Source organism: Vidua chalybeata, chromosome Z (genome assembly GCF_026979565.1).
Source record: "Vidua chalybeata isolate OUT-0048 chromosome Z, bVidCha1 merged haplotype, whole genome shotgun sequence".
Taxonomy (NCBI): Eukaryota; Metazoa; Chordata; class Aves; order Passeriformes; family Viduidae; genus Vidua; species Vidua chalybeata.
The window spans coordinates 30,691,193-30,979,550 of NC_071570.1; the positions used below are offsets into that span (position 1 = coordinate 30,691,193).

At 38.8% G+C, this 288,358-nt stretch overlaps 4 protein-coding genes across 9 annotated transcripts; 1 reads left to right on the forward strand and 3 right to left on the reverse strand.

Moving 5' to 3' along the window:
* Positions 1–62,521: 62,521 nt before the first annotated feature.
* On the reverse strand, positions 62,522–141,821 carry IPO11 (importin 11). Of its 2 annotated transcripts, none has more exons than XM_053931543.1 (32): positions 141,743–141,821; positions 141,189–141,258; positions 134,535–134,619; positions 134,106–134,249; positions 130,681–130,781; positions 125,832–125,904; positions 122,196–122,399; positions 120,392–120,524; positions 119,360–119,418; positions 118,500–118,548; positions 117,348–117,418; positions 115,787–115,979; positions 114,859–115,011; positions 114,549–114,592; positions 113,570–113,660; positions 112,070–112,117; positions 111,336–111,441; positions 108,560–108,686; positions 106,542–106,575; positions 106,320–106,360; positions 105,164–105,280; positions 103,667–103,780; positions 102,283–102,398; positions 100,737–100,813; positions 95,793–95,872; positions 95,124–95,204; positions 92,677–92,772; positions 91,051–91,164; positions 89,919–90,040; positions 70,770–70,865; positions 67,248–67,332; positions 62,522–62,830 (listed from the first exon to the last, which is right to left on the reverse strand). In XM_053931543.1, the coding sequence occupies exons 4-32, from the start codon at positions 134,241–134,243 to the stop codon at positions 62,666–62,668; spliced, it is 2,928 nt and encodes a 975-aa protein (XP_053787518.1). In that variant the 5' UTR covers positions 134,244–134,249; positions 134,535–134,619; positions 141,189–141,258; positions 141,743–141,821; the 3' UTR covers positions 62,522–62,665. The 2 variants fall into 2 exon arrangements, with proteins under 2 accessions (XP_053787518.1, XP_053787519.1); XM_053931544.1 differs by lacking the exon at positions 141,743–141,821 and adding an exon at positions 141,537–141,553.
* On the reverse strand, positions 76,979–81,394 carry LRRC70 (leucine rich repeat containing 70). The gene is made up of 2 exons (XM_053931546.1): positions 80,348–81,394; positions 76,979–79,853 (listed from the first exon to the last, which is right to left on the reverse strand). Exon 2 carries the CDS (start codon positions 79,813–79,815, stop codon positions 77,917–77,919), a length of 1,899 nt encoding a protein of 632 aa, XP_053787521.1. The 5' UTR covers positions 79,816–79,853; positions 80,348–81,394; the 3' UTR covers positions 76,979–77,916.
* An 862-nt stretch (positions 141,822–142,683) lies between the features above and the next one.
* Positions 142,684–150,186, forward strand: DIMT1 (DIM1 rRNA methyltransferase and ribosome maturation factor). Of its 2 annotated transcripts, XM_053931306.1 has the most exons (12): positions 142,684–142,839; positions 142,980–143,053; positions 143,456–143,542; positions 143,926–143,987; positions 144,101–144,194; positions 144,300–144,349; positions 145,159–145,282; positions 145,399–145,491; positions 146,198–146,262; positions 146,520–146,583; positions 147,074–147,180; positions 148,211–150,186. In XM_053931306.1, the coding sequence occupies exons 1-12, from the start codon at positions 142,785–142,787 to the stop codon at positions 148,251–148,253; spliced, it is 918 nt and encodes a 305-aa protein (XP_053787281.1). In that variant the 5' UTR covers positions 142,684–142,784; the 3' UTR covers positions 148,254–150,186. The 2 variants fall into 2 exon arrangements, with proteins under 2 accessions (XP_053787281.1, XP_053787282.1); XM_053931307.1 differs by lacking the exons at positions 142,684–142,839; positions 142,980–143,053; positions 143,456–143,542; ... (1 more) ...; positions 144,101–144,194; positions 144,300–144,349 and adding an exon at positions 144,482–144,568.
* Positions 150,143–211,109, reverse strand: KIF2A (kinesin family member 2A). 4 transcript variants are annotated; one of them, XM_053931303.1, is made up of 21 exons: positions 210,843–211,109; positions 185,746–185,840; positions 183,743–183,862; positions 183,260–183,314; positions 181,176–181,241; positions 180,471–180,571; positions 177,986–178,081; positions 177,146–177,200; positions 173,979–174,141; positions 170,599–170,689; positions 170,388–170,451; positions 169,885–169,976; positions 169,505–169,647; positions 168,573–168,777; positions 164,985–165,095; positions 160,695–160,762; positions 158,897–159,010; positions 157,520–157,670; positions 155,804–155,905; positions 153,676–153,811; positions 150,143–151,862 (listed from the first exon to the last, which is right to left on the reverse strand). In XM_053931303.1, the coding sequence occupies exons 1-21, from the start codon at positions 210,904–210,906 to the stop codon at positions 151,777–151,779; spliced, it is 2,178 nt and encodes a 725-aa protein (XP_053787278.1). In that variant the 5' UTR covers positions 210,907–211,109; the 3' UTR covers positions 150,143–151,776. The 4 variants fall into 4 exon arrangements, with proteins under 4 accessions (XP_053787278.1, XP_053787277.1, XP_053787280.1 ...); XM_053931302.1 differs by having other exon boundaries at positions 181,119–181,241; XM_053931305.1 differs by lacking the exon at positions 158,897–159,010.
* Between the last annotated feature and the right edge of the window lie 77,249 nt (positions 211,110–288,358).

Genomic DNA, 288,358 nt, shown 5'->3' on the forward strand with positions numbered 1-288,358 from the left:
AGTATAAGTTTTTGAGAAACAGTGTATCTTGGACTCAAATCTTTTGGGGGAAGAAATTAAATGGTCATCCTAGTTTCTGACAGAAAAGCAAGACCTCAGAGGGGTAGCAACTGAGCTCTCAGTGGCACGTGCCCAGTGAGGCTGGTCTTGCCTGTCACTTAAGAAGCCAGAACACAGGGCTGAAGGAAGGTTGTCCTACTTCTCCCTTAAAGTTGCAGTTATTTCCCAGCAGCAACACGATGTATCGTGGATCCTCAGCTCCATATCCTGCAAAGTCCATTTGGAGAAACAAGGGTTTTGCAAAACAGACCTCTCACCTACAGAGCTCATCCCTCATCCGTCATTGCAGCCTTGCTGAGGTGCATGTGGATAGGTAGCTGAAAGGAGAACTGGATTGCTCTCAGAGGCTGTATGCCCTAAACTTCAGATACGTTTCCTTGGTTACAACAGAAGGGGCTCTTTTGCATTTCCTTGAAATGGCCTAACAGTCACCAACACAGACATTCAGAATGCATATTAATAAATGGCAAGAAAATATATTTGCCATTATTCTCTCCAAGTTGCTTGCCTGTTTTTCCCCTACTGCAGAAGCACCCCATATGGTTCCCTCCAGAGTGGGAGTTATCAGCTAGCCTTATCAAACACCTCCAAAGTCTCGCCATTTCAATTTCCTCTCCCATTTCTTGATATACCCTGGCACAGCTACTCAGAGCAACTCTGTCTCTGCAGCCTATGTCAGCAGCTGCTGTGTGCAGCGGAGTTCATAAATCTCAGAGCCAGTACATCAGATTAAAAAGGAACACATGCATGCAACGGAAATTGTTAATTGTGAAGCTGAAGGACTTTCCCTATTCCTCTTAATATCAGAGTTGCTATTTGAGATCACTAGACAGTGACCATAAATGTCCAAAGGCAGCTGACTAGTCAGACACATCACTGCACAGCACCAGCAACCTCCACACATCTGGAAAAACAAGTTCTTCTACACAAACTCCTACTTGGTACATCCCAGTTGCTTCTTTCCAGTTCCTTCAGAAATGTTAGCTGACAAAGAACAGCATCAGACTTGATGGGAGATAGGAATAGGAATTACATTAAAACCTTCAGTGTTGAATTTACTTTGGGAAATAAAATTACATGCTTCCAATGCTCACCACCTTTTTTTAGTGGCAATTTAGTAAAATAAAGTTTCAAAGATTCTCTTGTATTCAATCGAGTTGGCTAGTAAGAATAAGTTTATAATTTATCATTCCTTCATTAGATAATTCTGTTAGTTTTCCCTTGCAAATTAATACTGGGCACATTATCATTTATGTGTATAAGGATGCAGCCTATAGTTACCATTTTTATGTAGTTACAGAATAAATAAACACAACAATGCTTCATTTCAACATAATTTCCTTTCCTTGTTTATAGTTTATTGTTTCCATTTTTTTATTCTCTGCTGACTCTTTTGCTTTTCATTAAAAAATGAAGCTATATGGTTATTCTAGTTAAGACAGCCTAATTTTTTTTTTACTTTAAGAACTGCAGTAATTAACTATGAAAACAATTCTATCTAGAATTAGACCCTGTGACCATGAAAGATGTTTGGCATATTCTGATTTGTTTGTGTTCTCAGTGATTTTCTTGAGTGCTATCCCACAGCCCCAGAAATTAAGTTGACTTCAAAAACAAAGAGAAATACACTGTATCTCAAGCATAATACATGAATGATATTGTATTGACCAGACAGATTTTTCAGTTTGTGAAACTGAAATTTTAGCTGAAACTAAGTGTACAAAATGGTGTTGCCTTGTAGGTAGCTAATTGCTTTTATTGAGCTTGACAACTTATTGTTTCTTATCAGCATTAGCTGTATGTTAATTCCAGTAAGCATACAGTATTCATGAACAAGCCAAAGCAGTTAAATACCTTGAACTTATGTATAGTACAAAATCCTAGAAAGCAGAAACACTTATTTTCCTTACTTCTGGAAATCATGGCTAACAGGCAGAGGGCCATGTTCCATGCAAACTCTGTTTTTCTTGTGGAACAGAAACCATGTACAGGTCTCTAAGTTACCTGCCACACACCTCTGCAGCTGGACAGCTCAGTGAGGACAATGTTACACTTGCACTGAGATGTGCAAGGAGCAGCAAGTGCCTGTGAAAATGCACAAATAAATCTGCTGATTTTCCTTGAAGAAATCTTATTATCCCCGCTGAATGATTTTTTTTGTTTTGGTTGGTTGGGTTTTTGTTGTTGTTGTTGTTTTTTGGGGGATTTTTTGTTTGGTTTTTTCTTTGTTTTGCTTTTGATTGGTTGGTTGGTTGGTTTTGGAATTTTTTTTTAACTTTTGTTTGTCTTGTTTCTGGTTAAATAACATCAACAACAAAATATTGTGTGTTAAAATATCAGAACATCTTCACTGATCAAGCCTTCTTGTGTTATGAACATTAGGGGCTGTGACATCTGCCAACCAAAGCACTAAATCCTGCCTAGCTGGCACAGGATTTTTTGTTGCTATTTTTTTTTTATCCTGATTACTGTGTATCCCACATAAATCCATGGCAAATTTAAACCATAACTTTTGGTCTAAACACAGAAACTCTGCCAGGACCTTTTTTCTAAGATCAATTCAGGCTGAGTTTAACATAGGAAAAAAGCTGTAGTTTACCAAGAATCAACAGGGATTCTTGGAACATCACAAAAATCAAAAATACTTCTGAAGAGTTTTTGAAAAATATTAGTCTAATTATATGTTTTCTGCAAAGCTGATCCCATTATTGAGAATAACAGATATTGTCTGGCCCTGTTTTTTATACACAAGTGCAAATTAGCTCTAGTTTAACTGCACTAAATGTAACTGCACATGGAAAACTGATGCACAGTTTCCTTCATCACTAAAAATGTGAGTATGAAGTGTATTAGTAATAGAGTTATAAAAATTTTACCCTCGATTAATCTGATAAAAACTACAGAAACCTGACTTTTTCCGAAACCTCTCTACTGATATGCCAAAATGTTAAAGCATTTATTGAATTGAGAATCTCAATAAGAACAGCTCTGCCAGACAAAAAAAAAAGTGATGAGGGAAACAACATAAAAGTAATAGAAGGATAAACACTAATTTTGAAAAGGTAAACCTGTTCGAAGATATGAGACCTAGAAAATTAAGTAAGGCTTAAATTTTTCTGAAACTCGAGGCATTAAAAACTTCATACCCAGATTATGCTAAAATAACTTAGATCTTCCTGGGAATTCAGGGAGATTTGGACAAAGTTCAGGCAATGTCTGTTTCTTACAGAGTCAATTTTAAGTCTTTATTAATATAATAATTATTTCTGATACTGTAACTATTAGACTCTGGAACTTGGGAATTCTATTTTAAAGCTGAATCTCTTCAAATGTTATGCATTAATAACATGAGATGTAACAATTACCAAGCAATTAACTTCAATATAACAAGAACATCATTTCCTACAATAAAATTTACTGCAATTTGATCAAACCAATACCTGCCTTATTTCAGGAACATTTCTGTAAGTTAATGGTAAGATATTTTATTTTAAATCATTATCAGTCAAGGCTGATAAAACCCATCAGCTTACATATTATCATACTATGTTATCATACTCTGAAGTAACTACAGGTGGATTCAATTACCACTAAACTCCATCTCACTTTTCAGAATTGTACTCTCTCTCCTCCTGTGAGCTTTTACTAAAATCAGCTTCTACTAAAGAACTCTGCTTCCCATCTCATATCTTGCTTATGTGTATCATCTCAGAGCTAATGGGTACATTGTGAGTCAATATAATAATTTGCCTTGTGAACAAAGTGCAGAGAAAACTGAAGGCAAATACTTAGTTGCACATCTCAAGTTTTATTACACAAGGTGCCCTTGAATTCAAGCACATTTTGCTGAATATTAAGGTCTGTCTGAGCTGGACTGAGAACAACACAAAAGTAGTCCTTTGCACTACCACAGCATCTCTATTAATCTATCTTTCTGGAAAAGGTACACTAAAGCTAACCTTCTGTTAAATGCCATATTGTCAACCATCTTACTTTATTTCCTTCCTTTTTCCTTGGCAATGATTAGTGCACACCTGCTGTTGATCACAAATTTCTATCCAGGTACTTTGGCTCGGGCTGGGTAAGGAGCAACACGGTGATCTGAAAAGCTGGAAAGACCATGGATCACGTGCAGGGGAATGAAAGTGTTTTGAAACATATTTTGAAAGGTGGTTTTGAAACCCAAAAGCCCAAGACAACCAAAGCACAAAATACCAGAGCTAACATGAGGACAACTATCTTGTCTCAACTCTGTAAATATTACCATCAGTATGGGCCCAGTTTGAGCTCTCCCTGAGCTGCAGCTGGACTGCATATCAGGTGACTCATCGTTTGAGCAAGGATATCTCTCAAGGTTAAGATTCCTTACCAGAGACTAAAATATCTTCACTCAAGATAAAGAGATCCTCAGTAAGTGACTGATAGCATACTGAATTAATACTAAAATATTACTAATTCAACAAACCATTCTAACTTGATTCCAACTCAGTTTTTCTATATTTCTTCCATCTAGTAGTAATAAGTAGTAATAAGATGAACCTTGCCATCAATTTACTGAATCTTTTCAAACCACTGTTAAAATTTCATAAATTCTATTAAATTTATTGAATTCTATCAAATTTTTATTTTACCTTCATAAAACACATTGTTTTCTCTCCTTTGAGTGAGATGTATTCCACTCATCTGCAAAACCAGGAAACATGATGTGCCCTGCTTTGAATAGATTATAGTTGAGGCAAAAAATCAGTAATGATTTAAACATTTGCCCAGCTGAAGTAATTCTGAATATTATTCCATTTTTCACTTTACTGAAAATTTTAGTGGCTGCACTGATTTTGGAACTCAGCAAATTGCAGAATTAGTCATAATTTTTTTTCTCCAGTGACATGTACTGGCACTGTCTTCAATTGTGCTGCTCCTCAGACTCAGGATAATATGCAGATTTCCTTCCCTTAGCTACATCTTTATGACATGCAGTGTATCCTTTAGCACCACATACCAAGTGCAACCAATATATCTGACAAACATGTACACTCATTTCACAGAATCATATATTTAGCTGAAGGTGGACACTTCCCAAAGTGCTTTTGAAGACAGAGGCTTTACCATCTTTTTTTGGAAATGTATGAAAGATGGAAATAGTTATCAGCAAACTTATATTTTTTTAAATCATAAGATATCTTTATATCATATGATCATGTGATCTATATATTCTACCAATACCTTGTGATATAAAGGTCATGGGACAATTACTTCAGAATTTAAATTGGCTGATTGTGTGTGCTTAAAATAATTGCCACTGTCTGCAGCAAAATTTATTCTGATATTTTCTATCTATAAATATTCTTGATACACAAAAGAGCTCACAAATACTGCAAGGACTACAAGGACAGTGAAAAACTCTAGAATTAATTATGCAAATATGAAAAAAATTACTAATGGAAACTCAGTTTCATTATTCTAGCTACAATCTGACTCAGTGTGCAATTTCTAAAACTCTAAAACCCCAAGAGATCACATCAAGTATAAAGAGAGAGTTGGGATTTCGTTTGAACTCCACCTTTCCCTTTGAAGTGTTGATTTTTCTGGTTTGAAATTTCAAATCCTAATTTTCAAAAATGCTGTTCCTAATGTCATATTAAATACTAATGCTATATTTCACCTGAATACTGAACTGCTGAATCCTTCCAAAAGCACACATAAATAAAGCAAAATAAAAATACAATGGAATCCCAGAAGAGAGGGTTTATGTCTCTTTCTAAATTATTTATTACATTTTGATAGCTATCATGTTTGCTTGTGCACTATTCATTTTAAGATCCAGGGTTTTTTTAACACATTACTTCATGTGAATTACCATGCATGTGTCATACAACTAAACTGCCATGGAAAGGTGCCTTGTTATAAATTTTCTCAGGTTTTTGGAAGCCTTACCTGAGGTACGTAAAAAAGAATACAAGACTCTAATAATTCCATTGTCATGCCACTGTAACCACCAGTCTGAGATTCAGCTACTGTGAGCACTATGACACAGCTATTCATCCTTGGCTTAGCTTTATTTAAAAAACAATCATTGAGCAGTGACAGAATATAATAACACTAATGTCAGGCAATACATGAAACATTAAAAAAAAAACCTAAAAAAAAAAAGGCAGAACCTAAGTCAGTCTCTCATGGAGTAAATAGCAAAATGCAACAAAAACAGGATAAAGGAAACATTATGAAAGGAAAAAAAACAAAGCTAATGTGGCAGTTAACCAAGGCTGAGGATCACCATGTTTCAGGGTCAATTAAGACTAACACATCTTCACCTGACTGACAATTGTCCAGGATAGCAAAGACCCACTAGGTGACTGTGGGTGGAAGCATTTGCTGTCTTTGGTCTCAGCTAGAACCAGTGCAATCTACTTATTATTTTAAATACTGGCACAAAGTCTCTGACAGCAATGGTGGTTGTGGTTGTTTTTTCTTCCCAGATGATGATTCTCATACCCTTTTCTTTGGTTCAGCTGTAACTATACGCCCTGGGAAAGATCAGGCTTGGTGAGCAGCAGCTGAAGCTGCTGGTTGTGGAAGACCTAGACAATGTATTGTCTCTACCTTTGCTGATGGCAGGTACCCTACACATCAGCATTGTGCAAAACCCTGAAGACTTGCTGGATTTCTCCATACATTGGGAGCAGTAGTATCAGTCTCCAAATACTTGGGGCTTTGTTTTCATGATTTCTGTGGTTTTGTCTTCCCCCGCTTTTAGATGGGATCTGTGTATTTTCATCTCCACCATGGGCTGCTGGACCCTCCACACAACTGAGGCTGAACATGACGATGATGCAGTCATAACATCTCAAATTGAACGCAGCTGCCTGACTTCTCCATATTCAAACCTCCTGTGGGTCAAACATGCTTGATGTCTTGTTCCTCCCCAGGGACATTCTGATGACATTATAAGCTTTAAACCCTCATTTCCACTGATATTAACTGATAAAATCCAAGCAAGCAACACCAAAAAGTCCATTTTTACTCTGTGAAACACTGCAGCACCTGCACTCTGACCGGAAAATAATGATAAAGCCATGGATAAATCTCGTTACATTTGAAATCATGCAAGCAGAAGTACCTTCATTTCATCTGATGGAGATCACAAAGAACCCACCAAAGGTTGCAGTGAGATCTATCAACAACAAAATCTTTCATCATCAGTTTTCTGAAGGTATCACTCCAGATTAAATAGGAACTTTTGCAAAGATCTATATACTGTCAATATGGGAAAGCAGATCACACAAGTACAATCTTTTCTAGATTTCTATTTTATGACAAATAAGCAAGAAAATATTCTCAGCGAGGAGATTAAAATATGGATTAAGCAATGGATTATCATTGAAGTTAATTTAAAACTCCATGCACCCCTGTTAATTTTACATAGAAGATACTCTATAGTTACCTACCTTCTGAAAAATTAAGCCCACTTTAAAAAATTTTAATGGAGGTATGTTCCACATAACTGTAGTCTACGTAGTCCCACATTAAGGTCAGGAGACTTGTTTCTACATCCCAAATATGCCTGCATGTCTGTTCACTACAGAGTAGAGGATGGTTCTGGGATCCACACAACACAAACAACACATAATCCCAAAAATGCCATTTCCCAGCATTTCCCTCTTTGGTATGCACTGCCAGACCCTCTGAGATGGGAATCCTGAAACATTATGCTGTCTCTGCAGAGGGACACATTGGCTGCTTTGTCCACATGTTCTGCTGCAGCTGCTGCTGCTGGGCTGGACAGCAGTGATTCTTTCCTGAAAGCCCCACATGTGGAGGCTTTATACTATATGTGGATATAGTATGATACACATATGAAATTTATATATATTTGGGAACTGAAGTTCAAGATATTTCAGGTTTAAGATTTTCCAACTGGGAAAAAATATATGATGTACAGAATTTCAAGAAATTTCCAGAAGATGTGACACACTGTAGCACTAGTACTTCCATAATTGTGCTAAATCATTATGTGAAAGGATGAACTAACATATTTGAGGGCTCAGCTTGTCCATTGATGCATGCACAGATAACTCTTCAACTAATTAAAGCTGAAAAAAAAGCATATTTATTACAGCATGCTGGACATGCGTGGACTCATTTCCAAACACATGCGCAAGGAGTTGCAGACTCCTGCTCTCTGTCTATACAGAGAAAGTTTTACATACCCAAGTGGTTTCTAACGACACATAATACATAATCATTACCTGCCCGCTTCATATTATAATCAGCTGAATATCCATTATGGTTGCGCAATTGTGCTCCCCTAATTGGGTAGATGGAATTTTGAAATAAGGGAGTGGTCATATGGGAGGAAAAAAGCCATCTTCTTCATGGTGAACTCTTCACCCATAGCCAGTTGGAAGGACTTTTTGATCTGCTGGTCATGGTCCAAGCCTCTCCTAACTGCTTGATTATTCTTAAGGCAAGGAATTTCTATGGTCTCTGCTCCTTCACAATTGCTACATCTATCCCTGTCACTCCCAGCTTCTCTTTCCTAATGTATTTGTTACTCTAACTACGGCACTTGATTCTTGCCACCTATATTACTAACTTAACTTCTTAACTAATTTTAAAATCTTAACTAAAATATGCAATCTTCTACTATCCCAATTATATTCCCAGCTGGCCCCTCGACTCATCTACAGTTTTCAGTTATCCTAAATATGTTTCCAGCTGACCCCTTGACTCGTCATCATGACCCCTTCTGAAACTCTCCTGCACAACCTTTGGATAGGGATGGTGAGACCAGATGGTCCTGGCATTTGCTTCTTCTGTCTTGTTTGTGGGAAGACAGGTTCAATCTAGTTCTCTGCTGTTGAATATGCAGAATTTCCTTTTGTCTATATTTCAGTCTTCTCTTCATTTTCCTGAACTAAAGCCTAAAATTTAGTCAGACAAAACTCTCACGGGTGTCAGTAGGAGCTTTGTCAATGTAAACACTTCAGCACAGACCTGAGAATTCTTTGCTCACACTTTTATCAAAACAAAGTACTAAGGACAGCTTAAGTCTTGAAAACCATCCTACAGTAACAAATAAAAGAGAGTATCCACAGTGCAGGAAAGAAAATAATTTGTGGAGGATGGTATGGTATTCTACAAAACACTTTACCTAAAGTTTTATTACAATATTGATGACATTCATTTTCTTGTTTCCCTTTACCAGCATACTGATCTGGAAAATCATCACTAAATCCAGTAATATCTACAGCAGACTGTTAAAATATCTGCATCTGAACTATGAAACTCCTACAATGATAAACACGATTCTATGTTAGGCATTGTCACAAATGAAGAAATTCAAGAGGCAGCTTTCTACCCAGACACAGCTGCATGTGCCTATGGTCTCACTTGAAAAACCTGCATGTTTTCTTTCTTATCTTTCCTTCCTCCATGACATCTGTGATTACACCACATCATTCTTACAAAATTATGTCACTATTTCATTCTGTGGTTCAACAAAGATTCAGAATAAACTTTCCATTTGTTTTTTTTTTTGTTTGTTTGTTTGTTTTTTTGTTTTTTGTTTTTTTTTTTAATATACATCACTATTTCATAGCAAGTGTTTCCCATATTATTTGAATAACATCAGTCCTGGAAAGACTGTGTGCCGTTCAAGTGAGGTCGTTGTTAACAGTAGGTTAATCAGCTTTCAATTTGCCACATGCCACACCTCCTCTTTCAGTTCCTGTATTAGTTCAATTGCGAAAAGTTTTATATATGTAGATATTAAAAATTGATTTGTAATATTTTCCTTTGCCATTTTTCCCCCAATAAAAAGACAAATTCCAAGGCTTATAAAACAGGAACAAAATCCCTTAGTAAAGCATTTAGAAATATATATAGAATTATTGTTACTCAATTCAGGAATTGTTCATAGCTCTTTCTTGCCTTGGTAATCAAGGATTCTAATTACAATTTTAACACCAAAAGAGTGACTAAAAGAGAGGTAGATGGGTTTGGGTGTTTGTGGTGCATTTTTACCATCAGTAAGGCTGTCATCGTTTTTTGGGCTTCTGGTTTTTTTGGCAAAAGGAGTCCCTAGTGCTCTGATTTCACTGATTAGACATTTTTACAAGATAATATTTTTACTTGAAAATGATTGATCACTTCATTATATGACTTTCACTAGTGTTTATAAATTAAACACCAAAGTTCACTTAAATTAATGACTGTTGCTTTCATTAGGGCTCGTATTTCAACTCATGATGATAAGCACAAAGAAAATGTTTTGGAGTGAAACAAAATTAATGAGACATTAGGATCTGGTCAAGAAAGATTCCACACATACATCTCTTTTCCTAATCTAGAAAGCCAAGCATGTAGAATGTTTGCTATTAACAGAATTGCTTCTTTTCCAGGAGATCACAGCTGCCAGCTTGGGAAGGCAAACAGTACCAGAGTGTCCAGGGATCATAGTGAGAGAGAGACCGGATTTCAGCTGAAGGCATTACAAAGAGGAGGAGCAGGTCAGGACTCCTGACCATCAGAACACTGTCCTTCAGGCTCTTTCCATCATTTTCCATTGCCCTGGGATCTCTACGAAGAAGTAAAGGCATAGCTCCAGAAGCAATGAGATTCAAGTGTGCCCAGAGCCATCCCTTCACTGTGATTACCAGTCATTTTCCCACCCACCTCATTTTACCTGCTTCAGGTCTGCACAGATGGATACAGCACAATTATCAAAGCTTTTTTCCCAGCAGGATACTTTTCTAGCAGGATACTTTTCTGGCAACAGTACAAAAAAGCCCATACACTTCAATAATCAATAATAACATTGTTATATATATACAGGAAGAGATTTGTGAAGACAATAAATTGAGAAGTGCTCTAAGGTGGCACAATTTCATTCATCTACCATTATCTGATTTTTTTAATAGTCTTATAATTTCCCCCATTTAAAGGAGAACACAGATGAAATAGTGATCTTAATTCCCAGCAGCTCCCTAAAGCTTGCTCTCAAATCTTTATTCTCATTTTAAAATCCTAAACCATATTTATGCTGAACACAGAAATAGGTAAGTTGTTTTCTCTGGCATACATCAGCTGAGCACTAGCTGGCTCGAGTCTAGATATCTCAATTTAGCAGGAATATATGTAGTAGAATAATTTACAATACATGATAATTAAAAATAATATTTTTTTTAATTCCACTTGGGAGACAAGGAGACCAGAATAGTGATGACCTACAGTGCTCTGATAGCTTTTACTCTTCCTTCCATCTTCAAAAAACAGAGGTAGAAGAGATGTCACAAGATAGTTTGACTATCAAAAAAACCTTTGAAAAACTACCAGTCCAGAACAAGAGCAACTTCAGCTATTCCTTATCCCCAGCTTTTTTGCAAAAAAGCAGGCTTTGTGATGTACCCTTAAGAGTTACTCTTTTAATGCCCTGAAAATAAATGAGCCATAGGACTGGATGGTGAAATAGAGATTGCGCCTCCTTCTTCTGTGCTGTGCTGTATTTACAAATATATACCATATACTCACTGCTCATGCTATATGAGATAAAAATGAATAATGATCGTGTACCAAGACAACAGTTTACAGGACATCAGAACCTCCAGCATGACTTGTCACAAGATCAGGAGTGTTTTTTAAAGTGGGCTCATTACTAGTCACACACTGTGCCCTTTCAAGGTATTAGCCATCATTCCAGGTGCTCTTTTTGGTTAGACAGGATTGCTGCTGACAACAAGAGATTTAGCATCAACTATTTCAGGATTGTAATGCCTGAGCATGGTAGAGTTAATGCAATCTTAGCATCAATATAAGTATGGCAACATCCACACTAATAACTAATGGTCCTAATAACCCTCCATTAGCATTTCCATGAATTTAAAGGTTAGCTGTAAGAATTTTAAGTGAAATTTGACATAAAATTTTGAAGAAACACTTTGTGCAAACTTTAACCCTGAGATATTGATCTTACCTGATTTCAGAAGTTACAGTCTATAGGCATGTATACCTTTAGTAGGTATGGAGGACCACCCACCCTTATAAGCTGTTTCTGGTCAGACTCCTTCCAAACCAGAGTGCAAATTGAAGCATGTGAGGTGTACATTAAACATTTGCACATTTATGCACAGTGATTCTTAATTCTTGAAAACAAAGCCAAGTTTATTACATATTTGTACTGCTGAAATAATGTGAAAAATTTTCAGCTCTCCATGAAGGTATGTGGGTAACTCCTAGTGTGTTAAATACCATGCACATGTACAATGGCACATAGTCTCCAAAATAAAGTTCATAATCCAGCAGTCTGGTCCAAGGTGAAGTGCGATGAAGTCCTAGAGGAATGAAGAAAAGATAAAGGTTATAAAAATAAGAAAACAGCCAAGCACTTCTGAATAGACAGTGCAGTGCCTGTACTAAGCGATGGCATCATTATGAAATGTCATTTGATTGCACCCAAACATAAATTTTCCTTGTCATTAAATGCAGCTTTTTTCAGTACACTGACTTTTTGAGCATGTTCTTTTGAGGAAAACTTGCATTCTAACCTCTTACAGAGTCTTTCTGCATATTTCTCCACCAAAGACATGTTTTCTATTCCTTGAAGAATTCATTGAGTATCATGATGACAGGAGCAACTAGACCATATTCAGCACTTACAAGTGAAGTTTCAAGGAAATTACTTTTTTTTAATTTTTTAATTTTAATTTAAATTTTTACCATGAACTTTGATAAAAATTTTGGAATGTAATTGCTTTTCTCCCTAAGATGTTCACTAAAAGGTACAGTAGTAATTTATTTTAAAAGCAAACAGATAGAGATCCATGAAAAAATAGAGGTTTGTTTTACAATTCCAAGTATTTTTATCACTTAAAATATTACAATCAGGCTCCTTAACTTCTTCAGAAAAATTAAGAAAGCCTAATTATTTTCTGTAGTGCAAATAATTTTCTGGAGTGCTGACCACTTCAGCTGTCTACTGATCTCAGCAGCCTTTTCACCATGGAAACAACTCCCTTGTTTGCTCAGCACAGAGCTCATCCCCTCTCCTTACCCAGATTTCTCAGGTACCTAAGTGCAAAATGGAGTTAAAGAAATTCCATCTTTGAAATGGACTCAGAAAATCTCCTTTGGAAAATAAATCCTTTTAAATGAATAATAAGGTTTTTTAAAATCCCCAGAAATCAATGACTGAGTTACACACATCCCAAGCTAGAGGCCCAGAGGTGAATTCCACTGAGCAGCATCTCATCCTAGCACACTGATCAGTGTCTCAGGTTTAATATTACAGACTGTGTGTGCAGCTACTGCATGAAATGAAATGTGCCCTCTCAGTTTACCTTTCACAAAGGCTAGACAAACCAGTAACTGCACTGTTCCATCCACTCTACAAAAGAGACATGATACCTTGGTGTGTTACCATATTATGTTCTGCAGAAAGTGTCTGATTTAGCAATCAAATTCAAATTAAAATAAGTTGATTAAATCAAGTATAAATAAAATTGCAAACCTGGAAAGAAAATTATAAATTAATTTCTTAAAATTTTCTCTCTTATCTCAGCCTGGCTGTACCTGTTGCTGGCTCAACAGTCAGGTAAGATTTAATCTTCTTTACAAGTGTACCCTGGAGGGGTATGATTACACCTAATCTGTAGTAAATTATGGAAAACAGAGCATTAATTTAATCCTGTGTCGTGATTTTTATGCTTTAATAACTACTTTCCAGGATAATGGTTTTACAGACCTTGGAAAGCATAGTTAGCCACTTAGCCACCACAAAACTAGATTTTAAAAACTTTTCTTGCAGACAGCTGGGGGAAGGGAGCTTAAACCTCTTCCTCCAAGCATGATTCCATCAGAGTCCTGTCAATCCAATTGCACAGCACTGCTGGGCTGCAAGTGCATGAAAGCCAGAAAGCAAGAAAAGCATTAATGTACCCTACAAACTGATGAAGAAGGAATTACTGGCAAGTTGATGCACATGGAAAACCAGCTGTAAGAATATTTCCACTTGTAAACAGGAAATATTTTCTTTCCCCTCAAATACAACGAAGATTTGGCAAAAAGTAATTTTTTCCTCTATAAATCTGGTCACGTGTCACATGGCAGTCATGGTATTCAGAAATGTGGAGAACTAAACTCTGAGTAACTCTGGGCCAATACAAAGTTCTGGAAAAGTACCCAGCTAGGATGTTATTATACCAGGTTCATTTTTTTTTTAATGAGGGTTTTTTGTAAGTTTTGGATTTTGAGGGTTTTTTGGTTGCAGGTTGTTGCTTGTCTGTTGGTTTGTTTTTTTTTTTTAATGGGGATAATGCTACTCCAGTAGTTGACATCCTTTAGAAAACTGTTAACCTCTATGCTCCTGGCCCTATGTTACTAAACAGGATTTAGTTACATAGGTACAAACACCCTCAGGATTCAAATTTTTTACTTTACCCAGTGTAGAGGAACTCTCTTAAGGAAAAGAGAACTGACTCAATTTTCCCTAAAAGAAGTGAGGTCACAGGGGATCAGGTCTTTGAGGACTTAATCACACAGATTTTCAGGATGAAGAAATACTGAAGCTTTACTCCTTTTATTTTCCTTTAGTATATTGCAGTGGTGGCAGATCACTTACCTAACAGTGCTTTTTCCACCAAGAGGCCATGTTCCAATTCAGGTTTTAAAAGTTGCTCCTTTTTCATGTCCCATTATTATGATAATCTTCTTTAATGTATTCAGCTACCATATATTTAGAACCTTCATTAAGAGTACTAGTCCATGAAGAGATTTCTATTCAGTGCATAGATCATAAGAAAATGAAACATCAGAGAACATTTTTCAAGCAAGCTAAGGTCTTTAATAATACAGCCAAACAATGCTCTATATACACTGGAATAATCTTTTCATTATCTTTGTATGAAGGACACTAACATCTCATTTTCTCAGTGACATGAATCCTGACACCAAAAAATTCTGAAAACTCTCCTTCATATATTCTTGCATTGATGAAGCATGTCCTTTGTAATTCTGTTCTGTGAGTGCTTTTAGCTTGTGCTCAATTTGGCATAATTAAACAACATATTATATTTATGTATGCAAACAATCCCAGTCAAAGTCAATGAGCCAACTGAAATGTCCTCTGCAGTTGGGATCAAACCCCTGATTTGGAAGAATGGAGGTAATTTTCCCTTTCTTGAGAGGTGCATTTGTGAATGTGAGGTCAGCAGCAACCCCCAAAACATTTAAAATTGTTACACATCATTTTCTGCAGAGTCTATATCACAAATAATAACTGTATATTAATAAATTAATTTTTATTTTCTTGTTTTTACTTCTGGAAGTAACTTGTTATGTATCTCTTTTTTTCACAACTAAACATTTAGACGTTCAAGTGATCTAGAAGGAATTTTTCATTTGTGCCCACATCTACTCTCTTGCACTTGTATCTGGCCCCATTGATTTAAAAAAAAAGTCTCTGAATCTTAGAAGCTTTCGTAGAATGTAATTTCAATTAGCTTTTGAGGAAGGTTTTATAAAATAATGAAATGTTTCTCTTTTTATTTTCTTTTAATTGAATCTTTCTTACTTACTGACGCTTTTAACAGGGAGAACAGAATAGTTTAATTTGGCCTTAACCCTAGAAATTGTTGAGGTTTTGTTCCATTATTGCCATAATTTCAAGCAATCCTCAAGATGTGAATCTTCCAGCCAGGGAGAATCTGAATATCAGTCCAAACAGGTAATAGCCAAAAAGCTGTATTATCAAGAATATTTCTTTTTCTTATTAAAAATTTAAAAGGAGCTGAAAATTATGTCACATCAATTACCTTTTTCCTTGCAGGTCATGCTTGAAATAAAGAAGACTAGAGCATGATTCAAGTAAAGCAAGCAAATGAATAAAACGATAAATAAAATAATTTCACTTTATAAGTTTTAAAGACATAGTGTCTTTAAAAGCAATGATAATTCTTCTCAGTTTATCCATTTCCATACTCATCTGCTTCCTCCAAACAGCTTTTGTAGTGCAACAGTAATGAAGTAAAAACACTGATGCTCATAGATTAATTGGATATGGAGGATTCTTTTTATGAAAAAAAAGATATTCAATAACAAAGAAATACACTCACTGTTCAACAGTTTGGAAATTTACTGCATGCATTATCTATATTATATATACATATCTCTGTGTATTAACTGTAATTTTCAGAATCACTGCATCTTTCAAATTTATTTTTAAGATACAGTGTTCTTTTTTTGGTACAGTATTGTATATTCTGTTCAGTTATTTATCAGACACTCTTACTGCAAAGGCTCATCTTGATTATTTTAATTACCATAGGATCAATTTGGCAATAACTGAACTATTTGGTATTTGACCACACGTCCCAAGGGGCATCTTAGTTCTTTAGGATCCAAACTTGCTTCCTAACTTAGAGGTGCTTAGTTTAGAGATACACAACATAAGTAGTCGTTCACAACTGAAAATCACTAACTGCGGCGTTCTGGTGTCTCTCCCGGCCCCGGAGCAGCTGCCATGCCCGGCGGGGCACCGCGGCTCCTCCGGTCCCGGTCCCGCTGCTGCTCCTGGGCGCCACATGTGCCGGGAAGGTGGGTCGGCCACTTCTACTGCCGCACACAAGGGACTTTGATAAAGGGGGTGAAGGAAGGACCAAATTCCCCGTGGCAGGAGCTGAGAGCATTTTATTGATGTGCTCCCAATCCCTGCGTTGGAAAATATGGCCGCCCAGCTCCTACCTCGTGGGAGTTTTATGGAGGGTGGAGCAGGGGCTGTCACATGATCTGGAGAAGCCAATAGGGATGCAGTAGGGGATGGCACCGGGGCCGGGATGGTCCTGGGGCATGGCATGGCCCGAGAGAGCCAATAGGGGCACGGCAGGGGCGGTGCCGGGGCAGTCCCGGGGCTGCGGGGGTGTGGTGTGGAAGTCAGGAGCCAATGGGGAAGTGGCAGGGGCGGCACCGGGGCCCGGGGCAGCCCCGGCCACAGGGGAGGGGTAACAGGGAGAACCCACAGAAAGAGACAGGTGGGATGGGAGCCAGGCCACATGGTAAGGCAACCCGGGAAACGACTACCGCAGTGGGGGGAAACCCAGGGGATATATGGGGGTACACAGAATCTGCTGAGACACATCAGAACCTTGATCTAAACCCAAAGTCCGGGATACAACAACTAACCTCTGGTATACTATTACATTGCCAATTTTGAGCTAACTAGCCACAAAACTTGACATTTGTGCACTTGAGAATATTTAAAATATTCTCCTATAATGTCATATACAGATGAAGAGCAAGCCATATCAAGAGGCTGTACAGAAAAAAGAAGGGAAACATTTTTCCAGGAACATGAAAAAAGCCCCAGACACAGAAGATCTAATTTTTCATAAAGGTTGTATGATAAGAGTTCATTCCTTGTGTGTGTGATCAAAGACAGAAACCCAGAGAGACCAGCGCAGAGCTTTTGCCCTCTCATAGAAACTGAAGGAAGGACTCAACCATAATACTTTCTGGGAATCACAGAATCACAGAATAATGAGGTTGGAAGAGACCTCTAAGATCATCGAGTCCAACCTGTGCCTTAACACCTCAGCTAGACTATAGCACCAAGTGCCATGTCCAATCTTTTTTTAAACACATCCAGAGATGGTGACTCCACCACCTCCCTGGGAAGACTATTCCAGTGCTTTATTATTCTTTCAGTGAAATTTTTTTTCCTAATATCCAACCTCTACCTTCCCTGATGTAGCCTGAGACTGTGTCCTCTTGTTCTGTCACTGGCTGCCCGGTGGAAGAGACCGACCCCCACCTGTCTACAGCCTCCCTTCAGGAAGTTGTAGAGAGCAATAAGGTCACCTCTAAGCCTCCTCTTCTCCAGGCTAAACAACTCCAGCTCCTTCAAACGTTCCTCATAGGGTTTGTGTTCCAAGCCCCTCACCAGCCTCGTTGCCCTCCTCTGGGCAAAACCTCTCTAGCCTCAGTTTATGTGGAAGTACTGGAGAGTAGATTACATCCTTGTAGGAGTTTCTTCTGCAAATCCCTGGAGGGGGGATTAAAGTTAACTACTCCATTCTCTTTCTATAAGATAGGGTAGCAAGTTCCTTGGGAACTAATTGTTTAAATCTCCTATACAAATGAAAACCAAAATATATAATTTTATGGGTTTTTAGCAATATTATTACTGGTCACATCTACAGACTAGACACAACTTGGCTTCTTTACACTTACATCGAAAAAACTTACCTGAAAGATATTTGGAATTCCATACCTGTTATACAAAATCAAATGTTTTAAAACAGTTTGAAGGAGATTTTTTGCTGTATGTTGTCATTCTTCAAAGTATGATATGTGGTAGTATAATATGTTATTTTACAGTTTGTTCTTCTGTAGCATGTTTTAATATTCCTTGTTATAAGTTTGTAATGGTTCATTCTATGTACCCCATTTGGCTTCCCTAATGGGTCAGTCCTGAGTTGTTTGCCACAGTTTTCCCGCCAAAATGTATGTCAATCCACATGTCAATCCACCTGTATACCCCCCTTGTTCCCTTGTCTTACCTCGGTCTGTCAAAGATAGCACACTCCTTTGGTTCTGGAGTGTTCCCTGTCTTTCATCCCTTCCTCAAAGCAGAATTGGGTTGTCAGGTTTGCTCCCTCCCTGTGTTGGCTTCTACTGGGGAGTCCTTAGCCTGCACCCCTCCCCTAATGCCCTCCTATTGGTCAAAGGTTGTGTCCTCCCTGTGTTCTCCCTACCCTTTAAAAGTAGTTCTTTCATGTTCAGATTTGTCACTTGCTCTGCCCCCATTCGGGATTAAATCTCTGGAGACTCAGAAGAGTGTCCCTCCCTTATTCATCTGCCTTGTGCCTCTGCAGTGCTACCCACACTGCAGCAATCACCACCACCCGCGACAGTCTCAGCAGAGACTCGGGGGTGGCCACTCACATGTCTGCCCTGTGGCCACAAGCGGGACAGCAAGCCAGCGAACCTCCATCCTGTGGCCACTGAGAGCCAGGCGCAATGATAGAGCCCAGAACTATGGTCATGATGCATTTAATAGAAATCTATCAATATTAAACATGGATGGATTATTGAGTTGGTCACAGTATAATTAATACTTAGCTTTTTAAACAAACCTTTCATGCAAGTTAATTATTTTCATTTACATTAAGCAATAGTGTAAAGATTTTAATATCACAGCATGGGGAGCACATGAACATTAAAAAAAAAAAAACTGTCCTACTGAATGCATGTTGCCTACATCAATTTAGACCAGGGACATGTTGTGGACTGTGGCGGGAATATTTCACATTTTATTCAAAAGGAAGCCAGCGGATCATGCATCTGAAAAGCTGTTGAAGAGGAGCTATGGAGAAGAAACATGATTTCAAACATGTGACAAGTTTCTTAGTTGCATTTTTTTTTTTTTTTTTCTGTAGCCACTTCTTATATGCAAAAGTATAATCAGAAAGATATGGGCACTGCCTAGCACAGTACATGTCAGCATGGCAGTGTCACTCGCTATAAAGTGTCTCAAAGTTTGCGGTGGACCTTTGCCAGAGTACACTTTATCCACAAAATACTATGATCTACATTGGAAGGCTTGGTGCTCAAACTAAATATTAACATTTTCTTTGTTTCCCTTTGGGATAAATAGCTTTAATCTCTTAAACACAACAACTCTTTACACAATTTACATAAATGGGAGAAGAGCAGTCTGGATTATAGTCTCTGCAATAGTTTTGCCACCTGGCTCAGTCCCAGGCAGCCTTAGATATTACTATTCAATGTAATTATGCACTCAGATAAAGTCAATTTTGTTTAGCCTGATACAAAGTCCGGCAGCAAGAAAATTAAGAGTATCATTCCACATAACATTGCTACTAATACATCCATTCTGTGAGACTGAAATGGGATTTAGACAACATACAGGCACTGGCTTGGCACTACCTTCTGGACATGGGTGTCTAATGGTGCTGCTGGAAGGAAGAACTTCACTTACCATAAACAGCCTCAGTGATGTTGTCAGAGACCAAGAACTGTAGTCAGATGCTGCGGCAAGTTGCAGTGTTAGAAGTTCCCTCTCACACAACTCAAGGAATGATACAAACCCCAGTCTTTAGCTAACATTTTTAGTAAAGAACTGCCAAGGTACACAGATGCTTGAGTATATAGCATGAGCTTGTGCTTATATTGACAGACCTAGTTACTCAAGTAAGTAATCTTGCAGCATTCGTCTGAAAGCATACATACAGGAAAGCTGATATTTGCCAAATGCTCCAGTCACAGGGCAGCACACTAAGCTTTATTACACATTATCAGTCACTGATTCCTTATTAAAACGTGCTGTTTAGTAAACTAAGTAAGACACATTAATTGTCAGAGTACTTAGTGGTTATTATTGGAGAGCCAAACATCTCAGAAAATTTCATCATTTTCTCAATGCTAATCCATTGATTTACCCATCCAGCTATACATCAGCAGCCTGTTTCTACAAATAAGGTTTCTTAACTGAAATGGAAATGTAAGTTTCTGAATAAAACAATATTCCCACAGGAAAAAAAATAACAAGGTTTATTTATTCTTCATCCACTTATTTTTTTTTCTTTCAAGTAACTAATGATTTGTTTAATCTTTTGTTGTTGTTCTTGTTATAAAGAAATTAATTCAAAGGTGGAATAAAACAGCTATTCTAAATTACTAAAAAAGATCTTTGAAAATGATGTGCCATCACAAACAAGTATTGTACATTTCATAATCTGATGCAGTTGAAGTGAATATGATGGCACAAAACCTTTTATTTTCCACTAATAAAATACGCCAGAGTAGGAATCAAAATGATGACCTGACTGACCAGAATGAATTGGAAGAGCAAGAATCAAGATGGGACCTACTTTGGTGTGAACTTCCATTTGCTAATTTAGAGCATTTACAATTTGGTATTTAAGCAATGATGAAAGCAGTTCAATTTTAACTGAGTACCATAACATTGGCATAATTTACTAATCCTGAAAGCTGACATTACTTAATGTTCTTTTCTAATTTCAAGTGTTTATTTCAGTTCTTCAGGACTGCAAGATTTCTTAATTTCTTTATTTTTTTCTTTAAATTCAGAGAGGTCAAGTACCTAGAGAAGTATCTCTGTGAAAAGGCATCTCTATTTCTGGCAAAACACAAAACCAGAAGCAATAATGCTTTTTCTTTGTTCACAGTCTCAACAGCCATCAATCTCTGATTACTATTTAAACATCCCTGTAGGTCTATACTTCTGAACAGCCTCTGCTGAGACCAAACTTTTAGGATCCTTTATAAATAGTATAGCTGTGTAATTTTATTTCATTTCCAATAAAAATCCAGCCACCTTTAGCTGACTCCCTCGACATACGGTATAGACATCAATTACAAAAATAATATGCCCCACTACAATATCTGAAATGGATAGTATGATGCTTGGAATGAATGACTAAGTGGGAATAAATTATTTAGTAGCCAGTATAAAAAATCAAATGGCTGTGCTTCATTCCTGTCATGGGAATGTGATTATCTTTGAACAAGAGTTCATTGGGGCAATAGCAAACGGAAATTACATGTCAAATCTGCATGCTTCTTTCTGGTGGTAGCCTTTGAGCCCAGGGACTTTGTCTTTGCATTAGCATTAAAGAAAAAAATATATATTTAGCCTTAAGAATAAGCAACTATAATCCCTCTGTATTATCCAGTGTTGTAGACTAAAGTACTGCATCAAACACCCAGTTAACAGCTTATTTTCCCTATAACTTTCCAGGTTCCAACAAGACTATAAATTCCATATAATCCCTTGCTTGTCTTACGTAAATTTTACATAAGGAAAATATAATTGTCTGTAATATGCAAGTGTTTAGGACTGAGGAAACTGGGAATAGGAATGTAAACTTCTGTAACATAGAAACCAAAACAGAATTGGAGGGAGCAGCACGTGTGATCATCCAGGGTGCCAGTAATGCTAAAGCAAAGGGCAGTCAGGAGCCTTGGAAAATAATGCTCTTGTATTTAATATTGTACATGTGGGATTTTTTCTAACTAAATGGCAACTTTCCAACTGAAAACACACCTCCTTTGTGCTGTTCAGTTTTTAATAGCTGCACATTTAAAATCTCCAAAGTCAGAAATATCTCTGTTTAAATTAAAAATCTCTGTTTAAATTGGTGTAAGATAATTTATCCTAGGTTATGGCTGTACCTCTTGTTTTGCTTTGTTTGTTTTTTGTTGTTTTGGGGGATATTTTTTTGTTGGTTTGGGGTTTTTATTTTTTTTGGGGGGGTTGGGTTGCTTGGTTGGTTGGTTGGTTGGTTGGTTGGTTGATTGGTTGGTTTAGCTTGGTTATGTGATGGTGATTTTGTTGTTATTATTAGTGGCTGTTGGGTTTTTCCTTGATATGGTTTTCTTTTGTTTTGGATTTTTAAATAATCTCTCTTACTCTGTGAAATTTGTAGCGACAATTTGAATAAGAATTCTCAACTTGTCAGTTTTCCCTTGAATCTTTCCCTTTGCAAAACACTTCATTTCAGTATTTCAGTGAGGCAGGTCAAATTTGGGGCTCCTTCTGCTGAAAGCTGCCTTTGTTGTGCCTCAGCCACCTACACTTTCCAGCTGTCCTTGCAGCTGCCTCCCACTCACTCATCAGGTGCTGGAATAACTAGGTGCAAAGTGAGCCCAAAGCATTCACATCCAGAAACAACCCTTCACTAGAATCTAGGAGAAATTACAAAGCTGTGAGATGTACAAAATAAAATTGACAATGTTTCTTAAAAGGAATGGTCAGGAGATTTCTGAAAAACCATTAGTAACTTCTGACGTCTCAAATGCAAACTTTCTTACAAAACATAGCATAAGTTGAAAATACAAGCCTCTGGAAATTACTCCTGTTTATACCACTGCTGTGCAGCAACTAGAGGGCTGTAAGGTCAAAAATATTACTGAATACAGTAACTTATGAAGAAGAAGTATTTGATTTAAATTTATTATCATAGCAACTTTGAGTAAGAAGGGTCTTAAACATGGAAAGAAATTCCAAGATGTAGCTTTCTCTACACAAATATATCATTCAAAACTAAAAAGTGAGTCTCTTGTACATTATAGAAGAGGTCCAGCTCTTAAAAACAAACCCAAATACCAAACTGGAATAGTTTAAAATTACAAACAGCTAATCTATAAGCAGCCAAGCTAAAAAGGCTTGCAAACATTTGCTCTTCCTCAGGAAAGACTGAAAAATATGTACAGCTATACATACCCGTGCTACAAGAAAAGTCCCCATTTTAAAGATAATTTGTGATGTACTAATCACTTAATACACCTGACTTTAAAACAGCATGTGAGTCTTTTCAGAGGAGATAATGTTCCCTAAGATGGTCCTCTCCTATATATGTCTAGATATTCACAAATACACAGATGGTCTTGCAAGCTCTGCCAAGCCAATGGGTCTTACTATTTATAAATCAAGTACAGAAGTGAGGAAAATTAATTTACCTACTGATATTTTTTATCTCTTTTAAAGATGAAGTCTCAGCCAGTGCTAATAAACCTACTTAAACCAGATTGTGTGCTTGATGGGAGGTTCCAAACAGTGAAGACAAGTGCTGCATTTCAAAAACTCTTCAAAAATGAAGGTCCAGTGTGAATCAAAAGAACATCAAATTAAATACATGAAGCAGCGGCATTTTTAACCAGTGTCCATACAGCACAATTTTGAAGTGTGGTCTGTATTAGAAGAACTTGCAATGAAGACACCTATGCAGAGTAATTCAAGACAAATGTACAAAACTCTTTAGTGTTTATCATACAAAAGCATAGTTACTACAAGCACAATCCATTTGACCTCCCCAGGCAGGTAACCCATGGCAAGGACAGACTTCAGCTGCTGTGCCTCACGAAATCTACTATGCAGATGGCCACTCATGGCCCTGGCAGCTGCTGGACATCTGTCCAGCAGAGAGGAAGACCTGTGCTGGCTGTATCTAGGGAGATATCAAGCTCAGTCTTGACCAACCCTTCTCAGCACCACCTTTATGATCTACAATTGGCAAGGGGTCAATTACAGAGGAACATAATATGTAGGTGTTGCACAACAAAAAGGTGTATGAGCAAGTAGGCTTATAAGAGCAAGAGTAGATCTGCAGTTCACTCAAAGGCTGTAGAAGAAAACTAGAAGATGAACTCTGGCAGTTTGAAAATCAGAAGACTGCTTGGCCAAATTTTCTTTGGGTACTTCAGTATGTTACTACCAGAATCCCTGTCAAACTACCAGGGCAGCATGTGATATCATGGCGATAGCATTGTTTTCACTTCCCTTTTCTGCCCAAATAATTTTGTCCGGTTCTGAATTTCAGTTTTTAAAATAAATTTTAAAGGCCAGAAAAATGGTTATGCACCATAGTATTGACTGAAGAGTTGAAAAACTTATGATCTTCCCATCTATTTTAAGTGAGATAATTTTCTGCTATAGATGTTGAAACACTGATATTTCCAAGCATTACTTCTACATCTTCAAGTAAAATAGGCTATAAATAGGAAGAAAAGCTCTGGTAGGTTTGATACCAGCTGGAGAAAAAAAAGACTTTCTTTAACAAGTGTCATGGCTTGACACTGGCGCAATGCCAGCGCCCCCATGAAAATACACCTTCCCAAATAAGTGCTGTGAGATGTTATGAGGAACAGAGCAGAGCAGGCCCAAGCTTAATAACAAAGGAAAAAAAACTTTATTAAACTACTACTACAGAAGACACATGGACTAAATCCAGGATGAAGACCTTTTAAAACACCCCTCCTCCTCTGAATTTCTAAAACACCCACCATGAAACATCACCCGGGATTCCTGATCAAATTACCACCCTTCAGATAATCAATACTCAGTCTATCAAGGGAGAGAGAAGTCTCTCTTGCACCACAGACCCCCCCAGGAAACACAGTTGCCACCTCCTGTGTTTCCCTGTCACACATGGCAACCACCCGGAGAAAATCTGCCAATGTGACACTCTCCTTTCCATGTCACAGTGCTCTCACCACCGTGCATGGACAGACTGCTCATAGGGCTCCTTTAAGGATGCTTTGCCACGGACCCAAAGAGACAACAGTTCAGCTTCTCATCTTGGGACTACAGTCCCCCCCCATTTTCCCCTGGGGCCAAGGGTCCAGGAACAGAGATCATCTTCTTTCTGAAGACAGAGGGCATCACCATTCCCTCCTCAGCTATCCTCTGTTCTTGCCATTCCTGTGCTGGTAGTTGCTGAAGCAGGTCTCCTTGGGTCACCACTGCATCCCCCTAAAATGCAGTCTCTATTGCAGGAGAATTTGGTTCAGTCTATGGCTAACAAGAAAAGTCCAGCCAAAAGCTACTTCATCATCTCCTCCCATCTAAATATTTCTTCTTCTAACATCTCAGGTCCTGGACTGTCTCTCTTCTACTTCAAATCGATGAGGAGTAATATTTTACAAAGCCCTCATTTCCCAGAAAGGGTTAAAAGTTCAGACTTCCTGGATGGCTGAAATCTCTGCCCAGCACTCTCAACTCCCACACTGGGCATCATCCCCCCCCTTTCTCCTTCTCCTCTGCCGGCAAATCTCCAAGTGCCATCAGGCTCTCTGTCTCTTTCTCTCTGAGGGGGGGGACAAAAGCTTCTCCGCTTCTCTCCACCCTTCCGTCCACAGGAGCTGGCTCAGTTCCAGACCCTCAGCCCCTCGGCCTACCTGGACAAGGCCGCGTGGCTTCCCTCCCCCACCCAGCCCATGGCTGGACAGGGGAGAGTTTGCACTCTCTGACCACCGGAACCAAAGAGACAGTTCTGCTGGGAGTTCTTGCTTTTAACCTCCTGTGTTCTCAGAGGCGTGTCCATACTTTCAGTGGTCACTCCAGGTGCCAATATCCAAACCTGACCACTGATTGGTTTGACCCAGCTTCCTGGAAAAAAAATCACTTCCATGTCAAACCACGACAACAAGCTTACTTTCTTTAACAATAGTCATAGGAGATGAAAAAAAATCTTTGCAAAAAATGAAAAAATAAGGGTTTAAAAATCTAAGAAGCTAATACTATTTTCCAGTTTATATACCTCCAGAGCTTGTTCTATGTATGTCTAAAGAATGATGTAAAAAATGTGGTTAATGTCTTGCAGGCGAATAATTCCTGGTTGTGTCATATTAGATATTTGTTTTTTTCTCTCTTCCTCATACGAGCTTGTTTAATTCACAGACATCATAGATAAATATAATTTGGATAGATAATCTCAAAGGAAAACATTTCTATTTTGGTAATACCAAGGATATAAGTATACAGTGTAGAATATGCTATTGTTTATTTGAGATAGATTTTAGGAGATGGTCTAAAAAGCTTACTTTCCTTGGGTGTGGAGCCTTCTCATTCTGAGGAGGCTGTAATGTGATCTTAAGATTCCTCCCATGGGACACCTGATAAAACCCCACAGCCCTAGGTCTGCTCCCTTTCTACTCTCTGCTCTTGGGTCTGGGCTCTCTGGGCTTTGCTCAGGCTCCTGGGCCTCTGCCCCCTGCTGCCCCCAGCATGGGGCAGGGTGCGGGGGGGAATAAAATGGATTCCCCTGCTAAACAACAGAGACTTTTCTTGTCTGTTTTCCCTGCTGCTGGTGGTGGCCTCCCTGGATTACAATCAGCACTGCTGCCACACGCTGCTACAAATGGTGGAGAATGCAGGCAACAAACATTTGAAAAATAGCTGGGGATTTTTTCATGCCTTGAGGAAGAGTTTTCCAATGATATCTTTTGAGAAAGGCTTGTCTCTTAATTGATGGAACAGAAAATGCAAACCTTGGGGCATCTCTGGGATGGAGCGAGATGTTAAAAAAGCAATCTCTGATATCAATGACTATCTTGGAGGAGCACTGATGGTGAGGGTAGGCCAGGTTGCAGAGGGCCTATGTCCTCAATGGCCTCATTGATCTTTCTGAGGTCTTGTAGGAGCCTCCATTTGTCTTTGCCTGGTTTAGGAATGACGAAGACAGGGGTATTCCAAGGGCTAATGGATGGTACTATGTGGCCCTTGGACAGCTGCTCCTCTACTAGGGATTTGAGCACCTTTAGCTTTTCATTTGAGAGAGGCCACTGATCAAACCACACTGGTTCATCCGTTTTCCAGGTGAGCAGTATGGTGGGGTGCTCTGCATTTACAGTGGCCCTGACTAAAAATCCTGTGATGGTGAGGGGATTTCTAGCCTTGCTCCCCATTGGGACAATAGGTCCCTGCCCCAGAAGATGATTGGTGCCCTTACCACAAAAGGTCTTACTGTGGCTACCTGACCCTCAGGTCCTTGGATAAGTATAGTTCATTTGCTTTGCATGTGGAGCCTTCCCATTCTGAGGAGGCTGTAATCTGTTCTTAAGACTCCTCCCATGGGACACTTGATAAAACCCTACAGCCCTGGCTCTGCTCACTCTCTGGTCTTGGGTCTGGGCTCTCTGGGCTTTGCTCAGCCTCCTGGGCCTCTGCCCCTCTGCTCCCCCCGGCACGGGGCGGTGGGGGGTGGGGAGGGGTGGGAATAAAATGGACTCCCCTGCTAAACAACAGCAACTTGTCTCGTCTGTTTTCCCTGCTGCTGGTGGTGGCCTCCCTGAATTACAATCGGCACTGGTGCCACACACTGCTACAGATGGTGGAGAATGCAGGCAACCAGTGAGCACCTCGACCGGCACACCTGTGAGTCACCCACATATTGATATACCCTGCGGGCCCCCATCTTCCATGAAGGTAAAAAGCTTACGGGGAGGGGAATTCCGAGTAAGGACACCAGCATACTGGGACCAGGCAATAGGACTAACATCTACCATCACTCAGCAAGATGCTTATGAACAGTTTTCTCATGGGAGTGATAAGAACGGGCAGGAGATCGTGCTTCTTTAAAATGCCTTTATTAAAAGGTGACAAGCTCAGGTGGGGGCCCGATGGGTCACACACGCCGCCGCCGCTTCCCAGAGTGGCACGGAGGAGGAGGAGTGCAGCTTTGTATGCAGGCAGAGCCAGGTATTCCATCCTCATGGGAGAGGCAGTATTCCAAAGTCGGAGTTGTGGCTTGGGGTCCTCATTCTAGCCAACATCTCTGTTGGTTAGAGTGAGAGATTAAAAAGGTTTCTGCAGACTAGAACTAGTTGCTCACCCTTTGCAGTTGTTTTAAGTCCTTCAATTTCATTATGGCTCATTGTTTTAGCGGTTTTTCAGTACTGGATTTGGTGTGTTTCTTCATTTGCATACTGCCTCCAATGTCACTTCCTCCTCACAGTCCCGGGTGCCATTTTCTAGGAAGCAGCAGGGGTGAGACCCAACCCAATAGGGAGGGATTTCTAACAGGGGATGAACAACAGGTAATTAACAGGGAAGGAACAACAGATAGTTAACAGAGAATGAACAGCAGGAAATTGATTAACAATAGGCCATTAGGTAACACTCTATAACCTTTAAGAAATAAGCAATTTCTTATTCATAACAGTCCCCCCTGTTTCTCTTTGATCAGGCTTGAACTACAAGCCAGCATCAATTTGCAGTCTCTGGTTCTTAAGCATACATTTTTCTTAATTTCTGGTATTGGTTATAAATTTCTCGTGCATTTTTCTGTTCTTGATTATTTAGCTTCATTACCTTTTCTGGTTTCTTCAGGTCAATCTCTAGGTTGGTCTGCATGGCAGATGTTACTAATTTAATTAGACAGGGAAGTAAGCAGGGTAAGAAGAACAAACTGGCAATGATGCACACAGTGAAAAAAGCTGCCTTTTTCCACCCTTAAAAGACCATAGGTTATCCCACCAGCTGGAATCAAGTAAGGGAGTCCATTCGTGGTTACCTACATATGCTAGTTTTCTTATTTTGTTTGAGATGTTTCTAATGACTGCACTTCTATCATCGATTTCTAAGCAGCATTCTGATGAGTTGAATTTGCCACAGATCCTGCCCTCATCAGCAAGTAGGTAGTCTACGGCCAATCTGATTTGATAAATTACTGTTCTAGTTTGGGTGAGCTGATCATTGATAAGATCAAGGGCTAAGGAGGTCTGATTAGATACCATCTCTAATACTCTATCAATCTCTAGTACTGCCTGAAGCCTGATGATTCTGTTCAGCATATATATTGGGGTCCGATAGCCCCAGGACCCATCTTGAGCCCAAGTGGCAGGGCCATAGGTATCAATAATTTTCTTTGGAGTCCAAACTTTGCTTTTCCAATTTTCTACTCCTCTGATTTCAATTGCACTTCTTTTTCTCTTTCTAGTTTTTCCAAATCATCATATATGGGGACTCCCAAACTCGATCTGGATTCTTTGGGTAATAGGAAAAAGGCTAGTTTTGTGATTCCGATAGTGCAGCTCCCTGACCAATCCCCTGGTAGGTAGCTTAGTGTACGCAGTAGTCCCACAAATCCAGAATAAGTGTTTGGGGGCTTCCCAAAAGGTATTATTGATTTCAGTTGGACATTCCCAATATTTTGAAATTTCTTTTCTCCCCCAGAATAGGTTTACTCCTTTTTCAGAACATTCATGCAGTCCGTATGCCTGATTGTATATACACTTATACTCTTCTTTTTTTTCTATGGACCAGAACCTGTTTGGATCTTTCAGGATCCATCGAGTGACTGAATTTTTTAGTGTTAAATACCTTTTGCAAGCCATCCTTCCCACCTGGGTGTTGTACCTTATTCCCCTTCTGGAAATACATTCTTCTCCTATTATTCTGGTCTTTAGATTCCATTGCTCTTCTCCCCTCTCCTTGAGGATACTAGATTCTGGGTTATTTTGTTTCCACCTTAAAATTTCTAATGGTCCCAGGCTAATTCCTTCCCACAGCCAGACTTCAGACATTTGGGTATTCCCGCAGACCCATGTTCAGACCCATGTGCTGGAGTCTCGTGTGCTCGTGGCTGATTCTTTCCACCAGATCAATAAATAAATTTTTACCTCGGGGTATTTCCCAGTCATCTTGTTCTTTTGTTGTTTTTACTATTTCTTTTTCTTTGATCAAATCTACCAGATCTGCTTGGGTGGTATCCTTCTCAAAACACAACCAGGCTTCTCCTACCGGGCATTCTCCCAGGAGTTGCTGCCTTATATTGGCAGCATTCCAGGCCATCCAATATGCTTTTCTGTCCTCTTGGCAAGGAATTAGTTGTGAAAGGTTGTGGGAGGTGCCCCTAGGGAAAACCACCCAGGAATGCCATGGGAAACCACACAGGTATAAAATATTCCTGCTTTCTCCATGCAGTTGAAGGTCTGTCTATCAAATGTTGTGCCCTCCCCAGTTTATGTCAATCACTAGTTATTCTATTCCCCTGTTCTAGAAAAGTCCTTGTTGCCAGTTCTGTTATTGGCTCCCCGCAGCAAACCACTCCTTCCCTTCACCCTCATTGGTTCTGTGTTTGTCACTCCATCCCTGCTCCTCCCCTGAGCCTTTCCCCCATTGATCTGTTTGTACCCCAACTACTCCTACCCTTCCCTGTTATATACACTGGTCCCTCCCCTGATAGGGGCTCTCAGAGTCTGCTTTCCCTTTGAGTGGTTGTCTCCCTGCTCCTCTCCTGCTCCCCTCGTCTATTGTCTCAACCCCAATAAACCCTCGTGGACTACAGCAGCCTGAGAGTCCTCCTGTCTCTTAGTGGGGATACAATTAGGCTATCTGGGCACTTGTTGACCAGCCACTTGTGGGCTTCCCTGTGGAACCAGGTCCAGGCCAGTCAACAAAAGCTGGCATTTGGCCAGCTGGGGGCGCTGGCATTGCGCCAGTTAGGGTTTAAGTTAGTATGGACTCTTAGTAAGGAGCTCACTTCCACCTCTTCGTAAAGGGGCTGCTAGCATTTGCTACACGGCTCTCCTGGGCTCCCCAGAACCCCACTAGCCATTATAGTGGCTATGACTACCACCCTACCCAAGAGTCCAGAATGGGTCATCTTGCAGAGGCTGCCCACCTGGCCTTGCCTCTTGGGGATGTTCTGAGTCCTGTAGAATCTTTTCTGCCCTTCTCTGGCTAAACCTCTCTACTCTTCTACTAATTTCATCCTCACCTAGGGGAGTGCTCTGTAGAAGATTGACCTGGAGCTCTCGAGGCTTAGCTGGGGGGGGACTTGACTAAAATCAGAACTATTTTTAAAACACTCAGAATCACACAACATTTGTTAACAACTTGTGAGCCTTTTTCTAGAACTCCTTGGAACATACGCAGCTGGTTTAAAACCCTTTACAGTTCTAAACAAACCCCTTTTTATCAGTTCATCAGTCTTTTTGGCTTTTCCTTTTGAAAGTCAACTTTAAGTCCTTTGGTCCTTTTATAACAGTATACTCAGGTGAATTAACTCGTGATGTGGTTGAATCCTGTCCTGAGTTAGGGGGTGGGAGTGGTGTTGAATCTGGTCCAATGCCGGGGAGAGATTGACGTTGTATCTGGTCCAATGCCAGAGTGAGAGACTGATGTTGAATCTGATCCATTATCAGGAGATGAAACTGATGTTGAATCTGGTCCAATGCCAAGGGGTGAGACTGGTCCTTTAACCCTTGTGATGTATGTCCAACTATCTGTCCAACCATTCTGTATCTGGGGATAATGTTCTCTAAAATTATTTTTGCCACAACCTGGGCAGTTTCCCTTTTGGTTGGGAAAGCTTCCACCCAATGACTGAGATGGTCTACTATAACCAGTAGATGTTTATATCCCTGCACTAGGGGCATCTCAGTGAAATCTGTCTGTATACACTGGAAAGGTCTTGAAGCTAATTCCCTCCCTCCGGGTATAGCCTTTCTCATAACCTTCTGGTTTACTTTTTTGGCAAATTAAACACCCTTTTGTAATTGCTTTTGCTAGGTCATATACACCTATGCACAGGTTATTCCTTAGGAAATGATCACATAGTCCTTGGACTCCCTAGTGAGTTAATTTATGTAGTTCTGTTAGCACTGTCCGGGCAAGTGCTTTGTTTAAAGACACCTGTCCACCTGATGTTAACCACTCCCCTCATTCCCCTTGATGTAACTTTAAATCTTTTATTGCTTCTAATTCTCTTTCACTAAATATGGGTTCCTCTTTCCCTTCTCCTTCTTCAGGTGTGGTTTCTCCTTTTAAAAGTTTCACTGGATCCCCTGATTCTAGAGCTGCTTCCTTTGCAGTCTGATCAGCCAGTCGGTTTCTCCTGGCTTCAAAGTTGTCCCCTTATTGGTGTCCTTTTATATGGACCACAGCTATTTCTGTTGGTTTTTGTAGAGATTCTAGTACAGACCTGACCAAATTCTCATGAACTAGACCTTTTCCTTTTGAGCTTAGATATCCACGCTCCTCCCATATTTTCCCAAATGTATGGACTATCCCGAATGCATATTGGGAGTTCGTATAGATGGTTCCCTGGTCTCCTTCCAACAAGTCTAATCCTCTTTTTAGGGCATATATTTCGCAACTTTGGGCTGACCAGTTTGAAGGTAATTTCCGTTTTTCATTAATTTGTAAAGTTTCTCCATCTATGATGGCGTAACCTGAAGCTCTTTTTCCATCTACTACCATCAAAGAGCCATTTATAAACAAGATTTTTCCATTTGCTAGAAGCTGATCTTCTAAATCCTCTCTTACTTTTGTTTGGAGGTTAATCAATTTGAGGCAATCATGTTCTAAATTTTCTATAGGCTCTCCCATAAGAAATTGTGCTGGATTAAGGGCATTTGATGTGACCAATTCTAAATCATCTGTGTTCATTAATATTATTTCATATTTTAATATTCTGGCATCAGTTAGCCATTGTTGAGCTCTTTGGCTCAGAATTGTTTTGAGGTCATGTGGAGTATGTACTTTGATTTTTCCTTGTAATGTCAGTTTTTGAGTCTTCTCTATCAGGATAGCAGTAGCTGCTACTGCTTGTATAGAAACTGGCCAGCCTCGAGCCAGTGGATGTAACAATTTGGAAATATAAGCCATGGGTTTCCTGCAGCCTCCCCACTCTTGAGTCAGTACACCATAGGCTATGCCTCCTTCAGCACTCAAGAAAGGATCCTGAGGTCTGGTAAGCTTAGGACCGGGGCAGAGGATAACTTATCTTTTAGGCTTTCTAGTTGTTGTTCGTGTTCTGCTGTACAAATGGAGCTACCAACTTATCATATAAAAATTTTACACTCTGTGTGTACTGGTCTAACCATAGTTTGCAATATCCGAACAGGCCCAGGAACTTTCTTACATCCCTTTTTGTTTTTGGAGCTGGGAGAGATAAAATACTGGAGATTCTCTCAGGGCTCAGTTTTTTTATATCCCTCTCCTATTATGTGCCCAAGGTATGTTACTTCTGACTGTACGAATTGTAATTTCTCTTGGGAAACTTTTAGTCCTTTCTCCCCCAGAAAATTTAAGAGTTTAATGCTAGTTGCTTTGACTTGGTCTTTCTCTTTCCCTGACACCATCAGGTCATCTACATACTGCAGGATCTGTACATCCCCTTTGGGAACAAACTGTTCTAACAAATCCTCCAGTGCAAAGAGGTTAGGGGATTCAGTGAACCCTTGGGGTAATCGGGTCCATCTTAGCTGCTGTTTCCTTTTTGTATCTGGGTCCTCCCATTCAAAAGGGAACCAATCTCTATACCCCTCTGTCAGGGGACACGCCCAGAAAGCATCTTTTAGATCTATAATAGTGAACCAAGCATGGTTCCTTGGAATTTGGCTTAGAAGACTATACAGGTTGGGCACAACTGGATATCTAGCAATGGCCCTCTTGTTGACCTCCCTCAGGTCTTGTACCAGTCTATATTTCCCCTCAGCTTTCTTAACTGTCAGTATAGGGGTATTGTGCAGTGACATACAAGGTTCCAAAATTCCCTCCTGCACAATTGTTCAATAACCATAGCAAGTCCCCTTCTTCCCTCTAGGGAAATTGGATATTGTTTCATCCGTACGGGTGAAGTCCTGTCCTGCATTTTTATGGTTATCGGCGGGATGTCCAGTAGCCCCCACTTTCCTCCTTCAGCCCATACTTTCGGATTTATCTCTGCAATATCCCCTTGGGATAACTTCATTATCTGTACTGCCATTTTTCCTTCTCTTGGGATAATCCCAACTCCCAAATGAACTTTTAGGTCTCTTCCAACAGACTTTTTTCCAGTTTAGGCAGATAAATAAAATTAGCGTTACACTGCCCTGAGTTTCCTATTATTTTTACATCCTCAGTTACTGAGGCTCTAAATGGTTTTCTTTCAGTCCCTAATACCTCACAAAATTTCTTTCCAATAACCATGCCTTCTGGTAACTTTTGAGACAAGACTTATCTGCTCCTGTATCGACCAGAAACTCAAACTCTTCATTTAGGGGTCCCACTTCAAAGTTTATCAAGGGCTCCTCTAGATGCTTCATCGGGTCCCCTAAAGTATAAAGCTCTTGACACCCCTAATTATTGCCTCTAAGAATCTTCTCTAAGACTTCTTGTTCTTTGGCTATTGCATCATCAGCACTGAGCTTTTTACAAAACTTCCTAAGGTGCCTGGTTTCCCCACAATAATAGCAGCGCCTTTCACTAAAAGGGACTTGAGGTCTCTCCATTCCCTTAAACTCATTATTTGGGTCTGATGGTACTGGCCTATCCTTGGCTGCTGTTGGTGGTGGACCCAACCACCCTTTTTTTGCCTTGGGTTAAGGTACAGGATTACTTGTCCCTGCACTTTCTCTAGCTACAGCCACCATGATTCTAGCTTTAGCTTTGGCTCTTTCTTCTTCCCTCCTCAAATACACCTTCAATGCTTCCCACAGCAATTCATTAATGTCCTTCTCTTGCCAATCTTCTATCTTTTCTAATTTTCTTCATATATCAGGCCAAGATTTAGTAACAAATTGGACCTTTAGTAGCACTTTACCTTCTGTGCTGTCTGGATCTATTTTGGAGTACAATTGGAAGTTCTGCTTTAAGTGGTTCAGCCAGGTGGCAGGAGTTTCATCCTTCTCTTATGCACTCTCAAATGCCAGTTTTGTATTAGTTCCTTTGGGAACTGATTCTCTGATCCCCTGGATTATCAATGACCTGTATTCCATCATGGCCTTCCTCCCCTCCTCCTGGTCAGGGTTCCAATTAGGATCTACTAGGGGCAACTTTTGTTCTCCTGGGGGTACTTGGGGTCCAGGCCAGTTATCTTTTTCCCAAATTCTTATGCTTGTGGCTCAAATCATCTGAACCTCCTCTGAGGAAAACAATATATTCAAAATGGAATTCATTTTCCCCCAGGTATAGATATTTGGCCCTAAAAATTGATCTACTTGGTTGGCAATGCCCACAGGGTCCTCAACAAGGTTCCCTAACTAATTTTTAAACCCTCTCACCTCAGAGGCTATTAGGGAGCATTTACAAAGCCAACACCTCCCTCTACTCCTCCCATAGGAACCTCTCTGAGGGGGAAAAGCCTTTCTACTTTTGAAGTCCTAGACCAAGTGCCACAGTTGGGCCCTTCCTCAGCCACCAAATTCTCCATTTGAGAGTTGTTAGTATTAGCATGGACCTGTGTAAATCAGTAGTTGTTCCCAGTAATAAGAGGTTACTGGGCAAGGGGGCACCTGCGTCCAAATTAGGAGGAGGTAAGGAGACAGAGGGAGTAGGGCCTGAGTGCATAGTAAATGAAGTTAGTGAAGGTATAGAGAGTGCAACAGGTGAAATAAGCACTTGTGGTGGTGGTGCAGAAGCAGATGAAGGAGCTGGATGGGGGTGGTAAGGGAATGGCCATTGGGGAGGTACTGGGTCTGCCACAGAAGAAGCCGAAGAGGAAGGAGGAGAAATTAGAGGGGGCGGTAAAGGGATGACAGCCAGAGGAAGAGCCAGGTCTGCCATTTGAGGTGACCTAGGGAGAGGAGGATAGATTGGAGGGGCAACGGGAAACAAGCAATCCAAAGGGTCCCACTTCTTATTAATTTCTTTTACTGCCTCCTCTCCTTGTTTATTCTCCTCTTCTTTCCTCTGTACCTTGCATACCTGTACACTTTTAACCTCAGTTACACTCTTTAACCAACAGGCTGCATATAATAGTTGCGGGGGATCAGTAACCTCTGGAGCTTTCAGATAGTTACTTAGTTGTTGACGCATCCACTTGTCCTTTGTCCCACACCACGGCCATCCTCCCTGCACATCTAGGTTTGGCCAAACTTCTACACAATAGTGGATCATCTTGATCTTATCTAGGCCTTCCATGGCTTCTATTGAATCACATTCCTCTAACAATTCGCCTAGGGGACTATTAGGGGGAATGTTCTTTCCTCCCTTCCCCCTCCCCTTGATCTTGAAAGGACCTGTTCTCTTACTGTTGCATCCTCCCATTTTCGGACCAACAAAAAATCACAAAGGTGCCTCTACCCCAAAGGAAACAAACTGACAGTCAACCAAAATCCTACAAATCTACAAAAAAAAAAAAAATCTTTTTGCCCCCCCAAAAAAATTCACTAAATTACTTTTAAACCAAAAAAAAAAAAGTACAAAGGTGCCTCTACTCGAAAGAAACGTACTGACAGGCAACTCAGATATTAAGAAATCCTAATACTCGAATCCTTACAACAGCCCTGGCCTCCTCTGCCAAAACTCAATTTGCCTGACCTCCTTTGTCAGGACTTAAAACAGCTGCCTGATCTTGTCAGGACTTCAAAAACCCAAGACCCTGGCCTCCTTCACCGAGGCTCGTGCCTGACCTCCTCTAGTCAGGACATAAAACAAAACTGCCTGATCTTTTAAGGTTGCCTAACCCCCCTTGTTAGGACTTACTTATCAGGACTTTTAATGGGACTTCGGCCTCCTTCACCAAGACTCGTGCCTGACCTCCTTTGTCAGGACTTACAAAGCCTGCAGTACTTTTGAACTTGCCTGAATCCTTCTTGGGCCTTGTGATTTGCTTGATCTCCCTTGTCAGGACTTAAAACAAAGCAGCTGCCTGATTTGTAGTTTTGTCTGACTTCCCTCGCCAAGGCCTACATATCAGGACTTTAAAATCCTAGATCCCGGCCTCCTTCGCCAAGGCTAGTGCCTGACCACCTTTAGTCATGACTTAAAACAAAACAGCCTGATTTTTTTAAAGTTGCCTAACCCCCTTGTTAGGACTTACTTATCAGGACTTTTTGGGGGTTGCATGCCACTCACTATTTCCTCCACATGCCTAGAGGGGGGGCCCCTCTCTACCCCCTAGGAGACACCTCATTCACATTGGTTCCACTCGCTTCCCCCTGTTCCTGGCCGGCCCCCTCGCGGGAGTCCGAAACCTCGGTACTAGGGGTCCTCACTCACTTTGAGGGTCCGAGCTGCCGGCCCTCGTCTCATTCACTCCCCATTCACTCGCCTCCTTCTCCTGCCACCGGATGCTCTCACCAGTCCGACGCTCCTCTGTGCCTCAGGTCCTGAACCCCATGTTTTTCAGTTTCTGTGAAGCTGCCTGTACCTTTCCTTACCCTTTGTTCCTAAGAGCACGGCAAAGAGTGAAAAGGCCAAAATGGCTCAGAGTTGCTACTGTCTTCTCTGTCACTCTCTGCCCCTCTGCCACCCCATCCCCCCTTTCCCTGAAGGAAGACAAGGTCAGAAACCGTCCAGAGCTGACACAGGAGTGCTACCGTCCTCTCACGGCTCTGTGTCCTCTTTCGCCCCCATCTCTTTCCATATCCCCCATTCCCTGCCAGGGAAGGCTCTGGCCACACTGTCCCGGGCGCTCCTTCTCAAAATAGTGCGACCAAGCAGTTTCGAGCTCCCCTGTTTCCCACTGAGTCCTTTTTTTCCAGTCTATGCCTGCCCTTCCCCCTCACCTACCTTCCCCCTTGCTGCCACGCGGCTGCTCCACCCCCGGCCCACAGGGCCGTGTGAGGCCAGGCGGGGCTGGTGAGCCCTGAGAGGGCCGGGCCCTGCTGTGCCTGCAGGAGACGCGAGGCAGAGGTGGTGTGGCAGAGTGGGGCAGCCTCAGAAAGGGCAGAGCCCTGCCATGTGCTGCAAGCTGTCCCACGGCTGCTTTCACCTTTCCTTGCTTCACAGTCATCGTCATCAGAATCCAACAGAGAAACACCTACAACACCAGTACTAAAGCTGAGCTCAAACACTAAGGACTGTACCCTTTGTGAAAGAGGAGACCAAAAACAGTACCCGTTCTGGTGAGAAGATCAAAAGCCAAAGGAGAACAAACTATTAACCCACTAAGCAAAAATATATTCATTTAATTCAGTATCATCATTTCTGTTACTTTAGTCTCTGTAATTAAGTCTCAAATTCTTTTCTGTTACTGTTAATTCAGTTTAATAATGTTCATTTTAGTTTTGTAAACCATTAAGTCATATTCCTGAGAATCCCCTTGTTTTAATCAATTTATAAATGGAGGAATTGTGGAGCCTTCCCATTCTGAGGAGGCTGTAATCTGATTTTAAGACTCCTCCCATGGGACACCTGATAAAACCCCACAGCCCTGGGTCTGCTCTCTCTGCTCTGCTCTCAGGTCTGGGCTCTCTGGGCTTTGCTCAGGCTCCTGGGCCTCTGCCCCCTCATGTCCCCAGCATGGGGTGGGGGGGGCGGGGTGGGGAGGGGAATAAAATGGACTCCCCTGCTAAACAACAACGACTTTTCTCGTCTGTTTTCCCTGCTGCTGGTGGTGGCCACGCTGGATCACTGCTGCCACACGCTGCTGCACCTGGGGTTTTTTAAACAATGTGTAGATGTGTCACTTAGGGCACATGGTTTAGAGGGCAATATGGTGATGCTGCATTAAAGATTGGACTTGATGATCTCAGAAATCTTTTCCAAGTGATTCTATTCTATGATTCAAGAATAGCAGCAGTCAGAGTGGAGGTAACACCATCCTCTGTGGCTACAGCCTCTCAATCCTTCCATCTCTCCCTACCTTCTCTGTCAAGGCAGTGGCTTAGTTCCCAATGCCACCTTTTTCCAACCAACATCTCCTCCCTTTTTTCATTCCTCTTTCCCAACAGAGTCAAGTCTAAGCTGGGTCCTACCTTAAAATGGGAAACTAACAGTGTTGGATCAATCCTTGGACAAAACTCTCGAAGCACAATTGGATCATAATGAAGTTTTACCACTAAAATCCCAGAATTATGATAGTAATATGAATCAATAGTTTTAGTAAATGGAGAGAGAACTTTTAAATAACTTTGTCTTCACCACAGCTAAGAGCTGCTGATGATTGTCAAGACACATTTATTTCTGTATATATACAATATGGACTACCTTTCAGGTACCTTATTTATTTTCTTAAGTTACAAGTTTTTCCCATATGTGCAAAATTCATTGTATAGTTACAAACAAAAAAAACCCTACAAAAAAGGACAAAAAAACCCCAAACAAACAAAGAACAAAAACAAAATCAAAAAACCAAGCAATGTAAAAAGAAAAAAAAAAAGCCCAAACAAAAAATTTCTAAACTATGTTTACCTAATATTCTATTGTAACATCCACTCAGCCTAATTAATTACTTTAATTCACTTGCATCAAGTCTTATTTGTATTTGTATTTTGCAGTGTTAATCATTCAGTCAATCCTGCTAATGCAAATGAAATTATGCCAGTAAGGGCTGCCTAGTGACACATATCTCAGCATTTACGCCCACAACACACAGTAGGATGGCCTGGGAAAATGTATTCATTATCCTAAGGCAAGGTCCCTAGTAAAGCTGCTCAGTGATGTGCAGGGTGAACTCCAAATTTAAGAACACTATTAAAAGCACAGACTAAGAAGTAAACCTTTTACACTTCAAGTTCATTAATGGAGAGAAAGGCATCATGTCAAGGAAGTAGAGTCATGACACTTTTGTAGAGGGTAATATGAAACAAAACCTCATCACAAACTTGTGAACAATTTTTTCTCTGCAAACCAAGCCATTCTTTGAAAACCATGCAGCCATTCGCTTCAGCCATGATGAATCACAGACTCACAGAATATTTGGGATTGAAAGGGATCTCTGGAGATCATCTTGTTCCAAACCACTGCCAAGGCAGGGTCAATTACAGCAAGTGGCACAGGAACCTGTCCATCTGGGTTTTGAATTTCTCAAGAGAGGGAGACTCCACAACCTCCCTGGGCAGCCTGTTCTAATGCTCTGCCACCCTCAACATAGAGAGGTTCTTCCCTATGTTGAGGTGGAATTTCTTGTGTTTTTGTTTATGACCATTGCTCCTCATCCAGTATCTGGGCACCACTGCAAAGAGTCTGGCACCATCCTCTTGGCACTCACCTTTCAGATATTTATATGCATTGATGAAATCCCCTCTCAGTCTTCTCTTCTCTAGACTAAACAGGCCCAGCTCTCTCAGTCTCTCCTCATAAGAGAAATGCCCCAGACCCCTCATCATCTTTGTGACCCTTTGCTGGACACTCTCCAGGAGCTCCTTGTCTCTCTGGCACTGAGGAGCCCAGAACTGGACACAGCACTCCAGATGTGCCCTCACCAGGGCCCAGTAGAGGGGGAGGATCAGTTCCCTTGACCTGCTGGCCACACTCTTCCCAGTGGAGCCCAGGATCCCACTGGGCCTCCTGGCCACAAGGCCACACTGCTGGCTCATTGTCACCTTGTGATCCACCAAGACTCCCAGGTCCTTCTCTGCAGAGCTGCTCTTTAGTGGGACAGCCCCAGCCTGTGCTGGTACTTGGGGTTATTCCTCCCCAGGTGCAGGACCCTGCACTTGCCCTTGTAGAACCTCATTTGGATTCTCTCTGTCCAGCTCTCCAGCCCACCAAGGTCCAGCCCAAAGGCAGCAGAGCCTTCAGGTGTATCAGCCACTCTTCAGTTTGTATCATCAGTATGAACTCATCCATGGCTAAAAGTGAAAAAAAATCAGAGAAATCTGAGAAACATGTATGTGCATACATGGACACAAGTAACATTGTAAATATATATATCTTGCCAGTAAAAGATGGTTAAATGATAAATTGATTCCAGTTAGCACTTGCAAGAAGTTAGATATTGATATGATTAAATCATGTTTAACTAAATATAAAATTCATTTAGCCTAGTTCTCAGAACTGAAAACTGATCATCACAAAGCAAAATGCATACTTATGAGCATATCTGAAAAATGAGTATGCAAATTTAAGATTTGATGCTCATAACTAGATAAAAACCAAATACTACTGCAGACATACCTTTCAATCATACTGGTTTTTCAAGCACAGCCCAGAGTTACCACTGATGGATAATCTAACAACAGTGCTTGTAGCTGGCAATTTAATACACACTTACTCATCCTGCAGATAGAGATGAGTGAAGAACATGTTTGTGATTAGAGAAGGCTAAAGAAATGCCAGACCTCTGAACCAAATATCTCATTCAGAGTCTAGTAGCAAAGCAACAGCAGCCAGAAGTCCACAATCACAGAGATTAGAGCTATAATGCCCTCATTCCAGCTAATTCCAATGAAAATTCAATATCCTTGATATTTGCACCATTACCATTACCTCTCACTACTTTTACTGTTCAGGTTTTCTCTTCACCTTTGAGGTCAGAAGCACACTGAGGAGAAATCACTTGGAACAGTGAAAACTATTTGTACTATATCTGTAAAGAACTATCTGCTCTCCCTTATAATCATAATCTCAGTTTATCAGAAAAATGGTAAGGAAAGAACAGGTGATTGACTCAGAACAGTTTCATTTTTTAAAATGACTGTTATTGTTTATATTTTCAGCTGTACAAAAAAAAAATCAAAGTTCTTTTGAATGAACTTGACTTGTTCTTTGCTTATACTTTCTGACTTTTAAACTAGTAATTTGAAAAAAAAGATAAGGTGTATCTCCAGACACTTCTTTAAGTTATTCAGATCTGTGGTTTACGTCTTTAATTTTATTTTCATTTATAAATAACTTACTCTGCATATAAATGATAGAGAAAAGAAGATGGTAAGTTACATCAGACAAAATGTACTTTCAAAATTAAGGAGCCTAGCACCCTAAAATACCTAACAAATCTGTTATTCAGACAATGCAGATAACGTTAAAATTATTAAAAACTAAACTGAATGTACAGGCTGTTAAGGCAGGTATCACAATACTAAGAATGTCCTGGTGGGAAATTTCTAGCTTTGATCTGAGCCAATCCTCATAGGAACAAAATTCAATTCTCAGACAAAACAGAAGACAAAATTCTAAGCCTAATTTTGCATTTCAGAAGAGTCTTCTGTAAAGTCAACATAATGCTTGAAATGCTTAAAGAATGCAGATGGTTCACTTCTGAGAGAGAGTTAGAACTGGTACCTGGGGGTACAATGAAGAGCCACCACTCCGTGAGCTGAAATACAGGCTCAATGGGCCCACAAACAAATGGCTGAATACATATTACTCATTGCATCTGAAACACATTAAATTTCACATTAACAACCACAAGTATTTGTCTCTAACAAGAGTTGCTTGTTACCTCTCTCCAAAAACAATGGTATGAAGGAATGAAAGCTGGTATTCTCTAGGGGGCTCTTTTGTGGAACAGAAGTCAAGTTCTGTTGCACCTAAATTCTTCAAGCACAGCACAAATTTCAGATGTGTCAATAGTCAGATATGTGGAAGATGAACCATTCTTTGCAACAGACAATTTTTCTGACTGTATTTGGAAGCAAAAGTGGGGACAGGGAGAGGAAACAACTATTCCTGGATATAGAAACAGACACAATTTCAGCCCTAAAAGAGGAATTACCTTTTAGAAGTGAACAGAAGTGAACTAGCTGCAAGCAGTATTTTTTTCTCTCTATGTACCCAGCATAGTGGCCTCCCAAGTAACTCATGGTGATAGCAAAACTGTGCATGGTAATAGTAAGGCAGGAAAAGTACTGTTCAGTCTATTTTTGGACAAGTACTGCCTCATAGATATGGTTTCAGCACCAGAGGAAGCTCCTGTGCTGATCCCAGCCACCCATCCGAAAGCCAAAGTTGCCCTCATTCACTTCTGCTCTGGGAGCTCTCCGTGGCACCAAAGCCATCAGTCTTCACTGCTCCATAGACAGCAACACAGCACCTGGGAGAAGGGAAGTCAGTCTGGAATATCAGCTATCTCAGCAGGAGCAGGAAACCCTCCACAGCTTGGGAGTGTTCCTTAAGCCATGCTACTCGACAGAGGAAAATTTAGAAGGGATATTAAAAGCACAGGGACAACAAACTCACAGATGAGTTCTGTCCCACTCCAGCCCTTCCTGCTCCCTCCCTTGTACCAGCAGCAGTGTATGGAGGCACAGATAGTATGACAGGATCAGCCTGACAATTTTTCCTGCTTTCCAGCTTTACAGTCTGTTTCCTAGACAACTGCATTGTCGCCTTCACACTTTCTACCTCTGTGCACAACCCCGTCTTCAACATAAAGCATTTGTAAGGAGGTGTACCATCTGCAGTACTAGTTTCTGCAACATCTACATTTAGTTTGGCAGTCTTACACCTACCCATTCCTTGCCAGCTGCAAACTATGTGGATTTGACAAAATACAACTAGATCTCAGCAGCACAAATGAATACAGCTGAAAACAGAGGACTCACTACTGGCTTGTACAATTCTTGTTCCTAATATTCCTCCCATATCATGTTGTGTCATGAAATAAATTAGATGGGAGAAAAGCATTCGATGTCTGTAATTGCTTTTTTATATACCTCTGGCTCATAGAACATTGTTTTTAAAATCAAGACAATTTGAGAGAGAGAGAAATGTATATATGTTTCTCTAGATATAACTCAACCAACTAAAGTGCTTCTTGCTCTGGCTCTAGGGATCATGAAAACAATTTCTTCAGCTTTAACCTTCAAGGCATTATTTGGTATGTGAAGGCATTTTAAGAAAATAAAATTTTATCCAGGCAAAAGCATTACAGAGTGAAGAAGTAACCATGAATGAAAGTTACCCCACATCATAAGAAGTTGTGAAAGTCATTTCTACTTGAGAAAAAAATGAGGAGAAGCCACACTTGTGCATACTTTGTGGCTTCCTTGGAAAGTTTTGGTGCTAAATCCTGAGTCCTGCTGACTTAAACTGGTCTGTCACAGAGACAAACGTTCATGACTCAGCTTCCATATTTCAAAAAAGCACAGGATTTTACTCAGTGAGTTTTAAGTACTTTAGGAAATGAACCCAGACACAGAACAAAAAGTTTGGATGATTACTTAAAATTTGACACAACCATACAGTCTGGAAAAACAGGACCCAAATCCCAGTAGAAATTCCTATAACAAAAATTCTTTTTTTCCCTGTCTTTACTCAGACACAACTTAAAAATTTCTACTTTCTCCTATTCCACATTACCTACAGCTGTAGGATATATACAATTTTTAATCTCCATTTCAATATCCTCTTTCTCCCTTCAAAAACCCCGCCCTACAGCTAGAATACAGAATTGCATCATAACTTCTTTCATCTGTATTTATCTTTTACTGTTTTATCAGCCCAGCTCAATTTTTGCTCAGTATGAACATAAAGTTCAACAACAACAGAGATGATTCTGGCTCCTTCACACCTTGTATTGACTTTTGAAATTTAGTGATCCCTGAAATCATTTAGTCAAAAGGAGGCTATTTTAAAACAGCACCATCAGCAGTAACTAAATTAACCTTAGAACATGATTTAAACGTGCAGTCATTAATGCCATTTCTTAGACACTGCAGATGATGAATAGGACTTTCATGAGGTTTGATGACCAAAACAGGACCAAGACCCAATTTATTAAGGCTCTATGCCTCGTGTTCTTACCTGCATAACATAAAAACATTCAGAACAAAGCAAAGGCACAGAAAATGGTTTAGAAATTTTCAGAACTACCTCTAGTAAATAAATGTAATACTATAAAAATAGGAGTATTCATAATAGGTAATTGAGGAACAGCTATGAGCCTCCCACTCAACATATGCACAAACAGACAATGTAATTATTATAGAAAAGCTGCAAGTGGTAAGAAGACCAAAGTGTTTACAAAGCTTTTTAAAGGCTTGACCCTTAAGAAGAATCATCCTGTGAACAGGTACTAGAGCACCACAAGAGCTGAACTTCCAAATCTCAAAAAACTGTCTTTTTCATAATTTTTAAGATTTATATTGATATACTGGCCTAAATAAATAACTGCTGGAAAATTCCACCATCTCAAATGCAATTTTTCATTGATATATAATTTTTTTGCTTTTAAAAAGCACATTTTATTTCTGTCTTGTTTTTGTTCATAAGCACATTCAGACTGCATCACTTGCAACAAAACACTACATCCTCTTTGTATCTTCATGAATACTTTGTATTCAGCTTTGTCATCATTACAGTCTTCTGTAATGCTATCATATTCTCACCAAAAGCCTACAAAAAAACCTCCCAGTTACTACACATGAAGATCAGCTTTTGTTCACTGAAGAAGATTAAAATCCTTTTTGAAACCCCTGAAACCCATCATGCCATTAGATCTGCCATCAGCATACAGATTACTTTTCTCATTCTTACAGTGCAATGCCTTGCAAAGAAGGGCATTCAAGGCAACTGAAAGAGAAGAGAGAAAGAAAATAATGTGTAGCAGCCAAAGTATAGTAAAGTTGCTCCAGAAATCTCTCCACGCTAACAGGTACTGGGGGGTGGTTTTGAGCTTCATGTTTGGCTCAGTAATCAAATACATTTCACCAGTGTGAGGTGAATACCTTAAGGTTTTCACAGGTTTAAGGGATACTGGCCCCAGGAAATTTCAATTTCTGCATGAAAGAACCGTAGGTCAACTCAAAACACATTTGTGCTAATGAAGAGAAACTATCACCTTTGCATCTGATTTATTTCAGTTATTTCAAACTATCCCTTTCTAGGGACCTAAAATGACCAGTTCTGATGTATGCACATCTACTCAACAGGCTCACAAGGCTCACCACACTCTTTGTGCCTCTAATAAGAATTTTGCATACATGGAAACTATTCACAAGTTTGAAAATACTGGCCACATAAATCATAGCCAAAAATCAAGTAAACTAAGACAATTCTTGTTTTAATATTGTTAAACTTATGGAAAAAATACCACGACAAGTAAATCTCCTTTCTGACATGCCATGTTTTGGCACTAAAGCTATACAAATACACAAATGTAGTGCCAGGATTGAGAGTCATGAGTCTCTAAAAATGAAAATCAACTCACTGCCTTTGCAACAACCTTTTCTTCTCCCCAGTTGTCATAAACTCCTGAGTGCATTGAGTGACAGGGGAACAAAACACCTGACATCTTGGTCTGAAGTGCTTTGCCTAATAAACACCATCTCTTTGATCTGTGACAGCTGTAGACTAAACGGGTATCCAGCCTTCATCCAGGGTTTATCAACAAGACTGCACAAAATAGATTCCTCCTGAGTAGTGCAGAGACTCCTGAATGTCCCCTGTACTCTGTGGGATGCTACCTTCTATTTCAGGTTATTGTTTTTAAGCACATTTTGCAAAAGTACTTGGAGGTAAAAAGCTTGGTTCACATTGCCTAATGTTTTCTCTGACACAAATATTTTCCCCAGAGAAACATATCTCCTACTTCCACCCAAAACAGCCCCTTATATTTACCTCAAATTTATCATCAGAATTACCAGAAGCTTTGTTCTCAACCTAGTTATTGCCTCATTAATGCTCAGAGGACTGACACTTGCAAGGATCCTAAGCAAAGTGCTGAAATTTTCTTTTGAAGAACTCAGAGATGCATTTTCATTGTGTGTAGAAACATCTTCTACCATTACAGAAAACAGCTCAGTCTCTTTAACACGGTTTTCATAGTTTGTTTTTACACACTGTGTGCAAATAGGCCATGAAGCTCAGTGAGATGGGATATCATTGATGACAGTAATTAAAGATTAAAAATGAGATTTGTAAATTTACGAAGGACTTTAAAAATTACAGTTATCAAGAACAACTGTATGCGCTTTGTATATTCAGTCCAAAATTCTGGGATAAACAATGACGCTGCTGTAACTCAGACTCTGGAGGAGACCTGGAGCAAGGGCAATGTTAAACTTAGAAATTTAAGTTGCATTTCATATAATGATAGAATGTTCTGGGTTGGAATAGGCTTTAAAGATCATCTATTTCCAAACCTCTTTCCATGGGCAGGGACATCTCCCACTAGACCAGGTTGCTCAGAGCCCCATCCAGCCTGGCCTTGAACACTGCCAGGGATGAGGCACCCACAGCTTCTCTGGACAACCTGTGCCAGTGCCTTACCACCCTCTGGCAGTAAAGAATTTCTTCCTAATATCTAATATAAGCCTATCCTTTTATGGTTGAAAGCCATTTTGCCTAGTCCTGTCACTGCCTGCCCATATTAAAAACATCTTCCCAGCTTTTTTTGTACGCCACCTTAGGTACAGAAAGACTGCTAGAAGTCTCCCCAGAGCCTTTGTTTTTTCTCTGATTACATGACTCATCCTACCTCAGGTAATACAACGGTGTTGCAAACGTATATATGGTATAGCATGTATATATGGCTATATCTCTGCAGTCCTCCTCTCATTGCTCACAGCAGACACTTATAATGCATATCCAGTCCAAGAATGTATGTGGAACTCGTACAATTTTCAGTCTTGGAAGAGAAACAAATTTAAAATTAGTGTCCTGATATTTGTTAGAAATTAAAAACCCAAACTATGATACACTATGTGAAACACGGAGCTTGCTTTTTGTCCCAAAATATGAATTCCTAAAGTCATGACATCACTACAGAAAGAAAAGGAACAACAAAAAACCCAGCTGAAACACTTGAACAGTTGAAGTTATATCAGCTAATATATCTGAGTTTCTTAAAAAAAAACCTAAACCAAGTACACATATTCCACAATACAATTTGAGCAACACTTGCCTTTTTCAGATAGTAATTCCAGAAAAAGCAGTTGTTTTGATACTTACAGAGCCAAACCAAACCCCTACCCATGAAATCTGCATGAGACAATTTTTCATCATGTACTTTTCCAGTATATGAAAAAAATCCTAATTTATGACACAAAATATTAGATAGAGGAAAGTATGTATAGGTTTCTGATATTGATGCTTTTCAGGGGCTGGTTGTGTGTTTGTTTAATTAGCAGAACTTCAGCTCTGCCAACAGCTTCTATATTACGCCAGAAGCACCACAGCAGCAGCGCAGTGGAATACATGATAAGATGGATTAGTGATACTTGAGGTTAATGGAATTGATCATATTCAGCTGCAGAGTTGAATAAAGAGGCCTGGTAAAGCCTGGTAAGGTAAGCAAATTCATAAGATTTGTTCCCTTTCCTCCTTCCTGAGCACCAAAACAATAACCTCTCAGGTAAAATTGTTATTTTGTATTTGGAAAGATTCCACCTGGAAAAAAGAACATTTATCTGTTACATAGACAGAAAACCATATTGTGCTGTTAGGGTGTGCATTCATTTGTTATGATAATTATATTTAGTACAGGATTATACCTTCTCCTCCTGTGTACTACTAACTAAAACTAACATTAAAAACTAACATTAAAAACTAACATTATCCCATTTATACTGCATTTTTTCTTTTCTTCTTCAGGGACCTTAGCAGAAAGCTTTGCTCAGGTGAGGCTCTCCTGCCAAAAGAGAGGTTGCTCTCTGCTTATGTACAGTGTCAGTAGGCAAACATATGCTTTCAGTAAATTGTACAGCATCTAGCTAAATCCAGGACAAATGCATATGTCACCCCCTAAATCAAACACTCACTCTGTAATTTACAGTCTACTCCAAATTATAGCAATTCAACTAAAAGAGGAATTTGCCTTAGTACTTCTGAGGTTTTTTTTGGTAGACATAATTAATGCCACATCATTTAATAGCTCGAGTTAATGCACTGCAGTTTATTTTTGCTTGTCAGTTTAATGTGATAATAGGCAAATATCTGATGAGAAGCAACTGAGTAATCTGGTGTTGCTTACCCTGTAGAAGAGAAGGCTCAGGAAGGACCTTACTGCCCTCTACAACTGCCTGAAAGGAGGGAGTAACCAGGTAATAAGAGGCAGGACAAAAGGAAATAGTCTCAAATTGCACCAGAGGAAATTTAGATTGGCTATTTGGAAAAATATCTTCACAGAAAGGGTTGTCAAGCATTGCCCAGGGAAGTGGTGGTATCACTGTCCCTGGAAGTATTCAAAACACATGTGGATGTGGCACATGGGAACACAGTTTGGTGGTGACACAAAGGTAGTATGGTTGGACTTGATGATCTTAGAGGCATTTTCCAACCTTAAGGATTCTTTGATTCTATGAAAGCAAGAAGTATCATCAAATAAGAGGCTCATAGTTTTAGTTAGGGTATTTTTCTTGAACAGTAATGACCCTTACTATGACGTATGACACACAGAAGAACACAGCATACTATTCCCAGGAACAGTTATGAAGTCCAAGAAAAATCTGAAGCCAAATTAAAAGATGAGGAGAGCAGCATTTCTGTCTGCTGTGCCTTAACCACCACCTCTATCACCACAGTGAGGATGAACCACATCACTCATTCAGCAGAGGCACATGCCTTTTCTGAGAGCAGCAACAATGAGTAAAATACTCAAAAAAAAAAAAAAAAAAAAAAATCTCCACAGAGCACCAGAATGAGTTAGCAGGAAGCAGTGTTCTAATTCTCTGCCCTGTCCATCCAATCCATACTGCTTGTGTTTCTCCAGGAAGGGTGTCCCACCGTAGGAGCTGAGTCATGGTTGCTCTTCAGAAACCTCCCACTCAGCTCAACATCTTCAAGCAGCCACAGTACAGAACTGGTCTTCTAAATTTCGGTGTGTCTTCTGGGGAAAAAAAAAAAAAATAGATCCGAAACAGAATTGGGTAGTCTACAGATGGAAGGACTACACTACATATTATCTGGATCCCTGTGCCCTGTCGCCTTCTGATGAGAAGGCGGGCGACCTGGTTTCAAGACACAGCACGGCGACCCGGCCTCCCCCGGGTCACTCGGTCCACTGACATGCACAGACACCAATGTGGTGGATGGTCAAATGGCGTTTATTATCTCATCTCGTGGGGTTAAATAGTCAAGGGGGCTTCACTACGTCAGAAGGGGATGGTGGGTCTGGCTAGGGTTAGTAAGGAGTGGAAAACTACTGAGGTTAGGAGGGGCTGCATGCTTTAGGGGTGATTGATCACTTATAGCAGGAAGAAAGGGGGGAAGGGTCTTGCTTTCCATCACATCCCGAGATTTTCCGTTCGCCTGTCCCTATCTACCACAGTGCCCTACAAGTGCAGGTCAATTGTAGAAAAGTTAGACCCCTCAAGGAGCTTTTAGCTAGGCTTTAGTGTTGTTGGTGTCACTGAGACATTCAGGCTGCAGGTTAAGAAGGCAACAGGTATAGAAACCCCTAATTGTCATGCTGTTGATTGGACTTGGTTTGACAAAGGTTTTTTAGATCAAATATGAGAATAATTTATAAATTACAGGCCAATTTAGACAACTGTGGCTTGTGCATCAGTGCTAGGAGAGCCAGAATTAAAAGTGCCTGTCTCAGCCTGTGCAAGCAGATCCAAACGTGGTGTTCCTGATCACCTTTCTTCACTTGAGAACACTGCATACAACAGCACAAGGGCATTTGTGGCAAAGCCAGCTCTGGTTCAACAAATACCATCAGTTTTGGCTCAGCTAGAGCTGAGCTAATTCTTGCAGTCTGCTCCCAGGTTCTGGGAAAGCACAAAGCAGTGGAGACTGTGTCCAACACAGACACGGAGATAGCAGAACTCCAGAAATCCAGCCTTAGAAGGACAGCACGCTAAGCAGTTCCACAGAAGAAAGAACAGCTAGCTTTGACTTGGAGCCGTAACACCCTGCTAAAGCTCCACGTGGTATAAACAACATCTCTGCACCATGTCTCATTATGTTCTCTAATAGTAACATTATCCAAGCAGTAAACTACAATTATTCTGCTGTATGGGACCCCTAAACAAGTCAATGGGGAAAAAACCAAATCCTCCCACCTCTTACACAAGAACACACAGTTTTTCTGTTCCTGACCTCTGTTTTGTAATTTCACGCCATGAAAGACTGGTAAGGAATGGATGCCCTGGGTTAGGTATAATTTGTCTCTAATACAGTACTTAAATACCTCTTACAGTAAGAGTGTATGTTATCTTATTAATATCACAGCCTTTTCACTTTAAATTGTGTCTCTAGTGCCTCAGCTGAAATGTATCGTATTTATGGGCACTAAAACTTACATTAGTTACTTTATCCAAATTTACTGCAAAATGAAGTAGAGTTAGAACTTCAATTTAACCTGAAGCTGCACACAAAGTCCCTTGTACTTGCCTGAACTTAAGATTGCTTAGGATTTATATTGCTGTAAGATTTTATTGACTTTGAAGTGCAAACATAATTGTGGGCAAAGGGAAATATAGATTTTAATATAATTTCTACTGAAAGAAATGTTAAAGTAATAACATTGAGCAAATTTAGTATTTGGTAGACTGACAACTCCAGAAATAAGATTATACAAAAAACTCCACTCTCTGAAGGGGAGGCAAATGTACTTCTGGGGTTTGTTTGTCTTTTCTTAATCATAACTTCAAAGTCACATTTTTCATTGGTGATGCCTACAGTAAGGCTTTACATCCATATTAGGGGTGTGGAAAAATGATCAGGAACAATTGTGTTGTTGCCACTTGGTGACTTATCACTGATCTGCTGCTGTTAAGGTCCAAAGCTTCAGTCCTACACATCTTCAGTAGGAGTTCATGCTGTTTTAAGCAAATGCATTGTGTTTCTTATTCAAAACAGGAGGACATCTTACACCAACAGCATACCAAATCTGCCATGATTTCTATTGCTACTCTAAAATATGGCTGCAAGCAACAAAGAGCTTTCTGCTCCAAAACAGAAGTTCTGGTAAACTTGAATGCCCCAGATGCAAGTTTCAAGGGCCTATTTCACTAGACAAGCTCTGAGAAATAAAATAATCCTGGTAACAGAAACACAGGTCAGTGCATGCACACTGAATAGAACATTATTACCCTGACACTGTTACCTGAGTTTTTCCTGTTTCCATCCTTTTGTGTTTATCATTTTCATAATTTAGTATCATTCACTTCTTATGTCTGCTCCCATGTCAATTCTAATCACCTTCCTCTTTTCTTTTCCACTACATTTTTCTCCTAAACACACTTTTTATATCCTCTTCCTCCCTAAGGCAGTCCATTTCTCTTCAGCTCCTACTGAGGAAATCTTGTACTCACCTGTTTTCTGTAAGCAGGCAGTTAAAACTGTGCTATCGCAAAGCTATGAAGAGAAATCCCACAGCAGACAATATAAACTGGCTGTGGTCAAACTCTGCTGAGTCCCTGGCAGTAATGTGAATTCAGACAAAATTAATCTGCATCTGTGAGGACCATGCTATCATCCCAATCTCCACGCCAGGGAGAATTAGTTTAAAAATACAGTAAATACAGAGGTACACCTGTAGAACCATAGAATTATATAATGGCTTGGGTTGGAAGGGACATTAAAAATTATCTAGTTCCAACCCCCTTCCATGGGCACAGACACCTTCCACTAGACCTGGTTAGTCAAAGCTCCATCCAGACAGGTCTCGAACACTTCCATGGATGGGGCATCCACCACTCCTCTGAGCAACCTGTTTCACCACCCTCATAGCAAAGAATTTCTTCCTAATATCTAATGTGAATCTACCCTATTTTAGTTTGAATGTATTTTCCCTTATCCTTTGACTAGATGCCCATGTAAAATGTCTCTCTTCATCTCTCCTACAGGCTTCCTTCAGGTACTGGAAATCTCTGGTTAGATCATCCTGAAGACTTCTCTTTTCTGGGCTGAACAATCCCAATCCTGAGAGGTTCTCCATGACTCTAATCAACTTTGTGACCTCCTCTGGATGTGTTCCAACAGATCTATGTGTCCTTCCTGTGCTGGGACCCAAAAGCTGATGCAGCACTGCACGTGGGGTCTCACCAGAGCAGAGCAGAGCAGTGGAATCCCCTCCCTGGCCCAGGACACGTGTGGCTCTCTGGGCTGTGAGTGCCATGGCTGGGTCATGTCCAACCTCTCATCCCCCAGCCCCCCCAAGTCTTTCTGGCCAGGGCTGCTCTGATCTGCCCATCCCCAGCCTGGATTGATACCGGCTGACCTAAGCACTGCACCAGCACTTGGTCTTGTTAAACCCTTTGAAGTTCCCATGAGCCACTTGTCAAGCTTGTCCAGGTCCCTCTGGATGACATCCCATCCTTCAGGTGTGTCAACAGCATCACTCAACTTGGGGTCATCTGCAAATCTGCTGAGGGTGCACTTGACCCCTCTGTGCCATTAAAGAAGATACTAAATAACACTTGTCTCACTATGGACCTCTGATGGTCACCACTTTTCACTGATGTCCATTGGGACTGAGCAGCTGACCACTACCCACTGGATCCAACTAATTCCTTATCCACCAAACACTCCTCCTATTGAGTTCTTCTCTCCAGCTTAGAAGGATGTTGTGAGGGACTGTGTCAAAGGCGTTACAGAAGTCCAGATAAATTGCAGCCACAGCCCTCCCCTTTTCCACTAATGTGGAAAAGTCACTCCATCATAGAAGGGCATTGGGCTGGTTAGGGAGGACTTGCCCTTGGTGAAGCTAAGCTGGATGTCCTGTCCTCTCTGTCCTCCATTTGCCTTAGCACAGCTTCCAGGATGATCTGTTCCATCATCTTCCTAGGCATAGAAGTGAGGCTGACAGGTTGGCAGGTTCCAGGTCTTCCTTTCTATCCTTTTCTAAGATTGGTACCATGTTTCCCTTTTTCTAGTCATCTGGGACTTCACCTGACTGCCATCACTATCTTCCTCAAGTGCCAGTTGAAGCAAATAAAGAATATTTCTGAAAGCTTGAGAAAACCTTCTCAATTTCTACCTACCACTTCAAAGTCTTCCAAGATTTACGGCCAGCAGAATTCTCCAATGCCACTGAGTTTTATTTAGTTGCAGCCTGTGACTAATTTGAATATTCTATATGTCTGTAAAGGTAATGCAGCATATTAACAATGGCCTAAGAAATACACATTGAAGATAACTGTTTAAGAAAAAAAGCTTTGGTAAATAGAATAGGAAGATGCCTAACATAGTGGTCAGTTAGGAGCAGCATCCTGGAATGCTTCACAATAAAAAGAGGTTAAAAATAAAGTATAGAAATAGAACAGCCTCTCAAGTGGTCTGCAAGGTCTAAGTGTTCTGTACTACTCTAATGTTATTTCAAAATAGTGAAGAAGTGACTCAACACACTAAAACCGGTAAGTTTCTAAAGCTGGTTTCTGTCATTATTTTTCTATTTACAAACAGATTTTGCATAAAGTGCAAAGAAAAATAATTCCACTCAATGCCTGTGGGCAATAAGACATTAAAGATTTCATTATATCTTTGGTGCTTAAGTCCCACTTATATGCTCATATATTAAAACAAGAGCCTTGAGCCCCAGAGATCATGCTGTCATGAAAAACAGTTGACATCCTCATCTCAAATTAAGGTAAATATCTTCCTTGCTGTTTTACAAATGGGACGAGCCAACATTGCTGGTTTTTGTTGAGATGCATATGCTCATGGCTGGGCATATATGATGTCTCCAATTTAAAATTTTTAGGATAATTTAGGGTTCATCTGTCTCGAATTGTGCAAGTTCATCTTAAAAATGGGACAAAATGGTTCTGTTCTTCATTCTTCAATCTCAGGGCAGATTTTGTGAGCAAATTACACCTTAAACATTACAAGATTGGATTACTCCTTCCACAATTAATTTGCCAGCTGTAGGTTGTCAAGGCAGAAAGTCTTTTCAAATTCTGCCATTCCCCAAATTAGTCCTCCCTTTACAAGAAATCAAAATAAAACATGACCCCATCTCTCTTGAAGAGGTCCTCACCTCCTTCTGGTCTTGCTCCTGACATATCCTTATTGTGAAGGTTTAGATATCTCTCCTTCCTCATGACAGAGTACCTGTAAGACCCCTCCAGTCTGTGGAAATTCATATCCTCTTCTTATTATGGGTCTCTCCAGTCTCCAACCTAAACACTGGCCAGTAGACCAGAACTGTGCTCTAGACCATGAAAAATCCTGTTTCTTTTACACACCCAGTAACATTAGGATCCACTGAGTTTCACCATTTTATCTTCCTTGAGAGAATTTGTCCCCCAAACCCACTCCACAGAAAGAGACTGTCAAATTTTGAGGGATCTTAGCAGTATGCATAAATACCCAACAAGAGAGATGAAGAAAAGGGAGCTGAATTCCTCTCAGGCATGCACACTGACAGCACAAGAAGCAGTGGACAAAAACTGAAACATGAAATTTTGTTTGAGCACAAGATGTGAGAGTGGGCAGAGACTGCCCAGCAGGCTGTGGAGCCTTCATCTGTGGACATACTCAAGAACCAACTGAACATGGTTCTGGGCAATCTGCTGATTGCCTTTAGCAGGAGGGTAAACTATATGACCTCAAGAGAATATTCTAACCTAGACAATTATGTGAAATCTCATTTCCAGCTGTGTAAGCTTGTTCAAATGCTCTCCCTCAACAATAGAACCCTCTAGATTTCCATTTCACAAGCCCCAAGCAAAACATGACACACAAGGGCTGATTCTGAACCATCTGTCATAAGGTAGATCAGCATTTTCTAGCTCTAGAGCTTCATCCATCTTTGTGTTGCTACTTGTGTTGGTTCTGCACAGCCTGTTTTTTGGTACTGGGGAGCCACAGAGGTGGCTTCTCCGAGAAACTGCCAGAAGCTTCCACCATGTCCAGCAGAGTCAATCCCAAATGGCTGTGAGGATGGACATGCTGCTGGCCAAGGCTGGGCCAATCAGAGATGATGGCAACACCTCTGTGATAACATATTTAAGAAGAAAGCAAAACAAAAGTAGTAGTGCAGTTTTAATTCCAGACAGAGGAGGAGGTGAGAACATGTGATGGAAACAATATGGAGACTCCAAGGTCAGTGGAGAAGGAGGGGCAGGAGGTGCTCCAGGCACTGGAGCCGAGATTCCTCTGCAGGCTGTGGTGAGATGCTGGTGAAGCAGCTGTGCCCCTGCAGCCCATGGGGATCCATGGGGGATGCAGAGATCCACCCACAGCCCATGGGGGAGGTGCCCACACCAGAGCAGGTGGATGCCTAGAAGAGGCTGTGATCCAGTGGGAGACCAGCTGGAGAGAGGGGGGGCCCTGCTCCCAGGCTGGAGCAGCCTGTCCTTGGACGACTGCACCCCGTGGAAGAGTGACCCATGTCACAGCAGTTTTGGGTGGACTGACTGCCCATGGGAGGGACTCAGGTTGCAGCAGTTTTGGCAGGACTACTGCTCATGAGATTAGAAGGTGCTGCTTGTGAGGTTGGAACCACGCTGGAGAAATTCACAGAGAACTGTGTCCTGTGAGAGGGACCCCATGGTGCAGCAAGGGAAGGACTCCTCTCCCTGAGCAGTGGAAAAAAGCCTCAAGTGAGGAACTGACCAAAATCCCCATGCCACGTCTCTCTGCACTGGTGGTCGGAAGGAGAGAGGGGTTGGGGGGAAAAAGTGTTTTTAAGGGCTTATTTTATTTCTCATTATCCCCTCTGATTTTGTTAGTAATAAACTCACTTTGTACCTCTAAGTCGAGCCTGTTTTGCCCTTAGTGTGTTTTCTCAGGTCCTTATCTCAACTCACAAACCCTTCTTTAAATGTTCCTCTCCTCTGCCCAGCTTTGGCAGCCTGGCCAGTGACAAACTGCAACACTACTCCACCCTGCTCAGTTACATTCTTGCCATTTCTATTTCACTGGCAGTTTAATTCATCAGCGCTCCGAAACCATCTATAAAGTTTGTCCTAATACAGAAACTTTGTGGACTCTTTCTTCAGCCAGGCTGAAAATGGCTTATTCACTCTCTTCATTACTGCCTGTTACTTGGATTTCACATCTGACTGCACCACCACCCAGCCTCCCCAGGAGCCTCTGTGCTGCAGCCTTCAGAAAGACCAACTCCTCCCATGTGTTTTACACTGTGCTTGCAGAACCTCAAGAAAGAGGCTAAGATAAATTTGTTGATTTTTTCACATGTACTTCAGTAGGTAGAGGATGAAAAGGAATTTCTGTGGAGCAGAACAATTCTGCTTGCAGGGCTCTCAGATTCTCAAGAGAAAGACAATAATACATCAAAATGCTTCAACAAATGAGTACACCTAGATGAGGACTCTTGGGATCCAGGGTCTACCCACACATGAGGCATTACAGTATCATTAAATAAAATGATTAAATAGCTTTAAAGTCAGATAGGAGAATGTGGGACCACTTCATTCACCCACAGATGTTGGACAAACCAATCTGCATCCTTTATTCCTCACCACAGTGCTTGACAGCCAGCATATAAGGATTTCATTTATGTATTTAAGAACTGAAAAACACAAGTGCTTTTGAAACAGCAGGTACTCGCTACAGATGTAATAAACCAAAAAGCTACACCTGGTAGTGTAAACTGTGGGAAAATACACAGCAGAGCATTTCAACAGCTGAATAAGGTGAAAAGCTTTTGTGCATGTAGCTTATGCCTATAAGCTTCCTTGCATACCTCCCTAATATTTAAAGTTTGGTTGGTGAAGCATCAGGGTGAAGGTACAGTCTCTAGTCCCTTGAAAGCTCAGTTAGTCAGTAGTCATTCTCACAATCCAGATGTATGAGAATCACTAGTTTTTCTCATTATCCTATAAAAAAATCTGTAAGATATCTTTGTCATTTTAGTTTTAAAAAATCAAATTGTAAAAATTAATACATAGATTATTGCCATCAAAATAAAGACTACTTGGTTTAAAATACTTCTGAAATTACTCATGGTGTATTTTTAAAACACCGCCATGCAACAAAATAACAAGGTGTACACTTTCTTTGCTCAGAATTTATCTATCAGCAATTTCCATTTTCTCAAAATGGTAAGTTTTTGGGTATTTATCTATATTGTATGACTGATTCAACTGTTTCCTGAAACACTAATGAAACATTCTAAGTTTAAAGCACAGCTACCATCTAACAGACAGGCCCCACAATGTTCTGCTACTTTCCCTGATTAACACCAAATATTGTGCTGATGCAAATATTAGAAAAACAAATGTATCTTCTGGGTCAAATATTCACATTACCTAAACATTTTCCATCTGTTTTTAAATGCTGCTTTAATAATCATTTTTGCTGGTTAAAATTCCAGTAGGAGGGGATGACAACCTGCAGCCACAGTAAACATGACTAATTTTTTGTCATCATATTAAGCAGTATCTCTTTATTAGCATTACACTCCATTATAGAATTGGGTAAGTTTTTGAGAAATTAATCTAAAAACTGAAAACATTCATACTACCTGACTAATATGCACATTCAGCAAATGGTTTTACCTAAGAATATTTACTGTGAATGTATTGGGCTTTTCACAGTTTTAGAAGTGACAGCTTGACTTCAAAATTGGCTTGTATTTTATTAAAAGCAGGTTAAGAAGTCTTACAAAGGAGAGAAATACTGAATGAAACCTTAGGTCAAGTAATACACTTCTGTTGAGCATTTTCCCTTTTTCAGAAAGGGAGTGAAAAGTCTACTGCTTGAACAACTCCAGCCCAGGTAAACTTCACCACCTGCCAACATCCACTGCTTACTTCAGAAATGACACATGTATTGATGTGGTTTGTGATCTTATTCCCTATAATCAACTTCTAAGAGGCATGTTTTAGTTACATTTATGTATTGCTGGTTTGCAACAAATTATTTTAATCCTTTTCCCTTCATTTTAGACCAAAACTGATCACCCATTCTGTGTAAATTTGAAAACTAACTCATTCATAATCAGTATCTTCAAGCATGCCATATAAACCAGATATATACCAGACGTAGACCAGTGCAGTAGTACACAGAGCCTAACAAACTGCTGCCTGGCCACTGTGAGAAGCAGAGGATGTAACATTATGAATATCCGATTATATTTTTAAGGGGGTTGTCTCCAGTTGATTTCATTTCATTTTCCCAAGAGTCAGCAAAATATGTTATGAACAAGCTATTGAACCTTATGGAATGTTTTTACACAAGTAGTTTTTCAAATCTGGCTACCTGGTGAGTAGTCAGATTATTAATCATAGTTAGCAGTAAGATGGAAATTGTGTTAGTAGTAATTTATTTTTTGAAGTGGCAGCATTGAAGCAAGACAAATGAAGATGTGGCATGTTCACTGTTCTAACACTGTGAGCTGCAATTTAGGAGCATTACTAGAGTTTGGAATTGAATAAAAATAAGGAAAAAAGTCAAGCATACTAAACAGTATTGAATATTAATTGCAATCTGGTATCTGTATTAATATGATGTAAAGAAGTGATTTTATCATTGCTGAATCATCAGAGAAAAGACCGTATCTGTTACAATTTGTAGCTACAAGCTGTGATTCTGTTCAGGACTTCAGCCTTCACTCCAGATACCCTGGCAGAACAAGTCTGAACACCTGACTTTCCCTCCTGCAAATCCTCTGAGGCTTAGAATCATCAAATCATAGAATGGTTTGGGTTGGAAGGGACCTTAAAACCATATAGTTCCAATCCCTCTGCCATAGGTTGACACCTTCCACTAGACCAGGGTGCTCAGAGTCCCATTTAAAATAGTCTCAGTAATTTAGGGTAAACACACTGGGAAAAGCTGATGAGTTATTTGTGTATGCAAAGATCCCGAGGAGAAAGAAGTAGACACAAATGACCTGCATGGCGTGTTCTTCTCTGGAATCATGGAACCCCTTCTCAGTGAAGGCACAGTGGGCAGAACACCCCCTGCCCATCTGTCAGCTATGCTGCAAGCAGTCACTTTCCTGGCAAGGAGTGGAGCTCTCTCCATCAGCTCTGCCCATGAGGGCTGCTGGGACAGGCACCCCGCACTGCCTCTGCACCTCCTGGGACACTGCCATGGCTGAGGTCTCAAGCACACAGCCTGATACCACCACTTGCTTACAAATGATGCAAAATCCTCCACCACTTCAGTGCAGGGAGGGTGGGAGGCCATGGCCTCACTGCTGGCAAGGCAAAGAGCACTGCAAGAACACAAGACCATGCCCACAGGTTATGTAACCTGGAAACATCCTTGGAAGTTATTCCAGTTGTATTTTTCATGAGACAAATACCTCAACTGTTAAATAGAAATAAGTTACAGTTTGGATAAATTGTATTGGATAAAAAACTGAAAAAGATTTAACAGATTGCAAAGACAGCACATGAGTTATGAACACTTCAGTTAGGCGAGGGGCCTAAAATGGTCATCATTGATACACCAAAGCTAATGTTTTGAAGGTGGAACAGCAAAATTAATCCTCTCATTTAACTTATCAGAAGCAGAAAGTTTTTCTTCACCTTAATCATTGCCTTTTCTGAAAAGCAAACTGATAGCATTTTTAAGTATTCAGGGTGCTGTAGGGGAAAAAAAAAAAAAAAAAGCTAATTTAAATTACTTCCATCTTAAAAATCAAAGCCAAGAAAATAAGAAAACCCCAAATCCTTCCTTATTGTATTTTACTGCTTTGGTTTCAGGCTAATTGCTGTATTTGGTTTCTGTTCTTTCCCTAGAGACCAAAGTTAAAAATTTCACCATCAAATTCAAAAAGGGCTATAGCTTGCTGCAGTCCGAATCCATATTCTTCCAGTGAAAATTTAACCCCATGTGTAAGGGTTTAATATATAATGACAGTATGCAATAGTTTTTCTGCTGTTTCAAGCTGAAATTTCTCCACTTTGAGTACCAGATTGTTGCTGGTTGCAGACGGGCACTTGTTTGGCATTGTGCTCATTGACAATAGCTGTCATATAAACAGTTATGATAATGACTGTTTTCAATTATAGTCCAAGCCTCAGAGAAAAATCTTCCAAGATCACAAGCCAAACATCTAGTGATAAATTTAACTTGTTCCCTAATGCATATGAAAATAAACATATACGATTATACAGAGACATTAAACAGAAAGTCAATCACAACTTCTTGTGCTGTTATTAGCTGAAAGTATGTCCATCATTCTTGACAGAGCCTCAGTCACCATCATGCATTAACATAAACTGCAGTTAACACTCCACCACATGAGGTAATGGGGGTGGAGTTGCTCTGAGAATGATGCAGGCAGGTCTGCCTCAGCCACGATGAGAGATCTGACCTGTGAGATGCTGCATGGGGAGCTGGGTGGCTTGGCCACACAGTAGAGAGCAGCCTTTAGGCCAGGGATGGACTAGAGCAGGTGGGACCTGCCTCCCTCTGAAACTTCAGGGAGTGCCATTTGGCACTGCACAAGGGATTTTGCAGATCATTGAAAGGGCAGTACTGCTTGCTGCCAGGATGTGTTTCTGTACACCAGGTGGTCATGCCAGGTGGGGTCAAAGCTAGCAAAGGAGACCAGATCTGCACAGATTTTATACTGAGCTAAAAGCTTAGGGTGTCTGCAGATTAACTGTGCAACAAATCCAAACTTAGTCAAAAGCCACCTGGTTCTTCTAATTGTGGTTCACAACTGAATGGGACCATCAGCACACTGAGTCTCCTCCCTTGCAAGTAGCAAATGTAACCTGATAAACCTCTTAATTATGAGATGATGATGGTGGATGATTGAGGAAATGACATACATGTAACATACAAACAAAGAGTAGCAATTCTCCTGGCAATCCTCCCTATGACAAGGTAAAATGCAGGAAACAATGAGCTGAGTTCTCACACAACTTCTCCTGACAGATGCTGGCAGCAGGGGACAGGGGAGGTTTCATATTCAGAACTGTGAGAGCCCCAGTTAGTCTCTAACACTAATGTCCAAGGAGGAAAGATGAGCCTTCCTCTACGAACAGAGGGAAGGTTTCAAAAAAGATTACTCCCCAAAAAGATCAGTAAAAAAGACTCATATTTTTAAAAGCATCTGGTAATCTGGTAAGATTGTCAAAAGCTTGTAGGTGTCTTTAAACAGCTAATCCCCTCTGGAAAAAAAATATCTGATTTAATAGCTAAATCATCCCTTAGTGAGGCAAAGTTAATTTCAATTTTGTAGGTGGGAAGATCAGTACTTAAAAGGAAAAATCTGAAAATGGAAATCAGCATTTTCTTCTCTATTGTGGCTGGAATTGCCACTTCCACCTGCAAAGTACACAAGACAAAGGCACACAGAAAGGAGGAGCTTTACCCTGCAGGTAACTAATAAATAATTGAAAGTAAGCCCCTTGTTTTAGAACAGGAATATTTCTGTTCACAGTCTTACAGCTTTCCTAAATCCTTCTGTTTGTAAGGTGGAACATACAGTCTAAAAAGAGCAATAGAAAGGGAGAAAGTTACAGATCTACAGAATTAAAGAAAGCAATTCCTGATGCTGAATTATAGTGCTGAATTAACAAATGCTTCCCTTTAATATACATTAGTAAGTTCCCTCAGACATCTGATTTTATGACATACCTTTGTGAACCAAAAGCATGGTTAAGGGTACTAAAAAATGGTACTACCTAGGGCAGCACATACCATGTTAGGAATCATGGAAATGTTAGCTTAATGATAGAAGCCTTAATTAACCTTTTATCATTAAAAAAAAAAATCAAAAGAACATAGTTTAGGAGCAACAGCAGAAACTTTATTATTTTGTCACAAGTTATTTTCATCTTTCATTAGACTCATCCATACAAGACCAAAGGCTAGAGTTCTTTTGTATTTTTGAAATAAAAATTTGACATAGAAAATCTTTTTTCTGCTTATTTAGAAGCCTTGTAAAAATTCTTGTAGCTGGGCAACTATTTCTGTATCCACAGTTTCCATAAGGCCATGAAAACCTTGTTCTCCCAGTAATTCCTGCTGTGCCTTTAACTTCTCATAGATGAACTGCTGCAATGACACAGTATGTACTGGGTCCTTCAGTGCAAGCTGTAGAAAACATGTAGAATAAAAATATATAACAATGCAAAAAAATACGCTATGACTTATGCATACAACCTCAGCTCAGGAAAGAAATCTACTTTTATTTTCTTTGTACTTACTTGAGAAACAAGAGGAAACACTTGTGCAAAACAAAGATCAAATTAATTATTATCAAGGCAGATATCAGTTTTAAACTATTTGAAACAGTCTCAAATCATGAATCTTACACTTTGTTCTAAGGTTTAATGCTTCTACAAGATAAAATAATTTCAAAGCTACTTTATTAGTTACTGCTGAACGAGGTTCCTGTAACTCTTAAAAATCAGATCAGATCTTACCGAGGATTTTATAGTGATGGCATGCACTATGGTCAGTTTTATTTTACTAGCAAGAAAACAAAACACTGAAAAATCAAACTTGTTTAGACTAAATAACAAACAAAATAAACTGTCCATATGTATAAAGAATAGCCACACTTAGTACTGACACCTGTAGACCTCATAAATCCAGCTGGATTATACAGTTTTTTTTTTTTGGGCAGGGAAGGACAGGTTATTTGTCACTATTTTCCCACATTAGCTGCCTTTTAATAGCAAAAACAGGTAAAAGAAGAGGCTACACTGACAGAGGATGAATTGCTAATTTTAGTGTCAGCAGACACATGGGCAGGCTCAGGGCATTGGCAGTTATGCCCCATTTCTCCTCAGTCTACCAGGCTGGACGAAAGGGGATGGGAGATGGGGACATCTGGTGCTTGCTGTATTATAAAGAAGTAGGATGTTGAAATCAATGGCAATTAATGTAGACCTGTGATCTGTTCATCTTAGTGTCAAACCCAAACAACAACACTGTTAATGCTGGAAGGTAAGCTATATAAGCTATTTTGCTGTTTCAAGGTAAGACTTGAAAATTTTATTACCTATTATTGCCATTACACACTTCAGAAGGGGGAAGTAATTGCAGTAACAGTTTGGAACTCTGTAGGAGGAGGTTTTTTCAGTAAATGTAATTTGAATCTGTAGAATATAATAGACTTTTCTAATAAAATTTCTAAATCACAACTACTTTAATCAATATTTGCTGAAGTTAGTAGCATTTTTTTCCTGCTTTGCCACGCAAAGAATCTGCCAGTTTCTGAATGATTTGCATTTGTTCACCTAAAACAGTAATTTGGGGCATAAAATGCATTTATAGTCAGTTTCTGTGAGTTCATAGCTCTGAATAGTCATGTATAAAATTACTCTAGGGAATTTTGCACAGAAAAAACAGGTATTTAAATATAAGTGATCATCCTTGTGACCCTGACCAAAGCCACTCAATCACACTATCTACAACTAGGACGGGAGAGAAAATATAATGAAAGGCTTATGGGCTGAGGTAAGATCAGGGAGTGAGCAGGTAAGATCACTCACCAGTTTCTCACATGAGCAAAACAGATTTAACTCAGAAAAATTATTTTACCACCAACCAGATCAGGGTAGGGTAATAAGAAACAAAACAATCATAAAACACCTTCCTTCTTCCTGGGCTCAACTTTAACCCTAAATTCTCTACCTCCTCAGGAGCAGCTTGATGGACAAGGGAATGGGGATTGCAGTCATTTTATCACATGTTGCCTGCTAGAAGCATCACCAACCATCTGTAAGTAAATGTGACTTAAAGAGTCTTCAGACTTAATTAAGGAGTTAATACACTAACTTGTTTTCATTCAGATAGTCACATCAAAAGTATTTCAAGTAAATGAAAGAGTTTCCTACAACAAAAAGAAGCTGATTTTCTTTTGCTCTACTGATTTGGAGCTTGTATTCAGAACTAACAAAACAAATTAAATAGTTTGATATAATGAGTTTGTCAACAATATTTGACAGACAGATGCAGTCTTCACTGACTAAGCAAAGAAAATCATAAGTTTGGAAGAACAGTAAGCATAGCTGGCGAAGGACTATATATTCAGTATGTATGCTGAGTTCCTAGGTGTGTGGCCATAGCTGTTTTATTGAAATGTGCCTGATTCTGGTAAGACAAAACAAATCTATTTTCCAGTTAAAAAAAAATCCTAGTAAATTCCAACCGCTTCTTAGTCAAAACAGCTACAGACAGGAAACAAAAATTTGGCAAGTAATTGATTATCGAAATGTGCTTTATGATGCTTAGTGAAAACATGGATTTGACTAGTTTTTCGATCTTGTTACTTTACAAATTGATCTTAAAACTGCATACAGGTTGTCCACCTTGGGGCTGGACTGTAGAAACCAATCTTCCACCTCACTGGCTGTGAACACGGGCTTGAAGCAGACAAACAGTTCAGAGGTTTTGCTGATTCCCTTTAGGTTGTTCTTGATTTTCTTAGCACATTATATATTTATTCCCACTTTTATTTTACCAGCAGTACCAGCTACCGTTTTCTAATTTTCTAGTTTTCTAAGTTTCATGTGAGTGTGCACTGGTACTCCTTCAGAGAGGAAGAAACTTCCATCACACGTAGGTAGGAATGGGCCCAGGTAATGTTTTGGTTTTAATCCAGTTTCTAAAATCAAATGCTAGCAGTGCTTTCAAAGCCCTGATTAAAAATTGTGATTATCATCTGACACTTCTGCTACTATCTGACACTTCTGCTACTAGTGTCCTGCCCAAGGACCTGTACAATTCTGAAGTAAATAGCCAAGTGCCATGTCTCAATTTCTGCACCATCTGCAAAGCTATATATCAAGCTATTTCAGTGGGGATTCAGAATGAATTTATAGCAAACATTCATAACAACTATAGTTCATTAGCCTTCACAGCTGCAAGAAATTACAAAAGAATAAGAATACAGTGTATATTAAAGTTAGCTGAAAAAAATTATAGCATAGAAGGCTAAGTCAGAAATATATCAGGAAAAATTAACTAAATATAAGAATGAGAAGACTAAAATAGGCGGCTGTTCTTACAAAGAAGGCTTGAAAGGAGAAAAGCAAAGGATTTCCATAATGCTTAAGAATCTAGAAAACACAACAACCATGGAAATAGTTAAATTTAAACTATGAGATTCAAAACAAAAATAAAGTTTTGATATTCATGTATGATAATTTATTCTCTATAAACTTTGCAAGAAAACAAAGGCTGAAAATGTGTTTAAGCTTAATATTAAAGAGAAGACAAGGTACAAAGCTCAAGCAATTCTTTAGGGAAAAAGGAAAGTAATATGCAAAGGAAGATAAATGTAAAGGAAGATAGATGCAAGGGAAGTAAACCAAGACCTTTGATGTGGTGCTATTAGTTTGGTGAAAGGCTCCTCCTTATCAAAGCACATTTGTCATTATTCAAATGACCATTGACACTCTATTGCATGTGACCCCAGAACAGTTCCCTCACTCTGTGTTCATCAGCAGCATATTGGTGTGTTGTAAATTTAATGATACAGTATAATTCAATGTGCCCTGCTTTTCATTTTGCCTGACGTATCTGCACTAAAGGTAGCCCATTACAAATCTAACAAGTCTAAATTCCTCAACACATATCCAAACTATTGAAGTTAACTTGCAACAGAAAAATTAAGGTCTGACACAATGCTATTAAAACTTTAGTCAGACAGCAATGTAGTCTGAGTATACTCAAAATTAAGAACATAAAAGTATTGTAGATTAAAATTAACTTTTGCTATTTAAATCTGATAAACAAAACATGTCTCTCTCCCTGTTGATCTATAGACATATTGATCCCTATTGATAACGATATACACATATATATCTATATTGAGAGATTATACAAAACCACTAAGAATAACAGCTAGAATTTTAGCCCACAAGCAAGAAGGAAATTTAACAGTCTAGAGATGCTTTTAAGAGTAACAGTTACAGAACTGTGTAATACATTTTTTAGGATCACAGAAAATGATATTTCTGCATATTGTTTAAATCTGAAATTGCAAGACACTAGAAATTTGTCTTAAGGCATTTCTAATAGCAGAAGAATATGGAAATATTTACATTTTTAAAAAAAGACATATTGTATTGCTTTTATATTTATTAGTATGTAAAAGAAAAGTTGCATAAGTATACACTGGCTTTTTTCTGAGAGTTCTTCACACTAGAAAAAAATTCTGTACAGGCACATTAATTATTTTAAATATGAGAAATTTGGCCTGCCATGACATTTCAATAAAGTGTAGCTCGCTGCTTTTTTCAGTAACACTCCTGTGTTAGTATTGTAATGCCCAGGTTTTGTGAACAGATGATGTTTATTTTGATAACAGTTACCAAGATGCAAATATCAAGCAGAAGTATAAGTGTTGTGGTTACAAGGTTTGGCATTAAAATTCCTATTTTTGATTCAAAACAAATTTTCCAAGAACAACAGATTAACCAAACCTAAATATAATTTAGTGTGACAGAAGTGAAACACATAATCAGGTCTGTGACTGAATAACAGATCTAAAACTTACCATTTTTTTCCTTTTGTCTTGCTCTGTGGGAGGTTCCTCATCTTCTGTAGCCTTGGGCTCTTCAAAATGAGACATTAACATGCAGCTAAAAATGGGAATAAGAACAGTTTTAACATACATTATCATTAAAAATTATTTTAAAACACTTTTGAAAACACAGAACAGATATGGGAGTTTGCTGAAAGTCAGGCAATCTAATCAGAAGTAATTTTTTTCTGAGAACAGTGAATCTAATGAAGCCTGAATTCATATTCTCTGTCACCTCTACCCATCTAACAATCTCAGTTATCCTTCATGTTTTAGCTTAAGTTGTGGGTTAAAATCTATTTGTGTACATAGAAAACAGACTATGTGGCTTTAAAGAAAAAATACAGAAAAACCTACTGTTCCTTACGAAAATTTTCCACTCTTTCTCAAGAAAATGCTATACACACACTCTATACGAAGTCAAAGTGGCTAAACATACACAAAGATTGCAAAGATGCCTCATGGCATTCATGTTTTTCTGTGAGATCTTTGACAAAAGGACCTGAAAACTAGTAAGGACAGTGCTATTCTACAATAAAATCTGCAAGACACTGAACAAAGGTTTTAAACTTATTTTTTACCTGCCTCAACTGGCACGCACCCATATGTGAAAATAACAGCCATATTTTAACTTTTATTTTTGAAGTAAGTATAAAACCGGAAAATATGAAAAAAAAAAATCCAGTTTCAAAGTCAGAGATTTTCCTGTCTGCTGAAATGGTTTGAATGGACTTTATAAAGACATTGATGAAAGCTATCCTATAGAAAACGTGCCTTTCATTCACTTTACATGCTCTATGCTGAAACAATAGACAAATATTCCACCACTTTATCAAATCTTTTCCTGGAATTTCTGCTTTAAAAACCAAAACTATTTAAAAAACACTCAGGTAATGATAACTTGCCACCATGTATCAGGTATGATTTAAGACACAAAGGACACATAATTCACATATTACAAAGCACCAAGACAGATGCAGATTATTGTTCATTTTCAGTCCTGCCCTACTGTGCATTTTTAATTGCTGCATTCCGCTAGCATGTGAAATGCTCCTCCAACTAAGATGAAGAATCCATTTTAATGTTACTAAAATGAAAAAAGGTTGTGATTTTGTGTTTTTAAATGACTTTATATGAAAATATTCAGACTTATTCTGTTTACATATTTAGTTTCCTATTAACATATGTTTAGAGCTGTATGAAATGCTAAACAGCATGGCAAGCAGGGTCAAATACTAACACAGAAGCCATTTTTAATAATGGGATTAGTTATTTCAAAATAATACAGCAAATTGCATATCTCCTCTGCTCACAAATGGCTGCATGCATCTCAGTTTATTAAAGGAAAAGGAGACAAAAATGTCAACATACAGGATGGAATTAACTTTTTTGGACTGTCATAAAATTTAGGTACCACAAAATTCCAAACACAAGGCAAGGAGAGAATAAAAGAAGAGATGGTGATAAAATTGGGAAAAATCTGAGTATTAGTCAAGCAAGCGTAGAGCAAGGGAATGCTCCCCTTTTCATAAAATTTGAATTTTGTAAAGCTCTCTCATAATTATCCCTACAATATGAAATATGAACTCTAGGAAACCCAGCTGAGTGCAATCTCTTTCTCTTGTAGGTCAGTGTATCCACTTCCATAATCTGATTAAAATCCATTATAAATCTAAAAAATGACAAGGCTTTTACTGCTTCCAAAATCCCACTGCTCTAACTACAACAGTTTCTTTAAAATTCCAGTTTAAATGTATTCATTTAAAGTGGTTAAGCCACTTAAACCATTGCCATTGTTTAACCTTTACAATCTTCCCTGTACATGTTTACCCTCTCTTCATCCTTAGTGGCTAAAGTTATACAGAGTGTTGATTGCCCTGTGTTAAACACACACATAATTTTATTTCCTGCAGTACAATAATTAGCTAATATCATAATCAATGGACAACACATTATCTTTTTTTCTGAACCAGTTCGGGCTTAACCCATTCTTCTTTAGTCTGGAGAGCCACAACAATGCACATAATTTCAGATGACTGCTCTCACTTTATTTTCAATATATTTACATCAAAATATATTATGCAAAAGTCAAAATCTTTCAAACAGCTCTTTCAGAAGCTGCCAACATAAATATGTCCTTGGTTCAGTGTGACTATATTTTATGAAGTAAAAGCAATGGCCAGACTTTGGAAGAGTAGTGGCAAGTTCTACTTTTATTTTATTAGTTTTTAATTAACTAGGATAAAGTTTATTTATTTCTTGGTGTGAACTATTTTCAACAAGTGCTGGCAAAGCAACCTGTTTAGAAATAGAAGGGCTCTGCAATGTTTTCTCTAACAGTAAACAAAACACAGTGAGTGCCAAACATTGTGCATATTCCCAGACTTTGGACTTATATCTTCTTTACTAAGACTTTCATGGAAGTACTTTGGCATGAAATGCTTAGGCATAGTTCAGGCTCAGTGTGAGTGTGGACTGTTCTGAACACACAGTTATGTGCATACCACCTGTTTTAAGTGGAGAAGAACCTGAAAGATTGCATTCTGGCTGTTTTGTGCCACCTTGTTTCAGTGGCAGTAAACATCCCCTTAAGCAGTAAATTAATTAGTTCAGATGAAGTCTGTTCCATCACCATGTAATGATGTGAAAGAAAATGCTTAGTTGTTAGCATCAGAGCATCAGTAAATTCTGTTATTAGCATGGTCTGTAAGAATATCCTGCAGAGCATGTTTTTAATATCTTACAACTCTCCATTCTAAATGTAAGTAATCATTACAGAGATAAAAAAGACATTAAGATCTCTGTCCAAAGAATATCTTCCATTAATTTGTTTTGTTTTTTTTTTTCCCCAAGCTTTGCTGGGCTACAACCAGTAACCAGGGACCATCAGGAGATGGATGAATGAGTGTGGTGCTGGGTGGCAGCACACTCTGGACACCTCCAACATCTACATTCCTGGCACAAGCAAGCTCTAGCTCCTAGCTCTGAAAACTCTCTTTTGAGATGTATCCCATAGCACAACATGTATTACATGCAACAACTGGAGAACTCTCTTGCAGGATATGCTTTTAAGTTCTCCAGGCTGTGAAATATTGTGCACTAAGTAAACTCACACGAGGCTCACGTCATACTCAAAGAAACTCTGAACTTCCTCTGAGCAAGGGTGGTCCCTACACAAGCTTGTTGTATTGGAATTTTAGATATAATAGTAAGTAAGCAAAAAGAAAATCTAAGCATATGAATGTTTTAAGAGATCATTTAGTAGATAACTTAATGAACAATATAAAATTACACTGTCATCTTAAGACCTTTTTCCCATTGCAAATATTTTCTTTTAAGACCAAAAGTTTCATGTCTTCTTAAAACACTCACTCTTGAGAAAGTAGATCTCTAACAAGCATGTCTTAACTGCCTACAGATTTTTCAAATAAAAATACTTCATATAAAGCAATACTGCTACTGTTAAACCCTGTTTAAATTAGATTTTCCGCTTACTCTTTGTATGTTCCTGTTTCAGAATCTTCAGTCATAACATCATTCAGTCCTTCCACTGAAATGTTGATGATACCGCAAAATTTATCTTGGATAACACTGTAAAAGAACAAAATTTATTTTGGATAACATTGGAAAAGAACAGGAAAGTGACTTAGCTAAAGGAACAGCACAGGAAATTTGCTCAATTGTGGAGTACATTTACTGAGAGGTATTTTCCTTGCTTACTGCTTAGCTGAGCATGCTATCAAGCAACTAATTCAGTATTTTTTTTTATTACAAAAAGGCTTCAAAATATACAAGAAACATTATTTTTAAATATAACAGAACTTAGTGTGCCACTGAAAACCTAAAAGTAATTGCAAATGAGCAGAAGAAAATACACATCAGCAATGTCCTAGACATTAGGAGTCAAGAGCTGAGTGGGAAGGGTATGTTCCTTCCTGCAGGGAAGAGAGTAGTAGTTTCTATCCCCAACACATTTACACCTTTTCTGCCATCACTATTCAATGCATAAACCTACACAACCCCTTGAGCAATGGCTGCTTGTAAAGATGGTACACTCCCCTACTTACCTGTATTTTTTCAGCCTCCTAGGTAGCCAGCTCCCCAGAGTGGGTGGAAAAACCCTGCAACCAGTTCTGCAAGAATGTGACTTTCCTGACTGTACAGAGAAAGGGTGACAGGATTTATCTGTTTAAACACAGACACCTTCTGCCATTTGACACATGAGGCTATTTCAGACTAATGCAAAGGGCTGGTAGGCATCACTTGGGAGTTAAAAGGCAGGAGTACCTTTACTCAGCATGACCTGAAGGCTTGACTAGATAGGCCCACAATGCCCAAAATTACAGTGAACACATTTACATTTGCCTTGAGAAAGGATGTGCCTGTAGGGTAAGGGCATAGGAACATAATCTCCCCATGATGGACAGAGTAGGGGACACAAGCACCTAGTTAATGGAGAGCAGCCAGCTGCTGCTTCTGCTCCATTCCCTGCTACCGTGTGTCTAATGCCAGAAACATGCTATTGTAGAACATGGGTAAACATGCTATAGTAGAACATGGGTTCTTGGACTCCTACTCTATGAACTGCAAAAGTGTGAAGACAAACCACAAGTGAAAATATGTTAATCTCAGGAACACCTCTACATGCAGCAAAGAAAGAGAAAGGACCTAACTGGTGATGCTAATCTACAACCCTTTTCCTGGGACTGCAACTGACTGAAGCACTTTATTGCTCCCTATTTGGAATTTCAGGCTTAATTCTCCCAGAAAGATGCTGCTGATGCTGCTCCCTAAGAGACAGAGGCAGAACCACACACATTCAATTTATTTACAGGCACTGAACATGAACTTCTTGTATCATATTTCAATTGTAGTTGATCATTGTTTTAGCACAGACAAATCTATTTCCTAATATTCTTTCATTTCCTTCTTTTATTTCCTTTTCTTAAAACTGAAGACAGGGATGAACTGTAGCTCCTTATACAACATCAACTGCTTTTGAAAAATTTCTTATCAGACACACAACAAAATTTTACACATATGACAAATAGTTAAATAACAATACACACCTTGGAAAAAATGCTTATCAAGTTAGAATACTAAGCATAGAAAATATTTCTTTTATATTTGTTTTGATAAAACTGTAATCTCATTCATGATCCTTTCTTTCAAAGGGATTAGTTTTTGTTCCCTTTTTAAAATTCAGCTACTGCTGTATGCCAGAATCTGAAGTGTATTTTGTATCATCACTCTTGAAATTCTTGAATTCCACAAAATGAAAACTGATGTGATTTTTACTGCCTGATTGCCAGCTATGTATTTTAAAAGACACTTATTCCTTTGCCAAAAGGCTTCCCTATCACATTCAGAACAGCAAAGGATTGCATGGTGTGAGACTGAATCTCTGTGAGGTTCTGCAGACAGCAAGCAAACAACCTACTGACCTCACAGCACAGCTGAGAAAGTCAAGAGTGCCTCAGTCGCCAGCACAATGAGCCCTCAAAGACAGAGCAGGCTTCTTCACCAACTCAAAGGTCTTGCCTAGCACATCTTCATTAAGACTCTTTTGCCTCATCCTTGTTTTTAAAACACATCTCTAGGAAAATGCCATTAACACGTGGAAGTTAACCTGGAAGTTAATATTTTCCAGTATGAGTAAGGTTAGTATTTTCCAACAAGCTGCCCTCAGATTCATGTCAATAGTAGACAAGAGGCAATCAACAGAGAACAAATGTAGACACTTTGAGCCCTAGAGAAGTAAACTATGCCTTGATCCTACACACTATTTAATTAATAATACAGGATACTGTCCAATACCTGTATTATTTCTTCCTTCCAAGTTGCGTGAATCCCAGAATGGTTTGGGTTGAAAGTGACCTCAAAGGTCACCTAGTTATGACCCTGCTGCCATAGGCAGGTCACCTTCCAATGGACCAGGCTGCTCAAAGCCCCATCCAACCTGCCTTAAACACTTTCAGGGATGAAGCATCCACAGCTTCTCTGGGCAACCCAGTGCTTCATCACCTTCACAGTAAGGAATTTATTCTTAAAATCTAATCAAAACCTACTCTCAATTTTAAGCTATTTCCCCATGTCCTATCACTACAGTTTGTGATGAACAGTCCCTCTCTGGTTTCCCTGCAGGGCCTTTCAGAGACTGGAAGGTTGAAGTCAGGTCTCCACACAACATTCTCTTCTCTAGGCTGAACAGCCACAACTTTCTCAGCCTGTCTTCATAGAAGAAGTGCTCCACTCTTATCAACCTTGTGGCCTCTGGACTTGCTGCTGGAGTATCAGGTCTTTCTTATATTGAGGGCCCCAGAACAGGATGCAGCACCCCAGCTGGGGTTTCGTCAGCACAGAGAGCACAAAAGCATTGGTCTTGATAGTTACCACAAAAGCATATAGGGAAATAATTAATTTCTTGGAAAGAATATTCCTACTGTATAACATAAATGAGAAATTGTATTTTACTTATTTAGTGGAAGACTCACTAGTTTTTTTGAATTTTTTTAAGTAAAAGAAAGAATGTACAACACCTTCCAAAATGTTATTTGCCTGCAGCTTTCAGTAAATATAATACCTTTTCTTTTCTCTGCTTTCTTTTTTTTTCCCTTTAAATGGGATACAGTTTCTCTCTACCAAAGATCCACTGAAATGTTCACCAAGTATGGAGCCATTAAACACTGCAACTATTTCCAGAACACAAGACACATGCTGGTGAAAAATAAAGATACCACAGACTCACATTTTAAAAAAAGAAACCTCAGTGGCAATATAAAATGCATCAGGCCTTATTTTCATAGATGAGAAAGCATGCCATGCCACTCAATGTAATACCTTTTCAAAAGGGACTAAAATTAGCCTGCTTATTTCAAGAAATAATTAGAGAAGTCAAATGAACGGATTCAAAGAAAACAAATGCTGCATTCAGATGAATTTTCAGAACAGAACAAGTTAATACGTTTCATACAAAAATCTTAAACCTGGAGGAAGTACCATTTAAGCAGTTCCCCCCTTGAATTGCATACAATCCAGATTAGCAATGAAACAAAAGCATCAGGTTATAACTGGTTTTATATCTACCCAGTCTTTCTAAATTATTGGGACAAAACCTCTTTTGGTATGCAGCAAAAGGCCCACAATTAGGACCTTAAACACTTCATAATCCAAAGATACAATGACTATTTTTTTTTTATTACAGTAAGGATATTTTATGCTGCCTGTTAATAAAATTCACCTTACCAATACAGAAAACAAAATCTAGCATTCAGAGCAGCTTCCGTAAGAATAATCTCAAAACTTCTATTTCAAAGTTTGCATAAGTTTTTGAATAAAAGAATAAAAGCTTTGCAAAGGACAGAACAGACCCCATCTGTTCTGAAAATAAAAAAGATAGTTTGGTGTTTTTTTCATTCTGCCTATAATTTCTAATGCGCACAGCTATCTATACACAACTTATTATCCTGAGGTTTTAAGTAAAAATTCTTAATTTTTACTTAAATTATATAGTCAACTACTGTAGACAAAGTTCTATCATCATATTAAAACATGTCTTGACATATTTTTAGTGGTGCTTAAATAAAATGGACCCCATGTCTTCTTTGCATATCCCTCAAGAGAAGGAGAAAAAAATCTGTATGAGAAAAAACACTTTTTCAGAGATAAAAAGATAAAACGTTTTCTGCTTTTCTACATTCACCAGGATGATGCAATGAATGTCAAAAAGAGTTTGATTTCATATCTTTACTAGTTTACATATTGAGAAAGCCTAATTCTTTTTTCTTATCTCATTAGCCAAGGAAAGAGGTGGAGTGGGACAGACAGAGATTACTCAGCACATACTCTAAGTGATGTAAATGATTATTACACACACACACATATACCCCCTTAGGAGCTGCATAGTTCTAGGGAGCTCCTAAAGCAGTGAAGCAGCACCTAAGACTCTTTCCAGGGGAGTCCTATGACTGACCATAAACCTGATCTTCATGAAGCACCACTTTGCTTCATGAGGGCAGACTCAACTAAGGTTTCTAATTATTCCCCAATGATTTTAATCAACATATGAACCACATGTGTACATGAAAGGGTTGGTTTCCCCATGGGAACATTTAAATACAAAAGATACTGCTAAAAAAAGGCATTTCCCTCATAACTGCATAATAAATCTCTCAGTGCCTTGTTAGTCTAATCCCTGTGTTGGCATGCTGGTTATTTGAGGATGTCTCCACTCCAAAGGATGACTTTCAATGGCTCTAACTCTCTGTTGCACAAACAGCTATGACACCAGTTTCCTTTTGTGTTCCACCACTACAGATGGCAAGATGCATACCTGGCAAACAATTCCCACAGCAGCTTGTCAGTGAAAAAGATGCACGTACAGAGAGAACCTCTCATGCCTTTCTGTAAAGAGCAGCTGTGGAAACCAGAGCCTAAAATAACAGAGCTGCTCCCTGACAGATTTCTTTGAGAATTGAGAATTAGGTTTATTCTGTTTTTAACCTTTGTGTATTACCAAAACTCCTCTGTAAGAAAGACATAGCAGCATTTCGAGCAAGAGAAACGTAACTAGTTTCTACTGCATTTGAAGTCCATTATTTCTGAAGGTGTCCACATAAAGTTAAAAATTTAAAAATATAGCACATAAAATTGCATAACCTACTACTGTGCAATCATTGATTGTGCAATTGCTACTAAGTGAAAACAAAATTAGTATTTATCACAATGAATTATGTAGGAGCGACAGAAGGTAACAAAAAATGGGTTAAAGAGGAAGAGACTGCAGTGGATTAGCCTCTGGAAAAAAGTGCATAAATTACAGCCAGTGTTCTCCCTTCTTAAAAGCATTTGCCTATTATATTTAACATCTGATCTTAAGTTAGAAAATGATTTTATAAAATAGTTTCTACTCAAGCAATACTAAACAGCTTAAGCTTTTGTCCAAGAAACTGAATTGTGTGTTCCCTAGAAGTATTTGATCTATGATACAATAAATTACAGTCAAATACAGTAGTATTTCATTACTCTAATAACAAACAACAGTGAAGTCATACTTGCACTTTCACACCCACTCAGTGCAGTCAAGATTTATAAGTGTCCTGGTAGCAGATAATAGATTTTTCCCTGCTGGAAAAGAACTGCAGATGGACAAACAAGATGACTGGAATCTGCACAGCCCAGACACGCACAGGAGTTACACCAGCAGGAAAGAGAGGGGATAGAACAAGAATGTTGAGGGCAGCTCTGGCTCAGCTGGAGAATGCCATAGGCTCCAGGCTGGAGCCTGGAACAGCAACATACTTCTAACACAATTTAAATCAACACCATGGAGGAAAGTCTATCAAAGCATTGTTCCCCACTTTTCCTTGAGGAAAATGGTCTAGCTGTAAACTATATAACTCATAAAGAACATGGCTGAAATCTCTAGGGCACAGGCCTGTAGAAGAAAAACAGCATCTACAAAACTAAGTCCTGTTGGCTGAAAATTTTACAGCATTGGACTATTTGGCACATAGTTCCATGGCATTTAATTCCAGAATAAATTTTGAATTATTGAAGTAACAGAAAAACAAAAGTCACAGAAATTCAGGTTGAAAATAAAGCTACAGCATACCAGACAAAACCTGACAACAACAGAACACCAAAATTTGAAATAGAAATAAAAAGTTATATGCAAACTATAAAAGAAAATATCCCTATTTTATTTAAGTTTTAATTAAAAACATATCTTGACTGACACCTCCAAATATAAACCAAATATGTAAATGTTTTCAGCCATTAATTTAACATTATGTACTTACAGTGTAGTGTATTTCTTCAATTTGTACCTCTTATCTAGCTAAGAAGTCCCTCAAAATATTACTACATAGATGACACAGATGAAGATCTTTTATTAACCAGCTCTATTACCTAAGACATAACAAATTTGGTCATTACACTCTGGTAAGAAGTGTAGTAAGAAAAAATTGCTGTTGAAGTGAAGTCCATTTTGGGGTATTTCATAAAATGATACAGATACACACTAATAGAACAGTCACTTTAATATATTCATTACACAGACTGAACATACAACTCTGTATATTACAATATGCTATGGTATGCATAAAATTTGTATAGTTTGAATTTTTCCTCTTACTCAAGAGTTTGAACATGCTAACTGTAAATGTGCTTTTTTCCACTGTGCTTTATTTAATAGAGGAAGAGTAGAAACTCTTCCTCTACTACAATGAACACAAGAAACACTGTTTTCTGATTCCCCAAGATGTCTTGACTTCATGATCCTACTAAGAACTAATCTTTTGCTTGCTTCACAATAGCTATGGAATTTCTATAGGAACTAACATCGTTAAGTATGGAAAAATAAATTAAAGTGTACTGTATACTGCATCTATACTTGAGAATAGGTGAATGATTATGACAAATAGGGACTGAAGTTAATAAACTTTCCCATGTTAGATTGAAATGACACATAATAAATTTCAAAACATTCAGTAAGCAAATATTGATGCAGAACCCAAATTGTGCCATTTTCCACAGTGCTATTAAGCACTTGATTTTAATTGGTGGAGGTATTTTTACAGAATGGAGTTCTTGATTTCTTGACCTTTCATATCACAGTTAACACCAAATCAAATGAGATAAATTACAATGATGAATGTTCAAACAAGATGACCTGTGCCTGACTTTCTGATACTGTTCGCTTGAGCAGCCTTATTTGGTCCAGTTCTGAATGTTCCACTGATTTCCGAGTTAAAGACTGCACTGAGTCAGTTATGTTGTATCTGCCAGGCTGGTAAAAGCCATAATATTCTATACTCTTTTCCCCTGAGTTTTCCAGCACTTTTAGTTTTTGCCTAAACTGAATAATTTTACAGATTAAGAACAGGATAACAGCACAGGCCAGAATGAAAAAGGCTAGTAAAATATCAAAAGCTTGATTCAGCTTTTTAACCTGTTGTGTACAAATCAGGGTTGTTTTTAATGATACAGGAGCAGGATCTGTTGTAAACAACCATTCTTCTTCTACATTTCTATTAGTAGGTATAATTTCTGCTGGTATTTGCACTGGTAATGTTGATAACACTGTAGCTGTCTGTGATGGCACTTCAACAGTATATTCCTGATAAGGCAATGGGGTAGATGATGTAGCTGTAGTTCCCTCCCAGAAAGCAATATACTTAGCTTCTGCAGTGACAAACTGTTCCAATGTGTTGTGCCTGTTCCCTTTATGCCAGGCCATCAGCAGAGTGGTAGCGCTGCGATGCACCCCGACAGATCCCAGACTCAGGGCTGAGCCTGGGCTGGCAGTGGGGCCAATGCAGTTTGAAAACCAAGCCCATTTCATATAATGCAAAGGTCTACCACGCATACTCTGAGGATTCTGACAGTGAATTTTTGTGGAAACAGATGATGTTGCTAGCCAATTAAGTAACGCAAGCATTTTACAGCTGCAGTTCCAAGGATTAGAGTGTACCTGCAGATGAGTTAAAGATACTAAGGGCTTGAGCAATTCAGGTTGTAACTCTGTGATTTTATTAAATGCTAAATTGAGTACTTTAAGTGACTGCCCCATTTTTTCAAAGGTACCATTGCCAATACTGGCTATTTTATTTCTGTCTAGCTGTAGATACATTAAATTGTTCAATAAGGTAAAAGTGCTGGAATTTATATTTTCTAAATCATTATAACTTAAGATTAGCTGGCTAAGGTTGTTTAATCCAAAAAATCCATTTACAGCAACACATTTTAGCTTGACATTTTTCAAAGACAGATATTTAAGCTTATTAAGTCCCTTAAATGCAAAAGACTGAATTGATCCAATGGGATTGTGAGACAAAGAAAGTCTTTCAAGATTTTTGAGCCTTCCAATAGCATTTGATGGCACAAGTGGCAAGTTGTTACCTTGAAGAAACAAATATGAAAGATTTTCAAGATGATGAAATGCTGCATCTGATATCCGTGAAATCTTATTATTTGCCAGGTTTAGTGTTTGGAGACTTATCATTCCCCAGAAAGTCCCACTTCCAAGGACACTGAGACGATTTCTTTGAAGAGCTAAATATCTAACAGAAAGAAGATCACTAAATAATCCTCTGGGAAGAAAAGCTATTTGATTATTCTGAAGATATAAACAATGAAGATTGGAAAGCCCTTCAAAGATTCCTGGATCCAGACGTTTAATATTATTGCTATTTAGATGCAAGTAGCACAGTTTGGGGAGTTCCACAAAAGCTTTTGGGTGTACATAAAAAATACTGGAGTTATCCATGTAGAGTACAGCAAGCTTCAGAAAGCCTCTTAGATCATTTGGAGTGACATGTGATATATTATTTCCACTGAGGTAAACAAGAATTGTTGTTTTTGGAAGGTTCCAAGGGATGCTTGAAAGCCCTGCATTACGACAGCTAACTTGTCTCTCTGTGCAGAGCTGACAAGCAGATGGACAGCCGAAAGCCTCCTTCTGGAGCAGCAACAAAAGAAAACAATTAAATATATACAGGAATGCTCCTGGGCAGGGTGAAGAACTTTGCAGAACACACATATCCCTGTCTTTGGCCTTCTTACTCCTCTCTGACTTCACTAGTAGAGATAAAAAGAAGTATATAAATATTATTAATTCAAATATATTTATTATATATATTAATTATTAATAATTATTTTAATCTATGTGTACAGTCAAAAATATTAGCATCGCTCTCAAGATTGGTATTTTACATGTTATTCTTTCATGCCAAACAAGCAGTTTAGAGCTCCAACTTACTAACTGGACTTCACTTCAAAAAAATTTCGAAGTAAATGGACAATTATGTAATAATACTGCTAACATAGCCAGAAAATATTTAAATGGCTGTAGCATAAAAGTATCTAAGCTGCCAAAATAGCTTATATTAGTTTAAAAATACTGTATATTCTCTAGTTCTTATAGTTAACCATCACTAAGAAATGTTTTAAAAGCATCCAAGTAGGAATGCCAATTGTAAACAAGTTACATTTTACTGGCAAATCACTTACAATTTGAATTTTACTTTAATAAAGCTGAGTTACATTTAAAATAAATAGAAGCATTTCCTTACCCCAAATATGAAGTTCATTATTTCCCTTATTTTGCTGTTTGCAGTCCGCTCAACTATGTTATAAGCTGACCAACTACACTCATCTGTGAAACCTTTGTAAAGGCAGTATTGCTGTGTACTACAGCACTCACATTTTTGCCCCAGGGTTTCCAACATTTTGCTCAGGAAACTAAGAAAGAAGTGCCTGAAGTCAGGTTGCCATGGATACAGGAAACCCTGGGACAGGAAGCCATTTTATCTGTGCTTCAGAAGTATTGTTGGAAAGGAAATCTCAATGATTTGTTTCTAGAAAACCAAGAACTATCTTAGTCTGTAACTACTAGGTTTTGTTGTTTGGGTTTGTTTTTTTTTTCTTTTCTGTTTTGCTTTGGTGTTTTTGGTTTTGTTTTTTTCTTTTCTTTTTTTTTTTTTTAATCCACTGATTTAACTAGGAGAGCTTAAAAGAGTTTTATCTTAGTTAGGTCTAACTTCCAGAATAAAGCACAACTATTTGTAACAGCACTATTGCATTTCCTGTGACTCCCTTATCTTTCAGCCAGAACCTGAAATGCTCTATTAAATTGGTAGCAACACTTACACTGTTCTCTGTCTACAGAGCCAAACTGCTGCCACATGCACACACATTCCAGTGATCTGGCTGAGAGGGAAAAGATGCACATTCTGGAGGGAAGAGCCCAGTGTCTCCTGCCCTCTGACAAGGCACAACCTTCCAGGAATCCCAGAGAAACCTATGAAATCTTAGGACATGAGACCCACATGATGTGGCACTAAGCTGCTATGTACTTGTATTTCTGACCTGACCCAAGCACTTTGTTAAGTCTCATTGTGGGCCACCCTTTTAAAACCAAATTTATCCACAGAGGACTATGAGATGGTTTCCGGTTCTGAGAGCCACACCTTTCATGCACAGCTTTCGTTTCCTGCAGTGTTCCCTGTGCAGAAAAAGACTACATGGGCTATAAATATCCCTCTTGCTTAAGGACGGGAGATTACACCCTCAGTTTATCCATCACAGGGAAGAAATACAAGCAAAGCTCAATCACATTATCAAAGAGAGAAAGTGGAGATTAAGCCTACAAATAGCAATGTAACTAAACCCCATGATTTTACTGCAATGAGACCTTCTGCTCAGCAAAAGAAAGATGACAAAGCCCATTAGTAGCCATAACCAAAAATGAGGCACAACAGCAGGAGAATCAAGTCCCTTCAGCTACAGTGATGTCACACAGGAAGCATGAGTTCACATAAGGGGTGAAATGTAACTCAATTGTCTTTGTCTATTTAATCCAATCTGAAATACACGCATGAGAAAGGGAAGCAGAATAGACAAGGACATGTTTTTGAAGAAGCTTTCTTCCAAATACCTAGTCTAAAATAAGAAATCAGTAAGTAAAATTGGTCCATGAGCCATTTTAGACAAAGCCTGTATCAGTTACAACCCAGAATTAGAACTGCATTTGTTTCTTTTTCTCTGAGACCAATAGATCAATAGGAAAACTAATTCTTCTTCAGATCTGAATATTTATTTTCACACTTTTTTTCACAGTATTTAACATAATTGTTGACATAGAGAAAGTAAAATAAAATGTCATGTCATTTACTGTATAGTCCACAGGAAGACTGGTGAAGTATCCTGGATGTGGGGGAACAGAACAGTAAGAGTAACGGAAAAGGATTATCAGTAGAGTCAGATGAGGGACTGCTCAAAAATGGAAAGTGACTTCAAACAGGAAATTATCTTCTGCCTAGACTTCACTGCCTATAGTCTCTTTATATTGAAACCTATATGTGTAAAAAAAAAACCCAAACAAAATAAAATTATTCTTCCAAGGCATGCTGTATAAAACAACATAGCTATGAGAAGTAAGTAAAATTAAAAAAAAAGTTTTAAAAGGCAAATGTTCATAGAGCTCTCTTTTTGCAAAATGTCAGAAGCAACACATTTTGAATAACTAAAGGAATTAATGAAGTTCTATGGTATATCAGATAGCATGAAAATTTAGAGGAATCACTAGAGCAGTGACCAGATAAAAGAAAGCTGATGACCAGTAAGTGGCTACATGTCTCTGTGATCTTGCACTGAAAGTACCTTATGAATATTCAAAAAATTTTTGCTTTAACCCTAGCTCCACTGTGGTTCTGACCACACTGACTACTCTTCTAACAGTTGAATCCCATGCCCAAAATGGGGGGGGAAAAAAAAATCTTAATCCAGATCATGGCTCTTTCCATTCTGCACTAGCAAATCTAGAGAAATCCTGCTTTACACTTTGTCAATACTGCACCTGAAGGCCTGCAGTTCTGATTGCAATGTAATTTACAGTTATTATTTCATTAATACTACATATTGTTAAAGTATCTGAAAGCAGTATCTGTTAAGAACAAGATGGAAAATTATGCACATTACTTTTACCATTTTGGGAAAAACCATAAAAAAGGCTGGGTGAGAAACGTGTAACTTGGATGACCATTTTTTAAAGTGGCTTGTACTTAAACAATAAAATCCATTATTTTTTGAAACCTGTATGAAAAAACCCAGGAAATACTAACAAGCTTAGGCTGCTCTCATATTTCATTCACTGCAAATTTTCTTCTGCAGAAAGAGAACTACTAGGTGTGTACTTGAATACAGCTTCACATGGTAACAGAGAAAATTATTTTTGAACCCACAAGTGAATTTTATCTTAATATACTAATATTGATCAAGTTACTAATGCTATTGGCTTTTTAACATTAAAATCTAGTTCAACTATGACTCCTTGTAAATACAAGCATGAAGCCTGAGTAACAGCAATTTGTCAAATTGTGCATAAAATGACAGGTCAAAGTAATGGAAAGAACATACATGCACTTCACCCATGTTATATTAAAGCAAATATAATAAATATTAGGTGACACAAACTAGTCATCCAAATCCCACTTATGTATAGCAGAAAACATGCAGCAGGTTCAAAAATAGGGTCTAAAGTAAATTTTTGAGAAAGGATTTCACTCTCATAATTACTACAAAATTCTGTTAAAGCTCACAAATGAGGGCAACCAATTTTTACCACTGTAATTATTCTTTTAAGCTTGTAAGAGTGAAACTATTTATTGCCCTCCCATTATATATGTAGCAAACATATGCTCTTGCAGGGCTTCCTTCTACTTTTTTTCTCCACAAGTAGGCTATTGTACAAGTTTATTTTTTTAAATACCTTCTTCCTTCTGCCCACATCATCTCTAGATATGACCACAAATCAAAGCAAGTCAGGAATTAAACTACTGGTTAGGTAGCACAGACATCAATATTTAATTAACATCCAGTAGGCAGGTGAAATGTTGACACCTTATTAACTTATCAGATCCCAAACCACTTTTCTGTTTTTCTCCTTATCTAGTTTACCTAAACATTTCTGATTACCTCAAATATTGCAGATTACTTCTACCATTTAATATTTTTGTTTCAGTAATAATCCTGACTTGCTGCTCCATGTACTGAAAACTTGTCTCTTCCACAGCGTGAAAACTACAAAATTATTTTTCCCATTGAGGGTATGAAAATAAGTTTCCATTCCATAAACCTAATTTGACCTTAGACTCCAGTAAAATAAAATGACAAAGCTCTTGTGAAACTAAAAGCTCACTTTGAGAAATTTGTTTCTTCTCTTTATTCAGAAATCTAAGTCTTCTATGGAGCAACCACTAAGTCTGTGAATAAAACAGTAATATAAAAAGGTTGGTCATGAATGTAACATGCAGAGGTGACATACTGATAATAACACTACAGCTTTAGCCTTTACTTTTCTCTGCAATATTTAGCAATGCTCTTCAAACTATAAAAGCATTAATGTACTCAATTTGAATGCAATTCTTCAAACCAAAAAGTCCAAAGAACTATAATTTACCAAATTTCAACTTCTAGAAATTTAATCAAAACTAAATTCAATTCCAAAACCACACTCTGCCTGCTAGTTTAGGAGACAGGACAGGCATACACTTGGCATTAACAACTGATAGCTCCAAATATTCAACAGACAGAGAAAACTGCAACAGTTCCTAACAACTACTACAGAGAACACCCACACACAAATTACAAAAGCTATTTCTTAAAAATACAAGCTTTCTTTATACTAGGGCATTTTTTAATATCAAAACCTGATGATTTGTTTTAAACACTCACTTTCTCATTAAATTGTTTGAATATGAAACATTATTTTTCAAGACAGTACTTATTTGCAGAAGGTCTTGCAGTGACATGGGTTCTGGTGTTTATCACTTCTGTCATCTTATCAAAATAGTCTGGCACTGTTGAACAAAGTCACTGAAAAATCTCAGCTACTCTCTGGCAGTCTTAAATTTCACAGAGTACAGCACAGAGGTGAGATGTACCAAAATGGCTGAAACAAACACAGGTGCAAAACCAGCTGTAAATCCATGGTTTGGGTTTGGGATTTTTTTAACTTTTTTTACAATCTTGTGATATTTACACATTTTTAGTAATAGGCTACACTTCAGTCACTACTTATCCAGAATCTGATTTGCAAACAAGTAAACCATACATTGCAAAGAGTTTGAAGGAAGCTAGTTAGTCTATTATCTTTTGCTTTTATATAATTAAAATCTTAAATTTCAGGGTAAATTGTAATTAGAATAGTTTTAGGAAAGACTTCTGAAATATTTTATATAGGCCATAAACAAAAACAAGATATCAGCAGCAACCAAACCAGTTTATTTTTTTTGCAGTTTAGCTGCAATTAGTGACATAATTTCTTGCTATCACTTGGTACATTGTTCCATGAAATCAAGGCTTAAGGGTCTTAGGGGAAAAGATAATATGCTCCTGACCAGCCCACACTAGCAATCAAGTGTAGGAGAAAAATTAATGGAGCCTGTGAACAAGTTTAATGAGTGCATCCTTTTGCCAATGCCATAATGTGACATGCAATTAAAGAAGTTGGCAGTGCTCTGTGTAGCCTTCTGAATTATGCAGACTCTGATAGTCAGACTAAGACCAAAGCCATATTTTTCATTCTTATCATTAAAATTGCACTGTTACCTGTCAGGTAAGCTAAATAAATCCGAGGCCAAACATTGATGACAACTGCAAAATCATAATTTAAAGAGCTCCTTTAAATGCTAATAGTCTATTAGAGGCGTGGGTGAGCATTCCTTTAACCAGAGGGATTAAAAAAATTGAGAGGAAGATAAAATAGCTTCAGAGTATCATCCCTATAAAGAAAGGAGGATATATAAGTAATTATGTAAGAAATTCTGACTTTATAAATGAGAACATAACTATCCTGAGGAGAACATGACATTTTATTAGGCACTTTCTTGCCATTTAACTAACGTTACATATAGACAACTTTTTGAGAGGAAAATTAAAATTTCTAACTAAGCAATTTTAACAAATGACAGAAGCAAAACTCTATAATAACCTAATGAAGATTTATAATTGCATACTGTAAGTGCATACACTCAAAAAATGCCAATTATCTAACAGGCAGAGCTCATACTGGCTGACATATCAGACTTGATACACAGTAAGAAAAAGCAGACATTCCTTTACATAATGATTAGAAACCTGGGGAACCTCTTAACCCCTTCCCCACAATACATAAACATATTTAACTCAAAGGGGTAAAGTGAAAACTACTCATGTACCAGAAACCAAAATGAAGAAAGATAAATTAAAATACTTCCTATTTTAAGCTCAGTAAAGTCTCCTCTACTTCAGAATTGTACCACTCTACACAGGTAGTTCCATCAAAAATGAGCCTATCCACAAGGACCACAATTTGTGGCCTGTTTTGGAAAGCACTGACTTCGAGTGAAAGTAAATATGGCAATCTCCCATTCAAGAGTGACAGACATAGCAGAAATAACACACCTGCAGAACGGCAGTGCTTAGCTTTCAACATGGTGTCAAATGCTACCTGTGGGTACAGTTAGGTACCACCCCAAACAAGTCTGGTCATTGATACTATAATCCTTCCAAAATCTGTTTCCATTTCCTTATTAGAGAATAAATGTTTCTATCACTCTTTAGCATCTTGTGTTCCACTAAAATACACACAACTGTAGGAATAAAAAGAGATACCAAATTTCCTAAATAAATCATTAAAAGCTTTCAATATCACCAAAGAAGGACATTCCAAAACACTGTAATTCTGACAGTATACTGCAGTAAGCAAGATAATTATTTCCACACAGATAGATAGATATAGGCAGGAGAAGGGGCCATACTATTTTAGCCACTTTGGCATCAGGAACTACAAAGGATGCTGAAGAGCTCAAAATGCAGAACCCTAGGTAGTGGTGGAGGCCCACACATTTTCCACAAAAAATATTCACTAGGCATTATGTTAGGGACCAAGGGCACATCTAATAAAACTAAACTCAGCCTTGAAGAGTACTCCTGCAGCTGTATGTTCACAAACAAGCCATTAAGTAGGAAAATCACGACATTTGTGAATTTACTCATCCAGGTTGCTGTCACACCTCATGTCTCACACTCTAGCTTAAATACAGTTTTCCTCCAAAAAACTTCAAGTCCTTGCATGTTTTTCAAAAAGCCATTCCTGTTAGAGCTACTGTGTGTCTATCCACACCTTTCTCATGTACTGAGCATGAAGACTAACTCCATAAGTGTGTCCTTACTACCTAATTGTTACTGGTCACCACTTAAAGACAGAAGTCTTTAACCTATTTTTTGAAATAGTAAGATTTTTTAATAAATGAATGAAATGCATGTGGATGGATAAGTGATAAACAGTCAGTAAGAATACAAAATATGGAAAATATTGCCAATGCAATATCTGTCAAACACCAAAAAACCATGCTAACATTAACTGACTGCACTTGGATAGCAAAAGCGGACAATTATATAGCATTTAATTTGGGCAAACCCCTAAGTAACACCAGGAAATTACTGTTCCGTGAAAAGGTGCTGCAACACACTAATCAGGAAAGCAGCAGTTATTGTTCATTTTTAATATGAATTTCTAATCACTAACACGATGTGCAGCTGCAGGAAGATAAACAGGATGCTAGATTGAAGGACATGCATACATGATTAAAATGCAGCACTACTGCTGATACCAAAAGCATGCCATAACGTCTGTCTCTGGATGGTACCGCCTAGATGAGAAAATTAGTGCGGCTAATAATTTGTCACTTCATAACCTGCTTAGTCAAACTAGTCAGGCCAAGAGCCACTGTGAACAGCTGCTCTGTAGAGAATCCTGTCTTATCTGCTCTAAAATCCTTCACTCGTGACACTGTCAAAGGTGCTGTACTTGAAACAGAAAATTATTTGAGTCAAACTGGTTTTAAATTAATAATGATAGAAGTTTTACCTTTCTCTAAAATGCATACCTTTCACTAAAAGTCCAAAGTCCCACATACTTGTAATTATAAACCTGATCACTAACCAGAGAAACAATTAAAATCAATGAAGTAATACTGTAGTTTACACAGAGAATAAAAAGGTCACTGTTTAAAACTTTTCCCAACATTTCATCCATAAAGCAACTCTGAGGAAAGAGTGAAAATACATGTCATCTTCATTTTCCCCCCACTATTTTTGTCTACTACCTCTCTTTCCTCTAAAATAAACCAGTGCTTCAGCTATAGGCTAGAGGAAGCAGCTGGTAAAAGGCAAAAAATTCTCAGAAAGTGTTAGACACAGCACAGATGCCTGTTTTCCTTTCAGCAGAACCTTGAAAATCTGAGCTTGCTACTGGTACCAATCCTGACCACCACAGAGCAGCAAGCTGAGGGAAGAATCTCACTCTCACCTTGGCCTTCCCAAGAGAGCCCATCAGCTATCCACAGAAGACAAAATTCTGTTTTGCCTCTACAGTTGAGAAATCCTGAACTTACCTTGGATATCCAAAGTAAAATCTAATCAGGCAACTGGTTAGTAAGGCATTCCAACAGGAAAAGTTACTGTAGTTTTTCTTGAAAACACATTAATCCAAACATTTTGTTTAAATACTGTATTACATTTAAAACATTTTTTTTGCTTCAACTGTGCAAATGGACTTGCACAAGAAGCTTACAGATAGAGGATGCAGCAAATGTGTAGTATAATCCCTGAGATACAGCAAAACCAGAGTGACTCACATTGTTCTAGTAAAAGAAACAATCAACTGACAGATTTTATTTCACACACTCTGTCTGAAGCTAAGTTTGACAGTCTATCAATTGTATAAGTGAAATTTTCATTGCTTTGACATGAATATGTCCACTAAAAAGAGACTTTTTATTTGAGAAGCAGCTTTCTTAAATGGTATAGGTAACTGAAAAATAAAGCTGTTATTTGCAGAAAGTTTTATTAAGTTAAGGACTGCCAGAAATAATTGGCTTTTGCAGCAGGAAATCTGGAGCAGCTGAACATAGTTCAAAATAACATGGTTATCTAAAGGAATTTATTTTTTTCCTTCCTCTCTTTAACAGAAACTTCACAGGAAGACAGATGTAGTTCAGCACCTTAAATTTCAGCTAACATATCCTTAAAAACATTTCAAATATGCTTATAAACAACATTAACACTGTTACATTTAGTGGGGAAAAATACTCTCAAAGCAGCTGCTTGGTTCACCTTTAGCTAGATGGTTATCCTGACTATCCATCTGACCGAAAAAAAGGAAAATTTCTGTGCATATAAAAAGAAATGAAACCCCTTTCCCTGATTTTTTTTAGATGGTGACTACATAGACTATAGCTTTGACAGGTACTAAATATTCTACAGATACTAACATATTCTACAGATACTAACGTAGCTTTTAGGATTTGGGAGCAACATCTAAATTCTCAACAGACAATACAACAGACAAGACTGTTCAGGAAACCCGGCAGACTAAATGTAAACTCATGCAGTCTTGTCTTCCTGAATGTCAAACAGATGAAAATAACCTGAAGGTAACAACAGACTGAACTCTCACCTAAATGTGTTATACATGACTTCTAGTATTGACAACTTAGAAGTCAGTGTATTCAGCATTTTCATTTAAAACTTTCATTTTCTGTGTATATCCAGCAATGATGATGGCTACTGAAAGGATAATAGTAAAATCTCCTTGCTATAAAACCTATAGAGCAAAAACTGTTTCACAGCAGAAACACAGTCTTCCATAGCAACTCTTTCTTCTATTTAATGTTATAAAGGAGAAAACCAGGATGAAATTTCAGATAACAGGAAAGAAAACTGAACATTGTTCCCTGGAAGGGACACCAAAATTAGTAACATGTCAACTAAAGCAACTACTTAATCACAGATGAGAGAAGCAGATAGTTCTAAGTTAATATGAGAGTCAAAAATAAAATCTGCAGTGCTGGTTCCTCACTTTAACTAAATGACATTTCCTATGAAATGGAGGGAAGGTTACTGTAATGCTATGAAGCCAAATAAGAAGTTAATAAAATGTAGCATGGAAATTCTATCTTTTTAAAATTTCTCTTGGGGGAGAAAAACAAGCAGATAAAACTATTTATACTGGAATATTTAGCTGCAGAATTGTGAAATACTTAAAAATTCCAAGGGCCTTTGAAGCATTCTTATTTAAGATATTGTATATTTGCTTACCTATTCAATGATGGCAGAAGAGAAAGCAATGCCAAAGCAGAAAGTTTTCTTCTTTCTGGCTGAGTGATATTATCCATCCGATCAACCCACATTTCAATCATGTTACCAAGAATTTGGTCTAACTGCATTGGGAAACACAATGTTCTTTTTCAGTTATAAGTACATCAGTGTGTTTAGAAAATAACTTATTTTAATTTATTTTATAAGATAGATATATTTATATTATAATAATATATAATAATATATGTTATATACATAATATATAATAAATAATAATATATATAATAATTAATATTATATATACAAAATAACTTATTTTAATTTCTAGCAAATGAATACATTATTTAGTCTTGGAAAGACACTATACAGTTGTATACCTGACAGAAGTAACAAGCAACAGGTACTTTTCAAATTTTCTATGACAATGCTTTCAGGCCCCGAACCCTCCATACCATTAGTTGTAACCTACATGCTTGAAATGAATTTCATTTATGGAGAAGGAACTAATTCAGGACAAAAAATTACTCAATTTTTCCCTAACAGTCTCATAGAAACAAAGCACATGGACTTACTCTGTTTCATCTACACAGTGACAAATTAAAAAAAAGACTTGTCATTATCTGCTTGAAAACTGTATTATACCCCAGAAAAGCAAATTTCACTGAAAGACAGAACACTTGTAGCAAAAGACCCTCAGTAACTTCACCAGTGAAACTGAAGCACACTGAACTGGATACTCTAGAAACTCAGGGGAGAATGATTAGACCATTCTCCAGGCTGCAACACCCATCAAGATGGCACAGGGAAAGAAATTCTCACCTTACAATTGCATGTGAACTAAGGGGGTTTACATGGCTAATTGTAAGGGAAGGAAGAGCATTTAGTGACCATATAAAAACTTAATGGGATGTTTAAGTAATTTTGGGAACATGTAAAAGTTGTTACAGGGTGTTCAGAGAAAGGAGAGAAGGAGGGAGAAGAGCCCCTTTTCAAGATTAACTGGGCAGTAACAAGCATCGATAATAGAGGGGAAGTTTATTCAGGTCAAAAGAAAGAAGACTTCCCTATGTAACACAGCTAAATATCAAGACACAAAAAACCCAAAAGGACAAAAAAGGACAATAAACCTTACCTCCTGACCCAACTCACATGCCATCTGGCTCAAAAGTAATGAAAAAAACCTTGCATTTTGTAGTAGAACTCTACCCATGATCCCCAGATAAGTAGACATCACCACTGGGTATCTCTGAAACAAAAATAAACCAAAAAGTGCTTAGTTTAAGTAAAAGAAAAACATTTGACACACACAGCAGCAATACCTGGAAAGTACTTGTATGCATCCCTTATGTCTTTCACTGAATTTTAAATTATAAATTGCAATTTAAAAGCCTCTAGGAACAGAAGATTGAGTGAGCAATCTTTACCAGACTTCTCAGTTCTTACATATCAAAACTATGGCAATTTCAAAGTCAATTTCATCCAAACAGCCAAGACAACCTGCAAGGTGATTTTACTTTAAATTTTAAAACATGTGTCTTAGGGAACTAACAGTTTATTGTACTGTTAAAATATTACTTTTGAAGTTGATTATGGTTCTAAGTTACTGCTTACAATTTCAGTAAAATTAAGGACACTTAGTACTCCTGAAGTCTTTACTTTTTTCATATAGAAGCTATAATACATTTGCCAAAAACTAATATGCAGGTGTCTCAATTAACTGGATACAGTAATAAGTTCACTTGTTTATTACCTTTAGTTATTACTTTTAAAAGAAGCTATAGATTTTTTTCATATTAAATTCAGCACATAACAATGTAACTGTATTTTGTAAAATAGCCTACTTGAAAAACAAAATGCCAACATTTGCCTGAAAATTCTAACCCAGAGTAATACATTCTGAATAGGGTATAATGAATTTATTAGTCTTAAATCAGAAGACATTTTAAAAATCCACTCTCTATCTTTGTGCTTTGAACAGCAAAAAGTACTTTGCTATATAGTATTACTTGGCTTAAATCTGGAAATCTTAATTCAGAAACTGGAGCTATTTATTGATATTTGAAAGTCTTCAACTGAGAAAAAAGCAAAGGTTTTGATCAAAGAAGTCAAAAGGCTTGAAGAATTCCACCCACTGATTACTGCTAGAAACTGAAAGGTTCAACACAGTTAGAGCATATTTGATTTTACTCATTTTCATTCAACATCAAAGTTTATTGAATACAAAGAGAAAAAATGGGGAAGTTATGACATGTAAGCCAGCAAAATCTTAAAGACTATCTCACACAAACCATTCTCACACCCTTCAGCTCTTCATATTAGATATGCCAACTAGGAAAAGAAGGTCAAGTTCATCTTCTCCTGGTTCAGTTTGTTTTTCTCTCATCCAGGTACAATTAAAAAGGAACAGTATGTGTCTTAAAAAAAAAACCAACAAAAAAACTCCATCACTGACTAATGATAAAACTAGGCCTAATGTTATAGCTCTTAAAAATGTTAATAGTGACGGAACAGTGGAACAGCAGAATAAAAATGTGCTATTTTATTAAAACAAACATTACATGAAAAAACAAGTGGTGGATAGCTTGTTTTTTCTTGTGCTACTGTGTTACCTTTAAAGATTTTTAAACTAGATGTGAAAAATATATCAGATGCTCTTAAAACAAGAGAAAATACAACATCAATATGAAAAAACTGGAGATAATGGAAGGTACTTTCATTTTCCAAAGGGAAAGTAGAGAGTAGTTAAAGAAACTCTTACCTCCCCATCTATAATCCCCCTGAATACTGATGGAAGAAGGGGTTGAAACATTTGAGGACCCAACACAGGGTTGACTTTTACGACATTTTCTACAACCTTAAGAACAAAAGCAAATTAGACCATTAGCAAAATATGTTCATAAATCTTAACCGAAGCTTTAAAACCATGTGTACTGGTGTACACATATAAAGTGCTTATAGGATGCTTACCATTAAATACCAGCAAACCCCAGATTGTTGAAACTATATTCTAAGAAAATAGGCTGCAAACCTGATTTGCATAAATGCACCTGGTGAAAGTTGACAGGCCAATGAAACCCACCTAGCCAAGCACCTCACAAGCCTCCCTATGTCCCAGGCAAAGTTGATGAGGTGGTTTGGAAAAAGGGACATTGTTATGGTTCCAGGAAAAGCAGTAGATTGAGGTGGTTGGTAGGGCTAAGCACCAGCAGTTCAGGGTATGTTTCCATAGCTTTGTCACGTTGTTTTTTGAGAAATCGCTGATTAGGACGTACCAGCTCTTTGCAGGTGTGCTCTCAGAGGTGCTATTCTGAGTACCTTGCACTGGTTCCCAATGTTTAAATTCTTTACCCTTTGTTTTTCTGCTCCTTTTCTCCCCCATGTCCTATTCCCTGAAGTAGCCTGTTTTCCTGCCTTCTTCCGTTTTTCTTTTGCCCGGAAGTTTGTGCTCTACCCTTGTACCAAGAGAGATAGGAAGAGGCTGTGAGAATAATGGGCTGAGGGCTCCTCACTCCTACTTCCAGGTAAAGAAAGTGACACTACATGCATGAACACACTGATGTATTTATGAAGCACATAAAGGTATCGCACCTAAACACTCTTAGTCTCCATTTACTTCCACCTCAGAGGAATTTCAACAAGGACCAACACTCTGTGCTCTTGACCAATCTCTCCCAAATATTTTTTCTCTGTTTTGAACCTTGTTCCAAATAGTTTCATTTAATGTTCTATTTTTTGCACTGAGAAAAGTGTTAAGCAGTTGACCTTTCTTAATGCCTCTCAATTTTGTAGACCTTTAATATGCAGAGGTATAAAAGAGGCTTATTATATACAGAGGTAAACATAACATTTTCCCCACTCGTCTTCCTGGGTACTGGAAGTTTTGGCCCACCTCCTTTGTTCCTTGCACACTCTTTTTAAACCTTTTATTGTCTGTGTTAAGATAATTAGAAAATCAAGTCACATCAAGCATCAGCAATCTTGCAACAAGTTGTCTTATCAGTCCAAATTAGTATTTTTCAACCTTATTAATTTAATTACTGTTCTAATGTCTATTTACAATACAGCCAAAGCTGTTTGTATGAAACTATTTCAGAGAACACCCCTGAGTGATTCTGTTCCCAATGCTTATCTAAATTTTGGGGTTTTTTGTTTAACAAGTCAGCATAGTGAAGCCTGACAAAACTTTTGCTTTTTCTAAAAATACAAGGATGTATTTACGAGGATGATAGCTCAGTTGTCCCTCTGGAATCAAGAGGGCATTACTAGAAAACTGTTCCAAGTATACTAGACAAGTCTTGCAGCAAGGCTACACTGGGACCCTCGTGAATAAATGATTCTGTACTAGCAGTATAATTCCATTTTAGAAATCTGATTAAAAGCTGCTACATAAAACATTTGCCCAACTACAGACTTTAAATAATATCACTGAATAGATGGGAATAGACATTTTAAATTTCAGAACTAGAGGCCTTAATTTCCTCACAGAACTATGGGGAGACTCTGAACTTCACCAGTTGTTTTCTGTCCTGGATTCTGGTACCACTTGTGCGATCCAAAGAGACAGGTGGGATCCAATTTATATCCCCCATCACATTTACAATTAATTTAATTCAAGTCCGAGTTTTCATAAGCAACACAGAGCCCCCTGTTAGTGCAACCACTGGAAACGTTAGTAGTAGTACACTACAGCTACTACTCATCTTTCAGTGTATATTCCAACTTTATTTCCTGAAAGTCTTCAAAAGACACATTCAAATTATTGTTATTAATATTTCAAAAGCTTATGAGTTCCATAACACCATTTGAAGACTGTCTGAAAATACAAATTTCTGGTGCTTTGAAAAACCTTTAGCAACTTTATTTAAGCAGCTATGGCCATTACAACAGCAACATATGCAAAAGGCAAACAAAAACTGTTTGAACTCTGTGTCTTGTACAAACGAAGTATGGTATACAAAGGAATTTCATGGAGACCACATACATACAACATTCAATAAAGATAGGAGAAGTTAGCTCTATATTCACTAGGTCTCTACATACATGCACAGACTTCAAATAAGTAGTTAAACCACCACTGATGGTTTAACTAACTCCAATGTCAAATTCTGCTAAATATATTGGTTTCTTCTACATGTTCTAAATTCTACTTGAAAACATTACATGTACAGAGCTGAGCCTCTAGTTATTATTTTCATTATACTCCACCTTTAAAACTTGAACTTGACCTTCAATAGTTATGTCCTTCAAAAGCTCACAAAATGACCGACATAAGTCAGCAGCATACATCTGAAATAAAATGAAAAAAAGGTCTAATGCAATGCAATTTATATATTTGTATATATTTCAAAACTCAGGGTTTTCCTTAGGGTTTACATATGCCTAAAGACCCAGTTTCTCTTCAAAGATCATATCTGCTAAAATGTTCATCATTCTAAACTAATTAAAATCTAATCTAAACATTTTGTTGCATTTTTAACATTGCAGGACACTTAAACAATCAATCTCAAAGAATTTTCTAATTAAGAAGGTGTGACAACAAGGCATAATATCTCGTTCAACTCCTGCTAGAATGTATATTCATAATTTTAATCTGGTAGGATAATAACAGTAACTATTATTACCCAACATAGGACCTTTCAGATATCAAACTACTAAATCAATCTGCAAAGCATTAATTCTAAGTAATAATATTTCTCAAATCTGAGTGTCCACCATGCACCATAAAGAGCTAACATTAGAACAGTATGTTTGTATATGCATATATGAATAAGAGCATAAATGTTTGTGTGTATGGTATGTTCCAAGATGAGAAAAAACAGTTTGCCAGTAAGGAAGTGAGGTGGTAATATGGACCTTTATATAATGATAACATACCTGCAAAAATTCAGATGAAGATAAGAAAATATAAGCATTGATGATCTTAAAGCAATTTTTGAGATTTTCTGAACTCAGCTCTGGAAAAAACAGAAATCACAATTCAGAGCCTGATCACCAAACTGAAGTACAACCAAGATTATTTGCTTCTAAAAGACTTTTTTCTTCTCACAGCTTGTAGTGCCAGATGCCAACAAATAGAAAAAATATCTTAGATCCAGTGCCAATCAGGCTCTCTCGCTCTGCAGAGACAATTACAGATGTGGGATGACAGCTCTTGTGCTCAAATGGAAGCACAAGAAATCCTACGACCTCAAAAGCCAGTGCTAACTAAAAACAAAAAACAAACAGAAGTCAGGTTTTGGATGTAATACTGGGTTAAGAAGATATTAAAGAGGGAATAAATTAAACATGTACTTTAGAGACTTGCAGTTACAGATAAATGCCCTCTCTCATGCTGAGTCAGTAAATGCTGAACAGAAAGAATGAAATAAAGATTGCAGTTCTGCTCTTCTGACCCAGATGCCATATCAAATGGCATTGAGCTGACACACACAGAGCTGTAGGGCATAGCTTGAGTATTTCAGTAAAGAGAGCATACCTGTCTAAAAGACAGATACACACAGAGGATGATATACAACAGCAGCTTGAAGAGAGAAAAAAAGACACATCCTCAGGCACTACCTGTAAGACTGTTTAAGAAAAATAAAATCACTCTGGAACATGTATAAGCAGAACTCACAGCAAAATGAAAAGTTTCAAAGTTTCACATGGATGTTGATACTAGTGCAGAAAGTCCATACTGTGTAAAAACAAGACAAAAGACCAAAAAAGCTCAAAGGGATAGATTTCCTTAAAACCAGTTTGGGAGACAAAATATTCTTGGTAAAAGAATTGGACCTCAGTTCCATCACCTTTAAAATATCTAATAAAACCATCATGAACAAGTAACAGGAAAATGCTTTTGTGTGAATGTTAAATAAAATTCCTTTACCAGATGGAACAAGCATCTGGCTAAGACTTCATGAGTCTCCCATGGCTTAGAAGAAAGCAGTTGTATGAAAGTATGGCTTACACCTAGTGATATTTATATATAAAAACTTCTACCAAAACCAGTTATTACCATGACCATGGCTGCTTTTCCATTATAACATCTGTACAGTTCTGGGGAGGTTCAGCAGACATTCTTTTTTACCCTGCCCATTAGGTAGAACATTAATGTTCTTCCATTTGATATGGCCATAGCTTTGCATTCATGAGAAGGTTCATATGTCAGTACTCAGGTCATATCTTGTAATCATTTATTATGAGTATTTTTGTCTCTTGACTTAAAAGAGATTACCTATCAATCCAATATGCTCAAAAGATTCCAAGATATCTATGAGTTTAGCTTTAGTAGCATATTACTGGAGTTACACTTTATGTTCTCCTTAGACATCTACATTTGTGTTTTTCTCTTTACTGGATAAAACAGTATTTAAAATTTCAGACACTGAAGCAAGTAAACAAATTCTAAATAAATGGTCATATAAACATGAAGTACTACTAAGTTTTCCATAACTTTCTACTCTGTGATAACCAATAAAAGGTAATAAAATGTGTAGCAAAAATTGTACTTCAGGTCAAAATGAAAACAGGTATGACGTATCGTGGAAATGACAGAACCTCCATCACTCATCTGCAGCTCAATGTTTAGCAAAATTTTCTAGAAAGATCTCATGTTGAACTAACTACATTTAGAGCTAATTATACATCAATTCTCTTGCCAGGTTTTCCTGAATCAAACATTTTTCTGAATTCATTAATGTGCTCCTTTGAGTTTTGTTTGGATCAGAGGAGTTAATTCAGTTCCAGTAACCTGGTTTTTGCCAGTACCTTTATAAATACAGCACATGCAAATTAAACACGCTGCTTCTCGGAAGAGGTATGTCTAGATCATGACCATATTCCCACCCTGAAATTGTATCAGATTCAATTGTCATTTTAAGCAGCCTCTGTGCAGAAACACTTCCATCCTCAGACAATTAATGTATTTCTCCATTCCGCATTATTCAATACATTGTAAGAGATGTATTGAAGAGACTGTGTAATCCCTCTACAGAGCAATTACATTTCAACAGAGTTTAAACAGTAGCAGCAGTGCTGAAATGAAAACCAAGTATGACAATTATGCTGTGAATAATTATTGTATATCAGTGATAGCACCATAATCTTTGAAGGTCAGTCACTTATGCAAGTGAAATCAAGCCTTCATATCAAATGCAACATTCTGCTCCTGAAGGCAAATCTAATTGACTTCTGTAACTCCTCTGACATCCACTTCCAACAACTGTAGTATCCTGAAATGGGTACAAAAATATCTTTTCATAATGACAATTATATCTGGAAGGGAACAACTACATATTATTTTCAGATTGATTAAAAAAGGAAAATCAAAAACATATATATATATATATATATATATCTTTCCCCTTCAAGTTCAAAAATCTCACATATGAATTCTTCTTTCCCTGCCTTTCAGCTCTCCTACTTCCTCCATGTTGACCTCTGACATATTTTCTGAATGACTTATATGCTTAAATAGAAGCTAAGCACACCAGCAAAATAGTCACATTATTTGTATATTACAGTAATTCCGTTCAGTAAAAATAAATTCAGAAAACAAAGGCCTTACACTGTATTTTCAAGAACTAATTTTCTGGAGCATATTGTTGCTAGTTCTTCACCCTACTAAGACATAAGCATGGTAGTTACCTATTCAGAACTTCCCTTCACCTCATCTGTCCTTTGATGACTTCAGACTGAATTGAAAACCAGTCTTGGAGAATTTATCTTTTTTTGCCTTATCTCAGACACTTAAGGCACACAAGATTTTGCAATTTTGGTTTCTCAGTTAAAACACCTTGTTCTGACAGCTACATCACCATGCTAAGGAAGACGGAAAAATCTGACTTTAAGAGCTGGAAGTTTCAGCTGAATATTGCTACTGGTGTACCGAAAAAACTTTGCTACAGATTTAAGACTGAACAGTTATTTAATTAACTAGCACTGCTGATCATCAGTGACCAATATGTTGTCTTTTCCAAGATGCTGCACCTTAAACTGTACTGTTGCACTTGATTTAAGTGAAGAATCTCTTGTTCCAAGTGTCCTGAATGAAGTAGCTGCCTGATGGTTAGCAGATGGCAGTACTATACTGGTTTTCTAACTACCCTGTTTTAAAATAAGGTTAGCACTAATCCAAAATTCCAGCTCTATTTAAGCATCATAATACCATGGCTATATAATGTGGAGGCTGTCTAGTCAGATTCTCCTCATGTAAACATATAGAATTTGTAGGCAAAGAGCATACCAGAATGGTTTCCACTTCCTGGAAAAATGTGCATCATTTTGCAGCAATGAAAATTTTTGATGAACACAACACTCAGAAAAACAGTTTTTCAGAAAAATGTTCAGGAAGTGAAGTAGTACAGAAGTCTATAGGAAAAAATCACTCTGTGATTTCACATCAGCTGCTATGTTTTTGCCACTTACTCCCAACTCTGATTAAAAAAATGTTTGACATAAGCATATTTGAAGGCTTGTCCTAAGGAAACCCTACGCAGCTTAACTGTACTACTTACTCTACCAGCATCATGCAACTTTCATTTTTCAGAATAAATAATTTCTCTTGAGAATGTATTTTTTTCCAAAGGAGAACATCACTATTCTCCAGGATTCATTCACAAAACAAGGAAATCATAACAAGTATAGAATATTCCAGAATACCTCCACCTTTTCTAAGAAGAATATGCCAAGGTTTCCATTTCTGCTCATCTCTACTCTGAAAAGTTTCACATGAGGACTGGGGGGAAGAGATCAGTAGCAAACAAATAAGTCACATATACCAAGTATTTCTGAATTTAAGTCAAGCGGATTAGCAGTGTGACAAACCATGAAAATCACAGCCATTCATGCAGTGCAGGATTCTCACAGCAAATACCACCTCTGATTGACACAGAACAAGAAGGTGGAAGGGTAGGTGTGTAGTTATGCATAATCACAACAGTCATCAGGACTCATCAGCCACCAAATTTTAGCAGTAGCTGTGGAATACTTTAACCATAAAGTCACTACTACTAAACAGAGAAGTTTTGTCATTAGAGATCTTGTACACAGGGAGAAATAACAGAAGACATAATCATGCACCTACCTACCATGACATAACTTTCTACTGACCAGTAGAAATATAATAAAATATTAAGTCCTGCATACAATTATAAATTCAAAAGCTAACTTCTGTAATTCTGTGAACACATTTCTCTAAAAAAAAATTAACCCATTTGCTGTATTAGTGTTGAAACCTCAAAAGCACAGCTGAAGATCTAAACACAAACATACTAACATAAAATTAAGCCACATTTTTAATTATGAAGCAAAAGTACTTGAAATATCAGTATTTCCTAAGCACTGAATCCTATTTCTCATTACTAAGTTTATATTGTGCCAACAAACTGCTGTTTTTAATTTCACTGCTTGACCCAAATGTTTAGGTAGTTTGAAAACATCCTACATTGTTATTAACTGGATAAGGGAAAAGCTAATAACGTTATTCTGGTTGTAAGCAGAACGGGCAAGTATTCCATATAATCAATATCAGTAACACTTAGCACATTTGGTGTTCAATTTCAGAAACTTCTTAAAATAACCTCTGAAATGATAAACTTTCTTTGAAATTTGTCTTATCTTTCATGTACAGCAGCTCCAATTTATTTTAAAAAAGAAGGGTAAATAGATTATAATTATTAAAAATATGAGAAAGTCAGACAATAAAAACCTATTCCTGAATTTTTGCTACAATTCTGCAAGCTCCCTTAGTACTTGCAACCACACAAGCATTGCTTAGTGCATGAATAACAAGCAGCAGGAAAAAAAACCCTGAAATTTTATTAGTCAAAGACTTACCAAGAAGGGCAGACATATTCTGAAATATTCTCAAGAGTTCTGGTGTAAGACATGGACTATTCTCCAATGTCACTAACCTAAGAGTAGATCAAGCAAAATATTTCAGATGATGTATGAGTAACATTGAGAATCATTTTGACAGACAATTCAAGTAAACATCTATGTTATCAACAATGTGTAACAATTACCCAGAAGCATACTTCAAGCAGAGCAATAGTCCTCACAACACACTCATCAGTACAGGCACAGGTCTTCTCAAGTTAGGAAAACAAAGAAAAACATGATAGTGTCCTTTTATAAAGACAACATAAGCTCTGAAATGCAACATCGGGAAGGTCTAAGCAGCCAGCCAGGGAACTTGGAGAAGGTGAGTAGAGAGGGATATTTACAATGCAAGGATAACAAATGTGTTCTAAATCTCAAAGGAGAAGCTGTGATGGATCAGCTCACACGTCTACAGTTTTTTAAGTCTGAAATGAGGCATTAGCTTACATTGTTTATAACAATTTAAAATTCCTGAGATTTGAAAACAGTAGTATTCAAATTAAGCTTGCATTTAAAGCCCCAGCAACAAATTCAATTTTCTCCTAGATCTTAGGCATGGGATTACCACATTTAAATAACACGTCTGGTTATGTGAAATAAATTAGTTGTTTTCCTGCTCTTGGTTCAAGAAGCCCTTAGAGTCCTAAGAGCTGTCCCTACCAGCTCTCTGGATTTCTCTGATGCTCTAGAACATTTTAAAATATAATTCTTCTGCGCAGATATCAGAAGAGCAACCTCAAGATCAGTATTATTAAGAAGATATAAAAGTTCTGAACTGATACATATAAAAGACCCCAATTCTATATTTTGAGACGATTCTGCACTTTGACTTGCTGCCACCAGCATTATAAATCTCAGTTTTGCTGCATATATAGAACAGATAATTTGTAGGTTAAGTATTTGTAATTGAAATGCTCATTTATAATTTAGATCAAAGGAATTGCTCACTATCTTAGATGAACTCTATGCATTCCTATTCTACAGAATTTGGTCCCCTCTTATATTCTCCTCTCTTACAGCATCAGCTGCACCAGAAACAAATAAATCAGGCTCATGGCAAACTGAGCACAGTGTCCCTTCTTGTTTTATGTTCAGTCACCAAACAGTCTGAGATATAGAAAGTAATTTCCACATTTTATCCTTGTAATTATGTCATCTCTTCCAAACAGCTCGGATCCACTGGCTCACTGATCTCCCTAAGTCAAGCACACCAAATTATTAAATTAGCACGCACATTATAGTCAGTCTATACTTTTTGTCCAGCTACAGAATGGTATCTTCAGTATCAACTGCCTGAAAATGAATAATAAATGAAAAATTAATAACAAAGCACAACTAAAAATAGCTGAGTATATCAATTTCCTAACCTCCTGTCTTCTGAGAAAAGGTGTGATATAGGTGATGTCAAGGTAAGGTAATAAGAACATATCAAATTTAATATTCAAAACTTTTTACAACGTTTTTTCTTCTGGGGATACAAAAATAAAGAAAACATTCTTACCACAGCTCTAAACCATCTTCCAGAAGATAGACATGTGGAGGCTGTGAAACATCTGTACTTAGCTGGATAACTGGAAGTAGAAAAGGGTAGAGATTTTTGCTGTCTGCTCCCAGGCCCTACAAAATAAGTAAGACATGTAAAATAGGTCAAAAGCCTTAAATCAAGCATTTCAAAAATAGCATGGAAAATATCTACACTGCTATTACATTCACATGTAAACATGCATTCAAACAAAGGTCGAACTTGCTTCCATTTCATACAACAATAAAACAGCCTGATATTCCTAAGCTTTCTCTCACCATGTTTTGAGAATGTTTTTTTTTTTGAAAGCAATCCAGTTACCAATAGCCTGCAAGAAAAGATATAAGGAACATACATTCCTAAAAACATTCACTGGTCATTCTCTTTCTTGGAGCGGTCACATTCACTTTCTTGGAGTTTAACAAATACCAAATGATTATAAAAGCTGAATGTTTTACAGACCAAGAAAAAAAATTACTCTTTGGTTCTTATCATTTACAAAATCATTTGACATATGCTAATATTTAGGAGAAGGGTTTATTTTTATAGCTACCCAAAAATTCACAGGCTGATGACAGTGATTCACAGTGATTCAGTTTTTAAAATGATCCATGAAACTTCTGAACAATGAAGAGTTAATTGGGAACAACTGCCAATTACAACAGCAATACAAAGTATTGTAATATTACTACTCAAGAGAACTGAGGTTACTGGAATGCTGAGCTTGCATAATTCCTGTATTTTGATAATAGAAAAGTTAAAATTATTTGATATTTTTAAGTTGCAGCTTCTTTGCACATTTATCTACTTACTTAAACAAACATGCCTTAAAAGAAAAAGGTTTTCCTACAAATCTGTTGCATCTTTTTGTGTCTACTACACCGAGAGATACACCTTTTGTAAAAAAATACTCATATTTTAGTCTCCACAGGGGACAGAAAGAAGAATTTCCACAATTGTTTATGGAAAAAATCTATTTCCTCTTCATTTAAAGTTACACCACTTTGGAAAGAACCTTTATTTCTCCTTTTATAAGATTTGTTATTTCCTTTTCACGTTCTCTCCACTGTTAACCTCTACAATACCATCCTTTTAAGTCATGCATTTCCACAAGTTCAAGACTGCATATTAAGTCTGTTCCTGTACAGACACTGCTGTAGAAGCACTTCTCTTGGTCTCTGCTAGTCCTACTATGTTTTCTTTGAGATGCAGCAGAGTTGGAGAAGGTAGTGTGGTATACAGTCTGTATTCAAGAAGTAGTTAATACCATAGATTCTGCAGACAATATAACCATGTGCTGTTTCCTCATCAAGAAAGAACTGTAGGAAGTACTGATAATACTTATGTGACTCAGATTCCTTACCTGGACAAGATGGATTAGGGTGGTCAGAATGGCACATCGTAGCATATTGTGCTCCTCACTCTGCTTCCAAAGGAGTGGTAAATACTGAACCAAACATCCTACATATGGTCGTATCTAAAGTTCAGAACACAAACTGGTTTCTTAATACATGAAACAAGACTAATAGTTTATCCCAAGCATAGTTTCTGAAAAAATATAGGAGCTGTTTTTGTCTCAGTAAAAACAGAAGAGTTTGCATATATCTTTCTAAAACTCTTTAGAGTTGTACCCTTTACTCTGTGACTGAAGTAACTTCTGACTGTAGAATAGTTTGAAACTAATATATTACTTATGGTGATATTTGTGCATGGCAATCAAGCTTATGTAGTAAATAGGACACAAAAAATATTTAAAGCTTGATATGCAGAGGTATTTTCATATTAGTATATTCTTCACTTAGACAGGATTCCAAGACAGCATTTTTTAAAATCAGAAACAGTCCCAGTAAAAACAAAACAAAACAAACAACAAAAAACACAAACAGCTGAATAACCTCTGGAGTCACTGAGCCTTTGAGCAGGAGTTAGACTGTGTAACTTTCAGAGATTTGTCCTAGCCTGTATTATTTTTTATTATGGTCTTCAATACTAAAAGGTTAATCAATTTGTCTTTGAAAGTATTTAATTAGGAATTAACCTAAATATATTCAAGGGTTCTTTCTCAACTTGTTTTTAATGCTGCTTCTCTAAACTGCAGGGAAATCTGCTGTCATGTTGACTTTTTTGACAAGAGACAATTATGAAAGCTTCATCTGGCTCTCAGACAGGATTACTTATAGAAAGACAAGAAACTCAAAACCATGCATTATCTCTGTCCTTAATACAGTAATACTGAAAAAAAATCTGCAAACCAAACCCATCACGATAAAACCTGAGACAAAAGAAGCCAACTATTCTTTGTTTAATTCTGGAAAACTATTTCAAATTCTTCATGTAAAAGCTGAAGGACATACTTTAACACTGAAGTACTGAGAATTCATAATGTGAATTTGAAACTTGTCATGCAGTTAAGGAGAGTGTTGTAGAGGCAACTCTGACCCCTATCAGTATTAATAAGAAATTACAAATTTAACTGCACACTCCCTCTGAGTGCAAAGCATTTTTCCCCAAAAATGCCTTTTCTAATAGGAAAGATAGATTAAAATATTTGTTCAGATATGAGACAATTAGAATAAATTACAAATAATAAAATTGCAAGAAATGCCACAAGATGTAAAAATCCTTTGATACTCTAAAAGCTGATTCAATACAAAAAATACATAACTTACATAACTTAAGGAAAGTAAGTTAACATTTTACACAAAAGATAAATGAGAACTGAAAAGAGGACCAAGTAATGCCAACAGTGCAGGCATCTCTGACAACAAGAACCAGTCTATTGATGACATCTTCCTTCTACAACAAGTCCTCCTCCAAGTTCTTAGGACAAAGCTAAAACTGAAATATATGTAAAAAATACCTGCATATTGACTCTCTCAATCACACAGGACAGAACATGAAGAACATGCATTTTGGTGTCACACTGTGTTACTTCCTGAAGTAGCTGAAAGAGCAGTGTAAACATGGACTCCAGGTACTGAAAGAAAAAGAAAGAAGCACAGATTAGACCATCAAAAATACAACTGGTCACATTAACTATTAATTTTCCTCTATGCTTAAAACTCTAAAACACCCATAAACTTTGAAAACACAAGGTGTGCAAAATGTTACTCTTTCATTTGCAAAAAACCACATTAGCCAATGACTAAGCAAGGTAAAATTCAGATCTACCCCTACATACCAGTTCAAACACGATCAGTTTGAACGTATGCCATTTCCATGTTTTGGTAAGTGTAATGTGATTTCACAGGTAAAACAGGCTGTCTCTCCAGAAGGAGCACTTTGTTAAAGTCAAACCAAAAGTATAGTCTTCCCGCTTTTGGGCCAGTAGATAAAAGTTAAATATTGAACTGAAAAAGACAGCTTAGAAAATTCCAGTGTTTACAGTCTAGATGCATTCTGCATTTTGCTTTGTTTGTTCTCAAGAGAGCTGAAATTAACATGGAAGTCAAAATGAAATGAGGAAACATCTGCTTAATTTGAGTGACCAAAATAAAACTTTGGCATACTTATTTCTTTCCATTGTTTACTAACTGACAACAGTAATGACCATGGTAAAGAACACAAATACAGGAGAACCAGAAAGCAGTGCTTTAAGGCATTACTGTAACCACACACTTGTATTTAATATTTTTAAGCAGCAGCAGTTTGGAAAGTACTGCGTGAAACAGGCATGTGGGAGAGCCACAGTGGTGTGAAGATGCATTTGTTAGATACAGTCTTAATATTTTCTTATCATGAAGAAACTTACTATCTGGCAACACCTAGTATATAGACCATTAAACATACTGCTATGAAGTTGCATAATAGCATAATACTAAAATGTATCTACACATTAGCAACCTTAATAGTAGCAGCATGAGTATATATTTGGGTCTGTGAAGACTGAACATACAATACAAACATGCACACATATCAATTACTAAACAATGCAGTTCAAAATGAAATAGGAAAATATTTTGTCCTGCTTTTCTCTATGTATTTATCTACTCTTCAGAATATATAAATGCTCTTACTGGTAAGAACTGGTCGGTTCTGAATTCAAAGTCATCTACAGGTAAACAAACATTAAGGGAAAATGATACAGACTGAAGATAGATGTCAAGACTCAAATGAGCAAATATTTCATGGATATTCAAAAAATCTAATGTGAAGAATTTGGTAGTAAGTTTAAAATTGATTGTTTTCCAGTAATTCAGAATTAGGAACTAATCAAACAGCTTTGCAAATAAGGATATTTAACTTCAGCGTCGTAGCTGTCTCAATACGGACCTGAAAGATAAAAGTCAAGAAGCATCATGCATACATCTATTAAACATTTTGATTATCCACAGAGTACCTGACAATATCAAATCTCTTGATGTTTTGGCAATTGAATCACTCTGTGTTCTATCATCCTCTAAGAAATGTAGTTAGTTCATTTTCATTCACTTTCATTTTAGTATCCTTTACATTTTATTTGTCATTGCTAAAGTGGTAGAAATTGAAAAAGCTACTCAGGCAAAACCTTCAAGGACAAGAAGCAATTAAAGAAAATATCTATCTAGACTGTGATAAAAACTGTTGTAATAGAGGAGGAGTTTTACTTGGAATTCTCTCACAGTTTGCTGTCAATCAAGAAGCACAGAATGGAATAAACTCAACAAGTTAGACTGTTCTTCCTGTAGGTGCTTAGAAATGCCTTAGCTTTAAATAAAAACAGCTGATGCAGAATTTAGCTCCTCTGCTAAAGCTGTCTAGAATCACAGAAATTATTGTTATGACTGGCAATTGCTAATTAATATGTACCTATCAAACTAGCAAAATTTATTTACTTTTTTTTTTTGTGGGCTAGTAGCCCAGTTTGTTTAAAAACAACAACAAAATAAAAAATAGCAAAACCAGTATCTCAACTCCATCTCACCTGCTGGTAAACAGAAGTTGTAGCTTAAAACTATAGATTTGTGCTTAAGCAGTTTAGCAACCAATGCCATTTATCATATGCATAGCATGTAACTTTAATGCCTAAATAACCACAGAATCACAGAATCATTATGGCTGTAAAAGACCTTTAAGATATCTAGTCCAGCCACCAAACCAGCACCACCATCACTAAACCATTTCCCAACTGCCATATCCACATATTATTAAAATATCCAGGTGACTCCACCTGTTCCAATGCTTGACAACTCTTTTGGTGAAGAAATTTTTCCTTATGTCCAGCCTGAACCTCACTTGGTGCAGCCCGAGGCCAGTTTGTCATGTCCTGTCACTGGTTGCCTGGGAGAAGAGACTGAACACACCTGGCCACAATCTCTGTTCCACCACTTGTAGGGAGTGATAAGGTCACCCCTGAGCCTCCTTTTCTCCAGGATAAACACCCCCAGCTCTCTCAGCTGCTCCTCACAGGACTTGTGCTCTAAACCCTGCCCCAGCTCCACTGCCCTTCTCTGGACTCACTCCAGCTCCTCAATGTCCCTTCTGAACTGAGAGGCCCAGAACTGAACACAGCACTCAAGGTGTGGCCTCACCAGTGCCCAGCACAGGGGGACAATCCCTGTCCTGGTCCTGCTGGTCACACCATTGCTGATCCAGGCCAGGCTGCCATTGGCCTTCTTGGCCACCTGGGCACACCCTGGCTCATGTTCAGCTGCTGTCACCAGCACCCCCAGGTCCTATGCAGCCACTCTGCCCTGGCCTGTGGAGCTGCCTGGGGCTGTTGTGACTGAAGGGCAGGACCCAGCACTGGGCCTTGTTGAACCTCACACCATTGGCCTCAGCCCATGATCCAGCCTGCCCAGATCCCTCTGCAGAGCCTTCCTGCCCTCCAGCACATCAGCACTCCCACCCAGCTTGGCGTCACCTGCAAATTCACTTGATCAATGCTGTATAGTAAAGGAACAGAATAACTCAGTTCTAGCTACACAAGGTATATCCCTCAGTTTATAAATCACTTTCAGACTAAGCTGACTAAGGCATTTCATAATTTTATTCTGGTACAAACCAGATTGTTGCTCTTGGAATTGATTTTTCCCACCAAAGTCATCACATATTGAACATCTTCAGGCCTCATTTAGTATCTTTGACATTACTGTTTGGTATCGCCACAATTAAACATCACCACATCTTCCCAATGGTTTACCTTTTGCAAGGCACAACAGACTTTAAGGCATGGTGTTATGAAATTCTCAATCCCGCGTACACAAAGTGAGGTATTTCTGTTTCATCTGTGATTACAACAAATGTGTAGTCCAAAATATTAGTTATTTATGCTTACCACTAAGTCACGGTCTTGAAGCAAGTTACGAATTGCTTCATATAAAACAGGTCTCAAGTCTGATTTGAATTTTACAGAAATCCACTGTCCAATCAGCCATATTACTCGTCGGCGTATAGGTTTATACCTTTAAAAGTAGGAGGAAAAAAATTGCACTCATTAACTCATTACACCAGTTGTTATAGAATAGTTTGATGAAAAAGAAATCCAAGAATCATTATGAAAATGTTATTGCCCAAAACAATTAAAAGACTTAGTTTTTCAAGATCAACTTTAGTGCAAAAACTGAACTTTCCATTAGAATTCTTCACAATAAGGCTCAGGAAAAACCAGCTTAGTCTGAAAAAGATAATTTTCATCCTAAATGACTAAATGTTGAATGGTCATTTTTGAGGTCCTGCTTTTTCTACATTCACTATTTCTGGGAAAAGCTTAGCCTTTTTTTTTTATTTTTTTTCAAAAGATTAGCTTTTACAAAAAGAGCGCACAGTGACTGAGCATAGGTCCACCACTAAGCCTGGTGGACCTAAAGCTCACACAGGAAAAGTGACCATATTCCAAAATAAGGCAACCTCTGCTGCATTAGTCATAGGACAGTACCTTTAAGCAGTCTGGACTGCATCAGGTATTCAAGTCAATAGTACTTTACTTTCTCTCTCAAGAGGAAATGTTGCTTTACAAATGAATAATTGAAAAAAAAAGTATTCCGTAACATACTTTTAATGTTATAGAGAAGTTTCTCATGAATCAGTACAAAACTAAGCATCATGGCAAGTGATAAATTTGGCAGTGCACTATTTCTAAAAATCTATAACTTTTTTTATTAATTTCATATTTATTCTATTATTGTGCTCATGGTGGATGGGCTTACTATCATCAGGTTATGAAACATTCAGAGAAAACAAAACATTGCAAACTCCACACTCACTGCTGACAACATATAGGTTTGTGTTTCCAAACATCAAGCACTTCTGAACAAGCATACTAGTAACCATGGGACATTCTGTGGGACAGCAGAAGATATCCTCCAACCCACTTTATCTGAACTGCAAACATATTCCCATAGCTGCTCTTAAAACAGTACTCCATTCAAGCCACTAACACTGCCTATTGCCATGGTGGTCTCCAATGATGAAGGCAGTAAAAGCAATTAAAGTAAACAGGGCTTCAAAATTCCAGACAACTTCTACTGCAAGCTTCTGTCTCCACAGGAACTTCTTCCTGGGGTATCACAAATGCCAACCAAATGGTTAAATCAGGTGTCTTCCTGACTGTAATATAACTGTATCAACAACACAAAACTTGTCAGTTTTACTTATGCTACATGGCTGAATAACATAAAAATGCCATAGCCAGCATGGGCTTCTAAGATCATGGCAGCTTTAATTAGAGACTGCTGCTGGAGGTCCACAACAGCAAATGAACAATGTTACACAAGATCTCCCATTTTTTCCTTTCTTCTGACATTTAGCCTAATCATTAGGGTACTTGGCAACTTGCAAATAGTAAGTGAAATCTTAGTTAAAAAAACAGCCTAATGAGAAGAATAAAAGCATTAGGAGACAGCAAGTAAACAACTGTGGTAATCATTCTCTGACACTAACATAAGGTTATACATCCAAAAATAAATAATTTTTTTCAAAGTTTATTGTAGTAGAAAAAAGCATTTTATATTTTAAGTTCCACTCTACAGGAAACTGAACTCTCTTTGTAAATAGAGCATTTGGAAATAAAAGAGCTGAGTAGAGACCCATTATGGAAAATAATTTACAATTTATAGTAGTTCCTAAGGGTATAAGGAAACAAATAAGTTTGTTTCACATAAAACGTGCCAGGGGTAAGATGAATTGCAAATGTGGAAGAAAAACATAGTAACAGTCTTCAAAGGACATTTGGGTCACTGCTGATGAGTTTGTTGAGAAAAATAGGACATACTTATTTAGAGTCAACGGCTGATTTGAACTTGTCTGGTAAGGATTAGCATGCACAATAGTGGTCACTGTTCTTCCCCTGGGGAGCGAGCTTGACAGAAAGGGAGGAACAGTGTCTTCCATATAGTTACAAAGAGCAACAGCTCAGTCTGTATGTACTGAGATGCCAAAAACAATCTTTCAAGATAGCCCATGATATCCACTGAACAATAGGAGGTAGTCGTGTGAAGGCCATGCAAGTGAGGGTGACCTTAGTGAGAAGGAAATACCCAGCAGATGGACTGTATAAAACTCTTCACGTAGAAGAAGGTGCAATCATCCACACTTTACAACACAACCCAAACCCTTATTTCCCCTCTTTATTGCAGCAAAATTAACTGAACAGAATTATAGAGGGCTTGTATTTAAACTTAAAGAGAAGAACAAATCACTGCCTTGGCTAAACTACTGTCTAACAGAGACGATTTCCACAGACTTCAGCTGGACTTTGCCTAGAGGACTCCCAAGGTCTCTGGAGGTCTAAATATAATTTTTAAAACAAGCAAAGGTGGTTATCCTGAGAAGGTTTAGTCAACTCTAATGTATGCAGGAAGACAGACAATGTAGTTCTACAGAACCCTGAAGGATTCACCACACAGTAATTTAAGCATGAACTGTCACGAACACTGTCACCTCTGTGACTGTTATCAGTTATCTGTATGCATTTCATACCTCTCCTCATTTAGTGGATGTGTTTCAAGGTTGAGTATTTTGCAGCTTGGCAATTATTAGGCATTATATCTTATCAGATTTGTATCAACAGTTTGTATTTAAATTAAGAAGGCATAACAAATCAAAGTGCTTACCTGTCATGAGAAACCTGTAGTTCTGCTAATAGCTGATTTTTAAACCATTGATCAAAATCCACACTATCAAACAGTTCATAAGCAGCCAGTCCAACTGCATTATACACTGGGGAAAAAGAATAGTTATGCTTATTATTTACATCAATATTTCTTTTTAATATTAAATAATCAGATTAACTTAATATTCAAACCACATTTTCGTAACCTGAACATAAATAAAACAAAACCAAAGCATACCTTTCTTTAGAAAGTGTTATCTGATCATGGTGAAAGAACTCTGGTGCAAATTATTAGTAAAAGGAAGACATTACAGAAGATATGTTAGATTCTCAAAAATAGCTAGAAGCCAAAAGAACAACGAGGATCTTATTCTATCATCAAGGATGGTTCCATAAGAAACAATTATTTTCTTTTGCCATAAAATCTCCTCACTTGTAAAATAGAGTATTTCTATTTTCTTCAGAAAATACTGAAAGTAATTTACTTGGCACAGCAGAAAGAACAGGACAGTAAAAGAGATTGCTTGTTGCAGAAGAAAAGCCAAAAAGCAGTGTATTTTTACAAAAACATTTTCAAAACTGAAGGCCAACATCAGTGAAAGGAGAATTAGGATTTAGGTTCCACTTTCCAGATGACTTTGAATTCTTGCAAATTTTTCATGCAATTTTTAAGAAGTAAAACACATGCACAAAAATGGCTCTGTTACTTCTAAGATAAAGTAAAACTTAATTTACCGGCATCTTTAATCAGTATAGCATTGGTATTTTCCACGTTGGTAGGTCCTACAAGCCAAAGTTAATAAATAAAAAAGTGTCACTAAAACAAGGAATGAAAGCAACTTTGCATTTAAATGCTTTAAGAAAGAAAGACATGCATTAGGACTGCTTTCACTGCTTTTATTCAATCTACAAGTTCAGTCATTTCAGTTTTGATACCTTGTTCAGTGACTATATCAAAATCAAATCTCTGCTTTCACAGCCTATTTCTGACTTACTTCTTTGGAGACGAACATTTTTACTAACAACATATACATAAGTCAGAAGCAAGTATTTTAAATGAAAATACTCAAAACCTGCAAATTGCAGCCAACTGTTAACAACATAGTACTACATCCAAAAAGGTCCTAGTCCTAGTTCCTTGATTTTTTTATGTTTGTGTGCCTAAAAGTAAATATTTTCTGTAATTCTAAGAATTCTTCATATCATCTAGAATTTCAACAGTAAATCTCAATTTGAAAACATGAAGAGCAGAAGAAAACTGCTATGGGCCCCAGGAGAATTAAAAACATGCAGATGTACCTTTAGCATGATAGTATTAAATTATATAATTTTTGGAAAAAAATACTTTAACTGTCAACTCTATTATAAGGAATCATTTACTACACCCCATATTACAGCACCACAAGCCATCCCAAAACCAATGTACACAAAATACTTTATGAACAGATTTTGTGAAGTCAGAAACCACTCTCAAAAAATGAGTATTTATTTTATTTTAATAGAATGTAATGATCCTTTCTGATAAGCTCGAATACAAAATATTATAACGCAACTAAGACAGCTGGGGGAAACAAACTAAGCTGAACTGATGGGAAAAAAAAGCACTCGCACTTATTATCTTTGCTGGCCATTATAAAACTTAGGTTGGGGGCAAAGAATCATAAGGTAAAACAAAGAAAATATGAATCACTCCTCAACCTATGAATAATTCAGTCTTCATACAGAAAACCCATAAATTTTTAAAGCAGATTCTTCAGATTTGGAAAGTCAGCTAGAATCTATAAAATGACAGCATAACTTAAACTTTTTCTTTTAAAATTTTTTCTCCCCCCAAGATTTTGGCAGAGACACAGCATGAACTGCCTTGCAACATTTGAACAGGAAGTTCCCAACTAAAAACAACCAAAGACTTCATTAAGCTAGTGGATCACTCCCAAGAAAGCCTGAAACCGCATAAAATTAGAAATGCCATAACATTTGTCAACCATCTAGAATAGTTACAATGAAAACCAAAGACCCTTTGGGACTTCCTCCTCCTAGATACACAATGCATTCCATTATAATAGGTTTAAAAATAATTTTTGAATATTAATATGCCTTTTCAAAAATACAGAGAGAAAGCACTATATAAAATTAGATATTACAAGGTCAAATTATCAAATACTTGACAAGAGTATGTTATGAATGTAAACAATTCTAAATTATATACTTCCCTTATTTTTTTCAGTGACTTACCTTGCAGACTGTGAACCATTTCTAAAAGAACTGGGGTAAGAGTCTGATTATATTCATGAAAAATATCAATAAAAAGGACTTCTGTGCATGGCTGAAAAATTAAAAGATCTGGTTAGAATCTATTAAAATAAAGGCAATTAAAATACTTTTTATGCTAAAATTTTAAGTGCTGAATACCTCACACTGAAAGTCACAATTCAAAAAACAATATATAGTAGCAAAATTAATATTGTAAGAAATACCACTCTTTCTACTATACATTATGCTTAAAGCTAGAAGAGCTTGATGGTTTCATCTGTATCACCCAGTTCTGTGGCAGAAGAACAATGAATCTGTGGAGTGAAACAGCTGGTGCTCCGCTGCCAGTGACCACTCTGTAGATATGTCATAGCGTTTGTGTACTGGCTTAGTGGCTCTAGGCCAGGGACTTGGACAGAACACCATTTTATGACTGGAATATACTATATGCACCACGCTGGGTTTTTTAGTTTTAAAATAAAAGTAATCCAGCAAATTAACTCTCTGCAAAACAAACCACAACAGTTACAATTGGGGGATACACTACAACAGCATATTTCTGATCTGAACTAAATCAACTAATATAGTAACTAATTAATGAATATAATTAACTAATAAAGATGTATCTGGAACTTCCTTCACTTGTCATGTCTACTAACAAACTCATATGTGATTACATTAGTTATCAGTTTAAAGAAGAGACAACTTCTGCTGGCTTTAACCAGATGCTACATAATTCAGATGCTGAAGCAAACTCCTTTTCCCTCCCTCCTAAAACATGAAGTGCATAGATTCCCATGTATTTCAGCAAGTTTGAATACTGAAAAAAGAACAAAGTTAAATTTTACTAATTCTGAAGAAACATAAGGATTCTTTTTCGAGTATTATCTATCTTGGTTACAAACTATCAAGAGTTGCATTCAGGAATGTTTAATGAGTTTCTTTCAAATTGAACACTTACTCTGAGACTGTACTTCCAAGAATCTCCTCCAGTCTCTTCTACAGCTATTATTTCACAAAGAAAAGAAAAAAGCATTATTTCAACTCTGGTTCAAACAAAGTTTAGTGTTAGGTTAAGAGGGTATCATAGACTACTGAGAAATCTTTTATTACAAAAAGAATGTCTAGAAGGAGTATTTGTCCATATAAGAAGACTGTAGGAAATAAAATGGCCAATACTGCAGTAAGCAATTTGTAGAGACAATGTGGATATAAAGCACTTATACAAGTATCTAATTACACTACTACCAACTATATAGCATGTTTCTTACTGAAGCTTTCTGGATCCTCTTCCCACATGGTCAATTCTTCCTTTGTCAGCAGGAAATAGTGAGTGACTAATCTCCTACATATTTCCATTAGTGTTGGGTATGTGAAAAAAGCTGTCTTTATCTTATGTGCTTCAAGAGTTTCAGGACTGCTGTCTGAAATAAAACAAAGATTTCAGATACAATTAAGTGGCTTAAGGATCAAAGACTCGTCTAGTCAATCAATATAAGATTCTTATCCTCTGAGAAAAACAAAAAAAACATTTTCATGGCAGACTTTAACTGACTTTCAGCTGGTAAGGCAGGTTTTTAAGCAAGTAATCTATTCTGACACATACCAGTATGCATATAAAACTTTTTTTTCAAATTCATAGAGAATGCTAATTGCTATCTAGTCACTGCCACATGCAAAACTAATGTGAAAGGCTGAGGTTTTTTTTAATTCACACATACAGCACTGTATAAAGTTTCAAAAGGAAACAGTCCTACAAAGCAAAACATATGAACTCCTTTATATTCAACTGCATCTCCAATCCACTGTGTTTCTGTATTACATTGTATTGATATTAGTTAATTACAGAAAATATACCATTTTATCAAACATCTCTCATGGGAAAGATGCAACAAACTAGCTGATGAAAATAAACCAAACCCTACACCTCAGTACTTTTTAAAATTCATTCAATGGAAACTAAAACAACCAAAAAAGAAAATATATTTGTGTTCCTTTTGCATTTCAAATTCTTTTGGAATGTCATTATCTATATACATTAATACTTTAAAATTTAAAATAACAATTATCAATATAGAGGTAGAACCCTACATATTTCAATAATTATTAAAACATTAATGAAGGAGTTTACCTGTTGCAAATAGCTAGCAAAATGTTTCTCAAGACATAAAAAATTATTTTAGTAAATAGTGACATTACCTTCAATATTTTTGGATGGTTTGTATGCATAATTTTTTACAATCATCTTAATGAGATTCATGCATTGTACAATAAACTGCTCAAATACAACTCCTTCACCAGCTTCTGTGAAAACATAGCTGACAGAGAACTCCAGTGATCTCTGAATCAAAGCAGTGAATGAGAAAGGATGTTGATCCAGGAAGTCCAAAAGCTTAAAAAAAAGGAAGTAGAAATAGAAAAATCAAAACACTTTTAGTGAAGTCCTATTAAATACTTTAGTAAACTAATTATCAAAAACACCTGCCAATTTATAGAAAACTATAGAAAACTGAACATGGACAGGAAATTAGGAAGAGATCAGTATCAACTGTTAATGAAGCATTATTTAACGGCAAAATTCTTGGTTTTGGTTTGAAATTACTTTTTTTTTTAAGTATAAGGAAGAATACCAATTCTTAAAAAAGAAAAAAAAAAGGACTAGCTTACTAGTAGTAAATAAAATATATCAGCCATACTTAAAACAGTGACTATTTTAGCAGATAATTCATCCCTATTAGAATCAATGTAAGCAAAAGAGGTATGAGGCCTATATAACTTCTCCACACCAACACTACCCATGCAGTACAACAACTTGCTTCCTCAACTTAGCTTTTCCAATTAGTGATCTAAAACACACTGGTGGATTCCTTTCATCTCCTTTAGTACTGCAAAAATGCCTAAACCTATATTCTTGCATGTGAATTTGTATAGGTGATAGATTACCTATTAATCAAATTGACTTTCTCTTCAGATCTGTGAAAAAAGATGCACATCTGCAATCTAAGTACTATGACAAGACCAAAAATAATGTGTCAGAGCATCTTCAGCTCAATTTTGGTGAAGCTGATAGGTGCTCTTTACTTCTGATAACAAGGCTGAATATTTAATACACACCCCTGGCCTCTAGACAGAACTTGAAAACAATGGGAACTGTAGGTTTTGTAACTTTATAAAAATAAAAAAGGACAAAAAAAAAAAAAAAAACAGACCAAGTGTCTACGTTAAAATTATCTTCAATACCAAGTGCATTTAACACTTGCATAGAATCAGCTGACAAGTCCAAATGTATTAGACAATACGAGCCTCAGAGGGCAAGAATATGTTGTTAATTTTCTCTTGATTAATTAGTGTGGCCTGTAATTCCACAGAACTAACAGTGATCTAACCACCTATAAAAGGTAAGATTTTCTTCAGGTAAAGATCTTCTTTATTCCTTAATACCATTACCACTGTTTAACCAATGTTTCCTTTAAACTCTACTTTAAACAAATTCTAGTTAAATAATTTACTTACGGAATGTACTTAATTTTGTTTGAGCTAAGAAAATGTACTCTTCACTGCTACAACTTACATCAGCATGAGTAAACAGACACCCTTTTCTTCAAAAATACATTTCATAACAAAGAAGTTTTAAGTTACAGTACCTTCCACTTCTTTGAAAGGTCTGAAACAGATTCACTTTAAGCACATATGTGTCTGGATGGGGACTGCTCCTCCAGAAGTACAAACTATGCAGTAACTGAAAGGAGATTTTACTTACCACTTTAGTGAACAGAATTATGGTCTTTTCTAGACGATCTCTGCATATGCTTTCTGCTCTTATACTTTTACCTGGTAAATCAGACATTTCACAACTATAATTTTTTAGACTTCCATATTCTTTCTCGATAGCTATGTTTTAAATAATCAACAATGGAGAAGAACTTATTTTTAATGCAGTTAAGAGATTAAGTTAACCCTGAAGAAAGTTCTAAGGCAAAATAAACTCCAAATCAAATTCAAGGTAATGACTGAGAATAGAAAATCTTAAACTGTTTCTCTCGACTGTAGTGAAATTCACTGCACTTGATCAGGCTATAAAAATTGTGACATCATTACAGAAAATTCAATGATAAAAGGCATTTAAAATAATGCAAGCAAATGGTAGTATAGTCAAAAAAAAAACCAGACAAAACTGTTATTAAAAAAAGAAAAACCAGAAAGTGCCATATTGAAAGCATACAGGCAGAAACACAATATAATAAATGTAAACACTAATCCTATAAGGTAGTTGTATCTGCTTTTGCAAAACAATCTATTGATTAGAAAAGTGGAAATGGGAAGGTTCAGCTCAGTTCTTGTCTTAGGACACAGAAACCCGTAAAGTCCTCATATTCTAGGGGACTACAATAAACACTAGACTTCAGTACGGGATGGCCTTCAATTACTCCTATTCAAACTCTGCACCTTTCTTGTCAAAATTGAAAAAAGAGCCAGAAGGAGCCTGACTGTACTATAGTGAAAGTGGCAAATGGAGGCAGTTTCCATCTCTTCTAAAAATGAGGCCCAAAGCCCCAGTCAGCCCTGTCACCAAAGTACAGGCTCTTGAACCCAGGAACTTCACCAAAATATCGAAATTACATATAACTTATTTCAAAAAAATTCTTCCTATTCAGTTTAGATATCTATTCTCATAAAAAGTGTTGTTGAAATATGACACCAAATACAATTTTGATGTGATTTTTTACCCTGTTGATACAAAAAGACACTTCTACTGAACTCTTCTTTGATAGTTTCAGCAGCATTTAAAGAAATAGTGTCAATTTCCACAAAAATACCTTGCAATGATCATTGATGATGAACTAGCCTGTATATTTTCATCCAGCTTCTAATGTTTAACAATGAATACAAAGAAAAATACTCAGATACTTACTACACTCCAGAAACTGTTTCAGCCGTTCAAATACAGCATGTAGAAAACCCTGAAAAATAAACATGTCTTTGAAAGATGAAATTTATTCTGCACTGTATTATGAGAACTCAGTTATGTCAGACTGAAGTCAGTTCAGATGTCCTACCAGCTCAGACATGACCTCGCAACTTTTAAGTGAATTCTTTGATTATTTTGAACAAACAATTTTCTCAATAAATTAACAATTAGCTAGCAAGCAGATTGCATAGGTAATCCAAACTGACCTTATTAGTACTACATAAACATGTCCTGAAGGAAGGACAGGTAACTACAGACATTTCCTTTAAAATATGCTTATCTAGTTCTACTCTGTTCTCAGCTTCCTAGTGTAGGCTGTAGGTACTAAATTCCTCCAGCAAAACAGGCAGCAATGGAGGTTAAGGAAGGTGCTTGAGTTTCTTTGTCTGACCCCACCTCTCCATGTGCTGCAGAACACAGGCTTTTATCTCAACCAAACAAATGTGATAGAACACATTAGCATGGCATCATATTCATTACTTAAAAAATTGGCTTTAACTGGCACGAGGAGAGCACATGTAAGACATCTTTCAGTAAGCAACAAGTGTGACCATCATGTGGTGTGTAAATTGGAAAAGATGTCTTTTCTTTTTTTAAACATTATGCCATTAGTGCCATACTGTTAGGAATCTATCTAGGATTTGAGAGCTCTTGACTGATGGGAGGACAACTTTGACAGAATGTTGCTTCATCTTCCTTTGCATAATACAAACATATGCCTGTCAATGATTTTCTAACCTAGCTCTAATAACACCTGAAATCATCACAAATGTTTTCTAATCTAGAACCAGAAACACACTTACCATCACCTCTGCATTCCAATGAGGTTCTACAAAGCCATGGACCGTTAGTTTCCGAAGCACTAGGAAAAGAAATTACGTTTTTTGTAGCTATTTCTTAGCTATTTATTAGCTAATAGCTATTTATTAGCTCTTGTTTCAACAAATTTCAGAACACAATTACAATTCCACTTGCCATGCCTTTCTTTCAGCTCAAGACTTTAAAAAATACACATAATTTTAGGTCCTGGATGCCTCATCCATACCTAACATTCACCTTGATGAAATTACTTTAAAACATATCTTGTGTAAAATAATGAAGAGAACTTTTAAGAATTACTCAATCAGGAAGAATTTTGCCAAAACTCTAAGCATTCAACTCCTGAAAGATCCTGCAGTAGTAGGAAAAGGGCCAAGTAGAGGTAAGGCCCATAAACCACTTGTAAATTCTCTCAGGTTTATCACTGCCTGTAACCCAGCAAAAGCTGCACGCTACATCTTCTGAAACAATTTAGGACATGTATTATTTACATTGCAAGAATTGCATACAAAAATCTCAGTTGTTAAAAGCAGCAAAGTAGTCAGGATATACATTTACTCCACTCATAAGCCTTTCAGCATAAACCTAAGACATAAACTAACTGCTAAGGCTAGCATTTCACTGGACACAGGGTGAACTTAATGGAATGAAACTTGTAGCTCAGCTTCTTCAATTAAGTGCTGAAGACATGCAAACACACATAAGAACACACATAAGAAAACATCCTGTTATGCCACCCACTTTCCAACTTCCTAGACATTGACTTCTTACAATATGCTCAGTTGACTGCACAGTTTCTCTCATACTGAGAAACAAGACCACTCTCCCCCCATTCTGCATGAGCAATCATCCTTCTGCCTTGCTAACAGTACAGGTAACCAAAAATACAGTTATTCCCAATGGGAATGGCTTTGGAGCCATTGGAGAATGGGAACTATTTACCAAAGAACTTCTACACATTCCCTGTACAGAAAGTTATTTGATTCCTTATACTTAACATCATTCTGTATTATTACCTTTCAATGACAACAAGGTCCTTTCTAGTGAATTTGCAGCTGCAGCTTCATCCCCTGTACAAATCTGTTGTAGGAATGTATCTGTATGGTGATTCCACAAGGAACATGCAAAGCTATAAATACTAGATGTAAGCTGCAAAAGGAAGATGAAGAATATATTTTGTTTCCTGAATTTTGCTATACCATAATAAATCCCCAAATATTAAAGACTAGTTTAGACTATTAAAATATTTAATTCAGCTTATTGTATGTATCACAGACCACAATGTTTAATTTGCTTCTTTGTTGTAATGAGTTGTACTAACCTTAAGACATTTTCCAGAAAAATACCTTCCCTTAATTTGAAGATGTTATGATGGACTCACTGGTTTCCCTGACTGCTTGGGTCTATGACGCTCACCTTAAAGAAAACTATTTAGGCCTCCTTTCTTACCTGATTTTCAGTAAATACAACTGCTGGTGCATAATATGGTATGACGCTTCAAAAAATTATCAGCTTTCCTCATCACCTCTTCTCACACAATGACAAGCTGTCCATTTTACAGTTAAACTAATGTCTGAAACAGCTTACTCTGGGACACAGCAGTTACAGGTGCAATATTATTAAACAATGCTTACTCCAAAACTATCTTTACTTTGTTGATAGCTGCAAATACTGACACTTTCCCTCATTTTTTTTAAATACAGAATGACAAATAGTTTCTAATGAGATATAAGTGAACAAATGTCAAACTTAAGTCACATTACAGTTGATACACAGTGCTTAACTGATAAAGATATCTGAATTACAAACAGAAGATTAAGGTTTTCTCACTCAGTTATGGTAGCAATTGACAGCTGCATAATTACAGAAATTTGCATTTAGTCTGCTACACTTTATATCAATGGAGTCAGAAGCACATGACTTTATCTAGTTGCTTTGACTTAGTAAAGATTAGTAAAGGTCCTATTTACAAATCAGTCTTCAATGCCTCAGACTCCTGATGGCTAAAAGTTCATTTTATTGATTACATAAACAGAAATTTCTACACAGACAAGTAGGTAAACATCCATAAACAATCTTCATTTCAGGTGCTCACTCTTTCCTTTAAAATGAAGGAATAAACTAAAATTTCAAGAATTCCAGAGTACCACATTTGGAAAAAATGTTTAACTCACTAAATTCAGTTAACTGCACTACATCGTTGCCCAACTCCAAATGGGGGTTGGAGATGCATGGCCTACAGCCAAAGTACATCTGTGTTCTAATCAGTAGATTTTTACAGTGGAGAATGTAAGCTGAATGACATGAGATTTGGCACTTGTGTTCACATCTTGCCTTTAATTCACCTGAAGAGATGGCCTGGAAAAATCTCAAACACATTCATGCTGATGATAAAAACTAAAATATGGTAGTATGGAAATCTAAACCCTAGTATTTCTTAAAAACTATACCGATTTAAAAAATCAGAACATGCTTCCAAAAAAACTCCATAAATTCCTAGAAAAATAAGATCATATACATCATACGTCTGATATGCAGATATTGTTCTGTAGATGAAGCTCTGCTTCTTTACATAAATTCAGATAACAATGTTCAAGCTGTATCCAAAATTAACAAAGATCTCAAACATCTCACCCAGAAACTGACTTCCAGTTACTCCATAGTACCCAGATACCCACAACATAAGAGCACTTCTGTTCCAAGGGCAGACATTTAAGTCCACAGACATGCCATTAATGCCCTGACAGCTAAACTCAGGAAGAAGCAAGCATGTACAATACACAGTTTGCATGCTCTACATTACTGCATCACATTACTTACATCATAGAAAAGCTTCCTATCTGCAGCAAGCCGTTTGGATGCCAGGGTCTTCGTAACATGGTAAAACGTAAGTAGAGCCCTGTGTTGTTGAAGATCATCCTGCACCTTCACAGATTCTACAAGAGTGGGTATAAGTTCTGGCCATTGTCTTGGGCAGTCCACTCTGGCAACTTTAGCAATCAATACAGAGATCTGAGTTGCTATCTGCAAAAAAACCCACAGACACCACTAAGTCAAAGAGCATTTAGGAAATGAATAATGATGAGATCCACAGCCAAATAAAACCTGAACCAAAAAAAAAAACAAAACCAAAAAAAACCCCAAAAAAACCAACCAACCAAACAAACAAAAAAAACAACCAAAAAAACCCCCAAAAAAAACCAAAAAAACCAAAAAAACAAAAAAAAAAAAAAAAAAAAACAAACAAAAAACTAGAATGGATTGATAGATTTTTGTCTGCTTTTTCTCAAGCTGGTTTAAGTTTGCTGAATGCAAATAAATGTGGAGAAAAAGTTTATGTTTGTAGCAAGTATTACATAAAATACTAAATACCTTGCTTAAATTTTACATGAAGACCAGTAACTGTATTTATTCTAGAAATCACATAAATGAAGAAACAAATATCTGGAAACCACTTTTTACTTAGTGATTTTTCTATCACTTTCTATGAGCATACACTACTGAATACATATTACCTATAATTCTGCTCTACCTAACTTTTCAACGGAGCCCCTGGAAGAAATATGTATAAGCCTAAGCCCCATCCCAGTAACTGAGACTGAGACTCTCTCTCGCTCCAGTTCTTCAGAACCACAGGCCAGGTGCACCTGCACTACTTATATCATCTGACTTTGGATGCTGGGCCCAAATCCCATTGACAACAGTCTTGCCAGCAGCTGGAACCTGGTCCTTGGAGCACACATGCATGATGAACTGAGTGAGATTACACAGTAAGACAGGTAAGGGATGCAATCAGAACACATGCAGCAGTCATCAGGCACAGGGTTTGTTCAGACACAGGTACACATCACCCATGATTTATGCATGACTGGCCCTTCTCATGCCCTCTTTCTGTCTATTCCACACTTGGCTGCTGTGCAACTCCCTTCCCCTAAACATTCCTTAGCATATTTTGTATGGTCACTCAAAGCCCTACCTCAAATACCCAAAAATTTCATATTCTTATTTTCCCTGTTCCTATCCCATTCCAATTGAAAAGGTCTTTGACTGGATTAGTGAAGCAGACACTCTCTCCTTCAGCACTCTAGAACAACCACACTTCCAGTCGGGGGAAGAAGTCACCTTCTTAGGCTACCAGAAGGAATCCAAGTAATTTACAGGAATAAGAAGAATAGAGCAATGCCTCTCTACTGGTGCCTCATCTGTTTCATCTGGAATCTGACAACCCCACCATGTTTTCCACAATATTTATTTCTACCATGCTGCTTAGTGAGAGGATTGCTTCAGGAAAATGATGTCAAAATTCACAAGGAAGAGCTGGGAGTCCTAATTATTACAGTATCAAATTAGGTCAATTGACATAACGGGAGAGCAAATAAAGTCTTCTTCCTATGTGATACAAGAAGCAACCTCTCGGGAAGGCCAAAAGCACTTTTATCTTGAGAACTGGCATTTTAAATGGGGAGAAAGAAAAAAAGAATTTGCTGTCATACATTTGAGTAACTACTTTGTTCCACTGTTCTCTCCATATGCTAAATATCTTCAGAGGGCATGGAAATTATGCTTTTAGCAGATGGTATGTTCTCTTTTTCTTCTACACATCCCCTGGAAGTCAAGTCGTATCATCACATCTCCATACTATGCCTATTTCTCATTTTGTGTTGTTTTTCTTTCTATACAAGAGTCAATTTTTTCTGCCTTCAGAGATGCAAAAAGCATAAGAAGAGAGTAACTGTGTTATGAACTGTCTGTGACTGGAAAAGTGCAGTTATCAGGAACACAGGATATCAAAACTCAGACATATCAACCAGGCTGGGAACTAAACAAGATTCCTCGGAAAAAACACCTCAGGATACCTACAAGATAGATTGGGGAACAAGGGGAAAAAAACGGGATATGGACTCTGTAAACATATTTCTATATCGCACAAAATTGTTTGGACAATTATTTAGACTGCTGCAATATAAACAAATAATCTCCACATCTTAAAAAATGACATCCCAAAAAACAAATCAAAACATGAAGCCACTACTTTTTAAAATGTCAGTTAAAAAGGTTCCAATCTCAACTGCAACTACAGTCAGAGAACTCCAGAACTGTTCATCAGCAGTGGCATTCTTAACTACAAAAAACACTATGCTATCATCCTAGCAGGCAAACTGATGAAATACTAATGAGTGTATGGAAAAAAGTATTGATAAAAAGTTTTGTTTTGCAAACAATATAGTTAATATAGAAAGTTTCATAGTTAATTTACCTATTTACATGTGCAAAAAAAACTATACAAACTTCAAAATTAAATATTTGATAAATTATATTCTACCTAGTAGAAGTATAAATGACACACACTATGGTTCAGCTTGACATGCTTCATAGTTCTTTTTAGTTAAAATACAGAAACAAATAATATTTGTCATATTGTTTACATTGAAACTATACCTGCAGAACAAATTTTAAAACACTTTATATATGCTTTTTTAAAAATTGCATTTGCAATGAAAAATTTTAACTCTAGTCAAAATTGTCATTTCACAATGGACTTCTACAAAGACTAAATTACCCTAATTTTGATAAAATGCTCTAATCCTAGAAGTTGCATTAATCCTGTAAAGAAATCCCAAAAAGTTAAAACAGAACTGTCTGCAGAACAGAAGTTTATTCACAATGCCTTTTTTTTTTTAATCTTAACCTCATGCCTATAATTTTTGTATTTCCTTCACAAAGTTTTCTAAGATCCAGCTCAAACTATTAGCAAATACTTCCTTGCAGAATCTTATACTTACATGATGAAGAAGTTAGCAAAAGTAAGATTGATTCATCTAGTATGGGCATATTCTGTGCCCCTAACATTAGTTCTGTACTCAATGTAATAAGAAATTGTTATTCTAATGAAAATAACTGCTTACAATTAGTCATTTTATGTAAGAAAAGACACTATCACAGTGAAGCTTTATTAAGCTTATTTAAATTCACTAAAATGCTGTAACTAGACATGTGACAGCAGTACTGCTTAGGTGGGTGTATGCAGCAGCAATCTCAAGAGCTCATTCCTGCTCTGCCACTGCCACACTTCTTTGCATGGCCACACTGGGAGTCAGGTAAGAGAACAGACACAGCCTAAAAAACCAGAAATCACGCAGGAAAGGTTATCTTTCAGCTACATCCATTCCCTGAACCATTTCACCAAATGGCTGCATAAACAGCAAGGGACAACAAACTGCCACTGCAATGCCGAAAGAAACGAACCACAGAGACAAAACATTGTTTCCAACCAAAGTGGTTCTATAATTCAATGAGTTATGATCTATGGTGAAAGATCTCACTTCAAGATCTCTCTGCAAAGCAACATGTAAACTGCAACTTTATTATTATAATTAAGTACTTTGTAAAGAAAGAAACCAAGATATCTATCAATACAAGCATTTCTTGGGAGAGTAATAAACAATCACCACTAACCTGATTCACTGGCTCATTAAAGTTGGTGATAAGTCCAGCACGCAATGTAGTCTTTTCTTCTTCAGAAAGAGCACTGCCAGGATATATTTATTAAAATATTATTTCTTCTCAATTAAAAAATTACTATAAATTAATTTGTAACTATCAAAAACACTATCAAAACTAACAAAAGAACATCCTTTGTTCTTCCACTATTCCAAGTATCTTTAAAAAGAGAGGGAACAGTGAAAAAAATACTTATAGCATTTTAGTCTCATGTTCTGAGACCTGCAGTGACCTTTTTAAAGATAAATGGCAAGAGTTGAGAGAGTGAGATACACAGATATATAATGAAAAATCACAAAACTGTACAAAATACAAATGGATTGCTCAGAGACAATTGTAATATAGTTATTTTTGACAGAATTGAGGATTTGCACATGAATTTCCCCATGTACACTAATGGACAATGGCCAATAATTGTTCAGAATAATGCAATCACCATATGAGATGACAGCTCTTTTTGTAAAAGCAGTAAGTCTTTCCTATTATAAATACTTTTCTATAAGAAAGTAATATATTTACACTTACAAGTACAGATCCACTTAAAAATACAGATCCTTTGAAAATTATAGCTTTGTGTGAAAAGTATGTTGATACATTCTCCATAAAATGCAGGGAAAAATAATAAGCAGAGCAAATTCTAAACCATAAAGGTAAATTTTCATTCAAGAGCAGCATTGTGGTATCTTAATTTTAAGTGACTTCTATCAGTTTAAGACTACAAGTTACAGTATTATATTACTCCTGTATTACTTCAGATTTTATATAATTCATGCAATTTTCTTATTATTTCCAGGCAGGAAATACAACACACTGCTTTAAAAAAGGTTTTGTTGGTATTTATAGATTATGTTATCAGGGAAAAAGAAAACCAAAACCAAACTAAACAAAAAACCCCAACAAATTTTCATTTACTGATAGCACCTAGAAAGCTGTTTCTTCTCCATAAAAAGCCTCTAAGTCATCATACAAGGTTGTTCAGATGGAAGTTTCACCCAACATTGCAATGGATTAGAAGCATGCAAGCAGCATATCTCAGTGAAGACTACTGGCTGGAAATTAAGATTAAACACACCAACACAACCACCTCCTCTTATCTGACCTCAGGCATAGATATTAACCAACTAGTTTTATATATTGATGTTTAAAATTATATCTAAAGCTCCCTAAAGCACAGGTTTTACACTAATCTAGACAAATGCTAAATATTAATCTCAAAATAATAAAAAAATAGAGGCAGGAATTGCCATAAGAACAAACATCTGCAAAAATGTTCTAGTTTTAACTTTCCCTTCACCCCTGCACAAAATACAAGTACTCACTATTTCCCAGATAAAACTTATTATTTGAAGTATAGTACAAAAGGGGGGCCATTCATTGTTTCACTGGTGACTCAGAACTGTACACTAGGTCTTATTTTCCAAGACAATTGTAGCATTCAGGAGCCACAATTTTATTTTTTGTATTTTAAATCAAGACATCAGCTGTAAGATTATTTCCACAAAAAATTAAATTATCCCTAAAAATATTTTGGTTAAAATTTACAGAGATTTCTGCAACAGTAAAAGCTTTTCTGCATGTAACAATCTAAAGCCATGAGATGACATTCCAGGAAAATAAATTTTGAGGGCTTTTCTTTTATAATATGAAAATGCAGTATATAATTTCCATATATGCAGGCATCCTCTAAGTGGTTTCTAAAACTTGAAAGCTCTTATTAATAAAATTTTAAAATCTATTCTCAATTAAATGTAGATTGTATAATATCTCACTTTCAGAGACAACAGAAAGCACCTAAAACCTGGTTTGTAAAGAAAAAAATACCCCATTTTACTATATTACTTCACTTGCTTTGTTTCTGGGATCACAAAACCCCTGGCTTTAAACATTTTTTCATAATTATAATTATATTAAATTTATAATTTGCACAGTCTAAGAGCAGCAAGAACTCAGTTCATTACTTACTGTAAATAAAAATGCTGTAATTAAGCTTTTGCCATTGCAGACAAAACAAAGGAAAGAAAAGAACCAGATTCATGAGGATGAATGCCTCAAAGACACAAGCTTGTGATAAGCAAAACTGGAAAAGAATCATGAAAAAAAAAATCTAAGAAATCAATGCTGATTCAAGTGTCACACAGCAGTACTGTGTGACAGAGCTCCTAAGGGTTTGCCGGACTGTGGGTGGATGAATTCAGCGTTTAAACAACACGAGAGTGACATCTGCTGGAGAAGAGGGACACCCTCAGCCCCTGAAGGAGACACAGACTGGCACCACTGCCCTCAGCCTCCCTTAATGCCTTGCAAGAAAGTCAATTCCATAATTCCATCTATAAAAGTTATAGGCAGGTGAGAAGTTAGGAAGAATGTGCCTCACTCAGGCAGTTACTTCCCTTCAGCATTGAATTATATGTGCCTAAAAATTAAAACAACTTCATCTACATATGAACTTCTCAGTGCTATCTACTATGCTGTAGCCTTTCAAAATTTGCAAGTTCAGCATTACTTTGATCTTTCTCTGTGTTTGTGGTAAGGAGAAATATGGATCCAAATACTTGAAAAATTATTTTCAAGCTTTTTTTAGAAAAGCCTGGTATTTTGCATTTGGATTTCTGGCTTATGAGAAGTTATCACACAAGTGAAAACAGATTTGAAAAGTATTGTTAAAGTATTGTACCATGTTGCTAACATGGTACTCAAGAGAACAAAATCCACAAGAAACAGGATACAAAAGTAATTCTGTAAAATCAAAAACACATTCAACCCTTGAAATCAAGACAAACCATTTCTGAAGAAAATAAAAACACATACAAAATCATTCTGTGAGACCAGCTTTTCAGGAGGCTGCCAACAATTTCAAAAGAAGAGGCCAAATTATGCCTGAAAAGAGGCTATGACAACTCCCAGCTCTTCGCCACAGCTATATGAAAAGCTGCCTGAAAAAGCAGGAGGGAGGAAGTTCGTAGGCTCATCTTCTAAATCATTCTCACTGGAAAATGCAGTTTTAAGCCTGATCTGTACATCAAAACATGCTCAATGTACTACTATGGATGGAGAACAGACAGCTGCTGAAGTGAGACACAAGACTAAAAGACAAGAATTTTGCAAAGACAACAAAAATGCAGCGCCTACAATGAAGCCTTCAAAAAATCATGATATTCAAAGTGTGATTGGGTCACAAAATAATCAACTGATAATTTAGTTTAAATCAGGATTTCTCAAAATTACCTCAACATATTCTAAGGGAAATGTGATCTGGCTGAGTGCTGACAAAATGCCACATCTAACAAATTTATAAAGAAAAACAGTTGGATACAGACTAAAAACTTAGTATGCATTATTCCATTGAATCCTTAACAGCAGCCAGCAAGTTTTAAAATTTATTTTATACTTTAATTGCACTAAATTAGTGGCAGCAAAGTTAGAAATGGGGAAAAATAGGGTTGCACTGGAAATTTAATATAGATTTAACTCATGGAATCTTTAATAGCCAAGAAACATTTATTTTTTAAATGACATTTAAAATGACAATTTAAATCCACAATAAAATATTTAATTTTTACATCAAACAATAAAATTCTAGTCTTTAGTTCTACAAGAAATAAACTACGCTTTTTTACCAGAAATGCTAGTAGTAGCTAAAAATATTTACAAATTGAAACAAATGTTTAACTTCTTCCAGCAGTTCTTGCAAAGTACTGGTATTGTAAGCAGAATCCTATTAATAAGAAATGTCAAAGACACATGCCATCTTTCATGAAAAATATGGTATTTTCCTTTCATATAAAAAAGAATCCAAATGCTTGCACATGTTTTGCAATTATATACTAATTCACACATAAAAATACTTTAGTGTTCTATGCCATAATGAAGGAGTACTACACTACTTAAAATGTGCTATGGATACAGAATTTTGTAATTTTGCACTCCTTTGGTAGATCTTTGGAAAGGCTTACAATGCAAGGCAAAATACATTGAACTATCTCAAACAATGAACACTGAAAGTCATAGTTTGCATCATAACACTAATTTAGATTTGTGATCCAGAAAAACTGTACCTAGAATTCCATCTAATACCCGACATCTGACAGTGGCAGTCCCACCTATTACTAGCATTTGAGATTGAACACTTGCAAGTATTTTTGAGTTCTGGAATTTAAACTCTTTGTGAAATCACCCCTGCTTTCAAAGGAAAAATAAGCACTTCACACAAAAGACTGGGAAGTATGTAATTCCATGGGTTATATATTAAAATGGCACTTTTTGTAATTTTTAAGTAAATTATATGGTGCTCATGAAAGTGCTTATATTTCTCGTCTTCTCTGGAGAACTCTTTGTTATGCATTATCAGAACCCACATATCAGAACCACAAAAAATGAATACTGAAACTTTTTAGTATGATAACTACTGCCTCTTTCCCATGTACACACTCAAAACGGATCAGCTTAAACAAAATGAAATATCTCTCTCACTGTCCAAGAGACAGACTACCTTTCACTTCTGCCACTATCAGTAAATCCAGGTGTTAATGTTGTAACATGTACTGCATCACTTCAAAACCTATTACTTTCTAATAGGAAACAGCCTTCCAACTCAGTTCTCAAAAGAAAATCATAAACAGAGTCATAAGAAGCAATATAATGACAAAATGTTTTCTCAGCAAGTTCTGAAGTTTGAAGAATGTTGTCAGTTTCACCATAAATTCTAAAGTAACTTCTACCAGTTAAGGATCTGCTGATCTTGCCAGCCTGGCAATTATAACAAAGTCAACTTTAAGATGGTTAAGCAGAAGAACTTAAAACTTACTGCGGTGCTACCCGTCTCCAGTAGCGATCAATTCCATTTTTAAAGTACAGCACAGCTAACCATCTTACATTTACATCCAGGCTATGATTTGTAAAGATATTCTGTTAAAAAAAAAAAAAAGTTAGAAACTGCCCAAGATATCACAAGCAACACAAAAGTTATATCAATGCATGCCCTGGTGTATGTAGAAAGACACACACCACTGCGATATGGGTGTACATAAACAAAAAGCCTTAATCATCATTTGACAGGGAAATGAAAACACTGTGCTAAACATAAATTTTTAGAGATTAAAAAAGTGTTTATCACTAGCCCAAATTTTGATTTATTTAAAAAAACAACATATAAGGCAAATGTATTGCTCATCTTGTCTAACAGAGAAGGAAATATAAGGGTAATAATTACTATAATCAGACAATTTTTATATTCTTTAATGACATAGCTCCCAGAAGTTTGTGTCCCTGCAGAATACAGGATAATTCCTTATTCTAGTCAGAATCCAGTCTTCAGGTTACTTATTCATTATGTTATTTATTCATTTGCCAAGAACAATCCTGTTTACCAATACTGTTTGTAAAACAGTGACCTGGTAGGTCTGCAATTCTCAAATTCGACTATGCTTAGGAAATCAGTAAATTAGTTTCTACCAAGAAAAAGCTATATATTTGTAGATACATATGTATCTATATCTATATACACTTTTATATATGTGTATGTACATACAGACAAACACAGAGTAGTTATTTTGTATGGTAATTGTGTAAAATTAACCAACCAAGGGGAACTAAAATAAAGGTAGGCTATTGAATCTCAACATGGGTACTATGGACAGCAGCTCTCCTCCTGTTTTCTACTGTATCAGATTGATCCTTCTCAAGAGGTGAGACATCATTACTCTCGCCTTTAGGGAGCAAGCATGTGTGAACTCAGTATTCTTGCTATACAGTGCACTGCAGAAAGAGTGCACCACTTATATTCATTGCTTTTAGAAGTCCAGTATGAAGGTACCTGAAAAATGCAGGGATTCTGGTCAAAAGTATCTGCTACTTTTGGGCACCATGCCTGCAAACACAGGCATAAACAAACCTTTCAAATAACTCAGCACTGTAGAAACCTGGGACCTCATTTTCACTATGAATTCAAAACCTAACTTTCTCTCAAAATCTGCTTTTATTAACAGTAACATATTTCTAGAGGTAATGGCCAACCAAAAAATAACCCTAACACACTCCAATCACTAGAAAGTAAACAGACTTACATGCCAACAAGATCAACTTCAAAACAAGCAATTGTAGAAAAATATCAGAAAGGTGGTAACCCACCAAAAATACCACACAACATGAAAATTACCCATATGTAATATACTCTCCTTCCCCAAAGCTCATTTAGGAAGACAGACCGAATCTCTAAAAGACTTGACCTTTCCCAAATTCAACTTAAGCATATTAAAATACTTAACAGCTAACTTCAAACATCACTTCCATATCATAAAAATAACATTCAAAATAAACGAAACACAGAAAAGCCAAACTATTCATACTGAAAATTCCATTGATCTTACAAACAACTATTCCTCTCCTTGCTAAAATATTTAGCAGAAGGAAAGCTTCCACAGATAAAAAACACCTTGAAATTAGACCAGACCTAGATACAAAAGGAAAAAAAAAAAAGACCAAAGAAGTAGAACTTCTCATTATACTCTGTATCTTCATACGAACTTCCTAAAACATGAAGTATTTAATATAACACAGTAATGCTGTCATAGACATAACAGGAATGAAGCCAACATACAAACTGATATAACTTGCACAGAGGTTCTTTTCAAAACCATCCAATTCCGAATCAAAAGAGAGATATGCAATACCTTCAAAAGAGAAACACAGAAAAGTAATGATAGTAACTCCACTAGGTACTAAAAATGGTAGGATCAAGGATGAATGTCTCATGCTTCTTTATGATTTTCTCTACTCTGACTGTCCCAGAAACAAGTGTATCTCACAGTAATTATTTACTTGCCATATCCCACAGATATCAGCTGTCTTATCCACTCTCCATTTATATTAACATGTTTCCCTGCACCCTTTTCTGCTCCACCAAGAAGATGCCAACTATTTTCTCTCCCAGACAACCCACCTCTCATGATCAAGTTAAACAAAGAAGCAGACACTTGTCTAGTCTGGAAGACTATTGATACTTCACACTTAAAGAAAGGCTAATGTGGCCCCAACAAATCCACCTAACCACATAAAAAAATATCAGCATTTATTATACATATTATGTATCAGCATATATATCTTTGATAAGCATCTAAATGCCTGAATTTTTAGCCCTTGTATTTAAAATTAACTCATATCTGTTCCAGTTACACCTATGAGTGCTCAACTTGTCTACACCCTGAGGTGTAAGGTCTCAAAGCAAACATCCAGAGGAAAAAAAACCATCACTAGAGGCAATTTCTGCTGTTTTCTATCAAGATCATTTACCACCACAGCTACACTATTGCAAAGGCAGTGCATAATTTGACAGCTCAAATTATCTTCTTCTACTCCTTTCCCTAAATCTTCGGGCTCACCTTCAACTTTCCAAACAAATGAGAAAGTCTACAGAGAACCGAACACATCACCCTACAAATCTGAGTCATTCAATCTATGCACTGAGGACAGATGTTTGCAGAAAAAAACATTTCACCTGTGTTTTTAAGACTATTATAAACATATTCATAGATTCTGGAGAATAACAACAGTGTTAACTTTCAAATGTCTTTGCTGAAACAGTTTCATTTCCTTTTTGACTTGTTGTCATAATTTTGACCATATTAATGCATCCATTTCACCAATGGTCATAGTACTTGTAGAAGTATTTACCTTCCTCATTCCAGGACCTTACTATGACAGCCAGGTCAGTTAATCTCCCTGGGAGTCTCCCTCCACTAACAAAAAGGAAAGCAATCCCAGAGAGGTATCACACAATGCAATGGAAAGCATGAGGGAGTTTCTATTAAAATGTTCATAAAGCATCATCTCCACAAAAAAAGAAAAGGTCCTTACTGCCTTGGTATATAAAAGGTCCCTTGCCTCTTGAGGTAGTAAAGGCAATTCCTTTGACAACGGCCCTCTTGGCCTTTTACCATCCAGAATTCACAACAGGCAAACAAAAGATTTAGCACTACTGCCCACTCATACTGCTAGAGGCTGGATTTCCACCTTCTGAATATCTGGGAAAAGAGCTTACTTTGAGACAGATATGACAATGTCTATCATTGTCATATCCTACCTACTATGTCCTTCAGCATAAGGATTCTACTGTCTGGACCATGACAACTCAGGGCTTCTCATAACCAGAAGTCATGGTTCAACCATGTTCTAGAGACCAGTACTCAAAATTATTCAGAGTTTACTTAGTAGCACTTTTCCACTGTATCTTACCAACAAGACTGAATAAAAACCTGGCTGTGTCTCCCACTGCTTCAGTTGTTCCTCAGCTGGCTTCAACACTGCAGTATCTTGGCTAGTAGCTTGTGTCAAGACTTGCAAAACAACAGTGCTAGCACTGTTGAGATCCATGAAAATCTGAAAACATTTAAAAATGAGAAAAAACACTTAATGATAAAAAGATAGCAAATATAGACAGGTATTTTCCATTCTTATTATTCAAACACCCCACGCTCATTTTTCATTAGGCTACACAATGTAAAGATAGCATGACACCCACTCACAGGCAGTTGAGGTACAGGGATAGAACTATTTGCTTTCAGAAATCTCTCAGCAGAATGAGCAAGCATTAAATCGATTATTACAAGCACATTTGCTAAATCTGAGGAATTGAAGAAAATATTTTGATTGTAAAACAGTTACCTGTCTTGTGAAGCACAGTAGTTAAGAGCAAAACTGCAACTAGAGATAATTACTCAGCTGTAAGCAGAGCAAACCATGGAGTTGTCTGAAAGAGGTAAAAATGCATATTATTAACATTTTTGCATTTTACTTTTCCTTCAAGAGAGAAAATGACACATTCATATAGTCGCATTCTATAATTCAAATTCATCCAAACAATTCATATTAATTTAAAAAGCATTCTCACGATTAGTCTTACATGATACAGAATTTTCCTCAATATATTTTGTTTCCTTCTAATTTAGCACACAGATGCCCACCAGCTGAACTATGAATGCATATTGCCAAATTCCTCGTGTATATACATCCTTTTGCGCCCTTGTACTCTATGAAGGCAAAACACTGCTCTCCAGATGACAGAAATTACATTTATAATTACCACAGTAACAATGTTACAAGAAGAAAAAGACACATATATGAAAGAAACTATGAAGTCTGTCTCCTGCTTATAAAAAAAGACAGTTTAAAGCCTATGTTAACTTTTAATAACACATACACACTTGAATATTCATATATTTAGATTTTCTAAATAAACAACAAAGAGCAGCTTCTCTTCAAAGAGGAGAGAGAAGGAGGTTCAGGTGGCACATCAAGAGGAACTTCTTCATAGAAAGGATTGCTAAGCATCAGAATGGGCTGCCCAGGCTGCCCCTTCATCCCTGAAGGTGGTCAAGAAAAGACTGGATGTGGCACTTAGTGCAGTGGTGTAGCTGACAAAGTAGTGATCCGTCAAAGGCTGGACTCAATCCTGGAGGTCTTTTCCAATCATAATGACTCTGTGATTTGCCTTTGCTTAGTAGGAAAAAAAGGTTTATTTTTCCACCTTCAGGAAAAAAAAAATCAAGATTAAAATTCTTACAGTAATGGTAAGAAAGTGGGAGACATGAAATTTATTCTGACACAGGTTTAAAATTTTGATTTTTAGAAAAGCCACCTTAACAAGGAAACTAGCCACAATACTGAAGACCTTTTATACAAGTAATAGCATTGCACAATTGAAAAAAAAATATTGCACTCTGAAAAAAAAAGGTTCTTTATCTCCAAATCTCCAATCATCCTCTACAAAAGCTGACTAAAATTTGAAGGTCTTAAGGTTAAAGAAAGTCTACATTTAAACCTATGAAACACAAGATCACATCTCTCTTTACAACAATAATTGAACAGATGACTCCATCCTGACTTTATACTTCCCATGTGAATAATCTTCCAGTCTTTCTGCTTTAACTAGTTGTGCACGAGATAGCAGAAGGGGGGGTTACTACAGGGGTGTCTTCTGTGAAAAGCTGCAGGAAGCTTTCCTCATATCTGACAGAGGCAGTGCCAGATGGCTCCAAGACACACCTGCCACTGGCTAAGGCTGAACTCATCAGCAACAGTGGTAGCACCTCTAGGATAACATGTATAAGAAGGGAGAGGAAAAACCTGAAGGCTTCCACTGGAAATTTATATACTTCATATATAGAAGTATACTTCATGTACTTCTAGAACAGTTCTCATTAGAAGACATACTTATTTAGGTTAGTAAAATGCAAGCACAAAAAAAAGGTGATTTTTCCAGTTTCTTATTTCAAAACAATTAGCTGGCAGTTCTAAAGATAACAGTAAAGAACAACAACAAAAATCAAAGTGAAATATTTGCTTCTTTTTCTCATTCTTGAAAAGGTTTGTACTTCCATGTAAAAACTGGACCAGCTACTGTTTGAGCTGCTGTTCAAAAAAAAAAAAAAACTCAAGAAAAAACAAACTAAGTTTAGTGGGTCAGAACAAAAATTTATTTAACCCAATGCTCTTTCTCTGTCAAAACCACAGCAGATACCCAGGTCAGAACATTTCTATATAGTGCTGGCCTGTCATCCAGAAAACTCTGGTTCAAGGATTTTCTATTAAGAGGCAGGGAATTTAAGAGCCCTCAAGATTTAGTCTTCAATGAATTTGCACAGCTGCTTTTTGATCCCATGTAAATATTATTGGATGAGGCTGTCACAAGCCAAATAGCAAAACTGAATTAGAAAATAATAATCACCCTGAAGATGGGTCAACTTTTAAATAATGTTTATAAATACTATACAATATTTAAGGAAGTGGTATGTTCTGTATAATTTGGATAGCAAAAAAATTAACTGGAAAAAGCCTAATAAATGTGTAGCAAATACAAAGAGCAGAGATGCAAAAAAAGTTGTCTATTGCTACTACTTTTAAAAAATTTCTCTGAACAGTTTGTTTTCTTCTAGTAAGTAAACTAATCTTACTTCTATTAATATCTATTTAAAAAAACAGAAAAAATAAAAAGAAATAAAATTTTTTCAACAAAATATTTTGCATCAATACTTACAGCACAAAACTCAAATTTGCAGTTTAAGCTAGCTGCAAATTAGTTAGGCTAAAACAAAGAGCTATGGTCACCAAAATAAATAGTATAATCCTCTGCTTCTCCCTGGACCCCTTAAATACCCAAAGATGTAAGAAGCAGGAAAATCGCAGGTGTTGGTCTGGATCAGGTTTTCCAATAATTTTCACACCACACTGCTGACATGTAAATGTGCCAGGCATAAAAGAGCAGACAGAACAGCAAGCAACTTTTATTTCACGCTCTTGTCAAAATGTGATGTAAACTTAGAACAAGCTTACAAATTGTGACTGAGCCATAACTGCCCACAGAAAGATAGCAGTGGGATACTGGGAGCACACACAACAAAGTAACCCAAACAAGCTAAAAAGTTAAGCCATCTAAGCACTCTGTTCCACAAACACCAGAGGACAACATGGGAGCAAGGAGGAATACGTGACTTCGAACAATGTCAAGCCATTACAGGCTCAGGTCCTAGCATGCAATTTCAACTCTGACAAAGTCCTTACCTTCCCTTCTCACCATCAGGATTTCTATGGGGGGCATATTCTCTGCATGGCCCCTGTAAAGACAATTGACTCAGGGAGGGCACCAGTTCCTATCTTAGTGGGATCTGCTCAAAATACAGTTTTAATTACTGCTATGTACAGATGCACACGTGCAAATTATTCCTGCAAACAGACACAACTGCACCTTGGGAGTTTAAACCCAGATCTCTCCAGTCTTAGTTTGTTGTGATAACCTCACACTGCCCTCATTTTTTTTTTTCTTTTTTAATTGATGAACCAGGGCTCTTCAGACCCTAATTTACACAGAGGATATACAGATGTTCTTAACCCCACAGAACTGCAAAAGCTGTGAATATTGGCTCTAATAGTATGGGATAGAGACAATCCTCACCTCTTACATATCTGACTTCACCTGTTGCATGGGAAAGGCAAAAGGGACATAGTCTTTGTCCCTTTGATTTAACAGATCTGTGGGGTAACCTTTCTCCATAGTTTATGGGACTTCTACAGCTTTACTCACTACTGAGGTCTATCTACAAGACTGTCCTAGAGATGAAACTTAGAAGGTGAGTATTAAATAGCTATTGTCTTTTGCGTACTTTGAGAAACATGAGGCACCAATAGAAATTTTGGCAGAGTCTGTCAACCTTAAAAGCAACACATTCTTAGAAGGCAAGGTCTACATTTGTGTCACAACAGCCAGAATTTCCAGGTTTGATTACTGAGTAAGGGTGTAATTTCCCTTTTTTACTTACTAACATCAGTCTGTGTCTTCACAATAAACACTGAGCAGTATCAGGAATGTTTGTTGCCTTCTCCTGCTTTTCTGTGGTCCACACCTATTGCTATAACAACCAAATTGCACACAAACATTTTGGAGGAAGGAAAAGAAATTCCTTTCACTAGAAAGTGTGAAATGTGGTCAGCTGCAAACCCAAGCATGACTCTTATTGCCATGACAGAATTCTGTCTTGCAAAAGGGAAAAGAGACTATCCACACCTCACATGAAAAAGATGCTCTCCAAGATCCCACTGACAATACTGAACTTGACAATAGCATAGTCTCAAGTCTCAGCTGGCAGGAAAAAAACCAAGCACAGTTACACCTAGAATAAAAACAACACATCAAATGCCACCCCTTAGCATAATGAGTTAGTGTCTTCAGAGACCACAAATACCAATAACAGTCCCTCATCATCATCATCTAATGTACTATACTTCCATTCTCACTTTCAGACTCCTTCATCTCCTTTAAGAGGCAAAGTCTTATTTCTGTTCTATTCTTTACTCTTTCATTCCGTTTCTAAGGGGGTATCTGCAAACACATTTTACCTTTCAAGACTATTCCAAGTGTCTTAAATGTTCTAGTTTTAAACTAGCCATGCCAGATTAATGTTTTTCCTTAACAGGCAATGCTTCTCATACTGATAAAAAGGTATCTAGGTACTTTTCCCTTCACACTAAAATGCATCCTAATTTTAAAATCACATCAGCTATAAAAAGAAATTGGTGACTGCTAAACATCTGAAGAGGTACAAAACAAAGGATTTAATCACTAAACACCTTCCTACTTCACTTTTTCTGAGAGAATGCAGTGTTACAGCTCACTCATATCCAGACAATTAATTCTGTGTATTTTTGTTCTCTTTTGTTACAAATTCAATTAATTCTTTCCAAGTGTAAGAAGGTGCAAGAATAGATTCAGTTAAGATTTTATGAAATCAGAAGAAAAAGCCACAAACACATTACACAAAATACAGTGTGCTCTCACGAATCATAGTGCAAATACATTCTAGGCTACTTCAAGAGCACAACTGGCTCAGTGGATGTTGTTATCCGTCTTTACCCAGTGTCTGAGACAGCTTCTAGGACCCTATTTCCAGCTTGGTTCTCACAGTTCTCCTTCTCCTCAGTTCAAGAAGCAACAAACTGGAGAGAGGCCAGAGCGACTAGGATAGCCTGTGGTCTAAAGCAAATTATCTACGAGGAGTTAATGTTTAGTGTTGTTTAAGACAGTGGAACCTGAGGAAGACTTTGCAGACACCTAAAACTAATTCCCTGAAGAGTGCTTACAAAGAGGACTTTCTGCTTCTTATCAGCAGATTATACAACTAATGAAAAACTATAAAGCTAAACCCTGCAGCTCAGAAGGTCCAAGTAGAAAATTGTGACTTTTACAGCACATTTGTTTCAAGGAAAAGAGGAAAAACAAAGTTGCCATGCTGAAAGGCCACAAGAACTCCTGAAATACGTAACATAAATTCGGGCATTCAGTCATACAGATATGATACATTAGCAAGGATACTGTCACCTTCAGGAAAAGTTGGTTTTACACCGGTTTCTCTCCAGCCTTCTACAAACTCCTCCATGAATCTCTTTTCTAGTGTTGCAGTATCTGCATCAATCATGCCACATGCTCATAATCCTATTGAGGAGTGCACCCAAAAGAACTAAAACTATCCTGGTTATTGAAGGTACTACTTAGCTCATTAATAACTACAGCAATCACCAAAACCAACACAATGACTAATGGTAAGCATTAATACATTTTTCAACACCTACATATTAATTTTTCTTTATGTAATCGAACCAAGCTATCTAAAGTTTGTCCAATTTAAGCCACAGCAAAGAAGACAAAAATGTCTGAGCAGGAAAGAGTCAGAGATGTTTTTTTCCCATGCTGCTAACAACAAAAATACAGGAGTAGAATTTCCAAAATTTCATTTTTACAAAAATTTAACATTGAAACTAAAACCTAGATCTAAAAAAAGCATGCAGAATACATGAAGAACACAAGAACTAAGAACAATGAGGACCACAGTAACAAAGGACAGCGACAAGCAAGGCTGACAACAATGTTACAGAAGGTCAATCAGATTATATCAAAAATTTTGAGAAGAAGAATGAACTCTGATATTAAACAGTAACCAAAGTGACCAAAAATTCCTAACAGAAAAAACAGTGAGCAAAGAAATGAGTGAGACAATTCCAAGGATTAACTCAAAAATGACTCTGTCACAGGGTTCAGTACTGATGACATAGGAAAAGACAAATTGATACAGAGACAATGTACGAATATTTTTAATGTTTAATACTAACTTTCTAGGATGACCAATACTACAAGGTCAATCTCATTCCTTTGACTTCCTAATTTACCTAATTTAATGGATTTCCTAAAAGACCTGACAGACCACTTAAGAACAAACTAGTGCCAAACAGCTGAGATGGAAATGCCTGTTTCAGTCAGCCCTCATGTTCTGGAACAGGTTTAAACCCTTTCATTTTAACTACAGTTAAATCCCACTTCTGATGATACAGGTTCAAAATGTTTTATGTAAAGCATGGGTGACAAAAACCTTTATTTTATCATTTATGGACATGACAATAAATGCCCTTGATGAAAACACTACAGTGAAAGAATGAGAGAAGAAAAACAGACAGCACTGACAAATGTGGTGTTGCCATGAAGTTTGAAGAAACCAAACTCCACAAGGAACATGCTTTTTACAAAAACTCAGGTATATCTTATATACTATGAATGTAATTTGAATTTGGCAGCGTTTTACTGATGTGCTCTTTGGGCTATTTTAAAAGCCACGTCAAATATGTCACAGACATGATTTCATGTATGAAACATGGGAAGTAAGGCACATGAAAGCATAAGTGGGAAGCAGCCATCACCATTGCACTTAGGGCCTTGTTCTTGTATTTTACACACACTGCTGTCTTCTACGGTAACAAATTGGAGAAATAACTCACCACTGCTGCACTGAGCCTGCCTTTGATTACGGGAAGGTTCTGCTCTGCAGAAAAACTGCTGTTCTTCAGCCTGCAGGAAAAAAACAACCACCTGGAATAAAGGCCACTACGCGCCCCTTCCCGCAAAAAACAAGTTCCCTCAGGTTAATGCCTCGTCTTCCTCCCATGCCTTCCATTAATTCCAGCCTGACTAACAACTGTTTCAAGAAGAAAGCAGGAAACTGTTCCCTGGAATTAGGTAACAGTTTTTTACTTCCAGCTCCGAGCAGGCCCTTTGCCGTGGTCAGTATAATAGGTAAGGGAGGCCTAGCTGCCTTAATCCCGGAGGCTGTGCCCCGGAGCCGGTACCGTGGCAGGCACTCCGCGCCGGAGCCCCGCTGGCTCGGGCAGCGCAAACGGGGGCACAGCCGGCGGAGCAGCAACCGAACCGAGTGCGTAGGAGCAGCGCCGCCCGCAGCGACACAGCCCCGGGGCTCCGTGCGCTGAGCGCTGCCGCGCTGGAAGCCGCCGGCGCCTTTCCCCCTCTCCCCATCCCCTCCCGGCCTTCCACGAACCGGGACCAGCGAACGCCCCACGGCACCACCGCCTCCCCGGCGCGCGGCCCTGACGTTACTGCCCCGCGACGCCACAGCGCTGCCCGCGCCGCTCCGCCGCCAGAAGAGGGGGGCGGGGGCGGGGCCTCCGGGGCGCGCTGCCCGCTGACGTCAGGCGGCGGCTGCGCGCGCTCAGGGCGGCTTGGCGCGCGGGACGCGTGTTCCCGCCGCGGAATGAGCCGTGGGATGCGAGGAATTCTGCCGCGCTTCGCTGATGCGTTCCCGGGCAGTCTGGGCGGCTGCAGCGGCGCGGGGCAGGGCAGGGCATCACGGCGGACGTGGGTGGTGCTCATGTCAGAACATAACGCGAAAAATATATATGAGAAAGTAAATTTAAAAATTCAGACAGGATTAAAAAAAGGAATATACTTTATTGGCGTGGCAGCGGCTGGGAATGACTGCACCGGCACTGTGACTCCGGCCATGAGCGGACGGGCGCTTTGTGCAGTCAGGGGGTTAAAGTGCCACATTATCTTATCGGCAGAAATTGATGTGGGTCGCCCTGCAAAATCCTTCCCCTTTTCCTTTTCCTTTCCTCTCTCATTTTCTCTTTTCCTTTCCACCCTGCCCCCTTAATCCAAAACCCTGTGCTTACGGATTAGGTCAGGGTACTAAACACACCCATTTTTAGGCCGTGTGTCATTTACTAATAAACCTTGGAAAGCTTTTGTGGGCTCGCTGACTTCCGTCGTCCTTGTTGGCCACTGTCCCTTAGGACTCACGGCTACTGCCATCCCCCGAAGGGTGGGACGGACCCGCTGTTCCCGGGAGGATCGAGCGCGCGCGCGGGCCGCGACACGCGACCTTCGTGCTGCCGCTGCTGCGGTCCGCCGGCCCGCCAGGGGGCGCTGCCCCGCCCGCGCCCGGCCGCACGCGGCCGCTCGCCAGCTGCGGTGCCGCTCGGCACGTGCGGCGCGGGGCCGGAGCGAGCCGAGCGCGGCCGAGGCTGATCGGGAGGGGCCGAGGTGAGACGGGCCGGACCGAACCGAGCGGAGCTGCCGCCATGCCCAAGGCGCGGGCCGGGAAGCGGACGGAGCGCCAGGAAGGCCGCGCCGGCGGTGAGTGCGGACCGGACCGGGCGGGCGGGCCGGCGGGATCCCGGGAGCCGAGGCTGGGCCGGCACTCTCACCCGAGCGGAGTCCTGCGGGGTGCCGGCGGATCGCAGCTGCCCACGGTAACACCCCCGTCTCTTCCCTAGGCATCCTCTTCAACACCGGGGCCGGGCAGCACATCCTGAAGAACCCTCTCGTGGTGAACAGCATCATCGATAAGGTGGGAGCGGCGGCGGGCCCGGGGAGCCGGGCGTGCCGGGACGTGCGGGGAAAACGCAGCCCTCCGCCCCGGCTCCGGCCTTCCCCGGGCCGCGGGGGGACCTGCTGCTGAAGCGCGGCTGGTGCCGTTCATGCCGCCTGTTTGAGTGCGTGGTGGCCTTTGTGTTTGTTCACTTGGCTGCTCGCTGGTTGTTGACGCGTGGCCAGCGATGCGGCATAAATCAGCGTCAGGGCATTTTGGTTCTCCCCGTTTTCCACTCGTTACTTTCTAAACGACTCTCACGCTCCCTTGATACCCAGTTTCAACTTTTTACTGTGTCAAAAGCGCTTACTTTAATTCTAAAGTCAAATGATTGCACGAAATTGGTGCTACGGAAGCATTCAAAATGCCGTTTGTCCTTAGGCTGCCCTGCGCCGCACGGATGTCATTCTGGAAGTGGGCCCGGGAACTGGAAACTTGACAGTAAAGATGCTGGAGAAGGTCAAAAAAGTAAGTACAAATTCTCTCTCATACACCGCCTTCCCAAGCTCTGACTTTGCTGTGGTTTAGACTACGGCAAACAGAAGGGTCTTCATAGGTGTGATGAACATAAGTAGAATTACTCCATTGATACTTTTATTAACGTATGAATAATCCCAATGGGTTTTTAGCTGATCACATAAATTTTGTATGGTTTTGTCAAACTACATTGCTGTTATCCATTGATGTGGTAAAGCTTGCTTGTATTTGGAGAAGGAGGAAGGTACATGGCCTAATTGGGATTTTGAAAGGATTCTTTGAACCCATAACAACAGATACAGGGTTGGGATTTTTACGATTAAATTCCAGTTAGAAGATACATGGAGTTGCAAATACATACTTTTTTTTTTTAGGTTATTGCTTGTGAAATTGACCCTAGACTTGTTGGTGAGCTTCAGAAGAGAGTCCAGGGCACGTAAGTATTAATTGTGGGAAACAGGGAGCACTTAAAGCAGTGGTGCTACTTTGGTACAAATTTTGGCAGCAAGTGCTTAACTGAGGATAACTACAATGTATCTTTTCCCCCAGGTGTCTAGCAAACAAACTTGAAATCAAGGTTGGAGATATCTTGAAAACAGATTTACCATTCTTTGATGCATGTGTGGCTAACTTGCCTTACCAGGTATGGGACAAGCAATATAGCAGGCAACATCATAAAAAAATTATTTTAAAATGCTGATTTCTCAGAAATCATACTAACATTATTATAATAATTATTTTTTCTCAGATTTCTTCACCTTTTGTTTTCAAGTTATTGCTTCATAGACCTTTTTTCAGGTATGTGGAAGAATAGAGCTCTGTATTACCTGGGAGGAAGGAAAATACTTTTAAAAATATTTTCAAATCCATATTTTTTTGTTTCCTAGGATACCAATTTGATGGACCAGAGCTGTACCAAAGTTTTTCTGTAAAAAAAAACTGTTAGTCTGACAGTGCCTGGAAATTAAGTTTATGTTGGTGTATTGAGCATGAGGAGAAAATTTAAACTTGGCAACAGTGAGTGCCCAGCAGATAAAAACAGGAGTTACATCTCCTTAGTATTACAACTAAGTATTATTCCAGGGATAAGCAGGGCAACATAGCATTTCAAATACTTTCCTGTCTTAAGTTAGGCTGGAAAGGGAAGAATCAATGCCAAGTCACTTTTTTGTTGTCTGATGTAAAAATGTAACCGTCTTGTCTGTGTGTCAGACATCAGTATGTCAGCAGCTCTTGATTTCTCTCAGAGGAACATTGGTAACGTTACCGGTCAGTTTTTGGAAAGCTTGGATTTGAAGGACTCAGCAGAGAGTTACTCTAAATGATTTATTAGTCAGGCAACTCTGAGACTAGACTGTCTCTTTCATCCTGATCCATCTAGCAGTAAATAACCAAATTATGTAACAGCTTTAAGGAGACTTGGATGGCTTCACCAAGTTGTGTGATAGGTTTTGGGGTTTTTTTCAACACACTAATCAAGGCAGAGTTGTTTATTATGAATGTTTACTCTTCTAATTGCTGAGGCAAATTGTGTGTTTTTCAAGTGTGTTAGTTGGCTTCTGACATAAAAATTGAATACTTAGAATTGATTTTTCTGTTACTCTCAGGTGTGCAATCCTTATGTTTCAAAGGGAATTTGCACTTCGTTTGGTTGCAAAACCAGGAAGCAAACTGTACTGCAGACTCTCTATTAATACTCAGTTATTAGCTCGAGTGGACCATCTGATGAAGGTAGGTCACTCTGCGTTTAGGTAACTCAGCTATCAAACACAAAAGAATAGTGTTGCAAGGGATGTGAGGAGTTTGCTGCTTATTCACACAGCTGGTTGACTGCTCTTAATTAACAGGTTGGAAAGAACAACTTCAGGCCTCCTCCCAAAGTCGAATCCAGTGTTGTCAGAATAGAGCCAAAGAACCCACCACCACCTATCAACTTCCAGGTGAGCAGTGTATACTTAACATAACATGTTAGTGATAATTTCATATTTCTTCTCACTTACTATTCAATTCCATGTGGTGATTCTAGTACAAACTATCAGCTGTTCATTGGAGCTTCCAAAATGGCTTTTTCTCTCTTGATCAGGCTTGTGTTAGAACATTAACACAACATGCAACCATCAGCTTTGTGTACAGTATCTCTTGTAAGACCAAGGTCAGTTGGACAACTACTAGTAATAAAGTCCCTTTCATCATGGGAGATGTTTCTGGCTGATAATTTTGCAGGAAATTATAAAATAGGAATAAAAAGGAATAAAATAAAAAGGAATATATAAGATTTATCTTCAGATGAGTGTGTTTAATCACAGAAGACAAATGTTACAGAAAAGTATTCTTAATTTTTAAAACACTTCAAGACCCATTTCAGCCTTGCCCAAGGTTAGCCTGATTTTCTTCAAGTGTCTGCCTTCTCTGCACATAATAGCACTTAGACATGAAAAAGTAAAATTCAAAGGGTTTCGGGGTGAAGTATATTCTCCTCCATTTGTATTGCTTTGTCTAAGATAGAACTGGTTTTGTGTTGTTTAGGACATTTCCATGAGGGATATTCCTTTGTGTTCAGTATTGTTCTGAAGTTGTCAGTAGTGACTGTTCTTGTTTGTAGTAGCTGTATGATGCTTTCTAAAATTCTGCAATTTTCAATTTCAGGAGTGGGATGGTCTGGTAAGGATAGCCTTTGTTAGGAAAAACAAGACACTCTCTGCAGCATTTAAGTAAGTAACTTCTATCAGAGGACCAGTTAGTGATTTCTTTTGTGCAAATGCATAGCAGTGTTACATACTTAGTAATAAAGCATGGTGGAAGATTAATACTGATGTCAGAAGCTTTTTCTTTTAGAAGAAAACTAGGCAGCTTTTTAAAAAGAACAGTTCTGTGTAATCATTACAGTTTTTTATAGTAGACATTTACAACCAATTAAGTGAACAATAGTTACAGTTCCGTTTTCATGATAAACATGTATTTCTTTCAGATCAAGTGCTGTAGAACAGTTGCTGGATCATAATTACCGAGTTCATTGTTCCTTACATAATACGGTAAGTTCCTTCTTAGTCTATTCTATTTCTGTGTACTGTGACCTACATACTGACTTCTATGAGTAAAAAATTAACATTGAAAAGCTTAATGTATCGAAGGTTTTCCAAAAGAGTTTGAAGGTGGGAGGAACTTGCCTCTTTCCTTAAAGAAAAATCTAAAAGGGTAATTAAATCATAGTAAAAAAGCTTAAAATCAAGTATATTATTACAATATTGTCCATATTATGTTTGTCTCAAGGTCTTTTACTAATTCAATAAAACATTTCTTGTCTGCTTTTCAGTAGGGTCTTGATTTATATAATGAATGAACTGAGATACAAAAATTCAGATACAACAGAATAATATAGTAATCCAAAATAGAAAAAGTATAACTTAATTTTTCACTTGAAACAAGAAGTGTTCTAAGAGCAGGAAATATTTAGATTATGTAAATGAACCTTTTTCTGTGTTTTGAGTAGAAAATAATTTCTATCCCATTTTTCATTGACAGGAAATCCCTGAAAACTTCAAAATTGCAGAGAAGATACAGACAGTTCTGAAAGATACAGGTTACTCTGAAAAACGAGCCCGTTCAATGGATATAGATGATTTCATTCGGTATTCTTTTTTTTTTTTTCTCTTTATGCCTTTCTTTTAAGCTTCTTTAAATTCTATCTGCATCTGTAGCTGCGTAGCACAGATTAGTATTGGGTTGTACAGGAATAGTAGCGTTTCCTCCTTAGTACCAGACACTCCTTGCTTCCAGTCCTGAACATGAGCAAACACTTAAGGCCTACTTATATATTTTAAATGCTTTTTATAATATTGAGAGCAACTAGTTAAGGATCCCTGTCACCAGATGACACAAGGAAAAACGACGCACCACAGCCTTGGTCATGATGAAGAGACTAATTTGTTTTCTCTGACTCCAATCTTTTATAGTTCTCAAAAGGTGCCAGTGGATTGGAGGGTGAATGTGCCACCTCTCCAACGACACTGGACAAACTACCTGTACATCAAATTTCTCCGCCTCTATGAAAGAATGCAAAACAATAGGTTGTTTACAGAAAGTTGTGTGGGAAAGTTCTCTACAAGAATGTAAACTCAGAAGGCTTTAGAAAACTCTTGATAATCAGGGCGACAGATCCCTATTTCAGATGTTTGTGTACTAGACCCTTCTGTGTCTCCTTTAAAAATGGCCATAGTGTAAATTGGTTATTAAAATTTCTCTAGAGTCTTACACAGCCTTTCTCTGACTTGAGGATTAGGCCATAGTCTAAGCATAATTTTAAATATTAATGATTACCTGCTGTATTCTGCTCTTACTCCCGGTGGCATCATGAATCTTGTCATAATTCAAGATAAAAGTTCCTAGCTGTTTTTCATTTGGAGAACTAAGACAGGTAGTGCTCTCTGACAAAACAGTGAACCTGGTAGGATCCAGCGTAAGTAATTGCATTGAAAATAAACCTGCATCTCTAAAATGGCAAATTTGCTAATAACTTCCAGTTTCAGATTTGCTAAAATTCTTTCTTTTCAGTTGATCAGTGATGGCTGCTTTCATGCTATTTTCTTCGCACATCTTAAAAATGCCTCAAGCTGAAGTTTAACTTGCTAGAATTGTGATATACATATTTTAATCTTTCAGATTGCTACATGGCTTCAATTCAGAAGGCATCCATTTTTCATAGCTACTCCTAGAAGAATGAAAATGCTGTATTTTTTCACCAACGTTTTACCCAAGACAGAGTGGGTGCAGTGGGACAAGGTCATCATAAAAGCAATGAACAGAATACAGCACATATGCTTGGACTCAAAATGTTAGATGTGCTTTTATTGCTGACGGTAGGCAAGAAACTGCTGCTTGATAATTTTAAAAGCAGCAAATTCTTTCAGAGCTGAAGTGAAGTGCTGGACTGCCTCGTTACTGTGTTTTCCTATATATATCCAAAACATGGATTGATGATCATTGAAATCTGTGTTCTCCAATGATGGACTTCACCTCAGTATATTCATGCACAATACTCAACAGTACAACCCATAATGGGTCTGAACAACAAAAAGAAAGTTCTAGTAATTCCTTTTTTTGATATCAATCATTTGTGTGTTTCTTTTGAAGTGTATTTAAACACTTCCTTTTGATTTGAGATGCCTGTCTCTCTCATCCCTCTGGTAACTACCAGCACTCCAAGCCTGTTAGTAATCTGTTTCTCTTAGAGAATCCCAGTGAGCGTTTCTCAGAAAACAAAAGAATTTACCTTGTGGCCTTGATGTCATTTACAGAATTGCCTTTACCCTCTCCTCCACAGTTGGAACTGGAAAAAAAAACTACCAATGGGCCAGGGCTCATAAACACAGGCAGTAGGGTTGGGTTTTCGGTTAACTAAATTCAAGTAGCTATTTTTTAAGGTAACTACTTCACTGTTAATGCTGGAAAAAGTTCTAGCACAGATCATAGCTTTCAGTGAGATTTAGAGCAATGCATGCAAATTAGCAAAACCTCCTTTAAGAAAAACTATTTATATACATCATTGAATCATTAAGGTTAGAAAAGATGTCCTGAGTCCAGCTAGCAGCCCCATTGACATCCCATTGGTTTTTAAAAAGTAATTGATACAGAAGCATGTATAGAAATAGGCACTCAAATTTGCAGACATGCTGAAGCATTTAAAAACTGACTTGCACATTTATTTCACAATTTAATAATTCAGTAATTCTAGTGCTGCTTCATTTCATGCAGAAGCAAATGATGAGTTAGGTAGATAGTCCAACCGTATTCTTTGTGGCTAATACAGAAGGAACAAGTGCTGAAGATATGTATCACACTTCCTGAATGTTTCTGTTTTACTGGAGAGGAATAGAGAATAAGCTTGTTTGAATCCTGTTAAAGTAATTTTAGTGTGTTACGGCAATGGGCTGCAGAAATTCAAGTTCCACAACCAGCCTTATCAATTTTTCTTTATTCTAACTGCTTCAGTATCAGGTGCAGATCTGACTTAGAGCAGGCTCTGTCACAAAAGCTGGCAGTAGACACAGTTTCAGCTAGCATGTGCTACTTGACAGGACACATGTAATTTACAGGGCTTTGTAAAAAGGTGCTGAAAGCTGACTGTCCTTTTGGGACCCACAATAAACCACAGACTGGTTGTGGTGCTAGGCTTGCATGGACAGATAGTATGGAAGCCACTGTTACTCCTGTGGGATGCCTCAGTCTTCAGAAGCTTTTTAGAAAGTAAGAATTGTTTAGAGCAGCTTCAGAGAAAACCTCAGATATATGATAACCTGTACTATCCCCTGCTAACAGAAGCTATTGCCTTCTATTCCATTGGCTTTTTTCTTTTAGTTCTGATGGGTGATGATCTTAAACAAATGTTCAGAAAGAGATGTGATTTTTTTTTTTTTGTTAAGATCTGCTGCAAAACTAAAGTCAGGACAGTAATCTCGGGAACTTCCTTCTATATAATGAACTTGTGTAGAAGAGTTGGCTTTATTTTGAAATCGGAGGCCTTTTGAAAAATATAACTGATGTACTTGAAAATGTAAACCCTTCCCAAAGCATAAGAGAAATTCTCAGATGTACTTCATTTAATAGCTTAATTTATTAAACACATTATGTAAAATCTACATTGTTTCAGTTTTCATGTTTACACACAAGAGGGTTTTTTATTTTTAACCATTATGCGACAAGAGCTTCCCATAGCCTACCTTTCTATGGGAGATACAAACATTAAACACTACAAGAAGTTCTGGCTCATTTAACTCTCTTTTCATTGCCTTCCCTTTATTCTCCCCCACCAGGCCTGGCACAAACAAACAGGCTTGTATTCCAAAAGTAGTTTTTAAACGTTTCCAAGGGAAAGTCTGCTGATACAAACTCCTGGAAAGAGGGAGAACTCCTAAAGAGATCTACAGTTCTTACAGGAAAGGTCAATCTTTTTTGCATACTGACTTGCAAAAATAACTTGAGTGCCACCACCTAAAAAGTGCTGATACACATGGCGCCATTTGTGAGAATTCAGGTATTTGTGGGATTTCTATTAGCGCTAGGTAGAGGTATTGTGCAAAATCATCAAATGATGCAATTTCACCCCACTTTTCAGCTGCTGGCACTGTACAAAGGGAAAAATAGTATTAGCTACTTCTTAAAGCAACAGAACTACTCAAGCTACCTGCAAACTACGGTTAATGTACATGTAACTTTGTCATGCATCAAAATCCAAGTTTTTAAAACAGTATGTGAAAGGCCAGTATGGACATATTTATCCCCAATGTTTGATAGTTAACTTATCCATACATAGCATTATCACACCATACCACATATCATATTGTCTGCATTATCCTAAGATACAACTCTCCTCAGTACGTAAAACATTACCCTTTAATATACATCAACTAATTTATATTTTTGTGGGTTTTGTTGATTTGTTGGTTTTTTTTGGTTTTTTTTTTAATTGTTACAGATAAAATGTTAAAATTACACAGCCATTTGTAATGGTATTCAAATAAATCAAAATTCCAGATTTTCACATGAAAAATGGAATGTCCAGCTGTTTGTCCACTCTTAACAGCCTGCAGTTCCTCTTAAAATGATATGGCACATCCTGTGAAATAAAACTATCCACCAAAAAATAAGTTTTCTTGAAACACACACACTAATTGATATTGACAAATAAGGAATGTATTTTTAAGGCTGTGCTTTAGAAGGAGAATATTTAGGGTTAAGTAGCCTTCATCAAGGCACAGATGGGAAGAGTTAAGCACAGCTGTTTGTGGAAGAGAAGTTACCTAAAACCACTAGTGAGGTGTGCATGCACGCCACAATTTTAGACTGCACAGCTGGTCTTTGTCATAAAACTGAACATGGTCAGAAGGAAGTGCTGTGACTTTTTAATGGCCACAGTTTTACTTTATTAAAAATATGGCAAGTATTTCCAAACATTTCACTATTTGAATAAATGAAATATTCAAAGTGCTTCACAGATCTGAACCCTGCAGGTTGTGCTGTCTGGTCTAGAAGCATTTTGTAGACATCAGGAGCATTTCACATAAAACTGAAAATGTCATTCAGGTGAATAAGAAACAGGAGATTTCCACAAACATTTCTAACATTTTTACTCTTTCAAGTAGTTGAGTTCTCTCGGTCACTAGGTTTTGTAACAAATGTGTGCTACAGCAGTACAGGTTCATTAATTCCTTTAGCAGCAGAGGCCCTTTTCAAAGGGCACGTGGTCTTTTCGGGTTGATCTGTTTACTGGCCTGTTCCTCTTCTTGTAGAGCTGCCCGGAAAGATTTCACTTTGTCTTTAAGAAGAAAAACAGAAGAATGAGTACTGATGTGCCTGTGCTCAACAGATCTTGAAAGTAAGCCCTGATCCTCCACATCCCAGCCCTAACAAACAACAAGGAACATTCCTCCACAAAAATAGCTGACACTACAAACTACAAGGGGATTGAGCTAAACTTGCATCCAAAACTATACAAACAAGTTGCTTAGCAACTTAAGTGTCTTCTTGGATACTACCCCAGTCTCTATGCAGGATAGGTTTGTAAACTGCACAATTGTATTCTCAGCATGTGAACTGTTCACACTTCCATTCTCCTTCTTAGAGAGTCTAGGGAGATAATGCACTACCTAGATCCCATTCCTTCCCAGCACCTTCCAAACCACTTTTAGGGACATACAAAACCATATATAGACTACAGTCTGCCATTTCTAGTACATTCTAAAACCCAGAATAGTAAATTCTAGTCCCTTCTGTTTTCTTATGAATGTGAAAAACATTTGTGAATAAGTTTTGGAACTTACTCACTGTAAATAGTTAAATGCATTGTTCACTGGTTTCAGTGTAATTCAGTAAGAATGGGAGAAACCTGAGAAAGGAAGTGTGGCATTCTTATTTTTCTATTTCTATCCCTTCCGTGCCCCAGTAATATGCCCAAGAATGGGAAGAAGGAAACTAAAATGATGGCAAAAATATGTCAGTTGCACAGTGACAGAAGTAAAGGCTGAATGATTCAGTGACCATTACATGCCATGAGCACAACATAGACAGCATTTTTGACTTTATACATGTTACCTCCTATAAAACTACAGTTATATTAAGCTGGCTGTAAAGATGTGAGATCTCTTAGCATTTTACCTCCAGAAGCCCTTTCAATAACAGTATCTGCTAAGTTTCTGAAGAACAGGTAGTCACCTAAACTGCATTTTATCATTGCTGGTGTCTCAAATAGTCATCTTCTGAAGAGAAAGCCATCATCCATAAAAAACAAAAGGAAACTCCAAATCCTAGCAAAAGTGTAACTGGCATGCTCAGGAGGCAAGCAGGCCACATCTGATCTGCTTGTTGTATTACAAGCAGATACTCAGACTGAGTAAAAACTGAGATTTTAACTTACAGTTTTTTAACATATATCAAGAAAACTGTTCTGTCAGCCCCCTAACCCATCCTTGAGCTTTTGCCAGTATAGCAGTATGTCTCCTGGAGTCTAAACAGTTAACAAAAAATGAAAAGGAAAATTAAACTCTGGGACATAACCAACTGACAAGCTGATTTTAGAAGACAAGTGGAAGAGTTAATTTTGGGCACTGAGAATTAGCTGCAGTTTCTTTTTCAACAAACACAGGCTGACAAAATTCATACAAGGGCTGTTGAAGAAAAAAGTGAACTAATAACTAAAATACTCAGAGCTTCATGGCACTCTTAAGCACAGTCTTAAAAATTATAGCAGGCTCCCCGCTACACTACAGAACAGCAGGGACTGGGAGTTCCTACTACTTTTTCCTCATTACATGGCCTTCTATTCTTTTTCGTACAGTTGGTTTGGATTTTCTTACCTTCCTTTAGTGTTTTGGAAAAAAAAGAAAAATTGCAAGACTGAGTTTGTACTTCCTGCAGTTAAAGCACAGACTCCTCCTTTACATTAGGATTAACGGATCATAGATGTGAACTTGTTCTTAGACTGCAGAATAAATGTACCTTCCACTGAAGGCCAGCATAAGTAGGGACAGAAGACCTTAGAATATAGCCACTTTTTTTTCCTCCTTGTTTTTACTGCAAGTCTCCATGGCATATGCTAATAATGTACAGAGAAGTGATTAAAAGCAACTTACCTCTAAGTTCAGTCAGAATATCAATTTTTTGCTCTAAAATTGCTTCAAGTTGAGTAGCGTAAGAATCCACATCATAGTCTACTTCTTCTGTCATCTCAAGAAGTAGTTTTTCAACTTCCAACCATCTAATGGATTCCTAGATAAAAGTTTAAAAATACAACAAAATACATCAGCAAAGTGTCAAGACAAAGAGCTGATTAAGACTTCTTCGCAGTGACCAGACATTGTACTGCCTAGTCACCTCAATAAGACAGATTTCAATCCAAAACTGAAACGTTATTCCTAATGCAGCAAAACTGCATTTTTTCTACATTATTTTTTAATTTCAGTGGTCATATCATCACAGGCAAGCCCAGCTACCCAGTTCTCTTAAAATTCAGAACATTAGATGGTTGTAAAGCTGAGAAATTTAGGGAAAAGAATTTAGACAAGAGTCAAACTTTGAAGTCAGGCTCTAAGTATGGGCTGCCTACTACTATATAGTCACAGAATCATTATTACATTCAAGGAGCCAAGATAATATTGTCCTGTTTAGAGAGAAGCTGTATAAAAGGATACCTGTTTTAAACTCACTATTATATGATCTGAATCCACACACAGAAATACAATAAAGGTTGGTAAAAGAAGCTCATCTTCGCACTCTGAGCATTACAAAAACTAAGAGGGAAAAAAAGCTTGTAGCAAAGAAGAATCTGGCCAGGAGTTTAAATGTTACAGAACCATGCAAAATTGTGATCAGAAGAACTGAGCCCACTGGAAATGCTTTAGTTTAAAAAAAAAGAAAGTAGCTGACAGTTATAGGCATACTAGAAAGCTTGGTTTGACATATTAAGTCTTTCCCTCTGTGCTCCATAGCCCAAGTGAAACTAAAAATGTAGTCCAAACCCCTTGTCTGTTTCTTGGCTTTCAGGAGAGATGGAGCTTACACTGGGGTAAGATTCATCTCACCTAAAATAACCTTGTACATTGAAGACAAAGACTCCTGAACATGTAGAGCACTGTAAGTTGCACTGGTGTATTTTAGCCATTTTTGTTAGGAAAGGAAGTTGTTTATCAGCTGCTTTCAGAAGAATGCTGACAGATTGGCCAACAGCTATTGGCCTTTGTATAGGTGCAGCCCACCTACACACAGCATAAACTAACAAGCCATGCCATGAACAGAGAGACCTGAGGCTTGAACACATTTCCTCCCAGAGACTGACAGAAGGAGCAATAATCTCCAGCAGAAGGCCAGATGGATACACAGAGGCAATTACATCTTAAACTAATGCAGCTTGTCTCCAGAAGCCACATTAGGACATAGCCACAGCATATGGCACATGACTTTCACACTTCTGTATGTTTTACTTCAGGGCTCATGTTCCATTATAACTAGACCTCTACATCTGCTGTAAGATGTTTTATTTAGCATCTTGCTTTATTGTGAACACACATCAATGTTCCACTAAGCTAGATACCGAGGCTGAGGAGATAATGTGTATTCCTTACAGGTTTGATGGTCTGCTGTTCTCTAGAAACAGATGTGCCAAACTGACAGCTTGCCTGAAGGCTTTAAGGTTATGAACAGAAACAATCCACATTTCCTTCTGAAAACAAGTAACTCATACTTATTGCCATGATTTTGTGAGTGTAAAAGGTTCCATAACACTGACCAGCACTACATGGGAAGTACTCCTTCCAAAAGCCCTGAATAACAGCGAGTGAAAATTGTATGTACCTGTAACACGGAATCAAATAGGCGGTTTGAAATACATGCCTCTCTTCTGGATCTCAGAGAGAGATGTCACAAAAGAATACTCAGATTCAGACACAATACTTGGAGGGAGATGATCAAACAGAAATGGTGCCAGCAGAGACATAACTATTAATTACCAGCCCAGCAAAGGAAAATTTTACTAAATTTCTGGAATGACACAGAAATGTACTACTCTTTAATCATGGGGACAAAGACCAGGTGTTACAGAATCTGTTCCTGTTTGTTTGATACAATCAGCTTAACATAATAGATCAGTTTAGGAATCTTTGTCAGACAGAATGACTACAGATCAGATGCTCTCCATCTTCAAGAGTATGCACTTTCATTGGGAAAACCTGGATTCCTAAATTAGGATAAAACGAAATCTTTTACCTGGAAGACAGTCCTGTGGTCTTCTACTACTTGCTCTTCCATTTCTACCATTTGTGACACAGCTTCATGGAAACTAAACAACTGCGGAGAAACTTCTTCTTCCTAAAAACAGTAGTTAACTTTGTTAGCGTGGAGAGAACTGTGGCTACAGAAAAATGTTGAATGTGACCCATTTTATCACAGAACATGGAAAAAAAATATGCAGAAGGCAAAACCTGTCAAAAATAGAATTTAATACTTCTAAGAAGTATTAAGAAAGTCTCCAGGAATGAAGGGGCAATAAATTCAAAATATTTACAGAGTTAAATTTAATTAATATTCACCAAAAATTTCCAGTCACTAATCCTAACAAATACCAGAAATCAAAATATTCCACATAAAAATAACAAGTTAAAATAATGGGAAGAGGAAGTCTAAAGGGAAGAATTATAATTTCTAATAGATTTTAGTGCCCACAGAAGATTTTGGGTTTCTGTCAGGGCTTTCTGTTATGCATGCTGCAACAGACACGAAAAAAATGTAGAGAAAAAAAAGAGAACAGCCATTACATTCAAAACATTCCAGAAAATCAGAATTAAATTAAACTTTTGGGAAAAAAAGTCAAATAAATGTGAAGGGAGAAATCCAAAATCTACATAGTGACTGATAAATTAGAAGAATGCACACATGGATTTACAAACTGAAACCTTCTAAAGACAGCTTCTTTCGAAATGAATAGTCAGCAATAGAAGGCGGAACTACTGTAGGCTGTAATTAATGTTTAGCAACATTAGGAAGGAACAGTGTAGTTCCTTACACAATGCCTTTGAAATATTTTTTAAAATATTTTTAAAATCTTTTTTAAAATCTTTTTTAAAACATTAAAAAGGCTTAAATTCATTCAACATGAATGAATGAGCAATGAACAAGTGATATGAGAGGATATCTGGTTGGAAGGAACATCCAATAGGAAGCTCTAGGAATCACTACCATGTTCTTATGAAACAAAGTCCTAGAAAAAAAGCCATTTACTAAAGTGACATACACCACAGATATCACAAAGAGATGACTGACAAAACTTAGAGTCTTTTGAAAAATGTTAGGATTGTAAAGATTTTTCTTTTCTATTTTTCATGGGCATTCTCAGAAATAAGAGTTTAATCCCTTCTGGAATTTAAGGACCAGGACTAAAGCTGATAATCAGCAATGAGGGAGAATGCCCTTTAGAAGACATCTCTCAGCTCCAGCCCAGGTAGACATACTGGGAACATCATGTGGCAGTCTTCCTAAACCGTGTACTGGGGTTTGACCCTAGGAAAACCAGAAGGAGGAATGATGGGTAGCCAGATTTCCACATGCAGGGAATGGCAAACTCAGTTGAAATGAAGTTTGCATGCAGGGAGAATAATGCTCAAAATGAGAAAGGGTTAAATAAAACAGATGAGTTTTAGGATACTTCCAACTTCCTAAAAAAATGTGATGTTATCGTGGAAAAAATGCATACTATAGATCATCACCACAGCCTGCCTAGACATTAAAAGCCCTAGTCAGCAAGGAAGATAAAGAAACTAATCAAGAAACATTTTTGGATTTGGGAATGAGCATAATACCATAAACAGAAAAGGTGAAGAGGTATGCTGTATGTATTTAAGATCTTACTGACAGGCTATTGATCTGGATTTGTTCTGCCCACTGTATGTCATCATCTCTTTCTACATAACTCTGTAAACCACTCACATTTTGTTCACAAAGCAGTTTGAGATCATCTCTCTGAGGAGAGCTTCCCACACCCCACTGTGTCTCCAAGTCATCCATCTGATTGGGGGTATGATGTATAATGGAACGGATATCTCCTGCAGCACTAGGATCAACTGTCAGCTCCTTCACCCTATGGGCAGAAAATGTTTCATTTGAAAATTAGTAACCTCCTGTGCAAAAGAGTCACAACCAAAAATAAAGCTCTACAGGTTTATGCACAATCAGTTCATTTAATAAGGAAGATGATGATGTCAGCTTCACAAATTTAATGTACTTCCAGTGACAAAAAGATATTAGTCCAGTTCCTAAAAGGCATGGACCCTTGCATTTTTACCACTTGCATGTGGATTAAAGTAAATCTAGCAAGAAGTATTTTTTTTCTGATTGAAATCTTACAACTTTTTACCAGTTAGGAGGGCAAAAATTCCAAACCCCTCAACATTAACTCTTTTACAATGGGTGATATTTCAAAGCAAAGGTCATTTAGCACCTTAGACCTGACAATCTTTCTTTTTCTGCATATACAATTGTGTTTTAAAAAAGTTAGTCAATCAGCTCTGCACTAGCTGTTATAAGCAAATCAACCAAGAAATTCTGAATAAAGTAATAACTTGCAACCAAACATTTCAGAGAATAAATAGATCCTTTCCTTAATTTCAAAGGTGAAAATATTTTAATAAAATGGTAGGCTCTCACAGCATGTAAGTAGTTTAAAGATTGACCGTGATTCTGTAAAAAAAAAGCCTATTTAAAAGCAAGTTTATGAAAGATACATGGAAGTCTAAGAGCAAATTTTAGAACATACTCTTAATTTCTTTAATAGGAAAAATGTTCTTTCAAGTAGCACTTATTTACTATATTTTTCATTTATCTTCAGAGTGCTAAAAAGCTTTAATAACATACTATATATATACATATATATAATGTAAATATATAAATAAATATATAAATAAATAAATATATTAAATATATATATATATATATATTTATATATGTAAGAAAATTTTCCCTTTCAGAGATATTCAAATTACCCTAAACACTTATTATTGTTTAGAATTGTTTAGATTTTGTTAGATTTGGTCCACTAAATGTACAAAGGTGACATCACCATTTCTATTTTTTTAAATGTATGAGGGAAACTAGCAAGCCTGGATACAGAATGTGGATGTTTAAGGAGGGTAAACAAAATACTGGGAAGATGATTGCATATCATGCAGAACCATCACCTGCCAAAACAAAATTAAAACAAAGTATGTGTGACTCAAGGCAAGGGGACTAATGAAAGGTTGGTCTGTAAAATTACATAGTCAAAAAGAAAACTTAAAAATAAAGTTCCATGTATAGAATGAAGTAGACCTGGTGTTTGAAGGAGAAAAGTCGTCATACTCATAGGAAGGAGAGAGATCAGAGCGACTGCCACTACCCTGTGAGAAGGGAATGTCCGAAGGACTAATTCCAAATTCCTTTACTCTGCAGCAGCAAAATACAGTGGCAAATTAAAAGAAAATGTTCTCATAAACACAGTTAAAACGACAACTTTTTGTTTAGCATACTTCTTTAATTGTTTAACTAAAAAATCATTTTTATAACACAAGTGTTTTGACATACTGAAACTCTCTGCAAGCAATTCAGACCACTGGCAAAACTGAACAAAACCAGTGCTGCTAATTTGCAGGGGACTTTAACAGCAGTGTTTTGAGAAAAGTAATTCCCAATTTCAGTTTGTATAGTTAATATTATTTGGTCTACATTCAATATTCCACTAAATGACTCCTTTTAAGATATCAAATCACTACAGCTACAAACGCATAAATTCTATTTCACCTCTTGTTGTCACTGCCCACACACTAGTGTCCAGCACGAAAAACTAACTACTATGAAAATGATGTATTGTTAGAAAAAAAAAAAAATCTATACAAAACACATGAAGCAACATTTCAGTGACAGGTATATACTCCGTAACAATATACAACTTTAACACTAAGCGGAGGAAACAGTTTCAGTACAGCTATTTAGTACACTAGAAAGAGGTACTTAATTTGTTTTGTAGTGACTTTTTACGGAGTCACTTCAGCAACATAAGTTGTGTAAGGGGTAGGAGTTCCAACAAGTCTGGAATGTGCAAGGTCCTGCATCATGTTACTGTAAGCAGAGGAGTAGATGCCTCATTCACTTCAGGGAGGAAGTGAGACAGACTGGTCCAAGCCAGGCAGGTTTACTACTAGCTCTATTAACCCAGACACGAGGACATTTGGAGACTGAGAGAAGCAGGCAGTAAGCCTTCCAAGTAGGCCTTTGTGCCTTGACAAGCAGAAGCAGTTGTGGCTCTGCCTGACCTCTCACTGGGGCAAACAGACCCGCAGATGGTAGCCTCTTCTGGAAAAGCCAGGGCTTCTGATCTCCCAGACGCTGTCTGCCCTTTGTCCTTTGCAGCAAAGCGTGGGGTATCTCTGAGGCATAGGTCTGGCTGCAGGGACATACAGGACCTGATTATACCATCTCCACAGGAGAACTGCAGTAGGTGAGGGTTCCTTTCACACTCACTGGAGAGAGTTTAACACTTTCTTACAGCAGTACAGGTCTCAAGTGATGCATCTGCCTTTGGAGGTGCTAATTTCTCTACAGTGATCATAAAGCTTGTTAGATTTTCTGCCTTTTAAACCTTTACTTAGGGTTTTCAGATATTTGCTTAAATTTGGGAAGCATGAAATTTTATATGTATATATAATACAGACTGGCAACTGCACATGATTCCACAAAAGGGATGGGGAAAAAAAAATCACATCATAGAAAGGTATTTAGCTAACAGTCCAGGGAATCGTCATGAATACCAGCTATCCCTAATGCAAGAGATGGTCCTTTCAAAGGGCAAAATTAATAGTAGCATGTCCTACATACCTTGCAATCCACATTATCCATCTCTGGATAATGGCATAGATGCAGTTTTAGTAGATTCTTTTGTAATGGTTGTACAAAGTGACAATTTAAATTGAATGTGAGCCTGGATCAGTAATTTGGTTTTGATTTTATTGAGAAACACAACTACCACTGAATTATTCAAGTAGCTAAAATAATCATACATCATAGAACAGCATCATTTCAAATGTCAGTCATCAACAGCCAGTACAGCTTTAAGAAATAACGTTTTTCATACCTATTTGCGTATCTCAATGTATTTAGAGTGTTTTCACATGATGCCATCCCTGGAGAAATAGTAGCAATCTGGAGAAAACAAGCCACACGTTAGCAAATCATTTTATACAGATGAAAGGGTAGATAAATTTAAATGTATATATTTTTAAATATCCAGTTTCATTTCTCATCTTCTACAAAAAATGTCTGCTATGTACAGCAGACATCTCAGGGACACAGATGTCTAGTCAAAGCTTCAATTTAATTTTTTTAATCCTACAAGGAACATCAAGAATTCACAGAAATACAATTTCCCCAACCATCTTGGTAACATACTGTGTAAATGTGAAATTTTAACTTAAAAATACACTCCTCAAAAAAGGAAATATGCAACTCAGTAGACCCTAAGTCTAATATATCCTATAAACAATTACCAATTTTTTAAATGTATCTTTTGAGACCCTCCTCTGTTCAAGGAGATTCTATGCTGATTTTGGCCACATCAGAAACTGAACTTAATAGTAGTAAAAATAAGCTTAACTATTTTCCTAAGTAGAGATATATTTTTTCTCAATTAGAAATTATCTGTAAACAGTATTTGATGGCAAACCTTTCATGAGACCTATCTGGAGTCTAAAGGTCTTTCTTTTCCCTGTTAAATTAACTACTCTGAAGATAGCACCACCAAAATCAGCAAAATCAGCAAAAATTAAAACTGTGATTGGGAAAAGTGGGATCATTATTTCTCCTAGTTTATCTCAGTAGTCCAATTTTTCCACCTGTTCTCTTCCCTAAGCAATTGTAAAGGCTCTACTCAGAACAAACACCTCTATGATCCTACACACTAACATTTTTGTGCCATCATAGACAAAGGAGACTGAAACTGATGGTGATTAAATAATCCTCGTTTTCTCTTTCATCCTGCTGCTGACATTCCTGTACAAAAGCAGAGGTAGTCATCCCAAGAGGAATTTCTCCTGGGGAGAAAGGAAAAATATGTGGTGGATGTGATCATACAGACCTAAGTTTAAACCTCTAATACTGGTACGCATCAATTACTAAGGAAAATAACAAGCGTGTATTTGAGATCACACAGCTGCATGTCTCTTCTGGGTGCTAATTAACAAAAATCTAAAACTTCCTAAAGCCCTTCCAAACTCAAATAACATGAAAAATGCATACATCTCTTCCACCAGTTTAATGTTCAGAGCATGCCACAGACAGTGATGTTTAGATTGATGGCATTTGGCTTCCCAAGCCATCGTTAGGTGTGATACAGCCTGGGGACAGCTGAACTATCCTGACAACTGGAAGTGGTGAATGAATTCCATGTTTTCCTCTGCTTTGTCTTTGTGGCTTTTGCTTTACCTATTTACTACCACTGCTGTAACACTAGGAGACTGCTCCAACACCTTAAGGAGCATAACATACAGCTGCTCTAGGGAAGTGCCACTGTAGATGCCTTGGTCTCTGTGAATACCCTGTTCAGGACACATGAACTTGTGCACAAGTCTTGGTGTATAACCTCTCCTCAGGCCCCAGCCAGCCCATTCTAGGGAGGGCAGGACTCAGACCTCTCTGTTGCTCACTTTCTTGTTCCTAATTCCAAATGAGGATGGAAAAAGCTGCACTACTTATGAACAGAAGCATCTTTAAGATGTGTAATAATAATTCTTCCTATTTTGAATGTCTCTATACTGCTTATAAGCCATCACAGTTCGATCAATGGTCCTGCTGGGACATGGAAGTCTGCAGGTTCCTACTCCTACCCTGGAGGGCTAAGGTGTCTGACCACTTCAGCTGTGACTGCAGCACATGAAAGATGCAACATGTCAAGGAGCAGCACTGGTTAAAAAATGAAACTATTCTATGTAGTCACACTGCAACTTTCAAATGACAATTCATTATCCTACAATGCAACTCTTCAAAAACTTGAAATGGTTTCTCAAATTATTTAGACAAGAACAGTAAAACTGCAATGACTGATAAAATGAAAAAAATATTTATGCTGACTGTAAAAATCTGGATTTCTTTTGAAGGAAGCAAATCCTAGTCGTAACTGTTCACATTAGGAAGTTCCAAAACTTTATGAGCTTTCAAAATATTTTTCTAAACAAATTTGAAAGAAACAAAGAGTTTCCAAATCATAGTTTCATGTTATATACAGAGAGAATACTCCATCCCTAAAGATGTAACTTTTAAAACTGCAACATATCCATTAATAATAAAAGGAAAAGTCACATAAAAATGAAGTGTAGAAGCTAGCCATTGAGTTTTACTCAAATATCCTCCTTACAGATTTGTATATCAGAAAGCAAGTGGAACACATATAGCAGGTATTTTACTATCTCAGGAATCCTTTAGTAAGTTAAAAATCACAAGATTTTACTACATCATTTTATACGCATTCCATATTGAAAAGCACCACACAGTTGAAGATGTCTTATTCAAACAGCATGTTTGAGCAGTGTATCAAATCCCTCTTGTTGAGAAAGTCCTTAGTAATAAGTAAGGACCCCCATTGCTGGCTGGGGTTAAACCATGACAGTATCTTAAGATGAAACTCTGCTGATTACATTCTTAATTAAAAAATACATGTAAACAAACACTAAAACCAGAATGTCACAAGTGGTCCTACTACTAAGAAAAATAGCAGAATGAATATGAAGGCAATATCTTATCCTCAAAGAGGTTTCTTAAGCTTAATTGTGAACTGTAGTTATGTGAATGAGAAAATTAAAAAAAATAGTTCAAGAATATTTCCACTTTCAGACGAGATTCTTTTTGTTATTAAAGAACTTCCATGAAATATTCATAAAGGTTAATTATTTGATGTGCAGGGAGTAATTTTTCAAACCAACAGGCTAATTTTTCAAACCTCCTTCAAACAGTGTGGATACACGTGCTAGAATTGCACCATCTAATCCTGCATGAGATTCATGAAGTTATAGAGTCATACAATGATTTGAGTTGGAAGAGACCTCTGAAGGTCATTTAGTTCAAACCTCATGCAGTGAGCAGGGATATCTTCAGCTTGGTCAAGTATGTCTCAGTGAGAAAGAAAACTATCCTGTTGTTTCATTAGAGAACTGAAGGAAAAAAAGGTTAATAAAAATGCTATTTTGCCACCATTTTCAAATTAGAACCATACCTAACAGCTAAAGGGAAGACTAAGTTGTCCAAAGACCATAGTTTACACATTGTGGCCTGTAGATTTCTCTGGCCTCTAGACTAATTAATTCAAAGAAGCCTGTGAAAAATAACCAACACAAACAAGCCTAGTAATCAGTATGTACTGCAGAGAGTTCACATAGTCATAAAGAGAAATGTTACAGATGCACAAATAAAACAACTGGACATCAGGACTTTTATCTGTCCTTTCACTCATCTGTCAGAAGAATTCTGTTTTTCACACTGGCACAAATGTATATTTACAGCTATTCAACAATTATTTACATATTTATATATACTTAATATATATACAATATATACAATATATATTTATATATGCTATTTATATAATACATATTTATAATAGTTAATAATTTATAATATTTACAATATCTTTATTTATATTCTACTTTATATACTTATATATTCTTATATATATTTTATGTATTTACAACAGCTATTCATCCCATCTATCCCAACAACTTCCCCTTCAACAGCATGAAGCATATTCTGATGAGCTTGATACCAACTTTTAGTTAATCTTTGTCATTTATAAATCACAACTCATCACTATTTCCCATCTACACCCTCTTTTCCAGAATTCTGCAAAACAAACAAGACTCTTTTATAATTAAGACACTACTAAAAAAAACAAATGAACTTCTCAAGGTGGAAGTGTTTCTAGCTGCCAGCCTAGCTAGAAAACCAGCAACAAGAAAGTCAATAAAAAAGTGAGAAGGGAACAAGTTATCTAAAATCACAGAATCACAGAACCCCTTGAGCTGGAAAAGACCTCTAAAATAATTTAGTCCAATCATTACCCCAAGGAAGACTACCAGCATGTCCCTACCACATCTATGCATCTTTTAAAGATCTCTGAGGACTGAGGCTAGACCACTTCCCTGAGCAGCTGGTTCCAACGCTTGGCAACTCCTTTAATGAAGAAATTTCTCATAATATTCAATCTAAACTATTGAGAAATGTCTCTTTTGAAATCCCTCTTCACATATAATGTCAATTAGTAAATAAATATAAATCCAACACACTACCAGTAGCATGCAACCAATTTTAAACATAAAAGCCTAAATTTGCAGTGTCTTCTCTTTTTTTAATTGTTAGAACAGTTACCAAATCAACTTACCATACAGGTACGTGAGTTTTCTCCAATGAATGAATCTCTTAGCACCTGAGTAAGTTTACTTGCTCTGAAGGGTGTGTGAGGTTTATTTCGGCCTAAGGCTCTAATGCACTCCTGAAAGAACAAAGAGATTCTTTATCATGGGTTAAATAAATGTAATAAAAATGCAATTCAGAATCAGAAAATACATGCCTTATATCTGATGTACTCCCCCAAAAATATCATTAAAATGTACTGCTAAAAGCTTGGATTCAATAAGCGTTAGGCTTCTACTTAACATTAAGCTCAGTAGAGTGGAAAGAATTTTAAAAGGATTAGAAGCCTAAAAACTGTCTCAATGTCATCCAAATTGTTTACATCTACTGTATCCAAGAACAAAACTAAACAGTGTTGATGTGAAATGTTCAGGCTTACAATTATTCCCAATTATCACCTACAAAAGCCTGAATGAGCTACAACCTCTGCCAGCAGCAGCAGTATGGGCAGGGACATGGGTTAACTGCACCAGTTAAAAGTAGGGGCTTTGACTCTTATTTTACCACTGTCTTTCTTTACAGTTTAGAAGAAAAACAACTTTCTCAAAGCTTCCACAGGTGACAAACCAAGTAGGCGTAGCTCTCTACTGGAAGCAAGCTCTCTACTTATAGCATTGGAAGACATTGGAAACATTAGGTCACTCCCTATTTTAAAATAGTCTTTATGTGAAGAAACAGTTATAAGATCTTCTCTTCCATGCCCAGAGGCAAGGGGCTACACTAATATTTGCAACTGAATGCATTCCAGTGAGCAATACTGTATAGATGTAAATATTACGAAATTACTACAGAAGATACAGCAGAACTAAGTACAGCAGTGACACCAAGATACTATTAGTCTAACCATCACTTCTGTCCATTCAGCACTCTAATATTGTCTAATAAGTTATTCCTATGCAAAGAAATTTTAATTTTAAATATTTGTATTGTTGTCATCATAATATTTTGCCTGTTAATTCCAGACACTGCGTTTTCCTTAACAGACATCTCTTCAGATGCAAGGCTTCCTTGGCCTTTGAAAGTATCTACACACAGAACTTCTACAACCAACCAAACTTCAATTGTATTTCAAATTAGAGGTTTGCTTTTAGCTCCACTAATAAATGGAATATCCTTTGTGTTGCATGAAAAATTGTACAGAATTTCAACTAATCCTCCAGCTGCAGACATATCCTATATTGAATTACTGATATGGCAATCACCAAGTTTTAAAATATTTTAATTTAGTATAATGATTTTTAGTTTGCTTACTCCTGAAAAATTAGAATTGGATTATCTCCGTACTAATAAAAAATAATCGAAGGACATCACCAGCTTCTAAATTTGTAACAGAGTTTTAAAGTACATTTAAAGATGTATTTCTTGTCAGCTTCTCAAATTATTCTCTGCTTAAGTAATTAATAAGTTTACTATTTCTTGAGTGCAGGATATGGACACTAAACATTTAATAACAGATGCATTTACAGAGTATTAAATTAAAGAATATGAAATCTTTGTGGTTTACTTATGCTAACGGAGCATGTGTTTTTGCAAAATCACAGAAGAAAAAGTACTATAAACATCAAAAGCAATAAAGATGTAAAATCTCAAGGATCAATAATACAAAAATCCCATGCAATTTGATAAGATAAATAGGATACTAGTGAAAGTTAAATCCTTCTGTAGTCTACTGATTTTAGTATACAACTTTTAGTAGAGGATATTAATTCTTTTTTTATGCATTTATGATTAAGTTTTTCCATACTACAAGTTTTGCTGTGCTTAACAAATTTTAAAAAATCTCATAGGTGCTGACACAAACTGTGCTTGTAAAAAAAAATCTATATGCCCACTATTAGGTGGACATTTATATAGTGTTTGAACTTTCAAGTATTAACCTCAGTGCCATTGTTTCAATACATCTCTGAAAACCAGGTAACAAAATGACAACACTACTCCCATGTAGAGACAGTGCAGAAATAAATTCCTGTGCCAAAATCCTGAACAGGATAGGACTGATACTCGGACAGAAAGAGCAAATCTTGGATTATTAACAAAGACCACTTTGTCAGAATGTATTAGTTTAATTGGTACTTGAAAATAATTTCACAGCTTCTGAATACAAATGGAAAAGGTTGTATAATGTTTTTGGGATAGATGAAAAATGGCACACATGTCACTGAGAAACGTTTATGGTTTTGTACCACCTTTTAGACCTCTGCAAGACATCAATTTATTTTTATTTCCCCCTTCCCCAAGTAATTTGGATGCAAATCACTAGTGCAGCAGCAGCAGAACTTTTTGCTATAATTAAGAAGACAAGTTATATAAAAATTAACCAAATATATTGGATGAGCACTATCCACTACAAAATAAATAAACTGAAAAAAAAAAAACCTCAAACCAAACCCTCAAAACAAAATAGCTTTATTCAGTTACATTTGGAAATGAGTAGTAACATCAACCCAATGGTTCCTGCATTGCCTACTTCGATGTCAAAGCAGAATAGGCCAAAGTTTTGGAACTGCTCCTTCCAATTTTTCAGTATGCCATAGAATTTTGTAATGACACATTATACATGACAATTTTATGGTGTGTTGTGAGATCTGTTTAGTCAGATGCCAGTCTTCTCCCAAGTTTATACTAGGAATAAAAAGGTAACCACACAGATCTTGGGGTTCAGATTTTTTTATATAAAACCAGTGTTGGTGCTGAGAGTAGTAAACATAAGCAAAACTAACCAAAACCAGAGACAAATTATAAGAAACTACTGTTTCTCCAGTTTGAAATAAAAAAATTACTTCCTCTATTTAGACTGAGCCTCTTTTAATCACTATAAAATATCAAACAAAAAAGGCAGATGAATATTTAAGTAGTATTTCTTAGCTCTATTTATATGTCCTAGATTGGATGTATAAAATCTGTAAAGTGACTGTATCAGACAATTTGCTATGAAGAAGGGTTGACAAAAATGGATTTCACCTTTCAAGGTTTATTTTAATTATTTGCTAGTCTTTTCTGGACATGCTGCTGTTGCTTTGCTTTAGTCAATATATTACCAGCAGTAAGTATGTTGTCAGTGTAGTATTATTTTTTATTTTAAAAAAGAAATAAACAGTGAGAACACTAAGAGTAACTTCCTGTTAGTATTTCATATCTTGAGTACCAAAGTAAGTAATTTGCCTTCCTATTTTAGGTATATATCAGAAATGTCTACAAATTCAACCACTGGGGACTTTTAGTGTACTTGGTTTTTTTTGGGGTGTTTTCTTGTTTGTTTAGGGGCTTTTTTTTTTTTTTTCAGTTGGTTGGTTGGTTGGTTTTGCTAGGGTGTTTTGATTTTATTTTACAAAAACTGCATGTAAGTTGATAGCACAATGTTTCTGCATTGTTTTTACTTGGGACTTACTAAGTGTTCCCTCATGCATGTAGAGGAAAAATTAATAAATTGGTTTTTACCTGTCATATCAATAGACAATGTAGACAAGCAAAGCATGCAAAAACACTAATTTTACTTGTCATTGCTATTATATGTAGGCTTCCACCTACTCCAAGGCAATAGAAACATATCGGTTACCTTGAGTGCTAAAAGGCTCTTGTTAATTTCTGCACCTTCCAGTCGCGTCTGCCTATCTGCACTCGAAGTATCTGCTCCTCTTTCATTGCCAGCCAAATCAATCAGAGAAAATTTACCATGCAATTTGCCTTTCCTTCTGAGAATAATTTGAAACACTGCGTGGCTTCGAGATGAGTGTGCATTTGCAGATGTCTGGCCAGATGTCCTTTACACAAGAGACGAGCAAAGAAAGACATTAACCGGAGGATCATACATGTTAAACACTAACCTCACAATGACAGGTTTTCAGGGCAGATTCCTGTATTTTCTTACATGTTGATAGAATGTCTAGCACTCTTGGGGACACTAGACATAGAACACTAATAATTGGATATACATAGTACAATTATGCCTCTTCTTCTATCTCTTTGAATGGAAATGGAAGATTAATAACATTTTGCCTCTCTTTTAAAATCAGATCTTCACATATTTCAGATTATCAGAGAGCTTCCATAAAAATGCTGATGGCATTTTTATCTGATCAAACAGCAGTCTATGCTCAAGGCTAATTTTAAAAACAATGAAGCTGAAGTCTTGAAAAAAAAATAAAAGTAAAAAGAACTGTGCTTAACCTCAGCCAGTATGCATCAAGGCCTTTTACAGATGAAGAACCTGGCAGCATTCCAGTTTTTAAATTATGTGAATTTAAGTCAGTAAGCTGCTTACATAATGCATGCAATTCACATCCTCTTGAACAATCAGTTATTTCTCTCTAGGAGACAGAGAAACTCCAAACGTGTCTATTTAAAATGTAGGTAGATTATTTACTTGCAGACAACATCATCAAAAACTCACTTGCATATGGAAAGGCATCGCTACAAAGATATCCCAAAATAATCTTGTTCTGATTTTTTAACCTACTATGGGAAACTGGTGTAATCTACAGAAGATACCTGCAGCTGTTGCCTACTTCAATGAGTTTAAGAACATCTTCAACACATTTGACTTCTCGCTCCTGTAATCCCACCACCTGGACTTGCTGTTTACCATCTTCTAACACTCTTAATTTTGTCTTCCTATTCAACAAGTCAAAAACCTTAGGGAAGAAGGAAAACAGAGCAGTTAAAAGAGGAGCTTAAAAAAAAATTCCTGTTTCAAATTCCATTTCAAATAATGCAAAACGTTCAATGGAAATACATGATTGGACAGGAAACGTAAAGAATTCTTTGAAACATAGCTTTTAATACAAAGAGGGAAAAATCTTTTATGTGACAAGCTCAACATTTTGTGTATGAGAAATTCCTTCTTTCTCAGAAAAAGACCAGGTACTTACCTTACCACTGTAGATCTCAAAAAATGTTGCATATACTTGAAGTTCTAACTTCTTATAGTTTGGCTTCTTTAGCATTAAAAAGACATCTCGAGCTGTGAATATATTTCCAGAATAAAAAGAAATCTCATGTGTTTTCATTTAGTGATGATTCATTCATGTGTAACAGTCTATTTTACAGCACCTCATATTTTGCAAGAATGACAGATAGGATCAGTCAACCAAGCCTTAAACAACACAATCTAAATTGCCATATTACACTGGAAGATGCAGAAGACCCCAAAATTATAAACTTAAATAATCTGTTATTGCAGTCTCTAATAATCTGTTAAGTAGTCTCTATTTACATTACTGTGTAAAGGAAACATATCTAGGGACAACTTTTGATGTTACCAAAGTTCCACTGCAATGCAAAGTAAGTAAACTGTTATATTTGTATGACAAAGAGTAGAAAATTTATTGATCTCAACTGTCTGCCCAAACCCAACTGATCAATGAAGCCTCACCTGCTAGTGCATATATGCCTTTAGAACAATCTTGGTTCTTTCCCGAAAAGTCGCCACCCATAGTCTAAATTAAAAAGAAAAAGGCAAAGAAAAAAAGAAAAGCACCATAAAAGTCGCAGAACTGTAGTTTAAATATTTCTTATTTATTAGAACTCATCTAAGTGTGTCATGTAAAAAAAAATTATTGCTGACTTGTAGAAGAACTACTTACATGGGTTTTCCCACTGCCTGTTTGTCCATATGCAAAACAAGTGGCCATTCCCCTTTCAAATATGGTCTCCACTAAGGGTCGAGCTGTAAACCTTAAATGCAAAAAAACCTGTACTTAAAAAACTGGAGTACTTTAAGATGCCACTACCCCAAGGAAAATTAAAATGCTAAAGCCAGAAGTGACAAAATTGATCCTCTACTTTGATAGGTCAAAGGACATATATACTCTAATTTTTGAAGTAACACCAGCTCTAAGGTATCCAAATTTTCCAAACCATCACAAGCTACGAGGTCTCTCTCATTTGTTTTACAACAATATAATCCTTCTTTTAACCCTAAAACAATGATTTCCTTGTTTTAATGATCCAACACCCCACACTTTGCTAAACAGAGTCTGGAGCTCCCTCAACATGCCAGAATAAGAAGATATTGAAGCAGGGCAGTGTAGCAGATAGGAGTTTTGTCAATAGTAAATTTCTGCTGTAGTTTTTTTCCCCTCCCCAAATCAACTTCCAAGATAAAATTTGAAAGACAAGAGGCCGAAAAAACATTGCACATCTGATTTTTTGAGAACATGCATACATTAAGAAAGGGCTCAAGATAATGGATACCCAAGTTCTTAAGAATGAGAAAATCTACTTATCTGTGAGGTACTATTTGCTCTGTCAAAAGTATTATCTGAAATATAATTTATTTTTTTCAGATAATTAATTTTATTTTAAGAAACACAGAACTATTGTTCCTACTTTAGCTGCTTATCACCATTATGTCATTGTAAACTCCAAAAGCAAAGTGTAAATTAATAGAGAGTTAAGAATGGAGATTAATCTCTCTGCAAAACTCTTTCTAAACTTTCCAGTTGTTTACACATAAATAACCTAGAAGTGACCAATAAAGAAAAAAATTAATTACAGAAACACTGAGATGCTACAACCTTCTTTTATTTTGCTTTCAAACACAAGATTACTTACAAAAATAATATGGGCAAGACTAAGCCAATCAGCCGCAACCCAGGGTTATGTAAAGAATCTACATCTAGCTGAATCATGAATTTTCATCAAGAATACACCAAATTATTCCTGAACAGCCTTAGTCTTTCTTTCTTTGCTTTTTCTAAGTATATGCCTTCTGTCTTCTCAAGAGGATATTTTCCCATATTTTGATGTCTGTTCTTTCTATATATAAAAATAGAAAAGACTTTACAAAGTCTATCCACCTTAGTAGCACTCTCCATTACTTCTGTTTGATTTAATTTGAAACTGTTTACTTTGCTGATTTATTAAAAAGGGACTTTAATGTATCTATTTTAAAGTAAGACAAAATCCAAATATATCTTAAAATGTATTCATAAAGGATTACACAACTGCAAATGAGACTACAGTAAAAGAGCCCAACTTTACTTTTACTATAACTTTTATTTGTAATCTTAGTCTTTCAGAAACCTGAACTGGTTCTCCTTTAAAACTCCATTAAAATATCCATTCCAACTAGTGAATGTTTTTTAATATTAAAGATTTGCAACTCTGTATTGTGGTTCATGGATTAAAAATACTTAAAATACAGGTCAAGCAAAATAGTAACAGTAGTAATAATGGTAATAATAATGGTAGTAGAAGTAATAATAACAGAGTAGGTACTTTTCTACCTTGGACTGAACATTTTTTCAGCATAGATATACAGTAATTATATGGGGAAAACTGGAGAATCTTGACACAATATTTTTTCCCTCAGTATGACCCTGAGGCTCTGATGACAGCACATAACACCTATCTTGTTCTTATTTCTGTTATTATGGAAGACCTTAAAACAGATTGCCCTTCAAGTAATGATCATTATTGTGCCATATGAGGTAGGAGAAGAAAGACTAGAGATCTACAGTTTCAGTTTGAATACAATAATCTTAAAATATATTCCTGTATTGCCATTAATGTACTACATAACTAGTAAAAACTCTGAAAAAACTCAGTACAAAAACACAACATTGTATACCAAAACCACCTCTCACATTAAACGCCATGTTCACACAGATAAATAAAGGAAGGAGGGAGACTAGAAGAATGGATTGTCAAGCAAGAGAATTACTTCAAGCATCATCAACCAGCTGGCTCTCCCACAGCTCTTCAGTATCAAGGAAAGGAAAGATGCTACCAGCTGACAACCAGCAAAGACAGAAAGCTCCAAGGGCACAGCTTTGCTGTTTACAACTCTTTTGTTAGTATTAGTTTTATAAGATTTTCCTTTCACCCCCTTCTCTAATTATAACAAGCATAAGACAGAAGTTTTTATTTCACAACCTTTTAAAAATTCTTTTGCTATCCACTATCAATCAGGGTGTGATCCTAACTTTGACTTCCTAGTTGTGGATTAAAAACAAGAAATAAGATATTTCTCTGTCAATACTTTTTAAGACTATGGGAAGCACTTTCCAAGCATAAGAAAAATTGTATCTTCACCGAACTCCTTTTTAATATCAACATTTCCTGCAAAAAGTTTCATAATTATTTAGATGCATACTAAGATTCTGACCAATATTATGTCAGTGACTAACCTTGCCCACTACTGTATGTACTTCATTTAGTGACTTTTCAAGGGAAATAGCTACTTTTAAACATGCTTTTAAAAGTGCTGTGTGAATTATTCTGTGCCAACAGTGGAACTGAAACAGAAGAGCAAAGAACAAAATGGAGATCCAAATATCTTTGGTCTAAGAGAGGATATGTGTCTTTATTGCTGTTTGTTTCTGAATTAGAAAGACTTGGAATTTTCAGCAAGATAACTTAGCTCTATACACTTCCATATTACATCAGCCAGATTGCTTCCAGAAGATAAGTTAGCTCAGGTGTCTCAACAATACTGCAATATACACTCTCTCACTTTATTTGTACTCTTTTCTCACCCTGTACTGATTTGTTTCCATCTCTTAATTATCCTATATTCAGACTGCAAGCTCTTTGGTGCAAGGACTCTCCTTTTCCACCAGTTTTCCTGATGACCAAAAGCCATGATTCAGGTTTCTCAGGTGCTGCACACACACTAATAATAAGACAATAACCTGGAAGCAAATGGAGAACTGATTACGTGGCTCAAGTAATCAGCAGCTAAGGAGGCAGGCGATACTTGCTAGAGCCTGGAATGCAGCAGGGCTTGGAGGAGGACTGGGAGTAGGTCTGAGGTCAACAGAGGTAGAAATGACATTGCAGGTGAAAAATTAGGGATAAAGAGTTAAAACAAAAATAAACAGGTAAAAGAATGGAGGTAGCAATATACCATCTGGTAACACAGAGAATAGGAATAAAGTCTAAGACCAATGTAAGTGTAACAGTTATTAGTATGGAAAAAAAATGAGAAAAAAGATTCACCAAAAAGAGCATATACACATACCTGTAAACCATTTCATTAGGAGCCGTGTCATCAAAGGCATAATCAAAACGAAAAGTTTGGTTTTCTAGGTACCTTGTTAAATCCACCTTTTGTTTTGGTTCATGTACCATCACAACATCTTTACTAGGAATTGTTATTACATCAAGGTCTTTCATTAAAGTTTCTATAAAATAAGTGAAATATATATTTAACTAACAACACATCATTATTTTTTACATTTTCCCATTGTTTACACTCTCATAACATCTCAGATAACACAGCTCCTCCAAGTAACAACATTGCAATGGATTTGGGCTTCTGATGCTTAGATAGTAATCTGCTAAGCAAGATATTTCATTTTGGAAGTCTAGTCATCCTATCCTACCAATTGCTAGAAATTAAAGAGAGGTAAAAAGCTGTTTAGACTAAAGACCATGATCATTAATTACAGCACAATCACTGTAACTTGTTATGCCTTCTGTAACACTTTTCTTGGACTTGAGGTCTCATTCCTCAGTGATTATATAGTCTTCTACAGCTCACTGCCATATCCTTTGAGTTTTTATAAATATCTTCTCAAGTGGAGAAAGCAGATGGTAGTACTATACTGCTTAGACTGTCAAACTTGAAAACACAAAGATATTAACCTCCTTAGGATAATACCTTTTATTTTAAATTTTTTTCTTGATATTTTCTTTAAATTTTGCTTTCGTTCCTCAGAGACATTTTCCTTTGTGCATTCCTGCTGGAACCTACAGTACATATCTTTAATATATCATTTCTTTAAAATAAATCCTTTCTAAAGATTATTTCAGCAGAATAAGCTGAAAATTATAATGATCCTTCCTGTCACTGTAACATCAACAGTGAGATCCTAGATTATAATTACTATACAGCACTGAAATTTACTGCTAATTGTTGTATGGTATATGAGTCAGCACAACAGAGAACCTAGTGATCATAATATGCACAAAAATGAAGAGCCTTTGTGTATACAGTCAGGATTCACTAATGTGTCCTACCTGCATTTCTATGTAAAATTTCTTAAGGCATGCAGTTCAAGAATTTGATATGATTTTATTTAACCAGACAGAAACCTTTTCATGAATTAGCATCCTGATCAAACAGTACAATAGTTACCACTGCATTACATTACACACCAATGGAAATGCACATTCCAGTCAATGTATAATGAATTTTTCAAGTGCACTGCAATAAAATGAAATGCAATTATTCTGCAGCAATCACAGATAAAAAGTAAGGAACGGTGACAAAAAGATATGTATGATGGACAATTCTTTGCACTAAAAACCTTTTAGTTTAACCAGTCAGAGGAGGATTTTTTTTTAAAAATTATTTGGAGTAAGACATTTACTTCCTCCTATCTATTTGGTATAAGAACTGCATTCTTTGTTGATCAAAATTAGGAATAATGTCTCTGAAACTCATCATACATTTCAAAAGTATAAATACATGTCACTCTGAACACCTACTTCCTGTGAAGTTAATCCACAGAACAACTGATGCTGAGAATACTTTATGCTTTTGGTGATAATTCTGCATTTTTGAGATGACAAAACAAATTAATTTTATTTTTTCTAATTATAAGGTTACAGTCTAGCATCTTTAATTGTTTTATACTTTTCGATGATTTTATGAGACTCCTTGTGAACTGAGTGTTTTCAGAAGATTGTATCATGTGTGTACTAGGTTATCATCCCCTGCACAGATTATTTAGGTAACACCTTTTTTTATTACTGTTTATTCTTAAAAATGCAAAACAGCTTTAAGCATCAAGCTCATTTTTACTTTGACATTCATATTTCTACAAATGCCTCAGATCTACTTTTTTTATTGCTAATACCAAAGATATGCAACCACTAATACCAAAGATATGCAACTTTCACAAAATCAAATCCTACTTCTGAATTCCAACTCATGTCCCGTAACGACTTGTTTTCATTTACTGCGATTTCACTTTGTCCACCTCCAGCACAGGTAGAAAGTCACATTTTTCCCAACAGTAAAAGTAAAAATGAAAAAAAAAAAATAGAAGCAGCAATGTGAAAGGAAAAAATAAGAGAAAACCTAACTATATATTGGTATTAACATATGTATGGGAAAGGGAACATATTTCTCCCATTTTCCTCTGGGTATGCTTCAGATAATCCTCAATGTGTACTTCTGACAGTACAAAAACAATAAATGGCATCCCATGTTATATCAGCATCAGACTGATGCTCTTTTGAGTCCCTTCAGCTGAACAGAATATAAGAGAAAGAGAAGGAAAGAAACATCTTGCAGCACTGGGTTCAGACAGGCTGCAATCCAGTAGGCATTTGTTTTCCTAAATTCCCACTGAAAGTGAAAGAGCTTCCTAGGAACTTAAAATTTCAATTTAACTAGAATTGAAAGCTGAATAGCTTTTTGTTATTTGGTTTTGGGTTTTTTTTGAATACAGACTCTAGTCTGATGAGCAGGCAGTAAGAAAAATAGTTCAAACACTCATTACATAAAATAGAAAGACATTAAGGAGTTCTTTTAGTACCCAAAGTTTTTTAAAGGCATTTGATATGCTCTAGAGTAACTTTACCAGCCCTGAGCAACAACTCCAGGGTGTATAAGTCTTCTGTTTGCCTGCAGTCCACTAGCCCTGTGAGGTTGTCTTGTACACGTTCAGGCACCAACCGTGTCATAAGATACTTCCTTGATATCTGATTCAAGATCAATTGGAATATATATAAAAATATATGAAAATATAAATACAAAAACTTGTATGAAAGTTTTCACTGTGAAACTCTCTGCTCAGGAGATCACTTGAAGGGTATTTCAAAATAAATGATCCTTGAAGGATACTTCAAAATAAGTGATCCTAATACAATGTAAGAATAGTGAAGAGATTAAAGCAGAATTCATTTCCAGATCAACTAAATACATCCTAGATGACCATGGGAAAAAAACACAGTCTTCCTGTGCCTCAACTCCTACTACATAAAATTGTGGCAGGTAAACTACTTTTCTCCCCAGGTTATGACAAATCTATGAATTTTCTAGGTTCATCACACATATTGTCTAATATAAGAGCTTCACCTTTGATCAGTATTTCTAGAGTTGTTTAACACAAATAATGTTACTATCAGAAGCAGCTTTTCAGATAAACAAATGAACAAAATCTTCAACAATCATACCTTTTTTATTGAGAGGTCGTTTTCGTACACAAACACAAATCCTGTGCTCATCAATCTGCAAAGGAAAGTCTTTCAGTGAACTATATCCCAATTCCAGTTAAAAAATATTTAGCTTTATTTGACTTCTCTTTTCAGATTAAATGATTGGTTAATAATTTAAAAAAAGAGAAATTTCCAAGACAGTGAGTCATCTGAACATGTAAAAACCCCTTGTGCCTACACAGTAGACAAGAACCCGAAAGGGAGAATCATACATTAACAAAACTCCCCACAGACAGTGATCTAATCTAACAGATCAACAGGTACTATTGCAGGACTATGCAAGCAAATCCAGCTTTATCAAGGTAAATATGCTATTGACAGAAATTGTCACGTTCTCTGATTTCCATAGAATTTGAGTCTTGATCATCTAAGAATTCCACTCCTCTGACTTGTCTGCAAACTGAAAGACTACATCACCTTCAAAAATCAAATAGTAATAATTATGTTGAAAAGAGTTCTTCAAATAAGTTTCATGGTTTTGTGTGCACATCCCTTAGCATCCCAGGAAAATTTACCATACAAAGGCTGAGTGACTACTTAGTACATATTGGTATTATTTAATCGTAAAAAAATATTTAAGTAATTTAATAATAGTTTACTAAAGTTGGACTTCCAAAACCTACTTATTTCAGTATTAACAATTACTGGAAAAATAAACCCATGTTATATTAAATACTAAAATATATTAAAATACCTATTTTTTGCATTAACAGATGGAAGTACACATGGAAAAAAAAATGAAAACACACAGCAGAAACAAAGAAGCGTAACACATTTCCATGTTGCTGGCATACTTACAGGATCTGCAGTTGTGAGTGGTCTATAATCCAAACTTCCCCTGAAATCTCTTATCATACACATAATTTCATAATTTGGGTTTGTAGCATCAACATCCTAGGAAAAAGTAAGCAACAGAATTTCTACTATACTTGTGTTTTCAGAAAAGGCCTTAGTTAATTATCTATGAAAAAATACTCATTAACTGATTTTTTTTCTGCAAAACACCAGAAATGTCTCTTGCAAGTTTAATATAAGTTTAATGCCTTTTTCCACTCTGAAGTAGCTAATTTACTGACCATAAAGGAAACAATTATATGCTTCCCGTGTCATTTTGGTTGCATATAAAAGAAAATATTTATTAACTGAGAACTCATTAATAGTCTACTCAAGAAATAGAAAGTACTCCTGCCTTTGCCAGCACCTTCACACTGAAGAAACATATAGTCAACACTTCCTTATCTCAGGTATGGCACCCTGACAGATGCAAAGATACTCCACTACACAGGTATGACATACACCACAGAGGACAGGTCAGGAACCCCAGTTGCTCTAAACACAATCCTGCTGGATACAAGCCAGTTAAAGTAGCTATGTCCTAACTATTGGTCCTGTGTTAATTTAAACACATATTTGGATGCACTGCAAATTCTTCCCAGATCCCCAGCAAAGCAGAAGCAATCCCAAGGATACTCAATAGGCTACATCCAGGCTGTGATGGTTTTGGCTGGGATACAGTTAATTTTCTCCATGGAAGAATATGGTATGCAGCTCTTCTTTGGATTTGTGCTGGAAACAGGGTTGACAATACATGGATGTTTTAGCTGCTTCTGAGCAGCACTTACACAGCAAAGCTCTTTTTTGGTCCTCACCCCACCCCACAAGCAAGGCAATCAACACAGCCAGGACAGCTGACCCCACAACACAGGCACAGAAGATGACCCAACCTTAAACCTGGAGCAATCAATACCAGAGTGAATGGACATGCAAGACACCATGCATGGAGTACCAGTAAGCTGAGCCTGAGCCTACCCTGTTTTCTGCAGAACTGATTAAACAACTTCCCATCACTTCTCCCTGCAAATACCTGTTTTACAACACTTCAGGACACACTGCTGATGCCAAACATAGCCAGCTCTGGTGCTCAGACCCTACTAAGTTTTGCATGGCTACCTCCATATGATATAAAATTTCTGAATCACAGCTGGCTGTGACTGTACACAGTGTAGGCACTCTCAGAAAGCACTGGATTGGGGTTACTAAACTGAAAGGGAGCCAGCTCATTCTTTGCACTGGTGACACAGTCAATCCTCACCTCAGAAAAAACTGTGTCCTGGTGATCGAAGTTGACTGTACCTTGATGTCATTCACTCACTACAGCGAACTAAAAACTGCTGACAGTAAGTCTTCACAAAATGTTTCTTTATAACATTCAGAAAAGAGTATTGTTTATCATGGAGAAAGGATTTACCTAATATTCTTCAAGCCCTGTTTAAAGATCTTGCATACTAGAAGTCAGGGCTTGGTGAATTATTGCTGCATTTCACAACACCTTCCTCACACAAAAGTTTAAGACTTAGATGCAGTAGGAGTGTTCACAAGAGCAACAAAAAGAAAATTTTACAAGTAACACCACTTTGAAGTATTTTAATATATAAAGCCAAAAATGGTCATTCCTCACACATAAAGACGTAGTAATGTTTTGTGTAAACGGATGTAAATTTTAAAACACAAATTTAACATAGGTGATTTTAGGTCAACTTGGAAACATCATTAAACCATGAAAAGTAAATTGTATTAATTATTTACTTCATGGTGGTAATTCCCATGTCAGCAGCAGACTGGTACTATCTCTTTAGAGACTAACACATACGCACACGGCTGCCAACAAGATTACACGCCTAGCTTTGCTAAAGCTTTTTACACCATTGTGACAGAAAATCATTTAATATTAAGAGATTTTTCTCAAAGGATTAGCCACTTCATTTGTTTCACACAAGTTTTTAACAACTGGCTACCAAGCTGCTTGCATGATGAAATTACAAATGTACAGACAATTTTAAAGAAAGAAACATTAGAAGTCACTGTTAAAACTTGAGCCTCAAATAGATCTATAAAGCATCAAAGATTACAACTAATAATTTATCATGATGTTGTATTACCTCCTGTAGAACAGACCCCTCTAAAAGTCAAAAGGTTGGTTATTGTCAAAAATACATTTTCCCTAAGAAATAGCTATGATCAGTAGTTGTTCGCTAAAGAACATGTAGCAATCGAAAGCAATGATTTCTGTAGGAACAAAAAGAGGGGGAAAACCATCTAAAATAATAGTCATGAGAGCAATCCTACCAAACACCAAAGAATTTGTCAAATCTTAATTTGACAAATTTGACACTTAATTTCAAGATTATCACAGTTCATAAAAATTATTAAAGACTGAAAAAAGCATAATTTTGCACATTTCTCTTGCTGACGTATGATTGTCAGTTGAGCTAAAAATACTAACCTGAGCTCTCTTTTCTCTAAGTTCCTGCTGCTGTAACCTTCTTTTTTCACGCTTCTCTTGCAATTTTTCAACCTCTTTTACACAGTTAGATTTTCTACGTGCTTGAAGAAAAAGATACAATTTAAAAATACTTTCCATATTTACACTGTAAATGTCAATTAAATTAATGTATCAATAATTAGAATGAATCAACTATCAACTATATTTTCAAGCAAATCTGATTTGTATAGAATCATTATGGCATTTAAATTTCTAAAATGCATAACATTTATTAGAAAAATGCCATGGGAATGGGACCATAATTACACCAACAAAAATATATGACCTTAAAAAATATTTGGACAGATGCATGTGATCTCTTGGTTTGAATTAAAAGTAAGCCCAGACAAATTAAAAAAAAAAGGTAAAAAAAAAGTTAAACATTACCAGCATGGTTAAAAGAAAACAAAGGAAAAACAAATTCCAAATACTAGTACAATTATGACGAAAATGAATATGTTTAGCCACAGCTTTCTGAAAAGCTCCTCAAGGAAGATCACAGACAACTGAGCACGTAGACCATTTGTCATTTATGGATAACAACATAATCCAAGAGAATGTACATGTAATCCCCAGAATGAACGAGTCCTTGATACACAGTTTACATACAAGGGGGTCCAAATTCCTTTTTTGCAGCTTGAACTGGAGATATATCTGAAACACTACCATTCTGTTGAGAGGAGGAAGACTGCTCAGGAAGCTGAGTAGGTCGTGCACGCGCAGAACCAACCACTGCAAAGGAAAAGCAAAAAGCTCATCTGGAGATGGAAGAGTAACCTTTCTACCCATTTCTGGAATGCTTTGTTAAGATGAGATAAAATCTCGTTTCTAAACACAACGATTTACTGTGGATGAGGAGGGTCCATACTCATGGCAAGTATATTAATAAAAACATCTGGTATGCAGACTTTTTTATCCTAGTGCTGTACAACATGATTATTAAGTACCAATGCTGCATGTGCATATTTTTAAATCCTGCAGAATTAGTACAACTTACTATATGCACAGAATGAATTGTTTACTTGGAGATATGCAGTCCTGAAGCATAAAGTGCTTCAATTTTATTTATATTGTAATTATATCCAAAAAACTAGTAAGAAATTAAGCCCTGCCATTTCACATTCTCTACATTGTACAAAATGTCCCAACCCCATTAAGCCTATGATCACTGGAGGAGCAAAGCAAAAGAAATTAAAGCCAGTGAAGTGCAGCATAATCTGTAAGTGGAAGAAACAAGCCTTTTCGCCTCTATACCAGAAGGGATCAGATACAATCAGTATGTCTAAACTTATGCATTGATTCTATATGTGCTGAGAACGACAGCTCCGGAAAATGCTGTGATGTCTTTTTCCAGTGAATTCAGTGGGAATGGTGAGCATGCAAGCCTGTGTGATAGAGCTGAATGCTTTAAATTGTATTTCAAATAGCTGTTTCAATCAGCTTCAGCTGGCCCATTTCCTGCACACACTTCTAACAGTGTGTCACAAGAGTACTAAAGTGAAGGTATCAGCTTTGATCAGTAGCCAGAGATAAGACGCCAAGCGAAGGCCAGCACACTGTACAACACAAACAACTACAGAGACAGGTTTTGAACAGGACAGACAAGACAAATGCCATCATTCCACATATCATAGGAGATCTAGCTTATAGTATAAATTGACTCGACAAAATAAGACAGTGTGCTGAGAAAAGCTAAATTATAAGGCCAAAAAGAAAAATATTTAGGCCAACAGTGAACAGTAAGAGGCAAAGTATACATTAAAATACAAGTTACAGGGTTATTTCAAACTAAACAGATAATTTACTACAAATGACAAAATGTATGGATGTGAAGATACTCCACCAGTAAGACATCTCATATTTAAACCACACTAGATCAGAAAAAAACCCCAAAACACTCCTGTATTTTCAATCAGCTTAATACGCCCAGAGCCCAATGGCAGAAGGGCAAAAACGGTCCCTATCGGAAGAGTCTGATCACTTGCAAGCCTACTTGTTTTCCATATTTAAAGAGATGGACTGGAATCTAGTCTGAAGAAATGTTAGCAGATTAATGTTTGGAAGAAGAATCATCATAATCATCACCATCATCAGTACAAGTCAGTTATGTTGAACGTAGGGGAGAAAATGAAAACAATAAGCAGTAACTATTCTTCCACACATTATAGATGCATTATATCTGTATTCATCCAATACATACTTTTCACCTATTCTTCTGTGGTATTTCAGCGATTTTTTTCAGGTTTTTTCACTATTAACTGTAGAGTGACAAAAAGATCTGTAGGACTTAAGTATTCTTATATTCTTATGATTGTTCACACACAGACCGTTACAAAACAACAGCCTGTTAGCAAAAATAATTAAAAATTTGAAAATTTTAAAAATTAAAAGCACCCTACTTAGTGTATATTGAAACATTCAAATAAACTGAAGACACTTATCTATGAAAAGTCTATGCATGACTTACCATTGCATAATTAATTATCTTCAAACTTTGGCACCATCAATTAATTCAGCTTAACTTTTATAACTATATATTGCTTAAACTTGCATATAAACATTATTTGTATAGTATGAATTCCTAAGTATACAGAGGAATAATTTTAGGAATTATAGACCATATCTTTTACATGTCACAGGCCTACATACCAAATGAGAAATGCAAAACTACTAAGGAATATTAGATAAATAGGAGGTTAAAATGTTACCGTATTTTTTACTTCATTGAAATGGAAAGAGATAACTTTTACCTCTATTATCTCTGGCAGGAGGGTCATTCTTAGAAGGTAACACAGTTCGTCGACTCTATAAAGAAAGAAATCTCTCTTATTTGATCACCATATTATTGGAAGCATAAACTGCAGTCCCACCTCTGCTTCTTTCCAGTGAATAAAAATAACACGTCAACAAAAGATATTTTATTGCTGTCAAATCCCACCAGGAAAAGTGAAGGGGTGAAGGCTGATTGAACTGTCTGTAATGTTTCAGAAAACTCCAAAACCTTTTCTTTATCCTTCATTAAGACATTTAGTTATACAAATATTAGGTCCCAACTCCCTCTCTGCCAAATCTGTTCTTAAAAAAATTTTGAAATCCCTATTCACCACAGCAAAAAGTAAAGTACACTGTTATGAAATAGCACCACACAAAAGTTAAGTTAAAAATTCTAGCATAACATCATGTATAGAGCTACTGTAAAGTTACCAAGAACATATTGCATAGATATTACCAACCTTCACAATTTTGTTTACTTTGGCTGATGAAGCAGGTGGTGGTAGTGTCTCTGGGTTAGGCTCAATATCTTCATCAGGTGCAAGATCTGGGTTAAGTGAAAATATGCTCTCTAAATCAATCTGTAAAAAAGAGGATAAAACACATTAATGACACTTGACATAAATCTGTTGCATCCCGCACTTTGGGTTTAGATCAGGGTTCTGATGTGTGTTAGCAGATTCTGTGTACCCCCGTTTTCCCCTGTGTATCCTCGGGTTTCCCCCCCTGCGGTGGCCGGTTCCCGGGTTGCCTTACCATGTGGGCCCAGCTCCCATCCCCCCTGTCCCTTCCTGTGGGTCCTTTCCAGCTGTTAGCCCTCCCCCGCGGCCGGGGCTGCCCCGGGCCCCGGCGCCGCCCCTGCCGTGCCCCTGTTGGCTGTCCCAGGCCACGCCATGCCCCAGGAGCGCCCCAGGCCCCGGTGCCGTCCCCTACTATGTCCCTGTTGGCTTCCCCAGACCACAGGACACCCCCCGCTCCACCCCCGATACAAGCCCCACGAGGCCGGGGCCGTGCGGCCACATTCCCCAATACAGGAATTGGGAGCACACCAATAAAATGCTCTCAGCTCCTGCCATGGAGAATTTGGTCCTTCCTTCACCCCCTTTATCAAGGTCCTTGCGCGTGGCGGTAGAAACAGCCGACCCACCTTCCCGGAGCGCACGGCGCCCGGGAAGAGCGGCGGGACCGGGACCAGAGGAGCCGCGGTGCCCCATCAGGCACGGCGGCTGCTCCAGAGACGGGAGAGACACCAGGATGCCGCATAAATCCTCTCTTTATCTCCTGTTATGTTTGACAGTAAACAGTAATTATATTTAGTATTTTTACCCAGCAATTTGTTCATGCTAAGGTCTGAATTATTTTCTGTTCACTAAAAATAGACTAATCTTTGGTCTTTGTATTATTTGAAAACACATCATTCAGTAAAGGGATGAATTAAAAATGACCAATAGATAGTGTAATTTTGTAAGGTGATAAAACTAAAAGAGAAGTAGCTAGTATTACTATGGTAATTTGACAATTACTGCAAAATATGTAAGACATTCTGTAACATAGAAAGAAGGAGATCTCAGTTATCTTAAATTTCCCAGACAGTGCAAAAGAAATAAATTGCAAAGGCCCAAAACAATCAAACCATAGTTGAAACCATATTAAATTTATCATGTTTTTTTTTTTTCTTTTAAAGTATTACTGACTGTCATTCAAACCGCTGTAAAATGTAGGGGAAGAGGGGCAGGATCTTAAAAATATGATTTTGTAAAAATGTTGATGAGCTTTTTCTTTTTGCTGAAGCTTCCAAAGACCTCACTGTAGACACAGTATAGATTCTGTGTGTCTTCAGCTGATGAAATCTCCAGGACTTTCTCACAGCTTTTTTTTTTGCTTTTTTTTTTTCCCTGTGTTTTCACAACAGCAGTAAAGTACAAAGTACAATCATTTCTGATATGCTTCTCCAAACTGAAACTGGCTAATATGGTCCAAAATTTAAAGGAAGATGCGGTAGGAAAGTGTTACACAAGAAGACGCAGTTTCATAAGGACAGCAAGGCTGGAAAATTGCTGCCAAGAATAAGTGAATAAGCAAACAAACTGGCAGTTAAATTCCTCAAGAATACAAAAAAGAATAGTTTAGCTCTCCCACTAGTTTCCTGTCTGAATTGTGTATCATTCTCCCTCTTAAAATTTTGATTTTTCTACGTGTAGAAACTGGATAACAAAGTCAGCCTTTGTAATCTAGTTCAAAATCAACAGATGAAAACAACTGCCTAAAAGCTATGACACAGAGCTCAGGAATTCAAATTTGCAACAGAAAACAATTTGCTCAACACTTTCTGCACAAAACAGTCTGTAACCAAAAAATCATGAAGTAAATTAAGATTTATGTCTCATTTTTGTTTCCAGCACAAATTCCAAGTAATATTCACATACATTACACATTTTTTAAAGTTCTAAATAAATAAGCTTACCTCTTTCCCTTTAGTATCCCCATTTTCAATCCATTCAACAGTTACACTTTCATTATCTTCATTTAAGGATGTTACCATAGCTTGGTGAATTCGGCCTAGAAAGCAAACACAAGGTGATCATTTATTAACTGGTGGAAAAAAATTTCCAGAATATATTTTCATCCCTGCACTTAGTCATATAGAGAGGGTAGAAAGAAGATGGTTGAAAAAAATGAGGTGATAAATAGAAGGTGACTGCAGGCCACAAAGTGTGAAGTCGCTCAGACCTGATCCACCAGTGGAGTCTCTAATGGGACAGTCAGCATCCAAGTGAAAAGCACCATGAACAGAAAATTGAGTGGTAAGTAAACAGTGCCTCTCAGGAAAACCACATCAGAAACAGAAAACTCCAATACCAGAAGACTCTCACAGGTGATAAAGGCCCCTTAGGTGCACTTCACAAAGGCTTGTTTGTCCCCTCTTCTAGGCTGATACAACATCAGACATCTCAACACTGAAATTAAGCCCTTTGAAATTGTGTTCTGATACTCATTTTTTATAGGTAACAATCAGGTAGTAGTCCAACTAAAATTAAACTGCCTGGAACAATACGAACCATTATTTTAGAAAGAGCTACTTACACAGACTGCTGAGCTTGAGTTAAGATGCTTTTGCATTGCTTCTCCAGTGCAAGACCCAAAGGCAGCAAGCCACCACAGAGTAAGATAAAACAAGTAAATTTTCAGTAGGAATAAGGATTTTTCTTCTAAAATATACAGTACACTGCATTTTTATGGCCTCTTTCCTATGCACAGTACAGAAAAGCAACTGGAAGAGCAGGACAGCCATGCACTGACTCAAAAGGATCACAACCCAAGTGTCACACTGATTTCACATCCATGCTTTGCCCTAAAGTATCAAGAACTGAGGTTTCTAAAGAACACAAATCCAAAGCAACTGCTCCTCGCACATCCTCCTGTAATGAGGTCCATACTATGAAGAAGTAATCCTTTGCTCCACCTGCCACAAGCCACCCCCTAGGACAATGTGCAGCTCCCAAAGCATGAGTGATCGTCCTGGAGCAGTTGTGCATGTGCTGCTGGGCACCTGCTCAGGATAAAATGCAGCACAATCAGCACACATGCTTCAGTCTGGACCTTCTCTGCCTTGCACTTTTTCTTCTTTTCTAAAGCTATTCATCCCACAAATCCCCTTTAGTTTTCTGCTCTGTTGATTAACTTTTTGTTTTAGCCACTTCAGTCACAATTTGACAGTTTTCCAAAAACAAAAAAATAAAGGGTTTTTACAGTCTAAGCCTTCTAGGGCCTGCAGAGGGACAGAAAGAAAGAAAATTATATCCCAAATTTTCTCAGCTAACAGTGAGAGTAACAAATTGTACCTTTAATATTTCTTCTATTACAAAGGCTGCCTAAATATTCACATCTAGTTAAGATTCAGTAAGAAGGGAGAATATAAGGAAGCATCACGGAAGGCAACAGTAAATCCCTGTACTGTCTCACAGTGTGTGGAGGAAGAGACTAGCTGCAGCTCAGGCAAGGTGTAGCACTCAGAAAATTGCAGAGCAGTCAGCAGCCCTAGGCAGCATCACCTTCACATCTGCAGCACTCACCTCACCAGCAACACACATTACACATGCATTTACAGCCTCCACTCTTCTCATGGCCCAAAGCATAACAGTCGCTTCCACAGTAAAGCAAGTTAAGTTGTTTTTTTTTAACATTCTAAATAAAAAGCCTCCCCTTTTTGTTTCACTTAGTTTCTGTCCACTGGCATTTTCTTGTTTTTATTTCCCTGTCCCATGCTTTTTCTGAACAAACCCTTCCATCTGGGCTTCCTGAGCACCATTCTCATCATCCTGAATACACCTCTCCATTAATATTTCAGCATTTAATAACCTCTAGGGACTTAATTTTGTGCAAAAACACTGTTGTAGAACTGTTTCAATGAGCTGTCTGGTCCTTCAGCAAAGTAGCAACAGAAGCTGCTGTCTTCCTGTAGTAATGCCACTCCTGCCTCTTCTGCAAAGAGTGTGCTGAGACCAGGCTGCAAGGACACAAAAACTCTGGGAACTGGGAATTTAAGCTTACGTTGGTATAATCTTCTGCTGCTTTTTTAAGGCCTGGCCCAGCTGTCAATTCAGAATCAAGAGAAAAACTATTGTAATAAGTCAGCTGAGACTCCATTTTCTTCATGCAGGAAAAGCCCAATCTTTATTGTATAGGTCATATTTTATAGGATTATCAGAAAGTACTGTGTCAGATCTTACTGGTTGACAATACACTCACACTTAGTTCATTGGTCAGTACATGGTATTTTGAATATCAAACTTCTGCATTTTTAATTAGTTTAGATACTGTTTCTACTGATTCTCATGAGACAGATGAGAATTCTCATGAGACAGATCCCTTCTTATTAGAGGTGCCCTTGTTTTTCACCCACAAATAGTTTGTTGTGTTAATGAACTCTCATTCCCAAGATTGCTTTGCCTGGGAACTTGCAAGCTATTATTAGCTGAAGCAGCATGGCCTAATCCATATTTTATAAGACCTTTCTTTTATAATATCTTTTACCTGTCTGCAACAAAATACAATGCATTTTATAAACTATCTGTTTAGTAAAGCATATTCAATACAATATTCCAATAATATTTAGTATGTTACCAAATCTTTAAAATTTTGAAGAAAACCACTGTTCGCAGCTGAAACCTGTGACACTGTCACTGGCTATTCAGCTGCAAATAGTCACAGAGCCACCATATAAGTCCTACTATGTTTTTCTGTGCTGTTACTTCTGACAGAGAACAAGTAATATTTAAAAAAGGTTTCATCTTTGTCATAATGAGTGAGAAGAGATCAAAGCAGGCTGATGAATGAACAGAAAATACCCCACAGTCTAACAAACACAGTAAGCCAGCATGCTGTAACAAAAGAATCACAATAAATCTTCCATCTCTGTGCCAGATTTCATCCCTTCCCTGGCCAAGAAAGTCAGGGCTGAAAAAAAACCACAAAAACCCACATACTAACAAAAATAAAAGCTATGTCCATCTTCCAAATACTCTGAGCTTAAACCGAGAAAATGTTCGCCACAGTATTTAAACCAGCATACAATTTGTTCCTAAAAATTCCTTGTGTTACTAAAAGTTTACTTGTTATTGAAGTGCCAGATAAAGCATTTACATTTTTACAATTGCCTCTTGCTCTCTGGAAACAGTATTCCATTATATTTTTCTTGTACACAGCTGAATACAGCAGCTGGGAAATTCAGGAATGCCAGCAACCAATTAGGCTGGCATAAACCTCGTCTAGCATATAAAGGAAGACCAAACTACAAATGCTAAAGTGTAGAAGCCAATCAGCAGAGAGTGTTTCAATGCAACAACCCTAATTTCTAGTGCACTTTCAAGAGCTGGTATCAAAATTTGACATGTAAGCATGTCCATGTAAACAAGAACAGGCATTATAAGCTGAAGAATTAACAAGTAAATCAAGAAGATGCACCTTAAAACCAAGAGAAGTAGAGCTGATACAACAACTCTTCACTTGGCATTTCCTTAATTTCTAGTGCCTCTCCTCACATTATTAGAATTCAGATCACAAGCAGCTTTCTTTTTCTGAGAAGTTGTTCCATTTCTGTAGGGCTCCCTGTCACAGCAACAAGCCTGTCTGAGTTTAAGATGTGTTTGGACAACATTCTCAGGCACATGCTATGACTCTTGTCCTGTTCAGGGCCAGGAGTTGGGACTAGATAATCCTGACAGGTCCCTTCTAACTCAGCATAATAAATGATTCTATGAGTCTCAAAACTAATGGCAAAGTTATTTGAAAACACAATTATTTGGGTAAGTATGTTCTGTCATACAGCATGTGACATCTGGCTGATCTCTAATGACATGAAAATACTGCTGCCAGTACAGCAGTACAACAGAAAAATGTGTGAAGCCAACACTTTACAATTACCTTAAATACACAGACATTACAATATTCTCACTCCAATCAAGTGAAAAACATCAATTCCCCATTCCCTTTCTTCCTAGCCATCTAATAAAACATCTGACAAACAGAAGGAAGCAAGCATACTGATCTGATCTGATCTGCAGACACACAATATAAATATCCTCTATTGTGAAAGTTCTTACCACAGCTAGCACATAAAGGTTCAGGAAGAACAGTGACAGCAAATAACCAGGGCTAAATCAAACATTTTAATTAACCCTTAGCCTAGGTAGCAGTGCCAACTCATTGCAAATACTAAGAGTACTTAGATCCTTACCTCTAAGCAAAGAGAACATTTTCTGCCTGCCAAGCTTCTCCAAACCACCACAATTTTGAAGCAGAGATCAATCAGAGTAATAAAGCCACAGCCCTTTCATCTTCCTACTGCTTTTCAGAAACATAAGTTATCAGTCTGAAATATATGTTGGTGTCTAAATTGCAGTATGGACTACAGCAGTGGCTGACATGTGACAAACTCCTCTGTGTTTTCCCAAGAAATAGAGCTGGACCACACTCTTCCCCACCCACCCACATAACTAAAGTGTCTGCCCCAAAAAATGGGGGACATCTCATGCACAAGCTTTATGAAATCTTAGAAATAGCTTTGTGCTGTAATAATTAAAAATTTACACTCAGGCTCTGGATTGGGCTATGGAGAAAAGAGGTTCATAATTTCCACTATAATCCTCTCATTCCACCCGCAAAAACAGTAGGAGGACTGTACCCCAAAGCGTTACATTATGACCAACATATAGTTTAAGTCTTGGCAGGCCCAACACAGGAAACTATTTTTAGCAGGACCAGGCTGTAGCAATGTTAACAGACGCCACTTTGATTCAGGGCTTGCTCACCTTACATCCCTTGTACTTGCCACATCTTCAGGAGCACTAATGTGTTATATTAGCTCTGGCAGTGGACCAGCAGCCAAAGACTTAGCTTTTTTAAGTGCATCAACAGACTAGGTGAATGTAAAAATATACTACGATTTGACACCTACTACAGTCTTGCTGAGGATGACCACTGCAACAGAAGCTATTCATGCCTTAAAAGATTATAATACACATTTGTGAAATTGCCATGATTTGCCTATTCATGTGTGACTAATGTGTCTCACCTAGAGACAGCTGGACATGACTGACCTTCACCCTCTGTCAAGTGATAGTCAAAAATTAAAATTGTGAAAAACACAATTTTCTTTATTTTCTTTGAAGTTTGAAGTAATATAAACTCCAAGTTAAATATATATAAAAAAAAAAAAAAAAAAAACCAAAAAAAAACCAGAAGCATGAGGCTACAACAAGTTCCAGCCCTGGCAACTCTGGTGGAAGAGCTTTCCTGCTCTCACAGAGCTCAAGGAGGTGAAAAAAAAATGACCAAATAATGCCTGTAGCAAACTTTTAAGAAAGAATCCCAAGGAAAAAGAGAATTCCTGGCTTGGTGTCTCCATCAGTGTCAACTATGGGGACGTCCCTATTCACACAAATCATTGCTTGTCATAGCCCTCCCTGCACTACACAGACAGTCCTCCTGCTGCTCATCCCTCCAGGAAAAATCAGCAGTTACTGCTGACTGATGCTACTTTCTCCACAACACCAAATGTATTTGATTTTATTTTGTTTCACAGTTTCATTTATCCATAAACCAGTGGATATCGTATTTTATTTTCATTATATCTACTACTTTTACACCACTTTTGTTTTACTTAATCATACTAATTCATTTCAGTTTTGCCAGCCTTCTCTATTATCTTGTCTGTTACCTTAGTTACAGTGTTATCACAGCATTGAATGGACATTAAACATGCACAGTCCCTACAGTATTTCTAAAGCAAGTTCTTAAATACTAAAAATAACATACAATTTAATTAAATAAATTTTAATTATTTTTGTGAATAATCCCTAGCTGCTACCAAGTCATTCCATTGTATTATCTAAATTATGACAGCAATACTCAAGTCCTTCATACATCACATATGTTACAACCACATCTTATTATCTCTGTAAATATCTACAATGTAACAGACAGAGATTTTGAGAACAGAAAGTAATATTACCCAAATCAAGCTTCTGCCTGTATGTTCCAGCTTTGAATTAAAATCCAACTTAATCTTTGCCCTTACATAAAAAGCTACCAAACTCTGAAATATCTCAAGCTAGGTATGTAGGTAATTTCTGTGCAAGTACCAATCAAATATAGTGCTTTAGAAAAACAGGGTTCACAGATATTACTGACAGTCCACAAAGAAATGAGGAGGGGAGAAATAAACAACACACAGACATGTGACTGAGCTGTATATAACATTTAGCTTCAAAATACAAATAGTACATTTAATGTTCCTCATACAGCAAACAGGATGTAGGTGACTTTTTGGTTTCCCATCCATCCAACACTAACAAGCCCCTCCACTTGAACCACTAAATCACAACTAACTGTGTTCAGCCTAGCAGAACTTCTTAGCTATCCATACTGAAGCACCTTCTCTAAAGAAGTTACCAAGAGTAGCATCCCCACATTGCTGTCATGGTTTTTGCTTCTCTAATAATTTTCTATCTCTGGTCTTGTCATGTTGTGATTTGGTGGGTTTTTCTGCTGACATATCATTTTGCAGGCTGATCTCTAAAGTTTCCCTTTACACTCAAAACAAGTTTTGTGGTTTCCCCAGTTAGAGGAACACTTTGTTTTTTATTTCCCTTCAAGGCAGGTCCAGTCTCTTTTGGGGGTAGGGTGTTAATATCCTTTTAAGCAGATTTCAAAACAAACTATTTTACATTAAAAATCTCTCCTTAAAACATCTTGTCCTTATTTGCTTTCAGAAGCTTCAACTGCCAGTGAAATCACTGGCAGTAATAGCACTGGCTTCACAAAAGGTTTTCAACAGCATCTCACCGTGGTGGCATTGGGAAATTTACACTACATATTGCCTCTGGAGGTGCCAGCATCAGAGAGGAACATGTTACTAAACAGGATACATGTTACTAAAGCAGCTGAATTAATGAGAAAGTGTCCCATTATTATGCCAACAGATGCACTGATACCTCAATACTTACCATCAAGTTATCTCGGCTGTACCATGCCAGTCATCCTATCATTTTTAAGAGTAGGTGAACTCTCAACTTACTAACTTACCCACAGAAAAAATTATTTGGAAGGAAGTGCCTTCGAATCTTATCTAATACATGCTGTTTTAAGTCCCCTATAAAATTTTCAATAAAACGAAAATATTTCACTTTGAAATGTTTGAAAACTAGCACTTTGATGCCAATATATACAAACTTTTTTAAAGATTTCATGTGTTCACAGTCATAGTACTCTATGCTCTCTTTTATAGCCTATACAAACATACCTGTACAAGTACTATCTCTACCTGTTTCAGTCTTCTGCTTTTCCAACACCATCAACCAAGAGATGAAATATCCCAGAGAACCTTCAGATCACTTTCTACAGGAGCACTCATTGCCAAATAACAGTAATTCTGAAATGGCACTTGATTTTCCTCTTGGCATTTCACCCTGTGCACACTTACTTTGTGACTAGCTAGAATATGAATGTTTTTACACCTGTCATTTACATTCTATGATCTCCTAATCTGTAGCAATAGGATGTTCACTTTGTGCCACTTTTACCTCAGTTGTTTTGCTCTACACCTCTGCTATAGATAAGTAATGAGATAGTTAACTCTCACAATTAAAGGGCAAATTGTTGGGGAAGATGAAAGAGGAAAGCTTTATAAATATGATTGCTGGCAAAAGATTTGGAGAATATAGAAACTATAAACGAGATTGAAATGAAAGCAAACTTTACGATACCAAGCCTTAGTTACTGAACAACTGGAAAACAATGGCTGGCTGAAGGTAATCCCCTTTTGATGACACAATACCCTCTGCTTGCAGACAGGTCCAAGGGTCAGAGCAGACCCTACTAGCTTGGCAGAAGGGGTCCAAAAAGTAGTTTTTAGGGTTTAAAATGTAACACAGTATGATAATGTCATGATTCTTATAGGCTGTATGTAAATGCTATAGAATTTGTATCTTGTACTACATTGGTTAGTGAAAATTAAAATATTACTGAAAATTAGAAAATTAGAATATTCAGCACAGAAGAAGATTTATTGTATTGTAACGGGAACTTCCCTCTCTTGCTCTCTTACTCTTGCCTCTCTCCTCTCTTGCTCTTTTGGGCCTGCTCCAAGCTGCAGCTAGCATCTCTAAGCAGGGCCCCTGCACCCACGCACTTTATAATAAACCGCATGTTCCAACACCTGACTTCAGAGATCTCTCGTCTCCGTCTGTCCCAACCTTCCTACCAACCAACGCTCCTACAGCAAATATTATGTATATGTTATGAGAAGTTTTGTAGATGTATAGTTATGTTCCCCCCCTCCCTTGCATTGTTATCACAGGATGGCCTGGGTAGCTGGGGCATTTGGGAGGGTCAGCTTGTTACTATGGCAAAACCTGGCCTCCAATTAAGACAGTAAGAAAGTGATCTCCACCACTGGACAGAGAAGAAGGAGCCAATTTACAAGACTTTGGGAGGGGCTAAAAGGTTAAAGGCTGGAACGTCCATTGTGTGGATGAGCACATGGTGATAGAATCCTTTGCTCCCAGCACTGTATTATCTTCTCTGTTCAGTCTTCTGTTGTATTTTTGATAAGGTTGTAATAAACCTTCTAAATTTTTTGAAAGTGAGTATCATTTCTCACACCTCTTAATGTTCTAGCACAACATACATCTCCAGATACATAATCACACTCTAATGAAGTAATGAAGCTTCCCAGAAGCAGTGTTACTTTCTGTGTTATGACCAGGAATTAATAACTTTAATGGTTGGGAAAAACTAGCCAGCCAGTCCCAAAACTGATCCCAGGAGTTACGTTGCTAGTTAAAAATTACTAGGTACACTATCATCACCTGTCTTCAGCACCTTATCTTTCTTGTGCTAAACTTCATCTGAATCATTTTTTCATACTCTACTAAATAGTTTATTAAATTCAGGGAAACTTATGACTTACCTTCACAAAATTGTCAATATTGGCAGTGCTGCATAAAGCCTCTCCTACCCTGATGCCCTGGCAGGGCTAAACTCAGGTCACCACACACTCAACTCCAGGATTCAACATTATGCTAACCTGCTTCATCTCTATCACACTAGTTTGGGACACAGAGACTAGAAGCACTTCACTATCTGTCCTCCACTGTTTGCTACTAATTTTAGTCAAGGTCCTGTACATTCCTGTATGAATGATTCAATTCGATTTGCAATTTTTCCATTTACTTTAGTGCAAGATCAAGCAGAATGAGCTGTAATGTCCTCTGAAATTGGTATTAATGCGATCGTCAGTTGCTTCATGGCCTAAACTCTTTTTATTCACTTATGCTCATTCTGTTGTTGGGGTACAACAGAAGTCTTTCTCTTTGTGGACAGGGGAAGGAACTCAGACAAGGATCTAGCATTTGCTGTCAAGGTAGATTGTGTCATGGTCTTACTGAAGCATGGCATAACCCATGACCAACATCTTCTTTCTCAAGCATCAGGCAGTACTAGGATGTAAGAGAAAATGTCCTGAAAATCCCTTCTTTGCCTTTCTTTCAGACCACACTGTAGACAGAAAACCTAAGACAACTGGTATGGGGTTGGTTCATGTTCACAACTGCCCTGAACCAGCATCTTTCATGGTATATTGCTTGGATGCACAGCACTTCAGTGCTCAGCTCAGGTCCCTCAGCTGTGCCTGTGGTAACAAGTAGCACACTGTTGCAACAGGCGCAGAGAGGTCTGCAGAGCAAAGCTGGTGGTGCTTGGGATCAGCCGTTCATACTGTGTGTTTTGCACAGGGATGGTATAGCATCATAGTCTGAATACCCTTTGCCAGAGTGTATCATGCACCTATCTTGCATATACCCTACAGTTACATTTCATCCAAAAGGAATTTTGTGTCAACTAAAGCACAGTAAAAGGATGTAAATACGATCAGAAGATATATGTCCAAAGTCCATTTACTATATGAACTGAATCCTTGTTACAGATGCATCCATGGTCCCAAATGGTATCTACATGGATATACATAGAGTATCAAGACCTCTTAATTCACCTTGACCTACACAAAAATGAGAAAACGGCATTGCAATCTCCTACGATGATGCCTTTAAGAGCATGAATAGGCAAATGTGCTGCATGTCTGTGCACATGCACAAGAGTATGAAAGTATGATGCTTACTAAAATAAAGGACTGTCCAAGCAGCAACAGACAAAATTATACAACTCAGCCTCTCCTCAAGAATCAGACAAAGGAGTTCAGGTCTTCTGTAGGAGGCAGGTCATCTGGTTCACTCCAGACAAGAGCCAGGAAGTGGACTAGTACATGTGCATTGAGAATTATCATGGTACCAGGACACAAGGTTAAAATGAGGTGCAAGGTAAACTCACAGCAAAAACAGTGCAAATTGTGAAATATTTTAATCCGCTGTGCAATGAGACTGCATGCAAACAAGTAATGAAGTAGGGCATCCAGAAAGAGAAGCATGTTTTCTTTTATTATATAGGCCTTTCACAACATTAGCTACAAACTTACAGAACATCTTGAGCCTGGTGTTCAGTAATACTACATTACACTGAACTGACCATCTGATCCTTTGACAAGACAACTTCTTTGGGTAGTTAGATGACTCCAAAAGAGTCATCTCAAATATATGGGAGTACAGAAAAAAGTGTCAGATGAGCTTCAACACTATTGGGATTTAGGATTTCTTCCTTTTGTTTTCTTTCTCTTAGGGAATTTTCTCCCATTTTGGTTGCTAAGAAACAATAACGATCAGTACTTAAGAGAGACAAAAGATGTAAATACTTTCTCTCCAAGGGGCAGAGTTACAGCGAGAATTGGGCTGGGGGAAAAGGGACTAGGCACAGCTCCTAGGTATCTTACTCTCTTGGCCTCCAAGGGGGACTGTCGAGCTTGCTGCTTGGTTTGGGAACTGCCACTGTCGGAGCCCAGCCCTGCCCTGCTTCTTGTGCTGTTGGTGAGCCTTTGCACAGGAGAGCAGCCACTGAGCTGGGACGTTATTGGCACCTTGCCTCATTGAAAAAAAAGGATCCTTCACCATCTGCTGGAGTGCCTCAGGGGAAATCCTGGGATCCCCAAGTCCCTTTCCCCTGCCAGGGAGCCTCTCCCTGCCCTGTTCGGAGAGTCAGGCTGCCTCTGTCCTGTTCCCCGGCTACTGCTCCTGGTTTTTCACTACACTGTAGCCACACACCCCTTGCCTGCCAGGATGCCCTGTGGCTCCAGCTACAACTGCAGAGTTTCTGCTGCCTCTTGTTTGCTGCCGAGGGTGAGCCCCACCCAGGGTTCCAATCCCTGCTCCGAGGTTCCTTCTGCAGATCCTTTTGCTATCCAGATGGGCAGTGGGATAGTCTGTCACTGGAGGTTTGTAAAGGAAGCCCCTTCCCATCCCGTCCACCACCTGCGTCGCTGTTACCACGTGAGTGAGACAGCCGGAGCCACAGCCCAGCGCTCCCTGCAGCCGCAGGGGAGTCATCGCAGCCCCTGCCCCACCAGGAGCCAGCAGTGCCCCTGCCGGCTGTGACCAGAACTGCACTGAAGGGGAAATACTTAAAGCCGGAAGAGGTTTTATTGAGTTTTCTGTTCTTGTTTATTGTTGCTGCTGTTGTTGCTGTTTCTTTGCCTTGTTATACATACACACACTAGTAAAGAACTGTTATTCCTTTTCTCATCTCTTTGCCTGAAAGCCCCTTTATTTCAAAGTTATAATAATTCGGAGGGAAGGGGGTCATATTTTCCATTCCAAGGGAGGTTCCTGCTTCCTATCTTTCAATCCAAGACAAACATTGAAGGGAAGATAACACATTCAGAGAAAACAAATCTTAATTACAGTTTTATAATGCTGAATCTGGAACTAGAAGTTACAGCTCTAGAGATCCTTTAGTTGACACAGCTCTCTCAAAACATCAGTGCCTAAACATGCACCTGCAATGACAAAATAAGTTGTTGAAAGCAAGTATCCTTTTCAAAATATAAATAAGACTTTGGTACACCCACATCTCAAGTACTATGGCACACCACAAAAAATATGTAGTGGAATTAGAGGAGGTTAAGGGAAGGACAACTAAGAAAACAAAAGAGAATGAGGATATTAAGCAGGTAAAGACTGCTCACTTTTAAGGAGAACACTGAGGGTGGACTTGGTTGAGCTTTACAATCATAAAGAACAAAATGAGTGAAAACTGTTATTGACCAAATGCTGCAACACTAAAGCTGGGAGTGGTCTCTTAAGGCATAGGTTATAGACAGATGAAAATGTATTTTTACATGCAGAAACAAGGGAACTTCTCAATCTTGTGGCTGCAAGAGTCAGGCAGTAGAAGTCTGGTCAAAAAGGTATTCAGTAAATCCACAGACAACTGGTTTATAAATTCCTAGGACTAGGAAAAGTTGTACTTCTAACATCCTAGATGTAATTCTGGATAGTGGGGCAAGACAAAAACTTTGGAAAGAGACAAGGCTGATATGCTTCCCTAAATAGCCCCTATTTGCTGGGGCTAGATGAATCACCCATCTGATTCACTAGTCTACCTCACACAGAAGTGGTGAGCTTACTGCAAGTACTGTAAGTAGTAAGGAGATTGAAGAATCCCCCCAAAAGAAAAACTACTTCAGAACCTTAAAAAAAACCCAGCTTTCTCCAATTTAAGACTCCAATAAAGTCTTAAAAGAAAAGAAGGAAAAGGTTTTCATTTACCATTCATAAAGTAAAAATTTGGTCACATATTCACAGAGCAATATCCCTTTTAAAGTGTAAAAAAAACCCAAAATGACACAATAATAATGACCAATTTCCAAAATTCCTACAAAATTTTCCAGCACCTGCTGGTCCCTCCCATAGCCCATAACAACCCACTCCAGTTCTCAATTTTAAGAAAGATAAAGCACAAATGCAAACTTTATTCAAATGAGAACGAGACATCAATGTATAACAGAACCATATTTGCTATCCTCTAGCAAATTTTTCTTGTACTGAAGCTACATAAGTGAAGGTTTCCATTCAGTTCCTACTAACAACATCTCTACCTGTCCCATGAGTTCATAACTTGTAAATACTTTGCAGGAATAGTTCAGTATCTTATACATTTGTGGGTTTTTTATAGTTTTGTAAAACTGAATATAATCTAACATATTTTTGTGCATTTACTTTTCTTTGGAGACCTTTAGAACAATTTTGCAGGTAGCTTCTCTAAACTTCTAAAACTGCTTCTCAAAGTTACTCTCAGAATACTTCTTCATATATTTTTGCAGATCCAGGCCTCTGTGTTCAGTATAAATTTCATTACATTTCTAACGTGCAAGCAAACTTAGATTCAGCTCAGGTATTTCCTGGTATGGCACTGACTTGGATGGTTATTTTTCTTCCTAGCAGCCAGTATACTGCTTTGTTTTTGACATGGTAAGAGAATAATGTTGATAACACACTCATGCTTTGGTTGTTGCTAGCTGGTGCTTACCCCAAATCAAGGACATATTAGTGTCCCATGCTCTGCCAGTGAGTAGGTGCACAAGAGCCTAGGAGGAAGCATAACCAGGACAGTTGACCTGAACTAGCTAAAGGGATACTCTTTATTTTTACAATACCATGTAGGGATAGGACTAGGGTAACAGACTTCAACTCATAGAGAGCCTTCAACTCATAGAGTCCGTTTAGACTGGATATTCAGAAAAAAATTCTTTGTTGTGAGGGTGGTGAGGCACTGGAAATGGTTGTTGAGAGAAGCTGTGAATGCCCCATCCCTGGAAGCTTTCAAGGTCAGACTGGATAGGGCTCTGAGCAACTAGGTCTAGTGAAAGACCCATAGCAAGAGTGATGAGATGGTGGTAGTGGGTAATTTTTTGGGTCCTTTTCAACCCAAATCATTCTATGATCCTGTCACTCCATACCTAGACCAGGGTACAAACTGGGGCGAGTTGGCTGGGAGGGTCCAATTCGCTGCACGGGGACAGGCTGCATACTGGTCAGCAGGTGGTGAGACCTTGTTCTGTGCATCATGTGCCTTTTTTGGCATTTTGTTTCTCTCTCTCCTATTGTTCTCCCTTTTCATTACAATTATGTTACTAATTTTACCACTACCACTATTATTATTATTATTCAATCATTAAACTGCTCTTTTTTCAACCTACAGTTTTAATTTTTTTTTCTAATCCTCCTCCCCATCCCACCAGGGTGGAGGTATGCGGACTGAGCAAACAGCACAGTGGTACTTAGTTGCTGTTCGGTATTAAACCTGGACGGTCTTTCAAACAGCATTTAGGTTAAGTGGTTGTTGAAATTTGTTTAGTAACAGGATTTGAGATTGTGGTGGATTAAAATAGTTTGGTGAATATCATCTGCAAAAGATTGATATGATTTGGCTGGTCTTCTCCCTCTCTTTCTTCCTTATTCATTTTGTTTGTTGTTTGAATAAATGGCCAAGACCGTCTTTTGAGGGTTTTCTCTACTTTCTCTGAAGCTAACCATACCTGCCTAAAAACAACAGCTTCCTGCATCACACAGAAACTTTTTAACAGCACCTTCTACAGATATTTTCAAAATGGTACCCTTTGCTTTTCATGAACCATCCCATCAGTTTGTTGTTTGTTGGAATTTTTTTTCCCTTTACTTCACAAAACTATATTTAGTAAGAACATATACTGTTACTTAATTCATTTACAGAGCTGCCAACTGTTGCTCCAGTTCAAAAGTGAGAAGACTTCATTCTCATGCAAGTTTAAAGCTTGTATTTTAGCTTAACAAGGTTCTAAAAGTTCAAACCAACACGAAAACTTTTAGTGTTTTAATTCTTCTGTGTTTGATGAAAGCTTATCATAACTTAAAAATCATCTGGTCGTGATTAAAATATTGACATTATTCATCACCACCTGAATTCCTACTGTACTAAAATGCCAAAATTTACATTGAAGTACAAATAATAAAAATACAGATGTACAAAAAAACATAACCCAAAGTGGAATTAGAATTTTTGAGTAATCAAAAACCTAAGTGTTCATGTGCTTCAAGCTGAATTTACTTCCACTGCCCTCTTCCTACAACCAGAGATCTTCATTAGCATATCACTATGCAGTCCCACATCTCTATAAATGACACAGTTCTACAGATCAGTTGTGCAAACAACTACAGATCATTGGAAATACTCCTCAAACTCCATACTTGTGCAACACTCCACCTGTGCAACAAAATTTCTAGAGCCAAACTCTGCAACGGCACAAGTATGTGGCAAACCATGCTTCAAAGAGAAAGTTTTAGACAAAGTCCACTGTCCATCTCCCTCCACCCATACATCCAGTGTACTTGTCCACTGAAGCAATTCCTAAATACACAATTCTGTAATTAACAGAAAAGACAAAAAATACACTTCTGATACCTGGGATTACACAAATCTTTAAGTGCCTGATAAGAGCCAAGAGAACATCAAACTTAGAAAACTTGTCACAGCTCAATGAGATTTCTGATAACTTGAAAGTAAATTAACGTTCCAGTAGGTGAACAGAATTACCACAAACTCCTAAAAATGAAAACAAAGTAAAAGACTTTTTGTTATCTACAAGTCACTTTGTCACTGATTGAGATTGTCCAATTAGTTTTACATGGCGCTGGTGTTACATCAGTTGCAGAAAATGCAGCAATTGTCCCCTTTAGAAGCCTGGGAAACCCACAAGCAGTTTATGCCTGATGGAACAAGAACTGCCACTGAATAAAAACTAAGCTACTCTGAAAGCATTTTTATTTGAATAAAACAAAATAAAGAAATCTACTACCATATTCAAGCCTTTAAAGCAACAAAATCCCTCATCCGTCTTTCAAGAGTCAAAATACAGTATCAGATCCACTGTTGCTTAACAAGATACAATTTTTAAGAAGGCAAAAGGAAAATATTGATCAAGTGGCTTACTTAAATTTCATTGATAACTCACACTTTTGAAAACCATCATTAAAAGTTTTGGTTAGGCACAGTTTTACAGAGTTGTCTTTAAGAGCCATTAACTTACTCCTTTTAAGCAATTCTAAAATTAACTTGGGTTCCTAGCAACAAGAAACAACTGAATTTAGACAGTAATAGTAGAGTTATCAGAAGTCTTCTAAGCATGTGCTGTTCATGTAAATGGTTCAGTGCACTACACACATTAAGAAAAGCACACAAGCATAGTCTGATAAATTCATACTCTTATCAAAGAAAGGTAAAACTAATGCATTTTTACACACAGTTTTATTGCCTTTTGTCTAACAAATATAAAACCTAGTTTTATATATTTAGCAGTGACTAAATTCAAATGCAGCAAAATTAGCTTTGCAGAACACTTTTTAATGAGGAAATGGCAATGCCATTTTTGTAACAACCTCCCTGAGAACTACTGCACAATTTCCCTGGAGCAATTATCAGGCGCAGAGAATCATGGCACAAGAGACCAACATTAAGGCCCCTGTTCTGCCTCCACAGTGGGCTCCATGTCAGGAAAGCATTTAACAATGGTAGATGAATTCACTGACTTCTAGCAAATCTAGTATGTGAATGTTCTAAGGTCAAAATTGACCTTATCATGATTCCTTTTGGGGATATGAACAAAGCATGTTTCCAGGTTATCAGACACAGACAACACTGTCTCATGACTAAATTCTTAATACAGAATTCAAAGGATCCCTTTACAGAAGTCAAAAGTGTAGGAAAATCATGACAATCACCCACCTATACATGTATTTGGAACACAACAGAAAATACAAACTGTTTAATTCTTTAAATGAAATTTTTTTTAAAAAATTGTACCCACAAGCAATACAAAACTGTAAATATTTTTAGAAGAGTAACTAGAGCAGGAAAAGAGAACAGCACATATGCCCATACATACACAATATGAACGGGTTTGAGGATATAACAGTTTCAGACAACCTCTATCTAAACGACATATCTAAATCATAGTTTAAGTTCCCTGCCATCCCTTCTTCACTTCCCTACGAGACATCTAACTAAAAGCTAACTCCAGTGCAGCAGGCAGAGAAAAGCAGTCTAAAGTTAGACATTCTAGTAGTCAAAAGTAACTGTAGATAACTTAATTTTGAAAAGTGTTTAACAGTTTTATATAAGTAGGGAAACATCTGCCTAAACACAAGAAAAATTGCTCCAAACACTATAGCTAGGAATATCTGGTTTTATGTCTATATTCAGTCCAATACAGACAGAGAGAGATTTAAATAAAACTCCAAATACCAAGTCAAAGTAAAACCTAAAGGTTTGGAATGTACGATTACAAGCAAATGTTTTAAAAGGTCATTAGAAGGATCTTCAAAAACATAAAAAGACTTCTGAAAAGATATGAGTCGTACATCTGGAAAATGCACATAAGATTTCAAGCAATGAAAAAGAACCATTCATATATCTGAAAGCTTTTTTGTGTTTTTGAAATAGATTAAGAGATATAACAGAGAATGTACTGCAGCTAGACAAAAATCTTCTATCCTACCTCTGGGAATACAAACTGAAAGTATATACACCTCTAAACAGTTTTATCTATGCTACAGAGCCACAATGAGAAATGGACTACTAAAATCCAATATCTTAAAAAAATGTCTTCTCAATTTTAAATCACAAATACCATCATGCCTGACCATATATTATATTTTGTATACATTCTCACTACTGGACTGCTTACTAGTCCTTACTGTGAACTTCTATATCTTTCTTCTTGTATCACGTTAGAAATTTAACTTAATTCTGAAGTTAAAGTAAACCTTTAATGTATCAAAAGTAACTGAATTATTTTCCTCTATGGAATACACAAAATGCAAATAATTATAGGGAACACACTTTAGTGGTCACCAGAGGCTGACCACTGCATTCTCTTCCTGATCCCAAATCCTGGCATACAGTATGGTGAAGAAGACAAGATAACCCAACAAAATATAAGACAGGAAGAAAAGTTGGGGGAAAAATCCCACTTTATGATATAAGCAGTAAATGTTTACAAACTAAGAACCTAAACAGTAACAGAGCAATGAAGTTAATTTACTCCATTCTGTTACTTATTCCTCAAACACCAAAAAAAAAATCCCAAAAAACCATACAAGCACAATTCACAAGTCAACACAATAAATATGCTACAGATTTTGTGCTCTGAGAAAAAAGCTCACATGGTAAATACTTCACTCTTTTCTCTACCTTGTTCCACAGTAAGTGGATGTATGAAAAGAAACTCAAAAGGCTAGTTTGTTTCCTATAGTAAACAGAAAGAGATGTTTCTGCAATAACATTACTCTTCAGTCAAGCATGACTTTTTCCCTATAATTTATTGTCTTGCCTCACCTTCACAAGAGGAAAAGTGATGCTTGGTGCCATAGCAGCACAGCAAAGTCTTCCATTGATAAAGCCGTAAGAAGAAAAGACAAGCAACATTAGGCCCAGGCAACAGGCCATCAGAGAACATGGGTACACAGAACAATAACTTTACCTATTAAATAAAGAACAGATTCCCCCATAACATGATTACTGGGGGAAAAACATGCAATACTAGCTCCCACATACAGCTCTAAAGACATTAGTGCCAGTAAATAATGCTGTATTAAACACATTTACGGAAGAAAGATGAGAAGATTCTCTGAAGAACAGGACTCAGCTCTCGTTATTCATCTTGTAAAAGAGCTATTTCCACAAAATACAGAAGGCCTACATAAATATCTGAGAATCTGAGTTACAATGAAAATTCACGGCTTAATGAAAGCTGAACACATAAAAAAGTGACTCCAAAAAGGAGACAAAAAATTTAACATATTCTCCTGGTCAATTTTTTTTGAGGGAAAAAATCTCGAGAAACTTTGGCTGTAATAATGAGAACCTACACCAGATAAGCCTAAATGTTGGACTCATTAGCTGGACCAGCAACAGCAGACTTGAAACCATGGGTGTATTCTGGCTATTATGGAACCACAAAGACACATTGTATCTGTACAGCTTACAGAGGGATTAGGTAATTCAGTCAAATGATTTAAATGTGGTAACAATAACCTTAATCATAGGGAACAAATAGATGTATGTCACCAAAGGAAAGAGTAAAAACACATTACCATTTAAATCTATCCTCAAGAGCTTGTAAAATAGGGTGACTACCCAAACCTGAACAGAAATTTTATAGCATCATTAAACCTCTCCTGCTATAAAATCATTCTTGCTACTGGGAGTTGTACATGAAGATACAAGATTACCCAGAAGACAGAGGATGCTACCGAACTCTCAACTCTGAGAAACGTGAATTTAAAGAAACAAAGTATAGCCCTGACTGTTGCTAAAATGTAGTCCCATTTGCGTCTGAAGATGAAAACAATTACCAAGATGTTTTAGAAGACTAAGGAGCAGGAAGCTCCCAGTAGGTTTTTTGGATGGAATGGATTATCCCCTACTATAACCAGTTCCAGCTGCTACAGACACAAATGAAGAAAATTCTTAAGTAGGCAATTAAAAACATCACAGCCACAGGCAAGATTTCTTCCCACCTCACATCAGTAAGAGGTATTTAAACTACAGACTCAGGAAAAAGAGAAACTATTTACAGTTGCTGCTGTTTTCGTCAGGTTTTTTAAGTTTTTTTTTAGTTTTTATTATAAAACTAGATATTCCTACCATCTGTAATGGTTTGACACTGGCGCAATGCCAGTGCCCTCATGAAAATACACCTTCCCAAATAAGTGCTGTGAGATGTTATCAGGAACAGAGCAGAGCAGGCCCAAGCTTAATAACAAAGGGAAAAACCTTTATTAAACTACTACTACTATAGAAGACACACACACTAAATCCAGAATGAGGACCCTCTAAAACACTCCTCCCAATTTCCAAAACAACCACCATGAAACATCACCCAGGATTCCTGATCAAATTACCCTTCAGATAATCAATACTCAGTCTATCAAGGGAGAGAGAAGTCTCTCTTGTGCCATAGACCACCCCAGGAAACACAGTTGCCACCTCCTGTGTTTCCACGTCACACATGGCAACTGCCCGGAGAAAATCTGCCAGTGTGACACTTTCCATGTCACAGTGCTCTCACCACCATGCATGGACAGACTGCTCATAGGGCTCCTTTAAGGATGCTTTGCCACAGACCCAAAGAGACAACAGTTCAGCTTCTCATCTTGGGACTACAGTCCCCCCTATTTCTTCCTCCCCTGGGGCCGAGGGTCCAGGAACAGAGATCATCTTCCTGAAGACAGAGGGCATCACCATTCCCTCCTCAGCTTTCTTCTGTTCTTGCCATTCCTGTGCTGGTAGTTGCTGAAGCAGGTCTCCTTGGGTCATCACTGCATCCCCCTAAAATGCAGTCTCTATTGCAGGAGAATTTGGTTCAGTCTATGGCTAACAAGAAAAGTCCAGCCAAAAGCTACTCCATCATCTCCTCCCACCTAAAAATTTCTTCTTCGAACATCTCAGGTCCTGGACTGTCTCTCTTCCACTGCAAATCAAGGAGGAGTAATATTTTACAAAGCCCTCATTTCCCGTAAAGGGTTAAAAGTTCAGACTCCCTGGACGGCTGAAATCTCTGCCCAGCACTCTCGACTCCCACACTGGGCATCATCCCCCCCCTTTCTCCTTCTCCTCTGCCGGCAAATCTCCAGGTGCCATCAGGCTCTCTGTCTCTTTCTCTCTGAGGGGGGGGTGGACAAAGGCATCTCCGCTTCTCTCCACCCTTCCGTCCACAGGAGCTGGCTCGGTTCCAGACCCTCAGCCCCTCGGCCTACCTGGACAAGGCCGCGTGGCTTCCCCTCCCCCACCCAGCCCATGGCTGGACAGGGGAGAGTTTGCACTCTCTGACCACTGGAACCAAAGAGACAGTTCTGCTGGGAGTTCTTGCTTTTAACCTCCTGTGTTCTCAGAGGCGTGTCCATACTTTCAGTGGTCACTCCAGGTGCCGATATCCAAACCTGACCACTGATTGGTTTGACCCAACTTCCTGGAAAAAAATTCACTTCCATGTCAAACCACAACACCATCCTTCTTAAAATTCTGCTATGCTTCTGGATTCAATCTCCTCTGGTAACAAACTTCATGTGATAACTGTACCTAGTCCTTTGTTCTTTTAACAATTTCAAGTTTTCCTCTTCAAACACTGACAGCTCTCCTATTCTTGTATTATGAAAAACATGGGCATAAAGTCATGATCTTTTTTTTTTTTACACCATTTGATAGTTAATCCTTAAAAATTCAGCATTTTTCCTTTCCTGAAAGTTCAGTCAAATCTTAAGTAGGTTTCCTAATTACAAGAGTGTCCCTTCTCCTCATGCCTGTATGTTATTTCTGATACAGTGAAGTCAGAATTGCATTTGCCTCTCCCTCTCTCCCATCCCACTTTCAAAATGAGCAAATATGTAATTAATTTCTCTGCCTTTCTAGGTAGTATTTCTAATATGCAAAGACAGAGGGAACAGGAACAGTCTGAGGAGGAAATGGACAGAAAAAGGAAAAAAAATTAACCTACTAAAGGGATGCATAGCAGAAGTGATTTATCTTGTGTCAGCAAAAACTGCATTTATGGAGTAAAAAAAAAGTGAAAGATTCTTTTCACAAATACTTATACAGGTCTTTGTCATCATTAATGGGATAATGCACAGGAAGTGTAGATACAGGTGCAAGTTTACACATAAAGCAGCCGGCTATTATTATTAGTGTAAAGGAAATTCATTAACAGAAAAATGCCTATCTTTAGACCTCAACAAGGGACATCTGGACAGGATCAATACCCTGAGTCTGGCAGGTACCTTCTGGTTTCCTACTAACTGCCCTAAGTTTCCATGTGAAAAGGCACCTTTTTCAAATATGGAAATGCAGTCCATTCTTAGCAATTTGCAACCTAAAACAAAATAGTTCTTTCCCATTTCCAAGACAGACTAGTCATATTTCAAACAATATGCATAAATTAAACAAAGCAGTACATTTCAGTATCGGAAGTTATTATAAAAACCTGGACTAGGTGATCACTTAGTACCTCTTATGATACATGAACATAACTAGTTATTCCAGCTGTAACTAGAAATACTATCTACAGCTGTAGGTAACAGTTATAAGGATGTTTACCCACTGAGAAAAAAACAGCAAGCAGCTCTGCAACATCAGCTCTTGAAAATGCAGGAGTTTATCCAAACTGTTTTTCATGTGTTTTTGGCCATGACTTCTAACAATGCCTTTCTTTTGTACAACATTCATTTCCTATTCAGTCCCACAATAAATCTCTCACTTCAGGATAATTAGGACTTGTCAAAATGACAGAATATGCAACTTATTTTTTCCAGAATGTTCTGGTCTTACTTGCAACAATCACGTTTCACCAAAAAAATTTCTTTTAGCTTTTCTTTTTACTTAAGGAAAAACAGTTCTCTGGAATCAATAAAACTCGGCGTTCAGAAAAAAAATGTTTAAGATTACTGGCAGATAGATGAAAAAACCCACACACTTTTTCACTGACACCATTAACTAAGTAAAACTAGTCTTCTCTGGATTCAGCAAATAAAGAGGTAAGTAAGAAAAACTTAAAGAATTACTATCTCTACCTCTCAAAACAATATTTCATTTTTCTTGTCAATACAGACAAGAAAATACATAACAAGAAAAGCTGATATGAACACATTCTTCTCTCCAAGAGTTTCCTAAACCGTTTTAATGGTTCTTTCTCAGCCAACAGCAGCTGATACGATAGACAGCCCTGATTCTTCCTAGGGTACAGCTCTGGGAAGAGCAGATCCAGAAGATCACATGTAAAGACTTCCATGTCATCCTGACTATGACTATGTATATTTGCTACATACTGATACTGCCGGAGTCACAGATCCCTCTATAAGCTATTGGAACACACTAATTGTGCAGAAAACTAGCACATCCAAGAATTTTCTAGTGTGTTTAGTCAATCAAATCATTAATTAACGTATTAAATAATCAGAAGAAAAAATCATTAGACACACTGGATGGGAGAAAGTCTGTAGGAACAATTCAGCTGACAGAGGGACAAGCAGTAAGACCCTCACCTTATCATCAGCAGTAAGACTGATTTCCACTGCTGTGGAACAGCAGCTGAGGTTAGAAAATTACCTTCTATAAGGCAATGCAATCTAATGCTGGCTGTCCTTCCATATCTCCCTCAAAATGCTCTTTTCCACATACCTAGGACACTTTCTCCTACAGTTTAATGGGAAGAGAATGACAGTTAGCTGCAGTAGCCTGAGCCAAAATATGACATCTCTTTCAGTCACAAAGAAAAACAAGGACACATCACAATAACTAGGACCTGCTACTTACTTATGACACTGTACCTATATACAGTACTGTGTAGTCTTGCTCACACATGGACCAATTTAACACAAATTCTCAAAACCCTACAGTTTGAGCAACTGCTGTGAAGACATCCCCCTAGTACATATTACTGATGAGTAATATACTCAATGTGCTGCATCACCTTTTTCAGTGATACAGCAAAATACATAAACCATGAATAGTAATGAAAATAAGTATTGTTATATTTGAGAGTTACCAAAACCACTTCTGATATTAAAAAGTGTGTAGAATCCTACAGCAGCAGAGCATTTTCATGCCTAATTTACAAAGGCATACAAATCAAACAGTAATGTTTCTTAGGAGTTCACATAGACATCAGAAAAAGTTTTACAAGATGCTACTGTGAGGCTTTCTGAAATCCCAGACAGAGATGCACAGGAGTTATGAAAATAATTGCTAGACCAATCAGATTCTTCATATGGCAAACAGGGCATTTGGCACAAATTGAGGGGTTGGGTGTAATCCAGTGTCCAGCCAACACCAACCATTATTTTATTGTAGGGCTGAATTGCAGCACGGAATATACAAGAAAGACAAGCAGCATAAGGCTTGTTGGCTGTTTTTTTTCTGCCTCATGACAGAAGCTGCTGGCTTCAGAGCCTTGGACCTCCACATCTCTCTTCCCTTAGAAACATCTGCTTACTCTTTAGGAAGCTTCTAGATCCCAGGGAAAAAAAAAAATCAAAACCACACAGCAACAACAGCAACAACAACAAAACCTTTCTAGAAAATCTGAGTAGAACCCCACCCCAGTTTAGCAGGCTTCACAGATCTCAGAGAGGCTGAGAACAGATTACAAATTCTCACTCAAATCCAAGAGCTGAAGTCATGAGTGACCTGCCATTGATTCAATCAATTTCCCATGTCAGTTCTCTCTTAACAGACAGAACCATTGAATTGTTGATATTGGAAGAGACCTCTGCAGATCATCTAGTCCAACCCTTCTGCCAAAGCAGGGTCACCTAGAGCAGGTTACATAAAAACACATCCTGGTGGGCTTTGAATATCTCCAGAGACAAATATGAAGAGTTAGCACCCTAAACACACGCCTCCTTGATTCACATGTATTTTCAGATAGCATCACACATCCTCCCACCAGGAGAAGCTGGGCAAGACGAGAAACACTGGATCCCCGATGGAGAAATTACAACTCACGGGCATAAATAGCAAGTATACTTCCTACATTTTAATCACAAAGAACATCTGAAATAATAACATCATGCTTTCTGCCAAGCGATGGAAATGTCCAAAGGCATTCCTGTCAGGGCATTACCGTTGTGTCATTTTTTAGAGCACCGGAGCAGACAAGAAGTTACCTCTTTCAAGCGAAAGGCCTTTCCTTCCTCTCTCCCTCCCTCTCTCCATCACCTCATCCCCCTCCCCGAAGGCCCTCCTACCTCCCTGCCAAAAGCTCCTCCGCTCCCCTCCCACCGACCCAGGTCCGAAACCCCCCCCCCACCCCCTCCATTCAAGGCCACCCTGCACGTCTCGGTGCCCGCCCCACCCGTGGGTCTCCCGTGGGTCTCCCCTGGGCCCCCCCCGGCCCCGCCCGTGCTCCCCTGACAACCGCAGCGCGCGCCGGGCGTGGCCCCGCCCCGGCCCCGCGCACACAATGGGCCCCGGCGCGCGCGGCCCCGCCCGCCCCCCGCGCCCCGCGCGCGCGGCACCGCCCGGCCGGGATGCGGGGACGGGGGGGGGGGGTAGGGTGTCGGCGGCCGCCGCCCCCCGCGGCCCGCTCACCATCGCTGCGCTTGATCTCCACGTAGATCCCTATCTGGATCTTGCCGAAGTTGGCCGCTGCCATCGCTTCATGGGGCGCACGGGGGGGATCGGAGGCGTTGCCGGCCGGCCACACCGCGGAGAGGGAGGGGAGGCCGTGCACGGCAGAGGCAGCGGCGGCGACAGGCGGCCGCGACGGGCGGCCGGGGAGGAGGAGGCGGGGAGCGGAGAAAAGGCGCCGGCCGGATACAACAGGCGCCGCGGGCGCTGCTGCGCCTGCGCGGCCTCCGCGGCGTCACGGCGGCACCGGCTCGCGGGAGGGGGCGGGGCGGCCGAGCTGCGGCCGCGCGGCGCCCCCGCCCCCCGACCCCGCCCCTCGCCGCGGGCGCGCGCAGGGGGCGCGGGCACCCCGCGAGGCGCCGGGCGGGGCCAGGCCCGGCCGCCGTGCCCGCTTCGCCTTGGGCACGGCCTGCTGCGCGCACACATCCCACATACCACACACACGCTCCCCTGCAGCACCAGATGGTGGCCGAGCTGCTCTGCAGTCTTAATGTAATAGCTTTATCTACCTGCTGCTTGCTCATGCGGTTCCCATGTGCACAGCAGAGCAGCTTAGCAGTGGTCGTCCTGCTCCCCAGCCTGCCAGCAGCTCTTGCGTCCAAGGAAGGCACATGGTGTGGTTCCTGGGGATGTGCTGTGCAGGGCTAACTGTTGGAGTAGATAATCCTTCTGGATCTCTTCCAACTCAGAATATTTCATTAATATATGAAGGTCATGCTGTCAGCTGCATCCATCCATCTTGGGAGCCTACAGGGAAGCCGGAGAGGGGCTCTGTGTCAGAAACTGTAGTGATAAGACAAGGAATAATGGGTACAAATTGAAAGAGGGAAAATTTAGGTTAGATGTTAGAAAGAAATTCTGTGAGAGTGGTGAGACACTAGAACAGTTACCCAGGGAAGCTGTGAATGATATCCCAACCCAGGCACTGATCAAGCCCACGCTGACTAAGGCCTTGAGCAACCTGGTACAATGAGATGTGTCTCTGCCTCGTGGAAGAGGGTTTGGAACCAGATGTTCTTTAAGGTCCATTCCAACCCCTTAACATTCTATGATTGTATGACCTTTGCCTCATGCCCTGTGTCTTTATACAGCTTAAATAAAAATAAAACACAATTTATGTTCCACATTTCTCTATTCTGACTTCATCCCAGGCAGGCCACTATGTTACACATTGCCTCTTGGGTTTCTCCTCCAAGGGTGGTTCCTGATATGATGAATCTGCCCCTGGTTTAAAATTGTGTTTCCTGCACAGCTTCTGATGACCTTGAGCAGCATCACAATAAACTCATTAATTACTTGCCAAGCAAAAGCTAGTCTAGTAAAAATAATCCCCCAATCCACACATCAACTGGTTATATGGAATGACAGCTGACACCCTGCCACACCACTGAGAGCTGTGCACTCCCAGCCAGCCTGTCACTCTTCTTGCCTCACCTCCCTGCCTCTCCTGTCAGTTTCATACTGAAATCAGTAGGATACCCAGAAAGTCAGAGTCAAGAACGCAGGGCTCCCAATTCCTACAACCTTTGTACATGTAGAGTAGCAGCTGTCCTGGTACAGCTTTCCCCCACCACACTACAATCTCAGAAATACTCATTAGGCCTTGATGAACAGCACCTGAGCTAAGCTGCTCTTGAGCTTATCAGAAACACTGTCTGCTCTCAGGAACTTACCTTGTCTAATGAGCTCCTGTGTTTCAATCAATAAGCTTGGAAACTTATTTTTATTGCCTGAAAAACAACCCAAGGAAAACACTTTTGTCATTGAACCTTCAAGGAAAGTTACAGGCTTGAATTTTGGCCAGGATGGAGAATTGCTATGTGTATTCTCCTGTGACTCAGTGCACAGCGGTCGTGAGACTCTTGGTGCTCACCTGCACTGTTTTATTTATTATTAGCTTGTTTTAACCCTACCTGATGTTTTATATAATGTGAAAATAAAAGCATTAAGGTTCTTAGGTCAGATGCAGAGTAATGGAAAAGCTACTCATTTGTTATAGTTCAATAAGAAATGAGATATATTTTTTCATATTATTTGCTCTGTGTACATAAATATTAACATATGAGCAGTAAACTATATATGCTTTTCTGGAAAATTATTTGACTCCTGTCATTGCAGAAAGAGATGACTACTTTTTCAAACAAATCATCCCATTGAGAAAACAGAAGTGTATCCTAGAAAAATATAGACCTTAAGTGTTTAAAAAATCAGGTTCTACTCTAAATTAAAATAGTCTTTTTGTCATTGTCATGAAATACACATAGAAGCATTCATAGAGCAAGTCAGCAAAGCCCAGAACACTTCTTGTTTGTGCCTGGAAAATGAACAGTGCTAATAGTAAATAAATTCAAAATATTTAAAATGTATGACCAAGCATTATAGGAAATTGTCTTAAGAAATTAAAGATTCCTAACTGGTTGGGGTTTTGTAAGAATGTATTCTTTTTGTTTTTTTAAAGAAAAAGCTTGCAAAACTTACTCTTGAATACCAGGTCTTACGTAGTATTCTAAATATATATCTCTTCAAAATTTTCATTAATATATATTCAATCCAGTTTTAAAGAGAAGAATAAAGTTTTGAGTTCCAAAATCTAGTCACACATTTTTAATTGAGGTACAGGAAAATTTTATTACATAGAATATGACATTTTATTGGCTCTCAGCACTTTGACTGCTGTTGGATTAGTCATCCAAAATACTGGAAAATGATCATGCACCAGTTATGTTTCAACAGTTAGCAGGATTTCTTTGGTCTTTAGCAAACACTAATATCTGCTTGCATTTCACACAGGCACAATTGTATTAATTAAAAATTACAATTTACTGTATTTCAGTATAAAACTTGAGTCATTAATATGAGTCTACCTGCTTCATAACTTAGAAGTAATTTATTATTAAGTATTTTAACTATTTCACAGCAGTAGTGAACAAATAGGATTAATCACCATACACATTTATAATCATACTGATATGAAATTACTTCTTTTTAAAGCTCAATTTGAAAATATATTTCCAATAATGCGTCTGGTATCAAATGTGTAAACAGAGCAGCCAACAGTCAGGTTAAAGGAACACGTGGTCACTTGTAAGATTAAAAAAGTAAGCCAATATATCTATTATATAGAAACAAAATTTAAAAGGAGACATTATACAACTATATCTTCTCAGGTCATCATGAAAACCTATTACCAAAAAAATGCAAATTTAATAGTAATAGATGATTTTTTTTTTCACTTAAGGATAAGAAAATATGCAAGAAGAGACTGAATTAGTCTGACATCCCCATTTCCCACTTAGACTGATAGATTCTCTTGCCCACTTCAATACCTTGGTGAAAACAGTTTAGCTGAGCTGTGTCTCGGATCCCTTCCTGCTCTTTTTTTCCTTTTAATCATGTCTTCATCTGTATTGTATCACTGTTTAAAGCTACCCCCTGAACTTCCTGAGTAATTGCACTGTACAAGAGTGTCAGAAAGCAATAAAAAGAGAACTGCCTTACTTGAAGATAAAATACTTCAATGTATTTCCCACTGCATTACAATATGTAAGAATCTGATATTGATGTAACTACCTCTGAATAATGAACTATTGTAACATTAATAATTTTTCATAGCTGCCTTATCTGAGAGTCAAAATGTTTTCAACTGGACACTCAAAGTTTAATAACTAACCTTTTATCTTCCAGACATGCATTCTAGATTCCATTGATTTAAATGTCTACAAATCTGCTTGTAATCCTCAACAAGTTAGCAGATGACTCATTTGAGTAGCAATGCTTTGGGGATTATAATTAACTATTTATATATTAGAAACAACCTAGATGATTAGACATTCAGATTTAAACAAATATATCTAAGCGTAATAGCTTTCTTTCTCTGTATAGAGAATGTAGGTGCTGAAACCATTGCTGTAAAGTTCAAACATGCTTGTCATGAGTCTAATTTAATAGAGCTGTCAGTGTGCTACCCAGGATCACTGATCTCTGCTCTTGCAGGCACCATCACTCCACATGTGCAAAGGCCAACACTTCTCTGGTTTCAGTGGTCAGCCAAAAGTGTAGACAAAAATAATCACTGAGCAAAGCTGTCCCCAAAGCAAATGCAACTATAGTAATAAAATTGTTATTTCTCTTACTGTATCATTATTCCAGATTGAGCTGTACTCTAAAAAGCTTCTGCATGAATAAAATCAGAGCATTGCTGGGTAGCTAAAGGAATCAAGAAGTGAAAAGAGTGTGAATGTATTTAAATCCTTTCAAACCTGGAGATATGAGAGAAGCAAAGTGCTTTTGGGAAAAGCACTCCTCCCTCTCTTACCATGCCCTTCACTCCAGCTCTCCATTTGTAGTAATGGTGGCAACATCTTTTGCTCTTCCCTATATTTATAGCTACTTCTGTGCTTGGTGGGATTAGTTATAATATGTCCTTAAGGTGAAAATGGCAGTCCAAGAAAAACTACACTAGTTCAAAAAATCACAGAATAATAGAGGAAGCACTAAAGAATAAGAAAGCTGGGTGTGCTTATTGCAGTAGACAATAATGTGGTCATTATAGCTCTGACATATACATTACTTATTCTCTTACTCATTCCTAGTAATGGCTGCTAGTAGCATAGATCCAGTGATCTATGGGGGTTTCTACGTGAGCTTTGGGTAATCAGAGGTGGAGGCCATATAGGGGGGCTTTGACTATGAATGCTAGTAGGAGGGCTAATGTTGTGATTAGGCCTGATCAGGAGGTGTTTAATGTAGGGTGTAAGAGTTTAAGTATTGGGAGGTATAATGTTCCTGTTTGATTTTGTAGGTGGAGGATAGCAATTAGTAGGGGAAGTAAGCTGGCAAGTGTGTAGAATAGGAGGTAGATGCCAGCGTTTAGGCGTTCTGGCTGGTTGCCTCATATATGCTGCTGCTGAGTGTCTGGCCCAGGGCAGCCATGAATTTGGGGTCATGTTTCATTATGCTTCCTTATTGATTGTACTAAAGACAGGCAGAATTCGTACTAGATAGCAAACTGCTTTGGAAGAAAACTGACGAGAAGATGTACCTCTGTCCAAGCTTCTTGCTGCCTACAGGTTAGCCCAGAACTATGGATGTGTATATTTAACCTTCACCCTCCTCTTTCTTCTTCCATTTCTCTCTTTGCACTCCTCTCCAAGTCTTCATGGAAAAATCTCGGAAGCATTGTGATAGAACAGTATTCCAGTCAGGCAATTTGACTGAGTGATAAACACACATTTCTTACACCCTTCTACTACCCAATTTCACTTTTCTATCAGAAGGAAATATCCAGTGATATATTACCTGTGAAAATAATTTTAGCATATATGCATCTATTTTAGAGCTTAATCTAATATTTTCATCCCATATTTGCACCACCAGTAAGGCTTCTGCAACAAATCATGTAGAACTATTCCACCGTGTGTAAACTGGGGGGTTGCTTTACTTGTCCTTAAAGGTCATTCTGTAGCTTTCCGTAAGTTTCTGCACTACTAGCACACAGTGTTAGCAAAACTAGGTATTCATACATAAGGTATTTTTGGCTTAACACGCAGCACTTTAGCACATTATTATGTTGAGATTTGAATTAATGTAGATTGTCAATGTGCTTGTTTTGTGGTTTCACCCCTTTTTGATGTCCTTTCATACATCCAGTGTAACATTTGTGTAACTAGCTAGAACTGCATGGCATCATACTGTGTCAACATCCAAACAGACACTAGGCTTGGTAATATGCCCAGAGGACACAGAGCTCTATCCTGAAAATGCCAGTTCCTCAACATACAAGTGAAAAACATGCAAGAAGAGCTATTTGTAGTTCCTCAATCATACAGTGGCCAGGGCCTAAATTTAAACTAAAAGGATATTTATTCTAAAGGAAGGCAGGCAGTGGATTTGGTTACATAACTCCTGGAAGACAGAAACATTGAAATGTGTATAATGGAACAGCAATCCCAAGGTTTCTTCCAAGCACTAGTATAGACCTCTGATGGTAGATACCCTTCTACTAGTACCTTGATTGTGCAACTGGAGCCCACTTGTAACTGTACTGATGTATAATTTTATGAAGTAAAAATTGTGAGAAAATGCTTTTTAAAATCAAAGTAATTAAAACAGCGCTTTTTATCCATACCTGTCTACAAAAGTGTCAGGTGAATTTTAGTTCCTTGTGTTTTTTCAAAAAACAAACTTTCATCAAGTCTTCTAAAAAAGAAAAAAAGTAAGAAAGTTGTTTTATAAAAAACACTACTACATAGAATTATTTTCATAAAATGTATTTGTTGTCTAATAATTTGACAGATTCATTGGAAAAATTAATAAATTTATGTGCAAATTTATATGCATGTTTTTGTCTTCATTAATGTCAGACACAAAAGAAATTTGAAAATATTTATTAACTTCTATACCATTGCAAATCTCACTGCATTTCCTATTTATTCATATTGGAAATTAGAGAGAAATTATACATGCAGAGTATTCTGATCAATTGTGCATTAAAAAAATTAAGTTGCATGTCTGTATCAAAATGAAGACTTTTAGGAGTATTGTAATAAATGTTGTTTGGTTTTAGGAGCTGTTATAATTTATAAACACAGCTTGCGTAATGATTTTGTCTTTAAAGTAAAAAAAGAATCTTAGACATTGTAACTACTTACTGTAACAACCACAGTAGCTGAAAGCTATTAATACCCTACCTTTTTTGTAAAACAATCCTTATGTTATTTTTCAACATTAAAGGATTATGGTCAAATTGTGTTCCTTTTTCCTGGGTTTTAGAAATGGTGGAACTTTTAAAATTGAAAAACCCCACTGTCTTCCAGTCCCTAGGCAAATGTGTTACCACTTCTTACTTTGCCAAAGCAATGAGAATGAAATTTTATGATTTGAAGAACGTATTGCAGTAACTTTCCAGTCAAGGCAGATGTATACCTCAGTACAGTTGCAGCTGAACTGCTACTTTGAGATCATTTGAAATAACGGATTTCTTTAGATTCAGTGTGTAGGAGGGCAACTCACAGGCATTTTATGGCAGTGAAATCGTACCAATTTTTAAGAAATAAACTGTACCAGAATGGATTCTGTGGCACAGACATCTCTCAGGATCAAAATATAAATGGGGAAAAGCTGCACTTTTGTGTGGAAGGACTCCAGCAGGCATCAGTGTTTGGGCAAGTCCTTTTCTTGTGGAGGAGGTGGCGGGAGGTCTCCATCTCTTTCAACCTGGAGGCATAAAATCTGTCATATTGACAGAGGCACCTTTGAAGAAGATCCAGTGGCTGGCTGAAAGGCCTGGCATGGCCTTACAGTCACAGACAGCTGCAGGTGGCACAGGAGAGCAGTTATTTGAAAATATCAGCATGTCTCAATACACTGTGAATATAGTGTAAAGTTTTTCACCTGAATATTCATAACTGAGTTTCAATGTTTCCACACTCACTACATAAAATGCATGAAGGCAGAAACACTTAGAGTAATTTGGGGTCCACCCAGTGAAATATATTTAAATATATTTAAACTTTTTATGCTAGTACTAAGTAGTATACAGGCAGTGAAAATATACTGGGGAGAAAACTGCTTTTTATGTTTAGCTCTGAAGGTGGTTAGGAAATGTTTTGAAGTTGTGCTCTTCTGTCAGCTTAAAGAAATATATTTGTATTAAGTTCTGATTACTAAACTTCTGAGACATACTTGTAAGTGCTATAAAGTACCAGCTGAGTCACAGAGCCTACCCTAAGAAAGATACTTTCTTATTTTTCTTATTTCCTTTGGCAAAAGTATACCTGATTTTCTCCTTTTTATTGCAGCATTGCCATCCAGGCAAATGGCAGAAAATCTTCTGAAAGATAAGCAAGTTTCATTCTCTCTCCTTTGGACTTTCTAAGAATGAGATGCTCTGTAAAGTCCCCACAAAAGCTCACAGACAGGACTTTTTTTTCAAAGTTTCATTTTAAAAGAGACATTTTTCCTTCTTCTTAACATGCTGTTAAAAAGATATACTGGGCATGTAGAAGAAAGTTACAATTCCCAAAAATTAATATATCAGCAAGATAAAATGTCATAATTGAAATATTAAAATCACAAAATATTGAAATGTGTAATAGTAATGCCTTGAAAATTCCCATCATATATACAATAATGACACTAAATAAAACCCAGTGTCAAGCTGCTCTTGCAGAAACAGACGTCAGTTCTGGCTGGATGTATTCTTGAAGAATAGCATGGGGTACGTTGTAGATAAAAAAATCCTTTCTGTTAAGTGTAGTTAAACCCTGCATCAGATTATATGAAGTGTTTGTCATAATTCTCCAGTGAAGGTGATTCAAGAAGAGATTAAGTATCTCTTAGAGATGGTATATACCTCTGAACAGGAGGATGGGCTAGATGACCTCTTTCAGATCCTTGCAACCTTACATTTCTGTTGTAATCATGACAAATCCTTTTTCTCCTGCTTAAACCTTCTCCCCCACCTGGATTAAGAGATTTCATGTGAACTTCATAGCTGTTAAAATTTTAAAAACAAGTTTAATGCTGTGTGTTCAACCACCGCCAAAATTATTTACCTGGTAGCTTGAGCATGCAACGAAAGAATTGGAAGAAAGAATCCCTGCCTTTCAATATGCTGGCAGAAGAGATGGAGGAGGGTTTTTTCTGTATAATTATATACAAAACCACCTAAGTGCCCTTCAGTGGCATTAAAATTAACTTAGTAATTACCGAGGTTGTTAGAGTTACTAGCATTTTTCATTTCTAATTCTCAGGTTATAACCTCCTCTAAGGAAATCAGAAACAACAGATAAAACCAGGCTAACCCAGACAATTCCAGGATATGCAATATATGTACACCTATGTCAGAAACTTCCCAGAAAAGTTGTTTTTTGTTGCTCGGATGTCAACAGCCATCAATACAAAGCAAAGAGAAAAATAACAAAATCTAGTTATGATGAGAATAAAATCCCTGTCCTGTAACTTTCTGTCTTCATAACTTACAAATTTTTATATTAATCTCCTTCTGGAACAAAAAGAGGTTTAGATAAGAGGTTTTTGCACAAATTGTTCAACCTTGGAGTAAAATAAATTAGTGAAATAACGCAATGTATTGACACTGAAATGGGGGACATACAGGTTTTCATTCTACAGGTTATAATCTACCCACAAAGTTGCCACAGATTTTAGAGAATGGTGTTTAATTCACAGTTGCTAATTTTCGTCTCTTCTTTTGCCAATTACAAAGCTCAGCAGTTTGCACTGAGTAATATTATATCACTTAGGTACGATAAAATCCTTCCTTTTAATGAAACTCCATCAACATTTCAAAGATTTCTCTGAAAAATAAATTTTTTTGGATTGCAATTTCTGACATTCTTTCTTAACCCCTTTGAGGATATAAATCTTCAGTTTGATTTTCATCTGAGCTTTTTCTTTGCGGCTTTCATTTTTCTCTCTGCTTCTAGAGTACATCAACAGGAATGCATTTCCAAATGATAGCACTTTTCTGCAGAAGATGTAAATTTTAACCAGATAGAAAAATTATGTGATTTCTCCCTTATAAGAAACATTCTGATCTTGCCCAAGATCATATATTGATCATATATTGATCATATATTGACCATATATTGACCCATATATGATTCTATGACATGTTGCTTCCCAGCTTTTAGATCTGTACTTAGTATTTTTATAAGATCATATCTATTCAAAATGCAAACATTTACCAACCCGTACAAAGCCATTGGTATTGGACAGGAGACTAAATGTTGTATGGAATACCAATAATAAAATTATTATTAAAGATTATTGATATGCTTCTAACAGATGAAAACATATGATCAGAAATTCAGCACATATGAATTCTCATATGTACTCATTCTTTCTTGTCTGTCACCTTACAAGGCCCTTGCAATTGAAGTGCAGCAGGTTCACCCTCACCCTGGAGTGTTCTGAAATGCCCTGTCCAGAAGTCAACCCAATCCTTTTCTGTGATACCCACCAGGAGCAACTCTGCATATTCATTGTACCCTCCTTATAGTCTGTAATTATTCCACATGCATTTAGAGCCTTCTCTCTTCCTGAAAATCTGTAACTGAGATGTGGCAACCTGTCCTTTTAATAATTTACTAAATCACCTTATCACCTCTCCAGGAAATTTTGCCTTAAATAAGGAAATACAGTCACTTACCAAACATGCATTGTTTACCCTGCTGGGGAGACTAGTGTGCGTGCTGTTGTGGGCCAGCTCAGAGTTTTCCACCTCAGCCACAGAGCTCCTCTTTCTAGCACTTACTGGGTGGCTTTGAATCCCTCTTTGCACAATGGGCCTCTGCTAAGACCTCAGGTCTCTCAGCTTTTCTTTACAGGAGACGTGCCCCATCATTCTTGTTGTCCTCAGCCCTGCTCTGTAACTACTGCAACAGGTCCATGTCCTTCCTGTGCTGGGACCCCAGAGCTGATGCTGCACTGCAGGTGGGGTCTCAGCAGAGCAGAGCAGAGCAGCAGAATCCCCTCCCTGGCCCTGCTGCCCACACTGCTCTGGATGCAGCCCAGGACACGTGTGGCTTTCTGGGCTGTGAGTGCCCATGGCTGGGTCAGGTCCAGCCTCTACCCACAGCACTCCCAAGTGGGAAGGCAGGGCTGCTCTGGATCTGTTCATCCCCAGTCTGTGTTGATAGTGGGGCTTTCCCCAACCCAGGTACAGTACTTTGTGCTTGGTCTTACTGGATCTCATGAGGTTCATATGGCCCCACTTCTCAAGCTCTTCCAGGTGACTCTGAATGGCATCACATTGCATTTTCTGTGACGCAGCTCCAGCTTTTGCCTAGACAAGCCCCTTTGAAAATCCTGGTGGTAGTGCTTGTCAAAATCTGTTGAAATAAATGTAATAAATACTTTCCTAAAACTCCGGTGTAACAATGTTCTTCAGTAATTTTATTTTTAAAGACCAGAGCAATGTTTTATATTTCCTGTAATTTCAGAATTTTTCCATCTCAAACCTAGGTTCTCAAAGTGAAAATTGTTTTTATTAGCTTCAGCTAGGCCACCATCAAAGATGCTTTTTTGAAATGGGAATCTTCCTGGTTAATCACTAACATGATGATTGTAATGAACAGTTTCCACGTGTTCCCCAGAGACGAGGGCAGGGCCTTCCTAGTTCCCATGGCAACACTAAAAAAACTACTAACTCTAGTTAAGTACCGATATTGAAATGCTAATTAGCTAATTGCTCTGTTTGTTTTCTCTAAACTACCTGAAGATAACTGGCCTCCCACCCCTCTATGCTACCATTCTGGGACTAACATGCAAATAAAAAACCCCTTAGGATCATGGGAGTATTTTTAGGAGATAAAAAGGACTATAAATAAAAAAACCTGAAAACAGTAGAGGAGTCTAGACAAATGCCCTAGCTGAGGAAGAGGGAAACACATCCCCTGATTGACTTTTACCCATCGCCATCACCTAAGAAAGAATAGACTATGTTAGGCTGTGAGAAGCAGGGAGACAGACAAAGAGAGAGCCCTGGTGCTGTCACCGTGGAAGGAGCAGGGATACGTGTTGTTCTGGACTTCAGCAACAGACTCTGCATGCCACGCCTCCTCACCCTCTGGCCACCGGTGTGCCACAATGAAAGAATAAGGGACAGCTGCTGCTCGGGACTCCAGTGACAGACTCTGCACGCCTCCTTCCTTTCGGCCACCTGGGAAAGCTACAATTGCAGGGGCGAGCTCTGTGTCGAGCCCCCTGCCCAGATGATCTTTTTAATAAAGAGCTGAACATTAATAAGGCATTAGCCCTGTTCATTTCAATGATGAAAGTGATACATCAGCTATGTATCACATTCAAAATGGAGATGTCTAGTCCCCAGAATGAATAAAAATTTTATGATTTCCTATATGACTGCATGTTTCTGAAATACCCTAAATTGGTTCCTAAAAGATGCATGTGGATATACATATTTCTAATATTTCTCATAGATTCTCTTGAATTAGATTGGAAATTACTCATGGTATAAGTAACCATACATAGAAACCAATGCCAGATTTGCAGCTGTATGTGGAATTTTCCTGATAATATTTCTGAAACTGGGTCACTTTTAAGCAAAGTGTTAAATATTTAAATTCAGACTTAATCCTTGAAGTGTGCTAATTATGTCTTTTTAAGAATTTGACAGCACTTGCAAGACAAGCTCTAAGGACTATTAAAACTAAAAACTACCAGAATTAAGGGAAAAAAAGAAAATAGATCCCTAATACAAAAATAAATGGAATTATGCCAAACTGAATAGCATCCTTTTTACTCCAGTAGAGTTATACTCAGTGCATGTCAAGAGTTTCGTATTTGAAATCAACCATGAATTCCATGCATAAGGAGAGATGAAGATGAGCTGTTGCTGTTCTTCATTTGCCCAGGTTAAAACAGTAATGTATTCATAAATAAGCATTCCTTAAGCATCATATTTTTTCACTGAAAGGAATTGTTTAGATTAGTTAGATTAGATTTGACTTCAGAATACTATAAAATCTGAAATAGTAATTGAAGACAATTTATATCTTTGTATTACATACCATTTTTTCTGTCACTAAAAGGCAATAATAATGAAAGGAAGGTGAGAGACAGGAAGAAAAATAATTATTTTTTAAAGAGGAAATACAGCAGAATTAGGGTCCTTTTTCATACAATCTATGATAGTAATTTTGTTTAGTAGAGAGGTGATAGAATGATGACTATCCTATTAAAGACATAAATACATGAAATATGTAGAAGAGTTTACAAAATGTATTTCTACACAGTTTAAGAAATAAATAAAAAATCAGCATCTTTAATATATCTAAGTATCTTTAATATTTTAAAAATTTAAAATATTTAAATTGCAGTATGCTGGATTGACCAAAGTGATAACATTTACTGTGGCAATGATAAATTTTGACAAAATGCCACTCCTGATAGTGAATGCTGTTTCTCCTTTCACTTGGCAAAAATATTTGGCAGCAGTGTAACTTAGGAAGACGTGGCATCTCCTGAGAGATGACTCAGAGATCCTTAAGACAATCCACTTACTAGTTAATATTTTAGAAAATTATTTGAGAGGTTTATTCTTTTTTATAAGAAAAAGATGTTGAATTTTAAAGCTGAAAAGTAGAGTATGATCTTGGATGCATGAAAAGAAATCCTCTTTTATAGATGGAGAAGAAACTGTCATTGCCTTGTAGCTTAAAGTTTTTCTGAACATTCTTGTGCCCTACATTTTTCCTCAACACTCAGTATATGTTTTGAGATTAAAGTTGTTCTTACTGAAAATCAGAAATAATGAATGTATCTGCAGTAACTTCATACAATGCAATTCTATGAGTTTCAACAGTACTTTCACACTCCAAACTAAAACTATTAAAAGACATCGGAAAAAATACCATGAAAGCTACAGGCAAAGATTTCTTTCTTTCCTTTGCATTTTGCCTGATAACTGGCTACATAGGCTTAATTTTATTTACTTCCCTACAGGAATGGTATGTGTATACAGAGCATAATTATTGGAAAATACTCATTGCTACAAGAGTCTCCATGGGACTTGTTCCAACAGTGACACCTGGAATCCTGTGCTATTTCATCTACTTTTATGAAAGTTGTCATGAGGTTTTCAGCTCAGGGTGGTATGGAGGGTGGGGAGCCTTTTGGGCTGTGTGGTTTTGCAGCAGTGTTTCCAGCAGGCACACTGGAGAGCATCCTGGTGAGCACCCAGGAGAGCAAACTCCGGCCCTTGAGGCTTTAGCAGTGAGCTCGGCTCACAGCCATCCTCTCTGAGACAGAGGGACTGTGTTTAGACATCTCCCTTGCTGCAGGGCAAGACTGGCCTCAAGGCAGGTTGTTCCATGGAGACACTTACTCAGGAAGTCCCTCAGGACATCCACATTTTTGTGATGCTATCGGGATAATGTTACATAAAATGATCACTGTACCAAAAAGGTATATTGACTTCTAATCCATGCAAACCAGCACTAACTCGTTACTTTATGTATAAATGCTGTCTATTTTACAGGCCTTTATGCTCACTAGTACCTAAAATCTATACCTTTTATTTATGGATCGTATTTTTTAAATGTTTTTAAAAATACAAAGTTGGTCAATGCATTACACATGTAAAATGCAGTCATATTTGTATACAACTGTCACAACTCACCAGATACAAGCCAAGTGCCAGTCACTACTTTTTCAACAAATTTGCATTAAAAAGTATAATATATTAAGCAAGTGTTTCATTTATTTTACACAGGAAGTGATTCGTTAAGCAAGTGACAATTATATCACAATAATAAATGGATTACACAGAAGTGTTCATTAAAAGAAAAAGTTAATCTCTTCCTAAATTCCTTTTTTCCTGACCTTTAACAGATTTGGAGCAAGACTTTGGAGTACACATACCATTAACATTTTAGGAAACCTTTTGATGCTCTGTGATGCTGAGTGGTTTCTTACTGCTTTGAGAACAGCCTAATGATACTAAGATTTGTGGTGTTGTAACAGCCCTGTACATAGGTCATGGGGCTTTGTGTCTTCATGGTAACTGCAGAGAGGGCATGTCATATCCAATTTTTTTTTGCAGATACACCTTTCAACAGAGATACAATTCTACTGTGGCTAAAGTGAATTTCTAATTGTCTTCTCTGAGGGATTAATTGATTTCAAGAGTGGGGACTGTCAATATTGCCTAAATCAAGCACTGCATTGCATTAAGATCATTCTTTGCTAAAGAGACATTCAAGGAAGCTATGATGCTTTCAGAAATTCTAAGAATGCAGGTTTGTGTTCCGTTCTCATCGGTACAAATCCCATTCTGTTGTGTTGGAAGGTTAACACTGTGAACATTACCCACGTAACCACGTATCCTAGTTTAGAACAAATCTGGGAGAAAACCTCCAGAAGGAGCCCCCAGAAAGCAAACCTCCATGGCCCCTCCCCCCACCTGCTTCAGGAAGAATTTCTTCAGAGAGAAGTGGAAAAAAAACTGTTATTTAACAGGCAAAGCACTCCCCGGCACAAAAAATGAACAACACCAGATGACACAACTCTTTCATCACTCTGAAGAGATGACAAATTCAGAAAGACTCTCCTGGGAGTGGTTGTCCAGTTATCAGTCCCTCCGGTGCTGGGAATGGCTGCTGCAGGCCAAAAAGTGCAAACTCTCGGTGTTTCCCAGGTCCCAGTCTGGATCAGGTTCAAATGGTTCCAAGAAAAGGGAAAGAAAAACAGTCCAGGGAAAATTTGGACTGCCTAGCTAAACAAACTAACAAGCAAAAAGCAAAAGCAAGCACAAGCAGGAGCAAGTGCAAAGCCAAAAGCAAAATCAAAAAGCAAAAGCAGCACTATGTACTGCCATCTGTGTCCAGCAGACCATGGGGGAGTGAACAGGCTGATAACAAAACAAAACTTCACTTTTCAGAGCCAGTCTTGAAGGCACAGAATATAATATCCAGCATAAACGGAGCAGATGACTGGGGATACAATATCAAAACATTACCCTAGGACACCAAATACAGAATCTGACACAAAATCCATAGAGCCATTGTATTGTTACAGTCTGTTGAAGGTTTGGTCTACTCTATGTGAAAGGAGAGTTGGACAGATGCTTATGTGTCTAATATTAAGTGTTTCAAGTTTGGCACTCAAGCCACTATATAGGTTTTGAGGTAAATTGGTCTCTGTAAAAGACTAAATGGTGCAACGTTGGTAAGAGAAACAAGAGGATTAACCAAAGTTTGTTGGAACAGGGAAGCAGAAAGTGTAGAAACTGTTTGGGTATCTTCTAGTACTTCTGCAGACAGGATTTCTGCAGTTTGCTATCTCCAGAAAACTATAACCCAAAAGAACCCTTCTTGAAGTCTGATGCTTTTTTTTATGGTAAACCACAAAAAGCATCTTTGATGTCTACAGTGTGAATCAAGTCCAGAGTTGATCACACAGCTGCTGACAAACTCCCCTGAAAACATTGAGGTTGCTATAGTCAAGAGGGTATTTTTGCTTCTATTAGAATGAACCTGTTTTGTTTTGTACAAAATAAGGGGAAAAAAAATCTATAAAGTGGAGCCTGGAAAGTTTAATTTCCTGCTTTCTGTCCTTGGTTAGATATCCCATAATAATAAAAAACAATACTTGTGAATAAATAACTATCTTCCCAATATACCATTAATGTACTTTTCATTAATTATGTCTTGTTGAAGTGTAATAAAGGATTTTCTGAGAAGCTTGTTTCTATCACATTCTTTGCTTAGAGTAAATGAGGAAAATTAGACAAGGAGCCTATAAAAGCAGCAGGAGAACACTTTGAAAGTTTCCCCATCTCTTCATTTCTAAAGCTCTGTAGATAATTGCTCAGTGGACATGACAATTCCACAGCAAATGAACAAAATACCCAAAACAAGTGTAATAAATGCATCACTGTGACTGACTTGGATTTTCTTATGTTACAATAGGTCTAATATTCATCAAAACCCAATCTTTTTGTAGGATATGAAGAAAAAAACTAACATTTACCTTGCCAGAGCTAATCAGGAGTTACACCATTTCAGTCCATAGATTTTGAAATATCCAGGGGTAATTGTCTTGAAAAAGAGGGACTTGCTGCAAAATTCTGGAGACTTTTAGGGCAAGAGTGTTCTCTTTAAACCATTGCAGGAATCCATACAGTAAATGGTAGAGGCCACCGAGTTATTCCAATGCCAATTCCTTCTTTTGATATAAGGAACAGCTTAGTGAAAGAAATTACAGTGACAGATTAATGTCAGGAACGTATCACTTCTGACAATGCATTCATTTTTTGAAAAATGCTACTTTATCTCTTTCAACTTTGAAAAACATCATTTGGTATTCACAAATACCAGTTATAAAACCTTCAAATGTTATGCACAAAAGAAGTAGGACCACACTATACCTGCTGAAATACTGTCAGGGAAGGAAGGAAGGTGATTTGACTTCTGGGTGCATTTAAGTATACAATGGCCCTGGTTATGCAGATGGATTTTTGCAATGACTTTTCTGTTTTGTGTGGACTCAGAATGCTTAAACCTGGCAGATTTTTTTTAGACCAAGAATTACAAAAATATTCCTGTGTGCTCATATCACAGTGGATCTTTGGTGACTAAGAATTTTTAATTAAAAGGTCTTTACTTTCTGCTGTGATTGTGACTTTTTTTAGGTGTTCCACTTCTTTCACTCAGAAGTCTGTAGTATTTTTAAAGCTTTGTCGGAATGAAGCTTGACAGTATCTGTTTAAATATAGCCATATAAACACGTAAGTCAGCCTGTTGAAATGATGCTATTTCTTTGGAATTCTTGATAAAAAAATTGTCACAGAATAGAGCTGTAGAAAGTGTTTTGGCAGCTGCAGCAGTACCATTTGAAGCATTTTCATAATTAGTGTTATCTACAGCGTATTTACTATTTAGATGCACTGAAATTTGCTGCCAAATTAACAGCTTTTGATCTCTTGGGACTTTTAAAATAACATGGTCCAGCACACAATTTTATTTCCTGCTTGCCTAAATTCTCTTTTTATTTTTGTATGTATTTAATGAGGCTGATTATTTGCTTATGTCTTTCAGGCTTCTTTTCTGATATTCTTTTTTTTTTTTTTTTTTTTTTTAATAAGAAATGTGGACAGATTTGGGATTAAATGGAATGTAATGGAAATGTAATAGAAATGTAATGGAAAATGAATTGTAATGGAAAAAATCCACAGTCATGAAAAAGTGGAAGGGAATGAAGAAGAAATCTACAATGCTTGATCTATATAAGTACTATGTTACTGTTGCCTCTCTTTCTCTCTTGGACTGAGCTGTTACCTTATAGCTGAGGCAATCTGCTAGAAGGAGACATTAATGATTCAGGAAACGTCATTCATTACCACAGGCACAGTCATAATATTTTTTTGGAAATGAGGATTTAATTTTTGAAGAGGGGGTAGAGCATAGCAATACCTTTTTGGTAAGTGCCAAAAATACAACTGCTGTTTCATAACAAAAGTAAAAGGACTCCAAAACTGACAGACTGGATTTGCAGTAGAGAGAGGATTAAGCTATGAGTTTACCAACTTACTTTTTAGTATTGTGTGATTAAAAAGATTAAAGTTGTTCCTTCCCAGTTCATTGCTGCATTTTCCCTCTATCAGCAGTAACAGAGTAAGTATGCTGCATGGTTCTGTCCTTTGGTTGGGAGAGAACAAGTCATTAAACATTGGTGTTCAGCTTCCTTTTCCCAGTTTCAGCCCTAACCAGAAGAGGTGCAGTCCTAGTACCAGAGAACAGGCACTAGGTGCTGAATCACAGACAAGTGATTCAGCACTCACTGTAATTAGCAGAAGTGTTCTCCCTTAACTGAAGTGACCTTTGGGTTGGGGTATCCAGGGAGGAAAGCTACTGGATTATGCCTTCTTGTGAGGGTTGAAAACAGCCACAGGAAATGGCAGGACAGCACTGTCTATTAGTGCATCTCTCTTCTTCCTAATGAAGAGAGATTTGAGAGCAGGGCCATACCTTGATTCTGGCTGGTCAGCACTGGAGTTTGACAGCTGTAGGATGGATGATATCCATCTTCCTTGAGCTGCCATGAGAAGTTGAATGAGAAGGATGTTCCCCTACATTACATTCCATAGAGCTGATTCCATGTGAGAAGCCATAGTGAGATCTGCTGTTGTTTTGCAAAGCATAAAATACCACACTATAAAATATAAATATTGTGGAGACAGTGACTGGAATCAGTCTCTCTTTAATCCTTTGTACTGATGTGTTGTGGAATACCACTGGTCACTGGTGTGTTGTGGAATACCACTTCAGAGGTAGTCAATAAAAATACAATGTGCATTGCAGGTCCTGGTAGGTTTTCAGATTTTTTAGTACTCTGAGTGGAATATTTTTGAAGTTTTCTGAGATTTTCTCATGATGCTTATTTCTGTCTGAGCTTTGATAATATAAGTCTGTGGAGTGCTTGGAGTTTTCTTCTTGCAATTTGACAGAAATTTTCTTTTTCTTTGTAGAAACAAAGGGATGCTAAGTATCTTTTCCCCCTGAATAATAAATCCATTTTTTATGGCATTCACAGAGTGCCATTTAAAACAAGGTTAAAAACCTGTAAATCTGTGAAGTCCTCTTCTATCCAGTGTGCTTTGCTTGATGTCACGAAGCCGCACACAGGTCTTGGCATACCTCAACTGATAAAAAGCCGATGTGATGATGCTGGATGCAGACCAGTAATGGACAGCTGCATTTCAGAAGGGTTTTGTTTCTTGTGCCCACACTGTGCAGTGCACAGTAGTGGTTAGCAGCTTCCCAGGGCCAGAACCATGGGAATTTCCCAGGGCAGCAAGACAGAACTTCACAGCCAGGGCTGTTTCACTCCTGCATTGCATTAAGGGTATAGGAATTAGCAGAAAATAAACTTCTTTGTGTTCCAGCTGGTGTTCACATACCGGAAGAGCTGGGTGTGTCTGGGCTAAATTTCTCATTATAGCCAGTTTAGCACTGTAAATCTAGTTGAGCTCAAAAGAAAAAATTGCATGAGCACAGATGCAGAAATAATCCAATTTGCTAATTTAGTACTGCAGTTATGATCACAGTCAATATGGATTTGCACATCCAGATTCGTGAATGATGTGGTATATTGAAGCAACAGGAAAGCAAGTTCAGGATTGCAGGTAATACATGGTGATACACTAATTAAAGAGTGTTAACATGTGGCACAGATGTAACATAAATTATAGTGACCAAGATTTGTTAACACTGTATATACGTATGCGCAGATGAATGATCATGGATCTACACTAACACAGCTGGATGCAAAAAGCCCACCTAAAAGAGCCTCTTCAGGAGCGGAGGAGAGACACAGCCCACTGACAGATCCCAAGCAGGCAAAGATGTTTTCCTCCTCCAGAGGTGTTTTCTCATTCCAACACATTCTGCTCTCTCCTTTTACACCACAGATTCTGGCCTCTCCCATGGGAATGGAACAACTGCATAGTATAGGTGGGATTGGAGACACATGATGTGCATTCTTTACATGCCCCATGTTCTCCCTCAGTTGCATCCTGAGGGGGATGTAAATTAAAATCTAAAAGGGGATTAACGAGCATTTCAGTTTGTCAGGATTTGTAGTCAACAAAAAAAGTCGAACAAACACTTTGGTCCTACTTCACATTCTGAAGTGGCAATAAAAGCTTTCTCATCAGAGGGTCATTGCACCTATCATTTTCTTCTAAATGAACTAGATTTCAAAAAAAGGCTTGTTTTTTCATGGTGAGGGGAGTGTGGCCATTGACTGGTACAGAGGGGCAGGTGAAACAATTTTAGAGTGTGAGACCTCATCTGCAGTCCAGACATCATTCAGTTGATTGTCCTCTCTCAAGCCAGGTGCAAGATAAACAAGGCATCCAACTCCTTTTTTCTCAATCAGTCTCATCAATTCTTCTCTGTCTTAAAGTGACACTGTACAATTCTGACCCTTTACTACAATTTCACAGCCAAAGAGCTAGGCAGGATGAGGGGACAGCAAGGCAGCCCTCTCCCTGGGCCTTGGGCATCTTCCTGGGGATGGGCTGGTATTCACAGAGGGTTCCTGTGGCTTTATGTATATAAAGCACATGCTTCACATGCATTATTTGAAAGTAAAATGATGCAGTTGAATTTTAGGTGTGCTACTTGCCCACTTTTACTGGACATCACCACTACTGTCACAGGGAAAGAAGGACTCGGAGACACTACAGCATCAATTTTGTAGCTTTACTGAAAGTAAACTGCACCTTTTTGAAAAATAACTTACTCCAGGGATTGTCTGTGATTTCAGAGATTCTGTTTTAGGCCACCAGGCCATGGACGAAGCACACTGTGCATTAATAAATCAAGTTTGTTCCTATTCCTTGTGACCATGTATTCCCTCCCAAGCCTCTCAGGAGCTCTGCAGTTGATAAGAATTCATTCTTGTTCTCTCAAAGGCTCTGAAGCCTCAGAGACCAACCTGCAACTATCTGAAATAGAGAAATGATGCTTTAGGTGGTAATAGCAGAAAATACAAAAACTGATAATTCCAAAAACCAAGATCTGACTAACAGCAGTGTGTTGGTTTTTGCATGGCCTGGTTTTGGTAGCATGAGGGTCACAGAGATGAGTAGCTTCTGTGAGAAGCTACTGGAAGCTTCCACTATGTCCAGCAGAGGCAGTCCTTGAAGATGGACATGCTGCTGGCCAAGGCTGGGCCGATTAGAGATGATGGTAACGCCTCTGTGATAACATATATAAGAAGAAAGCAAAACAAAGTGGGTGCACAGGTTTTTTTCCTAGACAGAGAGGAGAAGGAGGTGAGAACATGTGAAGGAAACAACATGGAGACTCCAAGATCAGTGGAGAAGGAGGGGAGGAACTGCTCCAGGCACTGGAGCCGAGATTCCTCTGCAGGCCGTGGTGCAGACTGTGGTGAAGCAGCTGTGCCCCTGCAGCCTGTGGGGATCCATGGGGGATGCAGAAATCCACCCACAGCCCATGGGGGAGGTGCCCACACCAGAGCAGGTGGATGCCTGGAAGAGGCTGTGATCCAGTGGGAGACCAGGTGGAGAGAGGGAGCCTTGCACCCCATGGAAGAGTGACCCCATGTCACAGCAGTTTTGGGTGGATTGTCTGCCCAAGGGAGGTTGCAGCAGTTTTGGCAGGACTACTGCTCATGAGATTAGAAGGTGCTGCTTGTGAGGTTGGAACCACTCTGGAGACATTCATAGAGAACTGTGTTGTGGATATTCTCAGCTCAGTCAGAGAGAAAGAGAAAGGTTTTCTAACCAGGCAAGAGCCTGGGAAACAGTTGGGAAAGAATGTAAATAATTCTCTAATCTATCTTGTTATTCACATTGTTTATAGAAATGTCCTGCCACTGTGTGTCATTCACTGCACACCAATGGTGTGACGTTTTTACTCTAAGACCAATGAAATTAGTCTTCTTGATGTTCTCTATATATAGAGCGGTACATTTGAAATAAAGGGGAGTTCATTTTCTTAGCCTTCTGATCTGGAGTTCTCTGTTCCCGTCCTGCTCAACAGCGTCACTGTGTCCTGTGGGAGAGACCCCATGGTGCAGCAAGGGAAGGACTCCTCTCCCTGAGCAGCAGATGAAAATCTCGGGTAATGAACTGACCAAAATCCCCATGCCCTGTCTCCCTGCTCTGTCAGTGAGAAGGAGGGAGGGATTGGGGGAAGAAAAAGTGTTTTTAAGGGCTTATTCTACTTCTCATTATCCTTCTCTGATTTTGTTAGTAATAAACTCACTTTGTACCACTAAGTTGACCTGTTTTGCCCTTGGAGTGTTTTCTCCTGGTCTTTATCTCAACTTATGAAGCCTTCATTAAAATTTTCTCTCCTCTGCCTAGCAGTGGCAGGGGAGGATGAGTGAGCAACTCTTGTGGGTGCCTGGCATTTGGCCAGTGTCAAACCATGACAAGCAGCAGTGGCCTGATAGGGAACAAGCATCCAGGAGCGCACATGCACCTGAACCCATTGGAAGTAGTAACAAAACCTTGTAGCAAACTGAGGTTTTAGTACTCATATTTAGCAATTCTGCTGCAGAGTTAGTGGCAAAAAACAAGGTATTTGTATGCAATGCTGACTACCCAAGAGATGGAACAACAGCTCCAGCAGTGAGCACCAAACAAAGGAGTGTTGAGCTGGACCCACAGGCACTGCACAATACACTGGCTGCATTTGTACAATTAGCCCATCATGACGTGAGTCATGGGTACAAAAGAGCTGTCTGTAATCCCACGCAGCAGCAGCAAGGCATATGAGAAGCTGTGGCTCTGCAGGCAGGATTCCTTAAAGAAGAATAATCTAGTCACTTGACATGTGTTTGGTATCTGTATGGCCAAGCAAAAATGCAGCCAAATACCTGGAAACATCATGGGATTAGTAAAAACAGATGTGTGACTAACAGGAAAATCCTGGAAGCCTGGTTTCCTTTTCATTGCTTTCAAAAGTGCCCATTATTTTCCCAATGCACTCACTTGTGCAGATAGACCCATATGAATTATTTTTTTAAATTAAACTCATTTTTTTTTAAATAAATGAAATGTTGTGCTACTCTCACTGAAGGCCAGGTGTTTGTGGATTAATGTGAGCAAGAAGTTTATCAGAAAATATTATCTCAGTTTATGAGGACTTCAGTCTCCACCAGCATATATTATCCTTTCATACATCTACAAGAATGCTTTTTTGTTTTGCTGCATGCTTTGTTCTTTTGTGAATCCTTACAGAGACAGACATCATTTTGGCTAGCTTGACAGAAAACCAACAGCTCCCCCCTCTCTGCCACTCCTACAACAGCTCAGTGGGATGCTGCAGGGTGACAGACAGGAGGCCATGGAAAATAGAACAACAGAATTTCAGTTTCAAGTCCAGGAGACTGCTGTCAATATCTTGAAGCTCCCTGAGAGGTCTTGAGTATTAGTAGTTTTCCATAACTTGAAAGAGATTGGGAATCACAGATCTGAAGGATTTAAACCCAGCAAAATCTCGAACCTAAGACTTTGTTCTCTTTCTAGGTCCATGTATAGGTAGCTTGGTCAGTTCAAGCTCATAGTCTCTTTACTTCTGTAAAGCTAGCTTGTGAAGGAGATCATCATTCCTTCAGCACACTGTGTTTTCAGTGATGGCTGAAACATTTCAGGCTAATGTTTTTTGAACAATCCTACTTCCAGGAAAGAACTGATTCTATGACTAGGTCTGTATTAATTCTCATAAGGAAACAACAATTTCACTGAACTGTTAATTCAGCCATCATCCTTGTTGTCATTTGTCATTGTTTTGTAAATTGTTTTAATGAGACTTGTAGTGGTGACTGATGATATCTAAAAATCCTCAATTCACTTGTCTTTTGATTCATGCAAAGATTTTCAAATGAACAAGGAAAGATCTTTCTATCATGAAAACACTGGCAAAAAAAGAAATCATTGAAGTGTATTAAGCTTATCACTCACTTTGCACTTGTCAGCTAAACGGGTTTTACAGGAATTTTCTTAAATGAAGGACACATGAGGAAGTTAATTCTTTGAAATGCCCTGTGCTCAGCATCAAGAAAATATCTGTAAGTCTGGACAGGGCAAGCTAGAATTTTTATTGATCACTCTTATCAGATACAGATTAGAAAAGGATTTGGAAAGAAACGTTGTTTACATTTAAGCAGGCAGTACATAAGCTTCCAAGATTGTTTCTGTGCCAGGCACACTCTACTCCCCTCCCATGGTGAGCAGAGACTATTGCAGTTCTGGGACAAGACACCCTGACCCTGGGATGTCTGTATTTTTTTGGGACTGTGGACATTTCCAAAATATGTACATTCTGTATGAGACAAAAAGTAAAATAAAATTGCCCTCTAGAATAAGATTTCTTCAAGTCATTGACTTCAAAATAAAATGTACTATTATGTTTTGATTTAAACTTTTTAATAATATATATCACATCCTTCAAATGTATTCTTTTGCTTTGAATAGAAGCAATAGCACTTTAAATCCTAATGCTGTTGGGGAAAAATCATTTGTGAATTAAACTGAATAATACAATGGAGTGAGAAAGGAGGTAGGTCACTAATGGATACTTAAAAGCAACTCCACCATTTATAAATTGCCTCTGCTTGGAGAATGCATTATGTGACATGTCTCTTCTGACTATGACAAAAAATCATTCATTTATTTTCCTGCGCATCTATAGCTTATGAGTAAAATGGCAATCCCCATTTGTGGACCCACTGCCATCCCTTCCAGCCTTACCCATTCAGTGATTCTATGATTTACGGTGGTGGACCTCTCCAAGAGAAATAAATTAATTATTTTCCTTCTGGACAAGAAAATAAAAGCTGTATCCTTTTCTATCCATGAGCCAGGGGTCCATGGCTGGGCACTCAGAGCCCATGACAAGACTTCTTCAATGCTCAACTGTGTAATCGCTCTCTTGGGTTTGGGAGATGCTCTTGGTGCTGTGTCTGGCATGTGGAGCTGCTTTAGAGGCAGCCACAGTTTTAGTCAGATTCTTCAATTACCACATCTTTCCTTGCATTAAACTCCAGCTTTAGTCCACTATAATTGATTTTTTTTTACATATCTGCTATTGTCGTCTATCCAGTGTGAGCCAGCTGACTCCCTCACTGTAGAAATTTGGTTTTTTAGACTTTTCTCCCTTCCCATATGCCCCTATATGACCATGCTTCAGGGCTCAAAACCTTATTGTTATATAGAACAGTCTTTTCATAAGAGGGAAATTCTGGCACCTTTCCTGGAGTTCCTTCAGCCATGTCTGTTTAGCTCTTGAAGGGTCAGCTGCTTGGCTGACCAGGACACCAGAAGACACTAGGAAAGCATGGAGGTGTACACTTTGAGATGAAGAGTTGATTCATCACTCCCGAATACTCCCCAGCTGCTCCTCGGCCTTTTTCTGATGTGTTATGGACACCTCTGACATCTAGGGCAGAGGGAACTGGCTGATGGAACACCATCAAGGAAAATGGGCCTTGCCCAACATCACATCAATCCACTGTGCCTTGCTCCAAAACAGGAAAAATGAAATTTGTGCCAGATGCAGCTATTTTCATTTGAAGGAGAATCCTGGACTCCTCTATTTGATTTTTCTGGACTTGAACAGAGATGAGACCTATCAACAGCAAGGTCTCAGGGTAATTTTTGTATGTCATTGGCAGGTAAGTGCTATTGCCAGGTATCTTACATTGGCATACAGAACCATGGGAAACTTGCAAACTGCAAGGGAAGGATCAGCAAACTGAAAAAGGCTGGAAACCTGTCCTGATTAAGTCCTTTGGGTTTAAACAAGGGACAAGAGCCCTCTATTTGATTTTGTTTGGTCTTAGGTAAAATGAAAAGCCTCTGTTGGATCTTACCTGACCTATTAAAGGCAAGTTTACACTACTCATGTAAGTTCACATTATTGACTTTTTCTGCTGTAGTAGATAATAAGTGGCCTCTCCAATCCTGAAAACATACCATTTGTAGCCTGGGCTCCTCATGGAAACGGATAGGCCTTACTGACCTAGAAAATGTTTGTTTCCTAGCTTCCGAAGGGGATGTCATTGTCATCTTCTGGCCTTATCTTGTTGCTAATACTTTGCCATGATGACTTTTAATGTGCAAGTTACCTCAAAATTTCTTTATTATTTGTCTCTTGGTGTAGACCAAAAATTGTCAGTTTTGTAACGTTCTTGAAGGAATTAATAAATTTGTGCTGTCAGTAACGTCTGTGACCTGTTGACCCTCAAGACATTACTGAGGCCTTTCCCCCCCTCTGTCAGTCTTACCTCCTGAAGTACTCCAGAGGCAGGACATACAGTTGGAAAGCACACAGGTAACATGAATTATAGGAAAGAAGAGAAACTGCTGGTGGATTTGTGAAACTGGACTTTTGAAGACAGTGTGTTGCAGGTGGAGTGATGCACTTCACTTTTAAGACAGAAGACACAATATGCTTTAATGATGTAACAAATTTCAGCCATAGATGTGACTGTGTTTTAACAAGATTTGATGGCAAAGTACGCTCGATTATTTACAGCATAGAGGGCAGAGTCAGACAAAGCTGTCAGGAAGGCCCATTCATTGTGCTGTGAGTTTCAGACAGGGCCCCCTTGCTTTCTAAACTTCTCAGAGAGGAGTTTAGGTGGGGCCGGATCCAGTCCTAGCAGTGCAGACTTGGTTTATGGACAGTGGTTTATGTCTGGAGGATTATATGTACACAATCAATCCTTTGTGTCACTCAGCTGAGATGTCCAAATTTAACATGCAGTTAATCACTTACTGAGGATGTGCTGCGACAAGGAATTTCTCACCCCTGAGGTGTAAGCTGGACAGACATTCCTGCGCAGGAGGAAATCCTGGTGTGCAGCCCAGCTCCCTGCAGGACAACCCCCGGGCCCTGGGCTGCTCACTCTTCATGGCTTACAGTCACAGTTGCACAGCAGCAAGATGTGTGGGTCTCTGGTCCAAACAGCCCTCGGATGCCAAGTTTCATCCATGCCCCAAGGTCTAAAGTAAGCTGGGTGCAGCCATCACAGCCCCCACTGGTGATTACGGCTTCAGCTGGGGCTGGTGCTGAGGGGAGCACACCACCATATAGGCCAGGGAAAAGGATGGATTTTGAAAAAGGATGCACATGGGGGCTTGAGCAGACCCATTCAGAGGAACAACGTTAATGCCATGTAGGCTCAGAAATGATGCACTGTGCTGCTGTGCACTGGACATACAGCTAGTTCCAGGCATGGTCTTCCCTCATCCTTATAGAAGCTCTGATGTCTGTAGTGATGCTTTCAAGTTGGATTCACGAGATCCTGAGTATTCTGTCCTGGTGACAAGGTTTCTCACCAGCATCAGATATATCGTGCAGCACGTGACAGGCTGTGATGATGCACACAGTGCTTGGGGGATGCTGACAGCAGGCAGACAACCCCTGTCTCTGGTGTGTGCTTGAAGACATGCTCCATACCCACCCTGCAGCAGCTGGGTGGGCTCTGGATGAGGGCTGGTTGCAGGTGAGCAGGAGCACGAAGGTGGACGGATGGACTGGCACTGGGTTTGTAGTGTCAGTCACCATCTAGACTCCTCTTTGTGAGGAGGGAGATATCTGGCCCAGGCTAAAAGTAGACACAATGTCAGAATTCACCTGTATGTCTTGTTTTTAACGTTATGGATGTATTTTCTTCTGGAATCTTAGTCTCTATTAGTGTAATCACTATTTGTTCTTATAAAGAAAATATACTCAGATGAACATTTTTCATTTCTATAATCCCATATTACTTGCCAATTCAAACCCATCCTGTGACTTCAAGCTTGATAAGTTAAGTATTTTTGTGGGTTTTTTTAATAAATTCTGCAGGAACTAGTTGCATAAACCCTTTGGTAATTTTTCCCCTCAGTGAATGTATTCTAAACCAAAGAGTTATAGGGCCAAAGTGATGTTGAATGATACCAATGAAACTCTAGATGTGACAACTTTTTCAGAAGTAGAGTAAAAGATTTGGTTCAAAGGTTTCCAAGTTGTTTCCTCTTACAGCCAGATATTTGCAATCAAAACTGAATTTAGGGAATAAGATCTGGTTTTGGTTATGTTGGTGCACAGCCATGGCAAAACAGTGAAAACTGTGAGTGGAAATGTGTATGTTTCAGAGCCATTTCAATTGCTTTGTATAGACCTGGTGTCAAAGCAGATGTCAGACCTCATTTTCTTTGGCTTTATATTTGGAAAGAAATGGCTGTTGTTGAGCATGTGCTTGCTTGTGATATTCTGCACTGGAGCTGAGAGGTACTGATTTCACGTCTCAAAAACTCTTCCATACATCTTTTAGGATGGGCCATTTTTCACAGCTGAATTCAACATTTGGAAGGATAGATTTATAGACAGTTCAAAGCATTTATTTATATCTCAAAAAAACACATTACAGTGGGAACTTAAATATTTCTGGGTCATACAATTTGCTGAGTTTTAGAGCCCAGTTAAGTAATTTGGGTTTCTTTTCTTGATTTGTGACATAATCATAAATGTCCTTATTAAACTAAATTTGTTGAAGCCAGAAACATTATTTATGTGAATATATTTATGCAAAATTAATCTCATTTTCAGAGGTTCATTTCTCAAATTTAGTAATTTTTCCTAAAGTAAATTAAAAGTACATTTTAAATGTGACTAAATGCTTATGAGCAGTACTATAATAAATCAGCCCTTTAACAGGCTACAGATGCTTACTTTAGTGAAGGAATAGATTTAAGCTTTGATTCTCCAACAAACCATGTGGGGAAAAAAAAAAGGGTCAAGTTCAATGCTGATTTGGGTATGTTTTCATTGCATTCACCCTCACAATATCTAAGCACTGCTTTATACCACATGGAACTTTACAAATTTTTTTTTTTTTCTGCACAAACCAAAGCTTTACAACCAACTTTAGGCAGAACCTAGTATCATAGGAAGGCTGTGGTTTTCCATGGGGAGCAAGACAGTACAGGAAAACGGTTACAAGCACACAAAGACAAATACTGACTGAAAAAGAGACAGGCAAAGCAATCATGCCTGTGTGTGGTGCAGGAGCTCGTCTGCTTGGCAGTGACTGTGTGCTGTGCCCACGTAAATCTGTGCCTGGAAGTGCACAGTGCAGACAGTTTAAATTAAAGGACTCTGAGCAATGAGTAAACAAAGGTGAAAGTCTAACTGTGTGGGTGTCTGATTGTGTGGGTGACTGAGAGCAGGTGGAAGCAGCCAAGGGCGAGGAGAGTGTGAGGAAGTCTGGGCACACGGAACAGGTTGTGAGTGTGGAGAGGGGTCCAGCCAGGCTGGGGTGGCATCCTCTGCACAGGGGACACTGTACATTTTGTCCATGCTCAGCAATAAGCCAAGGCAGATGGTTTGGGGTTGTAAAAACAGCGTGGCAGACATTGCTGTGATGTGAAACGAAACATCCTTACAAAGCAGTCAGGATAGGAATCAAGGTAACAAAAATGCTGGAAAAGTAAAATGCTATTTTGTATGACATAAATGTATGAACTTCTTTGAGGTAAAAGTCTTTGCTTCCCTTTATCTAGCTTAAAAGATCTGGTTTAAAACAGACATCTACTGATGTGGATCACTGATGAGAGTGATATGATAGCTAAGAAGTGTCGCTGTTGAGGCAGGACGGGAATGAAAGAACTCCAGTTCAGAAGGCAAGAAGAAAAAACTCCACTGATTTATTTCAAATACATTGCTCTTTTTACAGAGAACATCATGCAGACTAATTTCATTGGTCTTAAAGTAAAAACATCTCACACCATTGGTGCACAGTGAATGACACACAGTGGCAGAATATATCTATAAACAATGTGAACAACAAGAGAGAGTGAATTATTTACATTCCTTTCCAACTCTTTCCCAGGCTTAGCCTGGTAGAATCTCTCTTTTTCTCTCTGACTGAACTGAGAATATCCATAAAGAAGTACCCAGTGTTTCCTGAGATGGGAACCTCTGTTGCTACATTAGAGAGGTCTCAGATCTGGATGAGATATAAATACTCATTCTCCAAATCATACATCAGCTGCAGAATGCCAAAGTGGTGAAGAAGAATCTACAAAAAGTGACTCCTGAACTGGCCAGTACAGATTTTGTGATAATCCAGGTCCCCTCTTTGGAAATGGGTGAGATTATGTCCATCCTGTCATTCTCCTATCCAAGCTGCAAGAGCACTGCCATCACCAGCCTGCCACCCAGCAGGGCTAATTACAGCTGGCTAATTACACCTCTGCAAATTAGCCATCGAATAGCCTCAGGAGACTGAAATCCTAGAAATTAATAATAGCAATAAAACAAAAAAAAATACCCCAAACCAAACCAAAAGTCAACAGATGCAAGCCAAGCATCTTTAAAAATATTAAAAATAATTTTTCATAAGGCTGAATAGGCTTTCACCTCATTCTAGAGAAAATACTTATCAGTACTCCTAATAAAAATATTCATACTAGCTCTTTCTCTGTGTCCTTTCTGAGGAACATTGTCATATCATTCTTGATAAGAACACATTAACTAGAAGTATATTGGTCACAGCACCTCCAACAATTTTTACCCACAACATTTTTTCATTAGAACTCCTTCTGTTCAAGATTATTCTTCATTCCATATTGTAAATTCAGAGATTTTGAATATGTGTCAGCAGTAGTTCCAAGAACATCAAAGAGTACTTTATAGGCAGTCCACTTATTAAAACAATGTGAGTTTATTTTGGTATGTTGTCTCTCTCTAGACCTTTTGGTGTCAAATTTAGCAATTTGAGCCATTTTCTTTCTTACTGTGAGCCTGTAAGTGTGACACTGAGAAGTCTAACAGCTTGTGTAGTGTCCTGTTAAAAAAAAACCTAGAAACTCCACCAGAGGCTCAAGGATGAAATAAATTCACATAAGCACAGTAGGTGTATTTAAAATGACCAGGTTTCCTCTGCTGCAGAATGTGGTGTAACTATTGCAGGTAATTGATGTACCAGTTGTACCCACTGTGAAAGACTATTTTCCATCATTATATTCAGTGACACCACATTCAGTTGAAACACCACATTCAGTGACATCCTTATGAATTTGGACAATAGTGATGTACTTACTTTGCACTTTTCTATATTTAAGATTTATTTTATATTACAGGAGGACATGGTATTTTTAGCCTTACAGATTAGTGTTCCTGTCAGGTATTGCTAAATTGCTGAAATATGAAAGGAGGAAAATAGTCCACTTCATAGCTAGTTCCCTACCCCAGAGTTCAAATCCATCATTTCCATACCATACTGCGGTGGTTTTGTCTGTGCTGGAGTTATTTTTCTTCACAATGGGTAGTGTATGACTATGTTTTGAAATTGTGCTTGTGGTGGTTTGACCCTGGCTGGAAGCCAGGTGTCCACCAAAACCACTCTATCACTTCCTTCCTCAAGTGGACAGGGTAGAGAAACTATAATGAAAGTCTCATGAGTTCAGAAAAGGACAGGGAGAGGTCACTCACTGATCACTCTCATGTGGAAAACAGACCTAACGTGGTTAATTTAATTGAATTTATTGTCGCAGTGCGCTGTCGTATCATGCTGGGCAGTGCTGGGCAGTGACAGCAGGGGCGTGACCTTCCCCCCGTGAGGTCTGCTATTCCCAGTTATCGCTTGGTCCGGCGCAGGAACAGATAATGATGACATGGGTCTTGGGGTATATCTGGATGGATTTATTCCTGGACTCCATGACCAGGCTTAGGGGGTCTGCAGAGGTTTTTTTATAGGGGGAGTGGTATAGGGCAACCAACCAATGAGGGCATGGCAGGGGAAGAGTATAGGGCAGGACTAACATTCTATAAGTCTATCAGGGAGAGCAGAGGAGGGGGGTAATACAAAGTAACAAATGGGGTATCGAATACTACAAGATAGACAAGGAACACTCTGGAAAAAGGGGTAGGGGTAGGGATAGGGAGGACTGCCAACTTGGGATGGAGTAAGTTAGGGAAGGGCTCGGGGAGATTGGCAACTCAGGAGGGGAGGAGATTAGGGAGGAGAATAGTGGGCAAACACAAACTCAAAGCAAAAACCACACCACAACAATTTATTACCAATTAAATCAGAGTAGGGTAATGCCAAGAGAAATAAATCTTAAAAACACCTTCCGCCATGTTGCAGACAGGTAGAGATATTACAAAAGTAAGGTTTTATAAAATAAGGCCCTGCTACTTTACCTTAGCTACCAGTAGCTTGTAAGTTCCCTTAAGAGAGAATCAGAGGAATGAAAAGTCCATTAACACAGCAACCTATTCTTGGAGAGAAAAATAAGTTTACACCTGCATAAACAATGAAACTGTCCCATGAGAATCAGTAAAGAAAATATGTAATCAATTCAAGCATAGAGAGATTTGATGGAAAGGTAAAATTCCCATTACTGACCAATTAATTGAATAGCAAGAAAACTACTAGCCAATTGGAGTTCAACATGAGATCTGTGAAAAATGTGTAACAATGAGTTATGTGAATAAAGAAGGGGTTTTCCTGTATGAAGAAACTGAGTCCCATCTGCCTATTAATGCAACACCCCCATCTTTTCCTGGGGGTGCATGGGAAGCTGGGAGGTGACACAACAGGCACAGTTGACCACAAGGATATTCCATACCATATGGTGTCATTCTCAGCATATAAAGCTGGGGGAAGAAGAAGGAAGAAGCAGACATTCAGAGGGATGCTGTTGATGTTCCCTAGTTGTCAGTACATGTGATGGGGCCCTGCCTTCCCAGCAAAGGCTGGACACCTGACTGCCCAAGTAAAATGGTGAATTAATTTCCTGTTTTACTTTGCTTGTGTGCATGCCTTTTGCTTTACCTAAAGAGTCTTTATCTCAATACACAAATTTTCTAGCTTTTACTAGTTGCATCCTGGGTTGGGTTCAGATTAGGGGTTCTGATCTTTGTTAGTTTGCCAGTTCTGTGTACCCTCTTGCATCCCCCGTGTTTCCCCCCCCCCCCTCCCCCCCCATTAGGGTGGCTAGCTCCAGGCTTCCTGCCACTGGAGTTTCCCCCTGTCACTCTTGTAACTACTCCCTGCCCACTCCTGAAGATTCCGTGCCCGTCACCCCATTCCCGCAGTCCCACTCGCCCTGAAGCCCTGTGTCCGCCCCTGCCATGTTCCCATTGGTCGCTGTAGTACACATCATTACCAAGGCATCTGTATTCACTGGGCGGGAGGACTCCCTGTCCTCCCTGTCCCACCCCTATATCATCCCGCTCCCCCCTCCTCCGGTCCCGGTGCCATATTCGTCCACGTGAGGTTGGGAGCAGGCTGCAGCTTCTCCATCGCAGCTCTCGTGGCCAATAAAGCATCCAGCCTCCACGCAGATGGATTTGGACATTTTCCCTGCCTCTTCGTTTCCTCCCTCGCGCCGACGGCAAAGTGCAGCCAGCAGCCCACCTCGGAGCGCAGCAGGAATCGCGGCAAGCCCCGGCCCCAACGAGAAGCCGAGATGCCTAAGCCGGGCACTCAAGAGCTGACTGGGACCAAGAAAAATAATGCGCTGCTGCTAGCGGCAACCAGCGTAGGGGCCACGGGCAGCGCAAAAACGCGGAGCAGGCAGAGAATCACCGGGGAGCTGCATGGAGAGATCCACCGCAGCAAAGCCGTGCCGCCGACCAGGGAGCGCCACTGCTGAGACGAGCAAGTGCAGTCCGCATGGAAATCCGCTGCTGCCACTGCAGGGATGCAGTCCGCGACAGAAAAGTGCTCCGTGCCGAACGGAAAATGGGAGCAGAGTACCCCTGAAGTAAGTCAGTGACGTCTCCGCCACCCACAGGAAAACACGCTGTGTTTTTCCATGTGGGACTGGAAGCACAACCATTCACAGCCATGGAAAGCCGAAGAACAGACACTTCCTGGGAAAGAAAACCCTGGTTGCAGCTTTTATTTGTGAAGATCCCGGTTTGGAGAGTATTTAGCAGCGGGGGGGTACTTGGCTAATACTCCCCTTCACGTGGGTGGGCTCTGCTGTATTTCCAAGAGTAGGGAACACGCAGCGCACAGCGTGAGCAGCAGCCGCCGGGGTCTTTCACGTTTTCTTGGGTTTTTTTCCGCTTTTTCTGCACCAGGGGTGAGGTTGTAGGTAGAAATAGCATAGGGACCGTGCTATCTACCCAACAAAGGGAATTCTATGCCCAAATTAAGAGAATTTTATTGGTGAAGGGCCCCTACCCCAAAAGTTCAGTTAAACAGTTTGTACGGTGGCTGTGCTTTTCCTTCCCCCATGTAACCACGGAGGATGCTTACAAAACGGAGTTCTGGGAGCGGGTGGGAGCCAGGCTAGCAGAGGGAATGGACTGGGATCCCTCCGTGAAAGACTGCTTTCCCAACCTCCATCTATCAGAAGTTATAAAAACAGAGTCCTCAAGGAATGTGAGCCGGGAAGGAAAAAAGCCATCGAGAAAAACTGTTGCTTCCCCTGAACCCGTTTCCCCACCTTCCTCTCCCTAATCCGGGTGGGCAGGGGGGAGTACTCCGCCGCTCTAAGGCGCAGGGCAGCTCCACAAACCTGGACCCTGCTCCTGGCTCCCCCGAGCCCCCCCAGGCGTCCCTGCCTTGGTGAAATTAGCTACTTCGCTGAGGAACCGACCCCAAATCCCTTTTCCAATCCCTTTTCCCCGGTCAGAAATCCCAGTTCTGGCTCTACCCTGCACAGTTCTGTTTCCTTAAACCCTTTTCTTTGTTCCCCTGAGGAGGCCATGGCCACGTGGTCGGGGTCTTTGTCTTCCCAAGATGGAGGACGGCCACGTGGAGGGGTTTCTCCTTCCCACAACCCCTTTCTCTCCTTTGTTCCCTTTGTCCCCACCTTTGACCCCACCCCTTCCTGCTTCCCTGTGGGCATGGGCACCGCACACTCAAGGCATCAGGTTGCCACCCCTCCCCCTGTTCCCCCTCGGGTGGGTGTTTCCTCCTTCCATGTCCTGCCTGCCACATCATCAGCCCCACCCACCCCTGACAGGGAGGGCTCTGTCACCTCTGCCCCACTGTCCCAGGGAGAAGATTCTCCCCACCCTGTCCGCCCTGTCCCTCACAGCCCACCCCCATGTCCTCCCACTCCTCGGATACCCGGGCAGGGGGGAAGGGGGGGGGGGGGAGGTGAGAAGGGGGGAGGGGGGAAGTGGGGGCGGGACCAAGTCTACGAAGTCGAGCAGTCACTCCGCACTCCAGCCTCCTACACAAGGGGAGGGGAGAGCCCTACATGGACACCCCTTCCCTACGAATCAGTAAATGTGGTCTGCAAAATGTTGCGCAATTTCGGCAGAACAAGCCCATTCTTTAAGGGCATTCTAAAAGCAACTTTAACATCTAGAACCATAGTGCCAGCAGACCTTAAACGTCTGTTTAGCTGTCTGCTTCTCCCATCAGAATACAACTTGTGGGACAGGAGGTGGAAAAAACTGGCAGCAGACCTGCTTCCCGAAATCTGAGAGGGACCACACAGCCTGGATTTCACGGAAGAACCAATCACTTTGGACCATCTTGTGGGTGAGGGAGAATGGAGTGAGGGGCGACTCCAGGCTCGGGGAATCCCAACGGCCATGCTGGACACATCCAGGGGTGCAGCAGAGTGTGCATTCCTGGGCGTGCCCACCCAGGACCCAATGGTGCCCTATACAGCAATTAAACAAGGTGTTGCGGAGCCTTTTGTAGATTTTGTAGACCGGGTCCGGGCAGCGGTCGAGAGACAGGTGGATAGAACTGAACACCGAGACAGACTGGTCCTAGAAGTGGTGCACATGAATGCCAATACAATGTGCAAAAGAATCATCCTGTCACTGCCAGCCTCACCACTGCTGACCCTCGACCAGATCATTGAGGAATGCACCCTAAAAGCACACCTGATGGAGAAGGAGGCCCCAAGGAAGCCCAAAGATAAGCTGGTCACATCGGCTGCTGCTCCTCCAAGGAACTCAGCTCCGAGGCGATTTCCATCTACACACCGCCGCTTCCATTGCCATCAGGAGGGACATTTTCAGGATCACTGCCCACTTCTAAAGACTACACCACCCGGGGCTGCGGGAGGAGGGAGGGGGGACATGAACCCCGCAATTTCAAAAAACTAGGGAAAGAACGCGCACTTGCCTCGTGTGCTGATAAAAATGAGGCAAGTCGTGGTGCCACAACAGGAGCCACGATACACCATCTTGTCCCATCTGTAAGCAGCTGCCTCTTGACTACTGACATCAGGGAGCCTTATCGGCTCCGACTCACCAATTCTGTCCACTTTCGTTCCCAGGACTGGCAGTTCTTCATAGCAGACGCAGAGCTTCTATCGCACATCTGCCGCTGTGAAACCACGAGGAACTCTCTGGTGTTTGTAATTAAAAAACTGGGGAAGGACAGGTGGCAGCTCCTCCATGATTTAAGAAAATTTAACAAAGCTGTAGAAGATATAGGCTCTCTCCAACCAGGTATGCCATCTCCATCTATGCTACCCCAAAATTATAATTTGGCCATAATTGATATCAAGGATTGCTTCTTCCAAATCCCACTCCATCCGGATGATGCTCCCCATTTTGCCTTCTCTGTACCCTCCATCAACAGAGAAGCCCCTATGAAGCGCTACCACTGGACGGTACTACCTCAGGGGCTTAAATGTTCCCCCACTATATGCCAGTGGTATGTCGCCAGGGTTCTGTCCCCAGTGCATGCCAAGTGGACATCCTGTATTTTCTATCATTACATGGATGATGTGCTGATTTGTGCCCCTGACAGCGAGGTCCTACAAGTAGCTCTGGAAGACACTGTTAGCACCTTGTTGGTGGCCAGATTTGAATTACAAAAGGAGAAGGTACAGTTGCTACCACCCTGGAAGAACCTGGGCCTAGAAATTAACAACTGAACAATTAGGCCTCAACAAATTCAGGTAAGTAACAACCCCAAGACGCTGAATGACATCCAGCGCTTGTGCAGATCGTTAAATTGGATCAGGCCATGGCTGGAACTCACCACAAGGGAACTATCCCCTCTTTTGACTTGTTAGCAGAAAGGGAGGGGGATGACGGTTTAGGTTCCCTGAGAGTCCTGACCCAGGAGGCCAGAGCCGCACTCAAGAAGGTCCAGACCACCATTGCGAGCAGGCAAGTCCATTGCTGTCAATCAGGGCTGCCTTTCCGCTTCATCATCGTAGATGAGTTACCCCATTTATACGGAATGATATTCCAGTGGGACAAGGGCCAACGGGACCCCCTCTTAAAAATGGAGTGGGTGTTCCTTGGCCACAAACAGTCCAAGAGTATCACCAGGCCACAGGAGCTGATAATACGGGCCAGGGCTTGTCTGCAAGTACTAGCAGGATGTGACTTCACATGTATCCACCTCCCCATCAAAACATCCACGGGGAAAATGACCAAGGAGACCTTTGAACACCTTTTAAGACAGAATGAAAATTTGCAGTTTGCTCTAGACAGCTTCTCAGGCCAAATTCAGATCGGACATCCTGGCCATCATCTGTTTAACACAGAGTTCAAATTGTTGCCAAAAGAATTACAAAGTAAGAAGCCACTCAGAGCACTAACAGTGTTCACAGACGGGTCAGGGAAGTCCCACAAGTCAGTGGTGACTTGGAAGGACCCAGAGACTCAGCTGTGGGAATCTGATGTTAAGATAGTGGAAAGTTCCCCACAGGTGGCTGAGTTGGATGCTGTCATGAGGGCTTTTGAGAAATTCGATCAACCCTTTAATCTGGTAATGGATTCTGCATATGTAGCAGGAGCAGTGTCTAGAGCAGAACATGCAGTCATCAAAGAGGTCCCAAATCAGGTCATCTTCGGGTTGCTCACAAAATTAGTACACCTGGTTTCTAACCGTGAGCATCCCTTTTATGTGGTACATGTGAGATCACACATGGATCTCCGAGGCTTTATTGCTGAGGGGAACTGCAGAAGAGATGCCCGGGCAGCCCCAGTACAGCTGGGAGGCCAGCCAAGTATAGTCGATCAGGCCAGGCTCAGCCATCAGCAGTTCCATCAAAATGCTCCAGGTCTGGTACGCCAGTTCCATCTGCGGCGTGACCAAGCCAGGGAAATTGTGGCCTCATGCCCCAACTGTCAGGAGGCAGCTTTACCAACACTGGGAGCATGTGTGAATCCCAGAGGCCACCACAGTTGTGAGGTATGGCAGATGGATGTCACCAAAGTCCCCGACTTTGGGAAACTCAGGAATGTCTATGTAACCGTGGACACCTTCTCGGGAGCGGGTTTTGCTTCAGCACACATAGGGGAAAGGGCCACAGACGTGAGAAAACACCTCATACACGCCTTTGCCACCTTAGGGGTCCCAGCCACAATTAAAACTGACAATAGTCCAGCTTATACTTCCAAGTGTTCAGCAACTTCCTGCAGGAATGGGGGGTCCAACATAAGACCAGGATTCCTCACTCCCTCACCTGCCAGGCCATAATAGAAAGAACACACCTGATGCTGAAGCAGGTCCTCTGGAAACAGTGGGGAGATGTGCGAGTGCTGTCACCGCACGAGAGGCTCTGCAAGGCATTGTTTACCATCAATTTCCTAAACTGCTCTTTGGACAGACCGGAACTACCAGCCCTGAGACATTTCAAACAACATGAGGCACTCCAGCCAGAGGAGAGGCCTCCAGTACTAGTGAGGGATCCGGACTCTAAAGAAATCCAGGGTCCATTCCCACTTTTGACCTGGGGAGGGGGATATGCCTGCATATCCACGCCCTCAGGAGTCAAGTGGATCTCCAGGAGACATGTCAAACCTTACACTCCAGGACAATTAGTGGGTCGGAGTGATCAGTGCCAGTGGATGCAACCTATGATCCCACCAACCAAGGGGGTGCATCCAATTGCAGGCACTGCAGGGAAAGAAGGGACCCAACATTTTCCTAAATAGCATTCTCCTTACAACTACCTCAGTCCAGTTATGTCCCCAGGCCACATGTTTATAATAAAGTTGTTGCCCCAGTTCCCCTATCCCCAAAGGCCCAGGGAAAAAACAGCTCCAGCATCATCTCCAGGCCCTCTCCATCTGCAAGGCAGTCACTGCAGTCGCAGCAGCAGAAGCTGGGAGAAGCAGCCACCGTGTGAGAATCCAAGTCAAAGCAACTGTCTTTTTTATATTTTTTAAAGCGGGGAGATATTGCATCCTGGGTTTGGGTTCAGATTAGGGGTTCTGATCTTTGTTAGTTTGCTGGTTCTGTGTACCCTCGTGCATCCCCTGTGTTTCCACCCCACCCCAGGGTGGTTAGCTCCAGGCTTCCTGCCATTGGAGCTTCCCCCTGTCACTCTTGTAGCCACTCCCTGCCAACTCCTGAGGATTCTCCGGTCCCAGTGCCATATTTATCCACGCAAGGTTGGAAGCGGGCTGCAGCTTCTCCATCGTGGCTCTCGCGGCCAATAAAGCATCCAGCCGCCACATGGATGGATTTGGACATTTTCCCTGCCTCTTCGTTTCCTCCCTCACACCAACGGCAAAGCGTGGCCAGCAGCCCAACCCGGAGCGCGGCAGCAGAAGCACCCGGGAATTGCAGCAAGCGGCAGCAAGCCCCGGCCCCGACGAGAAGCCAAGACACCCAAGCCAGGGCGCTCGGGAGCTGACCGGGGCTGAGAAAAATAACGCACTGCTGCTTTTACTCTTCTGATTATTTTCCCCTTCCCCTCTGGGGGGACTAAATGTAGTGTATAGTTGCTGGCTGGGGTTAAATCATTATACATCCCTTATCAAATATGCACTATTTAATCATCTTTGCTCTCCACACGAGCCGTACAAGTAGGACATATTGTAATCCTCATTCTAGAGATAAATAAAGTGCTAGCAAATAAATAAATTGCCCCTCCAATGAAGGAGGAATGAAAAAAAATCACTATTAAGAGCCTGTTGTCAGTAGACTACCCATTTTGGGCTGTTCTCTTGTGATTTGCCCATGAAGGCAGGCTGGCTTGCCTGGTTCTGGGCCATGCCAGCTAAGACACTTCTTGCACTCTGTGTTGGAAGAAATATGGGACAGCCATGCCCCACAGCCAGACCAGGTGCAGATGGGAAGGACCAGTTGAGATACTCAGCAGAGTAGCAGTAGGGACAGCTGAACCTGCTCCAGGAGCCCTTTAGGAGGGGCTAAGCTGGCCCATGACAGAAGCACTGCAGAGGCTCTTGTAACAGCTAGTAACTGCTGTGATTAACATGTTTTGTGGTACTTCTGAATCCAGAACCATACTATGTAACTCATCCTTCAGAATCATCCCATACACAGGCATTTGGACACCATAATAGTACATGACTGACACTCTCAAGATTATTTAAACAACTAAAACCATAGAGGCTTATTTTGTTTATAAAGGGTTAAAAAGCCCCACCAAACTGATCCTTGACAATTTTAGCTTATCAGAAGATAGAAAGATCAGGCATTTTGGTGGCACATTCTCCCAAAGGCATCCTTGGGATGAGTGGGTGGTTGCATTGCTATTAATCTGCCTGGGCAGGGGCAACTGCTGAATGCTGTGGGGTTTAGACTTAATAGATAATAGACATATACAAAATAAGAGCATGTAGGATTTAAGGAGGCTCAGCTTAAAACTTTGTTAACAGATTAAAGATGATGCATGTTTCATACAATAGACCAATAAATGAAAGAAATTTGTTGTGGTTTCCCATTACAAACAAAAGCAATGGGCTTCCTTTAGTGGATTAGTAAGAACAACTAACCTTGCATGACATTGATGTGCTAGGGTGGAAATGTTTGCAAACTATGAAATGGGACTGTTTGATCATCAAGTGTACTTACAAGATACTAATGAAGTTGTGTTATGCATTAAACTAATCAGTGTTGTCAGACAGTCATTCCTCCCATCTGGTTATCTTATAATAGGAGCATTGCGAGCAAAGCGATAAACAGGAGGATTAGCTGCAGGAAGTGCAGAGGAGTTATGACTAATACATATGTATGTAAATGCCAGCACTGGGAATAAAGGCAACATCTATACAAATTTGGTTAGGGAACTGTTTTCCTCCAAAGATGTACCTGAAAGCTCACGTTCACTTAATTTCTGTTGTACAACACAGAGAAATTGCTTCCACTAGGCTTATATGATCCTTTTATGCTGTTAGAAGCAGGATGAGGTACAACCACCAGGCATTTGGCCATCTGCAAGCTGGGTTATCTACTGTGTGAAGGCTGTGTCTCGGGTTGGTGAGGACAGATGGGCTTTTCCAGAGGGTAGTTTTTTGCGTGAGGGTTAGGAAATTGTTGCAGGGGGAAATTGTTGCAGGGGAAATTCTAGCAGTGTCTCTCTGTCCCCAGTGATTAGGGAGCATTTTACCTGATGAGCTTAGACTAAATGCATACTTCCCAGTGGCCTAGGTTAGCCAGAACAATATTTAGCTTTGATCTTTTGTTGCTTATTTCACATACACAGTTTCCTATAATAACTTCAATGGCTTATATATGACAAGTTAGGAGGAGGAAGTTAATGATCAACATATATTTGACTGGTCTATCTTTATCTCTAGCTCAGTTTAGAGGAAATTAATGATCAACAGATATTTAATTGTCTTATCTTTAGCTAAACTGTACTGTACTTTACATCCAAATTGAACAAGAGTAATTATAATAATAACATGCTAAACAGATGCAAGCCCTTCATACATAATGTGAGCTCTAGCTGAAATCTATTCAGTTCCCTAAATGCATACCATAACTTCTAGCTGCGTTTTCTTTCAAATTAATAAAAGCAAATAAAAGAATCTCAAATACATTCTGTAAAATCCGGCCAATGGTACTGTGGACATACATTCTACCTGGTACTTTTGGATTTCAGAATAGATAGTTATTGCCATGTGGCCCAGAGTTGAAGGTTGCAGGAAAAGAACAGTCTGTATAATTGTAAATAGAGGTTTGCCCAAGACTCAGATGTAAATTTGTGGATTCAGTCCCAACAACTGTCAGAAACTCGAGCTACAGACAAAATTGCTGCAGCTGTCCAGGTGGTGGCACCACAACCCTGCTTTTCTCTAAAACAAAATAGTGCCCTGAGAAAGCTAGGGGAAGCAAACATTTTGTTTCATAATATTTGTTCTGTATTTAAATAAGCAGTTAAACTTCATTTCAAGAGTCACACTTAAATCACTAGTAAAAGACAAAAAAAAAAAAAACAACTTCTAATCATTGTTAACTATGGTGCTTCATTTCTTCTATCTTTTAAAAATATTCTGTCATAAAGACTGTTTAAAATTTCATGCTCTATTTGCTCATGTTAAAAAATGAAGTGACAAAGAATAGAGGCAAAGGTCTCCTACTTGCAAGCAACAGTGGATAAATATATTTGTTTGTGGTATGGGACTGCTATTCTACTAGAAGAAACACTTGACATTTTGATAAGTGTCTCCAGGGAAAACAGATACTAACTTCAGAACATAATTTTAATTATACTAAGGAGATTAAATTATTCAAAAGCATCCCACTGGTAAGGTGCAGTATTTCCTGAGACAGTTTAGTGGAAAATGCCACATTAATCAGTTCAGTATTTCACACAAATGGCTTAATGTTGGGAAGAAATGCAAAACATTGTAGTATGGAAAAAAAAAAAAAAAAGGAATAGAAGAGAAGAGGCAGAATGTTCGTATAACAGAGGAGGATCATGTTTTAACTTCCTCTTCCAAAATTTTTACAGAGGAGAATAATAGTGGGGAGAAGGCAGTACTGCTTTTATTCTTGTTGGTGTGCTGGTACTGTGGCTCTGGTACTGTGCTCAGTTGGGTGAAAACAAGATGTATCTGAGAAGCTCAGAACCCCACAAGCTGTGCCCATGACTTTTGACTGTCCAGAAGCAGCAAAAATAGAATCCACTGTTCACATGTTAGCATTTTTGTTGATAGGATTAGCACTCTGTTTAATGGAGAAGATAGATCCACTTCCAAGCATTTCCAGACCCACTTTCATTTGTCTGCCCTTACTGTCAAAGGACAAGACCACGTGGATTCAGGTAGATTATTTTCTCCTCTCTTCAGAAAGATAAAAGCCAGACATTTGGGTACAACATTTTTAAAATGAACAAAGAAATGAACATAAGTATGAGTTATGGCTGTGTTCACTGCACTTCTGCAATTCACACACAGATATGGGCATTTTTGTTTTTTCATGTGCCCTCCATAGGCATTTTTTATATCCCTGTTAATGATGCATATTACCCATGTGTTTTGCACATGTGCCTTAACTTTTTATTATCTTGTCCTTTCTCCTCATGCTCCTTCTTTCCCATCTTTATCCCCAGACCACCAGAAAAGAGTTTGCACAGCTGGTTCAATGCCACCAATATAAAATGAAATAAAATTGTCAGTCAAACTATTAACCTTATAAAATATCAGAGTGTAGCTGCAATTTTTCTGAAGCAGTGGCACATAAAGGTCTCTCCACACAGAATGCCCTTAGTAGTGATGTCCTTAGTGGTACAAGTGACCCATGTGTGGGTGAGCACATTCAGCTAAGAGAGGCAAGGAGTCACACTAAAACTTTTGGCACATTGCTTTGTCTGCTCTTCTTCAAACAGATGGGAGGGAGTGCAGTCATGGGGCTTTTTGAGTGATGATACTGATAGAGATGACAAAAACAGAGAAACAGAAGGGTGCTGGAGGTCCTCTCTTGACTTACTGCCACTGAGATACACAACCAAATTGTGCTATCAGCAGTTTGTACACATTCTGGGACAATGCCAAGAAGTTCATAAAGTAGTAAGTAACTGGCAAACATGGATTTGCCAAGAATAGATCATGTCAGACCAGTCTGTTCCTTCAATGACAGTGTAAATAGCTTTGTGGTAAAGGGATAAAGTAAAGATGTAATATCTCTGCTTTAGTATGTTTATTTGCACCATTCCTGTGGTGTGCTCATAGGCAGACTAGTGCAATGCTGTGCAAGGGAAAATAACCAAAACTCATGACACACAGAGAAAACCAGCCACAGGGAATAGCAATCACTGGTTCACCTCCAGCTTGGTCACACATATTGAGGGGCATTAATATATATATTCAGTCTTGTGTTGCCTATCATTGAATAAATACTTGGTTGAAAAATGAGACAGGATGGCTGACATATTTTCATATAAGTCTAAGCTGGGAAGGACTGAAAATATTTTAGATAACAGGGGTGGCATTCAAAAGGATCTCAATGAAAATGAGATCTAAATGAGTTTAAATGGACTGAAATAAATAGGCTGTGATTCAATAAGAATAAATGAAAACCTCTACCCATTGACTGAAAAAATTAACTGCAGTGTTATGAGGGGGCTTGTGGGAGGATGGATTGTAGGAGAATAGAGATAGTGCTGAAGGCAACCTTGCCCCTGAGGAGTTGCAGCTCTACTAATTACCAATGAGTAGCAACAGTCCTGCCCTTAATACGGCGCAGCTATGTCCAATAAGGCCTGCCCTTAATAGGGTGCAGCTGTGTCCAGTAAGGATGGGTGTTAAAAAAGAGTGGGTTAGCTGTTTTAGAGAGGGTTAGAGTCAGTTGGCTGTGCTGCTGTGAGGAGTAAGAGTCAGACATTTGTGCTAGAGCCAGTAAGGGTTAGTATGTATGACTAGGGATAGATAGGGTCAGGTGTTTGTAACAGGGACAGTAAGGGTTAGTATGTGCTGCTAGGGACAGAAAGGGTCTGGTGGTCATGACAGGGACAGATAGAAGTCAGCCAGCCACGCAGAAGCTAGAGAAAAGGAGTCAGAGTTGTGAGGAGCCGCCCTGGGAGCTCACAGAGAGAAGGTATGAAAGTCTTACAGTAAGATAATAAACTGTCCCAGACTGAGAAGCAAGATGTATTCATTTGCCATCTGTATGGCAGTTGTCTTAAGTGGGCAGTTTTTCCTTATCTCTTCTACAATCAGTCCTCCTTCTGGGGAGACATCTGCTGATAATGGGCCATTGAGTGTTGCTGCATGACTGATAAGAACTATAACATCCCATTGTGAGATGCTCCATCCAGAGGGAGGAGCCAAGCATTCCTACCTGCATATATAGTCTTGAGTTTCTGGCCCACGAGCACAGCTTTTTCTGCGCTGGATTTTCCCAGAGGAACAGTTGCCTCTTCAGAGGAAGACTGCACCCCTTTTTCTACAGGATCACTACTCCAACAGAACCACACCTGACACTCCAGGAGGACTGTAGCCACAATTCCAATTGGACTGCTACCAACACCCTGTCCAGCAGGGTGTCAGGTTGTATTCTGACTCTGTCAGTGTTGTTTTGGTGCACTGCATTGTTTATTTTATCCTTTTATTTTCTTTCCTAATAAAGAACTCTTATTCCTGCTCCCATATTTTTGCCTGAGAGCCCCCCTTAATTTCAATTTGGGGGGAAGGGGTCTACATTTTTCCATTTCAGGAGAGGCTCCTGCCTTCCTTAACAGACTTAACCTGTCTTTCCAAACCAAGACATAAACTAATGGTGACAGTCAGTTCCCATCCACCGATGACTGGTGCCAAGCACCAATGCCAACAATTGGTGGCCTGTACAGGGATGAGTTCTGACAGGGGCTGGGGCATTGAAACAGGCAGCAGTAGCACAGATAAGAATTGTCAGCTTTTAACAGGTCAAAAAACACAGATTAAGTGTGTCAGGATGCTGTAGAGCACTTGAAGCAATCATTCATTTCTGCCAAAGCCTCAGTTGGATTTCCACTTCTACATAACTCACATAATGATATAGATTGAGAGAAGTATTTCTCAGTCTGTAAAACCAAATGCAAAAGCAGGAGCAGTGCAGAGATTATACATTACTAGGAGTCCCACAGTCAGAAATGTGTTGTAGAATATTACTGCATGCTCTTAAATACTTGAAATCATTAGGGCTGAATTGAGAAGAAATGGAGGCAAAAGTGTTGGAGATTTTCAGGCAAGATTAGCGGAGGTAAATGTGTGTGGTTTGTTTAGGTAATAATTACAAAATAGGTGAAGAGTATGGTCTTTCAGAAATGTTACATATATGTAAATAGAGGAGTGGTAGTGACAATCAGAACTGAAAGCTGAGCTAACAATAGAAAGAACCCTGCACTTGTGAGCAAGAAATATTATTCAGCAGTGTCCACCAGAATATACTGGAAGCCCAATGTGCGCAAGTCTGTTACTGCTACCCTTCAGTGTCTCAGTAGGGAACGAAACCATTTTCATGGTTAGTGAGAAAGATAATACTTATATTCAACTTTCTCTAGCTTTTAAGACGCCATAAAAAAAAAAAAAAAAAAAAAAAAAAAAAAAAAAAAAAAACCAAAAAAACCAAAAAACCCTCAGACAAAGAAAAAAACCCTAACCAAACAGAAAACAGCCCCAACCCAAACCTGTTTCTTTCATAATCATGTTATTTACGAATTCTGTAATACCCAGTAAGTTTTTCACTTGGTAGTCTGAATTGATAACATGCAACTTTAAATAGATATAAACAACCTAATTTCTCTGGTTTAGTTCCCACTCCTTTCTCATAATTTCTGACATTTCTAGTTCATTGTTGAAAAAGAGTGTAGGGCTCCTTTTTGATGGGAGGAGACCGTGCCCACAAACATTACTAGTCAGAATGCAAACTTTTCCCATAGGGTGTAGAAGCTGATGGCACATGTTACTGCTATCAGTATTAGACAATTGCTCTCATGCCAGAGTTAGCGCTGTGGTTGCTGAGTTACCAGTGTGTCATTCAAAACATCACTCTAGATGCCTCTTTGGATGTGGAGACATGGTAACTTCTATCAAAAGCAGAATAGCCTTGATGTCTCTGAACCCTAATAGGAATTGAGTCAAACAACTGAGATGGGCCAGGAGAGTCTTGCACTGTATGCTCACAGTTACGTAGCCACTGATGCCTTTCCATCAGTTTTCTGCCTATTTCTTCCAGATTTTGCTCCTGAGTTCTGCAGCAGGGAGTGTTGGAAGCTATTCCTTCCTTTGCCACTTGCTAACACCCAGTGCATACAACATGCTTGGTTGTGACTTGCTGTTGAGATTTAGCCCTTTTATACATGTGGGTTATCTTATTTTCTAGAGTTTAATTTGTGAGGCTCATACTTAGTTTGGTCTGGAGAATTCTGGTCTCCCAAATTGGAGAAGTCAGCGTTTTGCCTTTTTTCTTCCTTTTCTCTTTCTTAATCCTGCCCTTCAAACCTTTTCTTCAAACAGTCTCTCAATATCAAGAAAATAAGCCCTCACTTTTATCCTTAAAAAAATTACAAGAAGAACAAAAATAATTTCTTGCCAGCTGTGAGTTGCTGTAGGTTTCTCTGGCATTGAGTGTTTTCTGAGTTGAGCGGTGTTGGCACTGGGTGTCCCCTGGATGGTTCTGCTGTGAAACTATGGCTCCAGCCAGCAACTAGAGTTGCTACTTCTTCACGCAGCTTTAGATCATGGAGACTCTGTACCTCAAGGATTATATCCTTCAGCTTATTTTCTGGGCATTTGAAAACATAAGGTTTCTTTTTTATTTCAGCCATTTCTAATGTGCTCAAATGTGCATTGAGATTATGAACCCTTCAGAGCACTAAAAATCTATTTAATGGTAATAGAATTTTTTTTCTTAAGCTTTTCAACTAGAACTCTGTACATATCTCACTAGTCTTCACATTTAACATTCCAGTTTACTCTAATTATTCCTGTATGTACCAACAGGCAGGTACACAGTTGCCACCACTGGTGCTTGGCTGCCACTGCTTTTTCTTGGTTATAAAATTCAAAAATTCACATGAGGAAAAGTAGGGAAAACTAGTCAATGTTTCTTTTGAAAGTCAGAGGTTTAGCTACTGCAGCTACTTTGGAATGAGTATGAAGCGACCTCCTGTCACTTCAAATAATGACCTAAACTCTCCTGTCAGTTTTCTTTGGAAAACTCCCCAGCTTTTTCCAAGCTAACATCTCCTTAGGAGAGAGCAGGCTGTGTTCCTTTTCATCCTAGCTGAATAAAATCTATGAGGGTACTGAAGGCAGAATATTGCCAGAACTAAAGAAATGAAAGCAAAATTAGATCTGAGAGAGGATGTTTTACACAGCTCAGTCTCTCACTTTAGTATAATCTTGTAACACAGCACTTGGTATAAAACTACTACAGAATCACACTGTGAAACCTGAGGATTTCACCTGGTCTCTGCAAGCAGATGTCAGCAGAACAAGAGATAAATGTGGAAGTATTTTTTTTTAATGCTGGATCTGAATTATAATTATAGCTTTTGTTGATTCAGCTGCCATTAAGGATTGCAGGGAAGACAGCAAACAAGAGGTAGAAATATGGAGAGGAAATGGTGGGGGAGGGAAAGAAAAAGAGAGTGACAGAGAAACATATGAAGTAGAAAAATTATCATGACTCTGTAGATTCCAATAATATCCTGTTGGTCCTCTTCCTGTCTTCTCAGCGATTGCAGTCTTGTTGACATGGTGATTGTAGACGGTATCCATCAAGTGGTGAGGGAAAAAGTCTGCAAAACACCATGTCCATGGGTTTATTTTGCTCCCTGTATCTCCCCTGAATGAGGTAATACTGTTTCACTGGACACTTCCTGCATCTTTTATATCTTCCTAGATGCTGCTGCTGGCTCTGAGGTTAGTGTAGTTGAATTAATCACGACCCATCAGCCAAGGTGACTCCTTTATCCTACTAGTGAAGGTCCCAGGACTTGGGAGGGAAGATTTCACAGTTAAGTCATAGTGTGAGAGAGGACATTGGCATGATAGGAAGGATTTATCTCACCTGGAAGTATTTGCCACTTATCAACCTTTTCCCTTATCTGGAAACCTAGTTTGTAGCCTCAGGTCCTTCTGCACCTGGGAGGCCACTCTGTGCATCACTAGAAAAGTACCCAGCCAGTTGTTTGAACCTTTAACACCAATAGTCTGGTCTTTTACAGCACCTGTGTGGCTACTGCAAGTGGTTGAATGTTTGAGTCATTGATCACCAGCAGTCCAGTATCTCAGAGTATCTGAGGTCACTCCCAGGCTATCCAACACTGGGCAAACAGTATATCCAGTCTCTCTGGCTGTGGGACTTCAGATCACGTAGCCTGAGCTTGCCAGTGAACTGGATAAAATGCAAAACCACACAAACTCCTATGATTGAACAAACCCAACACTCTCACCTGCCAGTAATGTGCCTTTTCTGCAGTGCTACAGGACAGAATATACTGTCTTCAGGTCAGAAACTTCCCCATGGTTTGTTTATTGTGCAGTTACTGAGGGTGGGAGGTGATATTGGAAGGCAAATAATAATAAAATCTCCTTCATGTCAAGGAGAAAGCCTTCCAAGGACAAGGGCATCTGTCAAGAGGTGCCACTGAAGAGAACACCAAGGTTCATAAGAAGCTATTGCAGAAAAGCTTTTATTTTAAAAGAGAATAGAGAGAAACAGCACAAGAAAGCTGATCCAGGCAGACATGCCTGTGTGATTTTTTTTTTCTTTTTTAATACTCCATTTTGACATTTATGAAGCAAATGCTTAAACAAGCACTACTGCTGTTGTCACTAATACTGTAACATTTGCCTTGAGTTCCTTTGTTGCTCAGGGAACATGTCAGTTTTTCAGTACATTTAGCCTCACCATTTCCTTTGCAAATCACTGCAGCAGAATGGTGTAGCTACACCAATTTTATTAGAAAAGAAATGCTGAGAAAATGAAATTTCTCCAGTGCTCTTTCCAGGTATTCTGCAGTGCAATATTTTAATTAATTTGGTTCAGCAAAAATCCAAGCTATAAAATATGATATTCTTGTAGGATTAAATAACAAAGATCAGCAGTGAGATACAAAAAATACAGTATTTGTACTTTTGTGGATTCTAGTGCAACTATTCTGTTGTGTCAACAGAATATTTTTCAGAATATAACAATTACCAAGAATATCAGACTATAACAATAGCACACAATATTATTAAGGAGGATACCTTATTAAGGAGATAAATGTAAGGGATAAAAACCACTGAAGCCTTCAGTAACTTCACAAGCTGGTGTTTGAACAAAAATTAAATGCCTGTGCTATATAAAATGCTTTTGGTCAAGGTATTTCTTGCTATAAATATTTCATGTCGGATCATACTGACCAGCTTTATTTTTCAGGCATCTGCAGTGACCTCTGAGGCAGACAGTGGAAGGAAGCTGGTTGCACTGATTGAAATGCTGTTGCTGAATTCCAGATGAAGGACACAGACATCTCATGCAGCTGTCTCTGGCTAATCCAGCAACTAGAAATAATGCTATGTGAATGTACCATATTTTACCCAATGAGACTTTAATTCCATATGTTTATTTTTCAAAGGTTAAAGAACTCAAGGGAGAAGAAAATGAGAAAGGAAGCTTATTTTCTTCCTCATGTGAGAATTGGAAGTCATTCTAATAAACTTTACCCGGGGCCTCACAGCAGAGTAATAGCCATGGACAAATGTATTCCTAAGTCACAGTGGTTCTGAAATGAGATTGAGTCATTTGGAGACAGACATTTGACTTTTTTCTTGTCTTATTGAAACAGACGTTCCTTTAGGTATTGCTCTGTTGTTCAGAATTTGATTTGGAAGGCACTGGGAAACAAAGGTGGTGAGTGACAATGTAAATCCTTCAGGTAGCTAAACGTGTGTAGTGAAGGAAATAGCAGAACTAAGGTACAGTGTTTTGCAAATCCATTTGAATTTTTCCAATGTCTTCTATGGAATAAGAATTTTGCCCTTCCTCACGGCATGATTAAGCATCTTGGTAGTAGAAAAATCAGTTAGGCTTATTTTGAGATAACATAATGTTACCACAATGTTAGGCTTATTTTAAAATGCTCATGTTTTGAAATGAAGTGTAGGTTACTGTATGAGAGAATCACTGTAATAATTTGTCATAGTCTCTACTCTTTAAAACTCAAAACTTGAATTCAGATAAATATACACAATAAAATTTGGCCAGCATGCAACTAATTTAGCCAATTAGATACTGTCTCCCTGATAATTATTCTATTAATTGGCCTATAGTAATGGCTTTTATGTAACAGAGGAAGCAATTATGAAGTAATAAATTTATTATAAGTCATCTGAATGCTCAAGTGTAGGCTCAATCCATATATGTCCTTTTGATGCTGTGGATCATGAATTTCCATAGAAACATTATAAACATTCAATAATTAAATTTGGAGCAATATGTTAGTAAATTACTTTCTTGCTTATGAAATGTTTCTGGAAGGATTTATCCAATGAAATGTTTATGTGATAATATTTGTTATTATAAAGAACAATAATATCTGTTGGCAAAATTTAGGTTACTAAATATTTGTCTTTTCTGAATTTTTTCCTGTTTTTCCAATCTTATTCTACTGTGAGGCACTTTCTACTACCCTATAATTCTTCTTCAGCTAAATTTTTATCTCAAATACACTATTATCATTTTGCAATCTCTTTGTTGACTGAACAGAAGGAGAAATGCAGGAAAGTAGTAATTAAGAGTAACACAAGCTCTGCTATGTCCTACTTTTTCCTGATAATTTCTTTCTAGGTCACCACCTCTTTTCGTAAAACAACACACAAGTGCTCCCATTCATAGGACAGAAAATTAGTGGAAAACGGTTTCCAAGATGTATATTTCTCCCTTATTCTGCTGCCTATGTCAGCAATAAATTTCCCTGGAAATGTAATTTATTTTCTCTGCAAATGAACAGGTATTTTGTTCTTGAATTCAGCAAGATTCATTGCCTAGCTCTGCTTTTTCCATGTCTTCTATTCCAAATTACTACTCTGGACAGTGGACTACTAAGAAAGCAGAACCATGTGTACATCACTGGGGAACCTCTTGTTTTAATAAGGCTCCTTCTGGAATGTCAAAGATCAAGCCTCCCAGTGTCAGAGCATTTCAGAAACATTTCTTGGTCTGAGCTTAGTCTTAATCCCTTCCATGGCAAGGCTGGATCTCTTCATCATCCGCTTTAACTCTTCAGATACTGATTCTGTAGCCACAGATAAACACATAATCTTACATATTAGGTGTTTTTTGCATCAGTGATCTGTTCACAAGTTGTTGAATTACAAGTGACACATCTGATTCATTTGACAGTTCCTTTTCCAGCTGTGAAAATTTTGGGGAATGTAAGGAAGAGCACTAGCTGATGCAAAGGCAAAGGCAGTAAGGAGAAAAAGGGTACTGTAAGGCAACAGAAAGAGCTTAAGCAAATTAACCATTAATTTATAACCCCACAGCTCAGTAGAAAACCTTCCAAATGGTCAATCTGTTGACATCTTCAGGCTGAATATCTGTAGAAACATTCTTTAATATATAAATATGGTACCCAAAATTGTCACATGATTTTGAAAATTTATTACAGAAGCTGAAAGAATAAGGACACTTTCTGCCAAAGAATGAATTCAAGTAATTCAAGTAAGTAGACTATGATATTCCTTATTGAAGTTGTCAAATTATGTACAGTTAAATTATGCCAATGAGTGAGGGTCTCAGGAAGTTTCAGAATATGACCAAGCTACCAGTGAAACACATCAATCTTCAAATGACTGTAACAGAAAGAAATGGCAAAAATGGTACATGACCATGATGGACAATGGAGGATCCCTCAGGACATGAGGGCTCTGACCCTGGCAGATCCAGTCTACAATTCTGCCAGCAGGAGCAAGAACATGAAGAGTACAGGTAGTGGTACAACAAATGCATTTATAAAGGCCTTTTGAAAGTATGAGCGCAGCACCCGCATGCAGCACTATGTGCTTAAAAATGGACAAGCATGAAGTGTACAATGTCAGCAGAAAGCAATCTTTTCAAAGTGCTTGTTCAGTGCTTCACAGTCTCCCTGCCACTAGCTGACACCTTACTGTAAGAGTGCACCCTGCTGTAGCAGTCAGAGGCCCTGCAAGGCCTCCATGGCGGTCACTAGCCTAAGATAAGAAATGCAGAGTCAGGATGAGTGGAACAGAGCTGCCCCTCTTCTGCCCTCAGACCCCTGTTATTTCTCTGTAAGGCTATAGGTCGTATGCTCCCCAACCCCAGCCATTGGACAATTCCTAACACCTCAGAACCCTACATAAACCCCATCTCTGCCCAGTTTGGCAGAAGATCTGTCACTGGAAGCCTTTGCAGGATCTACTAATAAAGACACCGCTGCAGAACTCCATACAGACTTCTCCTCTCTCCATCCCTGCATCTGCCGAGGCACATAGCAAGCAATGAGCTGAAATCACTTAGAGCTGAATTCACTAGAGCTGAAATCACTCCACAATTGCTCCCTAAAGTTGCCTGAGGCTGGGAGCTTGCCCGAGGGCTCAGACAGGCTGAGCTGATAAAGCACAGCGCTATCCGGGACACCTACGGCAGCAGCTGCCCGGGGGGGCTGGACAGACCCTGGGGACCCCAGGCCACGATACCCTGCCTAGCATTGTGAAGATTCTACTCTTTTATTCAGCTTTAGCCCTCATTCTGTCCTTCCTGCGTCTGACTAAGGTTTGTACCAACCACCTCACAGAGAAACACCTCATCCCCTACCTTTATTTTTTAGGCAATTCCTCCTCTTTTCTCCTTTGAAGAACAGTTCTTGGTCCCTGTCTGCTCTATGACCTTTCCTTTGATGATATCCTCTGCCTAATATGCTTGAACTACTATATTTAACCTTAAAAATTAAGCAGCTATTTTAAACTATTCTCATACGTAATCTCCTTTGATCAAATAAAATATTTCTCTCTTCTTTTCTTCAGTTATCTGATGATTAACTTAAAATTAATTTGGTCAAAACTGAGCTCCTTTAAATCCTTTGCCAACTTCCATGCTTTTCTTAAGCACCAATCATACTGGTATTATTGTTTTCTGTTATAGTTCACACTTGAACTGCAATTTTAACACTTCTTTCTAACTTTCTCTGCATACCTACTTTGAGCCATGTTTATCCACCAAGCACTTTCTAGACTCTAGCTCTGCCTATCTGCTCTTCTTATTCAACAATTTCAGTCAGATTATTACCTGCATGCATCTTGGATATATTACCCTTCCTCTGGCCTTTCCCAAACTTGTGGTATAATACTTCAGCACTTAAAGAACAGATGAATTCATTTCCCTCAGCTGCAGTGAATCTTTTTGTTATCCTCTTATTCATCATCATATGAAAGTTCTTTTTTAAAGTTCCTTTTTTTACATCTTTTATTCTTATATTCATGGTGTTAGTGATGATTTCTCTGAAAATCCAGTTTCCCAATAATACACAAATACCGTGACTTTCTTGCCGCCTACTGCTCCTTGCACTCTAACTGCCGCCTTAAATTAAAGAAGAAAGCATAGCAGATACATGGATCAAGGTCTGGTTCAGTCAAATAAAAAAAAATCCAGAAAAAAAGAACCAAATAACAAAGTCACCTGCAATGGCTGCATGGAGTTATACGGTTTATTTATATATAAGATTTATTTACTTTAGAGGTTGTTGCATCCTGGAGTTTGGGTTTAGATTAGGGTTTTTAATTTATGTTAAAATAAGTCAAGTTCTGTAATCCTGCGTTTCCCCCGTGTTGTTCCCCCCCGCGGTTTCTGCCCCCATGTTGCCTGCTGCCGGATCTTACCCCTGTGCCGCTCCTGTAACCACCCTGCCGTCCGGCCCCGGGAAACCCCGTGCTGGCCGCCCCGAGCCACACGATCCCGCTCAGCCCGAGGCTTGGTGCCCGCCCCTGCGGGGTTCTCTGGTTGGTCGCTGTTGCTGACATCACCACCATGGCAGCCGCCCCTATTGGGCGGCAGGCTGTGGATCGTCTCGCTCCACCCCTCCATAAAGCCCTACCCCGCCGGCAGTCAGGCGCCATTTTCTCCCATGCAAGTGTCGGGAGTGGTCGCGTCTTTCCATCGAACCATGCCATGTGTGACCAATAAACCGTTCCTGCCAAGCACGGAGTAAATGGACAAATTCCTTACCTCTTTACCGGATCCCTAGCGCACGGTAACAGAGGCTGGCCAGCCCACGCGCCTGAGACACGGAGCCGTGTCCAGGAACCCGCGGCAGAAAACCCCGGCAGCACGTGGAAGCTACGCCACAGCCGGGTTCCCAAGAGCTGCGTGCAGCCGGGGAGAGCGAAAACCCACGCCGCAAGAGGTTTCAAATTATTCAGAGTGATGTGTTTGCAGCCAAGGTTTTATTAGTATATGCCAGTGCTCTCTGATGTGCCCTTGCATGTTTAACTTGCAAACATTTCACAACACACCAAACCGTGTCACCATCTATTGATAAAGTTAATTTTATTGAAAGTGGGTTTTGAGTTAAAACAGAGTGACACAATTTGTGTCTGACTATTAAAACTGGAATAATAATAAAGTGATAGAGGCTGAGGATGAAATACTACTGCTTTAATTAGGTTTTGGGTTGTATCCCTTCTGTTCCTGTACCGTTAAAAGTATGTCAAGAATATTAGGAGTGTTTTCTGAATAAACATATTCACATAAATAAGGATTCTCATTCTCATGAATACAGTCTCTTCCAGTTTCTAATAGACTGAAGCAACAAGCAGGAAAACAAAAGGGAAAGAGAACCCCTTCTTTGAAGGGTTTATACACTTAAGGTAGGAAAAGATATGGCCGTTCAAAAAAGAAAAGGAGGCTCAGGAGATAAGGGATAGCCAGATGTCTTGAGTAGTCTCACAGCCAGTTTTGAAAAGGCTGATGATTATACCAGATAAAGGGATTTTATGGTGCTGTTAGCAGAAAAAAAAAAAAAAGGAACATAGCTATTTTAGTTTATTACATACACTTATCAGAATAAGGAAGCTGTGTTTAAAGGTCATCATGCTATGTGAATCATAGGGGAAGATTTGAAGGAATATCACCATGGATTTGTGTAAAACTGCTCTTTGAAATGTTATGTCAGACCCTTTCTCCTCACATGCTTTTTATCACACTCACATATCCTCCTTCCTCTGAGATTGTCATATTTACCAATTTCTCACAAGCAGAGGCTGTATCCCTCTTCATATCTGCACAGTCCTTAATACAAGGGAGGCCTAAGTAAGGTGCAGCCCATGGTTACTAGGAAAACTATAATCACACATGTTCTGCATCTCTGTGCCTTTTGCTTTGCTTGTAAAATTTAAGAAGAAATAAAAACATCAACAGTCAGAGCACTGAAATCTTAAACCCCTGTCTATATGTCGCTCATGCATGATGAATGGGGCAGAAGCTGACAGAAAGGCTGTGTCTGGACATACACAACAAACAAGACCAAGGTTCTTTAGTAACTCAAACTTGTATCTTGACCATGCATGTAAACCTTCATATTGGCACCATTGCACCCTATTGTCGTTTAGGAATGGTACTACCCAGTTTAGTACTCCCACTGAGACTCTCCAAACCATGTGCCATTTACTTGCCCCCTTCTCCTCTCCCTCTCCCCCTCCCCTCTCTGTGGAGACCTGGAGATGAGAAGTGGAGGCACAAAAAGCAAAGATCATGGGTTGGGATAAAATCAGTTTACTGGAAAGGGCACAGGGCACTGGACACTGGACACCACACACCATGCACCAGACAGTGCACACCTGTGCTGCACACATCACGTGCTGCTCTCAGCACACCTGAGCCATGCTCTTTCTGCCCTCCCTGTAGCACCTGTCTCAAAGGATAACAATGCATGACTACCTTCAATCAGGCATTTCACGATGTTAAACCTCTTGACTTCACAAATCTAAATCATATTCCCTTTGTCTATGATTTCCTTTTTATCTAACAGGCTGAAAACAAATTCTGTGAAGTACACCAGGGCCACTGACACTTAGTTTCACTGTGTCTTGGACCTCAAGCTTTTAGCAGACAGCTCCTGGCACTCTACAGAACAAATCGATTTTGCTTCCACCTGACTGTTACCTTAAGGGGAAGACTGGCTGCTGGAAACATGTGCTTGGTCCATGAGCTGATCATTGTAGCTCAGTCTCATTTCTTTCTATTTTACTGTGCTTCTGCTTTCATTTCATCTCAGCAGGCTGTTAAGGTTTTCCTGAGCCAAATGAACCAGAAGAGGAAAATTGTGACTTCTGACAATCTGTATTTTATAAAAAACTAAACTGATTTCCTGGGGTGAAGTAGATGGTCTTTGTAACCTAGGGCTTTCTTCCCAGTCAATAATGTGATGTTTGTAATGGTGTAAGTGGCTCAGAAACAGAAAATTATTGAAGTTAATGAATAAATGAATTGAATTATATAGTCAGGGAACCAGAACATAAGAGTTAATCTAGACAATCACAACAGTAGATCATACAACTTATGGTTTGGCAAATCAACATCATCCCAGTCAAGAATGCAAGAAGAACTCTCGGACATTGGACAGTCAGCTCCATTCCTCTATTAGTTCCTAGGTGGTGCACTGGCACTGTACTGAGGATAAAAATCTGAACAGAACAGGATCCTTCACTAGATAGTTGCAGGCCATTTAAGAGGAAGCAACTGGTATCTCTTTCCCAATAAGTAATTGCTAGTATTTAATAATGATTTATAAAGGCTTTTATATCTCACAATTAAGAAAGTACTAATGAATTTATATCTAGAATCTCTTGTAATGTGTCACAATCTGCTGTGATAGGATGTGGTTAGGGAAGTGGTTTTTCAGGATTTCAAATTTTAATTGGTCTGCAAGGCTAAATATAATCCCTCTTAGCAATTCCAGTAAATATGTAAACTAAAATGTATAGATAGAGAAGATTTCTCTGGATTTAAACTCTAGATCACACCAAAGGGAATTTCTTCATTTTGTCCTAGTTTATATTTCTAAGCAATATTCTCCTGAAGCCCAAAAATTAGTACATTGAATCTATCCAGAGTGGAGGTCAAAAATACAGATAATTTCTAAGTTCTTTATATATATATAAATAAATAAATAAAATAATATAGTATATACATATACTAGTTTAACACCAGCTTTGAAAAAGAGTTCTTTTCTTAAGGACATGGGTATTTCAGAAACAAGCAGGTTTTTACAAGTTTCTTGATCTTCACATCCTGGAATTTCCTGGGGTAACTATGCAGTAGCCATGATTATGTCTGATTTATTGAATGTTTTTCTTGGTCAGCTTTAGATAAGTCTAGCATTACAGATACGTAACATCTGTGGAAGGCAAAATAAGAAGTCATTAAACTGTCCAGGACAGAGACAAAAAGAGGTCTGTCACCCTGAGCTGTCCTTATATGCAAGCATAGAAGTATCAGATAGGATCAAGAGGATTAACCAAACTGGCAGTGTGGCATTGCTGGGGCTGATTGCATTCCTCTGAGAAGAGCATTAGCTATCTGGATACTTCTGTAGGTCCAGCAAATGCACAGAAGAAATGCTGTAAAAAACAAACTTCAGGAGCTTAAGCTATTTATCTTACCGAAATCAGTAATGAAAATTATTTGGTGTATAAGTGGCTACAGGGGAGAAAATACAAAACATTATAGGTCCCTTATGTTTTCCAGTTAAAAGAAACAGTTATCTTGAAACCAACAATTCAAATTACTTTCAGATTTTAATAGTTAACAACAGAGTGGGATGGCTGCAAATTTTTGCTTCTCTACATTTTACAGAATCACAGAATATTCTGGGTTAGAAGAGACCCGTGAGGATCACCCAAGTCCAACTGCTGACCCTGCACAGGACAGCCCCATAAATTACACCATTTGACCAAGAGTATTGTCCAGATGCTTCTTGAACTCTGTCAAGCTTGGTGTTGTGACCACCTCACTGGGGCGCCTGTTTCAGTGCCCAGCCACCCTCTGGGTGAAAAACCTTTTCCTGGTATCCAGCCTAAACCTCACCTAGCACAACTTCATGCCATTTCCTCATGTTCTGTCACTGCTCACTCAGAGAAGAGATCAGTGCCTTCCCTTCCTCTTCCCCTCAGGAGGAAGTTGTAACAGCAATGAAGTCTCCCCTCAGTCTCTTCTTCTCCAGGCTGAGCAAACCAAGAGGTTCAGAGGAGGGATTTGACCAAGGGCTGCCCACATGCCTCTGGAGTGAAAGGACCAGACCTAGGTGCTGAGGAGAGAGCACCTGAATCTGAGCTGGGTCCCTCCAGCCCTGAAAAAGGCACATCACTAGGCTATGATTTGAAATTTGAAAGCTGGACAAGGTGTAAAAAGTTTCTTATTTAAACAACTTTGTATGAAGATGTTTTCTATTCAGCAAAATAATTCAATATTCTGGGAGGAATTTTCTCAAGCTGGGCTCATTTTGCTGCATAGTGGATCACAAATCTTTTCCCAATAAAAATTGGTATGTATTTTTACTCAAATTGATACCTTGAGAAGGCTGACCTAGAACAGAGGCTAGACAGAATTAAAGAATAAAGTAGGTATTTATTAAAAGGCCTCACTGGATACACCTTGGGCAGTTCAAGAGCGCAGCCAGGGCTACACCAAGATGAACCCCAAATAGTCACAAAATGCATGACCAGTCACAAGGTCTCTCACTTTTATAAGTTCTGGTCCATTTACATATTGTAGTTAATTGTCCAATTATAGCTTTAGGTTATGAAGTCCCATCTTGCTTGTTTTTCTCTCTTCAGTCCACTGCTGTTTATGCTCTTGAGCCTGTAACTTGTATTGATTGTCCTTGGTCCCAAGCTAGAAAAGGAATTGTTTTGTCTGCCTTCTCTGTGAAGAGAGCTTACCATCCCTTAATACGAAGCTCAGAACTACACACTAAAGCACCACAGAATCTGAAAATACAAAAGCTAAAACTTAACGCATCAAAAGAAAATTGAAGTTGAATATTGTAGACAGTGTTATCTATTTTTTTTTGTCGTAATTAGTATTGGTATTGTTATAGTTGTAATTATTATATTTTTATTATCCTTTGTTAAAACCTCACAATGTGCTTCACACTGTAGAAGATGCAGTAGACAACACCTGCCCCTATGTGCATATAATTCCAGCCTCTGATGTGGCAATTTAAAATGCATGGCTGGAATCCACATTAAAGTTAATAGTGCTCCACTTGAGCACAGCAGTCTGCCTGAGCATTATAAACAGCAGGATTGGGGCTGTGAGGATTTTTGTGTGGATATAAGCTTCCCCTTAGTCTCTTAATCAAAGATTTTGGCTGATACAGGCAGTAGTTTTCATACCTTGGAAGAATACTAGAACTGTCCTGAAACTAGGTATGCAGCTTTACAGATTCTTAGTTTTACACATTTTGAAAGGAAATCTTTCTCTGACCCAAATTGCACGTGAACCATTTCAACCCAGTAGCCTGCCACTGGAATGACTGTCACTGTCAGCTTTGCCGTGGACAGAGGCTCTGGAAATCACCAGTGGCTTTGGAGCAAAGCTGGGAGTTGCTGCCGAGAGGTACTGGTGCATCCAGCAACCATCGGTGGGGATGGGCAGGCCAGCAGCACCTGCTGCAGGGCTTGGAGCCTGGTTCCTGTGTGGGGACACTACACTGCTCCAGGTTTCCTCATAGGAGCTGCTAGGAACACCAAATCTGTTTCCGGGGCCAGCAAAAGAACCAAGCTGGGATGTTTTGAGGGAAGCTATCTGGTTCAGTTAACTGGCATTTTTGGTGGAAATTGTGTTCATCAGTACACATCTGATTCATCCTTGGATCTTCAGTAATTTTAATTACAAGTCTGTTTGACTCCAAATTTACTTGTGTGCTTAAAATTGAAAAATACTTGAATGAAAAAGAACATTGTGGAAATTAATTCCCTGCTGCAATTTTGTTTCACTGTTAATGAAGAAACTGATGCAGCTGATGATGAGGAAAACTGTGGGAGTGATTTGCACACAAGGCGTTTGGGAAGGTCACTGCTCCCACACAGCACTCTGAATCTGAATTGTGTGCAGCATCTACCTCCAAACATGTACTGCTATATTTAGAGGAGCCTAGCAAATACTATTGAGTATAGGATGTTGAACAGAAACAGTAATTTTCATCAGTGTATTATCTTCCCTGTCTTTACACTGATTCTTCATGAGAAAACAGCCAACTAAACTCTAGCTGAGATTAGCAAAAAATAGCAGCAACCCAACTGGAAGTAATTTCACTGTTGACTGCATTACCATGTATACAACAGATTTCATTCTAGATTCAGAAGAGAGCAATAGTATCATGGCTATGCTGTCTTTGATCTCTGCCAGCTGCAGCTAGTCAGCATAATACAGAAATAATTTTTTTCCTCTCTGAAATAGTGAGTGGCTATTTTAACTTTCTTTCAGGTTACATATCAATTTTCAGAAGCCTAATGGAACTGAGCTAATTAATTGGGTGATCTTACCTCCAATGCAAGGCTGCCTCCCTTCTCTTTGCTTCAATTTCCATCTTGGACCAGAAAATATCCTTCAAAGTTGTTGAGCCACTTCAGTTAGACTTAAAGGTCATGAAAGTTACAGCTGGAGAAGAGTACGCTGACCTCTTAAATGTTAGGTGAGTACAGCACAGGGTCAGGTGCTGCCCTCAATTACACCAGTGCAGATCGAGAGAGAGAAATTTTGTTTTCTTCAATAATGTTAATCCTGTTAACTAAAAGTCAAGAACACCACCTTCACATTTCCATTTGTACCCCTTCCTCAACTCCACTTCAGAAATTATTTCTATCAAAAAGGATTTGGGGATATTCTGTATAGCAGCAGAAGGTTTATGAATGTCAGTGGTATAATTGCCTGCATGATGTGAGATGCTAGTCAGGTAGCCTGTTTAGAAAGAGCTTGTTTATCCTCTGTGGGCACCACAAGCATGATCAATCTAAGATGCCTTGAATTTATGGGGTGTAGAGATTTCAGGGAAATAGAGCACAAGAGCACAAGGTATTAATTTCTTCCTGAAAATCTCAACTGTCCTGAGTCAACATAGTTCTTGATGTCCCATGCTAAGCTCATGCTCTGTTCAAGTAAATATCTTCATCAGAATTTTGATGAAGAATGTGCTTTAACTCTTGCTTATCTACACCTCTTCCCTCTTGATGTCCTTCCTGTTCTGTGTTTTTCCCTTCTGATCTCTGCCCCTTCTCCCTGTATCATTCTTCTCCCTGTTCTCCTAATTGGCTCAGACCTTTTCTTCATTTCATGCTCTCTCATTTCTCTGCACACTAAAGAAAAACAATATATTATTCATGTTTTCAGGTTTTGGAGAGGAGAAATTTAGATTGTGTAATTACTTCACCTCTTTTGAAATAATAGCTTGGAAAAATTACTCTAATTTTTGTAATTTTTTTCTGGACTCATGCTAGCACAAAATTTGAGTAATTGGATTATGCTTGTCAACTAAAAAGCTATAACACTGAATGTTTCTTTAACAGTTTCTGTTTATAGTTGGATAATTACCATTATCTTCACACTTACCTCAGTTCTGATGTAGAGTGTTTTTTGAGTAAAATTTCCATGGAAAATTTGTTTGAGTGTGCAAAGCTGCAGGACTCAGTCTGAATGCTCGATGCCTGTGCAAGACCACTAGTGGTATTCTTATAAGGTGAATTCCTTCTTCATGGCAGCTGCCTCCCTTGCAGTCACAACCTGTAACAAAAATTCAGCTATGTGTTAGTGCCATAAAAAACAATGAAGGTACAGCTATAACTAATGTCTGTAGAATTCAGCAGAGCTGGTCCTGAATGGGAAGAGTAGAAAGTTATCTCCATCCCTAATAAAACAGCATTAAACACAAAGTTACTGGAGTATCACTCTGTGGTTTTGGGTATAGTTTGTGATCCATGAGTGCACAAAAATAAAGATAACTGCTTCTGAGACTTTTCTTTTTCCCAAAAGAAAAGCTCTATCCTCAATCTATAAATACTTTTTGTCCATATATTGTCTTTCCTCATGTTATTTTTTATGCAGTTGCAATTTCTGCTTGGGGAAATAACAAAATTCTTTTCATTGGAGCAGGAAACAAGGGTCAATATTTCTCAGAGGAGTAAGTCTTTTCTAGCTCAAAACAAGTCACCTCAGACCAAGCACTGGCTTCATCCAGATAAAGGCCAGAACTTCTCAGTCTCTAGATTTTATGCTGGTTCAGCTGTGTTTTCCCTAAAGTTAATACTGATATGTTTTAATAGCCTAATTTATCTCCAGTTTTATTCATCTAAACTAGGGACATTCAGTTTTCTGTCAAAAATCTCCTGAAGCCTGGTCCATGGCAAGTTGAACATAAGCCAGCAGTGCCCTGGCAGCCAGGAGGGCCAAGGCTGTCCTGGGGGCATCAGGGACAGCATCACAGCCAGGCAAGGGAGGGGATTGTCCTGCTCTGCTCTGCACTGGGGCAGCCTCACCTTGAGTGCTGGGGGCACTTTTGGTAGCAGCAATGTAAGAAGGACAAAAATCTGTTAAAAAGTGTCCAAGGGAGGGCATGAACATGGTGAAGGGTCTTGAGGTGAAGCCTTATGAAGAACCTCCGGTCTGTTCAGCCTGAGGAAGAGGAGACTGAGGTGAGACCTCATCACAGTGGACAACTTCCTTGCAAGTGAAAGAGAAGGGGCTCTCTTCCCTGTCATGATCATTAAAAGAACCCAGGGAAATAGCATGAAGCTGTGTCAGGGTAGGTGTAAGTTGGATGTTACAAAAATTTTCTCCCAGAGAATGGCTGGGCACTGGAACAGGCTCCCCAGGGAAGTGGTCACAGCACCAGCCTGACAGAGATCCAGGAGTGTTTGAACAATGTTCTCTGGAACATGGTGTGATTTCTGGGATTATGCTGTGTAGTGCCAGTAGCTGGACTTAATGATCCTTGCAGATCCTTTTCAACTCAGGATATTCTATGATAAAACCTCCCTTTCAGTTTCTGACTTTTTTCTAGGTGATGGAGATACTCTTGGGAGGTGGAAGTGCCTGTGCAGGAGAGCCTCACTGGAGGAATAGCTGGACATTATTTGGATCCTCTGACCTTTCTGAAATGGCTGAAAACAGCCCACACAAAGAGCAACAGTTATGACAGTATAAAAACTGTAGAATTACACTCAGAAAAATTACCCCCCCTCTAGAATTTAGGGAGCACAGTAATGTGTTTTTCTCCAAATAAATAGATTTGTATTCTGGCCAGGACTTTGCACAATGAATACAACTGACAGTTGGGTAGTATTTTTCTTCTCCATCGAGATTCCAGGCACATCCTTGAGAGTGACAGGGCTTTTCACAGTGTCTGGGTGGTAGACACAGCTGAAATCTGCATAACACATCAGGAGAAACACCAAATTTGGTTTAAAGATCATGTTTAAAAACAAAGATATCCTAGAAGTATTTTAAGACTAGTGCTTCCATTAGCATTCCCATTTAATTCAGTAAGACAATTCCTAAAAATTATGGACACTGGTTAGATTTGTACAGTATTTTAGTAATTGAAGGGAATATCTCTATCCATTTGAAAAGTACTCTGGATCTACTGAGAAATTTAGTACCTCAGAACAACAGTCCTCTAGGAACTTCCCTCATGTCTCTTGCATAAAAGGCAACTGCTTTGTTGACTCTATACATATTTATGTATAGTCTGTTGCATTTTAAATATGAAACAGTGTGATAGGGCTTTTTTTTTTTTTTTTTTAGTTCTTGTTTGCTTTGAGCTAACTGAACACACACTAGCTTACTATTAGAAATCAGATGCTCATTTAGAGAAAGTAGTTCTTTAAGTAAGCAAAAGACTTTGAAATAAGTGGGGGACAAAGCCTTCTACAGCTTTGGTCTCATTCACTATTTGGTTAGGTGTTCAATAATCCCATCACTAATTAATCCATTTCTGCACCAGTTTATTTTTCAGTTTATATATTTGAAAGATACAATCTGATTTACTAATAGATGCCTTTTTGCTTTGCTTCCCATAAATTAAGGAGTCCTTAAGTATCATGCCTGGACAAAAAAAAAATTGTCTTCATGCTTAGGCAATTACCATAACTATGCCGTGAAACAACTCAGGTAGAATGTTTTAGACTAATCAGCCTTGGGAGAAATATTAAGATAACACCGTTTTACATAAAAGAACAAATTGTTTTAAAATAAACATTGTGGTATCTCCACTAATCTGCTTCTTCTTAGAAGACAGTCAAAACCCAACAAAGCACCAGAATAAAATCACTGCAATAGAGTGGCGCTATATGAATCCCAAAAACGGTGGTCTGGACAATGCAGCATAAAGGGATTAACAAAGTGGATGCTAATTGAATACTCTGCTGTCTGGAGATTTATCAGATGAGTTCTGCCTTAATGTTTCTCAAAGGTTTTAATCTCTTGTCAGATACTTTTCACTCCCATCTCTGAAATTAATACCAATGCTCCTGATTCCTCTACCAATCACCCCCGGTCCCAGAAGTCTCCTCCGACTGCCCTCAGACTTCTCTTTGCTATTTCGTTGCTGCCAATCTGAACAACCAATAACAGATAGTAATCAGAAGGCCTTACTAGACTGGAAGGTTTTTCAATAATGTCCCTTACCCCAGCTTCTGGGGGACAGAAGACTTTCTTGTGAGTTGGGTCTGGTGTCCATTCCCCTTAGAAGGGAGATTCTTATTACAACTACCCTTCTTTTCTTTTAAACAAAGGGGGCCTTGATGCAGGGTACAGATAGTGTTGATTCTTAATGCAGGGTACAACTGGCACAGTTTTGGGACACCCCGTTGTCTCAGGGTTGCAGCAGAATTCTCTATAAATCCTGGGAGGAAAGTAAGACTGGGTGCTGCTGACATGGGAAATTTGGAGTAAGGGGAGCTCCTGCATTTTTTGTGCTTCTTCCTAGAGTTTTAGAGGGACCTTGCTTTAGCAAAGGGAGTTACCACAACCTTAACTCCTTCTGTTCCTGCACAGCAGGAGGCCAGCAGGAGTAATGATGCTGGGATGATGCAGTGACACCAGTGGGAGCATTCAGAGGAGACACAACCTGAACTGCAGGGTAAAGCCCTCCAACAGTCCATTGTAATGGACTGTCACAGCACTGAATTGTCTTGAATCTGCATCTGCTACTCAAAACAATGACTCTGGACTTATTTCAGTAGTATATAAACATGGAGTAACTCCATGCCTTTCAGTGGAGTAATTCCTCACTTACCCCTCCTCTGTAGAAAACAGAGTTTGACTCATATAAATGGGTGAAAAAGCCACAAGATTGGCAATAGGTTGTCAAACTTCATCATTCCATATGGGATGTGGCCTTCTTCTTAATTAAAAAATGCTATGGTTGATTAGCTCTAATTTCATTCCATTCTTAAATCTTTCCTGTAGGAAATAGAATCTGGGTGGGAAAAAGTGAGAGTAAAGGAGGTTTTGTTTTGTGTGGAAGTTCCATCTGCTATGGATTCTGTGTTTTATTTTTAATTGCATAAGGACAAGCCCACCTGGGAAGTGAGGTTAAATTTTTTAAAATGCAGAATAAAAACCATAAAACATTAAGAAGTAAGATATAATGGACCTCAAAGAAGTTTTCCCATTTAATCTATGGGAAATAATTCATCTTTTCTCTAGGCAATCTACATTTTCCACTGCTTTCAAACAAGAAGGAAATCATGTTTCCAGTTTTACTGTATTATCATCAGTCTGAAACAATCTTCATAATCCTCAGCAATATGCCAGTGAAAAATATCTTATTCTCACACTGCTTTTATGGCAGGTGACTGATGTCAGAATTGAGACACATTGCTTTTTGAGTGACATAACTCAGATTTTGTATATTTATTACTAAGAGTTTAATAAGTCCCATATGGTCTAGGGTGTAGGAGTACAATGAACTTTTCAGGAGACTGTGGAAAAACACATCTGAAAACTGGTTCACAGCTGGGAATTGGGTAGTCAGGAAGTGTTGAAACCGCCAACCTGCTGCTGGATCTGAAGGAACCTAGTCATGAGCCAGGCCCTTCCTATTCCCCAAAGCCTTGTTTTCCCTTCACTGGATATCATCAGAATCACCCAAACCCTTCAAGATTGAGGGAGAGCATCCCAAGCTGTTTGAATTATGGAAAATTCCTGTTGAATTTTCTCGTGCACACTCTCATGCATCCACAGGTCATCTTCTCAGCATCCACCATTCCAGTCCATGAGTAGGAGGAGCTGGAAACCAAACCAAGCCTGCTTGCTTGGGTTAACATTTGCAGAGATTGTGTCACAAATGCCCTTTCATTCCTAGGCATGTGGACAGCCTCAGTGGCAAAACTGGGATGAAGCATATAAGGTCTGGGAGTTGTATGTGTGTAAAGGACTGCAGCAAGAAAGAGAGAGAGGAATTTTTTCCACCAAGAATGTTCCAAATTTTAAAAATATCCAAAATACAACTTACCTTATCTCAGTCCATTGGGATTTGTTGTGCAACTATATTTGCATATATTTGCATATATTTGCATATATTTGCTCATGTAATTACAGTAAAATTTGGAGCTAACTGTTTTGCTGTATGTAATTAATTGCTGACTTCCTAACAGGCATTTATTTTCTTTCCATGAAAATTTTGAACTTCAGATCTACATTGACCACTAAGACAAAGTACATTGGAAAATTAATGAAAAGCTTACAGCCACATTGTTAACTTGGCAGCATTATCTCTTCTGGATAAAAGCCAGTAAAACATAGCTCCACATCTCAGTTTAGAAACACAAGCACAAGCTACAAAGACTGGCATTTTAAGGATAAAAACTTTCTACAATGATGGCAGGTAGACTTCTAAATATGGGAAGCTATTTGGGCCTAAAATGTGAGACTGTAATTATATGTAGTGACTCTTCCCAGTCTCTTCCCAGGAAAAGGAAGAAAAAAAGTCTGATACAATTTTAAATTTTATTTTACTGTAAAGCTTTCCTAGGGTCTTCCTAGCATCTTCAAGGTATAGCCCTTTCCAGCAAAAAAAAATTGAATTTTTTATATTTGTCATCCTCTGTACAAAAATATGCTTATAATAAGGGCCAAATTTTGGTTTTGTATGGCAACATTAACCCAGAATAACCCAGCAAAGAGATATAATTTAACATTGAAAGCTGGCTTAACTGGACTTGTTGCAGATGTGGTAAGTGGTAACAGTGTAAAGAATTTGGCCTGCAAGATCTGTGTTATGCATGTGCCTCTGCATCTCTTTGCCTTGTTTCTGGGAGGGAGAGATGCCTGGGATAATCTAACTAGACTAGATTTATCCCCATGGCCTTCCCACAGTGTGACAGGCCTCTGAATAAGGCCCTGGAAGTATTGCTGTTCTGCATCCCTACCCATCATCATAAGCATGAGGAGACTCCCTTGATTCAGTAGCTGCAGGATGAGTAGTAAGCATGAAAAGGATGGGTGGCAGAAGACACTTTGGACAACAGAACATATAACTGCTTCTGCAAAAGTAACCTCAGAAGTATTCTGCAAAATATGTCCTCTTCCCAAGAAACCAAAAAAAAAAAAAAAAAAATTGCTAGTTTGCCTGTTGAAGGCTGTTTTAGTAGCTAAGAAAAAATTGCTGCCTTATCTATATTATGTTATGTTATGTTATGTTATTCTTAGAAGAGGTAGCTCACTATTTTATGAGTTTAGTAAAAACTTTTAGATAAATGTGCTTGATCTGTGGTCAGAGTAACTGTTTGCATATGGCAGTACTGAAGTGACAATGAAATCTGTGGGTTAGAGGTGAAAACACCAGCCCATTCTAGGACATGAAAGGTTTGCACTGCTAAATGCATGTAGACAATGTAAGTGAAAGCATGTCTTTTTTCCTTTGTGAAGGAAAGCACTGCCTTTTTTCCTTTGTAGTAAGGAGGTAACAAGTGTAAGAAACCACCTACACATTTGCTTTCTGGTTTTCAATCCACCAGGGACAGCCTCCTTATTGTACAGCCTGGAGAGAACCACAACAGCTGCTCAGCTGCAAGAGCCCCTGCAATTAAGGAAAAAACATGTCATAGTTTCACCTCTTGTTGTATTGTGTTTTTATACTTCTGTAACAGTTCTGTAATGGTTTGCCCCTTCACCCCCCATTTTGTCCCAATGGTTCCACCCCGAACTTTTCCACCTTTCCCTCAATGCCAATCTCCCTGAAAATGCTCAGTCATTCCCCTGTCCCCTCCCTGGTACCCTGTCCATCACTTAGCTCCCCATCCCACTCTCCCAGAATCTTCCACCTTGTGCGTCGAGTGAGTGGATGAAGGCCAGGGGTCCCACCCTTGAACTTCCCACATTGGTTTGTGTGTCTGTCTGTCCTTCTGCTGTCCACTCCCCCAAATCCCCCCATTGGGAGGTGGGCATCCCTTCTCCCTTGTTACCACCCCGGTACTTAAGATGTTGCGAAAGCCTCGAAGGCACTTTCGGCTGTCAGATACTCTGGCCTTCGGAGCTCCTCGGAGCACAGTTTAAACCTGAGACAGTTTTCCCAGCCTTGAGTTGGCTCCCTTATTGCCTCCTCGGACGTCGCCTCTCCTCCATACAAGGCAGACAGCGCAGCGCTCTGTCTTAGCCGCTCCCCGACTCTCCTTGAGACACAAGGGAGTGTTCCCCGCAGCTGACCTTGCCTCGGCCGGGCAAGGGGCCAGGGGGCTTCAGGGTGGGCACGGCGGCAACCCCTGGCCTCCAGGTTTTCTCTTTAGCCAAGGACAACCTTCCCAGCCAGGGCATCGTTATGGGAGGAGAGGGGTCCCAACTGACAGGTGTTGCGCTCCACTGCAGCACACTGCACACAGTGTGCACTATTTGCAGAGATGGCAGCTCTTTGCTAATTAAGGGACTGTGCCAATTAGCTGCATCTGGTCTCTGAGTCAGAGCAGATTATAGACTGTGTTTCAGAGTGTGCATCATTTGCTGTAGAAGTGGCTTTCTGTTTAATCCCTTCTGTTTCACCCTGACTGGCCTCAGATGCACAAGTGGACAGAGGAACAAGCAGTAAAGCAGCTTCTTTCTCCGTTGCTACTGATTTATACCTGGCTTCTTTGAGACATTTTTGTTTCCACCTCCCTCACATAGGCTCTGACCTGGCCCAGGCACACAGTGTCATTGAAAGGCTTACTACATTTGTTTATGTCACTACCGCAACCAAGGCAAACAACTTGCTTCTTATTTAAAATGTGCAGAAGTCTGATCTCTAAGCTGTATGAGAGGCAGAGGACCTTGTCACTCAGCATTTGCAAAATAAATTTGATTAAGTTTATTTTATTTCCTGCAGGTGTTCTGCAGTATTTTTGCCAAGTTGTAGCTCAATGGTAAAGAAATACTTTCTGGGAGTGGAATAATGAAGTAACATAGTTGCTAGTGTTATCTCATCAGGCTAAGTTGTTCTAGTGATGATGCTAGATAATACTCTGTGATGAAACGATGCTAATGATATTGAGACTTCCTGCAATGGTGGATAAGGCACTCTCAGATCTTAGTCTTGGTGGAGGGAGAAAATGGATTTGGGAAGTTAAAAGTATGTAAATGTAAATGTACATACAGATAACATTGTGAACTGATATATTACCTATTTCTAAATGCTTTATACAAAGAAAAACTCATGCTGAAATTCCTGGCATGTGATATGGTTTAGACAAATCCATAGGCATTCAGGCTTTTAAAGTCCATATGGAACTATGTGAGCACTGGGATTCACAAAGATCTTTTTCCAGTAAGGCTGTGTCAGAGAAACAATTTTTGTTTCTAGAAAACCTATTAGATCTCCTTATGTTCAAGCCAATGTGGAAGTCTTGTCATTCAGAGCCCAGAAACCCATTTAGGGGTTATGGCTGATACCTTGATTGAGCTCTTGATCCATCATTATAAATATAGGCTTCCCTCCCATAAAACTTGGTATCTTCTTGATTGTATTTTCTGTCTGGGGTTAGACCAGCAGCTGAGACCGCAGCTGAGACCACAGCTGCCTTTTTCATTGTTTCCATCCAGCCAGTTTTCACTGAGTCTGTCTCCCATAAGGGCATTTATTCCCAGTCAGACAGTACTGCAGAAGGCTTCCAGTGACAAAATCCCTTCAGGCAGGCTGACAACTTGGCAGCTGAAGGCCCTGCAAAGTGCTGTGGTGGCTAAACCACAGAGGCAGTGTCCAGGCACCGGCTTTTCAGCAGTGCCCTGGGAATGGGAGCAGCTGGGTGTGAGGCAGTTGGCTTAGCATCAGAGTTAGAAGGATGCATGCTGGCAGGGTGGGGCTAAGGTTAGAAGAGAAACAGTTTGGGAATCTCTGTCAGGTTCCCAACTTTAGCCTGAGTGAAAGGCAGCAGACTACCAGCTGTGAGGGTCAGTGGTCTTCCTCAGGTTCAGCCATTCAGGAATATAAAATTTTCTCTTAACTGCAGCAAATCCCTTCCTCTGGTGCCATAAGGGAGTGAATGTGACGTTTCTCTCAAATAAGGACCTATGATGCTATGAAGATAATTTCAGTTCACTGCAGGCATTTATTTTAACCACTATAGAGGAAGGGCATGAGGCTCACACTGGTCTGTTTCTGAAGAAGGAGGATCTTACATAGGCTGTTAGGGGCTTCAGGATTATTCAGAGATGTGAATAGTTACACAGATTTCCTTTACACTGCTAAGTCATGCATCCAGTACTTATCTGACAGACCAACAGTGCATGGACTGAATCAGAAAATCTCTTTCTAGCCCTGGGATGATTTTGTCAAGTTATAGGTGAGGCAGTGTGGCAAAGTTAATGCAGCTATCTATGGCTGTCACTGCTTTGCTCTAGGACTGGAGAGTCACACTTCCAGTGCTGTCAGTCAGGAGCCTTTAAATATACAAAGTGGTCTTAGAAAAAAGACTTTAAAAATATAATTCTACCCAAAATCAATTTCCGTGCTGTGAATTGAATAATGCTTTTTTAATATACTAAGCCATTAAAAAATTAAGCTTCTTTCTTTAACATCAAAGTAAGGCAACTGCATTTTATCTGGAGAACGTGAATGCCTAAAGCTGCAGTTTCTTTTTCACCAGGTCTCAGCAAGTGGCCATTTAGTCTTAATTGCTGTTCACAGTGTAGTCCAATTAAGAGCGGCATTAGCAGGCCAAGAATTATTTGTAAATCAGTAAAAGGTATGACAGACAGTTCTTGTTTTGCCTGAGGTTTTGATTTCCAATTTTGTGTGAAAATCTAACCAGCTGGAACACTATCCAAGCAATACAAGTATAATATCAAGCTATCAGTTATAAACAAAATAAAGACACTTATGTAATTGAGAAGTGCAAAACTTCATAAAACGCTTATTTATATTTGGAAAGGGACATGTTGCTGCACTGACAGTGCCAAGTGACAGTATCGACATTTGGTTTGAGAAATGCTTCCAAGCTTCCTTGAACTTGTAGGAAGACACCTTATGGTCTGGCACTTCAGGGTGCTTGTGCCGACAAAACAGGTACTCCTTTTCTGCTGGAAGAATATTTTTTTCCAGGACAGGAATATGAGGCGAATTGTGGAATTCCGATGGAAACTTTCTCCTATCCTTGAAGAGAGCAGTTCAGAAGTCACACCTATCAATCCAGCTATTTCCTATCATTACTGACACTTGCAGTGGCAGCTTCAGTAAAGTACATTAATGTAGTAATTTTTTCTCAGAAAATTACTATACTCTACATGGCTGTTTTGTGGTTTTAGTTTCAAATCAATACATGCTTTGGTTGTGCCTCTGTACATGAATGGAATACTTGGTACTGTTTTTCAGTATGATATTAAGGTCTTATATGCTGTTTGGACTAAAGTCATCATATTTTTAATACCAGAAAAGGGAGATAACAAAGTGGGCAGGTAGAAAAGGGCAGATGATGAGAAGGCGGGCGACCTGGTTTCAAGATACAGCACGGCGACCCGGCCTCCCCCGGGTCACTCGGTCCACTGACATGCACAGACACCAGTGTGGTGGATGGTCAAATGGCGTTTATTATCTCATCTCGTGGGGTTAAATAGTCAAGGGGGCTTTACTACGTCAAAAGGGGATGGTGGATCTGGCTAGGGTTAGTAAGGAGTGGAAAACTACTGGGGTTAGGAGGGGCTGCATGCTTCAGGGGTGATTGATCACTTATAGCAGGAAGAGGGGGAAGGGTCTTGCTTTCCGTCACATCCCGAGATTTTCTGTTCGCCTGTCCCTATCTACCACATCTCCCCCCCCTTTTTTACTAATGGTAGGTAGTTATAAACATAGGCACTAAGGTGAGGTACAAAGTTATAATATGATAAGGGAAAAGGGTTTTTGGTAAACCTGAGTAATCTTCGCAAGGGAAGTTTAGAGAACCTTTGCGACTGGCAGTGTCCTCTGTTTTTGGTTCACAGCATTTGTTGCCGGCCTATAAACAGGATGTTGGTCCATTCTAGGCGAGCTTGAGCAAATGAGACTGGCTTGTTTAGCAGGCATGGTCCGAATGTGAAGGTTAAAAACAGTATTGCTAGCGGACCTATTAGGGTGGAAATTAGAGTGGTGAGCCATGGCAATCGATTGAACCAGGACTCGAACCAGCTCTGTTAGGTTTCCCTGTCTTTCTTTCTTTGAGCCAGTCTATCTCGGAGTTCTGCCATGGAGTCTTTAACGACTCCTGTGTGGTCCGCGTAGAAGCAGTATTCCTCCTTCAAGGCGGCACACAGACCTCCTTGCTGCATGAACAAGAGGTCCAGTCCTCGCCTGTTCTGTAAGACTACTTCCGAAAGCGAGGAAACTGATTTCTCTAGAAAGGAGATGGATTTCTCGATCCTCTGCAGGTCCTCATCGATGGTCATTTGCAGCTGAGCAAGCCCTTGGTGTCGGGTCGCGAGGGCCGAGACACCTGTGGCTGTGCCAGCTGCTCCCAGGCCAAGCAGCATTGCGATAGTCACTCCTGTTATTATTTCTCTTTTGTGAAGTCAGCCAGGCTCCTCAAAGAGGTGGTATACCTCTTCGTCTGAGTGGTACAGGACCCTAGGAACAATCAGAACTTGGACACAGAAGTCGATAGCGTCATTGAACTTGGCAAGGAACACGCAAGGACTCACCCCAGATCTCTGACAAACCCACATCCCAGAGGCAGATGGGACCGCCCACTTGTTGATCTTTCTGTTGGGCTTGACGACTTCGGTGCAGAGGTTGCCTTTCTGCTTCGCCAAGGCTGCACTGCCAAAGCATTTGCCCTGGCCTGTGACTTGACTCCGGGTGATTCCCCTACGGGGAGTGTCCCATCTGCACTGGTGGGGGGCTTCAGCTGTGGAGTAACTGAAGAGGGTGTTTAGAGCAACTCCTTCGTAGAAAGGAGGTTTGACATCGTAACAAAGCCAGCAGGAATTGGTTAGGTTTGGGTTGGATTCGTTCAAGGATACCTTGTCACTTGAAAGATGCTGCATGACCCACCTGAATGGCTGATGGGGGTAATACCTGGGTTAGCTCGCCCCCCGGCGGTGAGCCCTAATAGCAAGATCACACAAAGCCACCGTTGCTGTCTGGGTCTCACCGGTGTAGGACTCTTGGGTGCTGTCCGGCGTTTTGGTGGTTTGTCGTTTTCCTCTGGAACCGGGATGTACACGTTACGGGGACAACCCACGAGCATGTCCTGTAAACAGAAACTCACAATTTTCGTTAGTCCACTGGGTTGTGGCTGTATTGAAAAGAAGCAGTCCTTGATGTCCAGCACTGCGCATGGCTGCCCTTTGGGGTTTACTGGATTATATATCCTTTGTTGATTCCCCTCTGGCCCAGTGATCCTAACCGGGAAAACTTGGACCGCAGCTGAAGGAGTCCACTCTGCACAGGCTATCTTTATCCTTCCCCAGTCGGTAAACTGGGCTGGTTCATATTGTGATTGCCTTTCGATGTGGCTTAAGGCTTTATTCGTTTTTGTTTTAAACCGCGTTAGCTCCGCTTTTTCCGTTTCTGAGTCCCAGTCGGCTTCCGTCAGCTCTCCCGAGCTGGTGGAGCTGGTGGAGCTGGACTCAGAGCCGGAAGTCGAATGCCAGCACACTTCCGGGCTCCGGTGCCTTTTTGTGCGGCTCCGGCCCCGCCCCTCCCTTCGGGGGTGGTGCCGTTCCCGCCCCCTGGGCTTGCCCTGCCGCCCGCAGGGGGAGGTCTCTCCCTTAAATGGTAGCAGCGCTGAGCGCGGCTCCTGATTGGGCATGCGCTCTCCGCCGCCCCCCTCCTCCTCTTTTCCTCACGGATGCACACTAGCAAGAATCCGGGGCTCTGGGCTCTTCCCGCCGAGAGTCTCCGCGCCCCGCCCATCCCCTTGGTCGCCGGCGCCATGTTCGGCTGGGTAGGGCGGCGGTGCTGCCCGCGCCTCCGCATCTCTGGCTTCCCTTGCCAGTTCCTCCCAAAAGGACTGCGCGCGTTGCCGCGCTCCCGGCGCTGAATCGCTGATCCGCGGTGAAGGGACGGATGGGGGGTCCACGAGCTTTTCGGGAGGTCCTGCGGGTTTTTCGGGAGGTCCCGCGGGGGAGGTTGGGCTCGGGCTCGGGGAGGGGGGGAACGTGCCCGGCCCCCCCCGGGTCCCCGCTCCTGGGTAAATCGCTTTCGGGGGCGGTTTGCGTTGCCGCTCCTACCCCCAGCTTGGGTGTAGCTAATAAACATGTGCGTGCAGTGCTCCATGTTTCCTGCTCCTCTAGCGCCTTGCGCAGGGCTTGTTCGACTTTTCCCCATGCCTTAAGGCTTTTGCCGCTGCCTGAGGACTTTGTATCCTCGGTTAGCGTGGCCGTGCATTTCTCCCACACCTCCGGGTGTAATATTTCCACGGGACGTTCAATCGCCCCAAGCTCTAAGAGTCTTGCAATGGCGAGGTAAAAATCCTTGAGCTTGCATTTAATTCCCCACTGCTTATAAACTGAACTCACAACCTTTGCGATGGCTTCCATATCCGTTGCTGGTCTGGGGACGTCTCCCCCGCCAAGAATCGGACCCGCCGTTCTGGCCGCTGTTCGTGTCCAGGAGATACCCGCTACCCGAGGGTTTCGGCATCATATGTCACCTTCTGATGAGAAGGCGGGCGACCTGGTTTCAAGACACAGCACGGCGACCCGGCCTCCCCCGGGTCACTCGGTCCACTGACATGCACAGACACCAATGTGGTGGATGGTCAAATGGCGTTTATTATCTCATCTCGTGGGGTTAAATAGTCAAGGGGGCTTTACTACGTCAGAAGGGGATGGTGGGTCTGGCTAGGGTTAGTAAGGAGTGGAAAACTACTGGAGTTAGGAGGGGCTGCATGCTTCAGGGGTGATTGATCACTTATAGCAGGAAGAGGGGGGAAGGGTCTTGCTTTCCATCACATCCCGAGATTTTCTGTTCGCCTGTCCCTATCTACCACAAGACACCTAAATGCAGTTTATTTCAGGATGTGGAGGAATGTATATGGGACATAGAAGCCTGCAGTGGGATCACTTTTGTGGGCCTCTACAAGTGTTAACCATACCCTTTTCCACAGCAAACTCAATCCACTCTCCCTTGATGGGAGGGGGCAGGGCTAAACAAAAAAAGGTTCTGCCTATAAGACAGAAATCTTTGTACAAGGACCCAATTTAGGAAAATCAACGTGGACAAAAACAATGCACAAATGTCTCTCATCATATGGTTGAAAGACAGCCTTGCCCACTGAATTTTATGAAACTTGACAGATTTTAGTAATTGTCAGTCTCAGACAAAACTCATGTTTTCTTGATACATTGCTAATGAAGACAGACTCCTTATTCCTGCAAGAAAAGTGTTTAAGTTCATCCACTCTCTAGTCTTAAGATAGAACAAGATGGTTTGGGTGTTTTTTTTTTTTTTTTTTTTTTATCTCATGATAAAAAATACTTTCTCAACAAAGAGTTTTGCAGTTTCATATGTGTGCCCTTGTTATTTCATCTGATTGCTTTCTCTCTGGGAGCTTCACTTGTGAGACAGTGTAAGGGGATCTACAGGATAGGCTCCAGGTGCTTGTGAGGGAAGCTGATCTGATGTATGGACTTGTCCCCTTCACTGAGTGATGCATTCAGCTTATTTTCCAAAGGACTTTTATTATCTGTCTAACACAGATCTGAAATGCAGTGTTACAGAAGAAAATACACTGTGTTCTTGTTCTGCAGTACGTATGTGACCAGTAGACCTATAATTTAATGACTTTGTGCAGGTCATTATTTTTGTCATTAAATGACAAATCATTTTCAGACAGGCTCTCAGTAGAGAGCTTTACTCTTGTCAATCTAAGGTGAAACCCATGGGTGCTTCCTAAATCTGAAATTAAATTTATTACATTTCTGCTCTCTTTGGTGCAAGATTTCTTTGCATTGATGTCCTGGCCCTGGGTGTTACAATGCCAACTGTATCTGTTCTGGGTTTTTCCACCCCTATTGGTGTGTAGGTCTTTAAAAAGTAATTAGATATAGAGTTAGCTGACAGCTTTATGAATTGCAACTATTAGCAGCTTTCCAAAGCTGAAGTTAATGCAATATTCACATGATAATCAGCAGTAGGATTGAAATGACGAAACAGGTATGGAATAATCCCACACAATGCATGCTGCAGTCCCATCAAGCACCCTCACTTTGTAAGGTGCTTCGTGAGATTAATAAACATATCAACCCAGAATCCAATTCAGGAGTGCTGTAAATCACTGGAAGCACCACATGAAATTGTGCCTCAAGTGCAGTTAACAGAGATTTTGGTATCAACTTCACCATGGTCAGGACTTCATGCCTGGTCTCAGGAGGAACTTTTTACTGATTACCTC

What these genes read in the sequence shown, in the direction of transcription:
- LRRC70 (XM_053931546.1), bottom strand. Translation starts at nt 79,815, where the DNA reads ATGTGTGTTCTGCAAAGTTCTTCACCCTGCCCAGGAGCATTCCTGTAT.
- KIF2A (XM_053931302.1), bottom strand. Translation starts at nt 210,906, where the DNA reads ATGGCAGCGGCCAACTTCGGCAAGATCCAGATAGGGATCTACGTGGAG. An exon ending in TTAGAGAAAAGAGAGCTCAG is followed by an intron (nt 178,082 to 180,470) that starts GTTAGTATTTTT and finishes ACTTTTTCCTAG; the next exon opens with GATGTTGATGCTACAAACCC. An exon ending in TTGAGATCTACAGTGGTAAG is followed by an intron (nt 169,648 to 169,884) that starts GTAAGTACCTGG and finishes TTCTTCCCTAAG; the next exon opens with GTTTTTGACTTGTTGAATAG.
- IPO11 (XM_053931543.1), bottom strand. Translation starts at nt 134,243, where the DNA reads ATGGATCTCAACAGTGCTAGCACTGTTGTTTTGCAAGTCTTGACACAA. An exon ending in GTTTTTATTCAGTCTTGTTG is followed by an intron (nt 130,782 to 134,105) that starts GTAAGATACAGT and finishes TTTTTTTAACAG; the next exon opens with AATATCTTTACAAATCATAG. An exon ending in GACCTTGTTGTCATTGAAAG is followed by an intron (nt 119,419 to 120,391) that starts GTAATAATACAG and finishes TTCTTTTCCTAG; the next exon opens with TGCTTCGGAAACTAACGGTC.
- DIMT1 (XM_053931306.1), top strand. Translation starts at nt 142,785, where the DNA reads ATGCCCAAGGCGCGGGCCGGGAAGCGGACGGAGCGCCAGGAAGGCCGC. An exon ending in TGCTGGAGAAGGTCAAAAAA is followed by an intron (nt 143,543 to 143,925) that starts GTAAGTACAAAT and finishes TTTTTTTTTTAG; the next exon opens with GTTATTGCTTGTGAAATTGA. An exon ending in CAGAAGAGAGTCCAGGGCAC is followed by an intron (nt 143,988 to 144,100) that starts GTAAGTATTAAT and finishes CTTTTCCCCCAG; the next exon opens with GTGTCTAGCAAACAAACTTG.